At 40.3% G+C, this 232,028-nt stretch overlaps 12 protein-coding genes across 26 annotated transcripts; 3 read left to right on the plus strand and 9 right to left on the minus strand.

Moving 5' to 3' along the window:
- Positions 1 to 12,256: 12,256 nt before the first annotated feature.
- Positions 12,257 to 14,197, minus strand: LOC100049510 (RNA binding protein 42Sp43). Its single transcript, NM_001104863.1, is given in 9 exon segments — positions 12,257 to 12,676; positions 12,747 to 12,800; positions 12,869 to 13,098; positions 13,181 to 13,261; positions 13,354 to 13,427; positions 13,528 to 13,616; positions 13,710 to 13,800; positions 13,871 to 13,971; positions 14,060 to 14,197. Coding segments are annotated over 9 exon segments (1,107 nt in total). The 5' UTR covers positions 14,189 to 14,197; the 3' UTR covers positions 12,257 to 12,418.
- Positions 14,198 to 17,119: 2,922 nt separating this feature from the next.
- On the plus strand, positions 17,120 to 37,432 carry LOC101169702 (disintegrin and metalloproteinase domain-containing protein 11). Of its 5 annotated transcripts, none has more exons than XR_002873647.1 (26): positions 17,120 to 17,592; positions 18,084 to 18,268; positions 20,761 to 20,837; positions 21,170 to 21,236; positions 22,760 to 22,842; positions 22,922 to 22,985; positions 23,066 to 23,126; positions 24,449 to 24,621; positions 26,483 to 26,554; positions 26,677 to 26,843; positions 26,971 to 27,055; positions 27,675 to 27,765; positions 28,085 to 28,136; positions 28,467 to 28,566; positions 28,724 to 28,795; positions 29,463 to 29,555; positions 29,924 to 30,004; positions 30,093 to 30,143; positions 30,224 to 30,287; positions 30,368 to 30,473; positions 30,554 to 30,673; positions 30,781 to 30,949; positions 32,192 to 32,303; positions 34,203 to 34,458; positions 35,484 to 35,501; positions 36,674 to 37,432. XR_002873647.1 is itself a non-coding variant. In XM_020705132.2 (26 exons), exons 1-26 carry the CDS (start codon positions 17,532 to 17,534, stop codon positions 36,687 to 36,689), a joined length of 2,331 nt encoding a protein of 776 aa, XP_020560791.2. In that variant the 5' UTR covers positions 17,121 to 17,531; the 3' UTR covers positions 36,690 to 37,432. The 5 variants fall into 5 exon arrangements, 1 of the variants encoding a protein (XP_020560791.2); XR_002873649.1 differs by lacking the exon at positions 36,674 to 37,432 and adding an exon at positions 33,962 to 34,070; XR_002873650.1 differs by lacking the exon at positions 36,674 to 37,432 and adding an exon at positions 33,962 to 34,070 and having other exon boundaries at positions 34,368 to 34,458.
- Positions 37,433 to 39,057: 1,625 nt separating this feature from the next.
- On the minus strand, positions 39,058 to 45,461 carry p3h4 (prolyl 3-hydroxylase family member 4 (non-enzymatic)). The gene is made up of 7 exons (XM_004071283.4): positions 44,381 to 45,461; positions 42,895 to 43,044; positions 42,639 to 42,810; positions 42,434 to 42,562; positions 42,208 to 42,353; positions 41,755 to 41,838; positions 39,058 to 39,558 (listed from the first exon to the last, which is right to left on the minus strand). The coding sequence occupies exons 1-7, from the start codon at positions 44,822 to 44,824 to the stop codon at positions 39,409 to 39,411; spliced, it is 1,275 nt and encodes a 424-aa protein (XP_004071331.1). The 5' UTR covers positions 44,825 to 45,461; the 3' UTR covers positions 39,058 to 39,408.
- An 887-nt stretch (positions 45,462 to 46,348) lies between these two features.
- Positions 46,349 to 53,360, plus strand: fkbp10 (FK506 binding protein 10). Of its 2 annotated transcripts, none has more exons than XM_023957424.1 (10): positions 46,349 to 46,746; positions 46,925 to 47,070; positions 47,141 to 47,330; positions 47,399 to 47,544; positions 48,417 to 48,606; positions 48,674 to 48,819; positions 48,899 to 49,085; positions 49,261 to 49,403; positions 49,503 to 49,666; positions 52,834 to 53,360. In XM_023957424.1, the coding sequence occupies exons 1-10, from the start codon at positions 46,550 to 46,552 to the stop codon at positions 53,014 to 53,016; spliced, it is 1,692 nt and encodes a 563-aa protein (XP_023813192.1). In that variant the 5' UTR covers positions 46,349 to 46,549; the 3' UTR covers positions 53,017 to 53,360. The 2 variants fall into 2 exon arrangements, with proteins under 2 accessions (XP_023813192.1, XP_023813191.1); XM_023957423.1 differs by having other exon boundaries at positions 46,361 to 46,746; positions 48,896 to 49,085.
- An 88-nt stretch (positions 53,361 to 53,448) lies between these two features.
- Positions 53,449 to 57,116, minus strand: LOC101161059 (cytosolic 5'-nucleotidase 3). The gene is made up of 9 exons (XM_004071284.3): positions 56,981 to 57,116; positions 56,536 to 56,634; positions 56,377 to 56,446; positions 56,115 to 56,161; positions 54,613 to 54,698; positions 54,433 to 54,522; positions 54,199 to 54,361; positions 53,922 to 54,122; positions 53,449 to 53,848 (listed from the first exon to the last, which is right to left on the minus strand). Exons 1-9 carry the CDS (start codon positions 56,981 to 56,983, stop codon positions 53,738 to 53,740), a joined length of 870 nt encoding a protein of 289 aa, XP_004071332.1. The 5' UTR covers positions 56,984 to 57,116; the 3' UTR covers positions 53,449 to 53,737.
- An 801-nt stretch (positions 57,117 to 57,917) lies between these two features.
- Positions 57,918 to 62,606, minus strand: klhl11 (kelch like family member 11). The gene is made up of 2 exons (XM_004071285.4): positions 61,990 to 62,606; positions 57,918 to 60,966 (listed from the first exon to the last, which is right to left on the minus strand). Exons 1-2 carry the CDS (start codon positions 62,535 to 62,537, stop codon positions 59,382 to 59,384), a joined length of 2,133 nt encoding a protein of 710 aa, XP_004071333.2. The 5' UTR covers positions 62,538 to 62,606; the 3' UTR covers positions 57,918 to 59,381.
- A 599-nt stretch (positions 62,607 to 63,205) lies between these two features.
- Positions 63,206 to 83,012, minus strand: LOC101170190 (ATP-citrate synthase). 3 transcript variants are annotated; one of them, XM_020705135.2, is made up of 29 exons: positions 82,881 to 83,002; positions 81,245 to 81,420; positions 80,369 to 80,529; positions 79,135 to 79,257; positions 77,514 to 77,576; positions 77,248 to 77,438; positions 75,421 to 75,500; positions 74,824 to 74,954; positions 73,906 to 74,024; positions 72,892 to 73,028; positions 72,726 to 72,787; positions 72,527 to 72,644; positions 72,297 to 72,448; positions 71,660 to 71,753; positions 71,181 to 71,322; positions 70,930 to 71,098; positions 70,746 to 70,850; positions 70,462 to 70,658; positions 70,313 to 70,394; positions 68,352 to 68,462; positions 68,138 to 68,265; positions 67,951 to 68,044; positions 66,725 to 66,879; positions 66,489 to 66,639; positions 66,262 to 66,405; positions 64,786 to 64,899; positions 64,616 to 64,698; positions 64,336 to 64,412; positions 63,206 to 64,237 (listed from the first exon to the last, which is right to left on the minus strand). In XM_020705135.2, exons 3-29 carry the CDS (start codon positions 80,525 to 80,527, stop codon positions 64,143 to 64,145), a joined length of 3,276 nt encoding a protein of 1,091 aa, XP_020560794.2. In that variant the 5' UTR covers positions 80,528 to 80,529; positions 81,245 to 81,420; positions 82,881 to 83,002; the 3' UTR covers positions 63,206 to 64,142. The 3 variants fall into 3 exon arrangements, with proteins under 3 accessions (XP_020560794.2, XP_011476241.2, XP_023813193.1); XM_011477939.3 differs by lacking the exon at positions 81,245 to 81,420 and having other exon boundaries at positions 82,881 to 83,012; XM_023957425.1 differs by lacking the exon at positions 81,245 to 81,420 and having other exon boundaries at positions 80,369 to 80,581.
- A 1,076-nt stretch (positions 83,013 to 84,088) lies between these two features.
- On the minus strand, positions 84,089 to 88,093 carry cnp (2',3'-cyclic nucleotide 3' phosphodiesterase). Of its 2 annotated transcripts, none has more exons than XM_020705137.2 (4): positions 87,955 to 88,093; positions 85,676 to 87,026; positions 85,473 to 85,600; positions 84,089 to 85,376 (listed from the first exon to the last, which is right to left on the minus strand). In XM_020705137.2, exons 2-4 carry the CDS (start codon positions 86,991 to 86,993, stop codon positions 84,915 to 84,917), a joined length of 1,908 nt encoding a protein of 635 aa, XP_020560796.1. In that variant the 5' UTR covers positions 86,994 to 87,026; positions 87,955 to 88,093; the 3' UTR covers positions 84,089 to 84,914. The 2 variants fall into 2 exon arrangements, with proteins under 2 accessions (XP_020560796.1, XP_004071334.1); XM_004071286.4 differs by having other exon boundaries at positions 85,676 to 87,032.
- A 1,768-nt stretch (positions 88,094 to 89,861) lies between these two features.
- Positions 89,862 to 93,789, minus strand: ttc25 (tetratricopeptide repeat domain 25). 2 transcript variants are annotated; one of them, XM_023957427.1, is made up of 11 exons: positions 93,574 to 93,789; positions 93,356 to 93,487; positions 93,135 to 93,288; positions 92,986 to 93,047; positions 91,906 to 92,056; positions 91,599 to 91,808; positions 91,319 to 91,526; positions 91,153 to 91,239; positions 90,881 to 91,077; positions 90,699 to 90,799; positions 89,862 to 90,625 (listed from the first exon to the last, which is right to left on the minus strand). In XM_023957427.1, exons 1-11 carry the CDS (start codon positions 93,694 to 93,696, stop codon positions 90,590 to 90,592), a joined length of 1,461 nt encoding a protein of 486 aa, XP_023813195.1. In that variant the 5' UTR covers positions 93,697 to 93,789; the 3' UTR covers positions 89,862 to 90,589. The 2 variants fall into 2 exon arrangements, with proteins under 2 accessions (XP_023813195.1, XP_023813194.1); XM_023957426.1 differs by having other exon boundaries at positions 91,319 to 91,808.
- Positions 93,790 to 93,859: 70 nt separating this feature from the next.
- Positions 93,860 to 101,365, minus strand: dnajc7 (DnaJ heat shock protein family (Hsp40) member C7). The gene is made up of 14 exons (XM_004071287.4): positions 101,247 to 101,365; positions 100,477 to 100,565; positions 100,256 to 100,380; positions 97,487 to 97,600; positions 97,197 to 97,271; positions 96,980 to 97,098; positions 96,735 to 96,888; positions 96,423 to 96,587; positions 96,163 to 96,254; positions 95,936 to 96,009; positions 95,604 to 95,750; positions 95,365 to 95,517; positions 95,215 to 95,277; positions 93,860 to 95,108 (listed from the first exon to the last, which is right to left on the minus strand). Exons 1-14 carry the CDS (start codon positions 101,318 to 101,320, stop codon positions 95,071 to 95,073), a joined length of 1,482 nt encoding a protein of 493 aa, XP_004071335.1. The 5' UTR covers positions 101,321 to 101,365; the 3' UTR covers positions 93,860 to 95,070.
- Positions 101,356 to 103,983, plus strand: nkiras2 (NFKB inhibitor interacting Ras like 2). 4 transcript variants are annotated; one of them, XM_011477941.2, is made up of 5 exons: positions 101,372 to 101,466; positions 101,815 to 101,980; positions 102,245 to 102,359; positions 102,627 to 102,868; positions 102,945 to 103,983. In XM_011477941.2, the coding sequence occupies exons 3-5, from the start codon at positions 102,266 to 102,268 to the stop codon at positions 103,185 to 103,187; spliced, it is 579 nt and encodes a 192-aa protein (XP_011476243.1). In that variant the 5' UTR covers positions 101,372 to 101,466; positions 101,815 to 101,980; positions 102,245 to 102,265; the 3' UTR covers positions 103,188 to 103,983. The 4 variants fall into 4 exon arrangements, with proteins under 4 accessions (XP_004071337.1, XP_011476245.1, XP_011476243.1 ...); XM_004071290.3 differs by having other exon boundaries at positions 102,249 to 102,359; XM_004071289.3 differs by lacking the exon at positions 101,815 to 101,980 and having other exon boundaries at positions 101,356 to 101,466.
- Positions 103,984 to 108,018: 4,035 nt separating this feature from the next.
- Positions 108,019 to 231,793, minus strand: znf385c (zinc finger protein 385C). 3 transcript variants are annotated; one of them, XM_011477944.3, is made up of 10 exons: positions 231,548 to 231,789; positions 191,345 to 191,653; positions 132,448 to 132,590; positions 126,140 to 126,250; positions 121,983 to 122,190; positions 114,699 to 115,070; positions 114,428 to 114,615; positions 113,252 to 113,350; positions 112,578 to 112,667; positions 108,019 to 110,920 (listed from the first exon to the last, which is right to left on the minus strand). In XM_011477944.3, exons 2-10 carry the CDS (start codon positions 191,649 to 191,651, stop codon positions 110,690 to 110,692), a joined length of 1,749 nt encoding a protein of 582 aa, XP_011476246.1. In that variant the 5' UTR covers positions 191,652 to 191,653; positions 231,548 to 231,789; the 3' UTR covers positions 108,019 to 110,689. The 3 variants fall into 3 exon arrangements, with proteins under 3 accessions (XP_011476246.1, XP_011476248.1, XP_011476247.1); XM_011477946.3 differs by lacking the exons at positions 191,345 to 191,653; positions 231,548 to 231,789 and adding an exon at positions 160,914 to 161,341; XM_011477945.2 differs by lacking the exons at positions 108,019 to 110,920; positions 112,578 to 112,667 and adding an exon at positions 112,010 to 112,577 and having other exon boundaries at positions 231,548 to 231,793.
- Positions 231,794 to 232,028: the final 235 nt, after the last annotated feature.

The following is a 232,028-nucleotide window of genomic DNA, read 5'->3' on the forward strand; positions in this document are numbered from 1 at the left end:
TTGTTTAGAAAAATAAACTTTACGTTTTTGTGGCCATTAAGCCATTCTTTCATGAGATATAGCTTTCAAGTATTTACTACAATTGAATTATAATAGTGGGTTTTTTTCTATTATGTAACAATTGTAACCCCCTTTATTTCAATACAAGTTCCTTTCAAAATAAAATACCCCCTGCATGTGTCAAATGAGATTCACCTTCTGCAGCAGATTTACTTGAATAAAAAAATGCAAGACAGCCAAGTCAAACATGGCATGTTAAAATGTGTTAAAAGTTTGGTGCATATTCATCTTTTTATTTTCTTATTACTTTGTACTTACCTTCTAAATTTGCCTCTGAACACCAACCTACTTTTTGTACAGCAAAGACACGAATATGAACTTTAAGTTTATTGTAATAATAAACCACTCTACCAATAGATTTAACCTTTTTTGTCAGTTATCTGACAGGTTGAAAATCCAAACAGAAACTAAATTACCTAAAACGAATTAATATGATACAAACACAACATTTTTCAAAATTGTAGCAATTTTATTCCCAATTGAGGGACAGCAGAGCAGCAGAGCCTCAGGCTGCACACCTCTGGGCCAAACAAACAAGGCTTAAAACAACAGGAATCTATATTGAAACATGCTGTGCATGAAATTAATATTTATCTGTCAAATAAACCTTTGAATTCTGGACCTTGACCTGGGCTGTGAAGAACCGTCTAGCTGCATTTGGTTTGTTTGAGCCTGTAACAATTAAAACTGCTGCTGCTTCCACTAATGAGTGAAAAGCTCCAGTGCAGAACTGGCAGCTGCCCTTTTGAGCTGCCACGTAACATGATCTGCTGTAATGTCAGGACGTAACTGAAAGAATCCTGCTTGTTATTCCCTTCTGCATGATAAGAATGTAGCAGACGTTCTGAAAGTTCAGCTCTTTATCGTTTCACGTCAAAAGGGACAAATATTTAACCACTTCTCCACTTTCTGGGTTCACTTTTTTCCTATATACCAACTAAAATAATAGGATCTGTGCTGACAGATGAGCTTTTGGTTGTTTTTCTCAGCTAGGGTGGCTGTTATACACCTCTATTAGCACTTGACAGCACTGGCCATCTGTGCCTTAGAGTGCAGCAAGTCCTCTCAAGCCGATGAAACTTTGCCAGTGTGGGTGGACTGATGAGCAATTCCATCTTTCTCTCCCTCCTCTAAGAGTCATATTCAATCTTCAGCTGGTTTGATCTGCTTCTCTACTTCCTGCCTTCTTTGTAACTCTCACTTCACAGCCTCTCACTGCAGCATCTTTCACCTCATCGGCAGGCTTTGGACTCTCTATTCGCCACCCCTTCCATCATTTCCTTTCTTTGCCTTCATGTCAGTCTCACCTGTCTTGCATCAGTCTGGCTGTGAGTTATAGTACAGAAAATCTGTGCTTTTGCAATTTTCCTGACAGAGTTTTTTCTATTTTAGCACGCTAAAAGAGCAAAATGAAGGCAGGCTTCTTCGAATAACAATGCCTTATTTCAATATGACAGCTGAGGCTCAGTTTGGCCACAATGCTAACTTTAGAGGACAGTAAATAATTAAAGCCTGGTAAAAATGTAGTTAAAGATGAAACCTGGCCCAGCAAAATGGCTGTCTGACCCTCCGAGGAGCCTGCAGGGGCTCACTCGTGCTCCTCTATAATAAACGTCTACTAGCATTATCCAGACTGTCCCCTGCTGTTATTACTCGTCCCGTGACCTTTTTGAGGTGCCTCCCAGCTAGTGTCGGGTCTAACAGTCTCGGAGGCTCATGTGTGGCTCAGGTGAAGCGGGCGCAGTAAAATCAATATCAAAAGAGATAACGAGAGAGGCGGAGAAGGGGAAAAGAGAACATTCGCTGCTGCACTGAGTGTCATGTTCTTCTTTTGCTTTTCATCTCAGCCTCACGTGGCTCCGCGAAAACCCTCTCATGTAAATTTCCAACATTGTTGAAAATAATGGAGGAAAAAGCACACTTTTAGTCAAACATAATAAGCTCTTAAGCTCACACTGTGTGTGCGATGGATATTACAGACTTAAAAGAAATCGTTCACTATAATTTAAACCAAAATATTTGGAATGATCCCACATGCTGATATGGAGCCACTGTGAACTGCTAATTAGCTTCATGTAACACAGATGGAGAGCAGGTCTGGCTTTCTTTTCTGCAATTTAAATTGATCTGTGACAAGCTCAATGAGAGTATATCTCGATACTTAAAGATGATTTAAATAAAAAAAGAAAGAGCCCAGGTTATTTCACATCAGAAGTTTTTATGACCCACTCCCATGAAAATCTGAAAATAAGGATGCAGGATGAGAACACCCTCATCTTTCTAAGTCTGCTTTGTTTTAACTATCTAATGAATTTTAATTATAAGGTTCTTTGTTGTGACATTTCTGCAATGGAGTCACTCAAAAATAGGATGAATTTTTAACCCTTTAAAGACCCACTCCGACGAAAACTGTGTTTTTGGCGTTTTTAACATGTTCTTGTGTCATTTTTCTCATATGGAGGGCATATATGAAGAAAATTAAGATAAAAATTGCATTTCTGATTATCTTTTAATTCAAATTGTTGTGAATCAGCTGGGCAGGCCACAAATTTCTATTCTGCCCACTTCCGATGCACGCAGTTGCAGACAAATAGATCCATGCACGTCTTTGTTTTCCTCATCTGAGCTGAGGTCTGGTTCAAAGCTGTACGGCTGGATAGCTTCTATATTGTTGCCGTTTTTGCTGCATTGATAATGTTAGGTTGGGGGTGTGAGGGGGCTGTAAGCTAACGGGAATTCATGTAAACAGAGAGACCTCTGCAATGGCTAGGGGAAGGGGGGGCGGGTTGATCTGTGCCAAGAGTCCCGCTACAATTCAGAGGTGAGTTTCCAATAAACAACTGCAGCTCTACAGAAACTTCGTCCATAAAAGTTTTTTGATTTTTGGCTAAAAACATCATAATCATAATTAAAAGAGCACTGGGAATGCTTTAAAAATCGATCAAAAGATGATTGGGGTGGATCTTTGAATGCTTTCATGTTCTAATTCCCTATGAGAGAAGTCACAAACATTTTCCTTATAGTAAAGTTAATAAATAATCAATGCTAATAAATAATTATGGGATGAAAACCGTTTTTAATAAAAATAAAAGTTGTAATCTTGCCTATGAAAAGGTTTAGATATGGCACATTAGGAAGAAATTAATTCAAGCTTTCTCTAACCTGTAAACTAAATATTGTAAATATTGGAACTAAAAGATTATAGTTTATGCTGACATAAAACAAACATCTAAAAGCATGTCAGCTCAAATAGAAATGTTTTTAATGATTTATAACAGCCAAAAAAATTAGATTAAAAATGTAATAGAAATTCTTTTCAAGATCACTTGCAATTTCACTTTGGCTTTGCTTTTGCGTCCACTTGTTTTATTGAAGCCCTTTTTCACCTTCCGTTCATAGAGAAAAAACAAGGATGGCAATAATCAAAGCCAACGATAGCGTAATCATTAAAACATTTAATTAGCAGTTATTCTAAAAATACCAGGTAATTAGAGGTTATAGAATACAAGCATGAGTGGATGCGTAAAGAGCTGCTTCAGCTGAGTAGCACACGGTTAATCCCTCTGCTTCACCCACACAGGGATGAACACAGTAATCTGTGTTTGACTTCAGGCTGCAACATTTATGCAAATAAATACACAGGCAGGGGCAAAGTTTATGCAACCTCATGAGGCAGAAGGGCTTTTCGTCAGCAGGTTCTTACAATCAAAAGGTAACTTCAATCCTAAAATCTAATTTTTCAAGTCTTGTCCATTTTTTAAAAATTTCTATTAACATTTTTTGCTATTGCACGTACGGTACATAAAAAATTGTTAGGCAAAAAAACCATACAGAATAATGTAGGTCAAAGTGCTTCAAGTCCAAAAATAGCAATTTTGGAGGAAAAGCAAACACTCTTTTAATGTGTTTTACAGGCTGGGAAAAGATCTAAAACAGCTAAAGATCTGATGCACCTAAACAAACCAGAGAACAGCTTTGAGACAAAAGTGCCTTTGGAGAAACACCAGTCATTTTCCCTCTCAAGATGAAAGGAGAAGATAAACATCAAGCTCCATTTTTCCATTAATGTTTGCCTCGGTTCTGGAAGTGCTCACCACTGGACAAACATCTCTGATAAACGTCTCAGAGATGACATTTAAAATCGGAAAACCTTATCTCCAATCGGTTATCTTGCGCTGGAAAAACTCCAGCAAGAGACCAAACCTGTAATGTACCTTAATGAAATGTACATGGATGCAATTTCTCAGAAAGTTTGTGAAACAAAATGAGAAGTGGAAGTCTGTTGTGGTAGAACATTGACATCAAAAGAAAAAAGAAAATGAGAGCATCTTCTGTAAGAAGGTAGCATCAGGTCAACCTCAGGACTGCAAAAACAGAATCTTAGGAAGGTAAAAAAAAGAGCCTTTGGTTTAAAAAAAACGTATTATTTTCTGTCATGCAAGAAAAATAATCCTATGAAGGAAGTTTTTCAACAGCAAATAATCTTAGTTTAAGAATTTTTTTTTTGAAATAAGAATTCTTATTTTCTCATCCCACTGGCAGATTTTTTTTTTGCTTATTTGAAGAAAACATTTTTTAATTTTAAGAATATTTAAATGACGGTATTCAGTTTGAACTTGTTTTTTTTTTTTTACCAGGTTGCGGTATACACTAGTCTGCCATTGAGAGATGGTCAGGTGTACCATGGGAAATTATTCCATTTCACCTTATCAGTCAAAAAAAACATTTTTCATTGCCAGGTTATCAGCTCTGTGTTCATCTAAACAAAGACCAGGTTTCACATTTAGTACCTGAAAGATCATAAAAGACTCTTTTCTTTGTGTTTATTTTTTCCTTATTCAATGCACTTTTATAGGAATGACTGTAAATTGTTAAAACTGACAACAGGATTATTTTTTTCTGTTTTGGGTTGGTGTGCCTTGTTACTTTTATGAAGAATAAAGTGAACTCTGGGTCAAAAAACACTTTAATACAACTACAGCAACTATGACGAAACAATGTTTATAAACAATATTTGTTTTAGAATGAAAATGAGAGAAATGATTCATTGTTTAATCAAATCTTGTTTAATTGAATGATGCAATCCATCCATCTTCTGAATGCCTTTTGCTGGAACAAACCCAGTTACTGTTGGCCAAAGGCGGGGTACATCCTGAACAGGTCACCAGTCCATAGTAGAGCCACACACTCACATTCAGATGCACACCTAGAGGCAATTTAGAGACACCAATTATCCTGGGAAACACGTGTTTGGACTATGGAGGGAAGGGGAAGCTGGAGTGCCTGGACACATGTATGAGGAGAACGTGTAGACCCCACACAGAAAGGTGTGGTTTCAAATTAAATCTAAATAAATAACAGGTTGTACTGTTATTTATTAAAACTGATTCATGAAAACGGTCAATTATGCATTAAAAAAATATAAATGGCATCACAGTCACCATAAAGAAACCATATATGGACTGAAAGCAATAGCACATCCTCGTGACTTATTTTTGATTTCAAAGGTTTATGTTGGTTAATAAATACTTGACTAATCCCAACTTTAGCTCAATCAAAAGGTTTGAGTGACCAGGTGACCAGCAATTCTTGCAGTTTGGTCTGGTAAAGTAACTTTAATAAATAATATTTCAAAAATGCTTTCATAGATCACAGGAAGAGGTTGAGAGGCCCTTAAAGGAGGATCACAATTCTCAAAATTAACAGAAAAATCTATGAATGGATCATAAGTGAAAGGGTAAAGAAACATGGATTTTTTTTTATAATCCATCTTTTCTTTTCTGGTTTGTATTTTCTTGCCCTTGAAAGGATCATCTGTAACTTTGAGTTTGCTTAGCTGCTCAGTTTTTGTTTATTTTGAGGCCCCATGCACGGCTCCTCATAAACATGGATCTGAACATTGAGAAAGCACTTCAGTTCTTCAGCACAGGTTTAAAATGACTAAACATTTAAGTAGTATATCTGTTATTTATCCCATAAATGGTGACATATTAGTACGTTTTCCATTTCTTCCTCACAAATACGTATTATTTTCCTTTTCTAATTTTACCTTTAAGTTTCACTAAGGTGAAAACTTGTTTACTAATTAAATCTTGACAGAAGCAATTTCTTGCTTGTTGTCATTAATTCTCACCAAAAAAAAGAAAAAGAAAAAATCTGCTTGAGAAACTACCTCCATGCACTTTCAGAGTGTCCACTCTAAAAGTGTGAAGTTGTAGGTTCAAAGCCACATTTGGCTTTTCTGAAATATAACTTTCTGGTTTGAAGTGTGGTGCCAAAACCAGACAGATAAATGAGTCATTGGAGGTCGTCATGGCATAACCAGACAGAAGTCACTGGTTATTAAAGTTATGGTTATCAGAAGTGACGGACAAATGACAAAGCCGTCAAAACAAGACGCTGGTAGCTTCTCTCTATGGGAGATTCCTCTTTAATAATGACTGAAGCTTTGAAAACTGACCACTGGGTCATCCGTCAACCTCTTTGCAGCTGATTAGTGCTGATTACAGGTAGACCACCATGAATACTCCATGAATCATTGATTGCCCTACATTTGTTCAACACATCCCCCCTTTATTTACCGTGAACCTGCGTCTTCGCCTCAAACACACACACACACACTGTTCATGATACGCTTGATTAAAAAAACACGAGCTTCAGACTCCCTGCTTCTATTTCTTATTGGTCTTCCATTTCTCTCCAACAGTTTTCAGCTGGAAGTATTGCTCACACACACAAACACACAGGTGTGTGCACACGCACACACATGGCTGTTACAGTGAATAAACCTCGTCATCCTTCTCCTCACTCTGATGACCTTTACTTCAGTCTGCATGAAGATTAAATGAAACTACGGCCGTCTAAAAGTAGAGAACTCTGATTAAATGCCAGTATCCGTGGTCATTTCGAAAAACGCACCAATTCAATCAAACAGCATGACAAAGGAGCAAAAGTTGATGTAAGCAGATTAGAAATGGAAAAACTAGGTCCAAACCAAAAAACAGAGTTACAATTTACAAATGGAGTGCCATTTAAAAGCCTACTTTAAAAATTAAAAAGTACTTCAATAGAAAAAAAGCCAGGTTATATCTTGAAATATTAGAAACTATTGTATCCAAAACTTTGGTCGTTGTGCTCTTAGTGAATGAGGGTTACTCTTACATCTATCTGGGTGGCGTTGCAAGTATGTATTTTTTAAACTAAAACCACAGAAAATAACATTATATTCAGCAATTGAAAAAAAACATTTTAAGCATTTCTTTTTGTCTGCAGCCCTGTGCTGCTATAGGTTTTTTTTTAAGTAAAAAAAGTACTAGAAATGAGCCTTTAATATTTTAGACTCTTGAAAACAGTTGCAAGTTGTGTTTCCGTGTCTTTTTAAATATTAATTACAGCTGAATGTGCAGCTGGTTGATGTATTTTTGAAGCAAAAATCCCAAATAGTACTGTTATATAAGTAGGTAAACTGCAATTTTTGTCTCCCATGCCACTGTTTGTAATTACTTTTTCAAGATGAACTTAAATAAATCGCTTTTGAGTAGCTTCTGTCAGAAAATGAGCCGCTTTATTAGATTTTCTTGATGCAAAAGCTCAAAATAAATCTCGGACAAAAGAATCGGTGAGCCGTCAGATTTTCTGACTCAAACAGGAAGTGGGGTCTTTGTCATCAACATTCGTGCCACCGAACTAAAACCCTCGACAATATTGATGCAAATACACATGTTCTGCTTCAAAAGTATCTTAATTTGACTTAAAGCAAAATCATAAGTGGATTTCTTTCATAGATGGACATAAATGTAGGCGTCAAGGGGTTAACAGTTTTTTTAAATGGGGCTAATCTCAACTTCAAACGTGGCTGCTTTTAGTCTAGTTAACAAGACAGCGAGAAAGAGGTTAATTCTTTGTGCTCTGTTTCAGTGGATCCCTGCTATAGTTAATCTTTTACCACAACAGCAAGTTTTTGCCTTCAGGGATCAATGAAGTTGTGAGGCGGCTCAGAGGACTGCTTCACGGATAGCCGGTCTTCTGCTCTGTTACCTCCCAGCTCTTGAAAACTAGTCACTTGGAATGACATTGCTGTTAGGTGAATTCAGGGCCGCCTGCTGTTTTCAAACCTTTTTGCTTTAAAATAATTAGAAAGCAAATTGGAGTCTCTGTGTTCCACATCAAACCCTCTAGAAGAGCAGACAGAAATGTTAGCTGATGAAAGATGATTTGTGTTTTCCCCTACAGCTTGGATGAATAACTCAATTTGTCATGTGAAGCAAGATAAGTGTCAGTTATCCAGATTTGATCCGACACCGGCTCTAGTAGCGTGGACTGAAGAAAATGTACACGTGTCGAGTATCGGTCTTGGAAAATCTCACCTAAAAGGGTTAAAATGGCTTTGATGATCTGTTTTATTCCAAGATATAGTAAATGTGCACTGCAAAGTATTTGACTTCACACCTTTTTTATTAGACATTTTAGATATTTTACCAGGTTTTAAGTTGTTTCAACTTCTCTTTGTTCTCCACCTTTCTTAGCTTCTCTCAAAATGAACACAGTGGAGAATTTTTTGTCTTATTAAGGATCTAGGAAATTATGGTTTAAATGAGATCAAATCATTTTGCTCCATACTGTTGACAACATTTAATTTAAGATTTAAGAAATGTTCTAAATTCATTTTGTTGAATAGAAATTATAACACAAAAGAAGCTACAATAAAACTCTCAGACAGTTTTTAACATTGACATTTTAAACACTGTTTTGAAGACCATGACATTAAGATTTTTTAAGTTGGGCAATTCATTATTTTCACATTTTACTCTAAAATGAGTCATTTTACACCAATTTTTTTGTCACTGTAATCAATATAAACTACAATTGGATACATAAAAACTTAAAAAATATAAACCACTTGCTTGGAACTAGCAATAAATATGTGTTATTGGGCTGGACAACATTCAATTGAAATAATTCTGACACCTTTTTGTCTTATTTTCCCATTTTTTAATCCTTGTTTCTAAATTTTGATATTTTATTCTTTGTAAGAATTCTTATTAGTTACAATGACTTGCTGGATGGACTGATTATTTTACTAGTGATTATTTTCTTTAGATTAGTGTTCCTATTTTTAGGCCATCTCTTTTTGCAGTGTATTGAATCCCAGCTTTTCAGAGCTCATATCAGCAAAAAGATGAATATTTTTTACTGAGAACTATGTGTTTTTGGAGCTTCTGCATCTTTTCATTCCCACTTCTTTGAATTGTTGTTGCATAATTTTTCAAACTGCAGGGACAACTCATGACAGATTTTAAAAAATGAAATTGTAAAAGTGAAAAAAAAGAGGGAGAGATTTGTTTGACAACCAGTTCAGTCAAAGACATGTGTTGACAGAATTTAAATGGTGAATAAATGGGAAGATCTGTCAGTGGTTGACTCACAAAAGGACGTTTTCACAGAAAATGCAAAGTCTCTGTCATGCCAGTGTGACAAAATGGTCAATTAAATGCAAAACTGGTCAAGAAAGGCTTGCAAAACAACATTGCAAAGACTAACAACAAACACCCTGAATTAAGTTCATTGTTGATGGCTTTCCGGGCTGGACACTGCTTCCTGTTTCCTAGGAACCAAAACCTCCTGCCTGGAAAGAAAACCATACGGGATTATGTGGACAGATTTTACTACTGCAAACAGCACAGCAACGCTTTCAGTTACAAGACTCCATGCTGCTTTCACTTTAAGAGGTTGTTTTTGTTTTTTGTTTTTGCAGCATCACTGACTGAAATCCAACAAGCGAGACTCAAATAAGGTAATAGTTGGCATGAAGTCTTAACACTCTCAAAGAATTAAAAGAAAGAAACCCTGATGAGGTCTGCAGAGACGATTGAAGCTTCATTTAAAGGTCAAACTGGTCTCTTGGTAGACTTTTTATAATTTCACTCTTCAAATAAACGCATTTCCCAGTAGTGAAAGAAAAGCTCCAGTTAAAAAGCCTGCAGTTGAATGACTTTTGTTTGTAGAATTAACCTTAATGGCTGTGCCAGGATGGAGCTTTCTGCTTTTGGATAATCTTCCACCAGTTGTTTAGATTTGTAATCTTTGAAATGAATGCAGATTATGGAGAAACCTTGATAAGCATTTTGTCAAAAAAGCCAATTTATTCCTAATTTTTCAAGCATTTAGATAAAAGAAAATGTTAAAACAGCCAAATTAAAACATCAAATAGACAAGTCTATTTTAGCTGAATAGGAAAACTTTTGTGAGTTGCTAAAGAATTAAAAAACATTATTAAAGCCTTTTTCCTTTGTTTTTTAAACTGTATTAACCTCTTATGAGACAATGTTTGTAAATAAATCCCTAAAATTTGATTTTTCATGTCAGAATTCAGAACAACCATTTTGTTTGCACAAAAAGGAAAAAATAAAAACATGAATCAACAACATTAAGATATATTATTTTATTTAATCTGAAGAGAGGCTGCAGGTGTATCTCAGTTAACGAGAAAAAAATTCTTGTAAGGGATTAAAATTTTTGAGAGTTTGACAGTTTTGACAAATATACAGCTTTGCTCCAGCTCAGAAGTATCAAATGCTCATGGGAAAGGGGAAGAAAGGTTTTAGGTCATCTATTCTGGAGAAAGCAGGCTGAATCAGGGCACGACGACTGTACCATTAACCTACTTTCATTAATCTTGATTTTTTTTCTCACTCTGAGTGCACTTCTATGAATGAGAACATTTTACTCACATTTGAAATGTAAAAACTTGATTCGTTTTAGTAGTATATTTGCTGACCAATGACTAAACGCCCACATTTGAAACTGAATTTTGAAATAAAATATTAGTTGTAGAGGTATTGCACAAGTTATTTTTACACAAAAATTGAACAATGTCAGTAATTAAACTAGGATTACCACAGATAGATGTTTTTCTCAGGGGTTGAGGATGGTTCCAAAACAGTAGCTATTCAGAAATGTTTTACCTTTAAAGAGTGAAAGCTATTTAATGTGTTTAGTTATACCAAATATTTTTTCAAAATACCCCAGGTTGATTCAAATGATAGAATAAGAACTGTAATATGTTTGGAGTTGCTTCCGAATTCCATCACTTCTTAAATTTTCTTTAAAGTAAAATTGAAATATTTTAAACATATCCATGTGAAAAAGGTGTTGCAAACCCTTTTAACTACTGGTATATTCTGAATTCTTTCAGTGTTCTGTGCAGTACAAGTTGCAGAATTCCACCTTAAAATTTGCAAAGGTCAGGGTCTCTCTGAATAATTGGCATGGCCTTTCAAGAGAGCCAGAGGGTGATGACGAGGGTTGTGGTTCAACGTGATTCAGTGTTGCTGGTATCAGCACAGTACTTGTCCAACCTGTGAGAAGGCAGCCTTACTCACTGTACTTCACCTGTTTTCTGACCTCTACCACTTTCTGCAGCAGCTTCACACCTAGAGAATCCAAAAGATAAATTACATTCTGAAGCAATCCCCCCCCATTTAACACTCAAAGCAAATCAAAGCAACAGGAGACAATGCAATCAGCTGTGGGTAAAATTCAAAGTTGCAGCTTGAGAAGCATGCAGATTAGCTGTTGCAGGACAGGCGTCATGCATGGAAAGGTAATCAGACAGTCTGGCAATGAGGAGGGGGCAGCCTGAGGCTGCAGTTGCACAGAATGACCTTCAGGAGAGACAATTCCAACTCAAAAGGTAGTGACAGAGCTCTGAAATTGACCCCACCCTGCTTCACTAAACCAGCAGGGGGTAAAAGAAAAATTCAAAAGAAATGCAAGAATTCAGTATTCACTCATGCTACATAAAAAGCTTTTCAAAAATACAGTCGAGTTGAAATTTCAAACAGCAGGAAGCTGGAACAGCAACAGTAACAAGCCCTTCAACTTCCACTGCAGTCAACTTTCATTTTTGACAGCCTCAAACACTTTAGTCTCAACTGCCCCCAAAAGTTAGCTTTGTGATTCAGCTCTTACTCATGCAGCACTTTATTCAGACCGAAGGAGGTCCAACATGCTCAGCAAATGTCAACCAATGTCCAACCATAGCCAGACAAAGGATGGATGCAGGAGGAGAGCAGCTGTTTGAGTGGGCCAGTGATGAGCTGCTCTTTCCATTAAGCGAGTCTGAACCAAACGGATCAGCTGCTGCTGATGGACTCACCAGCCGCACAAGCACTCCACATTAAAGTACCACCACTTTGAGCAAAACAAAACTCATTTTATTGGGTCAATAACACTACAGAGCATTTTTATTTAGCCTTTTACTTTAAAGGAAATTAAATTTTAACATTCTTTGAACATAAATGCCCAATTTAAACTAAAAAGACCCAACTTCCTAAAATAACTCATCAGATCTGAATTTTCATTTAACTGGTGCCACAGCAGGACTTTCCAAAGGAATGGGAGGTTTGATGCCAAACAGGTTACGCAGGTTGACCTCTGGGTCAACGAAATGAGGGATCTTGCGCTCGTTGAAGAGACCGGCAAGGTTGGTTTCCACTTTGGCACGTCTGGAGATTCGCATGCGCAGAGCGAAGAGCCGCTGCAGGTTTTCCTCCACAAAGGGCTGGTTGTGTCCATTCAGACGTTTCTGCCAGGATTTCTTTGGCCTCTGAGGTTTCTAGTAGTCAAAATAAACATTATGTTTCATCCTTAACATTAAAATTTCAAATGAAACTTAAGGGACTGACCTTTGCAGTTATGGCACTTGGATCATGATGAACCATGTGTCGATGCATGCTCTCCTGCACAGGTTAAGGAATCACTCAAACCTTTTGACATTTCAGTCAAAATCATTTTGTCACATGCTTACCCGCATAACAAATGAGCGTGGGCAGTCGGGGAAGAAACATTTATACTTCAGGAGCTGGAGATGCACTTTGCGAATGTGATGCTCTAGGTTAAAGGTCGTGGTGAAGTAGGCCTGGCAGTTAGCTCTTGGACACAGCAGCACAGGTTTATGGGAAGCGTGGATCCGTTTGTGCCGCCGCAGAGCACCTGCTTTGTCGTACACCTTCTCGCACACGCCACAGGTAAATGAGACTGGAAACCATCAGAAAAGAGTAAATCCAGTGTTCTGCATCGCTGCACAGACTTTAGTTTTGTAGCATAATTGAACACTCACCTGGGTGTTTGGCCAGGTGCCTCTGAAGTTTGCTCCAGGTGTGTTCAACAACCTGGCAGTCTTTGTGAGGGCAACTATAACCTGCAGGCAATAAATCACAACATTGTATAATCAATTCTTTACTAACTACTAAATAATTTAAAAGATATTTCAGAAAATGCCTCTTAAGTAACCTGCATGCTTCTTCTCATGGGCTTTGCGTGCAATATGGGAGTCAAACGTTGCAGTACACCTAATGTTAGAACATCTAGGTGCACAAGAGACAAACATTTAAGGAAAAAATAAAACTACCCCTGTCTAGCTCAAATACAGACATTGCTTGTTAAACAACCTCAATCCGAACATACTTGAAGTTCGGATGGACATTATGCTCCTTTAAATGCAGCTTCAACAATCTGCGCTTCTTGAAGGTCAAGGAGCACTTGGGTTGATTACACTACGGACAGAAGTACAAGTGGTTAAAGCAAGAAAGACCAACGTGAAGGTAGATGTAGCTTTGGCGCCACCTGCAGGAGAAAATAAGATTAACCTTGAATTTGTGGTTCCCGTGAGCGCTGTTCTGGTGCTTCTTCAGCCTTTGAGCGTCGATGAAACTCTTTGCGCAATTTGCAAACTTGCATCTGCGGTAGTCAAATCAAGTAAAGATATTTCCATACATTTTACAATCAGTTTTAATGGCCGGTTTCTTACTGGAACCCTTTGACTCCTTTATGCTGGAGCACGTGTCTTTTCAGATGGGATGTTCTCTTGAAGAGACGACCACACCCGGCTGTTGGGCACGCGCAAGGACGCTGCGCAAAGCAGGTTCTTTTAAATCCATTTCCAAATCAATGTGCCGATTTTCATTTTGCTCTTGCTGAACCGTTACTGTCTCCGTACCTCTCCGGTGTGCACAGTTTCGTGCGCCTTTAGTTTCCACTCCCTCGGGAAGCAGGCTCCACATCCGGCGTGGGTGCAGGTGAACACCTGCTGGGGCCCAGCCCCAACAGCTTTCTCAGTTTTCATCATCTAATCTTCTATTGGATGGAAAGGCCGCGGCTTTACGTGGACTACTTATAGCTTTTTGAAGGCGGTTCTCTCCTAATCATCTTGTGATCCAAACACGTGAAAGTTGTTACCCTGATTGCCCCCCATCTGTGTCAGCTGTGATTTTCTGAAGGCCTGCCTCACAGCCTCACCACTGTTCTGTAATACATTCATACGAACAGCAGGTGGCAGTGTCTTTCTGAACACCAAACTGCATTTTAGAGAAAAGGCTCCACTTTGAAAAGTTGCCTAATATTTACTGTTACTTGAAGGAAAAAGGGTTAACAGAATTGTTTATTATAACTTCTTGATGTCATTTGTATTAAAAAAAATAAACACAGATAGATATAGTTCTGTAAAACAACTCCACCCTAAATCTTTTTAAATGGGTTTTTATTATTTTTGGATCAGTCTTGGTCACACATTAAAGGATCTTTGATCATGTTTGTTGTTTTTTCTTTGCTTTGTACGGTTTGAACCATGACTGTTATGCGGCCTTCAGGTTTGTTGTTTTGTGAGCTCTCAGTCATTTTCATTGCAAAACTTAACTGCTTTATTTTGGTTTTTATTTCTGCTTTTCAAAAAAAAGAATTTCCTAAATTTTGACTATCCTTAAATGATTTTAACTTGATTAAAAAACCAGTAGGGTACCTATGCTGTAATTTTTCTAACAGAAATCCTCCAGATCAGATCATTCGGGATGCTATTTTTTCAGAAGTATTATGATTTTATTCCTGTATTTTATGTAAAAAAAAAGATTAAGTGTCCTATAGAAAGTGGTTGAGACTCTCTTCCTGAGTTACTCATATGTCTTTTCTAAATGATTCTTCCAGGGTTTTACCATGGTTCCATTGCGATACATCTGTAAAAATCAAACGTAAAGACCACAACTTTCTCACTTTTTAAATGTATATTCACATATGACCAGTTTTCATGTGTGCAATAAGCGCACTAGTACAGAGCAGCAGTGTGACACGGCTCTAAAGCATCGCAGACTTTACTGCAAAGTGAGACAACATGCACTCTGCAGCCCTGACTGCTCACACGCCACTGTGCACTTTTTAATACTCACCCAAGCAGCCTGTGAATACTTGCTCAGAAGTAGGTAATCATCAGCTAATTCTGAGAAAGTGTTGCTGTTTGAATGAAAATAACCAGCAGACAAGCTTTTTGATATTTTTTTATTGCTAAAAACTGATTTGAGCATCACTTTTGTTGTCGGGAGGAATCAAGTCAGGAGCAGATTTGTTCCTCAATGCATTCTTCCTCAAACTCACTCCTCTATCTTTCATTCCCAGTTGGTCTCAAAGGGGGGTAAATGAAATATTCAGAGGGGGCTGTCAGTGCACAATGTGCCTCCATTAGTGTGGGATCTGCCGCAGGATAGCTGCTGAAGACATGTTTGCATGAGGAGGCTAAAGCCTGCAGGTTTGCAGGCGAAGATAGAGATGTGCAGAGCTTTGCAGGATTTGCAGATCCAGTGTTGAACTGGCCTTCATGCATATGTTTGAGTACCCAGTTGATTTTAAAAATGTTTCCTTATCTAGGCTTAATGCAATAAATACAAAGAACATTTCATGAAATTGATAAACTGGATGTTAGTTTGAAATGAAGTTGGGAGAAGTGTGATTTAGATGTTGCTCCCGGGCTGCTCGAAATGGTACAATAAATGGTAAAACTTTATTACAATTTAGCTGTCATTGACATTTATGCAAGTTTTATCATCTAGAGGTCTTGGGAAGTGTGAGTTACAATGGGATCTGGAGGGATGTGCATGGATGAGAAAAAACATAGCAGGTAAGTGCATGTAACCCTTGTGCTATCCTAGGCACTTTAACGTTGGGAGTTGGGTCATCTGGACCCACTAGACAATGCGCTGAACCTTTTTTCTGAACACGTCAATGCAAGGATGGGGTCTTCTAAGATAGCACAAGGGTTAAACAGACTCAAAGCAGAGTCACTGCTCCTCTGCATCTCAACTCCCAGTGGACATGGGTGTCATGACAGAAGCAGAACTTGCAGGAGAAACTCTGTCTCAACTGGCTTGTGGATGGATGATGCAGCTGTGGAAGGTGAAGGTCTGGATCTCGGATCAGACTTCCAATGACCTGTTCTCAGACAGACAGCAGGAAGTGTAAAAATGAGCAGTGAGCCAAAATGGGTCACAGTTTGGAGGTAAAATGGGTCACAAATTAAAGACAAAAAACAAATCCGTGTCATGTTTCAAAAGATGCAAAAGAGCAAGGCATTCTTAGAATCATTTTAAACAGAACCGAATAAATTCTATGTTTTTAGATTCATTTATTTTTGTACCTGCGTTAGCACAACTTAGGTTCTGAAAACAAAATGATTTGACTTAAAAATTTGCAAAATTTGTATGACCATTTTATGACCGTTTTAAGTAGAGAGATTGTGTCAGTGGAAAACTATGTGCTTTTTTAAAAAATATATAGAAATTGTATTCATTTGGGGTCTACTGAGTAAAAATTGATGACAAATCTCAGCATGTGGTCCATTTTAGTTGACTCCACCCATCAGCACCATTACCAGCGAGGTGTAACAGCAGGTGTTCCTGTTAACGAAAGCATTATAGATTATTTGTGGCTTGTTTCCACATTTTTACGCGTCGATGAGGATTTTCACGCGCTTAGTGGTTTTCCTTGGTCGGGTCACACCTTTATCTTCTGAACACCCCTTAATATTTTCCACCTTTGCTCTTTTTTATCAAATGAATTGAATAAGGTTCTTCAGTGTCCCTTTGAAGGCTTTTCACTCCAGCCGCCTGGCTGTCGCATCCTCTCTCTGCGCAGAGCTGCATGGCAACGAGAGGAAGAGGAGGAGGAGGCTCGAGATAAGGGAGGGTACCGCGGCCCCACGTGTCCTACTCACCGCATTTCCCTTCACTTTCCCATCCCTTCGTTTCCACTTACCGCAGATTCGCATAGGCTACACACACACTGGCGTATATTCCCTCATCCATACACCCAAACCACGCACCCGCGCGGCGCTGCGGAGCGATGCGCCCGCGATGCGCCCTCTCCCGCGCCTCACCGATCAGTCTCTAGGCCCATATCGATTCATTTTTCATAATCCTGATATGCAGATCCAAATTCGCCGTGGCAGCGTCGGTCGGAGCTGAGAGGGCGAGAGGTAGAGAGGGGGAGAGATGAGAGGACGCGCATCATCAGATGTTTAGCAGATTAACTTTGGATCTTCGCCACCATCTCTGCTGTGCGTTTTTTGGTCTTCTTCCTCCTCTCCACCTACCCGGTTCCTGACGTTGCGCGGCTCTCCATGCTGTAATCCGAGGGAATATGTGAAGATCATGCTGGCGGTGTGGTGCTTCATGCTCTTTGCTGCAGTGGGCGAGAGGCTTGCAGTCTCAGGTAAGGCGAGAGGGAGGCGAGAGAGCTTCGTTTTCCTTGCATCCACATATTTTTTTGCCCTCCAGCAGCACTTTTCAAGCCCGGTGTGGCTAGGGGATTTATTGGATTGGATCTCGGTGCCAGCCAGCACCCCTGCCAACCCACAGAACTGCTGCATCAACACATCTCCACCGCACATCTTTCTCCTACACACCAAATGTACCCACAACCACAAAGCACCACCAAGAACAGCACCCACCAGGGAAAATCACCTTTATAATCCTCAAAACGCTCATAAATCTGCCTGAAAACAAATCTGACATTTTCATTCATTTAATTACTTCCACTATATTACTTAGGGGTGCAAATAATTTCACGTCAATGAGTGGACATTGCCTTAAACTGGGTCATCCGATGATATTTTCCCGTATAGAACAGTTAAGGCCATTGGAGTCAGTTTCCTGCTCCAGAGCGTGTGCAGGATGAAAGCCTCCTTGTCGTGCTGCATGCAGGTGTGGACAGAAGCGCACTGCAGGATGGAGACATGTGGGACTGGTTTGCCCCACCAGGCCGGCTGGACGCTGGAGACTCTGAGATCACTTTTCCGAAGCGGCTGGTGCAGCAAATTGAGTCAGAGGAGGAAATGGCTCATGACTTCTTAGACACCCGGGTGAAGAACAGCAGCAAAGACAGCACGGTGAGTTGGAGCTCCCGCTTTCTGAATCGTGCTTATTTTCACTCTGGCTCGCCCTGTGAATTCTCCACCCGGAAGGCTTAATTTGGCAGCAGGGATACCCAAAGATCCCTGACAAGGAGTCTTCCCTCAAATTGAGAACAAGATCTCATTAAAATGAAAGTGTCCCGGGTGGACGATGAAGGAGAATATCAGTTTAAATCTTATTATCAATGATGAGCTGTCACACCACAAGTACATCTATTTCTGGACTAAATGATCAAATGAAAGTCTACACCCAGTTTTTCTAAAGTAGCTGTGGATCACATCATTTTTGTCCTGAAACCTCCAGTAGGGTGTTGGTGCTGTTAACATCATGCACCAAGCTCTGAAACCAAGCCAGCCCCCGCCTTAAACACGAGTCCATCAAAGGCTCTTTAAATGTTTGAGTGGATGTCTGCCATCATCTCCACATGACCCATCCTGATGTCTTCGGACGTCACAAGTGATATTCCAACATGAGTTTTTTCTTTTTCTTTTTTCAGTGGCCTGTTGAAGTATGTCCCCATTAAATATGAAACAGGTCTGTGTGAGAAGTGCTGCAGACAACCTCCTCTCTAAAGCTCTTCATTTTTAGTTTTAAGATCTAAAGAGAAATGGTTCAGAAGTTGTTTTTTTTGGGGGGATGAGAAGCAATAATAGATCAATAAAAGCAGCTCTTTATTTCCTTTGGTTCCTCAGAACACGTCTCTTGCTCATCTGCTTCAGTTGTCGAAGCATGTTGTGTTTTGTTTTTTTTTAAATATTGAAGATGCTTCGAATGAGGGACGAGATAAATTTAGAAGCAGCAGGGGCGACGAGCTGAACTTGTTTTTACTTTTCTGTCACATCACGCTGGGTTGGAAATAGATGAAGTAGCATCTGTGGCCAGTTTCATTTCAGCAAAGCTGAATTTTTGTTCATGGGATTTTCACAGAGCCTGAATCCGTGTCAGAAAACCGGCACACCTCATCTTTACTGAGCAGGAATATTCAGTTATTGGATGTTTTTTTCACTTAAAATTTATAGAAGAATGCAGGAACACAGTGTGGAGGAATTGTATTCAACCTCTTCACCTGAACACTGTCTTTGTCTTTCATCAAGTTATAAAGAATTAATAATAAAAATGACCAAAGACAGAAATCAGTTTTTTCTCAAATGAATTTTTATTTACACAAATTAGCAACTTTAGTCATCAAACATACTTTCTTCTCTTGACAAGTATACGTGGAAGTATATTTTTTGGCACAGCAGCGCTTAAATCGCCCTCGGAAGCAGGACTTAATGTACTTGGCTTGGATGTAAGGTATTGGGGTTCATTTTTGATTGTTTGGTTTTGCTTTTTTGAATCACATTTTTATTTAATATGTTGTACTTTGTTAAGGTTTTCATTTGAGTATCTGGAATGCTGCCCTTTCTAAGGTAAAAATGTTAAATTTCAAAGTCTCAGCTGACCAATTTTTCTTGAGGCCATTTTTTGAAGTGCTTTTTCATATTATGTTAGAATCACAGCTTTTTATTTCTGAAAATGTTTGCTCTGATGTAACATAAAAAAGATATCTTAATCACAGCATTAAATATGAAAAGAATATCTTTGCATCTAATCAGTCCTTCAGAGAGGTTCTACCCCTTTCGTGAAACATTTCTGACTCTAAGATTGAGGGAATCCCAATAATTTCATTTTGAAACTAACATTTTCTTCTTCTTAAGATGCAAATGTTATGGAATCATAGCAAATGGACAAAGGAAACTTCTCAGAGGGCTTAAGGAAAACTAGAGATGAGATATTTTGGCTTGAGGAATCTGGAAGGAACTAAATCTGATTTTTTTTTTAAAAAGCTGCAAAAGTTTGAATAGATTTGTTGTAAACTGTTGCTGTTAAACTCATGACGATGAGAAACTATAAAGAAAACTAGGTTTTGATGAACACATTTTAAAACTCTCCTTGATGGAATTGATTCTTCAGCCACAAATCCAGCCTCCACAATGCAGGTGAATGATTGATGCAATGACGGTGGAGGAGCACAGATTACTTAAGCTTTTCCAAGACGGTAGTAACAAATCTGTCATCGGGGTCTCAGTGGAGAAAATCATTTGTGGATGGTGATGCTTTTTGTTGTAAAAGCCCAGTGATTCACTGCGGCCTGGCTCCTCTAGACTGCGATCAAAGCCGCGCTGGCACGGTCCGGCCGGTCAAACAGACACTCTGTCTGCAGTAAATTCCTCTCTGCCTCTGCTGGCCTCACTGTTTCCTTACCCCCCCCTGCACTGGCAGCCGTCCATGAGGGACACTGGCACAGTGTGGATGATTATAGACCATTCCAGTCAAGTGTTGTCCCGATCTCCTTCTGTCAAACCCTTTTTCTGCCCATCACTGCTCCCAAAAACGGTCTTTTGTTTTGTTTGTGATCACCTTCAATCAGTATGTTCTGCCAGGCATATTTCAGCTTCCCTAACTTATTTTTGTTCTTCCTCAGCCTGTCCACTTGGCCCAGAGTTGTTTTCAAGTAGAAGCCTTCGGACTCACCTTCACTTTAGACCTGGAACTAAACCAGTTAGTATCAGCTCACATTTTTCTCTTTTTTATTTTTTTTTACTCTGTTCTCGCTTGTATCAGTAAGTGCTCTTAATTTACTGCAGCTGCTCTCATTAGCATTTTCCCCACTCTTACACAAATGCACTTAGCGCCTCTATTATGCTACATGACAAGATGGGGAATACCAATGTGGCACTTCCACACACTCATTTTAATGATCCTGCATGCTAATAACGTCAGTTACTCTGTGGATTAGATTGGAAAGGAGAACCTCCAGTGGAGGGTTACATTTTCTGTGACTGCAGATCATCTAAGCTCTGATGCTGACAATCTCTCTGCTCTCCTTTCAGTCACCTTCTGTCCTCGGATTACGTGGAGCGGCGCTTCAACCATAAAGGCAGACCATTACAATCTGCGGTAAACTTGCCTTGGATTGTAATTCTGTGAACTCATCTTTTTTTGGCGCATGGAAAGTGTTTTATTTCAAGTGACACCCAGAACAGCTCTGAGGCTGTTAGAAGAAACATGCTGCCAAAGCGTTAATTTAAAGTTTAGCTCAATCCTCAAGGGGGTCCCGAGAGCATCATATAACATATGTCCCAGCATATATCTTATCCAAGGGACAGCAGATCCTAATTTTTGCTGCATTTAGCAAAAAAATAAGCTTAATTAGTGTATTTTTCTCTCTTAAGGTCAATTTTTTAACGTCATCGTGACATTTAATGAATATTTTTGTAGTATGATTTCACCCTCCTCCTGTATCTATTTATAGAGATTGTATTGTGTCCTCTGCTTTAAAAGTAGGCTGCTATGCAACTGTTAGGACTTAGAGTCTTGCTGGTTTGCACAGACCTGGGTTTACCTGCCGGGCTGCTGCAGCCTTTGTCCAAACGAAAACAAGTGATGCAAAGCCCCAAACCCGCAGAGAGGATTGTCAAAGGAAGGGATGCAAACCTTTGATGTCATGGCTTTGCATCAGGTGGTGCAGGTGGTGTTTTCTTTCTTGTTTTTTTTTTCAATATTTTGTACATATTTTTCTTGTACAAATGTGTCACTCGTTGCCCCTCAAGCACCCACCCACCCAGCCAGGCAGGCGAACAAGCAAGCGCTACGCGTCCCCACCCACAATCGCTCTGAACTCTGCTTCAGTCCCCCTGACCAATCACGAGCTTGTTTCCATGGCAACCAGTTTGCTCAGCAGTATCATTAAGTTCTTGGCAGCCAAGAGAATGAAAGAAGACCAAGAGAGAGGAAAGAGCAGGGCTCAAGCGAGGGGAGGAAGAGGGAGTGGGGAAGCAAGGGGTTAAAATGCCAGAGAGTACAAACAGAAGCTTTGGCATTTTGGGGCAAATGCGTTGTTTGTGGACAGTAAACTCTGAGTGGTGGGTGGTCAGAGCTTGCAGGGCTGCCAGCAGAGACCTACAGCCAGAGCAGATTGTCACTCAGCTGCACAGAAGGCCTCACATGGCATGCCACCCCTCACCGTGGCAGTGGCGGCATATCGGGATGAGCCTCTAGCTGTTTTTTGTGAGGCTAACGCCCCGCCGCGCTCAGTTTGATCCAGGTGAACCAGCACTTCTCACCTTGGCAGGCGGTTCCTCCTCACACCTCAGAGCAGATTTCTTTGTCATCTTGTGCCCTTGAGCTGTAGCTCGCTCATTGCACGGTTTGTTCTTAAATCAAACAGCGATGGCAACACTGGTGTTGATTTATTGAAGAGATCCTTAAGCGGGGAGTACCTCCACCTCTATTGTAAGTGAAGCACTGGAGAGTGAGTAGGACATAAGTAGGTCACAAACTGCTGTAAACATGGAGGTGGAGGAAGACAATGAGGAGAGTAGTGTGGGTTTTTTTTCTGTCCACTGTAAGGATCTGGGGTGCTCAGTGAAGTATAAAAGCATCCATGTGAAGCCACAAACACTGCTTTGTTGTCTCCTCAGGGTGGGGAGCACTGCTACTACCAGGGAAGGTTAAGAGGTTTATCTGGATCCTGGGCGGCTGTGTCCACCTGCCACGGTCTGTGGTGAGTGTAACAAAAAAAAAAACAACATCAGAAAGAATTTAACTGTTTCTTTACTCTTACTTTCATCTTCTTCTTTTAGCGGCATGTTCTCTGACGGCCTTTTCTCTTACGGGATTGAGCCCATTCACAATTCCAGTAATCAGGTAGACTCACTTAATAAAAGTTTGTGATTTCTTTTCAAATTTGTAGTCTGGATGCTAATTTTTTTACATGTCATTGTTAGGTTGATGGTGCTCACTTAATACGTAGGATGCAGGATATCAGATTGACCCCACATTGCACAGGTATGCGGTCACAGTGAATCATAGCAGCAGAGAGCTCCAGCCTCAAATTTTTGTGTTAGCTTTTATTTATTTATCTACGCACATACCCAGCATTTGTCACATATTCTAGAATGCACTGAACGCATGTACTTGAACGCTCTTTTAGCATACAGTGTTCACACTGGGCTGTCGCTACCCCATGCTAGCACATGTACCTACAGTTAGAAGAGGCTTGATGTGAAGTGTCAAAGCAGAAATCTCACCATTCTTGCTCCAGACTTTTTCTGTCACAGCTCTTGTCACAAGAACAGGCAGATGGCTGGATCCAAATGTGGCTGGATCCAAATGTGGCGGGCTTTTTGGCTCAGCTAAAAGTCCACTGAGCTAAATCAGGGTCAGGCAGGCAGGGATCAATAACAGGCATGAGATCATCAGAGGAGAGACAGGGTGGTCAGGATCCAGGGAAGAGTTGGGGCAGGCAGCAGGCGAACAAAGTCAGGGACAGGGTCAGGAGACAGAAGATCAGGTCCAAATACAACACTCGGCAATGAAGGCAGAGTGGCACAAACAATACTTCACACTGAGTGAGGCTCAGTGCAGTGCTTAAGAAGACTGTGATTGATTGAGTGAATGAGAGTCAGGTATGTAGCAGCCAGGAAGTGCACGCTAGGGTTGCTGGCAGATGAAGTGCATTGAGTACTCTTGAGATGGTTGATGGTGATTAGAGGGGAGACAGAGCTCTGACTTCTGACAGCTCTATTCTGATATATGAAAGACTTGGTATTATAGAATTCCATCTGAGCACAAACCTCAATTATTTTTTCTCTCCTCCATGATCAATTTCTAAACCGGTGGCACTTCCATTAATTATAAGGGATGCCATCTGTACATCACTACCAAATTCAAGTTCCCGATTGGTCAAAGTTCAACTGGTTTAAGTTTCAACATGTGTTCAGGGGCAGTGCGTTTTGTACCTAGAGTCCAAAAACAAACTTTAAAACTTGCGTAACCAAGCATGAACTGAAACTTGTGAACTATGAAGCCCAAAATGCTCATATATACGTGTTTACACAGACTTTTCATTATAAGTAGTCACTTCGCACGTTTCCAAGGCCAGTGTGACCATAGCAGTAGACAAATATAAACGTGGTTTGTTTGGATTTTCTTAAACCTTAAAACCTAAGCTTTTAAAATATGATAATGTTTGCTATTTGTGCCTACACCAAAGTACAAATTAGAGATCATAATCAGTTCAAAAATAAGTGTTAGTGTAAAATGTTTTTTTGACTTTTCTCTATGTTTGACTGCTCTGACTGGCTGTAGTTCTGCTCCTCTGTGTCCAGACTGCAGAGAGGAGGGCGAACCGGACAGCAGAGGAGGTGATGAAGGCCACGACAGAACAAGGGAGCAGCAGGGGTCTGCTGGGCTGAAAAGATCCAAGAGATTTGTTCAAAGGCGCTCCGTCCAGACCGAGACCAAATTCATTGAGTTGATGGTGGTCAACGACAATGACATGGTGAGTTTAGCTTATAGCAATATTTTTTTTAAATATCGGATACTTTGGGAGAGAAATAAAAATCCCTCAAAAAACATTCAGTAAAAATTTAAAATAAAACAAAGTAAATCTTGGTCTCTAGTTTTCTGCTGCTACTGAAAACCTTCTCATGTGTGACCTTATAGCTCAGGGGTCTGCAACCTTTAATCCCTCTATTGTGGTTAATTTGTTTTGTCATTTATTTTAAGATTTCTAACATTTCATATTACTGATCAAAAGGATGGTAAAAAGTCAAAATCTATTATCAGAATTAGCTTAAAGCACATATTCTCATCTGCGGCTGCACAACACTGTCTATTTGCTGTTCAGAGGTTCTTAAAGTACAGAATTACATTTACATGTATAGATTTTTTTAATGGATTCTACACCCATGTTTTCATGTTTTTTATTCAATCATAAAGGTAGAAAAGGTGATAATGTTGGAAAATGTCACGTTTGACTTCTTGCATTTTTAATCCACGTAAGTGCAGCCACATGAGGATCTTATTTGACACAAGGTGCATTTTATTGTGAAAGGAACTTGTATGTGATGCTGTCAAAAGTATAAAAAATGTTTTAAATGTTTCTTTATAGAAAAATATATTTAATTATTGCAAAAATGTAAAAGCTACATTTTATTAATGAAGAGCTTAATTGTTGGCTCTTTAGCAATAAATGTTGCAGACCCCAGCATTAGTGGAACTAGGGATTCTATTAAATTTAGGAAATTATTCAATTTAAATCCTTTCTCAAATTGTTAGGTAACAACAAAGCATATTTGATCAATCAATCTTTATATGGCACTTTTCATACATGGTAACCCAAAGTGGACACTGGACATCAGGCTGAGCCCAGAAAAAGTTAGTTGGTGGAAATGCAAATAGTTGGAACCTCTTCATCTGGGTATAGTTGCATAGCCACCCAAGTGCAGCATTGTAGGGGAGAACCAAGCCTCACCACATCTACTGTAGTGGCTGAACAGCAGCTGACCCAGAAGGGCAGAATCTAATTGAGGAAGGAAATAAAATGATCATTAAATGTAGAAAAAGGTACAAAAACAATGAAAAATTAAACGTTATAAAATATTAAAATAATTAAAATCAGAATGAGAGATATAACAATATAAATACAAACATGAAAAAAAAATAAAATAAAATAAATTAGCTAAAAACCAAGTTAATGAGATGGGTCTTAAACCTTTTCTGAAATATATCTACGTTCTCTGGGTCCGCAGGTCTTCTGGCAGACTGTTCTATGAATGAGGCCCATAATGCTCAAAAGATGCCTCTCTGGAAGGTTTGGGTTTTGCAGTCGGAATGGTTAGGAGGCTAGTGCAGGCGATCTTAGGTTCATATTTTATTTGAAAAGTGTCAGAATTTAAGAGAAATCAACTTTAGTCTAAAACTTCTGTGGCAGATTACACCACAAGGATTTGTGCCCAAATCAATTCAAAAATGTATCAGCTAAAAAAAAATGTTTTCCAAATGTCCTAATATTGAAAAAATAGTCACATACTAAACAATGACTTTTTTTATTTATTAAACTCCTAAATCTAAAAAGGTTTCATAGACTGTGGTAAAGTCTCAGTTCTTCAAGACCTTTTAAATCTATTGTTGGATGCTCATAAACATTTTGGACCGGCTGAAGGAAAAGTTGTCACGACATCATGAAAAAAAAGCCACATCCTCAATAATTGCTTGGAATAGGATGATGAGGATGATGATGATGATCATGACTGCAAACTATCAGCTTCCTATGCCGTCATCAAGGTTATCAAAATCATTAAAGCTTCTTAATTGTGTTTGCTCTTGTAAGCCATCTGTGCATCATTGTCTCTCCACAGTTTGTGCAGCTGCGTAGCTCCAGTAGCCAAACCAAGAACTTTGCCAAAGCTGTGGTCAACACAGCCGACACAGTAAGAGCCATAAATCCTCCCACTGATCCATTCCCCTCTCACGCACATGCCCACCGACATTTTTGTCAAAGACGAGTTTCAGGTTTCAACAGTTATTTCATGGAACAATGTGCCGTCCTCAGATCTTTCAGGAACAGCTCAACACCAGGATCGTGTTGGTCGCCATGGAGACGTGGACCACTAAAAATATGATGGCCGTTGTTGAAGATCCCTTGGTAACACTGCAGAACTTCATGAAGTACCGAAAGGACAACATCCGGGAGCAGAGTGATGTCGTCCATCTTTTTTCGTGAGAGAAAACTTTTTTCTTTTTTTTCTTTTTTTTGCACATAATCCAAGCTCATTGTCGAAGTTTTTGTTGTATGGATTCTCCAGATGTTTTCACTTTTAACAAAAGCTTTTTTGTGCTCCCCTAGAGGGCGCACATTTCACAGCAGCCGCAGTGGGACAGCTTACACCGGAGGGGTGTGCTCTCCAACGAGAGGAGGGGGCATCAACGAGGTAAGAAAAATGCATCAAACACAGATAATTCTTCATATTTCTAATATTCTAATAAATCTACAAAAGTACCATATTCAGAAGTAAACTTCATCCACAATGATCTTAAAAGAACAATCTGGGAAAGATCCATCATTAAAGTATTCAAATTTAAAATAATTTGTTTGTCCTGTCCAGCAGATAAGAGGTGACGGCCTCTTGTGATGGACAAATTCTACAGTAACAAAAAAGGTTATGTGTCTTCGGACACACAAAGTGTTTATTTGTATGAACCCCTTAAGTATTTGAGACTAAATTTTATTCATATTAATTAAATTTGTATACATTTATTGTTGGACTGGTCAGAAAAGAGAGGAGAGAAGGAGTGAGGAATGTTACAGATGGGGGATATGAGTGCAAAAAGAAAAAAAAAGGGCGTGAAGAAGGATAACTGAAAAGTAGAATTACCAAAAGAATCAACACGATATTCGAAATGTAAATGATTAGTACTGTCAAAATCTCAAAATATATCCTTTTTAGCATGGAGGTGGGGGTGTGATGAGTTAACTTACTAAAGAATTACTAAAAAAAAAATTGTTTTCAAAGCTTTATATTTTTTGTTTTTTTTGTGATGTGTTTTTAGTATGGAAGCGTGGGTGTAATGGCCATCACTCTGTGTCAGAGTCTGGGTCAGAATATCGGAATGAGATGGAACAACGCTCGCACCTCTGCAGGTAGGATATTGGAAAAGGTGTAAAAAGCAGGAATGATAGACGATTACAAATGAAAAGCGAGTAAATTAAAAGAAGAGGAAGCCGGTAGAAGTATTTCCAGCCATCCTGTAATTAAACTCTAATATTGGGTGGTTAGTCATAAGACATGAAGGGACTCAGATTGAGGCGTTTCTTCCACTGAACAATGAGCTCTGATTTATGTAGAAGAATGACAAGGCTCATTATCCGGTGCAGGTGAGCGATCAGATCTCCTGTGTTCTGATTCCTAACTCATTTTAACCCCTACCTGCTGTGTTGTTTTATGTTTTTTGCTGCACAGGGGACTGCAGGTGTCCAGACGCCTGGGTGGGCTGCATCATGGAAGAAATTGGGTAAGACCTCCTCAAATCTTCATCTCTCAAACATGTTTTTCAGCTCTAATAATCGCAATATGAATTTAAAGTGATTGCTGCTTTAAAAATGACAAACAGTAAAGCTCTGAAACATCACCCATTTGGACTCTGTTTCCTTTGACAGATGGAACAATAGAGATTTCATTTTTTTTTGAGTAATATCTTGCTACAGATGGTAATATTTCTGTCAGATTGCAAAGTGACAGCAGAGACACCCACGGCAGATCTGGCCAAAAAGTGCTGCGCTGTTTGTGTTTTATTTTATGTCTTGATCTTTAAGTATGTGTGTGTGTGTGCTTGTGATCACAGATTTTATCTGCCCAGAAAGTTTTCTCGCTGCAGCGTTGACGAGTACACACAGTTCCTGCTGCAGGGGGGTGGGAGCTGCCTTTTCAACAAGCCTAATAAGGTGAGCACCATGTGAGGGGGGGGGGGGGGGTCTGTCTCTGAATATTTGAAGTTTGTGAAGTCTGAATAGTTGCAGTTTGAATTTGTTCGGTTAATGCACTTGTCTCTTCAGATTTGGTTAAAAAAAACGTGTTAATTGAGGAAAATTGGTGTTTCAGCTGTTGGATCCTCCGGAGTGTGGGAATGGTTTTGTGGAACCAGGAGAAGAGTGTGACTGTGGGTCGCAGGTGGTAAGTAATGGATGGGTAGCACCTCCACGCTAATCTGTGTACTCACATTAACACACTTTCATAGCCATTTTCACACTTTACAATGTGTCTCTCTTAAGCTTTCTTTGTGCATGCAGTATATGCACCTTGCAGCCCTCTGTCTCCTCCTCCACACTCAGAAGGGAAAAATTCTCTTTGGAGACATGCCCAAAGACACTTTGTCACTTTCGAGGGCTTGCTATCCAACCAAGACAACAGTTCTGACGCTTTAGCCTCCTGTGGCCCGCTACAATGTGATGTCTTTTGCAAGTGAGCAGCGGCAGTGGCTCAGGCGGTTGAGCAGGTTGTCCAATGATCAAAGGCTTGGCGGTTCGATCCCTGCTCCCCCCAGCCAACTGTCGTTGTGTCCTTGGGCGAGACACTTCACCCTCCTTGCCTCCAGTGTGGCTCCACTGGCGTGTGCATGTGTATGAATGATCCCGGTGATGGTCAGAGGGGCTGTAGGCAGCCACACCTCTGTCAGTCTGCCCCAGGGCAGCTGTGGCTACAACCGTAGCTCACCATCACCAAGTATGAATGAGGAGTGAATGAATAATGCACACAATGAAAGCGCTTTGAGTGTCTGGAAAAGCGTAGATAAATCTAATCCATTATTATTATTATAATATTTTGCCTCCTGTGGCTGCAGGAATGCGCCCGCAGCGGAGGAGCCTGCTGCAAAAAATGCACCCTCACCCATGATGCTATGTGCAGTAATGGACTCTGCTGCAGCAGCTGCAAGGTAAGGACGTTTGGAGACCAAAAGCGCAACAAGTGACCTAAACGTGTTAGCAATTATCAGCAAAAATCAGTGATAGGTCAAAAATCAATCATAGATTTGTTTAACATGGTTTAAAAAGCCAAAGAAAATATTATTTGGTTTATTTGGTGATTTTACTAATTTACTTTCTAGTTTGTTTATTATTATTTATAAATATTTAAATACCTTTTGTGGAGTTTAACTGTAGTTTTTATACATAATATTAAGAAATAGAAAATTGGGATATTCTCAAATTAATATCTGTTGTATTTTTCTTTAATGTGGATTTAAAAAAAAATCCAAATGCAAAATGCATTTAATTTGTTTGATTTTTTTTATTTTTATGTCAGTACGAGCAGAGAGGAGTTGTGTGTCGAGGAGCCGTGAATGACTGTGACATCCCAGAAACCTGCACTGGAGACTCCAGCCAGGTGAAGCTTTCTGCACAAAGAAGCAGCCAAAATCCGCCACATCCGTCCCACGCAGCATTCATTATGTGATACGCTTTTTCTTTTGCAGTGTCCTCATAATGTCCACAAGCTGGACGGTTACATTTGTGACAACAGTCAGGTTAGGCCTGTTTCCCGCCATGTTTTCCAGTCTGCTGCTAAAGCTATGCATGCCTGAACACCTCTGTTTGACCCTTGTAGGGACGGTGTTATGGCGGGCGATGCCGGACTCGTGACGGACAGTGCAAAGGACTCTGGGGCTTCAGTACGTATAAAACCTGTCAAGTTAACCACATCTCGTGGCAGGTAATTTTGGATTTTTTATCGTATTTATTACCATTCTAGATTCAGCGGACAGGTTTTGTTATGAGAAGCTGAACGCTGAGGGAACGGAGAAAGGAAACTGTGGTCAGGGTCCCGGGGGGCAAGGCTGGCTGCAGTGCAACAAGCCGTGAGTTCATGTCAGCGCTCTGTTCTGCTGGTCCAATCTCCTGTGTGACAGGTGGATAACCAGAGTGTTTGGTGCCTCAGGGATGTTTTATGTGGATTCCTGTTCTGTGCCAACGCCACCACAAAGCCTAAGTTTGGAGATCTGCAGGGTGAGGTGACCAGCTTTACCCTCTACCATCAAAACAAGTACCTGGACTGCAGGTGGTTTGTTATTTCCAGAACATCTACCCCCTTCAGCGGAGCAGTTAGGTTGATGTGAGATGAATTCTGCTTCTCTCCTTCCACCTGTCTTGGGTCGCTCTGTTCAGAGGTGGCCATGCTCTTCTTGAGGACGGCTCAGACTTGGGTTATGTGGAAGATGGCACTCCCTGTGGGCCCAATATGATGTGTTTGGAGAGACGCTGCCTCCCCGTGGCAGCCTTCAACCTCAGCACGTGCCCAGGCTCGAAGTTTGGAGGAATCTGTTTTGACCATGGGGTAAAAACACTCACCAACATTTCGTTCCTTCACTCCAATCATCATTTATGATTATGATGTTTTTAGCCAAAATAAAAAACAAATCTAGGACATAGTTTCTGCAGAGTGGTAGTTGTTCATTAGAAATTCCCCTCTTAGATGTGGGCGGGGCAATTGGTACGGAGCAACTTCGCCCAATTCCACCCCCCATTGTGGAGCGGGATTTTTTTCGTTTGCTCCTGATTCCCAACGATTTATATGAAGAAATATTCAAAATGCAGTTTAAAGCTTCATTTTCTTAAAATATGTCCTCTATCATAAGAAAACTACTACAAATACATGTCAAAAACACTCAAAACATGATTTTCATCAGAGAGGGTTTTTAAGAATCAAATTTGTAAAATTATTATAAAGGTGTAAATAGTTTGTTTTTCCATTTACATAAGAATCTGCTTCATAAACATTCTATTGTTGCTCCATGAACGACATATGTTTCAAACTAAAGACTTTTACAGAAGATGGTTTAGATGTGCTGCAGTTAAAAAAAAAAGATTTTTAAACATTATGTGGTGACGCAAATGAACCCAACCTACAGGTCTAGTAAATTTGACAGAGGTTTTGGGGGGAAAAAGTCACCCTAAACAATCATACACTGTGAATCTATGTGCAAAATATATTTTAAACCCTTGAAGTCCACTACTTCTTGCCATAATCCTTTAGAAATCCCAATTTTAATATAAATGTATATCTTACGTGATGATGCTGAAATATATGTGACAAAAAAAACTCCTGTATATAAAGTTTTTCTAACCTATACATAAACACATTTATAATTGGATACATACATTTAAAACATAATGGAAAAGTTGCCAGAGATGTTGATTTTAATGTGAAATGTAACTTTTGTAAATTAAGTTTATTGATAACTAGATGTTTGGTAAAACAGGAATGTAACCTTTAAAAACTTAAGAGTGCTTTCAATGTTTTTGAATTTAAATTTAATTTGGCAATGTAAACTAATATATAAATATATCCACCACTTTTTTTGCTGTTGCTAAAGTAAGCTTCTATAACATTAAACAACAACTAGATTTTAATGATTTTATGAATGATCAGTTTTGTTTAATATTACTCATTTGAACCAAAGTGTATAAAATTGACCAGAACCTTGCAAAAATAAGATCTGAGAAACGTTCAATATCATGTATCTGTGTGTGCTTCCCTCCTCCAGCAGATCTGACAGTCTTCTCGTCTCTCTTGCAGACCTGCAGCAACGAGGTCAAATGCATCTGTGACCGGGACTACACGGGGAAGGACTGCAGCGTGTTCGATCCCATCCCGGAGCCCACAGTCCCAACAGGCCCAGAGAAGAAAGGTCCATACCTCGTCTCAACCTCACCACGTTTTTCTCTGTCTGCCTTTCATATCCCCCTCATAGTCTTTAATCATCACCGCTGTAGCTTTTCCTTGTACTAAAGCTGATGCTTTGCTGTGAGCCAAAAGTAGGGCCGTTCACCTGAATGTGGACCACTTCAGTGTTTTTTTTCCTCCTCTTGAGTTTTGGTGTTGGAGCAGTATGAGTGAGTCTCGATAATCATTAATCTACAAAAAGTCTAAACTTTTCCTTTTGGAAAATAATCAAAAAACTATTTCTTACCGCCTTTCATCAATAGGTAAAAGAAGCTGAGAACACTAAAGTGAATAATACAACTCTATTATGTATTTAATGTAAATACATAAATTTAAAAAAGGAACTGAAACCCCACTGTTTCTATCTAAATGAAAGGACTAGGCACCAGTCAGATAACTCACTTAATGACATGCAGAAAAGAACACATTAACATTTTCAAGTTTTAAGATTTAAGACTCTTTGTCCCAGTGTCAGATTATGCAACACACACAGAACTTAAGATAAAGTAGATCAAATGAGAAAAAAAGAAAGAAAAATATACAAATCACACCAATGTTTAAGTTCACAAGCTGCATCTGAACAGATCACATGACTTTTGAAATGTTGTCCTCAAAATACAAGGTGGGAATGTTTTCTTTGAATGTAAAAACTACAAATATGTACATGCTTCTTATTTTATATCTTAAGCATGGCAGTGACATTGTGATGATGTGGGCTTGATTTAATTGACATCACTGGATAGTTTGCTGTCGTTGACCTGAGAGTTGAGCTTTTCTTTATTCCAGATGTCGGTCAAAGTACGCATTTATCCAGGTGACATGGTTTTGACATTTTTTTTAATTGATCAGAGTACTACAGAGTATAATGTGAAGCTGTTGGAGCAGTCATTTGGATTGCAGCAAAATGTAGCACAGAAAGAAAACTTTCTAACACAGTTTAAAGTCCTGCTCCAGTCACCTCCGGTTTTTCTTTTTGAAAGCATTCCAAATCGTCTTTTAATTATATATATATATATATATATATATATATATATATATATATATATATATATATATATATATATATATATATATATATAAACGCATTTTTTAGCAACAAAATAGAACATAGTTTCTGCATAGTGGCAGTGGTTCATTAGAATTTGGCCTCTGAGATGTGGCGTGACCATTGGCGCCCCACTTACCCTCCACGTTACTGAGAGCTCTCAGTTTACAGTCTCTCCCGCTAGCTTACAGCCCCTCACACCTTTAACCTTACATTAGCGGCGCAACAAAAATAGCAAACAATTTTGGAGCTTTGTATGAAGACATACATGGATCCAGTCGTCTACAGGGAGCTTGTGGCCCGCGCAGCAGATTTTCTTCATAACAAATACGATCTTTTAAGTCTACTCCTAATTCACAATGATGTGATTAAAGAAATAATCTAACAAGTTCTGTTCAGGTGAAAACGTCACCAGGATTTAAACTGAAACAAGAAGTAGCTTCGTTTTTGTCACGACTGTGTCCGTTTTGTGCAATGTCAGTGATCCTATTTATTTATATGTGTACGTGTGTGTGTGAGAGGTACTGAATATCTTGCAGGCACTGTCATTTTGAAGCGTCTTCCTTACTTTCTTGCAGTCTGCCAATGGCACAGAACATTTGAGCAGCTGCTCTTATAGAGCCAAAAAGCCACCCTGTGCAAGAGGGTGTCCAGCTGAAAGAGCAGGAGAGGGGGAATGAGAACAAAGTAATACAACGCTCTCTCCTTTGTTTCTTTATGTCACTGTTGTCTCCGTGACCCCTCCCTCCTCCCCACCCGAATGTCCTCCCATCTTCATCCCACGTGCTGGTTTCCTCCTCCTCATCTCTCTGTCTGCAGGTATCTCATGTGCCTCTCTCTTTCTCTACTCGATGTCGTTATTGTACGGTGTTGATGCTGTCTTCTGACGTGTGTTTTTTAGTGGTGTTGTTTCCTGTTTCTGCCCCTCCGAATTTCCTCCTCCTCCGTACCCTTCCCCCCCCTCCTCCTCCTTCCTCTGCGCAGGTCCCAGTGGCACCAATATCATAATAGGGTCCATCGCAGGTGCTATTCTCCTGGCAGCTATAGTCCTAGGGGGAACAGGATGGGGATTTAAGTAAGAGTTCTGGCATGCCTTTGTGTACCTGTCTGCTTCTACCTGAAGGACCCCGCGTCCACCCCTCCCACTATCACTCCTCTAACAGATCAAACTCATCGCTCAGCTCTGGGGAGGGGAAATGGGGCGTTGAGTTGATGCTTTTGGCTTCAAATTGAAATCTCACAGAGTGCACGTTCTCTTCAGATCTTTGGTCCAAGCACCTTCCAGCACTGTCCCTCCCCATTCTAGCCAAGCTTTTTGCTGAAATGACAGGGCAGGTCTGAAGTACTTCTCTGCCAGGATCTGCTGCACTGCTCAAGCCTACTAGATCTGACTTGATTTAATCCACTGGTGCCACATCTGGAAGTTCCCCATTCTTTCTTTTTTTTTGGTTTTTCCTGACCTACTTGCTCAGAAAACTATTTTTTTTCAAGTGGCTCAACTTGATCTTATTATAATCCTTTTTTTTCGCATGTAGGCATCATTCCTGAAATCTCCTTTTCTGAAGTGTCAGCTCTGTTCCACCTATGCATGCATGCTATTATTTGACACTGACCTAAAAGGACTGATGTTGCACTTACATTATTCATTTCTTTCTTTCTGTCATTTCATAAATATTTCTCTTGTAAAAGCTAGTTAAATATGTGTGGAGCAGTCAGTCCTTTTAGGACAGAGCTGGGTGTCTCTGCATGCTTGCATGAGCTTGTAAGCGGGCAGTTTTCGGGGCAACGGTCAGGAAGCTGATGCGTTCAGTGCCACAGCCCTGCTGCTTGTGATCATCCCCACATATCGCAGGGAAACATCCGACCAAAAGGCCACCCTGGGAACCTTGGACTCCCACAGCTGGTTTAAGCTTCTCCTGCAGTCTGACATTTTTTAAAACTGTAAAATCTCCTATTTTAATGTTAAGGCTGACTTCAAAATCACATTTGTTTCTTGCATTTTCTACAAGCCCTGTAAGGTTGTATTTTTTATTTCTTTTCCTTGTAAATGCAACTCTTTGACATGTTTGTCTCTTTCCTTGCTGTGCACCCGGGATGCAGGAATATTCGAAGAGGAAGGTAAATCTTGCAGCACCAATGCCCCTCACTCTCCCCTTCTGCCTCTGCCACCCTGGTCAAAGCTTTATATGAAAAATTTGTGGGAGGAAAATAATAACACTTTTTTTCAAAACGGCTGCTTTTCTGTTGGTTTTATTTCCATGGCAACCATCGAAGTTTTTGGTCGCCTGGGGGTGGCGAACACGTCAATGGATTTTTGAGAAGAATTGAATTAAGTAAACTTTTGAGTTTCTAAGGCAGCAGAGTTTTTTTGTTAACCACGCCCACACTCCTAATATGTTCATATCGTTCATCATATCGTTTTGTTCCTTAAGCAGGTTTGTGTAATAAATTTACACAATATCCAGCTAAAAATGTGCTAGGAACAGGGAAATGCCACTTTTGCAATCTCGTCACGCTAAAAAAAAAAAAAATTCCCCAAGTAGCTTCCCAATGATGCTCATGGAGTTAGTAGGCGAAAGATTGAAATTCCCAGGAGGTTAAATTAGTAGCTGCTACAAAAGGAGTTTTTTTTAAATCCAATATGGTGGCTTCTTCTCGATGTCAAAGGTCAACAAACTTTTATTGTGGTTGTAGATTTTACTTAGTGGTGTGGTGCATGTAGTTTCATTAAGATCCTATAAGCAAAAGTGTTCGCATTTTTGGTGGGTTTTTGAGTATGTGGCGGGGGGGGGGGGGTTCCTCATTGGTGGAGTGAGAAGGAAAAATTGTGAGAGAGAAAAATCTTGTCCTTGTAGTCCGAGACTGCTGCAGGACAAAATAAATAAGAAAATAAAATACATTTTGTCAATAAAAAGGTAAAAGAAAGGTATTGAAGTTAAAACAATAAATACATATGTAAATAAATATATACATAAATATGTACTGAACACATATTCTCTTGGAAATAAGCTGTTTTTATATTAATTTGTTTTAGTCCTGTTGCATCTGCAGCGCCTCCCAGAGGCAACAGGTCAAATATGCCAGAGGGTGTGAATGATGCTTTTTCCTCTCCCAAGGCAGCGGAGGTTTAAATGTTCATCAGGGGGCAGAGAGGGTGTCCAGTGATCTCAAATATTTTTTACTTTGATTAAAAGTCACACTTTCTTGAGCATAACCGTGAGCTTTACAATGATCTCTTTTGGGACGTCCATCACTGTCCATTCGTCACTCCCCTTTCTGTTCCCTTTCAGATCTGGAGGAGGATAAGGTCTCCGTCTGTCTGTCTGTCCATGTTGTTTCCACTCTCGTCTTCCTCCTTGCACTGTGTCGTGTCCACATTGAAGAAGAGGAGAATTTAAAAAAGAAATAAATAAAGAACCAAGTCTTCCATTGCAGTCCCACAATCTCCGGACCTCTTCAGATTGTCGTTCCCTCCTCACTCCTGTCAGCTCCTTCCTTTTGTCCTCCCTTTGGACTCTGCCCGCCTTGGGGGCCCGTGGAGCTCCTCTCACCCCCCCAGCGGTGTCCAGGTTGCAGCTCGAGTGAGTAGGTTGCTCTCCCTGTGGGATAAGGCCAGGGACTTCCTCCAGCACAGGACCTCTACGAATGTGCTTCTACTCACGACGGGGACATCAACGGCAGACCAACTTGACAAGAGACACGTCTTTCCAATGCCTGCCTGTCTGCACACTCCAAACGCTACTTGAGCCCACAGTTTACTGCAGAACCATCACACAGACTGAAGAAAAAAGTTGCAGGAACTGAACCCTTTTTTGTCTCATAGGAAAGAGTCCTCAGTCTCTGATTTGGTGAATCCAGACATGAGTGATTTGAACTGTCAAATGGGGAGAAAGTCAGACCCAATCAGCATGTTTTCCAAAAAGAGCCTGTGGAAAAAAACAGATTAAAAAATGTACTTATTCTTAAGGCGTCCTGCTCCCCCCTCCCTCTAAAACACGTTTTCAGGGAAGTAAAGTTGGGCGTTCTGGTTTTGGGATCATAGAAAAATATTAACAAAATACAAAGCAGCAAAGACCGTAACTTAGTGTTCTCTGTGTGAGACGGACCAACATACATTCCACTTTATCTGAGCGTTTTCACCACTTCCAAAGTTTGTTGGAGGCTTCTTCTGTGTGTCTGTTCAGGAGCGAATGTACGGCTGATGAGGTTTTTAAAGAGAGGAAGAATGTGTGAGTTTACATTATTGTGAGGGCCGGCGCTGTCCACCTTAACACTCCTGCTTTCACAGGCAGGTTCTTACCTCTAGACGATCATCTCTCTGTAAACTGCTTGTTTGCTGCAGCCATGCCTCCATAACAGCAGCACATGAAGAACAGTTTTTACATCGTGTGTCAAAGAGCAGAGCACTTGCCCACTGTATGCACACCTGTTTGTAAATATGTGCAAAATATACTGAATGTGAAATGCAATGTATGAAGATTCAGTTGAAGCTGTGATCAAATGGTTTTATCCGTTTTCTGCTAAGCTCTCCCATCAGCAGCTCTGTCTGCCGTGCATCAGCAGCAGAGCCAGTCACCCTCAGAAACAAGATCTTTTTGACATTTGTCCAAAGCTGGGAGCAAAGTCCTCCACAACGACCCCAAAAATCTGTTTTAAACTGAGTGCAGATCAAACCCATGCTGCTGCAGATTCTTAAATCCAGAATAACTGAGCTTCTTTTCTTGGGTCTTTAACTTGATTTAAGTCTGTTTATAACTTAAGCTCTTTAAAAGAAATTAAAACATAAATAGGGGTGGGAAACACAACGTGAGATGCATCTGACCCCTTATTTTTAGACACCACGTTTTTTAATTTGAAAAAACAGAATGAATTGATGCTTGTAGAATGAACTGAAATGAATGGAAAATAAATAGAAAAACATGAAACCACTATTTATGCATTCTAATGTTTTTTGATTTGTGATGTTGTATGCTTTTTTACTTTGAGCTGTAAAAGAGGATTTAAAAAAATATCCTAAATTAAAATCCTAAATCCTAAATTAAAAGTATGTAACAAGTTACAAGAAGAATGATATTTTAAATCATTAAATTATAAGTTTTTTTTATCTTAAACAGAGACAAGTGAGGATCAAATTACAAAAAAGAGAACTTGTGTTTTAAAGTTAATCAAAACTTGTAAAAAGTAAAACTATCAATTAAAAAAATGATCCACCAAGATCACAAACGTGATTCGGTTTAAAAAGATCCTCCCAGAGAGGCTGTATTTTTCCTCACAGGTTTTTGATTTTGGCTAAAAACAGCAATAAATTTAAAAACAAACAAACACTGGGAACGCTTTGAAAATAGCTGAAAAGATGATCGGAGAGGGGACTTTAATGGGTTACACTGACATCCACCCAGTTTTTCTTTCAGGAAGTCTTGCTAGACTTTGCTAAGTCCCTTTGTGACCATTCTTGTAGACCAGATGCCAGCTGGGCATCAGAGTCCAGCTACGTGACACACACATATTGCCATGACTGAGACAAGATGAACACACATTTGCCAAGCATCAAATACGCTTCATCAATTAGAAATAGAAATTTATATTTTTTAAAAGTGCACATTTGATAATGGAAAACATATAAAGTTTTTTTAAACGACATTTTAATTGGGAGCATCTTAGAATGACAACCAAACACAGGTTGGAAATTTATTTAGCATAAAAAAAGCTACACGTTGAACTTCTTAAATCACAGAAAAAAGGCACTTTGCTTTCATTAAATAAAACCTGCAAGTACAAACTGTAAAAAAAAGTATTTAATGTGTGGCAGATAATTCAAAAACATCATTTAAAAAAAATGGGCTGATGTCAGCCAAGAGGAAATACGTCAATCGTACATTTTGATCAACATGCTGGTTTGAGTTAGTCTTCAGCTAATGACAGCGGGGGTCATTTGTGGCTTTAACTCGGTAGAAGTCTGTTTGCAGAACGTCTTTGGTATGTAGGCTGTGAGGAGGACGCTCTCTGCTCTGGGAGGGGGCAGATGTCAGTCCAAAACCTCCCCTGTGTCGAACTTACTGTTGGGTTCCTGCCACCAGTCAGCCAGGAAAGACTCCTCATAATCTCCAATCCCCTCAAATTCAACATCAGAATGTTCTGACCTGGTGGACACCATGTCTTCTGGACTAACCACGTCCTAAAATGTAAAGAAAGTATAGATTTAAGATGGAGTTTATTGTTTTTTATTCTTCATATGTGTTTTTTTCTCTTTGTAAATCTGTAATGCGTGCACCCTGTAATTCAGTCTGAACTTCCCAGTCCTCCTCCCCCCTCTAAAATCTGTGCAGTCAGAGCAGGGAGGGGCTGACCTGAGCTGAATGGATGTGGTGGAGCCTCAGCGGCCAACACCTCCCAGCCACATACCACACACTGCTGCCGGAAAGGAACCCCCCCGACTTTCTTCCTCTGTTTTGGTGTTTTTTCAAATCCATCTAAACAGGAACCACAATCTGGAGGTCCCTCTGCGTCAGGAACTAGCTTTTATTCAGGGAAGAGACGGATGGAAAATGTATTGCACCGATCCGCTCAACATTTACCTGCAGTAGGGTCCTTCCCTCTGCATATTCAAGCGCCCTTTATGAAATCCGATATTTCGTTTTTTCATCAAAGTTTTCATTTTTTAGTATTAAAAAATGTTACGATCTGCACATAAATACAACTTTAGCTTTGAAAAGAGCTGCAAGGATCTAAAAGACGGAACTTTTTTGATCCGATTAAAGTTACTAGAGATTTTTCTGAGACTGAAAATCCAGAAAGAGAAGCATGAAAAGTAAATCATTAGCTGTGTTTCCTTTCCAAAAAACTTGATCAAAGTACAAGAAATGTTGAAAAGACACAATTTTGCATTTGCACCGTTTCCGTTAAATCCTAATTATGCTAATAATCACAAACCAGCTCACAGGGTTAGACATTCAGAAACATGGCGACGGATGTAAACGACACTTTCATTCGCAGCAGATACATTCAAATTTCTGCCACGCCACTAGCGCTCATCCTCATCTACGTCTCATAGACGTCGGCGTCCTTTTTCAGCCGTGGAGCGGCGAGCTCCTTACACGTGGGAGCGGCTACATATGAAGCGATTTTGGGAAATGGATGTTGGTGATTTGACAGAGGATCCAACAATTCGGCGGTCTTGTGGCGCCCGCTGTGCGGTGCCCAAGGCAGCCAGTTCCTACCAAAGAAGCGCGTTGCAATCGCTATCTACAAACTGACTACCTGTCCAGAGTTGTTCCTCACGTGACTCATGTAACCCTTGTGCTATCCTAGGCACTTTAACGTTGGGAGTTGGGTCATCTAGACCCACTAAACAGTGCTCTGAACCTTTTTTCTTCAATGATTTGTGATCTTCACTGGTGTCCATGGATTACATGAAATCTTTCCACCTTTATCCACCTTTGTCATGGTAGGGAGAACACGTCAATGCAAGGGTGGGGTCATCTAAGATAGCACAAGGGTTAATCTGAAGAGAGTGTTTCCATTGCAGTTTTGCGAAATATGTCCATCACGATACGCCTCAAAAACCACCTCCTTCAAGCGCAAATTTTATTTTTCAATAAATGTGAGTTTTCCCCCCCGAAAATTGAGAGTAATTCAGAGTTTTTCTTTGTTTAAATTGTTGTGAATCAGGAGCAAACAATAATAAAAGCTTGATCATGACATAGAAAATTCTTTGGATGGGTCACAGTTGACTAGACCCATGAAAGTTTTCATTTTCCTCGTCTGAAGAAAATGGCTCAAAACTGTACGGCTGGATTGCTCCATAATTGATCGCCATTTTTGTTGCATCTGTAATGTTAGGCTGGGCGTGTGAGGGGCTGTAAGCTCATGGCAGAGCGTGTAAAGCGAGAGCTCTCAGCAACGGGGAGGGGAATGACCACCAAGGGTCCCGTCCACGGCTCAGAGGCAAATATCATTTCATAGAACTACTGCTGCTCTGCAGAAATTATGCACGTTTTTTTGGGCTAAAAATGGCAAAATAATAATTCAAAGACCACTGGGAACACTTTCAAAAATAGATCAAAAGATGATCGGAGTGGTTCATAAGGATTTTTTTTAGTGAGCGGTGAGTAATTCTGCTTTCCAACAGCAGAGTACAGATGAGACGAAGGCAGATTTAAATATTTTTTACATGTAACAGCGGAGTCGTGGGTGAGCAGCTGTAGAGGAAATCTGAATCATTTAAAGGGACAGGCGGAGCATCATTTTCCTGTGTTACAAAGACTAAATATGCAATAAGAAGTTATTTTTCTGTTTGAAACCTTTTATGGGGTAGATGCTGCTTGCTTAGGAAAACTGTGTTTATAAAAACATCTCCACAGTGGACTCGTACCTCATCGTCTGTTTGTAGGTAGTTCAGTGCAAAATCCAGCATCTCTCTCTGTTTGACAGTCTGGTTAAAATACTCCTGAGCCTCCTGGAAGAAGGAAAGAAACACAAGCATGTGTTGACACAAGCAGCCGTGGAAAACAAGAGTTTTATGGCGCTGAGCTCCACATTTGGAGCGCTGGTTATTTTTGTTTACCCTTTTTCCCGCTCGGTTTCAGAGGCTTTCATGTTTTACAGCGGAGCAGAATTTATTTTAGAAAAGGAGAGAAGTTAACTGAAACTCTGAAGCTGCCGCCGCAGCTCCACCACGCAGTTTTGTACGCGTCTGCCTAATTACCACCCTCAGACTGTGATAATGTTCACGCCAACACGGCTTTAGGAAACCATCGCCTTTAGACTGTGAACACTTTCTGGTTGAGCGACCGCAGTCCTGCAGGAGCAGGGCTTGTTTCCTTACAGGCCGAGGTTGGAAGTCCTGGTCTTTGAGGCCCCACTGCTCGTGGTAGAAATGGTAATACGCCACGTTTTGCTGCATCACCTGGTCGCTGGGGTCAAACAGCATGTAACTGGCGGCGCAAGGAGCTGCATTTTTGACATCGTTTACTGCAAAGCATAGAATAAAATCAAATCAGGAAAGAATTTCAAGCATAATTTGGAGATGCTTCTTTGGTAGGATTTCATACATTTATAATAGGAAAACTGGAGGTAGTGGTACATTGTGGCGACAAATTTCTCCACAAAGAAGCCTCCAACGTTGGGCATCAGGTTCTCCTCACATTTCACCTTACATTTCAGCACATCCAAGAAAAGATCTGAGCAAGGCAGGGGGGAGAAGAAGTTATTGTGTCAAAAATGCACAAAGAAGCTCCACTATGACTGTACATTTACCTGCTAGTGTGGGGTAGAAGTCCTTCACCTCGGTGATCTCGTATGAGCTCTCACAGCTCGCCAAGCACATGCTGTAACTATCAAAATACAGCGTGACGGCCTGCTCCATGTTTCTGGCGCTGCTGCTGTAGTCTCCGTTGTTGTAGAGCATCACACTCTTGAGGAAAACGCTCTAGGCGGGGAAGAGATCCAATCAGTTGTTTATAAAGTGAGACATTCGCAAAAACTTTTCTTGATCTCGTCTGCAGGAACCGACCTCATACGGCTGCTCCTCGGAGTCGATGAAATATTCCTCTACGTCAAACAAAGTCTTGTAGTAGTTCATGTTTTTGGTCAGAGACGGATCTTTCGGGTTCTTCTTCAGGAAGGTGTGAGCTGCAGCGATGGCTTTTTCCACGTTGTTAAGCTGTGGAAGAACAGGGCTGGATATCACTGACAAAAATCCATTCAACCCAGGGGTTCTAGATACGATGCCATTTGCAGTAATTCCATTAAATGCTGTTGGTTTCAGTTAAGATTCAACTCATTTCCAATACTAACCTAATTGGTTCAATTACAAAAATACTTTTGACAGAAAGAACAATTCAAAAAACTTCCAAGATTTTGTAGAATAGAATATAATAGAATAGAATAGATTAGGGCTGGATATGGGCAAAGGGGGGATACCCCCTAAAAGTCATGACTGCCCCCCATGATGGCCTGCAAAAATTCACAATTGTCTAAAGAAATAGAAATAGAAATAACAACCTCCACACAAAAATAACACCCACAAAATAAACAAACAGAAATAAGACAAATAAAAGTAAGGATGGACCGACAGATGGACAAATACACAGGCAGACAAAAGAAAAGATAAATGCAGCCTCATCAGGGCACAAACCACAAACCAGTGTCCTGTTTGTGCCTGTCCAAAGCCCGGTAGATTCAGTCGGTAGTGTTAACGAAAGGGTTTTAAACAAAAAACTTATAACACAAATCAAACACATATAAGCACACCCCAAATTTGCCCCCCTGATACTCTACCTGCACCCGTTAGTGGGGCTGGCTAGACTTGGGCCTCAAATAATAGAATAGAATAGAATTTGATCCAACAATAGGGAAATTGATTTTATATTAAAATCTAAGAAATATATTATTTTTTGCTTCATAAAAAGGCAAAAAAAAAATCTACCTTAAAAGAAATAATATCTATGTAGTACCTTGTTTTGAGTGCAGACTATACTTATATCATTGTAATGATATCTGTATCTTGTTGTAATACAACTAAATGATGTTTAACTCAAACAAGTATATCTATAGTCTGAAATCATAGCTAACAGTTGCTGATTTAAGTCAATGTGTGAAGATTTATGGCTTATTTTGGTCTTGTAAGCTATAGGAGCCACAGTGCAGCTCTGTGCGAGAAGAAGAATGAGGGGATTGTTGAAGGAACACTGGAAGAGACGTGGCACATGCTCAAAAGTGCACTGCAGGAGGGCTCACACACACAAGTACGAAAAAAATGCGCCTCAACTTAAAGTTTCCTCCGAACTGAGTTCATCTGCAACAGCTGATTCCCACAGTTTGTTGTTTTTATTACAAATGTTGTTACGCGGTAACCTAGTCCGCTGGATTTGCAACCAATAGCCCTCACAGATATTTAAAAATAGATACTTGTTTCTGTTTGTGTAGTTTAATTCAGCTTTTAATGTGAATTTAAAGAGCATAATTGTGTTGCTACATTTAGCAGAAGAAAATCTCACCTGGTAATACGCAAACTGAATATACCGATAAGGTATTCTTTCTTCAAAGGCTTGCAGTAAATCCCTCCGCGGGTACTTCAATTTAAAGACGGGGAACTCTTCTTTGCAGCGTTTGAGGCACGCGGCTCTGAGCAGGACGTGCTGCGCGACGCGGAGAGTGACGTCCCGGTAGAGGGTGACGTTGTCGCGGCTGACGGAGCTGCAGTTGCGGCCACAGAACGCCTCGCTGTCCCGCAGCAGCCGGTGGAGCCGCAAGCTGAGCTCCAGGTACTTGACGCTCTCCGCCCAGTTCTGCGCCGCGTACTGCTCCAGAGCGTAGTTGTACGCGGACTCCAGCGGCATGATGTCCTTCTGAGGGAAACTCCTGAAGCTGTACTTCTCATACTGAGCCTGCGCCAGGCCGGGGATGAGGAGCGCCAGGCAAACGCTTCTCAGGAGCATCATCGCCTCCTCCGACGGGAGTCTGTCCTGGTTTGGACTGGACTTGGAGACTTCCTCTTTCCCCCTCTTTTTTACCAGCAACTGCTCATGTCTTCTTGCACGTAGGCTGTAAAGTCCCGCGGTGGGATGGATGCTGACAGCATAAACACCTGGCCCGAATTTTCACAGTAAAAGCATAAAAAAGCTTGAATGCGGCTTCTACAGAGAAATATGCTTACAAATCATACGTATTTTCAGCGATATGCACTTTAATTCCTCACATCCAAGTTATTATATTAATCCCAAGCCTTATTTTTAAAATTGCTTTACCCGCATCTTAAATTACAGAATATCTGAAGCTGTGCTAGCTTTGAAGTTGATTTATTGTGAAGGTAAAGTTTAGAACTTCCGGTATAAACTGGGATGATTTTGCTTGACTTGATAGGAATGTCACTTTTTGGACTTTATGGAAATAAGATTCAGTTTTACCCCAAAAACAATGTGGTAAACATTTTTGGTGAGTAATTGAATTATATTTATTTACATTTGTTGATGTTTGTATAAAACTTAGGAGAGAGAAGTTCCTCTATGGCAGACAGATACTGTCACAGAATTCTTTCTTCAGTAAAAAAAAAAGACTGTTTTTTTATGAGGTAAAAGTATAGGGTCATCCCTCTGAGTCAGGCTTTGGTTTTTACACGTTTGCAGAATTCCACTAAGTAGTGGGAGGAGCCCCCCCCCCCCATCCCTGGAGTACAACAATTTTCCAACAGCTGTGTCAAGTTAGTGAGAGTTAGAGCAACTTTCCGTGAACTATAAAAGCACAATCCAAAACGGCTGGGTTTGTAAGTTTAGAATTATATTTGCTGCACACAGACACAAACTTGTTTGCTCTTTTTCTTTTTGCACATTGTGGTTTACTCCAAAAAAAAACATTTTAGAAGAAGCGGGGGGGGGGGGGGGGGGATTGAGGACAAAATATAGGCATAATACAAAATACATACAAGTCAGAGCCCTATATGGAGGTAAATTGCAGAAAAATAATGCATTTGGGGTGTTAGTTTTGTTTATCATGCAGGTACACTGTGTGAAAAACTGCTGTTGCTTTGGCCACAATGAGAGTAGAGAAGAGGTTAAATCCTGGGTTAGAGTGGTCTAGCATGCGGCCCACCTGTTTTGTTATTCTAAAGGAGATCCGGTCCTGGATGGAGGGCAGGTTGGCACCAGAGATCCTGGTTTCAACTCAAGTTGGAGTTCATCTATTGTGGACAAAATCGTCTTCATCCTCATCCTCTGCATGAGACCATGGGTGCACTGAGGAGCTTCGTCATGCAGTGACAGTAACACTTTAAACTTTACTCCTGTCAGCTATTAGACTCTACGTCTCATAGACACTGGACAATAATTATTTTATTCTATTCCATTCTTTTCTATTCTATAGGACCTGCCATTTTAACTTGTTTCAAGTAATTATACTTTTTTAACATTTTAATTAAAAAATGTGCAATATTAGAATTAATGTAACTTGGTAATATTATCATATGTACATCTTTATTTATAGTTTTATTAACACACACAAAGAAATCTAACTTTTATTTTGAAAACTAAAGCCGGAAGTTAAAACCGGCTGTCCGTGAGCTTGACAGGAACAGCGGTTTAAGCTTGTTGCATCTGCCTGCTCTCCTTCCCCTGCTCCTCTGGAACCACATCGCCGCGCTGGCAGCGGTTCTGCTGTTCTTTGCTTCTCGAATGGATCCGACCAAACCTCTGGAGCTTCTCATCTTCGTCTGCGCGGTGACCCGCATCAGCTCCAACCCGCTGGTGGACATCGTTGTGGATCGGTACCACATTCCCAGAGTTTGTCCTCGAGAGGTGCAAACAGAAGACTTCGTCCGGTATCACTTCAACGGGACCTTTTATGAGAACGGGAAGCAGTTTGACTCCAGGTGAGGCGGGTGCTGGTCCTGCTGCAGTGTCGCACATGCGCTGTTTAGTTTTGGCTCTGCAGCTGTTCTCCATGGATGGGTTTTGTTACATCTGTAGTCCTGTTAACCACAAGTTACATTTTCACTATTGGTGCCGTCAGATCTTGAGGATCTTTGTGTCATCTTCTTACCTGTGCAGTCATGACCGAGGCAAAGCCTTCATCAGCCAGGTGGGCCTGGGCCGACTCATCACTGGGATGGACCGGGGTCTTCTGGGCATGTGTGTGAGCGAGCGCAGGAGGATCACTGTCCCGCCTCACTTGGCCTATGGCAGCATTGGAGCAGGTCTGTGCAGCAGGTCTGGTTGAGGTCGATTGCACCTGTTTGTGCCAACGCCATGCTGCTGATCCCACAGGTGGCGTCATCCCTCCTGACAGCGTGCTGGTGTACGACGTCCACCTGCTGGACATATGGAATCCAGAAGACAAAGTGCAGATCCGCACGCTCAGCAAGCCAGCAGGATGCAGCCGTGGCGCCTCAGCATCCGATTTCGTCCGTTACCACTATAACGGCTCCCTGCTGACGGATGAGGCTTTTGACTCCAGGTGAGGCTGCATCCCAAACGCACCTGTGTTTGAAAGAAAACCATCAATAACTGTTCTTTCTCCCACAGATACTCGAGTAACGAAACCTACGACACATACCTAGGACAGGGCGATCTCATTAAAGGCCTTGAGGAGGGGCTTCTGGGAACATGCGTGGGAGAAAGGCGGGTCATTATTGTGCCACCCTTCCTGGCTTATGGAGAACAAGGCTACGGTATAGAAATATCCAACATAGATGTGTGTGCTCTCCCCTAATAAGACCAACAAGCTGCTAGAAAAAGGTTTCAGGCTTAAGTCTTTGTGTCTCTGTTGGATAATTTAGTAGATAAAAGCAGAAAATTCACTCAAATGCATGCATTTTCTGCATGTTGAGTCCAATTTCAATAGTTTCAGTATTATATTAGCATTATTACAATGAATTTAAATAAGATAGGTTTCTTTCCTTCATAATAAAACTAAACGCTAAAAGACCAGCTCTGATCAACCAAAGCCCACCCCTACTTCCCATTATCCATTTGTGTACACTGTCTCCCACTAGCTTACAGCCCCTCACAATCCCAACCTAACATTACCGGCACAACAAAAAGAGCGAGCAATATGGGAGCTATCCAGCCGTACAGTTCTGAGCCAGATTCCAGTTCAGACTAGACAAATAAACGCAAACATGGATCTATTGGTCTGCAAGTAGTTGCATCAGAATGGAGCGCAGAGGAACTTTTACGCCACACCCACAAGCTTTTTCCAACAGCATTTTTGCGTCTGTTCTTAATTCACAACAATTTTGAATAAAGAAATACTCAGAAATGCAAATTTCGGCATAATTTTCTGTATAAATGTCTTACATAATGAGAAAAATGCCACGAGAATTTTTTTAAAACACCAACAACAACAAAAGAGCACAAATTTCATTAGAGTGGGTCTTTAAAGAAATAATTATTTATCAAATATTTGTTTGTTTTTATATTGTTGATGCTATTCCACTCATTTCTGTGCTTTGGAAAGCACAGAAATCTTCCAAATCTTCATGTTTGAGGATTGGTGTACAGGAAAGTTGTAATTTGCAGTTCTTTGTGCTCACCTCCACAGGAGCAGAGATCCCCCCTCAAGCCACACTGGTGTTTGAGGTCCTGATGGTGGACCTGTTCAACCCCAAAGATGACCTGACTGTGGAGGTGATGGAGGTTCCTCAAGGCTGCACTCGCAGAACGGTGGTTGGAGATTACGTGCGTTACCACTACAACGGCACCTTCCAGGATGGGACCCTGTTCGATTCCAGGTACAGCCCGACGATTTTAGATTCCAAAGCCGCACGTCTTTGATCTGAACTCGGTGTCGCTTAACAGCTACCAGAGAAACGGCACCTACAACACCTACATCGGGATGGGTCACGTGATCCAAGGCATGGACAAAGCTCTGCAGGGTCTGTGCATGGGAGAAAAAAGGCGCATTGGAATTCCTCCTCATCTGGCCTACGGAGAGAAGGGAGTCGGTGAGGTTGATGCGGGGCATGTAGGAGGACCTCAGAGACACCCTGTGGGCCTTTCTGAGTGTGGTTGGTGTTTCAGGAGGCCTCATTCCCGGCTCGGCTGTGCTCATCTTCCACATCCACGTCATCGATTTTCACAACCCCAAAGATTCAGTCCAGATCAGAATTACCCACAAGCCTCGGGATTGCAACGCCACCAGTGAGGCTGACGACTTGATAAAGTATCGCTACAACTGCTCCCTGATGGACGGCACTCTTCTCTACTCCTCGTGAGCGCCTCCGCCCCGCTGCCCCTCCTCCTGCATGTAATCACTGCCCGTCTGACACGTTTCACTGGGCTGGTTTGGACTGACCAGCAGCATGCGTGCCGGCATGGCTAACGGCTGAGGAGCTGCTCTGAGCTGGAACGCCGTTAAAGGGATAATTAGCTGTGTTTCTGTTTAGGGACCACTATGACTCGCCTTCAGTCACAACTTTAGGAGCCAATAAGGTCATCGTCGGTCTGGAGGACGGTCTGAGGGGGATGTGTGTGGGCGAGAGGAGGGAGGTGGTCGTTCCTCCCCACTGGGCACACGGGGAAAATGGAGGTCAGACTTTTTAAAATGCTAAGATTCAGAAAGTGGTTCTTTTTTTTCCTGTCCTGTTTAAAGTGCTGTTTGGGCTCCTTTTTGACGGGACGCCTTCAGCTGGAGATGTCCCCAGAAGTGCTGTGCTGCTGTTTGAACTGGAGCTGGTGGAGCTGCAGAAGGGGGTCCCTGAAGGATACATGTTTGTGTGGCTCGGAGACGGACCCGACCCCCTCTTTGATGCCATGGATGTGAACGGGGACAAGGAGGTCCCTCTGGAAGAGGTAAAGCAAAAAGACAGCCACATCTGACAGCTGATGAAAATCGTGTTTATGATGTTTAACAGGTTTTTTTTGTGGCATTTTTCTGATGATGGAGGACATTAATTAAGAAAATTAAGCTGAAAATTGCATTTCTGAGTATTTCTTTATTCATATCGTTGTGAACCACAAGGAGATTGGAAAAAAAAAAGAATGCAATTTAAAAAAAGCTTCTATGTTAGGGCCACAAGCTCCCTGCTCTGCTCCATTCTGATCCATCCACTTGCAGACCAATCAGATTCATGTGCGTCTTTGTCATCTGGCGCGACACTGGACAGCTGGATAACCCCAACATTGCTCCCCATTTTTGTTGCACCAGTACCGCTGGCTTGGGGATGTGAGGGGATACAAGCTGGCAGGAGAGTGTTTAAATAGAGAGCTCTCACCAACAGGAGGGGGAAGTGGGGCGGGGTTGCTCCATGCCGCCCACAACTCAGAGGTGAATTTCTCATAAAGTACTGCCGCTCTGCAGAAACTATGTCCTAGAAAATGACACGGCGTTATGATTTGAGGCAAAAATGGCATCATTATTTTTAGAAGACCACTGTGAACGCTTTTAAAATAGATAAAAAGATAATTGAAGCGGATTTTTTATCATTATTTTTTTTAACAACAAGGTAGCTGCTATTAGGGGAAATATTTCCTCATGCACTTCCTTCTTAAAATCTGCTCTGGTACAGAACTCTGTTGGTTTTTCCCAATTTAAGTCGGTGTCAGGGTCCGAACTGACTAGGATTGTTAATAAGTTAAAAGCAACATCTTCTCCCCTGGATCCAGTCCCACCTCGCTTTTTTAAACAGGTTTGGGCCACTCTCAGGACTTCAGTGACAGAGATCATCAATAGCAGCCTGTCATGAGGTGTTGTCCCAACTTTTTGCAAAGAAGCTGTTGTTGAGCCTCTACTTAAAAAGCCGGGTCTGGATCCAACATGCTTGGCCAACTATCGGCCGATTTCAAAGCTGCCATTGGTGTCTAAAATTCTGGAAAAGTGTGTAATGGCACAACTGCAACCTTTTTTGGATGATGGTGGGATTTTGGACACTTTTCAGTCAGGCTACAAGGCATTTCATAGCACAGAGTCTGCTCTTTTGAAAGTTTTTAATGATCTTTATTTGACCACAGACTCTGGTAATTCTGCTGTTTTAGTGCTTTTAGACTTGACTGCTGCTTTTGACACAGTGGATCACACAACTCTTTTAAACCGCCTTGAACATTGTGTGGGTGTTAGGGGGACTGCCCTGAACTGGTTTAAATCTTACCTGTCAGGGCGGTCCTTTACGGTTAGGCTGGAGGACTCCACTTCGTCTTCTACTCCATTACTTTCTGGAGTTCCCCAGGGTTCAATTTTAGGACCTGTGCTCTTTTCTTTATACCTGCTTCCTTTAGCTGAAATCTTTAAGAAACATGGCTTGTCATATCATTTTTATGCAGATGACTGCCAACTGTACATGCCCATTGTTAAAAATAATGGAAGCAGCCCCCTGACGCCCTTACTTAACTGTCTGGGAGACGTCAAGGATTGGTTGGCCCAGAACTTTTTAAAACTTAATGAGGAGAAAACAGAGGTCATAATATTTGGACCCAAAGCCAATCTTGACTTGGAGCCTGTTCAGCATCACGTGAGGCCCACAGTCACCAACCTTGGCGTCATTGTGGACAGTGATTTTAAATTTGATAAAAAGATAAATGGCGTTTTGAAATCAAGTTTTTATCATTTGCGGCTTTTATCTAAAGTTAAACCCTTTTTATCTTTTAATATTTTTGAGCAGGTCATGCATGCTTTTATCTCTTCACGACTGGACTACTGCAATGCACTTTACACTGGGGTTTCCCATAAGGCACTTTCCCGACTGCAGTTAGTCCAGAACTCTGCTGCACGACTTTTAACAGGAACCAAAAAATATGAACACATCACTCCCATTCTTGCGTCTTTGCACTGGCTTCCTGTTAATTTTAGGATTAATTTTAAAATTGTATTGTTTGTTTTTAAATCTTTACATGGACTGGCTCCAAAATACATCTCTGACCTCATTCAGATCTATAAACCAGCACGTGCTCTGAGGTCAGAGGGCCAGCTCCAGCTTGTGGAGCCCATGACGAGGCTCAAAACTAGGGGAGACAGAGCGTTCTCTGTTGTCGGCCCTAAGCTGTGGAACGCTCTGCCATTGCATGTCAGAACAGCGCCCTCTGTGGAGTGTTTTAAATCTCGTCTTAAAACACATTTTTACTCTCTAGCTTTTAACACCGCATGAGTTGTGTGGTCCTCTGTGTTTTTATCTGTATTTATCCATGTTTTTATCTGTATTTTTTTTTTATCTGTATTTATCTGTGCTTTTATCTTGTTTTTACCTTGTTTTTATTTTTATTTTATCTTATCCATTTTACTGGTGTACTTTGTTTTTATTTTGTTGACAATCTTTTGTCCGGTTTTTGGTCACTGTACAGCACTTTGGAAACTGCTCGTTTGAGAAATGTGCTATATAAATAAAGTGGATTGGATTGGATTGGATTATTTAAAAAACAATTATGTTAGGATGTGTGAATATTAATTTTAATTTCTAATATAATTAATATTATAGATATTTTATGTATTTTCTTATTCTTCTTTTACATCTTTGCTCTTGAAGACCCCACTTCTCCAAATTAGGAATAACTTTCATTTTATCTTACATCAGAGTTTTTATTTATCTAGTAAACAAGATTGTATTTAAATCTGTTTTTATGAGAAAAATTCATGAAAACTAATATTTTAATAGTTTAAAATGGTTAATGGCAGTTTTTAGGTAACCGGAAGATTTCTTCAATGATCCACTCGATCATCTTTGGATCTATTTTCAAAAGCGTCCCAGTGGTCTTTTCACTTATGACGTTCTGAGCCAAAATAAAAAAATACCTGTCGGTTTCTGGGATATATTTTGGCATCATCAGAGTGGAGCCGCCTCGCCCTCCTCTTCGCTTGTGGCCTGCTCAGCACATTTTCTAAGTCCCAGATAAGCTATTTTTTAGAAAAATGCCACAACAGCACATTAAAAACCCAATTTTCATCAGAGTGGCTCTTTTAATAAAAATGCGTTTTATGAGATTTATTATTTTGTAAAAAGGTAAATCTATATTTTATTTTCCCCCCCTAGTTCTCCGAATTCATCCATCGTCAAGTCCAGGAGGATAAAGGACGCCTGCGGCCGGGCATGGAGGCCAGCAGCATCATAAAGGACATGTTTGACAACCAGGATCGGAATAAAGATGGAAAGATTGTGGAAGAAGAGCTGATGGTCAAAGAGGTGGAGGACCAGGTGGCACGAGACGAGTTGTGAAGGACTGCACTATGTGAAGATGCTGTTGCCCCGGCAACAACGGAGAAAGGTTTTCTGAAGTTATTTAAGCGATTCAGACGAATCTAGAGGCAGATACCATTTGGACGTTGGAAGTCAGTGATTAAATTCTCACGGACCTAAAAATCACCGAAAATTATTCAGATTTAACTGATGATTTGAATCAGTGCCTTTTTTTTTTAACAATTATCAAACGAATAAAACATTGAAGATGGTAAAGAAATAATTAAAGAAAGTGTTTTAAAATTTTTTTTAATTTTCTAAAAGTTGGGTTTATGTAACCCAAGTTGTATATCTTTGATATAAAATAAACTTTTATACTTTAATACACAACGTTTTTTGGTTACTTTAGTACCAATGGGGCATTTCATTGATTTAAAAAAAAGGATTAAAAGATTAAAAAAAAAAAACTACTTTTGTTTTAAAAGAAATGGACTTTATTTTCTCTGAAGGAGTCAAGGTAAATGTTATACAAAAACATAACTTCTTATTTTCTGTACTTTTACAACATTTTATGAAAAAGAGATGTTAAAACATCTGTAAGCACAGAGCCACTTGACATGTGGCGTTTGTGCTTTGTTGGCATGTTGTGCAGAGATCCTGTTGAGAGGTTGGGGTGTTTTTATCAGAGGAAAAGACAATCCTGACTGTCGCCCACTGAGACGTTTCTGGAGCGTCCAAAGGATGGGAAACGCTTTACACTTTATTTATTGCCGGTTAGATGCATGAGGACGGCGTTGGGAACTTCCAAGGTTTCGTCTTTTATCAACACAATATCATACGAGTCCAAATACGACTGCTTCCTCTCCTCCACCTGAGGAGACAAAAGTAAGAGAGATGATTTACGAACAACGTGAAGAGCACGGGGGGACAGGAACTCCACTGACCTTATCATTGAGAAATCCAATTTTGAGAATGTTCTCCATGTCCTGGACTCCATCGGCCATGGATAGGTCCCCGAGAGAGTCTCCCATCAGCAGCACGTTGGGCCGCGTCCGCAGCTCCTGGAAGTGGCCCGTGTTGAGCAGAGCTCCTTCCCTTTTGTTGTAAATGTGGATCAGTTCACCCTTGAAAGCCCTCAGCACCCCCTGTTCAGAACGAGCACGGCGAATTATTATTGAAGTCGCGGTTCAATCGACGAAACTATTAACTGTGGATACTTACTGACTCATCAAAGTCCATGTAGTTGGAGAAGACGTTGACGTTGGAGTGGAAGACTCCAGCCTGCCGAATCACCTCTTCCAGGATGTCTCCTATCCCAGCGGAGAAGATGAGCAGAGGGATGCTGTGCTCATGCAGGTGGTCGAAGAAGAGCTGGAAGCCCTCCCTGCGAAAGCAGCCGCTCGGAATTCAAACACTCCCCCAAAATAATCCCACCAATGCTCGGGCTGAACTCACCTCAGCATGACTTCCGACTCGCTCACAGCCTCTGCGAGCAGGTCTTTCCGGATCTTCTGCTCCACCAGGAGATCGTGAGCTTTGGTCCACCTGTGAGGGACAAAAGCCGCGCTTTTTTTTTTCTTGCAAAAAAGATTTAAACAAGACAGAGCTCTGAGAGGACGTGTAAGAGATACTCACCATTCCACCATTAAAGGCAGCTTTTCTTCCACTGATCGAGAAGAGTCGATCTCTATGGGATAGTAGGTATGCAGGAGATGATCCAGCTGAACAAGAGAGGACAGTGTTCTGAATGCAAACTCTACTAAAAACATAAATAAAGCCCCAACAGGTACACACAAAAAAAAACATTTGCACACAAGACACTTTCAGATAACATTTCAGATCAAATGTCAGACATTCTTGGATAGATAGATATCATTTTAGATTTTTAAATATAATTTTATTCCAGACTCAAGGTCCAATCTTACTAACAGTCAATGAAAAATTGTGCCAGACTCCAAGTCTTAACAATTGAAATTTTATTTAGTAAACATCTTCCAACAGCAACAACTGAAATGTCTAATCTAGTTCTGGATGGCCTGTTTTCTGCCTGTTTTTCCTTCCAACCCCTCTTTGATCATTTATGGTCCACCAGTGAGAAGCACTTTGTGGAGGGAACTGGGATTGGAGATCTCATACCAACAATTAAATAAAAATGCCTGCATTCTTCCTTTTGTCCACTAGATGGCAGAAGAGTCTTAAGCATGGCAGGTAATGAAGGCTGAATCATTGACATTTAACAGAACGGCTTTCAGAAAAATGATATATTGAAATAAACTTTCATATTGCCTCTACTGCTTATCAGATAACCAGTTAGATGTTTTATGGATGAAAGGAGCGACAAAACCTCAGACTCCATGCAGGCTTGTCTGAAACTAACCACAAGGTTTTAAAGTGAATCTGTTCACAAGACAACCCCATGATGTTTGTTAAATAACCAGCATTTAAGGGAAACTGCCAAAGAGAGGCGAACTGGATGGAAGTTGGAAAATTGAAACTTAATCAGAATCTCATAAACGATAGAACAGAAATGAATCAATGTGGCATATGACAATGTTTAAATTAATATGCACAGTAGTGAGAGAGCAGAACATAAATAAGCTGATTTCATTAAAAAAGAAGCAACACTGAACCACAGCGTGAGGTGAGCTAACCTGAGACTGTCCGTGTGGCATTTCTCTGATGTTCACCATTAAAGTGTTGTTCAGTAAACTTTATTGAAGTGTATTCTATTGCTTATCTGAGCTCTTATTGACCAAGTTTGGAAACAAATAGCAAAACAAACTGTCTAAAGCCGTAAGACATTTGTAGACCAGCTTTTTCTTATTTAATGTTTCATTTTGCATTTTAAGATCAGAATAGATCAGGGGGGCTCATTACATCGAAGGATGAACCGGAAGATCGCGGGCCATCAAAGATAAATAAAAAATATATAAATGTATCCGTCAGCGAATCATAATCCTCACTGTGTGATACGTCATTAGAACATAAACATAGTAATTTTGATAGATAGATAGATAGATAGATAGATAGATAGATAGATAGATAGATAGATAGATAGATAGATAGATAGATAGATAGATAGATAGATAGATAGATAGATAGATAGATAGATAGATAGATAAAAGAATAGCTCTTACCTGCTGTTTGCAGTCTGCAGAGATGACTTTGCTGTTGTCAAGAATATCTTTATCAAAAAGGGAGGAAAAACGTCAAAAGAAATATTTGTTCACTGTTTTGTTCAGGCAACTGATTACGTCATTCAATTGACAGGTCAAATTTCATTTGTAAATGTTTTTGTATTTGTGTTTTTTGACAAAAGTACCGTAACTTTAACATGCTCTGTTCTGTGTTTCATGTCATTAGAGTTCCCCCATGTCAGGGGTGGATCAGTGTACTTACTGTGACAGGTGGGACACCTTTTACCGTTATGTGAAAACCTCGTTAAGGTCATGTCGAAGTCTGAAATCACCTGAAGAAAAAGAACCAAACCCGTTCACGTTCCGCTCCGTTGAATTAACGGAATAGTATGTTTCTGATGGCTGTCAATGGGATGCCTACCTGCAGGGTGTTGGAACCAGCCTTCACCATGGAGTGCAGGATGTCTTGTACCCTCTGGGGGTCCTTCATACACACCGAGGGGTTGGACAGCTCTGGGATCTGTGCAGACAAAAACACCGTCAAGAAATACTAGCAGTTAAACAGAAAAGAAAAAAAACACAAGAGGGGAACTTATGAACGCATTTAAAACAACTGCAGCTCTGTTTAATTTGAACATTGTAGATTTTCTGTGTATTGCTAATCTTGCAACAAAAAACGACATCAGCTACAGTGAAAAAACAAACAAAAACAAGTTTTGTTTAGCTAACAGACACAAGCTAGCTGCAGTTATAGTATTACGTTAGCTAGTAGAACAGTAGGCAGTTAGTGCCGGTACACCATATCACCTAAATAAATAAATCCCTTAAATACGCAAGGTTCCTAAAAGTTTTGTGAATACTTATACCATTTTTAAAAATAAAATCCTATGCCTAGACGTTCTGGGTATTCAAACTGAAGACCGTGTCAGGTGTCATTAGCTGTCTGCCGGAAAACGAACGACCTCCCGGTACAACGACGCTGCTGCATTCCCGGACTTTGAAAAGGGTCGGAATTTTTAGACTGCAAGAATTCAGGAATACAATTGAAAAGATGATTTAAGTTTTATAAAGTAAAAAAAATACATTAAAAATGCTTTTTTTAAATTAAAAACTAAGAAACGATCCCAATTTTGGTCTAAATGGATTTTCGAGCATATAAATTCTATCTAGCTTTTGTTATGAAACCCTGAAGGACCTTGAAGGCAACAGTTTTTTTATAACTTAATGTGGGACGGTAAAAAGTTTCCTCCAGACGCAATGGCACAAGCACAAATGTTCCTACAAGCCTTACAAACAAGAACAATTGTAAAATATAAAAAAGAAAATGAAAAAACAAGAAGTAACTATTCTAAAAAAGTAAACATGTAGTATTTTTCTAAATGTTTGATTCAGATTCACTAATTCTAACACCGACATAATACTATTTAATTTGTGTAGAATATGCAATGTATTTTCTGGTTTTAACACAATAATATATAACATAATAAATAATGCATTTTTACTTTATGCATTCTTTTTTGGAAAACATATCAATTTTTAATTACAAATTTATTTTCAATTGTAGAACTACATGTTAGTTCAATAATGAAGCTCTTACATGAAGTATAAAATTTAGATCGTAGCCATTAATGTGATCAGTTGATATACGGAAAGAATATGAAAACTTAATGTGTTTTATTCACATCCAAGATTCCTTATCATACACATTAGTTGTATTCCTAAGGCTTTTTTTAAATATGTAAAAACTACATGGCAAACAGCTGACTTAACCTCAGCAAACAGAATATCAAGCGGAGTAAAAGACACAGTTTTACAAAAACGGCTTTAATTGCAAGTGATGACATTAGCATTTATTACATCCAGCATTAAGACACAATGTCAGGCTGTCACATGCAAAGCTAATACATAGCTTATTTTTGTTAATATTTGCAGTGCTATTTATGTTGGTCATAAAGTCGAAATGAATATCATTTCTCCGCTCCGTAACCACATATCTGTAGTTGAGCTCTGCAGACATATTAAACTCCTGAATGTCAGTCAAAACACATTCATATCACAAGCTCTCTTCTTTTGCCTTTTAAGATCAATCCCTTAATCTTCAAGTCTCTTTGGTGAACAAAATGAGACAAAGAACATCGACATGTCTAATATACACCCAGCTGAGAGCGATGTGCGATTAAACAGGGTTTTAGAAGACATTTAATGCATGAAACAACTCTGTCGATACATCACACCAGCTCAAAGGTTGAATCAACCAACCGCAAGCAATTTAAGAAAATATTTTCCGAAATACAATCACGTTGTCTGATATGACACAAACGAAATATGCCAAGTCAAAGTGCTGCGACAACTTTGCTCTTCAAAACTGTACAATTAGATCCCAAAAAGTGCTATTTCAGGGAAGCTTTTGCCATTAACAAAAACAGAAATGTGTGCAAAGTATTTATATCCACTCCAACACATTAACACATGTAGACATGGAAATGCAACGTTAAGTAGCCCAGAAGGGAGCAGGAACATAAAAACGGAATGATCACACTATTGTAGGGAATACTGTAGTTAATGAAACAGCAGGATACAATTCTGGAATTAATTGGAATGACGAGGTGGTTTTATTGAAATCTTCTTGCTACTTTTTGAGATCCTACAGTTCACCACTCTAGAAACCTAAAGAACCAACACAGGCATTAGATGAAGACTGAAATGAATGAATGCTTACTGTACGGCTGCAAAGGCAGACACGGAATGATTGTTGACATTACAGGGAAGCCTTAAAATACTACAGCATAAGCTTTTCTTCTAGTCCTAATACGATTTAGGCAAGTAAGACTTCTCTTAGGCATGAGGAGATTGTCACAGTGTTACTATGGAATGATGAGACATTAATAAGAATGTCATAAGTGAAGATCACATTTTCTTCCAGAGAGGCAAACAATAAAGGAATGTAGGATATCAATATAGATACACATATACAGCTTTATACTATTTATGTACAATTAGTTAAGCAGCATCTATAACGACAGAGTCAATGAGAATATTCCACATTTAGCTGCTATGTAACACTCTTATTCCCATGTTTACATCTGCCTTAATGCTCCACACAGACCAGTCAGTCTTCCAGACACACGTTAAGACTTTTCATGGCTTTTCACATATTAGTTACACAAAAAAGAATGAAATCCAGACTCGGAGCAACATGTTTATCTCTGATTTGTTAGATACGAATGTGGCGTCAGGATGGTGGTCGAAGCAAAAAACAGTTTGTGTTCAGCATTCTATCTGCGACTGGAGCTGCCGACGCAGAGTGAGCGTGCGCCGGTGAAGCTGCTGCATCTGCTGCATGCGGTCCCGCTGGCGAGCCAGGTTCTGGGGCATTGGGTACCGCTGGCAGCCGTACAGGAAGCGATAAGGGATGCGGACGTGGCAGGCGGTGGCTCGACAGCGAGGCTGAGGCATCGGCGGCAGCAGCATCCAGCGCTTCCTTTCGGCACAGTAGCGGTAAGCCTCTTTGCGGTACTGTTTGTCCACGTCGTCGCTGTTCTTCCAGCCTCCGATGATGAACACGTCTTCATCGAAGTGGCAGATGGCAGCACCCTCGATGCTGGTGACCTCGGGTGGCAGGCTCTCCAAGATCTCATCAGAGATCCGCACACTGATCTTCTGCCTGGCCACCTCATCCCGCACAGAGTAGCTCTTGGGACAACAGGAAGCTGTGTGGTAGAAATTAGTTGAAGCGACGGCCATCTGGAAAATGCAGTAGTTGTCAATAAGTGGCAAAGAGTCTACATCCTGCCACTGGCGGCTCTCGGTGTCATACCGAGTGGTCACAGTCTTCAATCCGTCCTCATTATCCGTATCCACGGGTGTGCGCGCGGTCACGTACACGTAGCGATCCTCCACGCTTATGGCCTTCACATCTCGCAGGATTTTGGGGGCAGATTCCAGATTGTGCCACTTGTCCTGCTCCGGCTCGTACACGCTAACGTCTTTGAAACCTGGACTGAAGTTACCGTGTCCACCAATGCTGTATAAAATGTCCTTAATGCAGGTCAAGCCAAAAGAGTGCTTGCGTGTTGTCAGGTTGCTAACTTGCTCCCAAGTGTTGCGATTTGGGTTGTAACGCTCCACAGTCTTGGCAAAGCCTGGTTCCATGGAACCAGCGACATAGACATGTGACTCTGTGGTGGCAATGGCATGACCATCTAGGTGGTTGTGAATGTGAGGCAGGTTCACCCAACGATCCTCATAGATGAAGTAGCCCACACACTCGCTCAGATAGTCTCCTCCCTCTGACACTCCACCAACTACCATGATGACGTCCATGTTTTGGCCGAAGCGAGGCTGAAAGGACGCCATGTGGGAAGACCAGAACTCCAGATCTGCTGACTTGAGGTTCTCAAAGCGAATAGCGTGGCCCTCTACAGCTGCAGACACCAACTGGAGGCAAGCTTCATTGGCGGCCACCAGGCGTTCAGTTTTTACCACTCTGGTCAGGTAGGTGGGTTTGATCTGGGGCAGCCTGAGGAGACGAAACAGTTCTTCAAAATAGCGGGTTCGCTCCTCCGGGTTTTTCTGCACCCACTTTACCACCGCCTCATACAGCATCTCCTCTGAATCCACCGTGATCTCCGCATCCGAGAGCCAGTCGCGGACCAGGTGAAAGGGGAGAGTGTAGAACTCCTCGTCCTGGATGACCTTGTGGAAGTTGCGCCGGATCATGTCTGCAGCTCGTAGGGCCAGCTGATCCAGCGTGTACATGTGGGCCAGACTGTGCACAGCCACACAATTGGTCAGGCTCAGCTTCTTCTTGAGGAACTCGCCACAGAAATCTTTCAGCTGCACCAGGAGAAACCTAAAACACAATTAGGACAGAATAAATAAAACAGAACACACTGCACTTTATCTTTTGCAGTCAGGTTACATCAATACAAAACCCTGGGATGCATGACCTAATAATACATACACTATTCCACAAGTGGGGTCAAAAATAACTTTATTTTAAATCAATGCTTTTTGGCAATAAACCCAAGAAATGTATTCAAATGTATAACATTTTGATTTTTTTTTTTTAAAAAAGTAGTCACTTTTTATACACACTGTATAACAAAACAATCAAATGTACAAATGCATTGTGCGTTACTCTTTGGAGGACTAATGGAGAATGAACATACAAGGGACCACAAGATCGTACATACGTCCACATCGTCCACAAATGTCTTCTTTATTCTCACTGTTTGCAGCGCTTACAGACTACTTGTGAGCATTGCCCACAGGGATACTGCACTTCCTGACATCTCGTTCTCTTCTGTAGGCTTTGTGTGCTAATCGCCTGTGGCTGGATTGCAGCTTTTGTCACTCCACATATTTCTATTGCTCCATCTGCATCTGGCGATCGATAGTTTGGCAACTACAGCTGTGGTCACAGTATAGTCATGCATGTGGAAATAAAGTCCATAATTACCTAAAGATAGACATACAGGTATGTTACTGTGTAAAAAATGACCTCCTGGGTAGTAAAATTGCTGGTATCAGATATGTAAGTGTGACAGCAAATGTCAAACTCAGTTGATAAGTATCAAAAGTTGCTACACCAAGAGATTCCATAGGAAATGTTTGGGGTAATTTCTGACCCCACTTATGGAAAAGTGCAAAAGCTGCAATTTCATTAAGTCAATACTTTTTTTTAAAGCAATGGCATCAAACATGTTTTATGAGGAATACCTGGAATTTGATCATTTAAATACTTTTATTTTCAAAGATTTTAAAGGGAAAAAGACCAGGGGGTCACCTCTGACCCCACTTATTATTATTATTATGCATCCACGGGTTAATACATTAATTCTGCATTGATTATAAATAAACAAACAAAGCATACCTATCTGCTAGTTCCAGGACTTCATGCACATTGCAGGTGCTCACTCGTATTTCTCCCGTGTACATGTACTGGATGACACTCTCCACCGTTTCGGGGTCCGGCCCCAGCTCGGAGCTCCACTCCTTCATCTCCACCCGTCCGGACAGGGACTCGGAGAACTGTCCACCCAGAAGCGGCGTAAAATAGTCGGTGGCCGCCGCCAGCACAGACCTGTGGGCTGAGAACTCACAGCTCTGTACGTTCCCCGTGGCTGCTCCGCTGCTGAATGCCAGCGTCACGTCGCAGAACAAGCCCTGCTTCCTCTGGTCGTTCTGCCGCCGTGACAGCTCCGAGCAGTGGGAGGAGGACGTGAAGTCCTCGGCCTCTTCCGCGTCTCCGTCTCCAGCTAGCGCGCTGGGAGTACCGCTGCTTCCCCCGCTGCTGCTCCTGGCGGAGTCCTCCGGGTTGGGGGCTGCCGCGGCCATTCTGCTGCCGGGGCTGAATGTGAGCAGTGGAGGGAAATGAAGCAAACTAGCAAAGGGGATGAAGCGACATACGCAGCCACACATACATGGACTTCAGGCGGACAGTTGACAGCGAAGCGGGTTGTTCATTACGTCATATCCGTTATTTGAATCGGACCTTTCCAAAATATTGCCCACATCAGAAAACACTTTGATATTGTATTATGTAAAGTAAAAGACGTGTATACATCATAATATTAATGGCAACTTCTGTGGCTTTCGGTTTTGTGGACAAAATAAAAAAACAAGGTTAGCGGTTGCCCATCTGACATGCGCAGTTAAAAGTAACTATTTGATGTCCGTGAACTACACTTCTCTGAGAGGTTCGAGTGTGAGGCGTTTGTGGGCAGGTAAATAGTCAGTACATTTGGATAATCTGCTACATCTAGTCATTCCACGTGCATTATACTATACTAACTGGAAAAGCTGAAAGGCACTACGTTAAAATAAACTTGGAAAAAAAATCAAACGATAATAAGGTGTTTTAGTATATTTACTGCACATAGTAAACTATTTGATTTCAAAGTAGACTGGATTTATTAAATGAAACAGTTAAATATGCACATTACGTTTAAAACTAATTATATAGAATTATTATACGTAATTTAGATAGCAATTAAGATAGTTAACACAATTATTCTTTATTGTTTTAAATCCCCTCAACCTAATTTCACTTTTTTGGCCACAGTAACACAGACAAGACCATAACACAATATTTTATTACATATAGCTTTATTATATTTGACAAATTTTAGCATTTGTTAATATATATCAAGTCAGTCCAGAGGTGAATTCAGTTTATATTAAGATGGATACATACAAACACAGACACAAACTGCTCGTCACACATTTAACTGGATATGCACAATTATGTTTAATTAAAAATGTAAAAGATAAATGACAAGTATTAGGCTTATAATGCTGACTATCAACACTTAAACATTAATTGAGTTGGGAATTTCTTTGCATCAAACTAACCAGAGAAAGTAAATAAAATAAAAAACCAATACATTTATTAATAAATATATTTTTGTTCCTTGTTTTATATTGAGCACTTTAAGTACTTCCACAACTTCTGGGCACTAACAAATAGCAGCAGCTATCAGGCCTGACTCACAAAGCAGAAAGACAAAGCCCAGTATCGTTTCAGTTTTGGCACTGCTTCAAACACATTGTAAAATAATCTTCAACATTCACTTTTGTTATTTTTCTGATGGATAATGGTAATAAAATAAGACTTCTCTACAGTACTGCATGTTCTGATTTCCAAATGGCACAAGGAGGAGAGCTGCACAGAGACAGCAGACTGTGAAAAAGACACACATGCTTGCTTATTACAGTGACTTTACATTTAAGGCGAATTAGACAGCCAAACAACTCACAACACAAACATTTGGAGAGGTATCTCTGCGATTCAAGGAAAAACATAAATGCTCTCAAGCTTCAACAGAGATCACGTTTTACAAACATCCACACAGATGCAGCACTGACAGGAATTTACATCTAAAATGCGTTATTACAGTTTTTTCTTAGTGCAATTGTAAGTTATATTAATTCTAACATCTTCTGTTTACTACAATAGTACTTTTTGTTGAGGTGATTGACAGCGTGACCAGAAGAGCCGGCGAGTGCCCTGGATGATGAAGAGAATTACATAGACATGTGCTCTGGAAGCACATAGGAGATGTCATCCCATGGGTGACGGTACAGACCCTGCTTCAGTCTCTTCTGGTCCAGGTAGTGCCCTGAGATGATCCAAAAAAAAATAAGCAGTTGGATTTACTGATAAACAGTAATGTTGGCCTTCGTGCAGATGTTACTATAGCAACAAAAAGCAGCTTACCAATGAATCCCATGCTGCGCCCCAAAACAAAGATTCCATTTAAAGCACCGATGTCTACAAACTCATCCGCTTCATCCCTGCAGTGCGGTGACAAGGAAGAAAACAACAAAACCGCTGACAGTCTCTCCAAATCCAAAGTAGTTTAAATAATTTTCAACAGACAGTGATTTTAAAAATTTTCAGTATGTAAAAACACATCGTGGTATTCTAAACATGTAAAAACCACAATGGTTGTTAGGAAAAATAAAGGCAGGGACATGGTGATGTGTTGAAAACAAACCTTGTAAAGCCGCCACAGGTCCTGAGCAGGTCCACAAAGGCAACACCAATGAAACCATCCACATTAAGGATCAGGTTTGGCTTCTGGTTGATACACAGAGAAAAATATTACCTATTAGACGTCAGACAACTTTTGTTAAAGGTGACAAAAAATAGTGGATGAAGTCCTACTTTAGAAGTGGTGATCTTTTCCACTTCTAGAGCGTAGTCCAGCAGCTGGCAGGACGGGAAATTCTGCTTCACAAAGTCTTTCAAGATCTGGACTCTCATGTCGGGATTATTGATCTGAGAAAGTAAAAAAGTCTTATTTTTTGTTGAGAAAATGTACATACATTTATTCAAATTAAGTTTATTGATGGCTGCACGGTGGCGCAGTGGTTAGCGCTCTTGCCTCACAGCAAGAAGGACCTTGGTTCAAGTCCCGGCTGGGGGACCTGAACCAGAACATCAATGGGGGACCTTTCTGTGTGGAGTTTGCATGTTCTCCCCGTGCATGTGTGGGTTTTCTCCGGGATCTCCGGCTTCCTCCCACTGTCCAAAAACATGCTTCATAGGTTGATTGGCAACTCTAAATTGACCATAGGTGTGAGTGTGAGAGTGAATGGACGTGTGATTGAGGATATTCTACCCTGCGACAGACTGGCGACCAGTCCAGGGCATCCCTTGCCTACGCCCAAGTGGCCGGGATAGGCTCCGGCAACCCCGTAACCCCGAAAGGGAAAAACGGTCAAGGAGATGAATGAAGTTTATTGATCTATGTTATCATAGGTCATATAAATGTCTAGTTTACTTTGATTCATATTATCATAGTTTATATTTTATGGAAATATTAAACTTTGTGTTGTCTTTATTTCTTTAATCTCTGGTTTCTCCAAAACTGCTGAGTAAAATTAATAGCAACCAAAATGCAAAATGTTCCTCACAGAATTGATATACATCGCTCCACACTGGCGCAATAAGGAGTCAAACTACAGATCACGCTCAAGGACAGCAAAATGCAAACTTGGGGGAAAAAAACAACAATTATCTCTGTTTATGTAAAAAACAAGTAAATTCAAAAAAGAATCATCAGCATCTTTTATAAGTTAATTTAAAAAAAAACTAAAGAAACAGTTGAAATTTTTAAAGTAAGTGAAACAAAGTAAAACTTCAAAATAAATCAAATGACTTATCTTTGAAACAAAAACAAAAAGTGCACAGTAGCATATCTTACAAGGTCAACTCAAAATTGAAATGAATAAATAGCTCCCTGAAGTTTTGTTGAGAAATTGAAACAAAGTTAAATACAATTTGATAAAAAAGTGACTGTTAAATTGTCAATAGTTCCAGTTGAGCAGCAAATTCTCCAACAAAATGGCTTCTCATAAATTGCAGAGACTTCGCAGCAACACGGGACTGATGAGGGGGGTGCACAGAGGGGCCATAGTTATACCCACGCACGGAGCAGCCGAGGCTGTGACAGCCTTAGTTGCTAGTAGTGTGACATACAAAAGTTTGTTACAATTTCAGGAGTTTTCTACGTTTGCGTATGTTGGACACAGCTGGTACACCCTCCATTGCCTCTCCACACAAGAATACTTCTCTACGGCCTAGCTGGTAATCAGTTGACCCCTAATGCTGTCTTTATTTTCTGTTTTAATGACTCACCGACTTGACTCTGTGTCCGATACCCATGATCAACTTGCCGTCCTTCTTCATCTTGTTGACAAACTCCATAGGCAGCATCCCGCTGTCAAAAGCCTTACTGAACTGCTTAGCCGCAGCATCCAGAGCTCCCCCAAAGCGATCACCCTGACACACAAAAACCAAAAGTAAGAAACGACAGCCTTTTGTCCCAGTGGAGGCACAGGTAACATCAAGGTACAAGATCTTACAATAGTGAGGAGGCCTGAAGTCAGGCTGGAGATGAGGTCCTTGCCAGCTCGAGCACAGACAATAGTGTTGTGAGCACCAGAGACTGCAGGGCCGTGATCTGCAGTCACCATCAGACACATCTCTATGAACTGGCAGGCGTACCGTGGTAACCTGCAAGTGCACGTGGCAACAGGGTTCATGTAAACCCCTCATGTGTCAGGATAATTATTAGTTGATTGTGGCGCAAAATTCTGACCTCCGCTGGAACCAGAGAAGCCCCAGGGTTCCTCCAAGACCCATTTCAGTCTTAAAGACCTCGGTGATGGGCATGCCGGCGTAGAGGAGCTCCTGACCCCTCTCATCACAGATGCTGGTCATGAAGGAGGCTGGTTTACGGATCAGACCCAGCTCCTGCACAACAGTCAGACGCAAAAACAAATTAACTAGGGCTGTTGAGTGGCAAGAGTCTGGTGATATGATACTTCGACAGAATACACATGCCACAATATATCCCATAATATCCCAAAGACTGTAACAGAGACAATATATCACAATGTTTAAAAAGAGGATGACTTTGAAAGACTTGGTCGGGATACTAACACACCTTTATTATGAACAAAATGTTATAAAATAAATTTTATTTCACTATCTGAACATTAGGCTCTGCAAATTCCAGGTGCTTTTATTTTGAAATACTATTTCTTTCAACACTGAATGTTTTTTTTTACCATAAAAAAGCTTAAATGTGCCTTAACCAATAAGATTCTTGAAGTATAATTAGGGAAATAAAGTTCTTTGTATTTCCAAAACGACTTAAATGTACTTTATATGGGAGAATAGATTACATGATCAAAGAAATACAATCTTTAACAAGACAATCTGCCTTTTTCAGTTTTAAATGAGTTGTGTAGGTGTCATTGAGCTTTGGAACAACAACCGCCATTCATTTATTCAAACTTGTTGTTTTGTTGCTGAGCTGCTTAAAGAGGCTCAGTTTGTTCCGCTGCCAACTGGCAGTCGGGGGTCTGAGCGAAACACAAGAGTAAGACGCTGAACTAAATGTTTGCTTATAAAAAAATCATATTGTGATATTTCAAATTAATGATTCTTTTCCTCCTCCCCTACAATTTATAGCAAAGTTGTGCTTTAAAACAACAAAACTCAGTTCATTTGGTTTCCTGATCATCTGATGTGTTTTTAACTGAAAAATATTCGAATTATATCAAGTGAGAATACTGAGTTAAATGAAAAATGTTCTTGGAAAAATAGGCCTAGTCTGTTCATAAAACAATGAAATTACATCAGTGTTGAAGTTCTAGAAAGAGAAAAATTCATGTCTTTTAAAAACACAAAAATCAGTTTTTGTTTCTATATTTTTCCCTGAGAAATCTCTTCAGGTTAATTTGAATTATCTGATGTACAGAAAGTATTTACTGTAAAAACGCATCACATGAAAAACCCAAAAGAAAATGCAGCGCTCACCCGTGCCCAGGAGTAATCCATTGGGACAGTGGGAGGAGGAACCTCCTCTGCTGGCTGAATAACTCCTTTGGCAACAAGGTCATCATACACATTTCTGTGTTAACAAAACAGAACAAAGCATTTTTGAATTGGAGTAAAAAAAAAACAGAAACTGAATCCGAAAAAAAGGCAGAGAAAATCTTCTGACTTGATGATGTCTCCCAGCTCGTCAAAGCTCTTGGGTACAAAAGCACCAGCTTCTTTCAGGGCTTTGTTCTTGGCAACAGCAGTCTCAGAGGCCTGGTTGGCGCACGCTCCAGCGTGACCAAACTGAACCTGATGGTTCAAAGCAAAAACAGCCATCCATAGACCTCACTTATTCTGTTCTCTAAACAGAAACAGGCCCCTCGTCTGCCTTTTACCTCTGAGGAAAACATGGTAGCACAGGTGCCAATACACCAGCACACCACTGGCTTTGTGACTCTTCCCTGTTTAATAGCCTCACAAATCTTGTACTCTTCTGTGCCGCCGATCTGATGAAGAACAGTGAAAGCACAAGTAAAAATCAGATGTCAGCCGCCGTACAAGTGAATACCGAGTGTCTGCAGACAAAAAGTGGACAAACATGTATGGGGCACACACAAAATATCGAGGTCGTAGACCGCTCAGTAGAGTGAAAATGTTTGTTTTTTCTACAGGCTTTCTGCCAGGGACACTTAACACGCAAAGATAATAAAGGGCAAAGTAGATGAGACGTTGGGCATTCATGTGCACTGCACAAAAGGCCTGTTAGTGCTGTTCATTTGATAAGTGTGCGCTTCTGGGCTATTAGAACTTAGAAGACAATAGGGAGTGTAGTTTGTGTGGGTGTTTTACAAACACTTCCATATCACCTGCACACCCTGTGCGTGCAGCATTTAGGCGGCCAGTAAGGAGCCAGTAGCTATTTGAGTTGTCCACTCTATCACAGAGATGACGTCTTTGTTAAGACCTGGGAACCTTTTGTGTTATACATTGGATTAGACAATTATTAAGAAAGTAGGGCAGGGTTGACAAAATCGATTAATGGATCTGAATCAATCCGAGCTTAAATTGATAATAAATTGATCCATAGAAGCAGAGATCAACCCTATATTCCTTTTCTTTTCCGGTGACCTCAACATACTGTAGCGACGGACGTTAAACACTGTTAATCCATTCTGTGTTGCTATCCTCTGCTAGCGTTAAGTGATGCTGTTGTGTTCTGTGTTTCTATTGGTGCTCCAGTCAGTTAGATAAATGTGATTGGAAGAGTGTGGGTGGGGGGCAGAGGGGGAAGTGAATAGAAAGGAGTGTCGTGAGAGCGTGTGTAGGGCATACATCCAATAAGGAGACAGCGTCAGGGCAAGTCTTCCGTTTTGTGAGGTGTTTGGCGTAGTTGCAGCCAACAGGAACCATTTAAGCTGCATTAAAAGCTGCACATTTGAAAAAAGTCAGTCTCTTCATTACGACTTTTCATTACGTCTAGCCGGATGTTACAATACATTGCTGACTAAATGAACAGCTTTATATACCCACAGGCAGGAATTGTCCGAACTCTTTTAAGTAAACGTGTTTTTTTTTTAAAGTAACCATTTTTGGTCTAAAGCACCATTTTTTTGCCCACATCTTCTTGAATAAAGTGTAATGCTATAGCGCGAGCTCCACCTAGTGGCCAAACTGAAAATCCCTCCTGGAGAGACAGAACATTATGATCTGCACATTTTTGTGTTCCACCTTTTTACAAAGTACGTAAACTGTATCACAGTAATATGAATATCTTCAAAACACGTATAGATTATTTTTGTATTTCTATACAAATATGTCTAAATGTGTAAACCGAGTAAATGCAATATTGAATCGAATAGAGTGGATCGAAAGAATCTATAAAATAAGAGACTCGAATCAATTCTGGAAATTATTGGTGAAACCCAGCCCTATAAGAGAGTTTTTGTGCCAACTGTGTTTTTTTTTTCTTTTTGATGTAATGCTCTTATATTTTATGTATGAGTTTTGTGACTTCTCGCACATCTAACGTGTCTCTGTACTCATGAGCCAAGTGTTGTGGGCTCTTTGTGTGTGTGGTTGTGTTTTGTTACATTAATGTGTTAAATTCTATATTGGAAAGGAGCCAGTACCTAACTGACGACATTCTTACACATACATACAGATACTCTATCACACCCATGACAATGATATGTTCCATTTTCATGATATAACCTAACCATTAGTAGTCTCTGCACTCACCGATGCATTTATGAATGACATAGATTTACGTAGGAAGGATGCCGACCTGTCATTCTAATAGATTTCAATCAAAATTGAATGTGAACAAAGGTTTAAGCAGAAATCTAGGTTTCCTCACCTCTCCCAAGACTACGATCATCTTGACTCCAGGAGTATCTTGGTAGCGCAGCACATGATCCGTAAACACAGAACCTGGGTATCTGTCATGGAAGTTAGAGTTATACATCCGCTCAAAGCAACAAGCTGAAATCCTGGAGCAGCTCATACCTGTCCCCGCCGATGGCCACACCTTCAAAGACCCCATCCGTGGTGCGGGAGATGATGTTGTTGAGTTCGTTGGACATCCCGCCTGAGCGGGAGACGTACGCCACGCTGCCCGAACGATACAGCTTGGAGGCGAGGATGTTATCCAACATTCCACCTGTGTTCCCGATTTTGAAACAGCCCGGCTTTATTCCTCCAACCTGAACAAAAACAAAGTCTTTTGCTCTGAAGGATAACAACACAGAGGGATCATCAGCAGTTTGCCAGGGAGGTGAAGCTAGACTGACAGTTGCAGGGCCAATGATGGTGATCCCCTTCTCGTCAGCGGCTTTAATGATCTTCCTGGTGTGTGCTTCGGGGATTCCTTCAGCAATGATGGCAATGGTCTGGATCTAAAAGCCGTTGAATGGGACATTTTCATAAAACTTTGAGGAACTTTGAAGCTCACCAACAATACATGAGGGAACTTACCTGTGGGTATTCCATGGTCTCCATGGTGCTCTCAAAAGCTGAACGCAAAGAGGCAAAGCTGATAAGAACATCCACATCGGGATGCTTCTTCATGGCGTCGCCCATGTTCTTGTAAACAGGAATGAGGATCTCCTTGTGTCCCCAGTAGAACTTTTGTTTGTGGTCTCCACTGAAAAAACATAAATCAGGGAAACGTGAACACTCTCCTGCAGCAGACCAAAGAGAAGCCACATTAAAAGGGGCAAACTCACGTGAAGGGGTAAATCATAGCTGAAACGGATGGCTCCTCTCTGGAGCAAACGTAGTCAAAGTCCAGCATGCCTTGCACCGCCCGTGTCTGCATACCCCACACCATAGCTTTTGTTTGCTTGGTGAAGAGAACTGTGGATTTTGCTGCAGAACAGTAGAAAAAATTAGAGACAGAAAACAAAGAACATTGACACAGTTTAAAGAAATTTTAAAGGTTTACTAATGCCATTTCTGCAATCCAAGGCAGAGAAAATCTCTACAAACGTTTTATGAGGGTTTATTGTGAGTTCCTATAAATTAAAGAGTTTTCCTTTGGACACTTAAATGTTATTGCATTTGGATGGCAGCCTTTTCCAGCCATCAAAAGAGGGAGCTACAACACATTCACCTTCTATCCAGAACCCTCTAAATGAAACAGAAGCTTGAGCTTTGAAAGTAATAATAATCTCTATTGTGACCACATGAGTGTGTCTTCACTCACCAACAGAAGTTCCAGTTTTAACCTTCTTTGCTGGAGAACCTTCAACTTTAGTTTTTTGCACAGAAACAGTCTCTTTTCTCCTCGATGTTGGAGTCTAAAAATAAAGAATTTGATCATTTTTCTAGATGAGGAGACTTGAAAAACCTGACTTTCTTGGACATTCAAAAAATGGACAAACAGTGAAATTTCAGCACGACAAAAGACAAGCCACACAAGTAAAGATACATTTTCTGGTCCTGAAATTACATATAAATATTTTTTTAAGCAGAACTCTTGGAAGGTTTTATTGAACAAATTTCTTTTGTTTGACATATTTAAGCTAAATAAGAAGCTAAGCGTGCAAACATGCATTTTCCCTGAAATCCTTTGGACTGCACAATTCTAATGGCTGCCTCAGGGGGAAGCTGGATTGCTCTGATTTTAGAGCGGACTAGAATGCCCCATCGTGCTCTTACACAAAAGGGTTATTGGGCCTCAAATAATTTGATTCACTAAAAGGGAGGAGAAGTTGAGACAGAGTCTGAGGCCATCCTCCCCTCACTCTGTGAGTAAACTGCACTGACAGACATGACTGTGGAGACAAAGCACACACAGTAACAGACAAGGTGCAACAACTCTCTTGGATTGCACGTCGTACCGATGTGGTGTTGGAGTTGAGGAGGAAGTTGGCAGTGTGGGCAGCGACTGGCGGCTGGATGGGGATGGGTTTGTGACCCAGGGCCATGCCAACAATGGCCGTCATGTGGGTTTCTGTGCCAAACACATGAATGGGGATTCCAGTGGTCTTTCCTGTCGATGCAACAAACCATCAAGTGACCTTAAAAGAATAGCAGCAACTTAAAGATTCATTTAAAAAATAACACGTACCAACTTCCCCCATCACTCTGAGGCCTTCCTGGTAGTTGGGGCCCCCCCGACGGACAAAAATGGTGACTTCATGCTCCTTCAGGGGTTCCTGATAGTCCTTTATCGCCCTAACAATCCCCTAAAGTTGTAAAACAGTTGCAGGGTAAATAATGTGACACCAAAGGCTAAAATGAAGTCTATCAAACAACACAAATGATACCTTAAATGTTGCTGCAACATTTGTGAAGTTGGCTATACTTCCTCCAATGATCAAAACCTTTCCTGGAACGCACGGTTAAAAAACAAACAAAAAAAAACTTTCATAAACTGGATGCGGAAAGGAGAATAAAATCATGAATTTAAGCAGAGCTTTGACTTTTTCACACCATCTGGGTGCTTCTCTCGGGTCATCAGAGACAGGATGGTCTTGGCGTAGTCGTAGGTCTGCTGCTCACTCGGTGCTCCGGAATACTCCCCGTAATTGGCCAGCTCGTTCACCCCTCCTAAGTCGCAGATTGTGTCACTGGGAGTTTAGGACAGATAAACATGCAAATGATGACTAAATTCCTATACTCATCAGCGCAGTTAATAATCCGCCTCCATCAAACCCCATCCTCTGAAACTTGTTCACATGCCCTGTCCTCCTTCACTCCATCTATCGACCTCCTCTTTGGTCTTCTTTTAAGTCTCGTTCCTGGTGGTTTCAACCTCAGCATCCTAAAGAAAATCTTGGATTCTTTTGTTTCAAAAAATTGATGAACTCTTAACTTTTTAAGTGGGATAACTTGCAGAATTAGTGAATGGGAAATACTTTTTTGCCCCACTGTACATATCTTTTATCAAACATCTAATCAGAACAAAAGCCACATTTAGGCCACTTTTGAAATTTGGTTTTTAGAATTGTCTTTACACTAGTTTTAAAAAGCTCATCATTTTGCAGTCATTTATGGTTTTATTTATATTTTACCATTTGTACTCATCAGCTAGATTACTCTTAAAATGGAATTGAATGCTTTATAGGGTTTACTTTAGTTAAAATGTATTTAGGACGTTTTAAGAATCTGCCATCACCATGAATTCATTTTTTTTCTTTTTCTTATATCACTTTTGTCTACAAATGGATAGAAGAACTCAGCAGTTCACACAGGGAATTATTAGTCATGGTTGATGTGTCTGCACGTCACGCTTTACGTCTTCGACAGACGGCGGCAAACTCCTTTCTGCAGACCCTCTAAAACAGCAGCATCCGGAACCGAGTGTTCGTCTCTGGGCTGCATCTCTTCAGAAAGCCAAACCTAATTATGCGTAGTGGAACCACATCAAGAGTCTATGGATAATGAGCCGAGCAAAAGGAGCACCCTCTGAGTATTTCTGGTGCTCTTCTTATTCAGTTTGTTTACCTGTATACCACAGAAGCTCCCCCTCCAGCCACCATGGTCCAAATTCTGCCTCGAGGGTTTAACAGGGTCAGCTTGAGGCTGGCGCCGCTTTTTGCATCAAGGTCTGCGATGTAAGCCTCCTGCAAGACATGCAGACACAGTGGTAAGAGCACTGTTTAATCGATCCCACAAAAGCAACAAAGCAGACATGGAAATAGGTTTTAAATCTGCCGTAAACCCGCCAGCCGGTGGGATATACCTCAATGGTTGTTTACAGCAGCCTTAGCTACAGCTGGAGGCTAAGATGAAGTATAAAAAAAAAAAAAACACTTCTAATCAAAAGACACCCGCTGTCCCAAACCTCTGCTCTGCCTCACAGGAGCCCAATTAGACCGGGCCGTCTGCTGAACTGACAATCTATGTCTCTAATGGGCTCCGAAAAGAGGAAAAAGAATCCTAAACAAACAAGCTTCATTATTTAAAGCTGAGTTTATTTTTAGCTAGACTCTGTCAATTTATGACAATTGTAACATGTTGCTTTTATGGCCCGAGTTGAAAAATTAATGCATCAAAGGTTGAATTACACACATAAGACAAAGGTCTTTAATTTAACAGTTTATTTGATAGCAAATCATAAGGAAAAAAATGAATCAAAGATTATAATATGTACGTCTTTTTCTATGTCTTTGGTATATTGTTTATGTCCATATTTTTGATCCACATCTATGTTGCTGTATGCTTTTATTGTTAGTGGACCAAATGCCCAGACAGTGAACTAAAAACACATAAAATATATTTTTGGCATAAATGGAACCCCATAGATTTCATTAATCCTTGTATTTCATGTCCTTAGAAATTTTTTTTTTCTTTTCTACAGGATTTATGATTTACTGCAGAAAAAAACCCACAATGACACTTCCCGGTCTATTCTTTCCTCACCTCAGGATATGCCTCCCTGCCGAAAGGGGGAGGAAACTCCACGTCTCCCCATTTGGCTTTACAGATATAGTCGGCAGTAGCATCAATCTTTGCTGCCATGTCCAGGACGTAAACTCCATCTTTTGTGACAACTAGTAAAGTAGTAAAAAAAATTACAAGATGTCACTGAAATACCCCAAGAAAGCTGCACATACAGGAAGTGATAATCAATTAAAAGTGAGAAGAGTTGATGCTCAGACTCAGGTGATCCACCCGGCTTCCTGCGGTGCCAGGAGGAAGTGGAGCGGGGGGGGACGAGTGGCCGGACATCAAAGTAGGAGCGCAGCTACATCAACAAGAACAGCTGCCGGGGGGCATGTGCTGGTGCCAAATTACTTCATTAAAAACCCACAACTTCCTTCATCAAGCAGCAACAGCATGAATTATTTCACGGTTTTCTCGCAAAAAATGTGTCAGAGTCGACGTTTTCTGTGGTGTTTGGAAATAATTTTACCCAACTCAGTCTCCTTTCTTTACATTTTTAAAATAATCCAGTCATATTAACTGTTTTCACAGAGACAAATCATGGCTTTTTGGGTGGGAGAAGTGAAAACCCACCGAGAGGGTTGATCTCCAGGTATGTGAAGAAGAGTTCTTCATAAAGGTTGAAGAGCCCAACTATGAAGCTGGCCAGAACCCTGAAGAGAGATGATGAAGACTTTCAGATGCCAAATCCATTCATTACATAATAAGGATTACAATTGAGAAAAACAATCATGATGGGTACAATCAAGTTCTGCTAAAATTCAACTATAATTTATGATTCTAAAGACTAGACTCTAACTTTTAATGTAATTGCATTGTAAAATTGCTTTTCCCTTTGCATGTAATGCCTAAAATACTTTTCTTTTCGGAATTTTATAAACAAAGTTAGCACAAATTCAAATAGCTTTAGTGTATAGGTTTAAAAATCATATACATCAGTTTTTGTATTAAATTTGGGCAAAAGTATTAAATACCCACTCCAATCATCTTATGATTTATTTTAAAATCATTCCCAGAGGTCTTTTAATTATGATTATGCTGTTTTTAGGACATAGTTTCCTGCAAAGTCCAGGTGTTTATTAAAATTTGCCCTTTTCCTTATAGCTAAAAATGTCATAATCATAATTAAAAGACCACATTTGGAACACTTTGAAAATAAATCAAAAGATGATTCCCATAGGTCTTTACCATAAAAAAAATGACAGAAACATAAGATTTGTGCAAGTTAAACATTTAAAAATGTAAACTTAGCAGCAGAACTTTTATATTGGACTCAAAGTGGCCAGTGTATGTATGCAACGGACCATATTTGTTATCTACAGGCTATGAAACACAATTTTCTTGTGACAAATAATGTGAGTGATGATAAGCTGCAGCCAACATCACTTCAGCTTTGTTGACACTTGTATTGACAGGAAACAGCCCGTCTGTAAATTAGCAAGGGTGCTTGTTGTTGGGGAGGGAAAACCTTAGATTGCCCCATTCATCACAAGTCAAGTGGAGAGAAGGGGGAGATAGTATCATGAACGTCAGCTGTGTCCTGAACTAACAGACCCCCATGGCAGAAACCATCGAAAACAAAGCAGCATCCACATCCATCAGGTGGAAAATCGGCTTCTTGGTTTTGGTTTTGTCTGCGGTGCGATGAGTCATTTCAGGGGTTGCTTCTTCAAACGTCAGCCATGACAACGGGTCCCGGCAGACTCTGCTGTCACGAGAGCGCCTCAGGAGAAATGGACAGGAGTCACTGGAGGGCAAGCCTCTGTATCCATCCCATCAAAATTCTGCTCTGAATGTGGCTTCCGAGCAGAAGTCACACTAAGAGCACTGCTGAAAAAATATTTGTGAAATGGAACCTTGCTCCCGATCCAGCTTTTACTGCCAATTGAAGAGCAATTATGAGGCTTTATTTACCACTCCTCCCTGTTCATATGCAATTTTGTAATATAAATGTAAAATATATAAATTATTTATGTGTCAGGATTCAAAATGGGGATACAGGTTTACTTTAAAAATCAATTGAAATATGAAGAAATTTTAAGAAAGATGACAAAAAAGCAACTAAAAGCAACAGTTTAGGAAAGTCCTGGTTTTGAGATTAAAAATGCATTTTTTTTGCTTGGGACGCCTCACAGCAAGGTGTTGGTTCAAATCTTGGCAGGGAGCTTTGTTGTATCCAGGGATTCAGCGGGTTAAGAATGGATGTTCTTGAACAAGAACATGTTAGAAACACCATTTTCATGGATGTGAGCCTAAAATGTTTTTTTTTTTTCAAGAAAATCCCTAAAAGTAATCTTAAAATAAGATGCATTTGATGTGAAGCTAAACATAGAAATTTCTCATTTTTAAATGAATGTATAGACAATATTTAGCTCAGTGTCCACGTTTCGTCAGACTTACGCTCTCTTGTCGTTGGGCGCTTTGGTCAGCAGGGCTTTCTTCACCTGGTCCTCATCTATCTTTTCATCCACCCTGATTAGCAGCTTTTGGGCTTTGGCATCTACGTCTCCAACATCCACCCCCCCTTCATGGTGAAACAGGATATAGTCGCCCTCTCGGGCGGCATAGATGCACACGTAGAATTCCTCTTCCTGACAGTAGCCAAAAAAAAAAGTGATTATCTTTAAATAGACTGGAACATTGCGGATTTTGGGAATGAGGTTTACCTGCTTGTGAGGCACAAACGGCTCGATGAGGAAGTTCTTGAGAATTCCCTTTGCTTTCCCCACCTGTCAGTCATCCACAGAACAATTTCAGATTCTTAAGTAAAGCAAAAACAAAGCTTCAAAAATAATTTTTTTTCTGTGGAGAGAAAATGGCTTTTGCTCAAATGTACCTCAGGGAAAAGTGGAATTAAAACAACCGAAGCCTGTCACTTGACAAAAATTAATTGGCATTTGAAATAAGAAAGGAGAGTTGTAAATGTAGAGTGGAGCTGAAAGCCTCGGCTCGTTTTTATGGAATCTGTCACTTTTGCAGTTAAAGGCCAACAGGCACAAAGAGTCACTGGGGACCTTCTGAGAGCAGCCAGCCGGAGAGAGTAAAGACAGAACTGCCACTCTGCAGAGAGCAACAATAACAGGACGTTATTGACTTCAAAAAAACAACAAGATCAATGAGATAAATGAGGAGGCATTTCCTTGCTTTTCTTGACGCTTTCACTTGAAAAAAAGGCAGTTTTGATCATTTGTTGGTACATAACCTCGCTCCAAACCACAGTAACTAATGCTCTCTTGATTACAGGACTAGAACTATAGAAACCAGGAAGCAAAAATGCTCGGAAAAGGAGGAAAGAACATGAGAGGAACCAGCCACATCCAGCCTCAGAATGCAAATCAGACACTGCATCCATCATGCATGCTCAGGGACACCAATTAATCTCTGTCATTAACATAACATAACCCAAATATTCTTTACATGAAATCAACCACACCAAATTTCACTCAAATACTCACTCTGATCATCTTTGGATCCAAGTGATCTTTTAATTGTGACTATTTTAGCAAAAATAAAATAAAAACCTGTGTTGCTTTTTAGAACATAATTTCTGCAGAGTCGCAGAATAGTTCATTAGAAATTCGTCTCTGAGTTGTAGGCGGCACCGTTGACACGTTGCAACCCCGCCTCCCCTTACCGTCACACATAAGAGCTGTCCGCTTACACACTCGCAAGCTAGCTTACAGCCCCTCACACACTCCAAGATGTAAATGGATCTAGTTGTCCACAAGTGGATCCATCGGAATGGAGAAGAGTATTTTGGGTGTCCTAAATACGATCTTTTGCAAATAGCATTTTTCCGTCTGCGCCCGATTCACAAGAAATACCAGTTTTGAGCTTGATTTTCTTAATGTATTATTTATATATCATCAGAAAAATGCCACAAGAAAAATGTTAAAAACACAGTTTTCAGTGGGCTGGGTCTACAGTTATTTTGCTGCAGCTGTTTTTACATGATCTAAAGGATGATAAATATGTGCATTTTCACCACTGGGACGTCCAAACATTCTTCTTTATTGTTTTATGAGCCCTGCAGTTTCTGCATGACTTCCTTTTAGATTTATGGGATACAAAAAAACCATCTTTCAGCTAAAACAAGTTTTTTGATTTGTTTTTTTTTTTCAGTGGCGGCGTTCGGCTTAGCAGTGCTGACTGGACTGGACTGATCCGCAAGCAGCAAACAGACATGCGGCATGGGCTTTAGCAAAATGGGGTGACAGGAAGGTTAGTGGGCTCTTAGGCAGAGTAAGACAGTGGTCTTTGGTGAAGGGCAGAGGAAGGAAAACATACCGTCGCCTCTTTATTCAGACGTGGCTTGAGCCAGTTTTTGACACCATTCAGGTCCAGGTTGACGCCAACCAAACCCAGCTTTCCTCTCCTCTTAATGAGCTGGTCCGGCTTCACCACCAGCCGCTGCAGGAGGAAGACAGGCGTGATCACTTCATCTGGGCTCAAAGTTTCCATTTGAAAAGACAACATTTAAATGCTTAATGCCAGTTTTAGGTAATTCATCATTTAGCTCAACTTGAAGCCTTCATTAAAGTCCAACTCCGATCATCTTTTGATCTATTCTAAAAGCGTTCCCAGTGATCTTTTAATTATAATTATAATTAGGCTGTTTTTAGCCAAAATCCTGTGTTGTTTTTTATGACATGGTTTCTGCAAAGCGGCAATAATTCATCAGAAATTCACCTCTGAGTCGTGGGAGGGACCATTGGTGCAGCTCTCTGTAGTCTGCTCCTGATTCACAACAATTTGAATAAAGAATTCCCCAGAAATGCAATTTTGAGCTTAATTTATGTCCTCCATCATCAGAAAAATACAACAAGAACATGTTAAAAACACTGTTTTCATCGGGGTGGGTCTTTGATGAGTTGGGTTTAATAGGAATCCCTCTTCTATCATCCACCCCTACATGACAGCGGCACCATAACATCCTCCCCCACCACCACTTTTGCAAGTCAAATCTAGAGGATGACTTATGACAGTGAAGCCATTACTGCCGAGCTGCTTGCCAGTGAAAGGAGGAGGGAGCTGGGGGCGGGGGGGAGGGGTTAATGTGATTTCCTGATCAATTGTACGGCACCACACATCTCCGTGGATCTGCCCTCCACAATCTTTTTACCCTTCAGATAGAAAACCGACAGAGACAGACAAATGACGACGTCCCTGCAGCTGGATAACTTTATTAAGCTGCACTGCAGACTGTCCATCTGTGACAGCATTTCTGCAAGGATGCTGAGAGGAAAAGTAACAAAAAACAAAGTGGGCTTTAAATCTAACAGTGAGATTGAGAGTATCTGTCGCCATTTTCTCGTGCGCTTTTACTTTGCGTCATTTGCACTTAAGGAAAAGACTGACCACTCCCAACGGTGACGTCACCAGAAGACTCTGGCTCCTTTGCCAGACTGAGGAACTGCCTCTATAAATAGAGGATTGTTTACTGCCATCTGCAGGGGGGGCCGTACTTTAATGAGACGGTAGATAGGCGTCCACGTATATTTCTGTCACGACCACCTCTTACCTCTGTGAGGAGCCACGGGTGCTCCTGCGTCAGTTTGTCAAAGTTGGTCTCCGGAGTCACGTTAGCATAGCGGAATCTGTTCTGGACCGCAGCTGATGAGAAGATGAACTTGTAGAGGAACTCCTTCCCCGTCTGCTCAGAGATGGCCTTGGCTGACATGACTGCTCAGGACAGGAGGGATGGAGGAGAGAGAGGACGAGCAAGGAGATGAGACTTTGAGATTGGAGTCGGGTTATGGGCAGAGACAAAGGATTTGGGGGAAAGTTTAACAAAGATATACTGGTTTGAAGCCAAGATTTAAATTAAAAAAAGGAAAACTTAAACCAGAGGAATAAAAAAAAACAACTTCAAGATTGATATTTGCATTTAAAATATACAAAGCAATTCACAGAAAAACACCTGCAGCAGGAACATCAGACTGACCTTCAGTTTATTCATTTGGAGAACCTAAAGGCTAAAATTTGGCTACAGTTTTATTTTTTATTTATTATTATTATTATGGCATTTTTCTATACTTTTTTGGGTTAAGAAATTGTCAAATTAACTTTAAAAGCTCAGAAAAATGTCTATTAACCCCTTGATGCTAATTGATAATCAATTATGTCTTCCCTTCAAGTAGCAAGTAGATGCTAAATAAAGATAAGTTTGGAGCAGAAGTGGTTTCATGCATTTATGCACGAAAATGTGTCAAAGGGTTAAGCTGAAACTCCTGCAGGAAATAAGACCACAAACCATTTTAAGGGATGGAGAATTCAACATCCTTGCTTATAAAACTCCCAACTTAAGAACCAAGAAGGTTGAATTTCATTCTCAATCTATTTCTGTTATCTGTGTGTTCTTCCAAAAGACCAAGATGAGCGGAGACACTTATCTGACCCTGAAAATGTTTGACTCTCCTGTTGTTGCAATGTCACTCTTGCCACAGCTCGGATCAAGGAGAAGGAGAAGAAAAAAGCTCAACCAGGAGATGTGTGAGAGTGTCTGGCCCCTAAAGCCTCTGGCATGCTGTTCACCAAACCCTGAAGGAAGCAAGCCACCTGACTGAACACTAACTGAAAAAATAAATAAAAAACAAAAGTAAAGCTCATTAAAAGTTAATAAATATAAAATGTAGACAATATTGATTCTGTCCACAGGTTCCTGCATTGACTTAGAAAAAGGACTTTCTATTCTTCTTATTAGTGAGTAAATCCCTGTTTTCAAAGTATGATGGGAGTAATAGAGATGCATTATTCTGACTTGATAGCAAATAGCTCCTCTATAAAACTGTAAGGTGGACATAAATATTCAATTTCCATTCAATTCTCCCCTAGAACTGAGCGGACAGCATCAAGCTTAATTGCAGCTTTTAACAAATCTGGTTATTAATATTACTGAAAACTGTATTACATCGTGTCCCCTTAATTCTATTTTTTATTTTAGTCATTTTGATCACTCTAGGTTAGCTTCATTCAAAACTCAACAAGAACCAGACGACTGCAGTTCTAATGTGAGCACACTTATGAGACGATGCTTAATTACTTGTGTCTCATTCAACCACATCCTGCTGAGGCTTCCGTACCAAACCACCCGCAAACCTTAACGCATTCGGCTTTCACATCGACTTGGTGTGATTATCGTACAGCCGCAACTGAGATCCTACTTTAAAAAGAGAACAACGACTGAAGTAAAGTGTGTTTTTAGAGGAAAAGATGAACGAATTAGACCCTAATTTTCCACTTTCTTAAAAGGTGCAACTAGATTACATCATGCTTAAGTTTTTAAGAAGACATTAATGTGCTGTATTTGTTATTTAAATCTTTATTTTAACAATAACAATAAATCATCTAAATAGGCAAATAAGCAAACCATGCTGCAGTCTCTGAACATAAAAGGATCGGGCCAAAGATTGTAACAGTCTTTAATGAAAATACCACAAATATTTTCTGCTCAAACTAAATTGACAGTGTCAAAAACTAACAATATATTAGATAACATCACTAATTGTCTCCTCTCAGAGCTCAACTAGCAAGGATGTCCGATAACCTTGCAGGGATGGAGTGAGCCTTCATTAAGCTGAAAGCTTTTGCCTGCCTGCAGCCCTGGCAGCCATTTCTTTGGACCACTTTCTCATTATTGATCCTCACTGTTCCTGAGTCACCATCACCAAGCAGGTTCTAGGCTAAACAGATGAGGTTCTGTTCATCTTCTGATTCCTCTGTGCTGCAGCTGACCTGTCAGTGGTGTTGCAGAAAACATGCAGGAACAGTTGCAAACAGAAGATGGACTGACTGCAAAATAACTGAGCAGGTGCACTTATATATATATATATATATATATATATATATATATATATATATATATATATATATATATATATATATATATATATATATATATATATATATATACATAATTCCATTACTTTTATTAAAACTTACTTTTTTTGTTTTTCATTTGGAAAAAATGGATGTTAAAAAAGCCTAAAGCTAGGAAAATATACAATTTAAGATTGAAAAAGCAAATGACTCACCTATTTTGTGTCGCTGAAGTGTGTCGTGTCCGGGGATGCCTGCTGTGTCACGCTGCTTTCCCCGCCTGCGTGGATCAGCCTGTTTCTTGGAGATGAACCGTCGCTTCTCGCCTGTTTTGTTTGGCAAAGGTAATCTGACGATAGACTCGCCGAAGCTTCCTGGCCTCTGATTGGCTCCTTCTTGTTGGGGCGTTCAATGCCCCTCGGAAATTTCATAATTGACCATTTTTGTGGGGGGTCACTTTTTAAAATGCGAAATTTCACTTAAGAAGTTTGACTCCGTGTAAATGTGAGTGATGGGTGTGTGATATATGTTACCCTGCGACAGAGCTGTCCAAGGTGTCCCCTGCCTTCGCCCATCAAAGGTTACTCTCGCATTTTCTCTTTATTTTTTTGTTTCATTTTATTTTTTATTCCCTTTTGTGTTTGTTATTAATTAGTATTTTTTAAAGAATGTAACACGTTTGTTCTGTATTCAGAATTCTATTGTACATTATATGTGCATAATTGTTGTATTTTCTTGTTTTGTATGTTGCAATTGTTCAATAAAAAAAATAAAATAAAAAAAAGACCCCTAAAAGGCCAAACGGAAGTAGATGAATGAATGTTTGACCCCCGTGTACGGAGAAGTTACGAACATGTTAACCATTCTAATATATATATATATATATTAGAATGTTTAACATGTTCGTTAATTCCGACCAAGTAATGAAGCCTTCAAAATAAAATACATTCTTAAAAGGTGCTGCAATCATAGAATTTTGTTTAATGTTTAGGAAAAGTAAAAAAATCTAACTCAGAATTTAAACTTATTTGTCTTTAACAAATATTTACTTCATTTTCAATTAAATATTCTCATCATCTGCAGAGAAAAAAAATCTGGAACATAAAGCTTGTAAACGTGTCCACTCGTTTTGCCACAAAATAGCAATAACTTCGCTGCATAGAAGGTCAATTACTGGACACTGAGGTAATTTGTAGAGAGGTATTAAAACCCGTTTCTTCAGGCAACTGTGATAAAGATCAAGAGGAAGCCACGTTGACTTAAAACCACCATGCAGAAACTCAGATGAAGTTACTTGTGCCCCTTGGTGGCTAACTCTTTTAGTTACAAGTTGTAATAAAAAAATTAGAGCCAGAAGTTATTCTTCTGTTTACTGCAAGGACATGCTGAGTGAAAAGCATCAATGCCATTGAAGAGACGGAAGGTCCTTGGAGCAAAGCATTTTTATTAAGTGTACAAAACAAGTGCAAAAATAGTGATTAAGAGCTACACAATGTAGGACTTGCCCTTCAAAAATTACAGAGTACAAGTTGAAATGCAGTACATGACGTGCTTCTCAAAGAGTGTGGTAAGAAAGGATTACAAAAAATGAACTTGAATTCACAGCATTTCATAAATATTAAGTGCAACTTCAGAAACAAAATGTCAGATTCAACAGCGTTCTCCCTTTTTCAAACTAGGCACGATATGAAGATTTCACAACAAAGACTGTCTGACATTCGCACTAATACATCACTTTGGCCCAGGTTCTATCAAATGTCTTAGGCTGTACGAACAAAACTGACCGCATGGGTTTGCACTGAACACCATGTGAAGATCTACAGAACGTTTCAGAGGCAGAGCTATTTCTAGAAGGTGCCATGTGTTCCTGTACTAAAGAAAATATAATAATCAGGTTGCATGCAATTATTTCTCTCACACCTGTATACTGATGAGTAGAAAGAAAGAAGTTTTTCTGATAGATGCAGCTTGTGGGAGGGACCTAAGTTCAACTGACACTAAGAGGATCATGGGAAATCGGAAGATGCAACTCTGGCACTAACAGCAGAATGGGATAATGAAGCATACTGACAACAAGCCTCAGCAGAAGGCATCTCAGGCTGTGGTGCAAATCAACATTAAAAAGGCACGCAGCTCGTGGTCGAGTGGATGAGTTAACTGAAACCCCCCAAACACTGCACAAACCTTCAACAAAGTGAGCCCAAGGTATCATCAGCTGCTTAGAGATCACATTTCCAAGACTGTTTGGGTTACAGTATGGAACACTTCTTTTGCTTCTTCTTCTCTGGTTCCTTTTTGGGTGGCTCTTGCTCCTTGTATGCATAAAAGCTGGAAAAACAGGCGGGAACGGCAATGGGCTCTCTGAGTGTGAGCATCCACCTTCCTTCACCATAATAGATCAACGAGCCCAGCTCCATCTCAAGCGGCTCCCCCTGCTGGCCCTCTTTCTGCAGCGCAAGGATTTGGAGCAGATCTACCCCCGTCTGAACGGGCTCTGTGCCCTCTGCGCAGCCCAGAGTGATGTGGGCGCGACTTCCCTGGGGCAGGGAGGCGGCTGCGGCGACGGCCGACTCCACCTCCTTCTCAGCATCAGCTGGCCACAGGAGAAGCTGCTCCTCGGTGAGGCTCACTCTGGCCCCCGCGGTGCGAGGGGTGACAAAGAGAGCAGTCAGCGACAGCTCAAACACCGACCCATAGGCACTTCTAACCGCCTGGAGAAAGGATTGAAAAGATTAATACAACAAAACCAACAACAACAAAACCTGAAAGGGCACAGAGCAACAAAATAAAATAAAATCAGTTCTTACTGGATTTTGTGCATACTCTTTGGAACCCTCTACTTTTCCATAGTTGCAGAACTTTGTGGTGCAGTGCAAAGTCCCATTGGCTTTGTAGTACTGCTCCAGATCCACCTCCTTCTCAGCTTTTCCTGTGACTTTAAATAAAAGATGAGATGCAAGTGAGTTCAAATGAAGGCATGACTTAATAGAGGAACCTTAGAGGAACTCACAGTCAATCAGGTGTTTCTTGAAGGCTTCCAGCGTGTCCAGAGTTTTCAGGAAGTCCATGGATGTGCACCGGATCTTCTCCTGCACCGCTGGCAGGAGAAACCAGCCAAAGTAAAGAGGAAGGGACAATTCCTCGTGCTGGACTTTCATTGCCTCCAGTTTGGCCTCGTCCAGTTGGCGCTTCGTCTTCTTTGCCAACTGTGCGACATCTAGTCTCCACTCAGTTTGTGGCTCCAGGAAGATCAAAACCAGGTTGTGCTCCTCAGCCATCTCCCACAAGCGGGCCACGCGGTCGTGGATGTGGTTGGTGTCATCCACCACTATTAGCACAGATGAGGCTCCGCCTTCCTTGCAGCAGGTGACCACAGCTTCATCCAGAGCTTTGTACCCCTCTGTGGACTGCTCTGGATTTTCTGGCTTTATGCCGTGGGCGTCGGCAGAGATCACAGAGCAGAGGTCTTTATAGGAATCTGCTATGGCACGGGCCAGAAAGCTCTTGCCGCTTCCTGGAAGGCCTCTGAGGACCACAAGGGTACGAGAGACTTTCAAGGCATCTTTGGTCTGCTCCTGATTCAAAAGGGCAAAAGACAGTGAGCCAGAAGCTGGAGCCACATCTTCCTTCTGAGCCTCTTTTGGTTCTGATTGAACACCTTCAGCTTGTGCTGGCTCAGCTGCCATTACAGAAGCAGACTGAGCATGGATTTCCTTTCCAGACTGAGCCGAGTCACCTTTTCCACCCTCAGCTGATCCCTCCTCTGACGCAGCAGCTTGTGCTGGCTTTTCTGAGGAAAGCTCTTCCCCCACTGCTGGTTCCTCCTTGGTCTCCTGTTTGGTGGATGGTTCTGCAGCTGGCTGCTGTTCCACAGCTTTTGAAAGCACCGCTTGCTCTTGCACTTCAGTTACCGGAGCTGGTTCTGCTGATTTCTCTGGCTCCGGTTCAGGAGCACCTTCTGCCAGATGAGTTTGTAAAGTCGGGAGCTCTGGATTGTTCTCTGGCACAGACGGTTGTTCGGCAGCAGCAACTGGGTCAGAAGCCTTTTCGGTCGAGTTATCTGGTTCAGATGGGGCCACCAACTCCACACCTTCTGACTTTTTGGCGTCTTCATCAACCAGAATTTCCGTATTTTCCTGGTTTTCTTCTGCAATCTGTCCTGCCACTTCTTCTTCAGCTTGATCATTTACTGGCGACTGCTCGGGAGCTTCGACAGCAGCTGCTGGTTTCTCAGGCTCCACTTTTTCCTCTCGATTTTCCATAACCGCCACCTCCTCTTGATTCGGAGCCTCCGGCATGTCTAAAACCTCACTCTTCTCAGTATCCATGCTTGTATTTGAAGCTTAGCGTCGCTCACCACCGTGTACCTTAAACACAGCCACAAAACCCAGCATTTACTGACAGTAAACTGCACAAACTAAAAAAAAAGAAAAGATCATATTTAAATCTCCATTTCCAGAATTTGTGCTCATCATTTTTTAAGCTAAAAAAGATTTAAAACAGGAAGTTGTGCAAGAAAAGGAGTTAAAAATGGGCCAAAACCACTTGCACAATGTGGTTTTTGACCCTTGAACTGAGCGCGTGAGGCTACAGAATTGATTTTTCTAGGTCTATGCAAACAAAAGGGGCGTGGTAAAAAAAGAAGCATTTTTTTAAGCATTTAATTTAGCAGCTTTATAGAAGCATTCGTAGGAGTTTGGACACCAAACCTCGCCTCCAGACAAAGGCTAATTAAGGAAATGCACGAGTGTTTATTGAATATAGTGACTTGCGAAAGCTTCCTTCGACAAATTAGAAAGATTAGAAGTTGCATATTAAAAAAGAGCCAAATGAAACTGTTTCTTAGAGAAAGAGGAAGAGCTAAAAAGGCGAATCCGTCAGGCGTAAAAGAAGACAGATAACGAAACTGAAGCACTATTTTCCAGGTTCCACAAATTAGTACAACCTAAACAAATTGAAATCAAATTTAACTTAAAAATATTAGTTAATAATAAAATAATATTTTAAACATTTGTTTTAAAGCGAATATTTTGGCTAATTTATGTTGGTTTGGTGCGGTGGGGAGTGGCGTGCACATTTAGCACGCGAGACAAAAACGATTTCTCCCCGCCAGGCGGACGCTCAGTCCTCTCTGCAACATCACAAAAAAAACACGCGAATAGTCTGGTTAACTTTAGTTAGCGTGGGAGAAATTAGTTAAACTGTTACCGTAACGAGCTAGCATCAACTGGACGTGCGCACGTGCTGTAGTAGCCTAGCATGTGAAAGGTTTTCTGAAACGCCGCTTACCAGTTGAGTAGCAGTGAAGCTGGAGGTGCTGCTGTGCTGACCACGTTATTGTCCCTCTGAATACAATGACAACGCGGCGCTGGCCGCAGACACGTTACTCTGACGAGGGAGGGGGGATTCAAATAAGAAAAAAAAAGGAAAACTCCCGGGAACGCGCAAGTGGGCAGGGCCAGGCACGCCCCTGCCAACCGGAAGTGGGCGGCACAGGAATATAAAATATTGTAAATAGTCATTTCTAATAAAAATACTAATAAATTAATAAAACATTTCATCTAATTTTTGAGACAAACTTGTTGTGGCTTTTGTTCAGGTCAAAGAAATTAACAGAAATGTGTATTTCCTTAGAATTTTACACGTTTACAGAAAGTTTATGTTTTTTAATGCATTTCATTGTCTGTTAATCCTGGGTTTTTTTAAATCAAAAAATTTCTTCAAATTGGTAAAGGAGTTATGGGTGTTCTTCATACAAATGTTCACAATGACACGAGAAAACACAGAAAAAGATTTCATCTCCTTCTGTTGAAACATCAGATTTTACTGCAGGGGTGTCCAAATATGTGAGGGCCAGCCAGTCAGCCTGCATTGTTAAACCCATTTGATAAAAAAAAAAAAAGAAAAAATACAAATGAACCATTTGATGAAACCATTTTGAAAGGGAATACTTTGTATAACACAAATATTTTCAAATACATCGTTTATCTAATTTACAATAAATTTCATATTTGAAGACCAGAACTGAAGTAATGAAAAAGTCTGTCTAAAAAAAAAAATCCACCATAAATGTGGTTCATATGAAATGCTACATATTAATATAAACTTATACATTGAAGTCGTGGAAACAGGAAAACGACACAAATCTGTATCTTCTTCAGAAGTAAAACCTCTGTGGTTTTGGTCACAGAAACCAATACATTTGTTTTTTTGGATCTGGCCATTAAGGCTCTGAAGGACAAGTAGCCACAGGCTGTTGTCACAGGTAAACTAGTGTAAAATGTAATTTAGCAAATCCATTTCAAGCAGCTTGTAGCTGGTACAATTTTGAACATGAGCTGCATTTAGCCCATGGGCCAGACTTTGGACATGCCTGTTTCAGGCTAACCCAATCATCTAAGATCTATACAAGAAAAACTGTTATTTGGGTGCAATAAAGATCTGTGATGTATTATTTATCGATTGCATGTCAACACTTAACCGGAGCCAAAAAGAATAAGAATTCAAAGCATTGGCGACCTACTACTGTATCTTTGATTGTGGATGCATTATTTCAATAATGATTTAAATAGGTAAAGCAGCCAAATGTTGCCTCACTTGAAATCCATTAGAGCCAACTGACTGTTAAATTCTTTTGAAAAATAGAGACTAAAAATCGTTCTCTAAAGAAAGGCCCTATATGCATAAATACATTTAATCACTAATGATTTTAGAACTCTATTTATAGAACGATAATTTACTTATCCAATTTTGGTGAAGCAGCTTCCCAACAGCTCATGCAAATGTTTAGATGTTACTTCTTCTATCAACCAGAATAATAACTGCAGCATCAGCAAGTCAAGAATTTTTTGAGGGTGTGGAAAAATGCTCAAATCAAAAATAGTGGTAGTTTCTGCTATTTTTTTTTTTTTTAAAAAAAGGTTCATGTTAAAAATAAACAAGCGCTGGTTCACAGGAAACTCAACACATGAAAATAAGCTCTGGTAAAGCACACCTGCTTTCATTGTTCCAAAATAATCTTCGCACACAACATACAAACAAGTGATTTGCACACTTACAGAGAATGTGAACCTGTTTTTAACCCTTGTGCATTGACATGTTCTCCCTACCATGACAAAGGTGGATAAAGGTGGAAAGATTTTATGTAATCCATGGACACCAGTGAAGATCCCAAATCATTGAAGAAAAAAGGTTCAGAGCACTGTCTAGTGGGTCTAGATGACCCAACTCCCAACGTTAAAGTGCCTAGGATAGCACAGGGGTTAAGTCAGAGGAATGAAAGAGAATGTTGAATTTTGAGATATGTACATTTCCAACAAAATAAATGTCCAGTGACACTTTGAGCATGACTTAATGGCAGTCAGATGCATGTAAATCTGTACATATCAGATCACAAATAACAGACAACCCACTGCAAGTGTCTCCTTCTCAAACTGTAATGGATTACATAAGAGTATATTGAAAGTAGCAGAAATGTTGTGACTTAAAAACTGTTTATTTATAACTTGTGAAAGTGGCCACTGAGCATAAAAGGTTGCACGCCTTTTTTTCTAAAATTACTACAGAGACAATATTGTGGCACAAATCTTTGCAAAATTCCAAAAGACAAGAAAAAAGTGAATTTTTGAGTCCTTTACGTAAACATTATTTCCACATCAGTTACCACTGAAGACTTGAGTTATAACTAAGATTTTAGTTTGCAGAATAAACTAAATAACAAAGACCAACTCTCAAGTTACATGTTTTTGTAGCATTTTTCTGATAATTGAGGATATTAATAATAAAAATTATATTTCTAAGTATTTCTTTATTCAAATCTTAGTGAATCAGGAGCAGACAGAAAATTTTGACATTTTGAAAAAGATTGTAGAAGCTACAATGTTGATGACGGTCATTTCTTTGCATTGTACCACTGAAGAAGTCTTCACTTTCTGATGTGTTGCTTTGCTTCTTCAAGAGCCTGCAATCACAAACTTTAGAGTTAGAATTTTTTAAAAAGTAAATAACTGAAATCAAGTAAAAGCAGAGGGAACCTTTTGGATGGCATTCAGGGCAGAGTCATCATCTTGAAGTCTGGCATGAACTAAAGCCGTTTCAAAATGGGACACTGACGATTTGAAATTTCCAAGCCTCACTTTAAAGAGAAAAAAAGTAAACTATAGTCAAACATAAAGTATTTACAATGTAATAATTCCAAAAGATGAAGATCCTTTACATTCTGACTGTGCCATCAGAACACTGGCGTTCATCTTCCACTTTACATCTGGGATCTCAGCTGCCTCGGCAACAGAAAGGATGGCGTATTCTTTGGCTTCTTCATAGCGATGAAGCTGCAAGTAAAAACAGCCGATCTCATGCAACAACCAGACTTTCTCCAAACCACTGGGGACCAAAGGAATCCTCTTCTTCCATCTGAATGTTGAATGGAAATAACCATAAATATTCAGTCTTATTTCACAAAATAGTTTTTTTTTTTTTTTTACTTACAGCTCAATTGCTTCTGCAAAGTTTCCACTTTGAGCATATGTTTGCCCTAAGTTATCTAGAGCCCTGGATTTTGCTTCTGGAAGTTTGCTGTTGGTAAAAAAAAAAAAAGATTTTTTTTTGTTGTCTGTTAAAAACAGTTCCATCTATTTTTGTGGACTTTCCTCACCATTGCTCTGCCAAATCAAGCTCCTTTTGATGATGCTCCAAGGCCTTGTCCAGTTCTCCTTGGTAAAGCAAAGCGTTTCCAATAGAGCTGTGCAAACTGCCCAGAAGCAGCTTTTTATGGGGAAACTCTGTCTTTGACCGCCTCTCTACAAACTTCAGGACTCCTTTCGCCTTCTTGAGGCTATTTTCTGCATTTCCAGATTCCAGCGCTAAAATCCAAAAGAAAAAGTATATTTTTTCCTCTAAAATGACCAACAGGAAATATTGTTGACCGGATGTACCTGCATCTATTTCTCGGAGGGTCTTCAGCGGGAACTCCTTAAACTTAGAAGTCGTGGAATGCTTAACCTCCTGATGCTGAGGCTTCTTTTCTTGGGGGGCGACTATATTTTCTTGGTTACAGATCTCTATATAGGTCTCAATTGAAACGAGGCTGTCCTGAATTATGTCTTGTACTTGTTCTCCACTCTTTGTCTTTTCCTTCATCAAATCTGCAGATCATTGAATTGAAAAAAACCCCCCAAAGGATTAACAAGAGAACTTTGTCTTGTGTGAAACTGAAGTGCAGGGACTTGATCCGCACAGTACCTTCATCTTTCATCAGGTCTTCAAGAAACTTTTTATGGTCGACAAAATCCCCCATCAGATGTTTGGTTGCCTTCTCGATCCTGAAGGACTTTGGAGCCTCATTTTTCTCCTCTTCCATCAGATTCTCAACGACACTGATTGGCCGTAACCTCTTAACAAGTTACAACAGCATAAAGGAAGAGTGTCATTAACATGACATGCAGCAAGATGCAACTCCTTTTCAGAAAATAAAACAAACAAACATACTAATATAGTCATCTTCTTTTTTGGAGTCGTCAGCTTTAAAGAAAACAGCATAAAAAAGCAGGTGGTTTTTGTGCTGTTGATTTGATAAGAAAAAAAAAATGTCATTGTGCAAAAAGTAGTATAATCAAAAGTACTACTTAGTCTTTACTAAAAGTGAGGCAGTATACTGGAAGTTTATTTATACTTTCTATAAACATAAATATACTAACTTAAAATGTTCCAATTTAGTCTAAAGAAATATAAAGGAGCTGCAACTTGCAGTTTCGGTTTTGTTTAACTTTTTATTTATTTAAGTTTTTCCATGTATGTTTATGTGTCAAATAACTGAGTAAAATGGTGGAAAAAGGTTTAGTTTTACTTTCAGAGTGATTCATTATTTTTTAATGTTTACAGTTTTTATATTGTGTTAAATCGGATTCTGCACCATTGTGTGATGTTTATAACTGATAGTAAAAGGAGAGTAAAAGATGACGGTGCATCAAAGTCAAAGTGTAAAGTTAAATTACACATTTAATTACAGTAAATCTGCTGCAGCAGGAGGATCTTATTTGGCACAGGATGCCACAGGATTTATTTTGACAGGAAATTGCATGTGCTGCTGTCAAAACTAAAATAAGTTAAAGTGCAAATAAATGGCCACCAAAGCATAAAGTGTATTTTCTAAAATGTGTAGTGGTACTCGGTGGCTCTCTGGGGTTTGGTCCATGAGAAATAGGCCCAAATGGCTCTTTTAGCGTTAAAGGTTGCAGACCCCCGATCTGTAGTATAATTGTTATACTTGTACTTCATAAAATACACCTCAAGTGTACAAATTTTTCAATCTTTAAAACTCACCGCCTCCTCATTCTCAAGAAATGACAAGTCTCCTCCAACCTTCAGTTTGACATTGGTGGAATCTGCAGGAAAAAAAAAGATTAAAGTGCAATTTATGTTAAAAAAAATTATTTTATATTAGGAAAAGTTTTTTTGAAGTTCCTTATTACCACCAACTGCGTTTTTAATGGCCTCCTGAGCTTTCTTGATACCCAGCGTGAAGCACTGCATCTGCGTGCGAATGCTTTGTCCTCTGTGGTAAAACACCAACGAAAATTCAAATTCTCCCATGTAGAACAGAACTTTAGCTTTTTGGTAGACCCCCTGAAAAAATAAATAAAAAGTAAAGCTCCACTCGGCCTTCAGGTGGGACCTTTGCATCGGCGGTTACCTCAGGAAAGGACTTGTCATGTTTGAGGGACAGCTCAGCATCCCTCAGGGCGTTCTGGAGTTGACCCGTGTTTAGATAACAGTTGGACCGTCCGATCAAGCATTCCTTATCCTCTGGTTTTAAATCTAATATCTATAGTTTGTTAAAAAAACAAAACAAAAAAAGAAGTTAAAGAGCATTTTTTTAAAGGTGAAACAAGACAAAAGTTCCAAACCCACCGCAGTGAAGCTGCTTTGGGCTCTTCTGTATTCCCGCTTGTGCAGCAGCTGCTTTCCAGCAGACACCAAAGTTGAAAAACTCTGTGGCCTTTTCTGTTGGAGGTCTTCTCGAGTCTCCGACATGTTTTCTCCCCCAAGATGTAGGCAACATGTGTCCCTTGGTATCCTAGCAACTGCACCAACAAAGCAAAGGGGTGCCCTCTTGTGTTCAATGTGTGCAACAATAAACGATACTGCGATGAAGACAGGACAAGCAGAACAAGAGGAAGAAATGATGCAGGGGAAACCCGGAGAAGGCCAACTTTATTGACACAGCTGGTTTTATTCACAGGTGAGGATTTGGTTGTTTCACCAGAGAGGGCAAAACCTAAGTAAAGATAAGGACACTCTTCATTTCTTCAACAAGAGGTAATATTTTATGGTTACAGTAACCACTGGGCCAAAATTTCAGAGACAGCAGCTTAAAAAAAAAACCTCACATTATTGAACCACTTTGTCAAATCCCATTGATGGCATCATCACAGTCAGGCAGCATCACCCACTTTAGCACAACTGTGTTGCTTTGTTTTCAAGCAGAAATAAATGGCGTTTTTGAAGCTTCTTATGCAGCAGAGGAGTGCGTGTATCCGATGCCTTTTGTTGATCAGAAATCAAAATGACAATAAATATACATAAGAAAATAAAAAATAAAAAGTGAAAAAAAGAAAGGATTACCTGACATTACAACTCAACACTTTACATTCCAGCAACATGTACATTGCAGCAATTAGTGAATGGCAACAAAGAAAAAACTAGTGGAGGACTTTGCTGGCATCAACGCTGGCGCAGATGTTTCCATCGTCATAGTGTGTAGTGGCTGTGCTTTTTGTGTGTGTGTGTGTGTGTGTGTGGGGGGGGGGGGGGGGGTCCTAGAGGTCCAGCTGTTCTCTGAATTCAAACAGAATCCAGCGATCCTATAGGCTATAGAGGCAGTTCTCATTCAAATTCAAAGCCCCCACTGGATGTGTGACAGACGCCTACAAGATCCATGATTTCTTTTTCAGAAAGCATCGATCAAGTGTCTACCTTTCACGCGCAGAACACTCTGCAAAATAAAAGCTTTCTAAATTTGCAGTCACATCTCAAAGAGTTTCCCTAAGATGGCACTTTTGAACGGATCTGTAAAAGCTGGGATAAAATAGCTGCAGGACCTCTCCTTCATCATAGAAATCCAGAGGTGAGGTTTGGGCCAGTGCTTTCTAGCCACCACTGATTTTCCAAGTGGTTCTGGAACGGGGAACGCTGAATCCGAAACCAGCAACGCTCATAACCCACTGATGCCGTTGCTGGAACGGGCTATAAATCAATGGCTGCATGTGGTCGCTGGGTTGCATTCAGCGGATGGCATAGACGGGAATCTGGAGAGCAGTCAGTAAGTCAAAACCGATGTGGAGCTGATGGGTCGACACTGCCGAAAAGTCCTGATTCAGTAAAGATATAGGTTGACGTGTTCTCCAATTAACCAAACTGGAAGAAGAAATTTCCAGGTCCAGATGCTGCACAGGAACAAAACAAAAAGAATCCATTTCAGATTCTAAAATATACCCACATAGCAGAAATACTGATAGTGTTTTTTTATTTCATAAACAAGATAGAAATTACCTTCAAAACTAAAACCTCCTGGGCCTCCAAAAAAAGCCTTGAAAATGTTGTTAGCGTCAAAATCTGGAAGAGACAGAACAGAAGAACGATTCGTGAGACTCACTCCTCTGCTGCATAAGAAGCTTCCCAGAGTCCACCGCCGACACTGACCTCCCATGTTCATGCCGTCATCCTCAAGATCCTGCCCGCTGTCGTAGCGAGATTTCTTCTTAGGGTCGGAAAGCACGCTGAAAGCCTCCCCCACTTCTTTAAACTTTTTCTCCTCTTCCTTTTGCAGCTCTGGGCTGGCTCCGCTGTGGCGATCTAAAAGGGAGAAAAAAGGAAACAGCGTTTCGTTTCGTAATCAAGTTCCACCGGGGCTAATTCTAAGGCCGGGAGAAATCAACAACCTGGGTGGTGTAACAGCGCCCGTTTGCGGTAGGCTTTTTTGATCTCATCCTCTGTGGCGTTCTTTTCCACGCCGAGTATTTTGTAGTAATCTTTCCGCTTGCTCTTCTTCAACTCCAGCTGAGCAGTTTTCAAAAGATGCTTGTGTTCTAAAGAGAAAAAAGAAAGACAAAAAAAGACAAATTATTTCTTTTGTGGCTACATTTAGCCAAGAGCTTCCAGGGACAAACACTGACAGGTTTTAGGTTTTACCACGTACAAGCATAAATTTGGGAAGGATGCTGTTATATCACTTCTACAGACACACTCCTCACTGTGAACAAAGCACTCTCACCTTTTGTCTTTTCTGTCTGGTAAACCTTCTCGTAGTCTCTCACTGCCTCTTCATACAGCTCTGTGTCCATGTAGCTGCAACACATTTGGTTCATAGTCTTTTACTAACAAATATCAAACACGAACAAAAGAACAATAACTGACATTTTTCTATCGCCTGATAGGGTCCAAAATCTGCTTGGAACATAACTGTAAGCCTGTAGAAAGCATCATTTTCATTGAACATACCACTGTGCTCTCCTTAAATAGGCCTTGATGTAGGTCTCATCCAGTTTGATGGCCTTTGTGCAGTCTTCAATGGCCTGATCTAGTTTCTTCAGCTTGGAAGGGAAGAAAAACAGTGGAAATTAGAACAAGAAAAGGGTAGATATGGAAGAAAATGAAGTCTTACTGATGTGAAAGAGGAAAACATCCACCAAGCATCCAAAAATCTTCTTGTTCTCTTGCTGAAAGTTTAAAATCTTGAAGATGTAGGTCATGTTACTCACCTTAGATCCCACAGTGGCTCTGTTACAGTACAGCTTTGCGTTAGTCTTGATGTTGTTGGGGTCTATTGTTAATGCCTCAGAGTAAAGCTCATAGGCTGCTTCAAAGTTTCCATCTTTAAACGCCTTGTTCCCTTCCTCCTTCTTGGCTTTTAGTGCTTTGGCATCCTGGGAATGAAAGAGAAAAAAGGAAACCAAATCTATAGAGTGCTTAAAGCTAATGTAGAAGTAAACTCATCTAAAACATGCTTTCTTATGCCTCACATTGACATTTTAAGATAGTAGTTTGTGAAAACTCTTGTTTGATTTACTAACTCTGCATGCTAGGCGAGCTTTATCGTGATCGGGAGCCATGCGCAGGGCCTGGACGAAGAACTGGACGGCTTTATCGATGCAGTCCTCATAGTACAGGCAAAGGCCACGCACATACAGAGCGTCTGCATTCGTGGAGTCCATTCGCAGAATGTCACTGATTTAAAAGAGGGGGGGGGGGGGGGGGAATACAAGAAATTTTATTTCTGTTTAACATAAACTGATGGTTTTATGACCACACGTCTTACCTGGCCACTGACTGGGCCTCTGGGTATCGTCCCAGCAGGGCTAAACACTCGGCTTTCAGTATCTTGAACTTGTGACAAGCTGGGGCTGACTCTAAGGCACGATCCATGCAAAAGACAACCTTAAGAGAACACAAACACTCAGTTTGTAGCATTGCGGTAATCACTGTGTCAGACGAAAGGAAAACAAATAGGACAGAAAATGATCGGGGGGGCTCACCATTCTGAAGTCTCTTTTCTCAAAACCAATTTCTGCCATTCTCTCATACTCCAGAATGGATTCAGCATTCTTCACCTGCCAAAGGAAAGGCTGGTATTCAGTGACAATGCTTAGAACCTAACAGTAGGTATGCAACTGCCCTGTGCTCTTGCCTTAACCAGTTCTTCCAGATCATGCTAGGACTGCACAGAGATAATCTGCTGCCATTTCATTGAGAATTCAGCTCAACTCGACGCCTTCTAATGCTGTCTGTCGTGTATTTGCAGGTTCTGAGTCAAAGCTTCTCTCACCTCCTGCTGGGCCTGACCGTTTTCCAGCTCCAGCTCTAAAACCTTCTGGAAACAACGTCGGGCAGCCATCGCATTGCCCAGGGACAGGTGGCATTTGCCCTCCCGCAGATGCCCCTGTATGAAAAGGATCAGAGATTATCACTTCTAAAATAGCTTAGAGAATATAAGACAAACAATACCTCTTTTTTAAACGTATGAGAACAAGACTTTATAAAGTTCTGCACGTGTAGCATTCCAACAAACAACTGATCTAGTTTACAGATGCTGCATCAAATCCAACAACTAAAAAGTAAGACTCTAAAGCGGAGAGCAGCAAAGTCCCGTCTTGGAGGATCCGTTTCCTCACCGCTATGTCAGACCCTTCTGCTCTAATCATTGATTACCTGGATCAAACGTGTTTAGCCTGCAAAGGTTTGATTTGTAGCAAATGTTACTCAGTGGCCTTTGGGTAGAGTGTCCGCCTTGAGACTGGAAAGTTGTGAGTTGAAATTTCCAGCCGAGTCATCCCAAAGACTTAAAAATGGGACCCAAAGTCTCACTGCTTGACACTCAGAATTAAGGGCTCAATAGTGGGGGTTAAACCCCCAAACAATTCCAGAGTGTGTCTGCAGCTCACCGCTCCCCCAGGGGATGGTGGGCAGGTCTTTTTGGAATCCTGGGGTTCTAGTAGACCGACCTAGCTTAGGGATTTTAAAGCAAATGCGAGTAGTCTTTGGATTTCTATTCATATTAACATTTATTATAGTTCATATTCACAGTGTAATGCGGAGAACTAATGGGACTTGAACTTTAGAACTCTGGCCACACAGAACTGCAGCCTTACTTTGTGTTAAAGATTCCCAACGGAGCAACCAAGATCTTCCAAGAACCAAGAACATTCACCTTGACAGAATCCAAAAATAGTTACCAGATGGTCAAACATGTACAAATTTCAGGGACAAGAAAAAAACTTTTTTTCTCGAAACAGATAAAGATGATTAAAAATGCGTGTCCAAAAAGATTCTCCCTCCATAGTACTTCATCAACAAATGTGAGGCATTTTTTATACATCTGTAATAGCAAAATCTCTATGTTCTTGTAAATCTGGAAATGTGTAAAATCTACAGACAACAAGAGAAGAATATTTTAGGTGCCAACAGACTAATAAAGCACTAAAACCCACTGTAGATGCTTTCAAAGGCAACTCCAAGCAACTTATCTGTGTTTTTGTTCATTATTCTCTGTGCAAACACTAAGTTTTTTTGAAAAGTTTTTGATGTTTTGTCTCTTTCTTCTGACAGCATTTTTGGGAAAGGAGACACATTAAAAAATTCTAATATGCTTTTGAGTTTAAATGGATAAATAATAGATAATACCGTATTTTCCGGACTATAAGTCGCTCCGGAGTATAAGTCGCACCAGCCCAAAAATGCATTATAAAGTAGAAAAACACAGATAAGTCGCACTGGACTATAAGTCGCATTTTGATGGGAAATTTATTTGACAAAATCTGGGACCAAGAACTAATAACTTTCACAACCTCATATGACACAATCATAGCAGACTGTTTATCTCATAATTTCACAGTAATTCTTTCTCAAACTTATTTATTTATTCTTTTCATGAAGCTTTCATTGGCCAACTAATACTCTGTTTTCATCCTGTATTTGTAGAAACAGTTGTCATTTTTATTGCATTTCTGAATCTATGAAATCATTGGAAAATAGAATATTATGTTGTTAGCCTTCAAGATCTTACTGTAAAAAAAAGTTTGCTGATTCTCTGAGTCACTTAATATACTCTTAACACTCAACATACCTCATACATCAAATTGACCCAGGAACATCATCTCTGTTCCTCACAAATGAACATAACAGGAGGTTTAACAATGTATTTATTTCAATTTATTTCTAATATAAGTCGCTGCGGAGTATAAGTCGCACCCCTTGCCAAACTATGAAAAAAAGGGCGACTTATAGTCCGGAAAATACGGTATGTAGTCAAATAATCATTTGAGATGAATAAGTCATATTTGACAGTCAATACATATCAATCCATTTTGTTATGAATCAGTTGAAAACAATAAGCCGTGTAATTCCGCTTAGAATTACACCGTCACTGGCACATATTACCCGAAATAAAAACCTAATGCGAATGAACACTTTAGAAAGACTATTTATGAATTCACTGTGCTGCCATGATAAAAGCGTTGATTATTTCTAACTAAATTTGAAATGACATTCTTTAAAAGTATATTTTTGTCTATCGAGTGACCCCTGATGCCCACTAGTTTTTCATAGACACTACTGGGAAATTTTCAGTGCACTCAGTTTTGGAATTGTAGATTCGAAGAGCTCTACGAAACGGCAAACGCACTATACAGCCCACTAAGTAGTGCATGAATTTAGGCACATCCCCTGTACTGAAGCAACGTCTGCAAGCGTCATGCCTGGGAGATGTATAACACAAAAGCAGCACATTCCTGAAGTGTTTCCCTTTGAGTTAATAACATATGCATTTCAGTGTTTTATCGTCTTACTTACTCTGCCAATTCTATGTTAAAGCTACATGACAGGTTGACGTGTGCGAGTTTAACTTCTTGAAGCTCCTTATTAGTGTTTTTGTTAATTATTCTCTGTGCAAACACTGAGTTTTTTTAAAAGTTTTCTGTGTTTTGTTTCTTTCTTCTGACAGCATTTTTGGGAAAAGAGACACATTGAAAACCTTTGTGTCTGCTAAATCCAAGGACCATTTAGGACTTTCGTCAAACTCAGGGGGAGCGACACCCACCTTGACAAAGTTGCCGTCTAGCCGCACCGCTTGCTGAGCGTCCTCTAAAGCCTCTCTGTACCGACACAGCATCATTAGTGTTGCCGCCCGGTTTCCATAGTAACTTGGATTTCTTGGACACATATCTGAACATGAAAATAAATGTCATCAACATTTTTGATTTTCCAATTAATAGAGTGAGATTTTATGAGATCCAGAGAGTTAAAAAAAACTTTACTTACCAATAGCCTTGGTGTAATAGTTGAAAGCCTCAGCATAATCCTTTTTCACATAAAAAGCATTGCCTTGCTCTTTGAAGCCCTCCGCTTCTCTGGGTGGAGGTGGACAGAAAACACAAAACAGTCATGACAACGTGGGGACAGCAAAGGGCAAAGTATTTGAGTTTGATTTGCAACTTCCCTGGTTCTAAATGATCATGTGTATTTAAATAAAAAGCAAGCACAGAAAGTGTGTTCAAGCACTTAGGAGGGTTATGAAGAAGAGAAAGCTACACTTGGAAACAGCCTAAACAACATGGCAAAACACGTTGCTATTTTGTAAAGCAGGCGGAGGAGCAGAGCCAGGAACATATGACACCATGCAATGTGCTTCAGCCATTACTTTTTTTGGAAGGCGTCCATACTTCAACCGATGACAGCGAATGAATGGCATCATATGGCATTAAAAAAATAGTAAAAAGATGACAGTCACGAAACGACGTAAGAAAAAAACGTTCGAGGAGGTCTAACCACCACCACGGTAAATATAATTTTACAGCTGTAGCGGTGGATTTGCAAAAAACAAAAAAACAAAAACAAAACAGACAGGAGCTGGCCAAGCGCAGTGCAACCGGGCTTTCCAAATTTAGCTAAACAGGAGGAGCACTTAGCGCGTGCTACCTTTAGCTTTCAAAGTACGACAAGCTAATTAACATGACGTGGACATTGTTTTACACAAAACAGCAAAACATTTCTGTTGTGACCACTGACAAGAAACCTTCAAGAACCCACACCTTTCCAGTTCCTCGTCGCTAAGCAGTTCCATGTCAGGCTCCGTGTTCACAGCATCACAGTTTTCCGTCGCCATTTTGCCGTGACTGAGGGTGGGCGGGGCCTCGGACTGCAGTTCTTACGTAGGGTGTAAACAGGAAGTAACCGTCGAGGGAAGGGAACCTGTTTTTGCTGTTAATGATATTGTAAAAACGGAGGCTTTTTATAATTGGCGAACGTGCGGTAATGTTTCGTTTATACATATTTTTTTCTTTTAACGCCCAGGACCAATCAATAGATAAGAATAAAGCAGTGTTGTCCTGTATTTATTCAGAGGCTAATGCTAAGCTAATTGTTCTTGAACGAAACCACACAGACAGACATGTTAGCATTGTTTCTTGTTACCATTGATTTAATCCTACGTCTTTTTTGTCATCATACTGTCTTAATGTTACCTTTTTGAATAGTTTGGTGTCTCTTTTCGTGTTTATGTGCCATATTTTATGTTTCATAGTACGGCTTAACATCGGTTTGGTCCAGACTCTGTTGATGATTTCTTGCTCGTCTTGTTGTATGTTCTTTATGCAACAGCATAAATACTGGGGGTTTGACGATTCGTTTACATTCGATGTGTGGTTCATAGTCGATATTGGTTAATTTTGAACGATCCGATTCCCTGACGTAATCGATCCAGGACATCTTTAGCCAAAACCTCAACCAGTGTGCCTCAAAGAGAAATACCTGGGTACTGATCAGTGTAGGTGAAGTTTTCCAGATCCCTTGTATTTCTTGCAAGATTAAGTGTAAATTAAATATATGTACAAACAAACAATTAAACAAGAATTAATGGCAAATCCATTCACATTTTAGCTTCATAAAGTTTAGACCACTGTTGTTTTCCCACATTTAAATAATCTAAATAAACATTATTAGAACATTTTAGGTATTTTTTATTTTAGGCAAAGGCTAAAACTCAGCATTGAAAGTCTTTGGGACATTTATAATGGGCTTGTGTTTTCAGACAGGAGCGTGAAGACTTGTCATGGGGAAAAGCTGTAAAGTTGTGGTGTGTGGTCAAGCTGCAGTTGGAAAAACTGCCATACTAGAACAGCTGTTGTATGCCAACCATGTTGCAGGTACCTCAAAATGTTTGTTTGTTTATTTGCTTAAACATCTTACCCTTTAGTAATATCTAAGCATATCACAAATATGAAGCAAAGTCCAAACTATAATTGGGCTTTTTTTGTTTGTTTGTTGTTTTTCAAAGAAGTAAAGCAAAGTGCAGATGTGTCGATTCTGTACAGAATGGTCAAATTTTTTTTTTTTTGTGATTAGACATTTAAAATATTCAGGAATTGATCTTTCCTGCATATTTTTTTGGCCATTTTTATCTATTTGATCAGGTTCGGAGCCAATGGAGACCCTGGAGGACATCTATATTGGCTCCATAGAAACAGACCGTGGCACCAAAGAGCAGGTGCGCTTTTATGACACTCGTGGACTCCGCGAGGGGCTGGAATTTCCCCGGCATTACTTCACTTTTGCCGACGGATTCGTGCTCGTCTACAGCATTGACAGCAAAGAGTCGTTTAAGCGAATGGAGGCGCTTAAGAAGGATATTGATCGTCAAAGAGACAAGAAGGAGGTGAGAGCATAAACAGGTTTGTCGCGGTGAGGTGATATTGTCGGTGTGAATTTAATGCGGTTATATTGACCCACAGGTGACAATCGTTGTGCTGGGAAATAAACTGGACAAGCCAGACGAGAGGAGAGTTGACCCCACCTATGCCCAGAATTGGGCGAGAAATGAGAAGGTCCGTCTGTTTGAAGTGTCGGTGGTAGACCGTCGCACACTCATCGAACCCTTTGTTTATCTGGCCAGCAAAATGACTCAACCACAGAGCAAGTCCACATTCCCTCTCAGTCGCAATAAGAACAAAGGTGGGGGTTCGACTGACAGTTAAAATGATCCTCAAAGGTGAGGAGGGGGTGTGTGTGAAAGGGAAAGCAGGTTTTTTAGGTTCTGGAAGGGAGAAAAAGACCGAAATACTGCTGTGATATTTATAACCAGTGAGTGCTGTCATATTTGATTGATCACTATATTTGCTGTCAAAGTGAAAAACAATGAAGAAAAAAAAATCTGTTGGTGTAATTTAAGTTTCTGAGAATCATGGTCAAACTATTTCACTTGGAGCTTTGCTTGAATCATAGATTTAGGCCTAAATGTTCTTTATTTTCTTACAATATATCTTTTGATTTAGTCTTGGGGAGCTCATCAACTTATCATGCTTAAAGCCAATTTCTGAGCTGTATTTGTGCACAATTGCTTGAGGTGTGTGCACATTCACACTACATGATCCCCAGGACTGAAGGAAGAATGGCAGCCGGATGGCAGCGGGGCGTGTGGGTCAAGACGTAAAGAAACGTTCCTAGTTATGTAGGTGGAGTTTCGTTACACTCTCCATGTTCCTTGCTGAAATTTATTGCCGGATGCTGATGAGTGATGACTGACATTCCTTACTGTAAAAAGCTTTCTGTACAGAATGTATTTTTCTTTTTAAAAGCTGAATGTTGCTGCAGACTCTGTTGTTTTGGTTGTTCCCTGTAAAACACACAAAGAATAAGACAACATTTTGATCCATGTGACTGTTTATCTGCGTCAAACTACGTGTATCAGGTAAAACCAAGCTCTATATTTCGTCCAATCACTGAAGATTTTTATCAGGTTGCATAAATAAATCAGATCTGGTAAAGAAATGATGCATTTTTATGTTGGAGTGTTTTCTTTTAAATATTTTGTGACAAGTTATATTGCTTGTTATATATTGATCAGTCGAAATGTTTGCACGCTTTGTAAACAAATGAAATATTTGACTGTGGCTGACAAAAAATCAGTTTGGGCTGTAACTGATCACATTTTTATTGATTACCCAAATGCAGATGTGTGACCTGATCGCAAGTGGGTCAGGGGCCTGGGGTCGTCTGCCCGTGGCAGGTGTTTCGCCCGTGGCCGGTTGTTGGCGCGTGGCCTGGCCCCCCGGGGGTCGACGCCGCAGTCACAGCAGGGGTTAATGGGTTCACTTGGGTGGGTTTATTTAATTATTATTATTATTATTATTATTATATTAATTATTTTATTATTATTATTAATATTTTATTATTTATTTATTTTTTGGGGGGGGCCTGGGGGGGCAGTGTGCTAGTCCTTAGGGGGGCCAGGGTATGAATGGTGGGGCTGGACCCCCTGCCCCCCCGTTCTGGCGCCGGGACCCTTCCTCGCTGGCTGTCTCTCGGCGCCGCGAGGCTCTGGCCTCCAACTGCGGCTGGCTTGCCGTTTCTGGCTGCCCGGCCGCTCTGGGAGGGGGGGCGCCTACCGCGGCCGGCTGGGGGGCCGGTCGCTCGGGGGAGCCTTCTCCCCCGGTTGTGCCCATCCGCCCGCTCCTCCCCGCTCTCACCCAAACAAATATTGCACATAGGGCTCCGGGAACTGGATGGGAGGGGTATGCTGGCGGGGCTCACTGGGGATGCCCCTCTCTGGGTTCTAGTTGGCACCCGCCCTCCTCCCCGCTTTTTACTTGCATATTAGACACTCTGATTCATCTAGGGCCTTGTGGAGAGGGTCTGGTGGAGGGGGGCACGGTGAAACATCCGTGCTCACCTTTCGCTGGCCCCCCCCACAATTTTAACTTCCTCTGTAGACACACACACTGCATGCTAGCAGCACACACACAGCAAATACACACCACTCACAGAGGGACTCCGGAGTGGGGGGCTTTGCGGCTTGGCAGCGGTGGAGCCCCCCACACTGGTGACCTCCTATTTTACCTGCAGCACACACACAGCACTCCCACACCTCCATACATGGGTGGGGTCTGGGGGGGCGGCCGGTCTTCACCCGCCTGGTCCTCTCAGGGCGGCCGGGCTTATGGGTATCCTGTCGGCTGCGGGAGGGGTCGGGCATGCGGCGCTGGGGGTCGGCCGGCTGGGGGGGGGGGGGTTACTGTGTGGCGGCGGGGGTAGGGAGGGTAACCAGATGATTGTGAGTATGTGTGTGTGAGTGCATGGGTAGGACCGACCTGGGGGCTGGCTCGTTGGGACCCTCTGGGGCTTTCCCTCCCCATCACAGAGAGGGGAGGGCACTGAGAGGGTTGGGGAGGGGGGTCAGATATTATGGCGGGGGGGGGGGGGGGGGGTTGTAGTGCGTAGGGTTTTAGGGGGGTGGCTGTGGCTGTGGGTGCGTGGCGATCCCTGGGTTGCTAAGGTCGCGTGCCTGGGCTGGCTTGCGGGGACGGGGCGCCGGTCAGGTGGTGGCTGGCTCATGGGTTCCGGGGGCCCTGGCTTCGTCCCTGGCCTTTGTCTCGGTGTCCGGCGCCCGGTGGCCCCCATGGCTGCCGCCTGGTACGGCTAAGCGCTCCTGTCTTGTGGCCTGGGGGCCGGACACTGGGTTCGCTTGTGCCTCTGGGCATTGGGGGGGCCCCTGTAGGGGGGCCCTCTCTGTGCCTGGCTGGTGGGGTGGGCGGTCCCCTCCTCCTCCCCTCCCGGGCTGCCTGGGTCCGGATGCTGGGGGGGCTTCTGGCCTGGGGGGCTCTCCTCCCCTTTCCTGGTCTGGCTGGGTAAGTTCTGGCTCCCTTTATGAACACACGGTTCACGTCGGCAGCATGCATGTATCTCCACCCCCACGTGCACGTGCACACTGCCACACTCCCTGTCTGCTTCATCCCTCCTCCTTACCTACAGTGTATTGATGGACAGATTTTTTTTCGCTCATCTTAGTGTCAGATTTTCACCTTTGATGTAACATTCGTCTTTCCAGCAGATCTGGTATAATTGTTACAGCTTAAATTAATAACTTAGTCAAATCAGTGCTTGTATCCCCCACCTTTTCACCTTTCTTCCTTTTACTCTCTTCCACCCTCCCCTCACATTCTTCCCCTCTCCCTCCCCACACACACTAAATGTAACAAATAAATAAAAAATAATACGACAAAAAGGGGTTTATACAAATCTACACTCTAGTTTCTTGAAGCTATATAACCTCTTTTTGTGATAGTAAAACCTGTCCAACACAAAAAGCCTTCAGCTCTAATCTGTTTGCTCAGCTGTTGGACAGAACAAGTTAAAAAAAAAAAAAAAAGTTAATTCTTCTCTAAGAGTTCTGGTAAATCGCATGTCCGTCCTGGGGGAGGATCCCTCCTTCATGTGGGCACCCCTGAGGTTTTTTCGAGAATCCGTTTTTTTAGGAGTTTTTCCTTACCGTGAAGGGGGGTCTAAGGGCAGGGATGCCAGTATAGCTTAGTCAGTTTGTTAGTTCATTTTAGTATTTTCCTATTGAACTCTTTGTAGTCATGATCCTTTTGAGTTCATGTTTGACTTCAAAGCCCATCGAGACGACTGTTGTTGTGATTTTGGGCTATACAAATAGAATTGAATTGAATTGATTTACAGATGGAAAGATGCAAACATTTTCAGAGTTAGAGCAAATCTAAACCCGGTATATTGCAGGCTTTCCCACCACAACCTAGAATTTCATTGAGTTAATTTGACACACAACTATCCCATCCTCTCTGAAAAGCGTTTTCTCTTTACCTTCACTTTAGCAGAATTCCCTTCTGCGTTTCTGCCGTTTAGGTCTAAACATTTGCACATCCCTTGATTCTACACATCCATGCAAAGTAAGGTCATTTATGTAAGGGCATACATAAATAACTTAAGGCTGTTTCACAACTTAACCCTTGTGCTATCCTAGGTACTTTAATGTTGGGAGTTGGGTCATCTAGACCCACTAGACAGTGCCCTGAACCTTTTTTCTTCAATGATTTGTGATCTTCACTGGTGTCCATGGATTACATGAAATCTTTCCGCCTTTATTCACCTTTGTCATGGTAGGGAGAACACGTCAATGTAAGGGTGGGGTCATCTAAGACAGCACAAGGGTTAAAGAATTTCTACAACTTTTAAATTCACATTTACAAGGAAATATTGGTTTTGCCCAAAAATAAATATACATTATTGTTCTTTGAAGTGAATTGCAAAACTTTAGCATCAGTTGCAGCACAAAACTATGAAGAATTTAATCAATGTCACACACAAAGACACAATGACGACATGTCTATATGGAGTAATCCATGAAAACTGGACGTTTCTCTGCAGCAGGAGAGACGTACATCTCTTCCTCCTTGGACAGTATTCCGATACTTGATCCGACGCCATGGATCGATGGGGAGGAGGCAGCTTTTTTCCAAAAAAAAAAAGGTCATGGCATCCCGCATCATGGAAGCTTGGCACGACAAGGGGACGGGACTTGATGGGATTTATCCCTTGTCACCGCAGCATTGATGTACATGTCAGTGGTTCCTCTGAATAATCCCCCCCAAAATGGTAAATGAATACAAACTCTAGTGAGTTAATCATATGGTTAATACGACTGGATCATGACATTATTCTAGCATCACATCTAAGTTGAAATAAACAGACATAAAACAAAACAATGATTGTCCAGCTGAAGATTTTAGGTAATATTTGACTCAAAATCCTCAAATGTTTTAGAATTTGTGTGGAAACTTGTGATCTTTACAGGACACTACTAACTGTGGACTGTGAGTAATTTGCAAATGTTGTGATAAATCAGTCCTAAATTTCAATTCAGTTCAGACTGAATGAAAATATAGTGAATTATTTAAATAGTTAATTCATAAGTGTGTTGTCAGTCATCAGTTACACACATTTATCTTTAGTTTTCTAACTTCCTGTTTTCTATTTTTCCCTCGTGAAACATGCACACACAGATCCAAAGCATTTCTTACAAGTTCTAAAAGCTTTATTTTCCAAAATCCATCCTTAATCTCTCTAATGTACAACACTGTAAGTATTTTTATTCATAGTATTTTTGTTATCGACCATCCAAATGTACAGTGTCCTGCTCTCTGGAGCTGTGGAGGGAAACCCTGAATGGATGCTAATGTTTGCTTCTGCTCGACCTGTCACCCCTGAGAAGGCCTGACTCATGTGGCTTCAGGATCTGAAAAGGCCTTGAGATAATAATTCACTCAACATGATGAAAAAAAAAAGCTTATTAATAATAACAATAAAAAGAAAAATTTTCTCTAGAACTTAAAAAAACGTTTAAAAAAAAGGAGCAAAGCATTTTTCCTACCATGTATGCAGAAAGAGCCAACAATAACATCATGTTCTCTCCTCTATTATAGCAGATTATTATAATACAGATAACAATAGCGACTCTGGTAAAATCTCTATAGTTACTCTATGATTTTCTACAAATAACCTGTCATCTCTAAACTTTAAAAGAAGTTGATTTATCGCTGTGCAACAGAAACAAACAGTGAAGATTAAAGGCTGGCTGGTTCACTGAGTATGTGACGACAGGGGGGAAATCACATCAGTATGGTCGGGGGGGAGGGAGACCCGGTGGCTTTACCAACCCAGAAAGGCCTCGGAGTCTTTAAAATAAATGCACGATCGACGAAAAGGTCCTGTTGAAGCACTGACACTGGATGGCAGTTACATGTTTTGCACGACAGATGGCACTGCTGCGTCACGCACAACTACACATGTTACACAAATGCATGGGGTTGCTCCATCACTGTGATAATTCCAAAGGTTTTGGCATGAAGTCCCTTTTTTTTTTAAAGAGCTCACCAAGAGTTCGTTTTGGCAAGAGTCAGCAGAGATCCTGCGTGGGAGAGGTTAGTCGGCAGACGAGCACATAGCGGTAATAGGACGGTTGATGCCGCGCTCATGACAGCTTCCGATGGCGCCGTGGAAGTCATAAAGAGGCCCTTTCTGCTGCTCCACTGAAAAGGTGTAACGCGGCGAAGTATCCTCTCTGCTATAAATACCCACAGTCACAACATGTGCAGACTGGCTGTGAGCATCAAGCATCAAGGGCAGCATCGGGACCACCTATTACTGCAGACGACTCTTCACTGACAAATCAGAGAAAGCCCTTTGCTTTTTTAGGGCACAGAATCCAATGTTACAGTCAGGGTTACAGAAGTTAACAGTAGAGAATAGGTAAAGCCACTGATACATCAAAAAACACATAATCAATATATTGCTTTAAATGAGGGAGACTATAATGTGATCTTTCTCACCTGATTGTTTTCTTCCAACAGAAATGTCATCAAACGGATATGGGATTGTAAAACATAGACCTACATCAAAAAAAGAACATCAACACAAATTTTCATTGCTTTTGTAGGTTATTCAGTTTTAAGGTGCTTTTAATGTGGTTGCCATGGCACTGTGCTTTGTTCCCTCCCACGCTGTGCGTAGACGCCGATGCCAATCAAACTCTGCCCGAGCAGCACTCCCACCCACCGTCACTCAAAGTTTTTGTCGAGCTTTCAAATCAAATCTTCAAGTTGTCCATTGTGTGGCGTTCACGTTTGAGAGGTGTGTGTGCGCACAGTGTCGGGGCGTCCCTATGGTCCCAAAAACAATCGTGAGAGGGAAGGAAAAAGGAAAAAAAAAAACACAGGTGGAAGAAAACAACAGCATTTTGCAGAGTAAGACTTTTGCTGCAAAATGTTTGCATGCTGTCAGCTTGGCCAGAACAAAAGTGATACAGTTGCACTGCATGAATAATGCACCAAGAACCACTATAAAGTCATATCTGTAAATTGAAATGAAATCAAGCTGACAAGCTGACCTTTTCGGGACCTTATTTGATGCTTTTTTTCTCTCTCTGAGCACAGGGAAATGGAGACAAATCTGGAAGGTTATGGACTGTGGAGCCATGGGTTTGATGAAAAGTATAAAGATTTAACAGAAAGTCACACCTGCAGTAACAGATCCATGCAATGTCTGTCCTTTAGAGGCAGTGGGTTACTTGATATAAGCCATCATGCCATGTGACAGCACCCTTTGATGACGTTAGCTGAAAACACTGATCAGTGAAACTGGCTTGTGTGGCCATACAGGTATGGCTTTTGTTCTGCTGCTTCAACGCCCTGGAGTGACGCTTCCAACTTTCCAACAAAAACAAAAATTAAAAATATATATATATTTTTTTATAAGAGCATCAAGTAAAGGGACCTTATTTTGTGGCAACCACACTAAACATACATCTAGACTTATTCTATATTTGTTCTCTAATAAATGACACAATAATATTTATATCTTAAACCATGTTGATCCATGAAATGGCTATAAAAGCGGCCTTGTGGGCCCAGTCACTGTCTGGAGGCCTGCCCTGCTTCTTAGGTCATTATAAGAGGAGCAGAAAGAAGGCATGATGGGGGATCTTGGCCTTTATGGTAAGAACAACTCTCAGGTCAGCAGGCCTGGTGAGCATCAGGACTTGTGCACTCTTCCCATTAAAGTCAGGTGGGCTGCATAGTTTCCATGTGGCCTTTGTTGTGTGGGTCACACTTAAAGAGGGTCCTGGATAAGGGACAGGAGGAAGGAGGGGGTGGGGGTGGGCTCAGCTAAAAGGTTGTGTAAGTCCTTAGTAAGGGGAGAAGATGATTGGGGTGTGAGTGGCCCGCAGTGGCCCCGGGGCAGGCCGGAACAGTGCAGGGCCCAGGAATGGGGTCTGGATGAAGGTGGTCGTGCCCACCGGGTGGCGCAGAGCCAATGGGTTAGTTGCCACTGTGCACAGAGCTGGTTGGGTGAGGGGGCTGGGCAGGAAGCCAGTTGTCAAACTCTTGGTCAGCTGCTTCTGCAACGCCAGTTTGGTCTGAAGAAGACAGGAAGGGGATGGCGAGAAGCGAGAAAAGAACACAGTGAGGCCACAACACTGTTACCGGGCAAACATGCTTCTCAAACACATGGCCCTTTATGTGGAGCAATATGCAAAACAACACTGAGCAAATTATGTTTTTCCATAAAAAAAAAGAAAGCAACAAAATATAAATTTGCTCACTGGTGCCCAGACTTGCATATAACTACATAACCCACTATACCTCGGCCTTCAGGATGGAACCAGTCATTTTCATCATTAAACTTCTTCTAAAGCTCTGTGCTGTTAAAAAGATAGATCTTTTTAACAAATGATGAAAAGCTTTACTTGCTGGTTATGATACTGATGCATGGGCATGGGCTTAGATGAAGCGATATTTACCCTTCCTATCAAAAGCTCACTTACTGTGAGCTTGAAAGGGGTTTTTAGTCCCTCTTTTATCGGGCAATTAAAAAAAAAACAGCTTGTAGATCACAAACTGTTTCCTTGGGACATATTTATGAGAAAACACAGATTCTGCCATCATTCCAGGCTGACTGGATGGGGTTTGAATCTCAGCTGAAGGATCCCTCTTCATGGATTGCTCAGACTTGTGTGTTTAAGCTTCTTTAGAGCTTTGGTGCCTCCTCTGCAGAACACATCGTCCTTCCAGACTTCAGCGTTTACCGCCGCCATGTTTCTGAAGTCTCTGCTGTATTGCAACCGAGGTGCGTTTGCCACTGAACCTGTACATGTCTCTCAGCCAACCATAAATGACAGTCAAAGGTTTAAAAGTGTGAAATTTTAACACAAATACAGCAGATATTTTTTAATCAGGCTGAAAATTCTTTTAGGTGCTAAAAGGCCAGAATGAACGATCAAAAATATGTCTTACTCTATAGATTCTTTTTAAATCTTGTAATCATTTTGAAATGATTTCCATCGTTTGACTTTAAATTTGTTTTATTTTAACTTTACTCTGTGTTTTTGAAATAAAACCAATGGCTTCTATCTGTCTAAATCAAAGAATTTGAGGAAATGCAAAGATGTATCGCAGTGCACCTAGCAGTGCGAATAGCTGTCAGTTCAATTTTGCATTCCTTTTTATTTTCTTACCAGTGCACCATGTTCTGCGTCCTGACTAGCTATGGTTTAGCCTCCTCTGTGCCGTGTCTGTGCCGTGTCTCCAGTATATAAATCTTTGATCGCGAGCAAATCTGTTTTTATTCTACTATTTTTGAGTTATTTTTCTGCAAAAGTTTGGACTTTAAGAGTTTGAACAAAGGAAAAACGTGTGAAAAAGTTCATGTGTGTCTGAGAAAAGTGTGTAGGGATGGGGTTTTACAGCCTTAAAACATCTATAATCCTACTTTGTGGATTTCACGTGTCACCTGTTATTCATAGGATGTAACCCCTGCGATTATACTGTATGCTTGCATGTGCACCTTAAAAATAATGCTGGATTAAACATTTGCATTGAAAAGATTCATCTGCAGTCCACTTTCATGAGAAAGTATTGCTCGTGTCCTGAACAACATAATCAGCTTGTATCTGTGCAGATACATTGTAAACACCAAAAACAATGTTAATGTTTGTCTCATCCTCTCTGCTCTTTGCCCTCCCTGAGGACTCGGCCTCCACTCCAACCGCAGTCTGGGCCTCTCCTGCCACTGACCTGCGAGGAGAAGGAGGCGAAGTTGTACTGGGCGAAGGCTTTCTTCATGGCAGACACAGCCACGCCTGCATGGCCGCTCCATCTCACGTTCTGCAGGATGGAGGAGAGATGGGAGAGGTGTGCACATGGCAGGAGCAGAAAGTGATTTATCTGGAGTGCTGATTCAGGCGGGTAGATGAGAGGTGCTGAGCTAATCTAGCCCAGTCACGGGTGAGGGGTCTCACATGTGTGAAAAAAAGTGTCTCCATATTTGACGATTTGGGGCTGACTTGAATGAACTGAAGGTGAGAATATTACTAAATCAGTCAGTTTAAACAAAAATGATGTTTTTTTTTTTACAGGTTGTTGTGGCTTTTTTCTGATGATGGAGGAAATATATAAAGAAAATGAAGCTTAAAATTCCATTTCTTTGTATTTCCTAATCTACATCCACAACTCAGAGGCAAATATCTATTAAACTCTGCAGAAACTATGTCCCAGAAAATGATTTTGGCTAAAAACAGCATAATCATAATTAAACGCTTTGAAAATAGGCTAAAAAGATGATCAGAGTTGGACTTTAACAGGAAAAACTTGTCATATCTCCTGCAAGGACAACCAAAGTCTGAACTGTGTTTGCACAAATATTTGTGTCAGAGCATCGTGTTCGCCTGGGTTTTTATGCTGAAACTTACCGCTAAACTGGAGCCTGGTTGGGTTTTACTGTGGGGGGTAAATTTGGGTTTGGGGGGTTTTCCGGCCAGCCGATCCTTGTGCCTTCTGCTGTTCATGTGCTGCAGAGACCAACAAAGATACCATTAGCAAGCTGACAAGCAGCTGTTGTACCACAACCGAGCAACTTCGGATGTTGTTTGCTGAATTAATAATGGAGTATGACTGAAGTGCGTACACACGACATCCTATTCCTTTCTGAAACTCATCCACTCCCTCTCTGGCTTTAGCTTTTACAGGCTTCTGTCCTTCAGGGATACAAGATGTTTTTGTCATCAAAATGTTCTGAATTCTAAGCTGAAACCTCCAGAAAAAAAACCCAAAAACTCTGAAAACAGTTTTGATGCCAGTAAAAGTCAAAAGAACGATTACATCTAAATGAACAGACAGTTCAAACATTTAATTTGACCTGTTTGGGGTTAAAAAATACTCATAGCTGGCATTCAATGGCTTCATTCATGTGGCTGCAAATGAAAGCGTTGCTTTGATGTCAGCTCACGCTCGCTTTCTTCATCAAAGTGACACCACAACTGTCTCTTTGATTAATTACGGTCCTTAAAATCCCTTCATTCCCATTTATCACTCAAATACACATCATTTTTGTCTGGTTTAAAAGGTAAGACAGAGCGGATCTGGGCTGAATATGTCGAGTCAATACCCTGATGCTTAAAAAATTACTGGCTGTAACGTCTGTGTTCTGATTAATTCTGTAACTGCTAGGTGTCTCTGCGGAGCCAGGGTAATTATGAGCAACATTTTCTCCTCCGTCTGGCATGATTGGACTGGAGTGCTTCTCACTGCACAATCAACATCACTTTCATGCCCTTTAAAGTAAAATCCGATCAGATTAGGCAGACTTGCTTGGTAGGCCTTGACAAATCTGAAGGACTTCCCCCAAGCCCCAGCTTCATTCCCTCCTCATCTTTCATTCTGAGCAGCAAGAGTCCCAACACTGTTAATTCTTTTGGAATCGTCCTCCCACTCCTCTCACTCGGGAGACGCTTAAGCTGCTCCGAGTATGATACAGTTGCTCTGATCTGGAGGTTTAGTGTGTTGCCACAATGTCCAATCTGTATTCCTGTCACTTGCTTTTTTTTCTTTCACCGTGTAACTAATTTGGCACGCCTGCATCACTTTACCTGACTCAGCTGGGTCTCAGAGTTCACAGATATCTCGCAAACTTCACACTGGAAGTTCTTGCTGGGCAGCCCGACGCTGCCTTTGCTGCCCAGACGCTTGCTCTTGAAGGCGGCTCGAGCTGCCACCACTTTGCCCCTGCGCCGGGGCAGAACGCTGTGACCTTCCAACATCATTTTGTGCTTTGTACCTGTCAAACAGAGAGCGGGAGTTCAATATTAAGCAAATCCCACAAGTCAAAAATTGGTAGAAAGGGAGTGCAGTTGTTCGGACCACTGTTGTGCGCCTCCAGTTGTGAGATGGAGTTGACTGTGACTTTACAAACAGGGCAGTGGAGATGAGCTTTGCTCTTTTTGGGCTCTTTGTCCTCATCTGTTTGTGCCTCCCCGTTGGTGCTGTCCACTCCGCTGCTGGACTCGGTGCTTGGACCAACACCGTCTGCAGCCTCTGGAGCTTCTGGGACCTCCACCGTGCTGGTGTCTGACGCCGTTTCCGAGACACGCGAGGAAGGTGAAATCTCAGGTGGGGAAAGGGTGACCAGCTCAACAGAGGACACCTCAGATACTGGTGTGAGCATGATGGAGCTTCGAGGACTTTCCTCAAGCTTCCCTTCCAGGATAGCTGGATCCAGATCAGACTGAAGACCTGCACAAAGACAAGAAAGTGTCTGTGAATCTGGATGTTTCTTCATTTACATCTGTTACACAGTGGTTGTCGTTGTTTTGCAGCAGGGGCTGCTTTAATCTGAAGTACTTGGCTTCCATTAAAATAAAGGAAAGGCAGTTTTATGTAATGTGTTAAGATGTTTCAATGAAACACTGGACAGCAACCAGGTGTTGCTGTATTTAAGTACTCGTTATCTGACGATCAAAATGTTTTAAGTGTGTTCACAAAAAAACCCATCCTGATTATATATTAAATCAATATTATAATGAGAAAAAACTTAATTTATAATAGGCTGAACATGCCAGCAAGCTTAATTTAAACTGGGAGTGTGCCAAACAAGGGATAACATTAAATTCTCACTCCAGTCATCTTTAGATCTATCTTAAGAGCGTTCCCAGTGGTCTATTAATTATGATCATGCTATTTTTAGCAAAAATCAATAAACCTGTGTCATTTTCTAGGACATAGTTTCTGCAGAGCGACAGTAGTTGATTAGAAATTCGACTCTGAGTTGTGGGCAAGAATTGTTGGCGCAGAACAACACACCCCCCATCATTCAGTAGATATGTCTTGTAAAAAAAAAAGTTAACACAAACTTTTTTTAGACGGAAGTTTAAAAAACAGAAAGATCATTGAGCTATTTGACGAGAAATTCAGCCTCTTCCAAGCTGCAGTCATCCTTCAGCTAACGTCTCTCTCACATTGAAACACTGAATGGCATGTTAAGGGAACTCTAATGGCATTTTCATTTGCTTTAGGAAGGTAAAAGCCATCAGCAACCCCTCTATCCTTCTCTCGTCTCAGCTCTTTCACCCTCATTCACAATTCAAATATCAAGTAGACCTGGAGTCAGTCAATATAAACAAACCCATCGACTGTCGGGCCCTGCCGATAAGTAACTGGAGTTCCATTACAAATCCCCCTTTCACCCTTTTGCCCTCTCCAGGGAGCGACACACACTTCATCCCAGAGTACTGTGTGCTACACTCACTGAATATTTCCATTTCATTTAGCCAGTTTCCCACCCCACAACACACACATGCACGCACACAGCCCACCCCAGTAGCCAGCCTCCATTGATTTTCCCTTTGATGTCCAAGAGAAAATTCATCATTGGGAGATAAGGGTCTTCCTTTCTCATTCCAGCTCAGGTAAAAGAAGCTATGTGGGAGCAAGATTAGGCACTCCCCAAGCTGTAATGAGAGTGACCCTCCAGGGAATGGAGGTTGTTTCTACTGGGGCGGGGGGCAAGGGTGGGTATGGCTGAATGTTACAGGCAGAGCCATCTGAGAAGTCTGCAACGGACTCTGATGGTGATCAGTGGATTTGGATGAAACACAAGAGAAAAAGACACGGGGGAGTTGGAGTAAAACAAAGACACCTAGTATAAAGATTTGGCTCATGGCTCCCCCATCTTTAAAGAAACACCCCAATAAAAATTGTGTTTTTGGTGTTTTTAGACTGTTATTGCGGCATTTTAAGGATGATGGAGGACATATGTAAAGATAATATAGCTCAAAATTAGATTTCTAAATATGAATTTATTTAGATAATCTTAAGGTTGCAAATCAGGACCAGAGGAAAAAGATCCTGTTTGTTACAGAAACTAAAATAAATAAGATAAAAACCTGTCCCCCAGAAAACGACATAGGTTTTTATCTTATCCTTATTTTTGCTTAAAAACAAGATAATTAAAATCAAAAGACTACTGTAAACGGTTTGAAAAGGGCTAAAAAGATTTTTGAAGTGGGTCTTTAAGACCTTTCTTATTAGGGTTTGGGCTGCATTTCTGTCTAAAAACACTGCAGGAAACCCTTCTTTAATTGGAAATGAATGAAAAAAATTCTGCTAGTCCTTTAGATCATAAACCCAATTTCAAACATCACTGCAGAGAAGTTGATCAGCTAAGAATTTCAGCTACATCTAAACAGCAAATGAATACGAATCCTGGACTCATTATGCACACACTTGCCTCCACATTCAGACCAAAAGCATTTGATGTAGCAGCTAAGCACCAATCCAAGTGAACTTTAGATCCCAAACAACTTTCCCGGGGGAAAGAAATCATTGCTTTAAATCATCATTACTGTGGTGACAGAGAGAGTCCTCGCTAAGACGGCTTCCACGGCGGAGTCAATCAAAGTCAGGGCTGAGTGATGCTTGTCGTGACGGATGGTGACTCTCTTGGTGCCAGCTTGGCGCTCTCCATCTTCTGCTGGCACACTGTTCTTTGTTAATCTGAGACATTGCTTATGTCAATTTATTTGTCTCGTTGTACCTCTGACATCGTAATCTCTGCTTGTTTCTGTCTTACCCCACGAATATTTGGAACACAATGACTACTATATTTTTAGCTATATAGTTAAAGAATTTTTGTAAGGTCTGCAACTCTAAAATGTGTTTCTAATTTTTCAGAATGACCTCTTAATCCACAAATATCTAAATGTTGGTGTTTGGGTGCATTTTGGTGCTTTGCTTCACTGAGGTTGTGCCCACATTTTTCACCGTTGAGGAGGTTTGTTAGGTATTTTTGATCAGAATCGTTCTGTCACACAATTTTTTTGTTCCTAAAAGCTGCATCAAGGTCAAAATTCTCGTCTGTTGCCTAACAGCAAAAACTAACAAAATAAATAAATAAAAAAAAGCTGATACTAAATCTTTTTTCAAACTTTCAAAACTAACCTGAAGATTAAACTTTTACTTTTAATCCAAGTTTAGTGTATGGGTTCTGCTCTTTTTTTCCCCTATACTTTGAGAGCACAAAAACGGCATTAGACAAAGATAAGGCCTCCCAACAGAATTAAGCTCCAGAGGCTTTAGACATTAATCAGCCTGTTAAGCTTATGGCTTGTGCACAGTCGCTCTCAGGAAAATCTAGATGGAAAGAAAAATGTAAAACTTCATAATCATCCAACTCTTCTAAACTAAAATTATGTTATAAAAGACAATGCAAGAGAAGATTAAAAAGTTTTGGGGAGTTTTAGTGCCTGAAAGCCTTTCATGTTTAACCTTGGTCAGAAGTGAGAAGAAAGACTTTTTTTTTAAAAGAAAATTAAGGAGAGTTCAGAAACAAGGAGAGAAACAGAGACAAACCAGGTCAGAGCTGCATGTGACAAATACATAAAAAACCCTACATTTTTCAAAATGGCAGCTTTTCGGTTGGTTTTATTCCATAGCAACCGTATTATTTTTTGGTCACTTGGGGGTGACGAACGGGTCTGTATAATTTTTAGAAGAATCTGCAAAAGTTTTTTACACTTTTAAGTTTCCTAGGCAACAGAGGTTTTTTTTTTTTGTTAACCATACCCACATTCCTAATATGTTCATATCATATGTCATATTATTTCATTCAGCTTGAGCAAGGGATTACTGATTGTTACATTTTCACAATATTTCCTCAAAAAATGTCCAATTAACGTGGGGACGTCACTTTTGCGAGCTTTTGCCACGCAAACACCGCTCAAAATCTACAACTTCTAAAACCAACAATCTTTCCCCGATTAGCTTCCTGATGATGCTGGAGATGTTAGGATGCGATGGATCAAAATCCCTAGGCAAAATTTCATTTTTTTGCTGGGCCTAAAAGTGTTTTTTTACTAAATAAAAAATGACGGCCTCTTTCTGAGGTCAAAGGTCAACAAAATTTCATGCATGCAAATTTCAGTGAGTTTTTGAGATTACTGCGGGGGCTATAGTTTTCGCTCAAAGGCGCAAAGAAAGAACTGCAAAAACAGTCTAGTCCTTGCAGTCCAGGACTGCTGCTTGGCATAAAGTAAGAATTTAGGCCATCATGGGCACAACTTGAAATAAAGCAGGAATAAAGCGTGAAAATGCCAGCTCTGAAGGGGAAAAGAGATGTTTTCTTTTTATTGAAAAAGACAGGATGAAAAGAGGATGACATCTCCAAATTTGAGGAACGCTTAAAGAAAGAGTTGCAGCACCCTGACCTTAACAAGTGAAAACCTGTTGACCTCGAATGAAGAGTGCATCTCTGAGTGGAAACCTTTTACGGGAAGAATGGAAAAGTCCAAACACAGCAGAGAGTCTCTCCGTTAAAGTGTTTACTGCTCGACTGCTTTAACTTTACGCCTTTTTGGAAATCAGGCTGTAATGAAATAGCTGCACTGTGAAAGAAATATTAAAAAGGCAGACCTACACTTGTCATTCACAATGCACTTTGAGCCCCATCGTTTAGCACAGAGGCGTACCGACAACTGCCACCTGGGTCTAAATATAAATTAGCAGTTATTCCAATGGAAGTTTAAAGGTTGACCTTGTAGGTGGAGGAGAAGACTGTTTACTCTGAGCAAAGGCACTGCTCTGAAGAACAGTGGACAGGTGGGTTATTGATGCCTGGCAGCAGACAATGTGAGCTCAAATGGCCCCCACCTCACCATAGCTGCATGGCAGACATAACTCATTTCATAGAGTGTTAATTTTGAAGGCAATTCCATTACACTGTTTGGCATTGTAGCGCATGCCAGCACTGCCTCACCCTGCTGCATTTCAATTTCACATTAGACCAATCACACAATTGGGCTTATTAAAGAGGTCTCCTCTGCACAAAATTGCCTTGGAACTAGAAAAGTTATTCACAGCATAAATACTATCTTTGACTTATCTGCTTTCTCTCTTGACTGACCCCCTCTTCCCTCCCTCCTTCTGATTCATTTCATCTTATCTTTCATTCTCCACTCATCATCCTGTTTCGTCTGCGCGGCTGCGTTCCCATTTCAGTTCTTTTCAGTGGCGGAATATTAAAATTAGATTTGATGAGAGGCGTTATCAGGCTGCTGGTCTTTGTCCACGTTCTCCTTTTCTGAAGGAGACCGCTGGCGCTCCCGGCCAAAGCGTGCGTATGTGTGTCCGGCCGTCTAGAAACTGTGCCCCCTCTCTGCGCGTGTCTTCATATCTTTGCTCTGATATTTTACCTCACATCCAAGCGCGTTTGCAAATGCTGCTCAGATAGTGATCTTCTCTGAGGCAAGAAGTTAAAGGAAGTGGAAAATAAATAAAAAGGGTGGAGAAAAACAACAAAACTTCAAGCACCAAATAAAAAAAGTGTTTTGCATTTTTACATCTTAGTTTTACTAAATTCATTCATAATTTATAAAAAAAAGAAAAGTCTTGTGACTACACATCAGTACCATAAAAAAAAAAAGATCAGAAAGAAGAATAAATCTTATAACATCACGACAAATATTTGTAGTACCTTCATTCTTACTTTTCATCTTAATTTACAGAACAAACTTAAAATAATTACAATGTAATCTTTCATAACTCAATTTGTAACAGGAATTGTGACACACATTTGTAAGTTAAAGGGCCTTTACCATGCAAAATCAACTTTTTTAACTTTTATGGTCGAATCAGAATTCTTCCCCTACCCCTTCAGCTTCTCCCTGCACCTCCAACTGCAGGGGCAGCTCCGCGCTAACATAGCTGATGGGTGACTACATGTATTGATCATTTCATTGACTGGGAGTAACGTCCGAATTCAAATATGCTATTTTTCCATAACTCTCCGTTTGGAGGGCGAAATTAAGGGATAGGCAGAAGCCTAAGGGATGGGGGAAGAATTCGGATTCGCCCCAAGTGTATTATAATGTTAATTCCTCACAAAAAACAACCCCAAAGCGGTATTTTTATTTGTTCATGCATTTCTGAGCATATCTCTAAAAACCTGAGCACCAGCCCCTCCCAATCCACGTAAACGAGCAGGTTCTCACGTTGTGATGAGGATAAGTGAGGAACAGCCCCTTCCATGAAGAGTCTGCGCTGCCAGCACCGACCCCCCAGGCTAAAACACACACCCACTTTCTAATGAAAATTTGTTTTGTTGTTGTTTACTCGGAACGGCTTAAGAATAGCATTATTTACTGTAAGTAAATATTCACTATTGAGAGGGTAATCTTTTTACTGATAATCCACATTAATTAGTTTTTGTAAATGTATCTTCTGCTTCTTTTGTTTGTGTTTTTCAAAAGCACCAATAGCAATCATTTTGTTTATTGGAAGCATATGTTCTCTTTTTGGTTGACCTTCTTTTAGTCATACATTTTCACAAATAATTCCAAGAATAAATGTAAAGCTAATAACATCTTTAACATTTAATTCTCCTCATATATTTTTAGAGATCTTCATTCAGTGCTTCTAGGACTTTCAACAATCTAATTCTTAGATTTTCAGTTGGATTTTTTTTTTCCTCATAGCTATATTCAAGTACTGTTGGACTTTGTAATAGAATTTTGTTTGGTTTAGTTATTAGTGGAAAGAAACCCAGGCTACTTATTAAATTCACAAAACCCCTTACTGTTCTAAATCAATATAGAAATTCCCACACATGAACTATATCTTTGCTTTGACTTTGGTCAAATAATTCTATTTTTTTGTCAGTAAATGTTACAACACATGACCCCGGTATTTCTGAAGGATGTTGTGCATAATCTTATCTTTCATGCCACACCAACATTTTAATTACAGCATTTCTCGGTCAATGCAAAAAGGAGGAGTGAGGTGGTGTTACTCAAGGGGGTAAAGATCTCCTTCCTTCCGACTTGCAGGAATCTTTTAACCTCTAAGCCTTTCATCAAGGTGAGAAGGCGGAGGGCCGGGTCTGAAAGCTTGAGGGTGCATGGAATATGCAATCTCTTAATGTAACACATGAAGCGTGATACAAAATGAGATAAACGCAGCCAAGATAAGAAAGAGGAGGAAGTCGTCAATAATGGTTGCAAGGTTTTAGGAGGAAGCAATGGAGCAGAGGAGGGAATTAGAGCAAGCAAAGCGTGACAAAGTGATCATCAAGTCGGTAGAGGGGTGGTGAAAGATCAGTTACAAAACAGCACACACTTTGAACTGTCTTTTCTTTTTTTCCCTCTCTATACCTACTTGTTCCCTCCGCTAAGCTTGTATCCATCACTGCAGGAAGAGCCGCATCACAAGCGGTCGTCTTGTTCCGGTCTCGTTCCCGCTCGCGGTCCCTCTCCTTCCCCGTGGACGAGGCGTCCCCAGCTCGCCTTTGCCTGTTCTTTTGGGTCTCCATGGCTTTGAGTTTGCGGGCGTGCTTGTGGCCCTTATAGTGAGCCTCTGCTTGGTTCTGCGAGGAAATGAGAGAAAACCCAGGTTAAAAGGACAAAGCAGGAGACAATTCAGAGCATTATCTGCAGGAAAGTCTGGAGTTCACGTGCAATAAATGCTAAAATACACGCCTGAATATTTGGTGTTGCACAGGCATCCAGAAGAGGGTCTGTTTCCTCCTGATAACAGCACTGGCGCACCGGGAGGCCAGAGGTATAATTGCATGTGTAATATGCAACAAGAGAGAGGATTCCATCTCTACAACTACTCTATTAATGAGCACTGTGAGAGTCTGCCTCTGCAAAACGCACAACCATTTGGCAATACATACTAATGTTACACACATCTGAGCACTGGGGAGCACACAAACACTGATTGAAGGCAAAACACATCCTGAGTGACTGCACTGCAGCCACAAACACACATATTTCCCTCTGGGCTAAACCATGGTTTACCTTTAGTTTCTCATCACCATCACAGTCCTGCTCAATCCCACAACAAAGGCCCTGATGTCAGAGCAAGCCAGGATATGCAAAAGTAAACAGAGAAATCAATAGAACAATCTCTCATTAAAAGCTTGAAATTGTTATTTGCTCATTTGAATTGAAATCCGTTGTTGTTGTTCTAAGGCGGAAATGATTACGTCTTTTAAACTGAAAGCAGGGGAACAGATGATGGATGGAAAATCATGTTTTGGTCTTGTAAGTGATAAAGTATGCTGCCGTTCCAAATAGGAAGCAGACTTTCCTTCAAAAATATAAATCATGTAAACTAACTTGAATAAAAAACAGACTGAATGTACAAAAAACCCATGAAACAAACAGCCGGAATCTGCCGTTTCTTGCGATTCAATTGCCTTGATCCCCATTGTCCCGATGAAAATTGTGTTTTTAGCTTTGTCTTGTGGCATTTTTCTCATGACGGAGGATATATATAAAGAAAATTAAGCTTAAAAATTGATTTCTGAGTATTTTTTATTGAAATCACTGTGAATAAAGAGCAGATGAAAAAAATACAGCTGGAAAAAGCTTGTGACGTGGAACAAGCTAAACTCCAAGCTCCAAGCTCCCTGCTGCGCTCCATTCAGATGAATCCTTGTGTAGTAAAATAGATCCACGTCTTTGTACGTCTACATGTATGTCTTTGTTTTCCCTTAGCTGAGCTGGCATCTGGTTTAAAACTGTAATCTTGCAAATCTTGCGCCAGGCTTTTTCTTTCACAGCTCTATTCTGATATATGAAAGACTTGGTGTTATAGAATACTGGCTGGGGACAAAGCGGATGGCACTTCCATGAACTAAAAGGGATATCATCCATCTCACTACCAAGTACGAGTCCCTGGTTTAACTTTTAACGCACGTTCAATGGCCACGTGTTTGTTATGTAGAGCCTAAAAACGGTCGTAAAAACTCGTGTAACGACGCATAAACGAAGCCTGGAACACACATTTACGCGCGTTTATATAGATTTTTTCACCGAGAGCAGTGTAAACATGGCCTAAGGATCCAGCCACCCAGAAAAAGAATAAGGGTTACAACAAACGTCATGAAAAAAAAATGACGTTTTTGTGCTTTAGATTTGTGCTTTAGCATGTTTCTTATTTAAGAGAAACAGAACTCTCCCTCATCAATCTGACTGAAACACCAGCTTTCTGAAGTGCTAACTACGTGCACTTAGTGACCCCGGTGGTTTGTTACAGCAGAGACCTCTTCATAATGTTGCTGTCAAAGCATCTGTAAAAACAACTCAGCGTGCTGCAGTGCAAAGGCTTCTCCGAACGGCCCGATTTAATCGTTTCAGACAGCGGACTCCTCATCTGTATTCACTCTATCCATGCTGAGTGTGGAGGCAGAGGCGCAAGGTTTAAAACAAGCCTGGGTTTCACCGCTGCAGCCACACAGTGACACTTGACACTTCAAAATGATTGATATATACAAATGTGGAAGAAGACAAACACATTTACTGAAAAGAAGACACTCATTCAATGTGGAGGCAACAAGGTTTTGGAAAAATATATGTAATATCATAAAAATTGAATTTCATGAGTTTACAAATGTGACTTTTTTTTTACATCTATTAATGCATTTATATTTAGCAAAGTAAGCATCCATGAAAAATTTTTTTTTGGTACTTTTTAAAGCGATTTTCTTAAAGTTTCATATTTTGCTGTCACTAGAAGCCAGTTTTTCCTTTATTTGCTTATGGAGAATTCCTCATACAGCTTTGACTTTGAATTTTTTTGCTGTGAATTCATTTTTGCTTCACATGCAAGGAGTCACGCATTCTGAAAGAAGTAGGCTGCATTGAATCAACAATAAGCCGGGATGTCCTCGCTTCCCAACTGTGTTCTAATTCAGGCCACAAAAGCTGTAATTGTTCACAATAAGACGCCCTCCTGAGGTCTCATAAAGCTTCTCGCTTTGCAGAATGCAAACATAACTTCTTGTAGTTGAAGTAACATTACAATCTGGTTGCGAGTCAATTTATTCCAGCTCGTGTATATGTTCAATCAGACTAGACGATGTGCTCTGTGCATGCTGCGAAGCTGCCATACTGGGTTTTGACCTGGAATTAACAAAAAAAGATAAAACAGAGGGAATGCACAAAGGACAACATGTATATCACCTTCAAAAGGAAACATGGGACTAATTTGCCACCAGCTATGTAACAAACTTTAAATGCACAATCTTTGATCAACAAAATATTTAATCTTTTACTTTTGTAAGAACAAAAAAAATCAGTTGCTGAGATTTACAGTTATTGCAGGAATTAAACATACATGCATGGTTGTAGTTTATCTCTCTTTTGCAACTTTGTTATTCCGTCTGTTGCAGAGCCGCCATTCAGTTCATGGGCGCAGCAAGGCAAGAGAAACGAGGAGATGGGGGCGAGGCAAAGGAAGTGCCACAGCTCCTCGTTTCAGGGAATCCAAAACTTGACAAAACATATTTACATGTTTTTTCCCCTAATGCAAACACAGTTACTTAATTGGATTTCTGCAAATAGATCACCATAAATGTTACAGAGTGTAACTTTAAATTACTTGGTGTCACTTTGTGACACCGATTATTGGAGCTAGGCTTTCTTCTTTCCCCCTTTAAAGCATTATGCATGAATCAAACTTTTTCTCCCCCCTCTCATATCTGAGAAGCTTTAATAAAAGTGCATGAAGGAGTTGGGAGGGTTCGTGCTCTCTAAGAGACAGCTAAAGCTGAAGTCAACATGACAGTCCTCTTTAAGTTGGTGTTTGCAGGCAGAGAATGGGATTTGCTTTCGTGTGCAAAGAGCACGTCTGCGTCTCCTCTCCCCCAGCTCCCAGTCTCCTGTGCTTCAGACCTTCTTTGAAGATGAAGTCCAAATAAAAGCGTGTTCCTTTGTGTGTGTGTTTAACTGCTCCCAGACTGAGGATTCCTTGAGGCTTTTTGAACTGTTATCCATTTGTTTCATATGAATATGCATGAAATGTCACAGGATCCTTGCCTGCGCCTTCCATAGGTTGCACGTCTGTGTGAGAAGAACGTGTGCGCTGCAGCAAAGCTGGGTCAAACAGAATGGGGGAGATGAGACTGTAGTCTCCTGCTGTGGTTGCTGATTGTTTCTGCATTTTGCAGATAAACGGAAGCTTTCCCTGCTGTCTAATTCCTCACACCACAACATCTCATGCTCACACACAGATTTCAGAGAAAGAAAGCTTTTATAGAGGATACAGTGAAATAAATAAAGGTTTTTACGTTTAATGAAAAAAAGTATTTTGTTATATTCCATTTCCAGCTCAAACAGAGAAAACCTTGCAAATGTGCCTCTTCCTTCTTCAGCTACATTTTTTAGATGACAAGATGGAGGTAATTGCAGGAAGAACATTTGAAAACATACAACCCAAAGTCTGCAGGAAAGCACTTTCATCTTGTTTATCACATAACCTGAAATGTGGACTTTTGTCGTAACCTTTCCACCTGAAATATTTCTTACCGTGGAGTTAAAACGGAGGTGGCAAATGTTACAGGAGATGATCTGTTTCTTCTTGAGGGGTTGAGGGACACCAAATGTGTGGTTGATCACCGCCTTCTGGACAGGGTCCATCTGAGAGACAAATGACCGACAGAAGCAGTGTGAGGCCTGAAACATAGCAACAGGAACTGGAGCAGCAAGTTTGCCTCAAGCGGGACGAAATTCACTTAAAACAAAAGTTAAAGACCCACTCCAATAAAAAATCATGGTTTTGATGTTTTTAACATGTTCTTGTGACATTTGTCTGATGACAAATGTAGCTGGGATGTAGGGGCTACAGTTGGCGGGCTGCAAGCTTCCTGCTTCTCTCTATTTCGATGCAGCCACTTGTAGACGAAAATCCTTGTACGTCTTCGTATTTCCTCATGTGAGCTGGCATCTGCCTCAAAACTGTATGGCTGGATAGCTCTTGATATTGCTCGCCATTTCTGTTGGTCCAGCAATGATGAAGATTGGTCCTACATGAATTTACATGCAAACAATGAGAAAAGTTGTGGTCTCTACGTGAAATTGTCACAGATGTATCACGAATGAACCAGCTTAAAACCTAAACCTAAAAAAGTTCAAATAAACCACGCAAATAAATCAACATAAAACATGAACCGTGTGTGATTATTGTGCTGTTTATATGCAATTTGTTAGTGCTTAGTCCGGCAAATACATATATTTAATATGATATGAATTGCAATAAATGGTAAACCTTAAATGTGCTAAAACATACTTATGGCAACTTGAATTATTTAATGAATTGAATAAATCCCTTTATGCATTTGACCAATCAGATGGAGCCCTTCACGTTGTTGACCAATCGGATGGAGCTTTTATGTTATATCTAGCCCTCCTAATTAGTCATTTGGAGAATAATTTAAAGTATTTTGCCTCTTATTTAAATTAAACTTTTGCAGTAAAATGGAAATGTTTTTGTTGTTTTTGCTATTTGTTCATTTATCGCAAGCTACATCGTCATCGCAATATTGATAACTAATATTGCATATCGCGAGTTTTCCTCATATCGTGCAGCTCTATTTGCAATGGTTGTGATATGGCGTTTCGGTTGGGGCTGTAAGGGGCTGTGCTAGCAGGAGAGAATGTAAACAGATGGATGATGTGAAATGGTGCCACTCAGAGACGAATTTCTAATGAGCAGCTGCTGCTCTGCAGAAACTACTTTATGTCGTATAGAACAACACAGGTTTGTGGATTTCGGCCAAAATGGCATAATTGTAATTAAAAGACCACTGGGAACGCTTTTACAATAGATCACAATGTGATCGGAGTGGATCTTTAAGTAAAATTGATCTGAAATAAGTCTGAAAGAAGTCTGGAGAACACAATTTAAAAAATTTTGCAACTCACAACTTGTTAACATGGTCAAACATGTCCTTGTTTCTTCATTTTGGAAACTGTCCCTTATTTAAATTTAAACCTATGTCAGAATCTAAGCTGCACATAAGGCTAAGCGTGTAACTTAGCAGCAGAGTTACATTCTGGGACACATTTAAGTGATCGTTTTACACCAGAAAGCTTTACACTAAGCAACTGGGTTGTCAAACATGGCCAAACACACTTTCCTCCCTCCCATGCCTTCCTCCACCTGTTCATCCCTCCATTGTTCTCACATTTAAGCCCATGGTCGGCTAGAATTGCTCGTTGATTACTGGAAATTGTCCTGAGAGATCAGTTTATTAAAGCTTATTAACAGTTGTTGTGAGACAAAGGTATTGTGCAACCATTTTTTTTTACCTTACTGCTTCTGATTTACAGAAATTTGAATGAAGAAACATTCAGAGAAGTGTTTTTGAGCTTAATTTTCTTTAAATATGTCCTCCATCAATGGAACATGTTAAAAACACCAATCGGAGTGGGTCTTTTAAAGAAAAAGGTGCAACTGCATGCATGAAGAAAATACGTTTTGTTTTCTGAAAACACATCCATTATGTCTGCCACATAAGTTAGCATTCAAAGAGAAAGACAAAACACAGGGTGATAACTACAGAGGCGTAAAAAAAAAAAGCACATTCATTTACTAGAAAACACTTAGCTGGAATAGTGTGATCACATGTATTCACAAATGAAGAAAGTGTGAGTCTCAATGTACCATGTTTTGAAACAAGGGTGACGAGCAGTAATAGGCAGCAGCGGTGGACTGTAAAAAGCTGTATGAAGTCATGACCCGGTTTTTAGGAAGTAAGTGAACCCCCACTCCCTTCACGTGTGAGGGCAACACAGCAGCCAAAGTGAAGGCTTCCCCTTTTGTTATAGAGTAGACTTTTACTGAACTACTGCTGCTCCGCAAAAACTATTTTCTAAGAAACAAGACAGTTTTTTTAGTTTTGGCTAAAAGATTGCATAATCATAATAAAAAAGACCACTGGGAACACTTTTACTTAAGACATTTTGTTTTAATATTATTACATTTCTGAGCTGTTAAATGATGTTATTAAATGTTATATTTGGCACATTATAATTGCAGTGAGATTTCTTTCATAAAAAAAGAATGCATGGATTAGAAGTTAAATCAAAATGATTTTCAATTTGTTTTTAAGACCCAAAAAATAATGAACAAAGAATGAAGAACAACAAAAAGCTTTCATGCTGTTTATTTAAGGTAATAGAATATAATCTGAGTACTATCATCATTGAAACATTAGTTTTTTGCACCACCTTAGAACTTGCTTCCTTCATTAAAACTTGTTAAATGTACATTGTTTTAGTTTTTATCATTTATGCTGATTTATGCTTGTGTGGTGATGACAGTCTGCTCCTGTTGTTTTTTTTTTAATCACTGGTCCTTTCAGAAACATGTAATACAGCTTAAATTGTCAGTGAAAAGCCTCCAATCTCAAGACACAGACTGCAAAGAGTCGAATGAAAGCTGAGGACTTTCTAATTAGATCTGCACTCCGTGACAGCTGATTCCACTACTGCGCCCTTCATCGCGGGATCACGTTGAACAATCAGGGCGGGTGCTGTCGTTGGCGGGCAGAGGGTCAGATCCCGTCCATTCCTGCACTCACATGGGACAGAGATGTGAGGCCGGCTGCGGAGGGTGCTGCTCTGAAATTGAATGAGACCGCCATGCTCACTGGGCCCAACCTGGTGACACTGCTGACAACTTCAGTTGCCCAGAGATTAGGGCCTGCGGGTGTATTTATGGCAGCCAGAATGACACACTGCTACAGATTTCTACACATCTATGCTCAGGGCAGCTGGCTCCCTTCGGCAAGAACGGAGTCTGTTCACAACAGATTCCTGTGGGCCAGGTGTGACAGGCACTATAGACACATCTGACAATGGTACCTCCACGCTGGAGGCATGCGTCTCCCTCAACGCCGTCTATCTTTATTGTTCTATTTTGGACCCTTGTGTGACTCAGGCCTCCACCGGGGAGCAGCACTTCTTTTCAGGTTGACCACGGAAACCTAACTCTTCCTGTCCTGCTTCACTTTGCCCACCTCAGCAAGGCAGACTGCACACAGTTATTTGTTTTTGAAGCAAAAGAATGTGGTCATTGTGTGTCTGCAGCCATCCTGAACCAACCATAAATGGGTCTTTTGTCCACCAAGTCCTTCACTGTCGCCCCTTCATCCAAGTGCAGACAGAACTTATCCTGACAGGGGCTGACTGCATGATGGGGTTCCAGGAGGAGGGGGGCAAAGAAAGAGACAGCTATCAAGTCAGAGATGAGCTAAGGTGGACGTAAAAAGGGTTCCAAGAGGAAATGGAGGATATTTAGGGGCATTCATCTGTCTCCCTGCACATGTACGGCACAATATGTGCTTTATAGGGACTAACAGCACCTGAGGATGCAAAATGAATAGTTTTTGTGATTAATTCCACATCTCTACTGTCAGGCTGTGTTATGAAGGGAAATCAGCTCCTTTTGGAGCTGAAGCGACTCTGATTTTTTGTTATTTCCTCACCTATCATAATTTCTACACTGTAAAACACAAAATCTCACCAAGTTTTTTTTTAAGATTGAAATATAAATTTCTTATTGCATTTAATAAAAAAAAAACTAGCTCATAGTGAGTCATTTGTGCTAGAAAAATTACATTTTAAGCAACATCACTAATGAAACAATTAAAAAAAAGTTATTTTCCATAATATTTCTCAGCAGTAGTTTTCATAGTTAAAAACAGACTGACTTAATTTAGGAGAACTGGAAAAATTCCTTTGACTGATAATTTTTAAGACAAGTTGATCTTAAAGTGTGTAATTCTAGTTTTACTTTAAGATTCTTATGTCTAGAAATATGGATAATCAGACTGTCATAGGACGTAAAATAGGATTTAGTTTTGGAAAAAGTGAAAAACCACTTATATACTTGGACAATGCATGCTTATTTTAAGAAATATTTTCAATTAGTAGAACAAAAGACCTAAATATGAGTGTTTCGAGATAATTTCAATATGTAATTTTGCCTTGAAGAGGCAGGTCATCACAACTTATTTTAAGAAATCCTACCAAGACAATTTCTAATGGCAGAATTCTTTCATCTAGAACAATGGAAAAACATCTTACTTTCTATATTTTTTCACTTCTTATAAGCATTTTTATCCATTCTGGTTCTGCTAGATTGTAGGTTCTGTATCCTCTTTTCCTTCATCCAGCATCCACTGCATGGGTTTTCTGCAATGGCAGCTACTAATGTGACTCCTGTGGTGTGTCTAAAAGGGAGGGAGAATGTTCAAAAATAGACAGGAGCAGCAGCCACACACTGAATTCTGACATATACTCTGGCTTGAGTATATAAATAACAATATTCCAAAAGCAAAAATAGATAAAACTCTGACCAAAGACCTGCAGCAGTGTTTGCACCACTAATATAAATATATGGTGGGGGTACGTGGAGAGCAAGTGTTTTCTGCTCTGTCTTTGATGCTCGCACACTCAGTCCTCCACAAGACAGTGTGGTGGGTGGCAGAACAAATGAGAATGCGGAACTTCTCAGGTTGGCGACCCCAAACAAGCACATCACACGGCAAACGTTTATGTCTCATCCACCCCCTCACACATGTCCTCCACTGGTGAGCCAGATGTCTGTATCCTCCCTCCTTCTTTTTCCTAACCGTCTCATCCAACAATGTTTTGCTTAGTCGGAAAGGTGTAAAAAAAATACTGGAAACACAGATCTGACTAACCCTAATACCCTCAAAAATGACTTAAGTGTTTGAAATGACAGGAAAATTCCTTTTAAAGGTACAAAGCACCCACAATGTTGATCCGCTTGTTTGAGTGGCTCTCAACTAGTCCTAAAAAGTGGGTATTAAAGTCAAACTGTTAATCTATGGAAAAAAATACTTAAATACATTAAAAGGTTCTCAAATAAAAACACAATTTACAAAAAACTTGAGTTCCCTGGGAGTTTTTCTCTGTTAATTGGAAAGCCACATACTTTTCCTGTATGAAGAATTCACAGAAAAACGGCTCCAGAGGATTTTGATGTCCATTTTCATCCTGAAGGTCGGCTTTATTCTTAACGGAAGCTGAAAGATGCTCACTTACTTGCAGCCAAGATGAGATTTTCACCGTTAAAAACACAACAGAAGTGTGGTCCTCTACTGCAATACATGGGAAAATTAAAAGCCCAGAATGAGAACACTGTGTTTTAGGTGCCAGAATTGGATTTAATTCAGTTCCACTTGTCAGAGCTTCACTGTCTGAATGTGAGCAGTTCAAATGTTCCAAGTGTGGATCAAAAAGACAGATCCACCTGGACTCTGACTAAAGAGTTTCTTCCATCATCATCCAAATTTGAAAAATCCAGACTCCCCAGCTAGTGTTGGTTTAAATTAATTGATCATAAAGACTTATCCACACAAACATGGAGTGTAAAACTGGGATCAAAGTAAAACAGAAGTGCATATTCTTTCACACACACGGACAACAATGGATGTGAAGCTCCCGAAAAAAAGAGCAAAGACAGAATTTGAATTGCAGGCACAGAGCTGAGGCCAGTTAAGGGCAAAGTGTTTGTTTCTGATGCTTGAAACAAAATTATGTGTTTGTTTTTGAGCACATGAGAACACTGAGGAATTTCTCTAATCCCTGATTCTGAGTGACAGCTCTTTCCAGCTACATATGACTCGCTTCAGTCTCAAATTCAGTAAATCTGCACTTTTATAAAGTTCCTTGAATGTAAAAAGCAGAAATCAAATCCCCAATTTACAAATTCCAGTTGGATTTCCTATATTTTCAGACCTTGAAAGAAAAAGGGTTTTAAATAGTTGAAACTAACCTAATAATTTCTATGATATAGAGCTTACCGTGTTGAAGTTGGGGAAGAGGCTAAGGGGGGAGGTTCCATTGAGCCTGAAGGGCAGGAGGTGTTTGAGGTCGAGCTGAGGCTGAACTGGTCGTCCCGGGACAGGGAGAGAGGCAAGAAGAGGGCTGCCCTGGGCTGATGTACCTGCAGAGGAAAAAATGAAGCAGATTTTAGAAGAACAGATGCTCACAGGTGAGGGACGGGCAAACCCCTGGGGATAAAAAAAAGTTTCCAGTTTTAACCTTAAAGACCCACTCTGATAAAAAAAATGTGTTTTTGGTGTTTTTAACATGTTCTTGTGGCATTTTTTCATAATGAAAGACATACGAAGAAAATTGAGCTATTTCTTGTTCAAATAATTGTAAATCAGGAGGAAACACAAAACTTTTGTTGGAAAAAGCTTGTAGGCGGGACATAAAAGCTTTTATGGCAAGTTACAAGCTCCCTGCTCCACTTCATTTCAATGCATCTATTTGAAGACAACTACATCCTTGAACGTCTTAGTTTTTTCTCGTCTGAGCTGGCATCTGATTTGAAACTTTATGGCTGAATAGCTCCAATATTGCTCACCATTTTTGTTGCACCGATTATGTTAGGTTGGGCTTGTGAGGGGCTGTAAGCGATAGGAGCGTGTGTAAACAGATGGTTAATGGGACGAGGCGGGATTACTCTGTACCAACAGTTCCGTCCACAACACAGAGGCAACTTTCTAATGAACCACTGCCACTCTGCAGAATACTAGAAAAGGACACAGGTTCTTAGATTTTGGCTAAAAACTGTATAATCATAAAAAAGCTGGGAACACTTTCACAACAATCAAAAGATGATTGGAGTGGGACCTTTAAAAGGAAATAAAAGCATGGAACAAGCTTTACCCTTCTAATGCCCCATTTATACTTCATAGAGATCAGCCATCGCATCAATCGTATCGTGTCCCCAATATCTAAAACCTTTTTGTGTTTAGAATCCAGTAATAGCAGTCTTGTTTTTGTCTCCTGGGACGTGGAACCAGCAATTTTCTGGATCGAGTTTGCTCCGCCATTGCGTCTTCCAATCACTCAAAACAAATATACGTTAAATGGCACATCAGCACGCAATTTTACTAGTCGGGTAAAATTCCAATTGCGGGTGATGTCATCAGCTTGTGTCACGTCTCGCAGCGATTGGGGCGATTCCCTTCCGATGGCCTTGCTACCCATGCGACCTGAGCAATCACAAATTGCTATAAAGTAATAAACCGGACATCTTTTCCTTGTAGCTTTCCACAGCTGAGATGTAAACTCACAGCTGCAATTGTTTACTAAAGCTGGATTCATTCCAACAGCCAAAACCATAGAATGCAGGAAAGTAGAATCTAAACTGAAAAGGTAAACAATACTCCAAAACAGTTTTTAAATATATGCATGCATCCATTTTGCAAAGAAACACTTTTTATCACATGTGTTTGGCTTGAAGCTAAATACATTATTATCTAACGACACAAACCAGTAATGCATATTTATGCAAACAAAATGAAATGTCTTGACCGACGGGTCAGAGGATCATCTTCTTAACAACACATCTACCTCACGTTTGCACAGACACACATAAACACCATTAATCACTGATTCATTGGGCGGGGAAAAGGTGGCCGCATAAAGGGGAAGATGGGAGATATCGGATTTCAAATGGACCAGGAATGAAGAGATTTCTAATTTTCCGCCTGGCTGCATTTCAGTGGGGCCGGTGGGCCCAGTGGTGCGAAGGCACTTATTCTCGCACCAAGATCAATCATCGGTGTCAGCTGCGGGTCAACGTGGCCGCCCTAAAGTGCACTTATCATTTGGGCTCCTGCGCACCAAACAAAAGACCTCTACGTTGGGTGACAACAATCGCAGCAGAAAAAAAAGCAATCACTGACCTCAAAAACACAAGCTCCAAAAAAATATCCAGGCTTGGTTAAGGTAGACAGAAGTCATTCTATGTTAAACCATTAAAATACTCCTGGATGTTAAAAAAAATAAATAAAATAAATAAATATAAAAAAATGTTAACTAGAGGTATTTTTTGCAGATTAAAAAAAAAACATTCAATGCATCTTTGAACCTTTAAATTTCTACGTTATAATTTAAAAAATAATCAGAATCATCATGCTCACATGTAAAAATTTCATACAGAGCCACCATTTCTAAAAAAAGATTGTCTAACATTAGAACAATATTTAATTTTCTCTCATTTTCCCTTTCAAAATTACAAGAAAATACCCTACAGCAAAAGCTTAGAAAGCCAACTAAGTCTTTGTTAAATAACAGCCTCACTGGGAAATTTAACAAAGCTTTAAGGCACTCATTGTAACAGCTAAATGTTTTTGTTGTTTTTCTTGTTCTTCCACCAAAGTACATTTTTTTCTTTCTTTTTTTGATGCATTTCTCCAAAGAATTCAGTAAATTTTATATAATACTAAACTCAGTGTTCTGGGAGTCATTATGGATTTTTCAGTGTTCTAGATCATTGCTTTTCAACAGCGGTCCTCCTCAGACCTTTATTGAAAACTCCAAAACTGGGTTTTAAAAATCACTTTTCGCCTTTAACTTTTGGAAATAGGGTTAAACTTTGACTCTGATTCCACTGTAATGACTGAAATTCCAGATTTTCATATATATATTTTTAGTTGGGTTACAAAAAGAGGTTGTGCCTCATCTTTAGACAGATTTCCTATAAGTGCAGCAGGATGAAGTACAAAGATAATCCCCTGGAGTTCACCCCGAAAGTTACAAAGCCATCAGCAGCAATAAAATCGCTGAAGCTGTCAAAACGAAGCAACACAGATGCTTTGCAAAATTTGATATTATTTCTTGTTAGCTGACACGGCGCAGTGGTGCCATGTTTTTAGAATCCTGTCAGGATTCTGATGATACCAACGCATGGTTTCGTCTAATGTTCAGAATGGAGTAAAAACTGGAGAATCTTTCAGAAGCCGGTGCTAAGACATCTCCAGCTTGGCAGAATTTCCAGTCATGATGCAAGTTGTTTGTGTATCTGTGTTTGTGTGTGGGGTTGAGACACTGAAGCTCCGAGCATATGCTCCTCTGCGTCGGGATCAGGCCTTCCTTTGCCATGTGTGGGCTCTCCTCTGCCTGTCTGACACCCAGAACCAGGCAGCTCAGCATGGAAGCAGCCTACAGACACGTGGGCAGCAGCCGGCGGGGGATCGCTCCCGCACACAACGCACACTTCCACACAAAACGCTAGGAGAAGCCGAATCTTCTCTTGGCAGGGCTATCACAGGAAAAAGATGGGCTTGCAGAGAGGACGGTTATCAGCTGATAGTGCTTTCCCACCTCTCTGCGAGTCCCTAGGCAGCTTATTAAATCAGGAGCTGGCTGTTTGCCTCTTTGGATGATAACACCGCCACGGAGGCACAGCCGGAATCCAGGCATGTACGACAGCGAGCGTGCAAGTGAGCGTGCTCAGCCCGCATGAACAAGGCGAGCATCGCGCGCAAGGCACACAAGCACCGCTGCCTACGCCTTTCTGAAAACAAATAGCTCCAGGGGCGAGAAGGAAGTCAATAACACACTGTCACACACACACACAAAGGCAAATAAGGTATCACTTCACACTTGGCATATATTGAGGATGATTCTGGGAAGAGTTTTCTTAAAGTGAGCTGAAGTGCATTTCTGTGCGCATGAAAAGAAAGTGGATTTAAGTATCTTGCATTCATGTTGGAGTTTGCACGTGTCTCATGCCCATATGCTCATTTTTTCCAGAGTTATGTCTGCATCAAGGCTCAGATTTGTCCACGCCTCAGTTGTGGCCTGACGTCCAGACAGCCACTGGCAGCGGGGGCCTGAAAAAAAACATCCAGCCTCTTTCTCCTTCTCCATGTTGACTTTGCTAACGGATGGATCTGCCGGTCCTTCCCCGGGCTGGCCTCCTCCTCCTTCTCTCATCCCAGCAAAGCATTCGTCCCCCTCATGACTCACTGAGCTTGGTTACCCAACAGCAACCGCCACATTGCATCTTCTCAGATGAGAGTATGTGATGTGCCTGAGCTCAAACACTTGATTTCTGCAAATAATAAATGCCAGTGCGCTCAACCCCCTACATCCCAAGAATCAACACTGAAGCTCTTTTTCTGCCACTCTCCCAGTGACTTCTGCCAAAAGCCATTCATCTTTCACCATGAAACCCCATGCCATCTCCCTGCCCTGCATATTTCTGCAGCACAGTGGCACCCATGGGAGAAAAGGAGCGGCTTGGGAAGGAGGGAAAACTGCTATTTGTGACCCAGTGTAAGTATGCAGGGCATTTGCTGGCACCGCAGGATTTTAGAATTTGGCAACAGCCTCCTCAAATCCTTGTCTTTCTAATAGAAAAGAGTTTTGCTCAAGAAAAAAAATTCTCAAAAAGGTGCCAGACCACACAAGCCTCTGTCAGTGTGACTGAATAAATACTACAATGCCGTTTTCTTTGCTTAACTGCAGCTTGCAGACACCAGTAAGGATGCCATTTAACCGTCTGTTTAAAGACAAAACATAAAAAGCACCACCTTTTTATTTGGAAGTCCTTTAAAAAACAAAAGAAGAATTTTTTTAAAGACAAAACAGGAACTATTTTTTGCAGCTACTCATAAAGGTGCTTGAATTTACAAGTACTACATTTTTTTATTACATTTTATTGAAATTAATCCCTTAGTTGCTATAAGACCACATTTTCAAATCCTTTGTGTTTTCATGTTTTTGGTTCAGTTTTCCCATCTAGCAATACTTTCTCAGTAATATTAATTCTATTTTCTACTGGCACATCTGAAAATCATCTGTGTACATCTCTTTATCCCAACCGTGAAAGCCATTGCGTGTTCCTATTTTTAATTCCGCGTCTTTCCATGCTTTCTTTGGATTCCTGCTGAATTGTCGCCATCAAGCATCAAATTCGTGATGCTTTTCTCTTCCCACCTGCTGAGTATCCATTTTGATGCTCGTAATCAGGCTTTCGATCCGTTAATCCAGCTGTGATAATGACTATCCAAGCATCTAAACCTAAATGTGCAGGGCAAAAATTTGCAGGCTAAGTTGTTGACAGGAGCCATAATTCAGGCTAAACTTGATCATAATTGCCGTGCACCGTGTGGGTGAAGCTGTTTGCCAGGTGCACATATCTGGTCTTGACATGAACCCTACAGCTGATTCCTGCAGTGTTGCTTATTTTAAAACTGAGGTGTGAAATAACTGGCCATTATACTTAGTTACAGATTCAACTGCATCCAGATTTTTTTTCCCTTCCTTCTTCTTTTTTACCGGAGTTAAAACTAAATTAGGAAGAAGCTTTAAATAATCCTTCATTTAAATGGAGACATTATCTCATCCTAATCCATTCAGGATTATTTCCAGCCAAAAAGGTCTTATAAATAAATATAGTTTTTGTTTTAATCTGGTTTAATTAGATTTTTTTTTTAATTCTGCAGAACCCAAAAACAATTGTTTTTTCAATTTATTCAACAAATTTTCAGCTCTGTTCAACGACGACCAAAAATGAAAAATTTAGAATAAAAAACAGTAAAAACGACATTAAAAATTAAAAAAGTTAAAATAAGCATTCAAATTTGTCAACATGGGTTCCTCTGGGTTCAGTTTCCTTGCAATCTAGAAGCAAAATTTTCTAAGAATATGGTCAATTTTCACTCTAACCCTTACTAATCCTTTTGTTTCTCCTACTTTTTTTTGTTTTACATTTATTTGACATTTTTGAGTTTGCCTTCTTACTTGTACAATGTTAAAAAAAACAATACACCAAAATCAAAGCCATCCTTCATTAGAAAATTCATCAGATTCCTGAATTTTCTTTTAAAACCTCTATATTGTTTACTTGAACAAAAATAGCTTATGTGTTCGTTTCTATTGTTGGAATATAAAATGTAATTGTTTAAAGCTCCACATCTTTTCAGTCTAAATCAGTAGCTCTGTGAAAACTGTCTGTTTCAACCAAACAAAACTCAATTTAGAATGGAAACTTGACAAATAAATCGACCAGTCTCAGATTTAATTGTGAGCTTGCAAAACGTTCCAGGCAGCGGTCTCCATCCTCGGTACTGAAGTGTGTAATGTCTGTGTCTGCTACTGTGTGTATACACGCACAGCAGGCAGGTTTACTGGAGTATATGCTATTAAAATGTGTAAAAAATATTGGATCAGAGTGGGCGCCCACTTTGCTTTGAGCCAAACGGAGATCTAAAAAACTCACATCTGCAAGGATGTTTCAAACAAGGATAGTTGAGCTAAAGTCTAATAATCTTTTGAAGAACTTTTCAGAAGAATTTGTTTTAATCTCAGCATGGTCACTTTGTCTCTGTGACACTGTTTCAACACAGTCTTTTTAAAAAAAATCTCCCATGTAGCTTTGCTCTCTTTTCCCCTCTTTTTCCAAGGATTGCCAAAGCTGGCAGGCTGCTCCATGTGGCCTGATTATATGCAAGGCTAAGCACAGTTTGACCCATCACTGAAAATGGAGCACTGTCAGAGAGGCAGATGACTTTAGGACTTTTTCTTTCCTTTTTTATGTAACTTTAGATTCAAAGTCAGAAAGCAAAACAGTGGAGGTGAAACACCTGCTGCCCTTAAAGCCTCACCTGTACTCTGCTGCATTTTGGCCCTGAAAGTCCATTATTTTACGTTAAAACAAATTCTAAACAAGACCTTATCATCTGCATGGAAATAAGAGCACGTTCAGGACAAATCCTCAGATTTCCTATCTGTAATTGATTAATTGAGGAAAAAGGATCAACTGAAATTTTTGTGTTTTTGTGTTTTTAACATCTCCCTGTGGCATTTTCCTGATGATGGAAAACATTTATAAATAAAAATTAAGCTTAAAAATTGCATTTCTGAATATCTCTTTATTCAAATCCTTGTGAATCAGGAGCTAACGAAAAAACACAGTTTGAAAAAGATACGCTGGGAGGTTCACAAGCTCCCTGCTCCGCTCTATTCTGATGCATCTACTTGTATAAAAAATTAGAGCCATGTACGTCTTCATTTTTCCTCGTCAGAGCTGGCATCTGGTTCAAAACTGTACGACTGGATAGCTCCAATATTGCTCAGCATTTTTATTGCACTGCTGTTAGGTTGAGGGTGCGAGGGGCTGGAAGCTAACAGGAGAGCATGTAAACAGATGGATAATGGGAAATGGGGATGGGATTACTTGATGTGAACAGTCCCGCCCACAACTGAGAGGCAAATGTCTGATTAACTCCTGCCGCTCTGCAGAAACCAAAACCCTAAAATACTACTTGTTTTTGTGGCTAAAAATTGCATTATCATAATAAAAATTAAAAAAAACACTGATAACGCTTCCAAAATGGTTGACTTTTTGAAGGTGCAAAACTCAGATCATGGTAAGCCTCTGGCATTGTGGCCTCATCAAGCAAAGCTTTGTCCTGTCTTGAACAGGTGGACAGCCTGGGGCTTGCTTGCAAGGTAAAAAGGGAAAGTGAGGACATCTGCTAAAAATAGTTTCAATCTTTCTATTACAGACCTACATTCATGGCTGCTATTTTGACATGAAAGTGTAAGCTGGGTGGAGGCAGGTTTGAACAAATAATTCTTAAATTTTCCACGTCAACAGAGAAGCTTTCAGCTGCATGTCTGGGTCGGCAGCGTTTCGTCAGCAGTAACAGGACCTAGTGGAGATGCTTCTTCTCCCAGGGTGTGTCTATAATGAGTTCTGTCAGGAAAAGCAGAGAGCAGTGCACCGCTGCCGAACCCGACCCCAGCAGAGGCGAAGGCCCATCTGTCAAGCAGAGAAGATAAGCTCGGAGCCATCCAGAAACAAATTGCTTAGCTTCCCCACTGTGAAGCCCTACCAGGCACCTGGCTCCAGGCGGGCAACAGAGATGCTCCCGACTTGTGATGCTACACAGGAAAAAGAAGGCAAAGCAGGGATGTATCAAACCCATTAATCTATGCAGATGGTGCCAGTGGCAAGCCTCTGTTCGGAAGCAGCAGATGTACAGAGAACTGAATGGAAAGTCATGACAAACTGGCTCTAAGTGTGAAAATTAAATAAATAATAAAAGTTTATCTTTTAAGAGAAACATGTTTTTTAAAAAAATGTAATTTAAGTTAAAAATCACAACTTTTTTGGAGTCTTAGTCACATGCACCCATGTTGCGGGTTTGGTCTGGCGAGCAGAGGTGAGTCTTGCAGTGCCTTTGAGGCTTGTTTGGCCACCTAAAGGGACATTATAAAAAGTGGAACATACCATTGTCATGGGTGTGGTAAGTGTGTGGTAATTGTGTTTGTGTGTCTGCAAGACTAATGTAGGTTACAGGCACTTAAGACATACAGGTGATGTTGTCGGACGGCATCTTTACACCACACTCTAGTTGTTCGCAGCCTATTTGCCACTTAGTGCGCTCAAATGCTGCACGCTCAGTGTGCACATGATATGTAAATGCTCACACAAACTCAACTCTGTCTAATTTCATAAATTCTAACAGTCAGGAGCACGCACTTATCGCATAAACAGCACTAATGGGCTTTGGGCGCCATGTCAAGGATTGGGGGGAGGTAAAAAAATAAAGGAAAAATTTCATAATACACTGGTGCATTAACAAAGGTGCATTAACCATTGATTGTATAAGACAACTGAACTGCCCGTCACGTTCCACATAGGAATTACACACTGGCTCAGGGAAGCCAAAATCCCATAGACTTCTATAGAGAAATAAGATGTTGGTTTGTCATTATAACTTCATTCATGATGTTCTTTTTTCCTTTTTTTAAGCTATTCAAGATATAAACTGACCAATCAGATGCCACAATAAAAGTATGTGCTTTCACCTGGTCCCCACGTCACATGTTCGAAATGTTTGATTGACAGATTCAGGATATCTTTGTTATCAGTTCACCATAGGGATATAACAAAATGTGTGTCTCTGGTCCCGGACCATCTGTTTACAGTGCGATTATGACAGGAAGTAAGAGACGTATCAATGGGATATACATATCGGTGTGATTTTTACGATTCCCATGGAGTATTGCACTGTTCCTATGATTATTGCACAGAAATTTAGCACAGAATAGATCATTTAACATAACACTGATCCTATGGTGCCCAATATCAGTGGTAGGGTATGGACTTCCAACAAGCTCACTGAGAGGTTATCATGACTCAGACCTCGCCAATCATTGCTGACTGACGTCGTATGGTTCCAACATGTAGGGATCCGTTTGGGCAAAATAAAAACAATGAAAAATTGGAGACTGAATTGACTTGGCTGTAGCAAGAAGTAAGCTGTTTCTATGGGTGACGTCACTCACTAAGTCCAGTTCTCAGATACAGTCATTGGCAGGAACATTTTTGCTCGCCAAGCATTCCACGGTTTTAATATTTCGTACAGGCAACCTGTTTGCCCATTTTTTGCCTGTAGACAGCTGGTATGTAGCCGTTGAGGCAGTTGTGACTAGAGCTTTAATCAGACAAACCCTAAATAACCCTACCATCAGAGCAGTTCCTGCTTTTGTGAAAAAAAAAACTTGCAAGAGGATTGACAGGATCTCAGATGAGGCTCATTTCCGCAACAAATTAAGTCATTTGTATAAGTGGCTCTAAGTACAACATCGTTTCTTACATGAATAAATATCAGGCAGGCCAGCCAAGCATCAAGCAGCCATCATGCTGACTTTGACAACTCATTTCAAACTGATTAGATATGGTTGGTGGGCTGACTGGATGTTGGACGGCACATAGCAGAAGCTGCTTTCTAATTTTAACTCCTCGACTGATGACATGAGGAGATGAAAACAGACCTTTACATATAAAAAAATGGTTACAAGGAAGTGAAACTGCAGGTAAATAAATAGTTCCCCTCATAACGGAGTGCTACATCACAACATTTACCCATGCGTTTATAGTTACATACGGTGTGAAATTTGCAGGCAGGACCCTTCCTTAAATGTGAATAAATGAGAAAAGCAAAATGCTCGGAGAGAAAATTGCACTATGCATTACTCGTGTGCCATTACCTTCATTTCTATTCCAAAAAAAAAAAAAAAAAAGCGACACAAGTTGTGTTTGAGGCAAGTATGCAAATTGCCTTCCAGAGCAGAGTTTTGTTGTGCAATCAAATGGCCTGCTGATGCTGGAAATCCATTCTGTTCATTTGTTTTTTACTCATTCCCTCTTTCCAGGTTCTTTGTTTTAGACATTTCTTATAACACACCTAATTTAAATTCTGCTTTCAGGCGTGTGTCTACAGTCAATTAAATCTGCTAATGGAAATGTGTGCTGGTTATAAAAAGACTGAGCTTTCGTGTTCTTTTTAAGTTCTTGCTTTAGGGCCATTTTTCTGCTTTTACAGTAACATAGAGATGTGGAGGGCAGCTCTTATGTTATTATTAAGGAAGTGAATGTATGAAGGTTTGTGAGAGCAAATCACTGATGCCTCTCTGTAATCTTCACAATCACAGAAGAAGAAAACAAAGAAGCTCATTTATAGTTAATATTTATCAAGTTAAAAACAAACCCTGACTAATATCTTGCAAGCAAACATAAGTTTTCTAACCACTTCAAGCAGAAAGTGTCCACACTCATGTTACAGGTTCGCTGAAGGATGTTAAAAACCAATTACCTCCCGCCGCTTCTTTAAAATGTCCTTGCTCTCAATCAGCAGCAGCCTTGGGAGCTGAACTAGTTAATTTTGCCCAACCTGGGCTGTAATTGTTTTAAATTAGCCTCATGCGTTAGCATCACTGCCAGAATAATTGCTTGTGAGCGGGAAGATTAATCTCCAGAAGCACATCTGTGGGACTTAATTTACAGGTCGCGGTGCCATGCCTCGTGGATCCATTAGGCTTGTTTGGTTAGCAGTCCAGTGCAGCATACGCAGCTAAACAAAGGTGACACAATGGTGGATAACAAACCAACAATAGAGGGACCTCGTGGAGCCGGTTTAGCTCGTGCTGGTTTGCGGCGCCTTCCGTCCGTGAAACCCAGGTTCGAATCCGGGCTGCTCCCTGTTCCCTTCTCTACCTCTGTGCCGGTCCCAAGCCCGGTTGCTTTGAGAAGGTTGCGTCAGGAAAGGCATCCGGCGTAAAACATTGCCAAATTTACCATGCGACTTGTTCGCTGTGGCGACCCCTGATGGGAAAAAGCCGAAAGAGAAACAACAATAGAGGGACCTCGTGCTACAGATGCACGGATGCAGATGTTAGTGTCATTCAGAAAAGAGAAAATCCTCATCCCTATGACCATCTGTTCGTGATGTGATTTGTCTGATGCCAGATCAGTTCCGACAGGACAGATTCAAACCAAATCTCACAAAGGAGTGGAAGTGTCATCATCTACTGATGGCTGAGGAATCCGTTTCACAATTGCAAACCACTTGAAGGCTAAGAGAGGACGAGGAAAAAAGAAAAAAAAAGCAAACAGCTGAGAGCTGGAAAGCTGTGTGAGAAGCAGCGCTGCCCTTTGTTGTCTCCTTCCTCCTCTCTTCAGAGCAGTGGCATGCCTATGTCTCCGCTCGCTACTCATTTTAAGCTGAACACAATTCGCTGATGATTCATCCGATTCATAAGAGGGCCTGTGTTGTGAAAGCTTGATTGCGGCAGCTGCCGTGTTTTTAAAAACTTGACCCCCAGTCAAGGATTTAACAGCCCACTACTTCCTTGTATTTGAAGCCCCAATCCAACATGATGACGCGGCTGCAAGAACAGTCAATTTTCACCCTTACTGATGATGACAAAGCCTCCACCCGCGCTGCAAGGGCCTCCTGCTCCGCCTGGATGCAGGGAGGAGACGTGGGACTAAGCAGATAAGGATTCTTATCACAGTCTTTGCAGGTGTTTGCTGGAGCTCAGCCATAACAGGATTCCAGATTTACTGCTGGCCCACAGGATTTGACTCGACGAAAGGAGCAGAAGTGGAGAGCAGAGGAGCGGATGGTTGGAGGTGAGGGTGGCGTGTCGTGTAGATGTTGTTTGCAGGTGGATAACGTGAAAAAATTTGACTCCTCTGTGAGCCGCAGTGTCCCACATCTTTTCTGCTGGTGTGGTGATAAGGACCAAAATCTGAGCAATTGTGCCTGTTTAAAGACACACTTTGATGAAAAAGGTGTTTTTAAAGTGTTCTTGTAACATTTTTCTGCAGGGCATATATAAAGAAAATTAAGCTGACAATTAAATATTTCTTGATTCAAATCTTTGTGAATCAGGAGCAGACAAAAAAATGCAGTTTGAAAAATATCTTTTTGCGACATAGTAGCTATGATGGGCGGGTCACAAGCTCCTTGCTCCGCTCCAACCATGTACATCCTCATTTTCCTCATCCTCATGGCTAGCTGTAAAGCTAGCTGTAAAGCTAGCCATGAGCATGAGGAAAATGAGGATGTGCACATTTTTGTTGCACATGTTAGGTTGGAGAAGTGAGAGGGTGCACGTAAACAGAGAGCTCTCAGTAATGGTGCAGGAAAAAGGGGTGGGGTTGCTCCACGCCCACAGTCCCTCCCACAACTCAAAGGGCAAATTTCTAATGAACTGCAGAAACTGTTCTAGAAAATGAAACAGGTTTTTTTTTTTATTATTTTGGCTAAAAACAGCATCTTCATAATTAAGCGACTGTGCTTTTAAAATAGATCAAAGGATGATTGGACTTCAACTGTGCTGAAATCCAGAGATGAGACCATCATGTACCGACGATACTCTTCAGCATCAGCTTCACCCTGCAGGACTGAAAATGCAAAGCAGCGAGCAAAAGTTTGGAGCATCACAGGAGACAAACTAACCTTATCTGCAGAGGTCAAGGACATGCAGTCTGGCTCTAAGTGAGTTCTCCAACTCTGCAGAGAGTTTCTCATTAATGTGACTGCAGCTGAGGATTTCATGGCAGATCCTTTGGTTAAATCTTTGCTCATCACAGGGAGACCATCAGCTGTTGCAGTCAACCAGCACCAACTTTTGAATTATTCATTTCCTGTTTACAGCCGGCGACAGGTGCGCGACCTCTGTGATGAGTGCCGCGGCGTCTGACAAGCGGAGGATGGGAGGAAAGCTCCGAGGAAAAAGAGCTCAAACGAGGAGGGTGGGGCTTTTCAAAAAAACTCATCATCTTTGAGAGGCATGTAAGGACTTTCATGCTCTGATTTTCCTTTTGTAGGAAGCTGTAGAATCTTTTGGATCGTGAGGAGAGTTTTGAGAACTTGCGAGATATTTTTGGACAAAAACAGGAAATAATGTGAAGTGACAGCTTCTGAAATGGGAGGGAAACTCGGGCCGACATATGTTGGGCGAAGATCTGCCTTGAGCTGCACAACAGCTGAGTGACATTTACTGTAACCTTTCCCTTGGCTTTTAATAACTGGTGCAGAAACACGGATCACTGCAATTCACCGGAGATTCTTGCAAACGGATGTGTAATGGCTTGTGGCTCTAGAGTCCAAAAAAAAAAAAAGTTTTACCTGTTATCACTTCCATCTTTTCTTTTTTGGACAACTGTTTTCTACGGTGGCCTTGAAGTGCAAATCACATCAACAAATCCCTCAATGCAAAAACACACAAAAGATCATGAAAATTAAAAAAAGCAAAACAAGTAATAGAAAATGTTGCATTTTAGAAATCAAAACTAAATTCAAGAAACTACACGTAATTCCAAAAACATAAAACATAATTTAAAAAAATGAACAAATTCAAAAGGAAAAATTGAAATGTCAAAGAATGAAACAAAATAAGAAACCAGAAATGGTAGGTATTATGGGACATCACTGATTGGATGATGACATTTGTCACCTATTAATCTGGAAGTTATTTAGCATGACATAATCTTCATTTTTCACTTCAATTTTTCATTTTATAACATTTCATTTTGATTTCTTAAAATTACCATTGCTTTCCAAAATGTTTTTTTCAAGTTTTTGTGTCTGGAATTTTGTTTTGATTTCTAAAAGGTAGAGTTTTTTTTATTGTTTTTTATTGTCATCTTTATGTTTTTGCGTACCGTAGAAATCATTCATAAAAAAGCAAACAAATTCATTATGTCATATGAGATTGATCCTCCTCATTTATTTTCTCAATATAATTCATTGTGTTTAATGCAGAAAAAAGGATCAAATGTTTATTTGCTTTCTTTGAATAAAAAGATGTTTAAGACAAAAGTGTTTGCTCAAGGCTACACGCTAAAGGGTGATGTAAAATTACTCAAGGTTGAAAATAAAAAATACAAAGAAAGTTAAATGACCTACAGCACGCAGCAATCAGCCACTAAAGCTTATTTTGGGCTTATGTTGAGTACCAGGTCACTATGATTAATAAAAAGCAAAAAAAGAAAAGAATGGCTTTAAACAGATTTTGTGTTGAGTTGAACATGTCTGTGTTTATTGTGGTTTAGTCCTACTAGCTTTTACTGTAAATATTTCTGGCTTGCTTCTAAAAGGTGATAATATAAGTAAAAACGCTGAAAAGATATCAGAATGAAATGCTTTTTTTCATAAACAAAAGTCCAAACTTGGATTCTTTTAGTCTAACGCCAATGAAAACTGACTCCCTGGGATTTTAATCTGTTCACTCAGGCTGAACGATGATCTGTGACACCTCACAGCGTAACATAAGCCTCCCATTTTCTGCACTCCTATCCTCGTGGACATCTGCATGGACGCACACTTGCAAGAATGCATGCAAAAAAGCAAACAGGCTCCCAGCAAAAACGATGAATGCATTTCACCTCCAGGCAACTGGGGAAAGAGACAGACATTTCTCGCCTTCAGCCAACTGCTGCTTCAGATGAAATAACACACGGCGGAATGATGTAGTAAGCTGTCCCCTCTGGTTGCAGAACGGAGCGGAACCACATCTCTCAGACAGCAGCTACAAATGGCCCGTCTCTATAACCACAATCTTCCAGTCCCCTCGCTGTGTGTCCACAGAGACCTTGGTGGGTTTCAAAGACGGGCTAATCTCAGTTGAAAGTTGCTGAAGTGTCCTCAAGCGTCAAAGTGTTACTACTTATCAAGTGAGCATGATGGAGACTGCTGAAAAGAATGAGATCTATGGTCACTTGAGATGGATGGACACCTGTAAAAGCTGCCCAAACTGTAAAAAGCTCTGCAGCAGATAAAGGCCTGATCATGTAAACTCTTTTTGCAGACCTCTGCCCACTCAGTCTAGCTGCAGTCAGCCCAGCACAGCCTCTGCAGCTGAAGCTGCACGGATGACTCCACATTTCAGGCAGACCAGAGGATTGCAGCTCCACTGTTGATGGAAACTCTTCCACAGACATAACCCCTTTAACACATACTTTAATGTGTTACTCTGGAATTAAGGACTGCCTGTCAACACTGTGTAATATCTGCACTAAAGGGGGTTTGCCAAAGTTCCCCCAGCGTGATCACGTCAGTGCCTCTCCAACAAATGACTACAAATCTTTTCTTTCTTTCCAAAGAATCTGACTTTGCTCCAGATTGTATATCTAAAAACATCTGTCAGATTATCCACTGATGATACCATGATAAGGTTTATAAACAAAAGGAAGTGCAGGATTCTTGCAGACAATGTTGAGATGCAGAAGCTAAACAAAGCAATATACGGTATAATAAAATATGTACGCTTTAAAGTATAACTTTTGTGAATGTGAACAGTTTGTGAATGAAACAACGGAATGAAAAACCAGATTGTAACTTAAATATATATATATTTTTGAAAATATAAAACCGCTTTAAGCCTAAAGGTACAAATTGTAAACTTGAAGGGAATTTGTAAATTCTGTAATTTTGACAACAATATTTTTTAAACTTGAAAGAAATTCAGAAAATTTGAAAATAAAATTAAAACATAAAAACGTCTATTAAAGAAATATATCTGAAACGGCTACCAAATTAAAAAATAATGTTTTTTTTATTATAAACAGCTGCTGTTTTATATTTTCAACTTTAAAAAACAACAACATTTTTATAATTTCTCTTAACCTATGCTTTCAGTCCTGAATTTACAGTTTTAATTTAGACTTTTCATTTGAGGCTATGTCCCTAGTGTCGAGTTCAAAACTGTATATATATACCGGTATATATATTATTTTTCAAATGTACAATGCTTTTTTTTCAAATTCACAATTTGTTTTTTTATTCACTTTAGGCTGATGGAGCCAGTTTAGCTTGTGCTGGTTTGCGGCGCCTTCCGTCCGTGAAACCAGGGTTCGACTCCAGGCTGCTCCCTGTTCCCTTCTCTTCCTCTGCCGGTTCCAAGCCCGGTTTGAAAAGGTTGCGTCAGGAAGGGCATCCGGTGTAAAACATTGCCAAATTTACCATGCGACTTGTTCGCTGTGGCAACCCCTGATGGGAGAAGCCGAAAGTGGAAGACAATTCACTTTAGGCTGATCCTCATTTGACCCACAGTACTGGGTTTTGAATTAAGCTCTTTAATTAAGACTTAAACTGCAGGTTTGTTTGTAATTACAATTTATGTTTTTGTTTAGGATCAAAGTAATTATTTAAGTTATTTTATATGCTGCTTACGCTTTATTGACAACAGATATAATAAAAAAAGAGTTTTTTATCACTCTGACCCATGGCTACATGCAACAAAATCTGAAAACTCTGGTTTGCAGTAATTTCACTCTACCGACCACTTTTTATTATGCCCTTATTCTGAACCAATACCCAAAATACCTGCCCTCTTCTCACCCAATCACAATCATGTTTTTCCCTTTAAGATTTATGAATGTTTATGTGTCTGTATTCCAGATGGTTTTGCCGACCATTCACCGCGTTCTCCGCTAAGAACCATGCTATGGCACAGTCTGGCCCTTAACCACCATCAGTGTCTAGACTCTGGGGTTTATTCCTCTATGGTCTGCCTTCTCCCACGTATTCAATACGTCATCGGCCCAAAGCCTGACTGCCAAAGATTTATGGACATATTTGTTTCTGCACATCTTTTTGTATTACAAATTAATCATAGATCTCTCCTTACTGAAATATAGTTTTTAATATTTAAATTCTGAGACAAATCAAAGACGCCATTCTTGTAACCATATAATCAAGACTTTAAGTTGTCAAAAAACCTTTTTGAAATTCTGATTTGAATGTCCCTGATTGATAATTCCTGCCCACTTCATTCGGCAGCTGTGGAACGCGGTTTGTTCTAATCACAGGGTTTGTGGCTCCGTTCTCAGCCCGTCTCACTGTAAGACCTTGCTTTGGAGATTGAGGGAAACACAGACGGAAATTAGATGGCATACACATGCAAAACAACTGAATGATTTATTAACATGCTTTTCTTTGAAAGTCAAGAAAATGTGTGGGGGGGATTGTTTAAATGAAGAATATTGACTCCTGAACACAGGCAAAAAACTAGAAGAAATCCAGATCTATTGTAAAAGGAAAAAAAGTCATAAAATATTAAACTGTCAGTTTTTTTAAATACATGTGTTACTGTAAATTTAAATACATTTCAACACATTTACTTAAACTATTGTTGCAGGTTCTATGTGAGTTTTCTGTCACAACTGGATTTTCTTTTTCCTACAATGACTTTTTACTACAATTATTTTTATTTTTTAACTATAGACACACTCCATTGAAAATCATGTTGTTGTTTTTTACCTCATGATGGTTTTGTCTCATGATGGAGGACATATATAAAGAAAATTAAGCTTAAAATTGTATTTCTAAGTATTTATTTGTTCAAACTGATGCAGTTGGAAAAATATCGTAAAACGCTGGTTGGGCTTCCTGCTCTGCTCCATTCTGATGCATCCACTTGTAGATGACTACATCCATGAACATCTTAGTTTACCTCATCCAAGCTGACATCTGGCTCCAAACTGTACGGCTGGATAGCTCCAATACTGCTCAACATTTTTGTTGCACTGGTAATGTTAGGCTGGGGGTGTGAGGGGCTGTAGGCTAGCGGGAAAGCATGTGAACAGAGAGCTCTCAGCAATGTGGAGGGAACTCAGAGGCAAATTTAGAATTAAATACTGCCGCTCTGCAGAAAAGTTGTCCTAGAAAAGGACAGAGGTTTTTTTATGCAGGCTAAAATGACAATCATAAATAAAAGACCACTGGGATCACTTTGAAAACAGATTAAAAGATGATCGGTGTGGGACTTTTAGAAATGACAGTGAAGAGGAGGAGCTTTTAAAAACATCTGCAAAAAAAGCAGCCATCACTGGCAAACTTTAGAGAGGCTGCTAAATTAATATATAGATCGTTAAACCGAAAACTGCAAATACTGGATGCTGATTGGTGGAGTTCAGGATATTTTGTTATAACAGTGATGATTTGACTTTCAGAATCTAAAGGGGTCATTCACAGGTTTCAAAAAGCAATGGATTCGCTGACCTTTGGCTGACATACGTTCACCTCATCTGACCGTGGAGTCTGCTAACTGCTTGACTCTATCGGTTGCTGTCTGCTGAGACAGGATTAACGGTTAATCTGGATTTAACAGCAGGAGAGAGCCTTCACTCCAGAACAATACTCCAGACAATAGGGCTAATCAAGTCATCATGAACATCAAACAGGAAACAAACACCTCTAATAAAATCTCATTTTCTGACTAACACAGAACAAGAGAGCTGATGGAGACGTTTTGATTGGATGTGATTGTGCCTAAGTGTTCCTCAAAGGATCGCAGGGAGGTAACATAATCACCTCAATAAATGATCGAAACTGGCTTGAAACCTTGAATCCCTTTTCACAACATCGGAGCTCACGGTTTTAGTACGTTATGCCTTCTTTCAATATTAAACTCCCCCATTGAAAATGTACGTGGCTCACAGCCACGCTGGAGTAGGAAATGGAAAAAAAGGGACAAAGGTGCCTGATGAAGCGACAAAACTTGCTTGATTGTAACCGAGAGGAAAGGCTGAATTTGATTGCAATAAGGACTAACAGGTGGAAGTGCGACTGAGGAAGTGTTCAACTCAGAACTCCCCCCCCTCATTAGTAAGCAAATGAATTCAATCACATATCTATGATAAGCGGCTTGATAAATCTCAGCAAAGTGGTGTCTGGCTCCAATCGCAGCAAGCTGCTTTAATGGAAGCAGAGCTGCTACTCTGCATCGTTCTTGTTAACTCTGTGCACTCCTCTAAGATCCGCTCAAGCACAATTGTTGGCCTCAAGCAAACTAACCAAAGTTGATGAGGTTAGAGCTCCGCAGGGAGCTACAACAAGTATTTTCTTGTATTGGCTCCAGCAGCTTTACACATTTTATTCCTACATCCCATGAGAGAATGTTATGCTTGTGTTCAACAGTGAAGCCAAACAGGAAGCAACAAAACGCTAATAAAAGGGGACGGGCAGTGTCTTCCGCATGGAGCAGGGGCATCTCCTCTGGGTCCACTGCTGCACAGCTTCATGCCTCTAATGCCGCAAACACAAAGAATTGAGAGATTTGTTCCAAATATTGATCAGAAGTAGCTGTAATTATTACATATTGACATGATCCAGAGCACGCTCAGCACTCACTTCTGCCCCGCGACCCATTCCCTAGCCTGTAAAAATGTCTTGAGCGTGGCTGTGGCCTTTGCGGCATCAAAGGCCAATCGATAGATTTGTTGTGTAAGAGCATGCACAGTAGTGCAGCACTCTGCAGCAACTAAATCTGAATGAAACAGAAAGAAACTAATCTCTACACAGCTGGCAACAAATCCACTCTGAAGCCATAATCAATCCGTTAGGCTACTGGAACACACACACACACACACACACGTATGCATGCACACAGATGCACGGCACTGCGATGATTAGCTTGTCCCACTTAATCAAGTCCTATTACAGACACCTGCAAGGTTGCAACAGTCTTATGTGATTATGCGCAATCATAGAAATGTCACACTAAAATGATAAGTAACACGAGGGGGAAAAAAAACATGATGCATTGCTTATTTACAGCCTATAATTATTCACTATTCTCATAAATACAAAAAAGTATTTATCGACGTGCCAGAAAGACATGAAAAAGCCTCCACACAAGAACCGCAAAATAATCTTCCATACATAATTTTTGCATATGCCGGTGCGGGGGTATGAATACGCAGTAATACACACAAACTGGGATATGGGGGGGGGGGGGGGGTCCTATCTGCTGTGGATGAAAAGACTTCTCTTATCAGCTTCCTCATAGAGGAGTTGGGAATGAAGGCATTTACTCAAATGAAAGAGGCAGCTTTTGGAGATAAGCCGAGAGAGACGAAGCCCGGCTAAGCTTTCAGATTGCACTGGGCCTGTAGAAGGAACAGAGGGGAGGAAGACGGAGACAAAGACGATGGATGGATGGATGGACGCCCAAACAGACAAAAAAAAGATGGATGAATGATGAATTGAAGAGGTGATCGGAGGGAGTTTGGAGGCCCTCCATGACGCTGATGGTATTACAGAGAGCAGGGCTGTGTGGCTTTTCATCTGCGGTGAAAGTACTTACATAAAGAGTGTTTTTGAGGATGTGGGTGTGAAAGCTATTGTGTTGACCCCAGTGTTTAGCCTGTGCAGGCGAGCGTGCGCGCGTCTACACCTCCTGTTTATCTGTGCGCTCAGAGCTGGCCCTGTCTGCACAGTGAGCTGGCACATCTTCACCGCTGCGCTGAGCTGTGAGCCGTGCTAGAATAACCCACTTCAAAGGGAGCTGTTGTCACGCACTAATGTGGCAAACGACAGCCAGCGCAAAAAAAGAAAGAATCTGCACTCATAGAGACTGGATTTGCTCTCAGTGTCTGTGAAATGGGGAGGAGGGAAAGGTGGCGTGGGAGGGGATGAACAGAAGAGAGTGAGAGGGTTTGTTCACAAACACACTGCTGTGCCAACATTAATCATGTAGACTCTCATAAAATCATTAGAGCTGATCATTGTTAGTCAGGCTCTCCAAAATGGCTCAGCGATGACAAAAAGAAACAAGGAGGCCAATTTCCGTCCATGCAAGTGAACACATATATACCCCAGTGGATCTGCAACTGAAGCGGATGACCAGCCTTGAGCATGTTTTCTTCACATTTGATGATGTGGTATCAAGCAGACTTCACTTCTTTTATATTTTAGTTTTGAAAAGGAATCTATTTTAAACTTCAGTCTCTTTCTTATGCGAAGTTAGTCATTTAAAGACCCACTCCCATGAAAATTGTGTTTTTGGTGTTTTTAACATGTTCTTGTGGCATTTTCTGTTGATGGAGAAGAAATATGAAGAGAATTAAGCTTCCATTTCTGAATATTTCTTTATTCAAATTATGGTGAAAAAGGAAGGAGCAGACGAAAAAATTCTGTTGGAAACAGCTTGTAGCTGTGACGTAGATGCTAGAATTGGTGGGCCACAAGCTTCCTGCTCCGCTCCATTCCGATGCATCCACTCTGAGCTGGCATCTGGATCAGACCTCAATGTTTCTCGCCATTTTAGTAGCACCTCAAATGTTAGGTTGTGGTTGTGGGGGGCTGAAAGGTAGCAGGAGACAGTGTAAAGAAAGGGATGATGGAAAATGTGGGGGGGCTTACACTGTGCCAACAGTTCCGCCCACAACTCAGAGCCAAATTTCGAATGAACTACTGCCGTCCTGGAGAACTTGTCCTAGAAAACGACAGATTTTGATATTGCCTGAAAATGACAGAACCATAATAAAAATACCACTAGGAACGCTTTGAAAATGGATCAAACTATGGTTGGAGTGGGACTTTAAAGCAGTGGGCTGCCGACCTCTCAGTGGGTCACTTGTTACTGGGCTGCAAACAAAACAAAAAAAATTCAATTTTTTTTTTCATGTTGTTAAGTTTCTGATAATGAAGGACATTTTTCTTTTGAAAAACTACCTTATTCTGTCTACGACATCTGTCTGTGACTTATTCTCTTTGCATGTTAAGACACTCATCGCCTTGGTCACATGTCCTAAACACATTTGCCACCTTCTCAAAGCGGCTGGTCCAACCGCTAAACGAAAAGCCCAAAGAGAAGAAAGACAAACATCTTGTGTCTTTGGGCAGAAAAGAGCCAATGAAGAAACCAAAGATGAACTTCAAAGAAATGCTCATTTAAGTTGTTCCTTCATACCTGGTTTTGCACGGCGACCAACTTTGTAATGGTACAAGCTGCTAATGAAGTTGGATTACCATTTTATTTTGTTATTTTTATTTTAACATTTTGAAACTGTGGCAGTACAAAGTCCGACAAGGCTAACGTTGGCGTCCGTTTATTAGCCTCCACTTCACCGGTTTTGTGAAAATCTACATTATATTTAATGTTTACAAAACCTAGAGTGCAAAGAACGTTTAAACCTGGAGCAAGTATGTTACAGAGAATAATGATTCAGTATAATAAAGTTGAATTTCTGGAAACCAGAAGGTTAAAAAAACAAATGCCCACTTTGGCTTCGTACAGTGACCACTGATTTGAAGAGTCTTTTTTTTTGCAGTTATACTTCTAATAATGCTAAAAAACCTTCACTGATGTGCCGTAGTAAAAAAGCATCTATTTATTAAGGATTATTAATCTTTCTCTTTGATTCAAGGGCAGTTTATCAACGGTGTGCCTGTGCACACAGCATTTTTGGGGGGGGTAATTCTCGCCAGTGTGCATCTAGAAGACTGATTAGCTATTAAATTCCAGCCACTATAATTAATCTGAAGAGCAGTGGGCTGTGAAACGTTTATGATGGGGTGCAGCACAGGTGGAGGTCAGCAGCCCGGCGGGGAATGGAGTGCTGGAGCAAAGACAGCCGTTACTGCTGGATCGCTGCTTCTTCTGTTTACACTCACAACCATTTACGCACAAGCTGCACTCCATTATGTGCATTGGACCCGTGGGTATTGCAGATAGGTGGTCAGGGAATTAGGGTCTCATGGCATGAGTTGGCTGTAAAATCAATGGCCTGTCTTAGTTTCAAATCCTTTCACAGCTGGCGTAGAGAGCTGCAGCAATTATGTAGACAGCCTAGTTTGATGTCCTGCACTCCAGGCAGAGAGAGACTGAAGAACCACATGAAAACCAGAGGTGTTACCAATGTTTTTAGAACGCACTACATGTTTTTTTTTTTTTTTTTACTTCTCTTTGTTGCATTTCCTCTCCCTGTCTGTTGTTCTTTCTATGTTTATTTTCCAGTCTGCTTCCTCTAAATGCTCTGCTTTCACAGACGTCCACTTCAGCAGAGGGCATCCTTGTCATTTTGAAGAATTTAGTAGTGCAGAAAAGAAATAATAAAACAAACCTAAATTTGCAGCGCTGGGAAGTGGTACTGTGTCCCTCGGAGGCCTCCGTCTTTAGCCTCAGCACCCGGGGAATGAGGGGCTAAGTGGTGAGGTTTTGGTGCAGAGAACAACATGGGACATTTCTCATGTTGTCAGGGCTCCCGCTGGGGCTCACATATGCCTTCAGCGCTCAGCATCCAGAAGCCATCACTTCAGCAGGCAGTCCAATCAAACGCACGCTGTCACTTCTCTGAAATGACTTGAACTGCCATTCACACAGAAGAATTTTCCCCACGGGGGGGCCTGAGGCCAGAAAGAGGCAGATACTGTAGGAACCATGTCAGACGCTGTATGTGCCACAGCAGACACATGTAGTTTGTGCAACAGAACAAATATCCCTTTTTTTTTTTTTTGCGAATAACCTTAACAAAAAAAAAAGAAAAAAAAAAAAGGAGCATAGCCAGAAAAAAGCTCTGAGCTGATCGGAGCAGCCGGCATCTCGTTTGTGGAGTCCATGCCCATAATGCTGCCAAGCTCTGCAACAACACACTTGTTTATCTTAATAAAGTCTGTTTTTTTTAACTGAAACACTAACAGAAAAAAAGATAAACACCACTCTGAATGAAAAGCTCTGTAGCGTTTTGATTGTTTTTAATTTACTATTGGAAAATCTGAACCGCTTCCTATCAGCACTTGACGTTTACTTTAATTAGACCAACATGTCTCATTTTATGCACAAAAGGTCCAAAAACGTATAATTAAACGGGACAAGCAAAAACCAGGAAAAACATCTCAACTCGTTAGATGCATTAACAGAAGCGTGCTGTTGAATAGAAATTTCAAGGTTGGATTGTTTTCATATGTGGATGCTTTTGCAGAATACCAACAACTAATTCAAAATGGATTAAAAAATGCCACAAAAACGTTAAACGTAGTGTCTATGCATAAAATCTGGACCAACCATTTCATTGGTATGTCAATCCAACAGCCATTTTTTCATGATACGAGTGCCACAATGTTGAAGTCAGTAAGCAGTGATCGGTTCGAGTCGGTCTGGGTCATCTCACCAATCAGTAGAGATGGAAGGCCACAGCCCTACCACTTGAAAGCGGGTTTGGGAGAATCTGTGACGCAATCGTTTTGAACGTTGAACGCGGGGTCCAGATGAGTCCACCTACTTGTATTGAGGCACCTGATTTGCCACTTGAATAATTTGCAATAAAGAAAAAAATTAATGAAAAAAGGCAAGAACGTGTTAAAAAAAGTAGCAGTAGCAGGGATTTAGGCTTCTTGTAGCCAACGGGTACTTCCTGTTTGGAACAGGAAAGGGGTCACTCAGTCCAGTTCAAATATAAAGTCACTGGTTAAAAGCAGGAACAGTTATCAAAACCCAACTGTAAAATATCACAGCTAAGAAAAACACAAAAAAACTATTTCTACACAAGAAATTGTAACAAGCTGATAAAGTTATTAACTGGGAAAACCTCATTCAATCTCACATTATCTGTGAGAAACAAACAAAAAAATCATATCTCCCCGAGGACTTAATCATGTCAGTGTGTATAAAAACTATTGGTTAAAGTTTACCGCCATGTCTTGCAGCATACCTCTTTAATCGGTCCACATGCTGAAATATACAGAAAATAAAAAAATCTAATAACATTCATAATACTGAAGGTAAAACAAGAACAGATTATTGTGACGCTATTAGCAGCCGATTCAGGTCTTGAAGCTTTGTTTGAAAAGCCTGGGGTTTTATGAGCTTACAGCATATCCAGTGATCACTGATTAGCTCATCTTAATACGGAAAAAAGAATTATTTTCATCAAATGAAACAAGAGACACGAGGGTATGAAGCAGCAAAACAGAATATAATGCAAGTAGAAGCTGTGGCTATTCAGTGGACCCTAAAAGAAAAACACACAGACGGCTTCTCTGAATACATGCCGTCTTTCACCTCATGGACACATCTCAGACTGGAAACATAAAACAAAACGTCTGAGCGCCCACTGTTGGAGACTAACAGTTCTGAAGTCATAACACTTCCCATTGCTGCTTTTACCTGGAGGCAAAACTGGCACAATGAAAGCAGAAAGTGCCACAGAGACGTTGACAACTGCGTACTGGAGGAATATAATTTTTCTCCAGAGGGACGGCATAAAATGGAGTTGGGTGAGACACAATAAATGAGAAATACTGCTTTACAACTGTCAGCGGCACTACTACATTTGACAGTTCCATATGCAGATGGCAGTCTAGTAGGAGATGGAGTAATGAAAAAATATAAAATTCAGTTTGACTATGAATTTGTCATCTAAGATGAGGCCTTTGTGGAGCTAACAGAGTGAGTTATTTGTCTTTTTTTTTTGGGTCTGTTTGTGTTTGCTCGTGTGGGAGATGGCACAGGAACGTTGAACGGGAGCCGGAAAGCTGCCACCTTCATCCATACAGTCTGTGAGCGATGAATGAAACGACGGCAGACCTAGGAGTTCCATCCATCATGATGTCTCGACGCTTCACGCATTGCTTCCATGTGCACACGTGCGCACACGCACACATGGCACGTCGGTGCAGACTGGAGCAAACAGCTGCAGGCACTCAGCAGAACAGTCTTTGAGAAGATCCTGCTGGTTCAAAGATGAGCAAAGACTACGACCGTCTAGGTTACCTCGCCATTACATTCATTCACAATTCTTCCACTTGCTCCATATTGCTTGTCTTGACCTCAAAGGCAAAATCAAGTCAATGCAAACATCTTAAGCTACGTACACGAAGGGAATTGTGGTGCATGTTCAAGAACGCACTTATCGTGGCTTCTAGAACGCACGTTCAAACTGGACGAGTAAGGGCAGAATTCTTCTTTTCCTTTATCTACTGTTTACTAGCGCATGTCTGCCACCTACAGTTGGATAAGGCTCGTTGAGAAGTGTCAAAACGGTGCAAATATTGAGAATTCTGCTCTAGGCTTTTATCTTTCACAGCTCTATTCTGATATATGAAATACTTGGTGTCTTATAATTCCGGCTCGGCACAAACTGCAGTTATTAATTTCTTCTTCGTGATTAATTTTCAAACGGTCGACACTACTTCCATGAGTTAACAATGATGTCATCCATGCCATTCATTACCAAATTTTTGTCTCTGATTGGTGAAACCTCTACCTGGTTCAACATTCACTGGTGTTCAGTGGCCATATGTTTTAGAGCCCCTGAAACGTGTGTTTACACGCATTTATATACACTTTTCATTGAAAGTAGCTGCTTGAACCCTCGTTACCGAGGGCGGTGTGAACGTAGCTTCAGAAATACCACTCCAAAACGGCCACTTTACCATCCATATTGCAAAAGAGGAAGGAAGGGTCATGTATATTTTTTAATCATTTGATCTTAATTCTTTCTCCATCTTTCCCTAGCTCTGCTTTCGAGGTTCAGCCAGCCCCCTCAGCAGGGTCAGGGGCTGTAATCCTAGCCACATGTAATTACCCCTGATCGAGGTTGGGACCCTGTTCAAAGCAGATTAGCCATGCTTCCCTGCACCCCTCCTCCAAACCTCAGATGCAACAGATACAAAAAGGAGTAGAAGCGGAAGAATGACAACCACTCCCAAAGGGGTCAGCCTATAATCAGCCCCATAACCTGTCGCCTGCCTGGATGGGTTGTCGGGGGGGTTGCATGTGGGGCCGGTGGATGGATGAGTGAAGTAAGACAAAGACCCTTTTTCCCTTAAATCCAGGTTACAAAGGACACCTGTTGAAATGTATCCCCCTAAAAAGGAGCCACTCTTTTTCAAGTCATTGTATGTTTTTAGCCTTTATGTAAAAAGAATAATGTTTTTGTGTAGGGCATTGGTATATGTTTGCATTTGTCTGCAGAAAATCATGGATGAAACTGCCTTTTTTTTCTATCATAATGGGTTTAATCTGGATAAAAAATTTATTTTAAAATCAAAACATCTATATGCTCTTATGACCTTATTTAACTCCCCCATCCCTAAAACGACCACATGTGAGCCTTTTTGGGATTGTGCAAAGCCGCCCATCTGCTAAGAGGCTGAAGAAAGGATGAAGTGGGACAAAGTCAAGCCTGTACAACCTTTTTTCTTATTCACAGCTGCATTGATACAAAGACAAAAAGTATGTAAATTTGACAGCCATCAGTATTAACCATGAAAAAGCAAAAACAGCAGCAGCAGCCCTGCGACCCAAACGGTTCCGAAGGTGAAGAGCAACCTTCTTTTAGCTAAGCGTGAAAAAAAAACACTGATATGAGAGCCAAGGAAACAGAAAATATGACAACCTCGCAGGCTGAGATGCCCACGTGATTCCGTCAATGCTGCATGGGATTTGGGAAAACGTAAATATCTTGAGAAATGCTAATGCGGCAACCATTTGCAGGAGTCATTTGCCAAAGCACCGAAGCCATTTTAAGAGCACCAAGACCTCAAAGCACCACACAATTCCACTTATGGCCCGATCCATCATTTCCAAAGCCAGAGAGGTCTGTGAGGGTGGATACACCACCAATACGCTCAAGTCAGTAGAAGAGACACAGTGACTATACACTTTTAATGTTTTATAAGTGATGTTGAAGAAATGCTTTTATCCATAAAAAAACCCTCATTTTCTAGAATCTTTTGAAGGGGGACTGACCTGAAGCCCAGCAGAGCAGGTCCATTAGCGCAGGCCTCATGGAAGAAAAGTCCACTGTTGTCCTCAAACATAATTGCAGATCAGACTGAGTTAATTATGAAAATTGAGTGGGAAAAGTTCCCTGCTCAGAATTCAGAGATCATTTGAATTTCCCTCTAATATCATAAATCCAGCTTTTTCTTTGAAACCTCAGTAATAATATGGGAGAACAAGTGACCTCCATGTAACACCTGAAATGATCTGTCTTCTTAAAGAAAGGCTTTACACAAACGTTAAAACAACAAACCCCCAAATACATTTGTGATTTTCCTTGTCATGTTAGACTTTTGTTGGCAAATGTAGGTGTGAAAATAAACATTTATTAAGAGAAATCAAAAGGATGTTCATCCTGATGAGGAGGCGCGCTCCGTTTGCTCCAATGGACTTCCAGGATGGATGGGAGCAAAGGAGAGGCAGTAACTCCGCACATCGACACGCACGTTTGTTTGGAGGACAGTCACTTTAAAACCATCTCCACTCACTGGCATTTACCAATTTAACGCTCTGTTTGTCTGATTAAGGACACCTGTTCAATCACTGATCCAGTTTCCTTATCAGAAGATCAGAGCTCTGAACGCACCTGAACGCGGGGTTTCTTCAGTTAAGCGCAAACACACGCGAAGAGTGGAGAGACTGGACTTACCTATCAGCATCGTGCTTCCAGCAGTGTCTCCAGCTCAGCGTATCACCTGGTCCTACGACGGGTTTTTTAGGAAAAACAAATAAGAACGCACTTTTATCCCCGGACAGAGGACTCGCGCGACGCGCAACTGGAAACGTGATATGAGAAGCCTCGAGATCTGGCGCAGAAGATTCGAGGTAACTTGCTCCCTTTTCTCGTCTGCGGTATCCTTTCCTCACACAAGAACCCAAATGTCAGATCCTGCTGATGTTAAAATCCTGCGCTGCCGCTCCGCTCAGCCTGAAGGAGGCGAAGACTGGGGCTGTCGGAGGGGAGCGCCTCCTCCTCCTGATCCTACTCCTGCTCTCTCTCTGCGCTGTATCCTTGTCATTCCTTCCTCTCTTCACCTTAACTTGACAGGACTGCACGGAAGGGGCAGTTAGCTGCTTTTTGTAGCTTTCGCCCTTTTTTTTTTTTTACCTGAGCAACATATTAACCCTCTTCTTGTCCGAGTCACTGTAGGTGTATAAAGCAGGCGCATCAGCTAGGAGCGCTGGACCCAAAACATCCTATTATTAGAGATCTAGTGCTTTCTTTTGCACATTCCATTGGAAAATATATTTCTTCAGTATAGTTGGCAACAAACGGAGAGTAATGTTGTGAAGAGATGCTTTAAAGTCCCACTTTTGATCATCTTTTGATCTATTCAAAAAGTGTTCCCAGTGGTCTTTTAATTATGATTATGACATTTTTAGCCAAAATCCATAAACTTGTGCCATTTTCTATGACAAAGTTTCTGCAGAGTAGCAGGAGTTCATTAGGAATTTGCATCCAAGTTGTAGACAGACTGATGGTGCAGAGTAAGCCTGACCTCATTTCCCATCCTGCTTACACCCCCAACCTAACAATACAGGTGCGTCAAAAATGGCGATCAATGTTGGAGCTATCAAGGCCAACAGTTTTGAGCCAGATTCCAGCTCATATGAGGAAACGAAGCATGAATCTATTTGTCTGCAAATGGATGCATTATAATGGAGCAGAGATGTGAGCTTGTGGCCTGTCCATTGTAATTTCTATGTCACAACAACAATCTTTTTCAAACAGCATTTTTTGGTCTGGTCCGGATTCACAGCAAGTTGTATAAAGAAAAACAACATTAAGCTCAAACTTCTTTAGAAATGTCCTCCATCATCAGACAAATGTCACAAAACATGTTAAAAACACCAAAAACTTCATTTTCATCAGAGTGGGTCTTTAAAAAAAGCCACTTCTCTCATCCTCTTTGCATGTTCTGCGGTTACAAACTGGCTTGAAACCATAGAGCCTCTAGAGAAACTGGTTGGTTCCAGTCCTGCACTATAAATCGCAAATTTATCGTTATCGCGATTTTAAGCTGTGCAATATCCGTATCACAAAAGTCGGGGAAAATCGCGATAAACCCTTAATGTGCTAAAACAATCTTATGGCAGCTTGAAGTATTTAATGAATTGAATAAACCCCTTCATGCAATTAGATGGAGCTTTTATATTAGATATATTATACATCGAGAGTAATATCGTACATCAAGAGTTTTCCCCATATCGTGCAGACATAGTTGGTACCAATAAATCAGATAGCCTTGGTGCAATGTTAAGCTTTTTGGAGCTACGCCAAAGCACATCTCCCAGGGTGCTATCAATAACCTAATTACGCCATTAAACAGCTCCTTCTCTGCCTCTCGCCTCATTTTCCCCTTTTGCTACCCCTCTTCCTGCACTCTCCCTCTTTCTGTTGGCCCCTCCTCCTTTCAACTGCGCATCCATCTGTGTTTGTGTCCCCACGTTCGTCACTCTTCTTTTCCTATTTCTTGTACTTGCTGTAGTTTGCAGAAAAGCCTGCTCTGGCTTCAGCTTCAACCACATTTCTGTCATTTCTGACCAATATTGTCGCGCGCAATTGGTAAAGCCATAAAATGTGCATCGCCTGTCTCTACTGACCGTTTAAAGGCTCTAATTTCACACTTGTACACATTTCATCTATGCTCTTTATCAGCCAGCTCGTTATCATGCTGTCTTTCCACTCCAAGTGCAGGAGTGGAGAATGGCAGCGGCGAGAGGTTGCAGAGGAGTTTCTTTTTAAACATGAAATATTGCCCCTGACAGGGCGTTATGTGAGCTGCCTTTCTCCTCCAATCCAGGTTTCGATTTGTCGTCATTCGCCGTGGCAGCAATGGACCTAGAAACTCTCCCTTGGGGGCAAAGTGGAGGGTAGGGGGGCAGCTGGGCTGTCCTGCTGCCTCACGCCAACCGGCCGCCTGGCATGTCAGGGCTCAGGCTAATTAGAAACACAGGAACGGCTCCAAGCTTGACATCCGCCAGCCTCAGCCAAGACGATTTGTTCTACCCTATTTGTTCTATATGTGAAATGATTGAAAAGGGTTACATCTCAGCGGGGCGTCTACAGCTACACTGTTTGTTTTTGCAACAATTTCACCTATAAGCCGATGTATTCTGCTGCCTACATAACAAAAATATTTATTTTCTTTATGTCAAACTGTCATAACAAAATCACAAGTTTGAAGCAAAGACGATTCTTTTTTTTTTTTTTTTTAAGATTGCTTTTAAGACTATCTTTAACTAACCAAGGTTGTAGGGTTAGATGGGTTGAGGATTAATAAAAAAAAGGAAAATCTATCAATTTTCTAAACCTAAAATTCTGAGTGTTTTTGATAACTTTTTCTTGGAAAACTCATTTGAGTCCATCACAACTGCTCATTGTACTTTATGCCATAACTGGTAAAGCAAGTGTCCATCAGTGGATCTAATGTCCCCAGAGCATCTTTGAAACTACAGCTGCAGCACTTTTTGATTCAGTTACCATGGTTACATGTTTACACTTTATTTTCATTCATCACAAGTTAGTGCAGAAGGCACAGTTGACGTCCCACTGGTCCCCAGTAATTCAATAGCGGTACTGTTTAAGCTTGGAGACACTTAGACCTGAACAGCTGACGCTATGAGACAAGGGAAAACGTGTCGTTTAAAGGTATTTCCTGCTAAAAAATAAACAAATGTGTCACTTTTTTCATGCATTATTCTTTTGCTTTTTTACCTTATTATGTAACAAGCAATGTTATCCAAACACTTGTTTTGCTGTGTGACAATCTGCAAAATTTGTTTTTGGTGTTTTTGTCACATTGCTATGGCATTTTTCTAATAATGGAGAACATATATAAAGAAAATCAAGCATTTCAGAGTTTTTTTGTATTCAGTCACTGTGAATCAGGAGGAGATGAAAAAATGCTGTTCGAAAAAAAAAAGCGTATTTGTAAAAATACGATGGGGGGGGCTACAAGCTCCCTGTTCCACTCCATCGCATCCACTTATAGATGACTAGAAATATATCTGTTTTCCTCCTCTGAGCTGGCGATCTGGTTCAAAACTGTACGGCTGGATAGCTCCGATACTGGTTGTTGCACCGCTTACGTTAGCATATAAAAAGATGGGTGATGGGAAGTGGAAGTTGGCTTGCATTCCCTTCCACAACTTAGAGTTGACTTTCTAACAAACTGCCTCTCTGCAGAAACGATGTCCAAGAACACAGATTTATTTGATTTTTGCTAAAAATGGAAAAATTATCATTTAAGACCACTGGGAACACTTTTAAAAGAGATCAAACAATGACTGGAGTTGGTCATTAAATTGGCCTGAAGCCCTCAAAAGATGACTCAAACATGTACAGTATCTTTGATTCGCTGACTGGTTAAAACCACATAAATGTTTGTTAGACAAATAAAAATGAGAATGAAGCATCTGTCATTCTGTCATCTATACGTATTTACATTAAAACAAGATTTTGAATTTGGACGGTAGTAATCTGGTTTAGGTGATGCCAAGATGCTTTGATTTTACAGTGTAAAATTGACATTTGTAGTGATTTTTCAAAGTAAAAGCTGAAATGATGAATTATCCAAGTGACTTCCAACATCTTAAAATTGTAAGAAGAAAATAACATAATGATAATGATGAATTAATGTCCAGCATGTTCTTAATGTGAGAGGACAGAGAGTATGCAGTTTCCACTGGGGTGCCTTTAACACGATGGCTGACTTGCTGCGAGCCAAGTATCTATGGTGATGAGTGACGAACCCCGAAGAGAGGAGAAGGTCAGCCTGTCTCTCTTTGGTCTAATGAAGTGGTTTTGTCTCTTTACAGTGGACGTCTTTTTGGTGGTTTTCTCACCGTTATTACTCTAAACTTTAAAAGCGCAGCACAGGATAAGTGACTCCAAGTACGCCAAAACTGATTAAAATGATCATTTGTGTAACAACAGGCAACTTGTCTGTTATTTCTGCACTTGTGGTGCCTCCATCCTCGAAGTGAAGGTCATAAAAATTGTAAAAGAGATGTTCCAACCTTGAAAGATGATCTGTAACTGTTCTTTAAATCCACACATGTACAGTTATCATTCAACATTATTATACTTATTTTAAAACCACTTTTGCTGTGTTTAAGCTCCTTCACACTTAAAAAGCTCCAGTTTTCCTGTGAATAATCACAGCAAAATTTCAATTCTCTTTCCAAACTCTGCAGATTTAGCTCTTTATCACACTGCAATCCCCAGTTTTCACACAAAACGGTTGGATTTGTCCTTGTATTTTTCTGTGGTGATAAAGCAATTAAAACTTCTAGCCAATGAAATACTAATGCAAAATATAAAGGTCACTGCCTCCTCATGGTCTTTTATTTTATTCCTCTGTAACACCTCCAAATGATTGCTATTACTTCAAAAATGTTCTATTTAGATTTAATAACTTTTGAGTAATGGGTCAAAAACAATTATCAAAATAAATATTATACATTTACATCATGTGTTTAATCAAATTCAAATAAATTCGCAAATTTATGAACAGAGTCCACTTTTTTTGATTAAAGTCAATCCTTTTTTGGTCAGACTGGTGGATTATTGAAAATTTAAAAAACAGGATCAGTAGTAAAGTGTGTAGATTCAGGCACATACATGTGCATGTAGTGCAAATAAATAATGAATTCACACCAAGACCAAGCAATTTAAACTTCATTTTTACAAAATAATTTCAAAGTTTTCTGTCACACAGCTGCAATAATATATGATGGGGTAAAGAGACAAGGTATGCATTCATCAATTTTCCAAACCCTTTTGGGGGTTGCTGGAGCCTATCACAGCTACTGTTGGGCAAAAGTGGGGTACGCCCTTGAACGGATGCCAATCTGTCGCAGCATTCATTCGTTTTGGACTTCTATATTCAAAACTCTTGTGTTCACGAGTTTCTATGATTGTTTTTGGCCTCTATGGACAAAACGTGTGACTATGGAATGCGGGTTGAAGTTAAACCAAGTCAAACTTTGAGCAATCAGGCAATCGAATTTGGGAGTGGCATATGAATTGTGGGCCTTTTAAATCACAGAACTGCCAACTGTTTGAAAACTGACCATGGAGGAGAAATTAATAATTGCAAATTGTGCAATTATGACACCAAGGCTGACTCCTAATTGCTATCTACCCCTGGCTACTCCATATTGCTCCAATTGTAGGGGCATTTGAAGCTGTAATGGTGTCTGAAAGTGTTTATTTTAAGGAAAAGCTGTAGCAACTTAGGGGCTGGCTATCCCTCCGCTAGAAGGGAGAAACACATTTTTTCTTGTGGGTGCTCTCTGAGGTACAGAAGGTAACATTTAAATGTAAGTATTAAGTTTTTGTTTTTGCATGACTATTATATATAATATATAATATATATATAATATAATATATATAATTTTATATATAATATATATAAAATTCCGATTCGAATTTCTCATGATGAAAACCATCAGAAGTAATTTCAGATATCAGAATAGATCTGTGAAAGAATAACCATGGTGCAAGATTTGCGAGATTTGTACCGCGTCAACATTTTGCTTCTTCCAACTGAAGGTTGCAGACATGTGCTTGTAGACAGTAGGAAAAGGAAAAGAAGCAGAAGCCCCTTCCTGCTTGTCTATGGGATAAATGCGGGTCTGAGAACTCTTGTTCTTGAACACGCGTCACATGTCTGGTGTGTACGTAGCTTTAGAAGCAGACAGATCAATACCTTATCCCGTTTAACATCCGTCTTCATAGGATGGGCATATATGAATGGTGCGGATTTCAGAAGCTTCCAAGCACTGAGAAACAAGGTGCAACTTTACCGTTGATCTTCTTAAACAAGAGATTGTTGCTTTTTCTTGTTATTGTTTCTGTGACTGCATTTCTGAAGTAAACAGAAGCTTGGATGAGATACTAAACTGAAGTGTGAAGGTTGACATCAGGAGTTATTTATGATAGTATTTAAAAAATGAAATCTTTTTCTGCATTTACTGAAAATGTTTGCATAAAACTTGGTCAATAATTTGTGAACTTGTGCTAATTCTAACTCTGCATAACCTCCTGCTGGCACAAACAAACAAAGCGGCGTGTTTAAAGATGCAGCTGCTTGGCAATAATTACAAGTTATTACAGTTTTATATTATAATAGCAAAATGCAGAACATCTTAATAACTCAGCCATAAAAAAATGGTGACAAATGCAAATAGATGGTGTTTACCAATCAAAAATCCCATGTCCTGACGTGTTGAGTGAAAGGCTAATTTATGATAAGTTAAGCCAGCCCTGACTCTGCAGTTCTGAGCCACCAGCTTCCTCATTAAAGCTGAGTGTCATCCTGCAGCCGAGGCTCAGGCAGGTAATGACTGGCAGCAGCTGAAGAGAATAACAACTGTCTTCCTTTCACTGAGCTAATCATTTTCTTTTCCATCAGCCCCACATTTCTCCAAAGAAAACTTCTGACCACTCTACTTCCCCGGCGTCCTTCTCTTTGAAACCCTGACACTTTCACTCGCCAGATTGACATCTACCAATCTCTTTCTTTCCTCATCTCTCCGTCAATTTGCTTACTTCAGTGTCACGTTATTTGCTCTTCGCTATCTCACAGCAGACTTCAGCTTTTTCCCCGGACAAACAAACAGACGAATGGAAGTGCACTGGAAGGGAACGCCCTCGGAGCAGAACGGCCCGACCGGCTAACTGAATGACTGACAGTGAGGCTAACTAAGTGACAGAGAAACTGACAGCAGGCTTGAACACTGAGAGGATCCACAGTGAGCAGCTACAGTAATTTAACGATGGATGAACATAAAAGACAGATACTGATGTGGACAGCGTTAGACACCCCTTCCAGGAACAGCACCTGAGGACCAATAACTGCTTCTCCTAAGCTAAATAAAAAGAACATTTTTATTTATTTATTATTAAGGGATTCAGCAGGTTCTGAAGATGGATTTACACAGACATGTTATAGTGTTTAATTTTTTTTTTCCAGAAAATCAGTTAGAAAGCACAAAATACACTTGTTAATTTGTCCAAATGGATCGTTTATTCAATCTTTAGAGTGGCAGAATACATAAAATAGATTTTACATGGGCAATTTCAGCAATTTTATTGGTTCACAGTGTATTGTGCGACCATTGTGAAACTCTAAAACATAATTCTGTCATCTTAAATGCTTATTTTTTAAAGAGTTGTTTTTATTATATTAAGGCTGTATCGCTAAAAATATTTTCCCATTTAATGGTGCTTTAAAACCAATGATTTTGTTCAAAAATGAACAGTCAAAAGATATTAAAGACAAAAAAGTAAACTCAGAATATTTTGGGGAAAAAAATCTTAGAAAAAATAGGAACAATTTAGTGTCCTATATAAAAACAAGACAATTGTATTGGTTTTTTAATCAGATGTTTTGTAGAGAAGAGGTGAATAGCCATTATCTTTGACTTTTGGGAACTTTCTTCTGCTCACTGAAGGATTTTTCATGCAACAAAAAGTTCAAATTCACCTGTTTTTTGCAGAAAACACCATAAATATCCATATAATCTTCCCTGACAACAAGCCCCTAATACCCTCATTTGTGAACAGTAGCTTTAAGCTTTTTATTACATTAGTGGACATTGTTTATTGACCTCTAAACATGGGTTTCTCTGAAAATGATTTTCCACAGGTTGTGTCAAACCATCCGTTTATTTGAGTTAACCCAGAGCACGGACATGCCATCATGTCAACACGACACCGGCGGTGTGTGACTGGGTATTGCAAGTGCTCGCACCTGCACGTTCAATCTTATCACAACAGGGGAGTGACACCCCATTTAGCATCACTGTCACATGTGGTTTCACAGACAGACAAACACAGATGCAGGCAGACGGATGTTGTGTGTGTGTGTGTGTGTGTGTGTGTGTGTGTGTGGGAGTGTGACAAGGAGACCGAGTCACATGAAAAGAAAGCTGGGCTAACATAAATAAATCATCAATGTGTTTCGTCACCTTGACTGAGTTCACAAGGGGGAGATGAAGAGTAGGACCGACGAGGGAGAAGAAGCTGAAGGAGGCAGGAACAGAGCGAGGAAAGCTTCCAGCTGAGAGGAACAAAAGGCACGCGGGAATCCTGATGTGTGCTTTAGGTTGAACACGGAAGGGTAAACAAAGACATCTGATTTCACATGATGCAACCAAACGCGTCTGCAAAGGGAAAACCCGGAACTCTATTACAGTATACTGCACATCAAGTCTTTCTTAAAGACTCATCGCAAACACTTGACTTGACAACCTGTACTTTAGTCTCTATCATATTAGTGATTAATTCTGTTGGACAAGTGTGTAGAGTCATAGAGGAAAATAGCCTGTACATTTTTTGGTGTAACTGCCCTTTTCAACAAGTTCTGGAGAAAAATGATGATGAAAACTATTTAAAGGAAAAACAAATGCACCCTGTCTGTTATCAACAGTAATTGTAGCTGACTGTAGTTGCAGTGTTTGATACAGTCATCTGTTAAAAGAGAGAAGAGGCTTTGCATCTGGAGACCACTGACGTTGGTAATGACCACTGACTTTATATGACCAAGTGAGTGTGGCACAATCATCTTTTGAGCTATTGTAAAAGCGTTCCCAGTGGTCTTTTATGATTTATGATGATTAGAATAAAGAAATACTAAGAAAATGCAATTTTTAGCTTAATTTCTTTTATATAGGTCCTCCATCATAAGAAAAATGACACAAGAGCATGTAAAAACATGATTTTCATTGAAATGGGTCTTTAACATAAAAGTAGCAGCGCATTGACGGTTATTCTGAAAAATATAATGACTGAGTAATAGCTGTTTATTTCTCAGAAGAAGTCTAAGGGGTTTTGGCTTCATGGAGACAGCAGGTAATTCCAATTGTGTTATCCTTTGGTTTTCTACTGAAACCTTCTGAGTATTTTACTCTGTGTTGCACAGAATGCATTTTGGAACTCAAACTTCTTTTGAACCTGCAATTTAATTGCAGGTTCAAAAGCAGATTCAAGAGCAGGTAGACTGGAATCTGGAGCCGGCTGAACGTGCTCTATCCACGCCGTGTGGTAACCCACAACGTTTACGTGATGCAGGCTGGACAACACTTTCACCTCTCGCAGAACCTCATTTTTCATCACAGAAACCCTCCTCCAGACTTTGGCAGAAACGTGGCCATACAAGGATGCAAAAACTGCAGCTCCAAATTTATTCAAGCAAGGAGGACAAAATCTTGAGGTTGAGTCGTAGCAACTGAACCTAAAATTTTCAGCACGGCCACCAGACTGATGAAGCCACTTGGACGAGCAGTGAAATGTCTCAAAGGAAAAATATTTAAGTCCAGTTGCTATGGCTCTACCTCAAGACTACGCCACCTGGATGACTGAGAACTTTCACTGGCATATTGCAACTCATTTTGGGAGGGAAATCCTAAAAATGGTGCAGGAATATGAGAAGATAGCAAGGAGGAAGAAGAGAAACAACAACAAAGCTGGAAGAAAAATATCTCCACCTTCTATGGGATCACAGCATAGTTAGGAGGTCATTAAATATACATGCTTTAAACCTTTAATCTTTTTTTCTTTTTGCTGTATAAACGTTGTCTAAACATTAAAAATCAACCTTAGAGAATCTAGCAGTTTCAGTAAATCCCTAAATCACAAGAAAGTGGAGAAAAATGGCCGCCTTCTTCTGTACTTTAAATTATAGACTTAAGTCTAGAAGTCTAGAAATAATGTTGCACTTAAACACCACAAGTATAAATTTATTTCAGTGAATCATTCTGAGTGAGTTTCTACATTATTAAACTGTCTGACTCCGTTGACCTGACCTCGTCTGCCATTTCCTCTTTCGGCTGCTGCTTGACAGAGAAAGTGAGAAACATGAAGAGAGAAAGAATAAAACTGGATTATACTTTTATTTCTTAATTGCAGCCTTGGCATGGTGGCCTGTAATTAAAGAAAGTCATTTCACAGTGAACTCTGCTGTGCTGCCATCGCATCGAAAATCGTTTAAAATGCTAAGGCGTTAAAGTTTTTGCTGCCACCTTCCAATACTATTACAGCTTTATTTGTAGGGAAAATTTTGAATTTACTTTAACATTTAATTTGTGAAACGCCAAAGAAGAGACACCAAATGAAAGATGTTCTCACCTGTGAAGCAGAAATGCACATGATGCCAAAAATCAGGCTCTTGTTCATCAGCAGCGAGGTGTAATTCTTTTTTTACACTAATATTTAGAAACATCAAACTGTGAAATCGAGTGGGGATAGTGGGCCACAGTTTGGCCCTGTGAAAGCAGACTCCGTTAAAAAAATGAAGAGTGTGAAAAAGTCCCCATCTCTGGCAGAGGCACCCGGAGGAGCAATCGTGCACGGTATTCACCTTGGAAGTGCTTGCATCTTTGGGCCCAATAAATAATACAATGAGTGAGTCAGGGAGTTTGCTTTTTGAGTCAGATAAAGAAAGTCATTGTGGGGGTGGAATACTGCTGTGTACAATGAAGATAAGGCTTTCCAGAGTTAAAAGCAAGAGCTCTCCCATAACAAATGTGCCTGGTGAACAACCTTGTGCTTGTACAGAGTCATTTTAATATGAAAACAAAGGGTAAAAATCCTTTCCTCCCAAATAATTAATGTGTTTGTAAAATAATGGCATCCCATTATGTGTTCTAATACTAAATATTTAAGTTTTGATTATTATAAAATGAGCTTGCTTTAATATTTTAACCTCACTGACCACAGAAAACAACCTGCTTTGATCGTTTCATAATGTGACAGCAGAACGTCACAGGGAAAACATCAGAGGAGAAACTGCTCCGCCTTGAGACCTGCCTCCACCGTGAGCGCTCTCAGAGGACGTGAAAGGTGAAGGGGGGGGAGGTCATCTGATGGGAGTAATGCAATGATGAAAACACGACCCACTGCAAAGATTTGGTTTTGTTCTTCTGTGAAAAAAATGTCCCTCTGCACCCAAAGCTCATTCCTTACTTGAATTACACCCTCCCACAAATGAGAAGTGAATTTCTCATAAACCATTGCCGCTCTGCAGAAACTAAGTTCTAGAAAACAACAAAGGTTTTTTGATAATCTGGCCAAAAACGGCACAATCATAATTAAAAGACCAGTGGGAACGCTTTGACAATAGATCAAAAGAATTTTGGAGTGGGGCTTTAGCCATTTTCCAGCTGGCATTCGTGCATTCCTTGCATGTTTTAAATGTAATCAAATAGTTTTAATGGAAGCCCGTAGTATCACAATGATCTTGTGGAAGGTTCTCTTGTCACAGTGGCCGTGCCCCCCACCCACAGCCATAGTGCGTGTTTGTTTTTTGTCTTTGTGTTGTTGTCCATTTTTGCCTGTTTCCATTTTGTGCCTTCTTGCCGTTCTTCCTCCCCTTCCTCATGGCCGCCTATCCCAGCACGCCAGCTCACGTGGACACTGTGGGTGGATTCGTGCTCCATCATTTCCTGGGGCTGGCTGTCGAGGCGGATCAGGATGCCAAGTGAGTCTAATGTTGACGTATTTAGACAGCTCCACTCTGACTCGGAGGGGTCCAGTGGACCAAGCACAATATGCATACTACCCCCGCCCCTCCCACGCCTCATCATCCAAACACAGACAAAACACATGTAGAAAAGCTCTGTGGAAACATTGTCTGGACATAATTGTGCAAACACACTGTGTATGCATGCCTAACTGTGTCACTTTAGAGTAAGGATGAGTCATACCAGAAAGCATAATGGGTCTATTAATAAAAATATATAATTGCAATGAATGCTAGCTTAGGGGAAGGATGTGGGAAGATGAAAATTAGGATACATTTTATGTTGTGGGGTGATAATAGGGAAACATTTGACAGAAAACAGCATAGACTGATGTTGACACATCAGATTGGAAGGTTCTGTCAAAAGATACCAGGTGGAGAGTTCAACTCTGTGCAATTTACACAGTAAAGATCCATCCATCCCTTTTCTAAAGGCTCAACTCACTTGCATTGATTATTGATGCACAGACTTGGAAAGAAAACAGAACAAAAGCAACTCGTATCTATCGACTGTCTTTTGCTACTTTTTTTTTTGCCTTAATTTTCTCTGAATGTGAGCACAATACAACGCTCATTCATGCATGAGAGTTTGTACCAACCATGCTTTTGACCGTCTCAAACCTGTAATTTTAACGTCACTTCAGCTTATTTTGAAATCAAAAGCAAGCCACACTTGTTCTCCTCAAAGGAAATATCCCAACACATTTTTTTATGGAAATCCATCAAGGCTTCCATAACATACACTTTTTTTTGGCTGAGAATTGATGTGCTTTAAATATAGTATCTCATTCATTCATTCATCTTCTTGACTGTTTATTCCCTTTCGGGGTCACGGGGTTGCCGGAGCCTATCCCGTATCTCAATGTATAAAAAAAAAACACTTGCTTGGCAGGTTGAGAGGGAGAAGCCTGAATAAATTAAAAGTGCATGTCTCTGCAGCTCTGGCTCTACTCTGCTTCCGTTAGAAAAGCGTGAGATGAAGTCACGGTTACCAGCAGCGTCTTCGGAACAGTGTCTGACTAAACTGACTGATCGGAAATGAATGGTGCAGCCTGACACAAGTCGTGGCGACACACCGTGGATGTGACAATCCACACTGCAGCACGGGATCTGCCCTCTATTTGAATTCACTGTTGAATGAAAAGCAAGATATGAAAACCTTTTTTCTTTTTCATTTTTGTGTCCGTTTGAACTTTGAAAATGGGGGTATCAGAGGAAAACTGTGAGATTTGGTGCTGTACTTTGATATGCAGCTGCAGCATCCTTTAGACAGCAGGAAGTCTTTTTTTCGTGATTGCAGTTCCAGAAACGGAGTGCAATCAAGATACAGAAGCAGCACAAGAAACCGACTCGTTTCTGTAGGAGCCTCCTCTGGTTTTCTTAAACAGACGCTACTCTGTTTTGAGCGTTTCAGGGTCAAGCTCGGATTCTGCTTAACACACACACATGTGAAAAACACACTAAACCCGGCCTGACAGAGAAAAGAAAGAAAGAGAAAAAAATCACTTTCATAATTCAAAGTGCTGCCAAATTCCTGATTCCAGTGAATACAAAAGCAGGTGCAGAGCTTGGCAGAAATGTCACACAACTCTGACCACTCTGGCAGGTAAATTCTCAGAGGGGACGATGTGGAGGGGTGCTTATTCCAGGGGGAAGAGGAGGGAGCTGGGGACGTTGTTGCCATGCAGCTGTGAGATTTCCACAGGAGTCTCCCAGTCCTGTGGATCTCTCACACACAGTCAGGTGCCAAGACTTCTGTCAACATCCCCAGACTTCTGTCAATATCCGCAGCCGCGCTGACCTTTCTTCTTTTTTCTTAGGACATATTCTGATTAATGTCACTAATGACAAAGTGGAAGGTAATACGCCAAATCAGAGATGTGGTTTCAAGAGGGAAAAATGCAGGGTCATGGTTTCCTTTCTCGTTTTATCCTTGGACAAAATACTGACAGAAATAGGATAGTATGAGCAGTAAATTGATCTTAAAATAAAAAAATAAATTGAAAAGAGTAAAATGAAATTAAGGTCCAATTCTCTTTGAAACAGGTTTGGCTGTTTAAATTATAATTGATAGACCACTGAAAACGAGCTTTAAAAGAGCTCAAAAAATGATTGGAGTGGATCTTTAAGCCACCAATAAATGTTCAAATCTTCAAACATCAGGTTTCTGTTTAGAGGGAGAGTGCTGCTAGTGTATGTCTCCTTCATTCTCTGTTGACATTTACATTGAGGCAGTTTTGTGACACCTGGAAGAACAGGGACAAACTGTTTTTTACAATACATCCTCACATTGGCTTGAGGCACTCCCAGGTGATGGCTTTCAATCCAAACCCACAGCTGTTAGTACAGGCAATAATGAGAAGTGATATGAGGATTATGTAAGGCTGAATTACAGTCATCTCTAGGCCACAGTGTGACAGTTCCAGAACAATGTGCCATGAGTCCCAAGGGTGATAAAGGAATAGGTCATGCATCAAGTGCTTGCACTTTGTTTCATTTGAAAACAAAAAGGCGACACATTTCTTATTCTAACACAGAGCACATGTGCTTATTCTCTAAAACTCGTAGCTATGATGTTCATACTTGGTTTGGTGGGAAATGCCAAAAGATTTGCCGACTTTATTTGATTTGGTTTTCTGTCACCCTCAGAGCAATTTCACAGAGTTACAATAGCGGCTTGGTAAGTGGGGGTATTACTAAAAATATCACTGAGCAGGAAAAAAAAGAGGGAATAGGAGAAAAAAGAAAACCCATCAAGATTAAGGTTCAGGGTTATTCTTCCTCTGACCACATAATGATGATCATCTGCACCCCTGAATATCTGCCTGCAAGACATTTTCGAATTTTCTTGGGTCACAAATTTTAAGATTTAAATTTGTGGTTCTTTCCACATGTCCTCTCTTTGTTTTGATATGCAAAAGAGCTTCTTTCTGTGTAATGATTGGAAGATCTTTACTGCAGCTCTTCCCCCTTTTATTTATTGGCTGGTTAATCAAATTAAAGAATCTATTCAGCTACTTTAAGCCTTAGTTATAGCTGCTCCTTACGGGTGGATATGGGCTGTCTGCAGGCAAAAAAATGTGCAAACCTGTAAGGGGTGTGCAGGTGACCCGCACAAAACATCAAGGTCATCAAGCACCTACATATCACCTGCATACCCTGTAAGTGCGGCATTCACACGCTGTCAGTAAGGAGCCGGTACTTGCACCTTATTAACCACTAGATTGTGGCGTAAGGACAACCGTACGTAAAATGTGGCCATTCCTCTTTAGGAGCCTCCAAAGGCCTGAACAACACAACAACCTCCATGTGACTGAGGCTTTAGTCAAATCTAACAGAATATCTAAGGTCAAATCAAAATGCTGAACCTCACTTCCATGTTAACAATCTCAAATAAGGCAGCTGTGGATGGATGCTCATACCTTCAGACTTTTTGCATTCCATCGTTTGTTACATTAGTTACATTCCCTTTTACTTTCTGAAATCGCAATTGTATACGTTAAATGTTTGAAAAAAGCAGGAAAAATGAAATTTTTTTGCACAAAGAGATGGGATGAGTTCTCTCCTTCTGTGGCACACCTTTTCTTATAGCACAAAAGAGATTTGACTTTAAAATGAATGACCACACTAATGCTAACAAAGACACTCAAATGTATGAAAAGATAGGATTGCAAGCTAATCCGGGCTAGCTCTAGCAAGCCTACAGGGGGCTGGTCTAATCCTGTTATCGGGCCCAACAGATGCTGTTGACAGAACAATAAGCAGGGGGCCAATATGGCAGCGTGGCCCCAAGGAGGTCATGAGCCAGACTCATCCCAGCAGCAGCAGCAGGATTGTTGGCTGGCTGGAGTAAGCCAGGCTCTGTGCTGGCCACACACACTAGATTATGCAAGCCTAAACGCCTCACTGCCACAGCAGCGACTCGGTTTCTGGTGCTAAAAAGTGTTTAGGTTTTTTCCCTTTTAGTTGTGTTAAGAGACATTTGTAATCAATTGTATAAATTTGCGGAAAAAAGAAGGATTTTAAGACTATGTAATAAGATAGGACTTGGGTCTGAAATGGGAAGTTGATTCCCTAAAAGAAGAGCGTAATGGTAGAAGGTCCAGCCCCCCATTCTGGAAATTCTGGGAACATATCTGCAGTCTGAGGACAGAGTATTTTTGTGTGGAAAATGTGGAACCACCAGATCTTTGGGACAAGATGGTGAATTCCTGTTTAACACTTTTACGTTGGTAAAAGAATTCTGACAAAAATTCAGCTTTTAACAGACTCCAATGAAGAAAAATAGAATGAGTGAATAGTGATTTCTCTTCCAATTGTCATGAAAGTTTATGTTGTGGGGTAGAAATCACAAAAAAGAAAAACTACAAACGTAGAAAAAATTAAAAATTTTAACTCTCATTTAATAATTTTACTCGTACTCAAGATATTTCATGTTGTGGTGATGTTTTACAATTTACTGAGCCTCCTTCAATGTTTTCTGCCCTCCGTGGCTGTGACACATAACATATCACCATGACGCAGCTGCGTCCTTGAGAACAGCTTTGTATTGAACTTTTTAGAAGTCTACGTGAGCTCAAATGGTAGCTTCCTTCACTTCCATGGTGAATTGTGTACTTTTTAAACCTGTTTTTGTGTGGAGTTTTCTTTCCGCCTCTGGTTTCTTCTCTATCTCTGAAGAAAGAAACCGCCTCGGGCTGGAAAGCTTTGTTTCTCACCTTCCAGCGAAGGATCTTTTCTTCTCCATACTGACTGCATCCTGCACACATCAACCGTTTTGATGTATGACTGATACATTTGAGTGAGGCTAAACACTGTCTCCAAAATGCAGCGTTGACCCAGGTCACCTTGTACATGACCTTGGTGACACACTAAACTAAACTAAACAAAAGAAATATTCCTGAAATTGCTGCTGTGACGTTGTCAGTGTGCGACTTTGTAGTTCTTAACATTTTAATTATGTAGGGGACAAAGCCCAAAGAGGTTTCATTGTCAAAAAATAATGGGTTACATATAGAGGGTTGATCGCATCAGATGGTAAACTGTGGAATAAGGGATAATAATAAGAATAATAATAATGGATTGGATTTGTCGATTTTCGTGCTGCCCAAAAGCAGAGGGTAATGTTGGAACAGAAGTTCAGTGACTGACATCTCCTGCAGCCAATCAACAGGAAAGATGGCACGCACACTCATTAAATGAGCGACGGCATCCATGGGAGCAGAAATAACAATGACGTTGGCAGTGATGAGGAGGAAAAGATTTGCTCCTCTCTTCTGACTTTCTGGTTTGTGTCCCAGTTTAACTAAATCCCATTAAAAAGGCTTTCATCTCACTGCACTTCATTACCAGCATAAATGCTGCGGCTCGCCCCAGAGACAGGCGGGGATTAGACGAAACTAGCTCATCAAAAATGTTACGCTCCCGAACCCCAGCAGTTTTTTTTTTAATAAAGACGCTAATTTTAAATTTGCAATATTGGATTATCCAAATAGACCCTCCAGAGCAGAAGGTGTCATTAAGATCAAGTTTGTTGTGGGTTCACATAAGCTTGTGTGTCCTCGTGTCCTTGTTAGGGGGAAAGAAACTGGCAGGATTACAGAATAACCACAGAACAATGTGTGTTTCCTGTCAAATAAATCCACCAACAAATTTAGAGAAAAAGCTATAAAAAAAAATGGTGGGGGGGATAAAAGACGCATTGAAGTCAAACAACAGTGGCGGAAAATAAGCAAAGATTGCGGGGGGGAGCTTGTATTGTGGTGTGTGATTGGATGCGATAGGTCAGAGGCTTTCACATGCATTTATGAATGCTTATTTTAAGCACAGCCCAGGCTGGGCTAATCTGTGCTGCTTGCCCGAATGAGGGTGCTGATTAAAAGCTAATTATACGCTACAGATTTGGCCTCTGGTGAAGACTCTGCTGATTCGCCACGGCTTGGACTCTGGCCTCAGTGCGTGCCTGTGGGCATCGGCTCCAGATAGCCATGCATGCAAGTCTACAAATCAGAGGGGAGCAAGAAGTGAGCTTTGTGTTTATGCCAGTGGAAAACAACCAAGTTCATATTCAACAAACATCCTTTCATTTAGTTTACTCACTAGGAATCATCTTGGATGTCGGTGTACTTTTGTTTGACAAAAAAAAAGGAAAAATCAGAGCGATATCTGCTAGTTTATTTGCTTGCTTATTTCTCAATGCTTTCTCTAGAGTTCTTGCTCCATTACAGGGATAATTGTGCGAGCTGTCAGACTGAGCAACGCTGCATGAGCGCAGATTGTGTGGGGCCATCCTCTCGGTGTCAGTATCACACATGTGGATGTGCACGTGTGTTGAAACAGTTCTGCTGCCAGTTTATTGTGTTTTGTTAATGAGCTGGCAGCTGGCACCAAAAGTCTAAAGATGAAAAGTCCAGGAAACAAAGATGGGTGCAAATGATAAAAGTCTAAACACCTTCATTTAAACCAATTTCTCTTTTAATTGAATGGTATTTGAAGCTTTTGGATTTTGTGAATTGTAGTGTTTGATGCATATTTGAGAGCAAATTGTATTGGACACTTTGCAAGGCAAACCTGAAGGGCAGGGTTTCTTTTCAGTCAAGGACATTTTAAAATTTTCTGTGCATTTCTTACACATAATTCCCCAGCCACTTAGACTTACATTAGCAATAAAATGACTAACAAGTGGCTTCAGAAAGGCTTTGGAAAAGATTCATTTGCCTAACCTTATAAATGCGCCAGTGACTCCGGGAATATTTTTTATCTTAAAATTCATACCTAAAATACCATATAAAATGTAAGGGACAAAAATAAAATAATGAGTCATTATTTATGATCAGTAATTATTTTAGGAGGTGGTATGTACCCTTTAAGTGAATGAATTCTGTATGTCTGAAGTCAAAATATGTAATTTTTGTCCTTAATTCCTTAAAAAATCTTTTAATTTAGATTTTATTGTATGCTTTTTATCTTTTTTTGTTTTACTTTAACAATTCCTATTTAGTTTTTTGCTAAATTGTATTATTTATTATTATCTTTTATAAGAAGAATGCAATTTTCAGACCTCAATATTCATGGACTAGATAAGCTCGGGTAAGTGTTCACAGCATGACACAGACAGATGGTAACAGCTTGCCATCACATTAAACATAAAAAAAAATGGGAAATGCTCCTAACCTCTGCACCTTTATTGGGACACTTTTTAAAACACTCCCATCATGCATTTCTTGCGGGACTGCATTTGATTTACAATGCGCCGCTCTCTGTCTGCCTTTGACTTCATTTATCTCTACATAAACTCTCACAGGAACACTTCCTCTCCTCTCCTCCAGCTGCTATTTCATCACTCAGACAGGAGGGGGTTAACATCCCTTATAGATGTAACAACCAAGAGAAAATAGACTGAATCACTCGTTGCCCGTTAGCATCTTGTCCTTGACATCATTACTCCTCCAGCATGACAGCGTTCCACTCCTGTGACCCTCCCAAAGGAACTCGCCCTCGTCCAGCAACACATGCAGAAAACATCGTGTCTCACAGCCAGTTGGCCACAGGGTGCCTCTTTGCTTATTTATGTCTTGGGAAGTGACAAAGTCACTTTCCTCAACTGTATATTTTGGTCCCGACTCTTGGGATTGATTTCCAATACAAAATCAAATAAAGAAAAGATGCTCTTCTTGATAAAAGGAGAAATAAACACTACAGGTGAGAAGGATCAGGAACTATTTTGCTGGAGTTTTTTTTTAACCCATTTGACCTTTAACATTCTTTTGACTACCGTAATTATTCAACCGTTTACGCCTTTGACATAATTCCAGCAGATTCTAAAGCTGAGAAAAGCGCCCTTAAGCTGATATACAACCCTTTACGGTAGATATGGCAGAGTTTGAACACTCTAGAGAGAAATACTGGTCTAATATCTTCTTTCATTAGATCTCCTGTCAGAGAGAGGGGAACGGAGAATCCAGTTTGAAGATGAGAGTAACAAGGCACAATAATTCAGTGTGTGTGGTTTTAACTTATGCGCACACATGGCGGCAACAATATATGTGGAGGTGAAGTCAAAATCAGAAGATTACTCAAAGAAAGGAAATGACTCCCCCAATAAGTGTGTTTCAAAAATAAAATACCAAAGAAATATAAATGACTTTTCTACAGTAGTGAAGTGCTTAATTAACTTAAGGGCAAGACAAGGCAACTTTATCTGTAAGGCATATTTCATGTATAAAGACAATTCAAAGTGCTTAGCATGGAACACTGAAAGAAATATATGTATAAAGCTGATCAGTTAAATAAATACTTTAAAGAGATTTAAAAATAACTCAAATTAAAGTACGCTTAAAGTCACAGAATCAAAACGAATTAAATGCAGGTGACAGCAGGTAGATTTAGATCAACTTATTGTTGAGCTGATCGAAGGCTTTCTGGAAGTCTGTTCCAGATCTGTGGAGCATAGAAGGTGAATGCAGTGTCACCATGTTTGGTTTTGACTCTTGGAACTAACAATAGATGGGAACCAGATGATCAGAGAGATCTATCATGTATTTTGGAGCTAAACCATTCAAAGCTTTAAAAATCAGCAACATAACTAAAGTCTATCCTCTGGCAGACAGGCAGCCAGTATAAAGACTACACAGGTCTACTTTTTTGAATAATACTGAATGAGCTGCAGTGGGCTGATTTTCTCCCTGCCTTTACCCAAAAGAACCCGTGGTGGAATCAGTGTAACAAAACAAAAAACAACAACAACAACATCTGAAATGTGTACCATAGTCCCCTTGGTCTGTGGTATATCCCACATAATTTTCCTTCAAGGACAATTAGGGGTTCCTAAGGGTTTATGTGTTTGTCAAAATGTAAGTCTGTGCACATCACTACACCCAGGTTTCTGGCCTTTTTTTGCATTATTACCATGAATACATTGAAGCTCTCTAGCGAGCTCAAACCATTTATCTTTAGCTGCAAAGACAATAACCCCACTTTTGTTTTTGTTTAACTGAAATACGTATTTACGTATTTATATGTATTTACCAAGAGCCTGTACAGGGCCTCGGCCTCCTGGTGTCATTATAATACACAGTATACATTTGTGTTTCATCTGCACAGCTATGGTAGTTTGTTGACCTTTATAATCAAGGCAGTGGGAGCATAGATGTTGAATGGAAGTGGCCCCAGGATGGAGCCTTGGGAAACTCCACATTTAATTTCTATTGGCAAAGATCTAAAGTTACCAACTAACACAAATAATTCCTGCTTTCCAGGAGCGTTTTGACTAGTTTATTAGCTTAGGCTGTACATTTGCTGATTATGTTGCAGACAAAAGCTGCTTTGCACTGTTATGCAACACTTTACGTTAGTTATGTTTTGCATTTTTGATTTGATTTTTCAATGGTTTACTTCAAGCAATCAAGCAAAGATGAATCAAATTTAGGATAATTAGACGGAAAATTAAATATATCTTGAAAGGGGGTGGAAGGAAGCGAACTTATATAATCCCACCCCTTTTCTACCGTAACAGTTTTATTATAGGATTTATCATTGCCCGTTTCATAACTTTTATCAGGTCCGTGCTGTAACCCGGAAGTGCATAACTTAAACCGATATGAAAAGCGGCTTTTCTCTATGTCAGAATCAACTGATTCACGTTAACCGTCTAAACGACCGAAGAATAACGGTATGCCAAAGAGTTTGTGTTAGTTCACTGCAGGTGAATTGCAATTATAACAGTAGCATCCCTCAACGATTAGTAAAACTCACTCCAGATATAAAAAGTGCGGCGCATTTAATCCTGAACAAACATAAGGTTAATAAGAGCTTCATTGCCAAAACTGAGAGAAACAAAAGCTTACAGCAGCTTTGGGGGGCTTGTCAACAACAGAGACAACAACTGTAGTCGCTCACCTGTATGTCAAGGACAGGATCCTTTACAGCTCCATCACACCTACACGCATGTGTTTGCGGGAATACAGAGAAGACGGATCTGAGGGGCGCTGTGTGACTGGAGGCATCTTGACAACTCCAGCCTTCCCTCTCCAACTGTTTTTTTTCTCTCCAGCACTCTCTCCCGCTTCCCTCCCCCTCCTCTCTTGCCTGTCTTTATTATTAGTGGCAGCTAAAGGCAGTGGACCAGAAAATTCCCATCGAAAAACAAACCCACATCTGCATATTACAGCCTTGTTTCACGTCTGCCATGAACGAATAAATTAATACATGAATAACAATGAAAATCATCCGTGAGTTACCTCTCCTGCTCTCTAAATGGCGTTGTGTGTGTGTTTGTTAGTGTGTGAAAGTCAAAAGTCACTATAGTTGTCTGATTAACATAAAATCAAAGACTAGGCAAACCTGGAAAAGTATTGCTGAGGCCAAAAGTCAGTAAATGTTTAAAGACTAACAACGTTTCCAATTTTCCGCTTAAGGTAATGGGGATTTATTGGACTTTTTAAACCTTTCATAAACAAAATGTCAAACTTTAGCACATTATTTCAATTTTAACTTCAGATCTGTACTGACATGTTTGTTTGGTAGCATAATGGCAAAAATAGGCATGGAACTAACAAAACAATAAATAAAATCCATCAAAATGATTGAGTATTTCCTTGCGTGTAAATGGTGTTTGTGATGTCGTCATTCAGTGATCATACAGTGAGCTAGAATGTTCTAATAATGTTCCATTTGTTTTATTTTCATGTGGAAAAACAACAGTGGGGTGAACTTAATGAAACTACAAAGTGAATGGATTTAACATTGTTAGTACACATATTTAATTCCAATCTGTAAAAAACTTCACCTGCACTGTTCAGTATCCAGGTATTTCTCTCTGAGTCACACTGGTTGCAGTTTTGGCTACAGATGTCCTGGATCGATTTCAGCTCAGTGAACTGGATTGAATTAGATCGTTCAAAGTAAACCAATTTCAACTATGAATCGTATCAGCAACCATAAATTATGATCTGAATTAAATTGTTGTTAAATGGAATAGTTACACTCCTCTTTCTGCACTTGTTAATTCAGTATACATCCTCAAACCCTCAGTCTCATCTAATTCTGCCAAGATTGCATCTGTTTACCAAAGCTTGTCTAACTCAGTTCCATGTACAACTCTACTACAGTCCTTAGTGATTTGCAAGCTACTCAGAAGCTCCGACACCGTTTGACTGCTTTCCCCTGATTTCTATCAATGTATGTGATGCTCCGGTTGTCCAACATACCAACGCCGACACCAAACTAACCCTCCGCAGCTGGAATGTAACTGTATCAGTAGTGTTGGCACAGGCGAAACAGTAGGAGGGTGCATGTGAACTTTGCAACTGTACAGCTCTGCAAACTTTCCAGGGCCATCTATCGTGGCTCCATTAGCAGAAAGCTCAGCCTCTGCATCTAAATGACAGTGTTTTTCTGTGTCTGCCTCTCAACTCCCCTCCTGTACACAACACACTCTTTCTCAGCAATCCACTTTCAAAGTGTCTTGTTGATGTGATTTTTTTCCACTCCTGACAAAAAAAAATCCATCTTCCTTTCTCCTTTTCTGTTCTTTAGGTTTTTCCCATCTTCACTTTATTCCTCCCTACCTTTTCCAAGTTCCTTCGCCCTTGGATATGGCAGGTAATAAGTCACTCAGCTGTAATTTAGCCCTTCCGAGGGCTTGTAATGACAGGGATCAGAAGATGGCTACGGTTGAGGTGAGGTGAGGGGGGTTAAAGAACCTCATTTCGGCCCAGAATGAAAGCCTTTCATGGAGCTCTATGCTGTGAAACACAAGGGGGAATGGGGTGAGCCTCCAAAGAGTTGGGCTCTCCCAAAAATTCAAACACCCAAAAGGATTTTCAAATAAGTTGTACTCTTATATAATAAATTTGAACATTTAGAGGAATTATTCAAGAAGGCTTTGCGTAATTGTTAATAATTTATCTTTCTGAAAGGATCAGGGTGAGGGGCATCAACACCTATATTTTGAACCCGTGTGTACACAAGTGGTTTCTGTAAAAAAATAAATAAATAAATAAATAAATAAGAGCTTTGACTGCTGTACTGGTTTTGTAGGGTGTTACAAAAACATGTTGCTATTATTACTTTGACAAGATCGTATGGTACAACAAGTCCAGACCAGAAATCCTGATCTGTTTTATTATTTTTTTGCTTTGGATGACATTTAGATCAGGTGTAGGACAAATACAGGTCTCTGATGCATTATTGACTGATCAGAGTTAGTAGGTTTGCATCTGATTGTAAACCTTTTATCCTCAAAGTTGTTTATTTATTTATTATCATTATTTATGTATCATTAGTATATATTCTTTTTTTTTAAGTTGGTTGATCAAGTATTTTTGTACATCAGACGGTGTGCTTTTATTTTGCCATTCTCTTTTAGTCTTTTCCCTTCAGTTTTATTTTATTTAATCAGTTTGTCATTTATTAGCAAACTCCATAGTTAGAGGAAATATCAAGATTTATTTGTGTTTTTCTTTGCCTTTCGGACTGAAGCCTATTCCAAAATGGAATCAACTGGAGCTGGTGCAGTTCCCCAGGTGAGCTGCAGGGGTTCGGTTCAACAAGCCCATTTTCGTCAATCTAAAATAACCAAACTTATAAGAAAAGGAAAGCTTTGGATCTTTATGATTCCAATAGAAAATGTGTTTTTATTATGTTCATGTGCATTTTTTTGTGATCATGGGGGACATGATCACAAAAAAAAGGGACATGTTTTAGTAAAATTAATCGTAGAAATGAATTTCAAAATATTTTTTTATTTGAATCGTTGTGAATCAGGAGCAGATGAAAAAAACGCTGTTTGAAACAGCTTGTAGTTGTGACTTAGAAGCAACAATCGCCAGGCCATAAGCTCCCATCAATGGAGACGGTAAGAGGGGCGGGGTTGCTCTGTGCTAACAGTCCTGCCTGTCCACAACTCGAAACGCAAATTTCTAATGAAGTACTGTCGCTCTGCAGAAACTATGTCCTAAACAACGACACCAATTTTTAAAATTTGAGCTACAAACTGCATATTCATGATTAAAAGAGCACAAGGAATGCTTTTAAAAGAGCTAAAAAAAAGTGATAAGAGTGGGATTTTCAGACTAATTATTATGCACTTTCCATTTTTTTGGATTGTCCTTAACCACGTGAACTTGTACTTGATAATTAAGTATTTGCTGTTTTGCTTATATTTTTTTTAAACATGCAAGTGCTGTTCTAGCTGTTATTTTATTATGCAGCCAAAATTTGTAGCATTACATGTTCATTTGTTTGATATCTCAGATCCTTGCATTGCTGCATTATGGTGTAGATGGCAAAAGGTATAATACATTCCTACATCAAGTCATGCTGTGATCCTTAAATTTGGTTTATTGGAGGAGCTGGGAAACTGTGCTTTCTGTCACGTCTACATGCCCATGCTGTTTGGACACAGGAAAAACAACAATGGCATTTTTGTGTGTGTGTGTGTGGGGGGGGTAAAAAAACAACAGTGAGTCAATTAGAATGTCATTTTCTGTGACCAAATTCACACATTACTTTTGAAAGACTGATATTTTCTGACATTTATTAAAGACACAAACAGGTAAACTTATCTAGCTGACATGTTCTCAGCAGCTGTGGGTTTGTGCATCAGATAAGAGTTGATAGTGAGATACCCCTGCCCTTCTCCACAAAAGCAACGACTCAATGTGTCAGAACCGGCTAAACGCAGTCATGGAGGATTTCTACAACGCGTACTCCTTTCTATGGTCTTATAGGTGCCACACATCATACTTCTTGCTATGCTGAGTCCTGTGCGTAGGCCTGGCTTGACCACTGACCTTTTTCTCACAGTTTGAACTGATGTCGCAAATAGGGCTGCGCCCCAGGGCAAAGAGGAGACGAGCGAGAGAGAAGGTCAGAGAGGGGATTAGAGGCAAAAAAATGGGAGCAAAAGCGTACGACTCCACAGCCGCATCACATTTTAGGAGATTTTAAACCCAGATGAGGACAGGAGAGGAGGGCAGAATAAAGGGCAGAAAGAAAAAAGGAAAAGGCTCCCCTTAAATATGTGCAAATGTTTTTGTATATTCATTACATTCATTTAGAAATAAAATGGCTTCAGTAATCAGAAAAATTGAATTTGTTAGTTTTTAATTACTGTATGTTTAACTAAAATAAAATAAAATACAATAAAATAAAATAAAAATAACACTGCGCTGTAGAACATAATGCATTTTAAAAAGAAAATCAAAGCTGAAGCTCACAAAGAAAAATATTGACACACAATACAACACACAAATAAACCCTATCAAAAACTAAGCTGCAGGAGAAGCAGAAAAAAAATCTTCATTGAATGACTCAGAGAAAGCACCCATAGAGCACACCGATGCCAGTCTACCAACCTAAAGAAGAAGGACATAAGGAGCCACACGTGGCGTGCTACCGCTCTCTGTCAGAATGTTAGGTCTATAAGTCCGCTGCTGGGTCACATCAGGCCAGCCTGCTATCTCCCCCCTGCATCACCCCACACCCCTCCATCATGGTTTAATAAACCACAATGAAAAGGAGAGTGATTTAGAGCACCCCAGCGCTCGCAGACGAGTTGCAGCTAAAGTATGAGCCGCATGCTTTACGAGGCATTTTCAGAGCAGAGTGAACCTTAATTGACTCTCTCTGCGTTTTAGTGCCTTTCCTTAACCAAGATTGATGACAGAACAGGCAGTAAAGGATTAAGGCTCATCTCAATCCAAGGAAGCGAATGGAAAGAACTCCAGGGAGTCAGAACTGATGGCATGTAAACGGCAGCCCTAAAGGAGCAGCAGGACATCAACCGCACATTTAACATGTTCATGACCCAATGATAATCAATGACGGTACACAGTTTGATAAATCAAGTGGGCCTTGACTACAGTCATGCGTTTTACATTAATGCAGTTAGAAGATAAGAAGAAAATCCTAAATTACAAATGAGCATAATAGTCATTATGTTCAGTCCAAGCCTCTCTGTTTGGATCTGCTGCAGCTTCACACATAACATTGATCATGCTGAGGGAAAACATCAGGCAAGATGTTCCCTAACAGTCAAGTTTAATGAGCTGAAAAGAGCAAAAACAGCATCTGGCTCCTTTTTTTATTTTTATTTTTTAAACAGCATGCAATAATCTGAGCTTTTCATGACATTTCTAAAGTTCAACCGAGAATTAAAAAAATTTTTATAGTCAAAAAGTAAACCGTGTTTTTTGAATTATGCCTTTTGTTTTGATATTGTAACATTACAAATATGGTTATTAACAGACATTATCTGAATAATTAGATCATATTGGGGATGCTTTCTCCATTTTTAGATGTCATTTATTTTAATGAACAATTAATATCAGTTTCATTATTAGAGAAGCAAAAAATCAGGATTTTTTTTCCTAATTTAGAAGAGATTTTTAGCATATTCTCCATAATAAAGTAAATTCCCAGCATCATGGTCGCATTCCTCTTTATGTTCGACTGGCTGGTCCAAGGGTCCACTGTCCATGCCAGAGGGAGGGAAGCAGGGAGGGGGATGGAGAGCCGGGACCCTCTGTCAGCTCAGTGAAGCAGAGCAACAGTGAAACACAAGTTGACATAGAGACAATACGCTGGGAGTTACACACACGCATCTACACTCCACAAATTTAGATGATTTTATTTATTTATGCAAACCTATAAACAACCGCACCGGGCCCAAATGTCTTACCTTACAGTACGAGGGCCTGACATGAAAACAAATGAACCAAAGCGTGAATTTCCGTCTCTGCAGCACAAGTTGTGCGCTCTGTAGCATTTAGGAAATCTAAAAATATCAGTCACAGACAAGCAGGATGGATACGTGGACACACAAACACAGGAGAGAAGCTGTGCTGGAGTTCAGGACACAGCAGAGCTGGCTGCCTCAGGGAGTCAGCAGAAGGTGAGCAGAGATAAAGCTGCGCGATTGTGACTGTGTGTCAGAGGGAATCAGCACACCACAACGGTGTAGCATGCTCTGCACTTGACACACACACACAGACACACCCACACACACACACATTGCACCAAAAAGAAAAACAGAAATAAACCATTATGCATGCAGTCTGCATTCCCTGCAGCAGTGAAGCAAAGGAGCAAACTCCGACTCCAACACATGGCCTAAAAGCACGACAAAGTTTAGGATACACAGTCAAGAAGGGAAGAGTAAATTTGTTCTAAGCTTGCTAATCTGCTTCATCTAAATGCCACTTTGCATTAATGCGCATCGTCTGTTGAAAGCTGAACCTAAACACAAACTGACACACAAACATGGCAAATATATGCAAACTGACGGCTGACATGCTGTGTTTTCTGCTCTTTGTGAAAGGGTGGAACAGAATGGATTACGATGATACAGATAAAGGAAACATAAATACCAAAAACGTCAAGTTTTAAATGCAGAATTGAATTTGTTCCACAGCAAATAGCCTCATCACAGAGCTGTACTCTGCGGGTATAAATCAAGGTAATTATATGCTGTGTACCTGCCTTACTATCATCTTTGTTGTTTCATAATTTACATCCTTCAAGAGCAAAGTCCAGGACTGGAGATCACTGTCAAAATATTAAAATAATTCTGTAGGATTTCTTTAAAAATGGACCTACGGTACATTTTTTTATAACTAAACAAATTAAAGCTGAAACATTTTTCATAAATTGAAAAATTCCAAAGCTAAACACAAACAGAAAAACATTGCTGCTTGATAAAAATTCAAGTAAAAGGAAATTGATGTATTCACATTGTATTTTTAAAAGTAAATCAATTTTTACCAATCGATTTTTAAAACTATGCTTGGTTTATAAAAATCAGGTATTATTTTCCATTATTTACTTATCATGAATTAGCTATCTAAGCCACGGTTAGTATTGAAAAAATATGCACGGCTGAAAAAAACCTTTAAAACTGGCTTATTGGTGTGTTTTTATCTGGAGTTACTACTATCAAGCTGTGATTGATCTGTCAAGATGTAAATATTTGAATGCCTGATCAAAGCAAACTGGATCTCTGGAGTCTGTGTCTGTCTGTGTTTTTGGTTTATTTTTATAGTTAAAAATTCAGAAAAAAAATAAAAATAAATGTTTTTTAAACCCAGTTTCATTCAAATCCAAGCAACGAACTAATTCATTTGAGACTTTCACCAGAAAGTTTCACGCAAAAAATAGCAAGTAATTGAAACATGAAAACGAAAGAAAATCAACAAAAAACATTTATTTTGATATTCATCAGAAAATTTTGTGGGGGAAAAAACCCTTAAATAAATATCTAATGTCTAAGTAAAACAACAGCTAAATAACTTTTGTAAAACACAAACGGAATCATTTCTGCTCTGATTTATCTGGCTCATTTCCATATTCACACAGTTTGAAAAACAAAAGCATAGACCCAAACAAAAGCTCAGGTAATTGGCTACTTTTCTGTCTCATTTAACAGATGGATTTTCTTTTTCTACCAGCCCTTACATACTTTTCAAAAGCATCTACAAATCGGCATGGTTGCAAGCAGTTATTTTAACAGCTTCAAAAAGTAGACCAAAAGTGCTCACGAAAGGGAATCTTAATAAAGTTTTGAAACAGAAACTGCAGGGCCACCACCTTCGCCTTTTTATGTCCTGCCTGCTAAGCGTCTAGAGGTTATTATTAACTTTTTACCTCCTACTGTTGGGCACAAAATCTAATTTTTTAAGGAGCAAATAAAAAATGGTGGAAACAAATACTTCCGAAAAGTGCTTCTTATACTGACAAACAACAAAATTTTCTGTATTAGGAATATAACTAATATATCTAAAAGGATAAGGTCAAAAGGTCACCAAAAGATTCTCATTTTGGGGACATAAAACGTAAGGCAAAGTTCTCAAAATTCACAAACAGCCTGAGACAGACAAACAAACAAATGATCCACCACGCCCTTTTGGCTGCTGTGTGCCACTCTGGAGAGAAGATGTCCTCAACTCCGTCACAGCAATAGCTAATGCTGTGCAGTAAAAGTGTGACTTTTTTTTACCTGTCACTGCTTCTTGGATCGCTGTGTGTCTGATCTCTGTTTCCAGGACATTTTTGATGTCTGCACACTTTATTTATAGAGGGGTAAAGTCTTCTGATCTGACTGCAGATTTTGTTTGTGAGCGTCAGAAGGGCTGAGAAGAAAGCAGGCGAGGGTTGATGGAGTCAAACTTCCCTAAGAGGCTGAGTTCCAGCAGCTGACTTGTAAATGCCTCCATCCTGACTCTCAGCAACACCACTGACACAACCAGCACTTAATTAGATTTTCCCTGGCAGACTTTCCTCAGCTCTGCTCCACTTGCATGTTGGTGAGTGCGTGTTTCCTCAGCCCGAGGCCCTGTCTGAAAACATTTCAGCAAATAGAATCCAATTTGTTTAACGTCTGTGCAATTCAAAAGCACTGGCAGAGGGAGGCACTATACCAGGAAGTGTGTGTGGGATTGTGTCAAATCTGCATGACTCTGCCTCAATGCAAAACCCATAGGCAGACCAGGGTTTCTCTACACGTTTGCTTTGTTTGTGCGGCTTAGAAATCCCAGCAGCACCTGGGGCCTACCTGTGCTTGTTGCCATTTTACCATTGCTGATCTTCTTGAGTCTCTTCTGATGGGATTTGCCGCTGTAATGGACCTGCGCCTGCGCAGCTGAGTTCAGCTGGATGTTGCAGACCTCACACAGTGTGTAGGTCCGCTGTTTCCTCTCCCTTTTGGGTTTAAAAAGTGAAGAGTGCAGAGCGCCCCCCGGTGACTGCTCCAGTACTGCGCTGTGGTCCTCGATCTCACAGCAAGGCTCGCTATCCATTTGTCCGCCGCTCCTGGTCCGCTCTGAGTCCGATCGAGATGTTGGACTGAAAGGATGTTTCATACCTGTGATGACGGATGAAAGAACAAAAAATGGACTCAGATTTAGAGGGTTTCAAATTTTGCACATATTTTGTGCTTCCTGCTTTTCTGAGGGAACCGAGAGAGACGGTACACCCTGTATCCCTTGCATGCAGATATCCCCTCTGTCATCTTCTGCCTAACTTGGCTCATCCAGATCACAAAGCCTTCCTCTTAAAACCTGATAGCTGCAGAAGACACACATGTAAAAATACTCCAAGTTCCTGAAGCTTTGTGCTGGAATGAATGGAATCTGAGCTACCCAAGCTTAGTCTCTCCAGACTTCAGGGCACCTGCTCTGGTTGCATGAATATTTAGGACTCTGAAAAGTAAATTTGGCCACAAATCCATGCACAGCTATACAGACAATTCCAAGAGTTGGCTCTGAGGTGCTTCAAGGCACCACTTGGGGGAGACAGAGTGCTGCAGCGTTGCTCTCTGAAGAACAGGGAGGAATCTCCTGCCAAGCTTTTTCACAAGTGATGCTTGCTTGCTGTCTGTGCACCCCTGTGAGCCAAGAACTTACAATAGGAAATATGCAGACTGTGTGGAGGATCTCAGCCAAGCGGTTCCTGGATCAAACAAGCAAACAAGAAATCAGCTGAGATTTCAAAGCCCACAAAACAATTCCGACAAAATCTCCTGGCTGCAAGGCTCAAATCAGATTAGTTTAATTATGGCTGCAAAGGTGACTAGAATGCATAAATAAAGAGACTGGATATTAGGCCAAAGCTGTTATTTATTTATTAAATAGAACCAAGTATCAGGGAAAGACTGCAAAAGGAAATACCTTTATCCAAGTAAGAAAAAAACCTTTTTAAAGGGTGACAGCAAGGATAGAAGACATATGTTTCATTAGCTTCTATTGCTCCATAAGTAAGTGAAAAGGTAAGTCCACAGATGCTCTGTGAGAGTTTCAGATACCACTGTTTTAAAAAAAAGCTCCTGAAAAACATCCAGCTGTGCATTTTTTCTGCTGGCTTTTTCCCTCTGGCTCCAGTTATTTACGTAAAACCCACAACCACTCACACACACAAAACAAACAGGAAAAAAAAGTGAGTAGAGCCTAGGATGAATACATACCCACATGCATAAAAAAATGAACACAGCACACGGTTTTCAGGGAAACATTAGAGCACCCAGTCCTCGTGAAAGCTGCTATTCACAATATTGCCAATTTAAGAGCACTCAAGAGCTTCCATTAGATGTTTTCTGAAAACCTTTGAGATGTGCTGCTCTTTGGCAAAAAAAAAAAAAAAAAAGCTTCAGCAGCCCTTAATCAAGACAACCTGCTTACAGAGCAGCCATACAACCCAGATAGCCACCAAATATGCTTGGATGTGGAAAATGGAACCCTGAACCTGCAAAATGTCAAAAAGAGCCTTTTCCGTTCCTACACAGCGGCCACAAATTATAGACAGAAAAACACAATTCTGACTCTCAAATGAGAGGCTATAAAAATCACAACAGATGATTTTATTTTAGGAAAAATCAAATCAAATAGTTTGTCTATTTTTTGTGTGCAAAGTGGCTGCATGACCGAGACAAGAAAGACCAACCTGTGCTTATTTTTGGACTTCATAGTGGTTCACGCTTTTGTGCAATATGTTCTAAAAAAAGCTAACCTGACAGCGTCACTGGATGCGAAAGCAACATTACATAAAAACATGAAAACATAAAGTCCAGACAGAAAAGTCATTTAGCCTCGAACAAAATCTGATTTTTGAATGCGAGCCCAGTTTTTACGAACGTGGGAAAAATAGGAGTAAAGCGAGGTTATAGTTTTTATCAAATCATGCATGAACTCGTAAATTTTTCAACACAGATTTATCTCAGCAGAATCAGAATCTGAAAGACGATTTACATTTTTCATGTTTAATTCTGGAGCAATTTTCTACTCAATTTTAACCTTTTTTGACAAGGCTTCTTGAGTGTTTAATAAAAAGCTTTGATGTCTCTCTGTATTTTAATATATTAATTAGGATTAATTAAAGCTTTTAATGTTACCTGTCAATCCGCAGATCAAATCTTAATTTTAATCTGTACATGAAAGCATGTTGGCGCTAAATGGCTTCCAGGGATTTGAGAACTTTTCCTGCTTGAAGCTGTGAGACAAGAGGCCAAGGGGATATGCAGAGGAAGGTTGAAGGCTGCGCCCATCCATGTCTGCTGGCAGATACCGCCCGTACCCCCCAAGCACATGAGGGCAATCAATCACTGCTGCCATCCTGCTAAAAGACCAATGAGACCCCAGCGCAGCAGCTCACAAACAAAAAAAAAAACTATTTATGGTCTCAAGTCTGTTAGTCATTCATCTGAAATTCTCCTCCTCAGGCTCAACTGTTAGTGCCCCCCACCCTGCATGGAAACGGGAAAATAGTTAGTCACAATTAAAGACTAGCTCTCACATGCACCCATGCAAACTCTGCAAGCATGTTAGCATCTTCTATCCCTCTAATGAAGCTGGGACCTGCAGTAGGGAATGTGCAATATACCATTAACTGTATATGAGAACCCTGCGACAGACTGGCGACCTGTCATGGGTGCCCCCTGCCTTCGCCCACAAGTGGCCGGGATAGGCTCCGGCAGCCCCACGACCCCAAAAGGGAATCAATGGTAGAAGATGAGTGAATGACTGAATGTATATGAGAACTGGACTGAGTGAGTGTGACGTCACCCATTGAAAATGGTTTACTCCGGCTCCAATGAAACAAAGTTAAGTAAGTCGCAATTTTTTGTGATACGGATGTCGCCATGTTAGAAAACGTTGTATGTCAGTATTGGTCAAAGTCCATCTGAGTCAACATTTCCAATCAGGAGTGAGCTCCTTGGGAGTCCACACACCTACCACCTGAAAGCTAGTTTAGGAAAATTGGTCATTCAAACATTTCCAACTTTGGATGTGAGACCACATACTTTTTTCTGTTTAGCCAGTTTATAACTTGAATAACTCAAAAATATCATGAAAAAAGTAGTAATAGCAAGAACTGTGGCAGCGTTGTAAGGCCTTTTTTTGACGCAACCTCACTGGACAAGCGGTTCCAACACGCCCATCACACTCCCACTCCGCGACGTCCACTATGGTCAGAACTGCAAATGACAAATTCATAAAAACCCCAAAAATCACTTTTTTAAAATACCGTCTTTTTTGTTGGTTTTATCTGCATAGCAACCATTTTAATTTTTGGTTGCCTGGGGATGACAAAGGGTTCTATGTAAATTTAAAAAAAATCTGCATGACCTTTTGTATTTCATGGTAACAGGAGTTTTTTGTTAACCACACCCACATTCTAAATGTGTTCATATCATATGTCATATCGTTTCATTCAGCTTGAGCCAAAGATTTAAATTCGAGTAACAGGGAAAGAGTTAGGAGGTGAAAGGTCGAAATCCCTGGGAGTATTCCGGATACTAATGGTGAGGTTTTTTAAATTTGTCAGTTTTTATTTTGTTAGTGGATTTAGATAATTTTTTTGAGCCCCAATAATTTTGCCCCATAAAATTTTTTTAATGACAGTTTCTCCTGGTGGGATGAGGGGGGGTCATTCGCTTTGGCCAAAACTCAGTTTCACCAAGAACTAGGTGCGTGCAAATTTGGAGAGATTAGGGTATGTGGTGGGGATCAAATATTGCTCGAGGGCCCAGTAAGAAAGAAGATTTGCAAGAACAATAGTCCAGAGTTGTGTCCAAATTCCTTCACTACGCACTATATAGTGGACTATATAGTGCGTTTCTCCATTTTTTAGTCTGCTGTCCGAATCTACAATTCCAAAATTGAGTACCCTGGAAATTTCCCAGAAGTCCCTGCGAAAAACCAGTGTGCAACGATGCTCACTAGATTGGTGAATATAGACCACAATGCATTGCGTCGGAACAATTTTTGCCAAGAAAATGTATTGAAATTAATTTTTTAAAATAAAAGATCAACATTTTCATCTTCAGAACTCAGTGGATTCGTAAATGGTTGTCGCAAAACGCTCATATCAATTAGATTTTAACTTCATTAAATCAATGACATCATATACGTTGTTTTAGAAAGAAAAAAAAAGTAGTGAGCATGGTGTCCGAATTGCTTTGAAATCTAGGACACTAGATAGTTCCGCACTATATAGTGTTTTAGTAGTTAGGGATAAGGGTGGGAATTCGGATACAGCCTAAGACTGCTAAGGGACATGAATTAAGCTAGCTGAGCAAGAAGAATGGTTGTTCTGACACTTACAATGACTATTTCTCAATAGAAGTTTATAGGATTTTGCCTTCTTGGAGCCAGCAGGGGAGAGGGTCACTCAGTCCAGTTCTCAAATACAGTTGATGATTAGTACACAGATCAAGAGCATCCAACACAAACTGCCAGAAGATACAAATGCTTAAGTCTAGGAACAACTCGTGACACAGCGTCAGGCAAAACAGGATCAAACAGTTTTGCATAGTTTCATTCTTTACTGCCCTCTGGCATGACAAATTAGATGAATAGATTACCTTGGAAAGCTGGAAAATAAAAATGACTTTCACTTTGCTTAATCAAAATAGTCAACAGTTGGTATGCCTTACCAGTACAACAAGGACTGTCAACAATGTGACTGCATTTGTGAATAATTGGTTTTTCTGCCTACGACAGATTAGAATCAGAAATCTGACAGTCAACCACAGCTCGGAGAGGCAGATAGAAACCCGGAGAGGCAGGAGAGGCAAACAAAACCGCTGTATAGTTGTAATCATCAAAGAAACATTACAATCATCATGGCTAAAATCTCATTACAGTAAGAAACACATCTGAAAGGTTTGAGATCTGTCCAGAGCATCAGTGATGATTATGTTAAGTCCAGGCTATGGTCCTCTAATGATTGTAATTATACAAGAATCATTGCAGCGCTTCATAAAAAAAAGAAAGTCTCAGTGTGTGATTAGTGCAGCTCATGCAGGAGTTAAAAGTAAGTGTTTGCAGTCCTTATCACTGCAAGCCCAAGCCTGACAGTAAATAAAACGCAGTGGCACATAAATTGATGTGTTTGCTCTAATCTCTGTTTGCACTGCGTCTTTGGCAGGGCACAGGGGGCGCATGCTTCCTGTGTGTGTTTGCTTTTGCCTGTGTGTAACAGTCCAGGCAGAGGGTGAATCAGGAATGTTTGCACACTTTCATGAGTAAATTTAAAGCCCAAATGACTCAAATATTGAATATTGAAAGCAAAACATTTTATCGTTCCATGTAAATGAGCTGGTTTGGATTCAAGGGCAGCGACAGCAATGATTTAGACACAGTAATGTTCACAGCTGGATGAAAATTTAGTCACAACTGTCCTTCCAGGTGGATATGGGTTGTCTGCGTGCAAACTTGTACAAAGCACCCAGGTGCCCCACTGGAAATCTCAAGGTCCTAGACCATTCAGTGAGCCCGTAGAGCACAACTGTTCATGCCCATTTTTTTTACAGGCATGCTGCGGGTGACAGGTTGTAGGGCATACTATACAACATGTAAGGGGAAGCAAGGGTAAAGTAGGTGAAATGCAGGCAAGTCATGCAGATTTTTGTTGTGCGTTCAGAAATGCTATTCTGCAGACCTCGGTTGTAACCAGTGGTTATTTAGGTTAATGTGGTCTTTCTATCAGCTGAAACCAGTCTGGCTATTCTCCTCTGACCTCTGGCATCAACAAGACATTTCTACCCACAGAACTGCTGCTCACTGGATTGTTTCTCTTTTTCTGACTATTCTCTGTAAACCCTTGAGATGGTTGTAGGTGAAAATCCCGAAGGTTTCCGAAATCCTCCGACCAGCCCGTCTGGGACCAACAACCATGCCACGTTCAAAGTCCCTTCAATCATATTTCTTCCCCATTATGATATGAACTGCAGCAGATTGTCTTGACCGTGCCTACATGTCTAAAGGAGCGGCTGCCATGTGATTGGCTGATTAGAAATGTGCATTAATGAGCTGCTGGACAGGTGTGCCTAATAAAGTGGCCAATGAGTGTAGGTGCAAGTGACTAAGGCCAAAAACATTGAAGAAGTCAGTTGCTTAAGCGGCTCACAGAGAATCACAGAATGTGACATTAGAAACGAAATGCAGTCTGTCCTCAAACCTAAATAACTGTAATTTATAGAAATCTTAAGTCTGTAATAAAGACAAAGAAAAGACAAAGAAAAAACAGAAATGCAAATTTTTGAACTTAGTGGAGAGGCAGCAGCCTTTTCAGTCTATCCATAGATGGGCCTTCTTCTTCGCCTGATAGAGATTTCAGCTGCAAACTGAAGCAAAACTGTTTTTCTTTTTTTTAAATTGATTTCTAAAGCATTACTGAACCCGTGCAAGGAGTTCCATTTTCAGAATCATGTTCATTTTTAACGCAGTGTCGCCAGAAGGTTTAAAGATCACAGGAACCCATTATTGATTTCCAGCCCCATCTAAAGCGAGCAGAGACATTTTCAAGATTCTCTCAATCGTTTAGGGATATTATGTACTCAGATGATGTGATAGCCAAGGTCTTCACAGTTTCTTGCTGAGCAACTTTATTCTGAAATACTTTCACAATGACATTATTATTTATTTTTTGGCTGATAGGGATGCTGTGATACATTTGGCCCCTGATAAAATTTTCATTTTACCGGGTAACTTCAGTAGTTTCATAAATGTCCAGTGTTCTTTATTCGATGCACCCCTGTCTTTTTCAGCCCTGTGTTGCCCATCGCTGGACAGATTTTCGTGAAGCCCCCTTTCAAGTGGTGGGGGGTGCGGCCTTCCAACAAGCTCACTTCTGATTGCAGAAAGTGTTTGCCATCAAAACGTTGACTGTGACGGACTTGGACCAATCACTGCTTACTGACGATGCCTGGCGGCTGTTTGGAGTGGGAAGTAAGCCATTATCTATGGGGGATGTCACTCTCACTCAGTCCCGTTCTCATATCAGTCAATGGTAGTGAGTCCATTTTAAAGTAACTTTTTTTTTAAATACAAGTGCAAATTAAAGCACCAAAAATGTTTTTTATGGATGATTCTAAGCAAAATATGTTTTTTACATTATGCATTTTGTTTCGTTTCATGTTACTCAATGGCTGCACACAATTTTTTTAGAAATAGCCCTTCCTTAAACCTGCAGCTGCATTTGCACAAACATAGCACACTGAAATGTGAACACATCTGGGTAGATTCTTGTTGTTTTCTATGCATTTCCTTGATTTCATTTCTGACATGAACAGATCTTATAAGGTTGACCCTAAGTTATTTCACACTCGACAGAAAACAACAGAAGTTGCTCAGATTTTGCAGCAGAGGCTTTAGTCACCTTTCAGTCAGACAGCTGCATTACTTTTTTTCTTTTTCTTTCTTTTCTTTCACGGAAGCATGCAAAATGGGCCAATAACTGCTGTCTTGTCCATCCACTCTGTTAGAAGTTAACTGACCCAAATCTTCAAAAAGTTGCCATCCACTCTTCTTCCTCACTTCTCTGCCCATTCACAGATGAATTCATTTCCACGTCTTTACGCCCCCCTCCCCTCAGGGAGCAGCTATTATTGCGTGTCAAATGGTTTGAAAATGAAAATATGCGACGGAAAACAAACACTTTAGGTAAACAGAGGATTTCTGTACTAGGAAAACGTGAAGTGGAAATGCCACCCCGCTGCTTTTCTTGCTATATCATCTAAAGTGCAGTTTTATTATTTAAAAGTATCTAAAATGGTTTTTGAGAGCAATCTTGAAAGGGTGGCAGTAAAAACAACCATTCTGAGTAATACTTTTCCTGTGAGAGGGAGTACATTCATGGCTACTTTTAGCGACTCCAGAGAACGACTTTATGCTCTTTTTTTTTAATCATCTAATGACATAATTCTCTTCCTGCATTAGAGTTATGCATTCAGTCAAGCTTAGCAGAAAAATACTAATGCCAGACATTTTTTCAAACACATACAACCACAGCTCTGAATGGGTTTCCATCATCTGGAGCCCCCTTTTCTGACCACACCAAACAGGCCAGAACAGTTCTGCACAGCCATTCAAACACGCGTTCGCCTGTAAAGGGCTAAATTTAGCAAGTGCAGGAAAAGCAGCCTTGTTCATATTCAACCACAAGCTGGGATGGAGAGAACTGCCCAAATAGAACCACAGGCACAGGGAGAGGTTCCATTCAGCAACAGATATCTTAAAATAGCCAAATAAATTTGTTAATGAAAGAAAAACCTGGAATGATCACTGAAGTAACTGAAAACTGCCAGCAGATCTGGGCAAAAGTGATGCTCTCAACCAACCTTCCTTTCAATTTAACCATTTGCAGACTTCTGCACCTTTTAGCAGATATTTTGGTCCATTCCTTAATATAAAACTACCGGTTATTCAACTGGTTTGAAGACATTTATATATAATTATGTTGAAAAATTACACAAATGCTTTTTTTTTAATTCACAGTAAAACATTAAATCACTGTAAAATTTTTCTGTTTTAGATCCAAGAATATTAATAGAATTTCTGGCATTCTTCATAAGTTTAACTGATCGAGGTTCAATTTTAGAAAAAAACATTTGTTATTATTTACACCCGCTAAAAATTTTCATGTAAATTGATATTATTTTGGGTAGATTTTACATGGACAAAAGATTTTTGGTGTCCTTCCAGACGCTTCCTACAATAGTCTGCTGGAATAAGGCCCACCACTCTGAACAGAATTGGTGTAACTGGGTCAGGTTTTTTACGCTTTAAAATTCCCTTTTTTAGTGCCGGCCACACATTTTTCCATTGAGGTGAGAACAGGGCTTTGTGATGACCACTCTAATATCTTGTCTTTGTTTTCCTTAAGTCTGTCATTAACTTGGAGTTGTGTGAAGTTATAATTTGTGAAGTGCATCAATCTCTTCTGCAAAAATGCAGGCCTACTCCACTAAACTGGAGTCCCTAGAGTTGGAATAAGTGGTGTTCAAAGCTAGGTTTCACTGGTCCATCTGCATTGCGTTGCAAAAAAATAAATAAAAAAAATTCATTAATCAATCATAATGTTTACATTGCTTATGTTATGTCTGCATCTGACATCCGTCTTTACGCGGAAGTTCTGTTTCTAGTCGGTTGACGTCCCAATATTGCGTTAAAAAGCTGGGGAACTAGAAACAGGTCCAGGTTTCAAAATAAAACTTTCTTTGTACTTTCGATAAGATGACGGGCCCACAATCCTAGACGTTAACATGGTGGATATCACTGTCGAGTTTTATTTTGGAATTACAAAAACATCATTTATGATTCAAAACGTGCATTTTATGAAGATTTTATGAAGAGGAAGGAGAGGCAATGGTGCCTGAAAGCTTAAGTTTTGGATGAGCAAAGAGATTGGGACAAACTACTCAACACGGGTGGCAGGACAAACCACTCCTCTGAGAGTGTGTGTGTGTGTGAGGGTGTGTGTGTGTGTGTGTGTGTGTGTGTGTGGGGGGGGTCAGACTGGAGACACAACAGAGACAATGACTGACGATTGTGAGACACGCAGCAAAGATGCACCGCAGACGCACCGCAGACAGACCTGTGGCAATCTGAGGTTAGTCTTTTTGTTGTTGTAATAATCATATTTATCGTTGTGGCAGTTCAGTGAGTTTTTGTTAGGTCATGTCTGGACTTTCATTTTAATTTAAAGGCCCCATATTTTAGGTATTTTTCATACTTTGATGATAAGGATATAAAAAGGAATGGCTTTTGAGAAATGCAAACTTGTTTTTGCATATGTATGTATTGGGTTTGAATATTAAAATGTACATCTATTCATCTAGAAAAGAAACAAAATGTTTTCCCTGATTTAGTGTTTGGCAGTAAAAAAAAAGTTTTTTTTTCTTGCTTAAGTCTAAGTAAATATGTGGTTTCCAGTGTTGATTTGGCCTAAATCGATTTAGTTTCAAATTATGGAATACATTTGTAAAACATTGAATTCCAAAATGTATCTATATCAGTTTCACGTTATTTCAGAGACTTGTGGGTATATTTTTTCCTGAACACCAACAATTTTTTTCATCTATCTAAAAGCTCATACACAAAAATAGGCCAACTGCATATTAAGAAATATGCACAAAGATTCTTGTTAGATCACAGTTAATATAAAGATTGATGTAAAGTAAAAGGTTTTCAGAGTTTTTAGAGAGGCATCAGCGGCCAATCTGGAAAACTGAAGAGGCTCCGCCCAACTGTAAAATAATTTCACTACATTACATTCCAATCTGTGTGAGAGATTTAAAACAGAAAGTTCTGGAGCCAAAACTCTGTGGAGCATGTAGTCCTGTGAACAAAATTCAAAAATAGCACCAAGGAGATTTACCACATGAACGACTGACTCAATCACTGAGGTTTTTTGTGTGCAATAATGTCGGCTTCCTCTCACTCATTGTTCCCATAAATCACGATAAAAAGAGCAACCTAACATTCCCAAGGAAATTCTGGACCAAAAACTGTATTTATTTTGACAGCAAAAATCATTTACAGACACATTTGTCTAATTTTTCCCAGAGCTGCTGTCTGCAAACCAACATAAAAACAAACACATGTCATAGTATATAAAAAAGGCCACAATAAATAGAATTTATAGCCTAAAACACACTCCACAAACACGTAACCTTTGCAAATATCTGTGTGACAACACAAACCATAGAAACATGGATGTTGATAATGGACGAAAAGAGGACAGATGTAAGGATGAAGGGCAGAAAACCTTTTTTTTCCTGCTCTCACATTCCTGCATACAAGCAAACACGCTTCTCCATCCATGAAAACATGTTATTCCACCAGCCTGTCTCTTAAGTGGGTGGTTGACAGTAAATCTTTAAATAAAGTAGAAAGCAGACTGAAAACTACGTCCAGTTTTAGCTTCTGGTCTGTTTGGCTTTGAGGACAAGAAAGTATGCGAAGCAGACATTCCCTCAGCCAGCTTTTTATAACCCCGGATAGCTCTGAAATGCTTGTTAGCACACTTTTTAGACGAGAGTGACCTGAACGGATGACGACTCCTCAGCTGACAGCGAAAGCGGCTGCAGACTCCTGCAGGCTCCACATTAAAACAATCACCTTTGTGTTTCTCAGCTCCACATCAGCACAGCGGTCAGTCTGAATCCGCCACTCTAGGAATGCCTGGAAAGGTTTCATGAATTATTCTGATTCAAGCCGCTGACCAAAACTGTCAATTCATGTTTGCGTTGAGGACAGTAGATTCTCAACCAACACTTTAATTATTCTTTCTGTTAAATATGCAGTTTGAGTGAAACCATCTGGTTTATAATTCTTTTCAAAACATAAACCAAAACATGGATTACATTCAAAAAATTGTATACACTCCAATCTTTATTAATTCTTTCTTTGGGGGTTTAGGAACTCAATCAATGCTTCCACAAATCAGGAGGCATGATGTTTGATGTGTTTTAGTCAGGCTTTGAATAAAACATGAATGGAAACCCCCCACAGCAATGTGTTTAGAAAATAGACAGGAAAAAAAGCTGGAGATGAGGCATCAATGTTTCTGGTTAAAGGCTTGAATTGATGTTTTAATTCTGTTTTTTTATATTTATTTTTATTTTTATTTTAGGTGAATTAGAAGACTAGTTTAAAGTGCAACACTAGGTTTGGGTTGTGAGGGGCTGTAAAATAGCTGGAGAGCGTCAACAGAGACCTCCCAGGAATGGGAGGGGAAGAGGGGCAGTAGGGGTAGAGTGTCTGCCCTGAAACTGGAAGGTTGAGAGTTTGAATCCACAGCTGAGTCAAATCTTTGAAAAAAATGGGACCCAATGCTTTCCTGCTTGAAACTCAGCATTTAGGGGTTGGATTAGGAACAAATAGTTTCAAACAGGGCTGTGTCTGCAGCTCACTGCCCTCCGAGGGGATGGGTCAAATGCAGATAACAAACTTCGCACACTTACTGTAGGTGAGTGACAACTAATGGGTCTTTCATTTTAACTAATGGTACTTTAAAATGACACAGATTGCTGGATTTTGTCTAAAAAGCAGCATAAAAAGTAGTAAGTCAAAGGCTAATTCAGCGTGTCTCACTGTCTAAGAGGCAAAAAGAGATGCTTACTGAAAACTGAACGATCTGCACTCGCCATGACCCTGAACTGGAGAAATTTGGGGAATCGAGAATTAATGGATAGAAAACTGAAGCTTGCGAAATTCAGAAAACTAATCATTCACCTTCCGACAACAAATTCTTCAATCTGAAAATGCCTCTTTAGCACAGTGACTAAAATTCAATTAATTCCTATAAATTGCAGATAAACAGCAAATAAACACAGTTTTGCTATTTTGCTTTCATTTAATCATTTTACGGACTAGAGGTAAGACATTTCGATATAAAAAAAGTCTGGGAACAATTTTTTAAGTAAATTATAGTAAATTAAGGGTAAATTATAGTGTTCTATAATTATGGTTTAAATATGATGTGCTAAATATTTAAAACACTTTTTTTTGTCTTTATAAATATAGCTTCCATTGCTATTTCCCCTAATTATTACAAAAAAGCAATTTAAAAAGGCAATTTTGATTTTTGTGCACACAAACAGTAAAAAAAATCCTCCTGGACGTTTGGTGCAATATGTGCAAAGGCAAACAGAACAGACTGTCGGTGAATCAGTCATGTGACTAATTTATATTTGATATAATCCTTTTTTTTATTACTGTTGTCGAAGCATCTGTTTAATGACTCAATGTAAACATTTGTGAAGAATGGACACCAACCGTCCAAGACATAGACATTCAAAAATGAAAAATATTTAAGCCTTCACTCTTTTCAAGCAGCAACAAGCACCAAGACTAAATTGTTTGGTTCTTCTGAATCTATGTGAGCATATGAGGTAAAAGAGTTTGAGCTTCAGGTGAGGCCTCAGATCTATTTCTCATGGTAACAAGGACCTGCTGTCACTTTGTCCCGAGGATCGCAGAGTGCTTGTTAACTTGTTTGAGAAAATTAAAAGTAGTAATTCTTTATCTTCATTTCCAGGTTTCTATCTTTGTTGTCCAATAACCTAAAAGATCAATTTCCCACAGCTATAAAGAAATAGCTCCGATGCTTTATTAAAGGCATGGAGACTGAGTATAGATTTTTCTGATGCTTCCTTCTACAAATTCTTCAAATTGTCAGCATGTTTTTTTTGGCAGCACATTCACATGATAAAACTAGTAAATTACAAAACAATTATTCTGTTAAGAATGGGTGCTTATGTTCCATATACTGTGTTATTGAAGGATAAAATGATGCAAAACGATTTTTGCTGCACAAAAACCATTAAAAGGGATAAAAAATATCCGAATAACCACTGAGCTCCACCCTTTTATCTGTGCAGAATATCTCTGCTCTTTGGGAAATTCTAGTGCAAACATTTGGTTGCATTAGCCTCCTTTCTAACTGTTTTTACTGATTAGTTCTGCAGGAGGGAATTCATAAGATGCAGGGCTGTAAAGTGGTGCATTTACATTAAGAAATCTTCATAAATGATTGTATTAAAGAAGGTATGGCATTTGCCATTCTACAACAGACATCTAAATTTCTGTAAGAAAACCAATGGATTATTTAATTACACAGCAACATTTTTATTGATTTAAATAAAAAAAAATGTTTGAGTTTCCAATAAAATGGCGATAAAGCTGCAGCGGCCAACACGTTGCTCCTGTGTCCATCATTTCCTGTCCTAATCTCATTTCCAGTCCCAATGAGGGGAAGGATAAACTATTTAGCTAAAGCACTCAAAATTTGAGCTTGGTAAAAGTTGTTTTCACTTTACATATTTGTTTATCGCAAAATCCAATAAAACAGAACATTAGCAAGACAACACAAACAGCTGGAGTCAAAGAAGCATCTGACAAAACGTTGACAGATGGTGTGATCTCTACAGAGCACTGATTTCAGCATCACAAGGTCAGACAGAGATGACGCCAGTGAAAACTTCAGTTCAACAAAAGAAAGATGTTCTGAGCCTGAAAGCTGCAGAGAAACTGCTGCTTTGGGGGAATTTTTCACAGAATATCTTAGTTCACCCACAAGCATAAACCATTTTGAACAAGAGTGTTGCATAAAAAGAGATTGCTCACAACATGCATTTGCTCTGAAACAATATTTTTCAATGGAAAAATAAATATCCATGTCCAATATCCATTCGTCCATCCATCTTCCTTCATTCCTCCAGGACCAGTTAGCAAAGATACAGTTTCCCTCTCCTCTGCCACTTCTTCCAGCTCCTCTGGGGAGATCCAGGGGTGTTCCCAAGCCAGGTAAGAGACATAATTTCCTAGGACTTCCACAGGACATGCTGCCCAGTGAGACATGCCTGGAGCACCTCTGCATGGAGGCATCTGGACCAGATCCCCGAGCCACCTTAACTGACTCATCTGGACTTGTACTCATTGACCTTGTTCTTTTGGTCATGACCCAGAGCTCATGACCATAGATGAGTAATGGAATGAAGATTGACAGTTACATTGAGAGCTTTGCTTTCTGGCTCAGCTCTCTCTTCACCACAACAGGATAGCACAAAGATGAAAAGAAAGTGGATGCCGCTCCAATCACCTTTCAATCTCAGAATTTCTTCACTGGTGAACAAGACCTCAAGATACTTTAAATTCTCCAACTGGGGCTGGAACACTCCCCCCCTTTTCTCTGGCAATCAAAGAACAAAATTTCATATCCACCCTCTATGACTGAATAAATGAAAGGTCTCAAAAAAAAAAAGGAATTCAAGTAGAGATGCCATGATTTAACTTCAAGACAACATCACCTGGATGAATGAGAACCTTCATCAACACCTTTACATGCAGCTAGTTTACAGAAGAGTAGTTCTCTATAGGCATGTGCTTTCTTTCTGTTTTCTCATTTATATGTCTTATACATCTTGTTCTTTCCCTGAATAGATTAATGTACAGTACAATCCAGCTGTTCTCATGCCAAGTCAGAGCATTCTGAATGAACTTTCAAGTCCAAAAGTAGATGCAGAGATGAGGAGCAGCAGGGTGGATGTGGCTCTCAGTGCCTTTACCATGCAAACCCTGAGTTCCAAGAAAGAAGGTTTGACACGTTTAACCTTCAGGCTCTAGCAGTAAGACTGCAGCAACACTCACTGATTGGATATTTTCAACAGAAACAGCCCATAAAGTGATTCAAAGCTAATAAGCTAAGGTGACACAACAGACAAATGAACAAACACATCCAGAGCCATAAATCAGCTTTCAATAACCTCTGCTCGGTATTTGGGTCACAGGCAATCATTCAGCGCAGAGAAAGACGGCGAGGAGACACCGTGGTTGAACCGTGATTGATAGAGTGCAATTACTGCAACTTACAGAGTGCTGCACAAACACACAGTGCAGCACCAATGCTGTGTTTACCACCTTACACGGATGTCTATGAACAAAACTGCCACACTGTCAATAAAGACAAATCAGTTTGACCTCTGTGTGGAAATGAAGCTGACCATCAGCGCTCCGATAAGATCTACCTCTGTGACTTGGCGCATGCAGACAAGTCTTACCGGGACCTGTGCCGCCAATTTCCTGTCTGATGTAAGAGGGTCAGGGGAGCCTGTGGAGACTTTTTAGCAACAACACAGCGCACACTTGCATCAGCAAACACTGTCTCTGAAGATGCTGCTAGACGCTCCTTTTCCAGCAGCATGCAGCAGACCCAGAGGAACACATTAACACGGTTAAACTGGGCTAATTATGAAGCAGACACTCCCTGCTCTGCGTAAAGCAAGTATGCATAAGAAGAGCGTGTAAAGAGGCTCGACTGTCTGATTGTTTATGATGTGCGATTATGTGTGTGCACTGTCAACTGCTCTCAAAGGAAAAGTGGTAAATCAATCAGCTTGCCACTTATAATTAAGGAGCTATTTGCAACAAAACACTCTGCTGTTACCTCCACAACAGCCATAACTGCCTGAATGACTCCATCAGGAAAATAGTTTTATCACCATATCAATTACTCACTCAGCACCTTATGGCTTCAAAGACAACTCTCTGCTGGTGGTGGAACTTGTTTTCTGATGTATTTTTGGATATGTCCATATACACACAGTTAGTTTATATATGTATTACTAGGATTTAAAGGATGTTGCATCAATCAACTCCTCCACCTCTCCAGCATCTTCACACATCCAGATGAAGACAAGACATTTTCTTGGCTCACTCACTCATCATCGGACCATTCAATTGTGTTTGCACCATTTTGCACTGTGTTTGTGGAGTAACAAAAAGACATACACGACTGTCAAAAGACTGTGTCGCTCTCAGGTGCAATGTGTTTCCCCGCACGCATCTCAACAACACTTTTAAAACACACTCTGCACAAATGACACGCCCACCATCCATGGTCCCCATCATCTAACAAAAGTAAACAATTTACCAGAGCTTAAGGAAGGTAATCAAGAAATAATGCAAACCTGTGCACTAAATTCAAAATATACAAAGCTTAGATCACCTTGGCTCTTATGTTGGCAAACATCACATTTATGTTTGTTTTCTGCTTCAAAAGGATGAAATACATCAACACGTTTCCTATTTTGAGTTAACTCTCCAACCTGGATAGACACCAAAGGTTGAGTCATCTCCAGGTCAGTGTTACGAAATGAAAAGCATCTTTGCTATGCTGGAAATTATAAAGTCATAAAATGGTGTGATGGATTAGTGTAAACTGTGGTGACAAACAGGAATGTCATAGTACTATCTTTAGGAATAAAGTGATATACTGTTATGAAACGCAGTCACTCTGAAAGATGCTTGTGGCTTCCTGCTCCTACTAAAATTATCAACAGCCAGCTTAGCTGAGATTAAAATCCTTGGTGCTTTAACAGCTCTTCTCTATCACATCAATCAACAGTCTTCAGAAACGAAGATGTTATGAACTGTTTTTAAGAGACCTATTTGATTCATTTGAATCAAAATAAACCTTCTGTTTTTACTATATTCTTTAAATTCTTTATATCCTTAGCTTCAACATAATTCTAAAATTTGCTGATGACACTATCATTCTAGGCCTCATCACCACCAAATAAAAGCACCTACTGTAGATGAAGTGACATCAATGACCAGCTGGTGTCAGGAGAATCACCTCTCTCTTAATGTCAGCAAAACAAAGAAGATGATCGTAGATTTTAGGAGACAGCGTACAAACTATCATCTGCCTATCCACGTCAACAACGCCGAGGTGGAGCAGGTCATCAGCTTCAAATATGTCCTGGACTCTACAAACAGACACTGTGGGCGCAGCATCACAAATAACGTACTCATCTATCAGTAGGACTTTTCTGGATGCAACAAAGACACAGTTACTATTTGCAATTTGTTAAACTACTGAACTCCTAATAGTACCTAGTCATCAAGGCTGGATATATGCAATAACATGCCCCAAAAACTTTTTTTGTGTCCAGTACTCTACCTGCGCTTTGACTCTACTTATCTCTTGTATCCTACGATACTTTTTTAGTTTTTACATCTTTTCTATTTTTGCAAAGCATTGCTATTGCCTGCTATGAGTACCTCTCGATTATTACTAGAGAATGAAACAGTTCTTCTCATCCAATTTCATGGCGTTGTTGGTCTTGTGTTGATTCTGCATATGACAAATAAAGCTTCATTCAGTCATTCATAGATGCTGTGCAATTCTTTCATTTCCTCTGCTTTCCAGAAACTGTTGTAGGAGAAAAAGGCCAAAAATTGTCAGAGCAAATTAGAGCTGTCCATATCTCTCCTTCCATGATGGGATTAATTAGTCCTAATGCCTTCTTCATCAAACCCACAAGTTTTCTGTCAGGACAACTATGACAGCTTTTCATCGAGCAGAAAGTGTGGGAGGATCATCTTGTTGACTTTTAATCTCCAAATCAAAACTACGTCTAACTCGAGTCCTTCAGCCTTCCAGGAAGGCAAGAAATTCAGCGAGCGTGACAGCATCCCACCCCTCTGCTAATCCATATTAAACAAAACTCAACAGCTCTGTGATTCTAATGAGCTTCTCTGTCACTTTATCGGCAAAAGATGTTTGTCTGGAGCAGGAGCTGAGAGCAACGTGACAATGTGATCAAACAGGACTCTAAGCTTTCTTTTTTTCCAAATTTGATTAAAGCTACAATGCTGGGATTTAAATCTCAAACAGACTTTTATTTTTTTGAGGAATACAACAACTCTTTTTTTAATTCTTCGACTTGAAAGAGTCCGTTTTTCTGACTCTTCACAGCTTAGTACTGTCGATTCCATCCATACATCTCCTTAAACCACTGAGTCTCTCTTAGGGTCACAGGTTTGCTGGAGCGTTCAGTATTGTGTGCAGATTAAAATGCTGGTTTCTTCGTTAATGATGTTGCACCATGAGAAAATTGCAATAAGTTCATAAAGCCCTCCTTAGAGTATTTACCTTGCCTCATTAAAGCAATTTTAGTGAGCCCGCAATCACTTTGATTAACTTGACAAGAGAAAAAAGTTTTACGTGTCTGATAAAGTAGTAAATTACCTGTTCTGATGATCGACAAAAGTCCCTATATGGACATAACATCCAACTGTTTAGTGTGTAATGTCATATCTGACAACACAACACAAATTATTTACACATTTACTGCAGCCTGCTTTTGAAATGAGTTCCTATGTGTAAATAGACTTTCCTCATCATTTAAACAGACCTGAGGGGTCATCTGTCATTTAGTTATGTGAAATAACAATAAGAATAAAAAAAAACAAAAAACGTTTATGGCCAAAACGTTGTTAAAATCAGTCGTTTAGCTGAAGCTCAGTCGGTCTGCAGATTTCTGTCTGCGTGTTGGCACTCAACTGCATGTCACCAACACGGATATGAATGATTGGAAACAAAAGTCCTTTAAGTTTGTGTGAAAATGCATGTTGTGTTGTATATTAGTTCCTAGAAAACTTTCAAAAACAAACTATTTAGCATTCCTGGTTGTAACTGGATTTATTTTGGCAGCATAAAGCAGGTTCTTTTATATTACATGTTTTATACTCAAGCTGTCAAGCTGCCTAAAGTGATAAAGAATACAATCAAAATAGTATAATGAGTTATAAAATTCAATGTATACTTTTTGACCATTTAAAAGCAGGAAATGCAAGAAAAACAATAATTATTCATTGAACTCAGCTTGGACTGCAGATGAAACTGAAACATGGAATCACAGATTTCATATATCCAAGATAAAATTGTTTGAACATTTTTTCTCTTGAAAAGACAGGTTATAAAAATATTTGAGTCAGAATTAACTGCCAGGATCCAGACTTCTTCTTTTTTAACTTTTTATTTAGTCAAGCTCCACTATTCCTTCCGTTTTTACTCAGTCATCTCAATACAGTAGCCCAAGGGCTTCTTTAATTCTTTCACTTATATTTGTCTTTTGTCTTCCCAGGAGTTTCTGTTCATCTCTAAATTTTCCATCCCTCTGCCAGGAGTCACCCCACATAATATTCAACAAGTTTTGCTTTAATAGTTATCAGAAATCTGTCAATCAACTATTCCTCCGCCAGATGAAGAAGGATTCTAGCCAGGACTTCTTCTGACTGTCACTAGCTGTTACATGAAAAAGGGGATTTCCAGGGGGAAAAAAAGCCTCTTCGGTTTCTGCATTTTTTCCATTTACAGGTACAGAACCTTTCAGCAGATACAGCCTTTGATTACAATCATTTAGCAAAACTATTGGTGACATCTTAAGAAAGTTCTTAGTTTTCCTAAAGTGTAATCCACTCATCTGCTGTCCATATGCTCGCTCTGCTTGCAGCACTCACCATTCTGGCAAAACATGAGTAACACTTCCAGCTAGACTTGTATGCTTGAGCTTAATATATTCATCATTTCATGCTGAAGATTTTAGCAAAAGACAGACAGCTTTGGCTACAAATACACAACAAGCAGACTAATTATTATGATGACTGAGGCTGTTATACTAACCATGGAAATTATGATAAAAGATGGCAAATAAGTGACAAAAGGTATTTTTCACGAGCAAAGAGAAATGGAAAATCTCCAAATGTTCACTATAACTACCTGGCTCACAATCCATCCACATCTAGGCAGCACACATTAATTCTTCCACTCATTATGCCATTATCACCTCACTACTGATGAATTTATTCAATCATGACTCCCCGCTTAGAGAATGCCAGTGTGGAGTCATTACAACCCATTCTGCACCAAATGATAACATCGGTCGAGGTTGTTTGAACGAGACAAGAGAAATGAAATCACTTTTCGAACACCGAATGGACTGCCTGCTTGAGACAGGGGGGACTTTGATTGTGGCTCTCCATCACTAAAAGAAAGAGGCACAGAGAGGAAAAAAAATAGGAGAGTTGGAAAAAAGAAGGGGAGCGGCGTAAAGAGGGAGAGAAAAATGTGGAAACGAGAGCTGGTCCAGACTTGGAGATGAGACAGAAATGAGATGCCATTGTACAGAGAAGTGGAGTGGGACTGATGAGCTGTTCTGATTGGCTGCAGCAGATGGTGAACACACAAGCACACGGGAGGATGACGAGGGTTAATGATGTGTGAAAAAGAATTACCCCTCTCCTTCAAAGAGGACAGTAATTCCCCTTGTCACATGGACAACACTTATCCGTGTGCTTCGTGAATAGATGGCAGGGTCATTTGAAATGTGTTTAGATGTGTGTCTGAGCACGATAGTCTTCTCTCTGATGTATGTGCTTCATGCGTTGCCAGGGTGAAAAGAAAATGAAGCCACAGCTATATGTACACACCATTCTACACACAGCCTGCAGAGACTGGAGCTCAAATTGCATTTTACTTTGAAAAACGATGTCAGCTGCTGACAGATGCAGTTTGGAAGCCATTTATCCTTTAATCAAAACGTTAAACAATTTTATTTCTAAAAAAAAAATCCTTTCTATTATTACCTGACAATCTACATTCTTCTACCAAAAAGCTAGAAGTACCTCCAAAAATTATAAATAAACACTCGTATTGTTTATTCTTCTCACCTATACTTAAGCCTCAGTCACAAATTCCCTTATGGGTCAATACAGGGTGGCTTGGCTACGGGTGGGGTACATAGAGCGAAAATGTTTGTGCACATGTTTTTTACAGGTGTGCCTCCAAGCCACAGGTGAGGGGTTGCAGTGAACACTTTTTTTTTACTCCTGTCCAGCAGCTGAGCAAACAGATAAGAGCTGAAGGCCTCTCGTGTTAGACAGATTTTAATGTTACAATAGGTGGTTAGGAACTGCTGACACATGAGATGTATATTTGCATAAACCCCTTCCCTAAACTCTATTTACCGTATATTAATTATATTTGTATACATTTCTTGTTGGACTGAATGGAAAAGAGAAGAGAGAAGGAGAGAGTGGAATGATAAAGAAGTTAGAGGGGGGAGATCATTGCTGCACACCCCATGTGAATAAAGAAAGCATTTAATGTTGTTTGGGAGAATATTGTGGGCAGAAAAGAGAAAAACTGCCACTTTCTTGGCGCTTACTTTTGTCGTAATGACCTTCAGCCAATCAGCGTTTTTTTAACAGTAGCTCTGCCCTAACCGGTCCATTCCTTTTTTCTATGGACCTACAACCAACAGGGGCCCAAAAACAGCATTGTTCAGTCCAGCTTAATGAGTCAATTTTATAATGGAAATGCTAAAAAAAACTAAAAAAAACGGACTGGATCAGACCATGCTGCTCAGTGGAAATCGGGCTTTATATTATCCTTACAAATACTTCACAATACACTTACCTCAAGCATGGCAATGCTACAATCCATTTTGATGATGTCCCTTAAGGTGCCTAGATGAACCTTAGGGGAACTGCAAAACACACCTGCACTCCCCTTAAGATGGGGCCTCTCCTTTGTAAGACCCTCAGTGGCCCGGACAACCCAAAAACCCAGTGCATGTGACTAAGGCTTTAGATGGTCCATTTCACCTTTGCTGCTATTCTCAAATTAAAACTTTGTCCAGTTCGTGAAGCTTAAACCTAACTACAGACTTATCTGCTAATAGATCTGACTTCACTAGGTCACTTTCGGATTTCTGTTTTTGACAGCTTTCCAGGCTAAAAGCTTGAAATCTGAATCTAGGCTCCATTTAAAACATTTCACCTTCTCCCTCATCTGCTGGAGGAACCTTTTTCCTCAGAGAGCAGATTATTTACCATCTGTTTCTCGTGGCGATAAATGTAACCTCCACCACGTGGCTTATAAGCACCAAGGTGGTGGGGGTCAGATGGGTTTTTAAATTGCACCAAATAAGAATGTGTTAGAGAGAACAGAATGACGGGGAAAAGGTAAAAACTGTACATCAGCAATAGCCCGATCTCCTTGCTGATAAGAGACGCCCTTGAGATAATGATCTTTTGCTTTCATGGCAAGACTATCTTCAGCCAGGACATTTGTGGCTTAGATGGGCAGACGCCTTGATTGGATGTCACTAAGAAAACAGCGAGGGGATGACTTAAGTCGATCACGTCACCGCTCTTTTCAAACTCCCCCCGCTTTTATTGCCGTCTACATCTTTCCACACAAGATAATGTCACTGCAGGAAGGTGCGTCCTCTGCCAGAATAAGCAGATGAAGTCACTCAGGCTGTCTGTGAAGGCGTACGAGCAATTAGATGTGCGACAAAAATAAGTGTGCACAGTGTGGGGCCCACCAGCAAGCAGAAAACACACAGTTTACTCAGCAGATGAGCCTTCCAAGTAAAGGGCAGTGGCTTACAGTCCGCTGAAGGCTTTGCATGCAATTCAAACCATTTTCCATCTTGTCTGAACTCTGAGGGCCTAAGCCCACCTGATTAACTTGTCAGCAAGTGGAGAGGGCACCTGCTTTCTTAATCCCTTTCACACACGATACACCCACATTAATGTCTTCATTAATCTGCTTCACTGACAGCAGTCAGTCATTGGCTCACACAAGCGGCATCATTCAGACACACGTTCAGAGGAACCTGGACTGTGAGCTGAATAGACAAAGAAATACAACGCATATCACAAGTCATCACTTCAGACACCTCCATGCCAGAAAAGCATCTGCGCTGCATCATGCTCCACTCCTACGCATTGCCAACAGAAAGCTGCAAAGCCAAGCAATTTAGCGGATTAGTTTCATTCTCGCTGATTCCCATGGGGAGGGATGCAGTGCCTCACAAAAGCACAAGGGATTAAGTAAAAAGTATACCGCTCAAAGCATTTTAACGTAAACCTCTTTAAGAACATCCACAGCTTTCGTGCGTCAAGAGAACACATCTTAGCTCTGCGTATCACAGTGTGTGTCACACCATGTGTGCCACATTGAAAAATACAACCTTTGACACGTCGTGCAACAGGTAAAAAAAAACATGAGGATAGTTTTTTTGGTGTTTTTGCTGTATTTTTCTCCTGATGGAGGACATATTTGAAGACAATAAGGCTTAAAAAGGCCATTTCTGAGTATTTATTTTTTCAAACTTTGGTTAATCAGGAGTAGACGACAAAAAACGCCATTGGAAAAAGCTTGTAGCTGTGATGTAGGTGCAACCATCTTCCGGCCAACAAGCTCCCTGCTCTGCTCCATTCGGATGCCTCCAATTGTAGACCATTAGATCCATGAATGTCTTTGTTTTCCTTGTCCAAGCAGGCATCTGGCTCAAAACTGTACGGCTGGTTAGCTCCAATATTGCTAGCGGGAGAGAGTGTAAAGAGATGGAAGATGGGAAAGGGGGCAGAATTACTCTGCACCAATAGTTCTGCCTACAACTCAGAGGTGAATTTCTAATGAACTGTAAATACTATGGCCTATAAAATGAAAAGATGATCGGAGTGGGACTTTATTGTGACATTTAACACATGTTCAAATACATGACTAAATAAACATAGAAACTATACAAACTTTCTGCTGATATGTGTTTCCTATGCTTTACATCACAAATTGTTTATCCTTATGGTGACAAATTTCCAAACAATCAATTTGAAGATGCAAACCACCTTTGGTAGACTGAGATCTAAACAAACATTTCTAAATGGAGGCTGACATGGTTCCTCACTGATAAAACCTCTGACTCATCCAGCTTCATTCTAAAGACTGCCAGCACATTCAGAGCTCTCTTACTTTATATTCACTTCTTCTTTGGCACAGAGCAGAGCAGCTCCGGGCGTCACGATCACCGCAGCTGATGCAAACGTGGCATCAGGAAAAGGCAGCAGGAAGAAAACATGCATTGTGGCTGTGGGTTTTAACACAACCTACCCTGCAGTAAACAAACATACATTTAATGAGTGAGCCACTGGAGATTAACAAAGTTATCGCAGAGCAGTGGAAGAGTTAGTACAAAAGACTTTTGTCTTCAGCTGACACAAACACAGAAATGTGTTTCCACTAAAACTACCAAACTGACTGTGTGTTTTAGTTTACAATCAACAACATGGTTCCAAATCAATAAAAGCTATTAGAAGAAAACAAAATGTCAACTCCATTTTTGAACTGAGTTTTGTCTGGATTTTATTTACAAAAACATTAAACAAAAGAAACCTGCAACTTGATATTTCCTCCTGTTAAACGTTTTTAAATGATATGGACAAATATGGACCATCGTCTACACAGAGCAGGAGTATAAATGTATTTTGGTCAGCTTGTCATACAAAAAATACAATAAAGATTTAAATGAACTTCATTAATTTAAGCAGAACTGCAATAATTTGCTTCATAAACTGTTATGAACAACCACAATTTAAATAGTTTTGTCACTACAATCATTGTTTTTAGTTTTTAGATCTATTGACTATGAGACCTGGACTGTGTGACCCCTTGGCGTTCCTAACAGAAAGTGCCCACCAATTCCATTAAGCCAAAATCCCAAATTAATAAGCCAAAATGAACTTCTTAAAATAAATAAACAGCTATTACTCAGTCATTATATTTGTAAAATAATCATTCTTGCCACCTTGTTAATCCTACTTTTTTTCTTGATGTTTTTTCTTCTGTAGTGCAAGTTATATAACTTATAAACTGGTCATTCGTATGTTTCAATAAAAGTATGTACTCTCACGTCAGCCGTTTGAATCATCTGACAGAACATTTATCTGGATTTCACCTACAGGTGGTTGTGGTGTGGGCTTCCAACAATCTCCTTCCTGATCAGTGAGATAGTTGCCATAGAAATGTTGACTCAGACAGACCAATCAGTGCCACTGACGATGTCTGGCAACTAGAAACAAGTCATTTTCTATGTGTGAAATCAAACTTACTTAGTCCAATTCTCATTTACAGTCAATGTTCAGGTTCAATTATTAGTGGAGTCCTTTCATGTTTCGTTAACACCAGTGTTTACATTCTTTCGACTACCGAAACTCTTCAACCTTTTAACGCAATTCTGGCAAATACTATGGGAAAGAAAAACAGCCTTGTGCTGATATGCAACATTTACAGTAGCTTACGCAAAACGACACTAATCAGCTGATTCTATTACGGAAAAAAGAGGCTTTACAATCACGCAAAACCTTTCTGTTGTTAATGTGTTGTATAACTGTGCACAGCCGATATGAAAAGCCACTTGTTCATTTTATTTTGAAATCTGACCAAAACTGCATGACACGAAAACCAATGAAGGCTTAAGTTGCCAAAGCTAGAATTACTGACATTAGATCAGCTTGTTTTACAAAGACTCCAGGATAGAACATAAACTCTACTCTGAATAGTTTGTCATCTCAATTGTTGAAATCCTGCAGTTTTACGGATGCATTAGACTTAAAAATAAATTATTTATACTCCAACACCAAAAATATCTTAAATATCTAGCTGCACTTTAAATAGACTATATCTCCACAAAGCGTTTCTCCCGCTATTTTCTTTGTTTTTGCCTGGATGATAGATCTGTTTCACAACCTTTAATTGAGAAAAGGGAAAAATGGCATCCACATCTGTTCGGATGAAACTTCAGTGTGGAAGCTGCAGAAGAACGCCACAGTCCAGCAGGGCAAATGGCTCTGCCTGCCACAGAGATAATCGATCCAACATTCATAAGGATTCCACTGTGCTGTTCACAAACCATTGAGCATCCCGTGTAATTAAAGCAAAAGCGCCACGCTGAAGGGACAGCAAGGCTTTGGGCTGCAGAGGGAAAAACATTTCCACATGGAGAGATAATTGTTTTTATATTGGTAAAACAACAAAACTTTAGTTTGACCTTTTCACCTTTTTCCTTTTGCAGATGAGACAACATCTCGATGTTGCTGACCAAGATTTGCTTTGTAATACAATTCATATCAATGCATTTAAAACCAAGCTAAACATACCATTGCCTATTCTGGTTCTCTTTTGTGTCATTTTTGTATTTCATTATCCAGCTTACGTTTGTAAATCAGACTCTTTCAGCAGATAATTTGCAGCGTCAGACTTTGCAGAATAACTTTTCAAGCAATCAACCAAAAACAGACAAAGGAGGAGGTGGGGACAAGAAATGACCCATCAGATAAGCTGACACAGCACAACGGCTGAATAATAGGACAGCAGAACAGTGGGCGAAATGAAGCGGATTCTTTTTTACTTTGCAGCAGAAGCCTTATAGATGGTCGTTTACTGCTTCCACAGCGCTTTAATAATCGCTTCCTTAATGTTCTTTAATCAGCTGTACATTTTATGCATCTTCCTCCCTCGTTGTTTCTGTCTCTGGGTGATGAGTTTCAGATCAGCGAGGGGTCCAGGATATTTGCATCGATGCCTCACCTCATTTGCTTGCCTAATGGTAGGCAGGCTAGCATGGCAGCAAGCAGAGTTGGCTCCTTTTGATCAAAAGAGGGATAGATGGGTGGGTGGAAAGGCTGAGACAAGTAAGAGATGGACAGATAGATGAGGAGAGATACTATAAAAAGAAAGAATACATTATGAGTTATGCGTAAGTAAACTCAAGGAACTAAAGAACACACTGAAATAAAAAAATTGCAGATCATATGAGTCATAGATAACGTTGATTCGTTGTTGTCTGACCAGACCAACCGAGACAACCCGTTTCCACTACCTCCTCCTCGCTGAGATGTTCAAGACCTCGTTTATTCATCCACTCCGCTTGTAGCGCGACGTTCTCAGGTTGATTGTGTGCACATGTGTGGTGGGCAGTCAAGCACTGCTCATTCCTGTGCAGAAGGAGAGGCCCACACATCATCCCCATGACAACTCTGCTCCTGCCTGCCAACGTGAGCACCTGCACCTATCCAAGCCATTAGGTGGAGACGCTGATGCATTATTCACCAGCAGGTACCAAAACTCTGCATGTTAAAATGCTATAGTTTCCCTTATGAAGAGCAGGAAGCTTCAGACAATACAGATTTGTCCTTGAGAGTTCAAACTGTGGGGCTCCGTCATCCAGCTGCAGGTCATCAGGACCTGAACGCATCCCCGTGTGACATCCATCTGGTCCTCTACTGCTGGGAGTGGTGTGCCTGCCTCTGTTTGCAGCGACAGGCGGGGGGTTATTGTGGGCAGAACCTCAGGCTGGCTTCTCTCCTTGCAGAAACTAATGTGAGCATTATTGCTTCCTGGGGGAAAACAGCGGTTTTGTGTCCCTGTACAGTTGAACAAGCTACACGCAGTGAAGCAGGAGGTTACAACAACAGAGGGGGAAGCTGGGGTCATGATAGTGAGGCCAACCAAACAGGCAGGTTTCTACTTTGGAAAGAGAAACTTTTAAAGCAGTGGTCCCCAACCTTTTACAGGCCACAGACCAGTTTAATGCCAGACAATATTGTCATAAATCTTTTAAGACTTCCATTTCCTGCATTTACTTTAGACATGCACCGATGTAAAACATTGACACAAAGGAAGATTCTCTTTTTTCCAGGTGGCGTTGTCTTGAAGTTGAAACAAGGCATCAGGACTTAAAGATCATATTTTGAGCTATTTCAAAAGCGTTCCTAGAGGTCTTTTAGTTATATTTATGCTGTTTTTAGCCATTGTTTTTTTTTAGGACATTTCTGCAGAGCGCAAGAGTTCATTAGAAAATCACCTCTGAGTTTTGGACAGAGCAACCATGCCCCCTTACCCTCCCCATCGTTCTCGGCTTATACACTCTCCCCCAGGCTTACAGCCCCTCACACTCTGAAACTAGGGCCGTATTCGAATTCTTCCCCTACCCCTACAGCTTCTCCCTACCTCTACATTTAGCCCTCCAAACTAAGAGTTATAGAAAATAAATTTCTTGAAATTCAGATGTTACTTCCACTTGATGATGTAATCAATAGTCAACGGTCAGTTATGTTACCACAAAGCTGCTGGCGCTCGCAAAATAAATAACATCAGCTTTGTAACTTTAAAAAGGTTATGCTAAAACACCTTGCTGCGGAGGGCTCAGCATCCCTCCGCCGCGAAAGTTAGCTATCAAAAAAATATTTCGGACAAGCCGTAGGGATAGGGGAAAAACTCTGATTCGGCCTAACATTACTGATGCAACAAAAATGGTGATTAATATTGGAGCTATACAGCTGTACAGTTTTGAGCCAAATGCCAGAAAAAAATGAAGATGTACATGGATCTAGATGTCTACAAGTGGATGCATCAGATTGGACCAAAGCAGGGAGTTTGTGGCCCACCCAGCTTATTTTCTGTCACAAATAAGCTCCTTCCCATTCTGCTTTTTTTTTATCTGCTCCTGATTCACAACGATTTGCATAAAGAAATACTCAGAAAATGCTATTTTAAGCTTAATTTTCTTAATATATTGAATATAATATATATTTTTAGCTATTTCATATTAATATATTTCCTCCATCATCAAAAAAATGCAACAAGAACATGTTAAAAACACCAAAGACATCATTTTCGTTGGAGTAGGTCTTTGAAATCTTTTTTTTCAGATAAACATGGAAAGGTCAACTTTTTTGTGGGGAAATTTACATGTTTAAAACTGACTCCTTCTCTTTAAATAACTGCAATTTTCATAAAGGTAACATTGAATTCTCCTGTCTAAAAGACACATGAAAAGCCAAGAAACCGTTAAAAAATATTGATCAGATCAATAGTGTGGTTGCAAACCAGCTCAGTTCTTAAAAATCAAACCTTCAGAATTGAATCTGTCTTCTTTTAAAATACTCCATTCAATAGTTTCCTGTCCTACTGGGAAAAAAGTGTTATTTCCTTCATGATTTGCACTTTGAGACTGAAATTTTTTTTTCAAAACAAAATAAAAAACTCTGTCCCCCTTTTTTGTCTAAAGGACCCAGAGAAGTTCAACACTACCTCAAATAAAGTGGATCTGCAGCCCCACACTTGTCCTCAGTAGAGCAATTATCTCAACAGGCCTTCTTTAATTGGAATTGACATTTAGATGATGTAGTTAATGTGTGCCAAGGACAGCGTATGACATGTTAACAATTAAAATGCTGCTCAATGGGGCATGCCAGAGCTATTTTGAGTTCATGTAGTGGGAGAAAGAATAGGGCAGACTCTATTAGTCAGAAGCAGAGCAAGCCATGAAGTGGGACAAGGTCAGAGCCCCTCCTTCATTTTGTAGGCAGGCTGCTCATCAACAAAGCACTTCAAAGGTCTGACTAAACTCATTAACATCAACAGCAACATGATAGAAGCTGTTTAAGAACATAAGTTTTTGATATTCTTTGATTTACCTTTAGCTATGGCTCGGTTAGGAACGTATTTGGTACCAGAATAGACTTGCTGTAACAGATGAATTTAGAAGATACAAAAGTACACATGAAAACTAGCTCAAGTAAGGCACTGCTGTCAAAAATATGATGTGTGGACGAATGAAAAACAAGATGAAGTAGAGACAGGGCGATGCAAGGCGATGAACACAGGTAAATAAAGGAATACAGAGCTTCTATGTATTTCCAGTGGATCTCTTTCTGCCCTAATGCCTCTGAAGGCTCAAGTGTAAGTTTCTGTCCAGAGCCAGAGGAGAAACAACACTGACCTCAGTGTCTCGTCCCCTCTGAGGGGCGAGTCTGCCTGTGGGCAGCTTTCAGAGTTGATGTTGGAGGGGAAACTGCGAGGACAGCTCCATGGGGTGCTGTGTGCCCCCATACCACAGGAAAGTTTACCGTGAAGGCGGAGCGGCTTAAAACAGTCTCTGAAGTGGGCAGGCATGTCCAGCAGAGGCAGCGACAGAGTTCAGTGTTAACAAATTCCTCCGTGGCTTAATTCTGCTATCAGGAGGATCTGAAGGAAGGTGGAAAATTAAAAAAATTCAGAAGAATTTCATGTTCAAAGGAATTTTTTCTATTCTTTAGGCTTGCAGTTAATCAAAATATTATATAAAAAGTGTTTTATGAAATGTGCTTATAAATGTTAATAATTTATTTGGCTTTTAAGTATTTTATGGCTTTTAATGTTTTACATTTGTACATTTTTATGCTTTCGATATTTTAATCTATAAAGATTATCCACAGTGTTTTTTTTCCATTTCATGTTCGTCTTTTAATCGTTGTTGCTTTTAATTTGTTGTTTAATTGTTTTAAGCTATGTTTATGTATTTTATGTCAAATGCGTTGTGTTTGTTGGTAAAAGGTGCTTAACAAATAAAGTGACTGATTGATTCCTTTTAATTAAAATTTTTGCAAATATTAATTTCGGTGCCTCAATTTCTAAAATGACACGTATATTTCTACTGATTTTCCATCACTAGAGTTATTTTTTTCAATAAAAAAAATTAAAAACAGCATAACAAACTGACTCCATTGCACTCAATACTCATCAAATCTTCTGTGACATAATTGAAAGTTACTCTCAGGTCTTTTTTTTTTAAACCAAGCTGGTAAAAATGCTAAATCTGAACAATAAGGTTTGTCTTATTGAGTAATCTCTTCTGATATTATATCTGAGATATGCCAAAGAAAAAGAAAACACTTCGGAAGTGTTTATAATGAAACACTAAAAATGGATCCCGGCTGTGCCCTTCCTAAATTACCATCTTTTTACACACCACGTGTGGTGCAGAGATTGGCTCACAGTTCCTGGTGTTTCACCGAGTTATAAAGAGAAGAAGCCAAAACACAAACCTAGAGCTCATGCTTTGCATGGGAAAAACAAATATACCAAAAACATAATAAAAACAGTTACCAAACTGCAAAACCAAGAACTTAACTTTGACAAATGTAGTTTATTTGCAACTGGCCTTGTTTTTTTGCGTTGTGCTGCTTTGGTTTCTGATTTATATCTTCAATAAATTTAATTTTTTTTTTAATAAATAGTAGATATTGTTGATAATGGCAATCATAGCCGTGAATATTATAATTATATTTAGCTATTTTTTACTGATATTTTGTATTTTGTTGTTCAATCTTTTTATTGTTATTTATTTTTCTGCATGTTTTCACCGCTGTCTGAGAGTACAGGAGTTTCATCTGTGCTGTATGATAAAATATAGTGCACATTTGACAATAAATCAGTACATCTGGAACCCTGAAAATGTAATAGATCAGATGTCAACAGATTTAGGAAATTCTAATTTAACAACCAACATGTAGATTTTTACTTCTGTTCAGCTTTGATTCTGTGTTTGGACCCTTTTATAAACCTACTGTTAGCAACTTTGGGAGACAGAGCGTTTACCTGACTTGACTTTGACTTTTGGGTCAAAATGAGAGGCCTTCCATGTTCAGATGCTCTCCCCTGTGCCTTTTCCCTAGGATTACATCAACACTTCAAGTGACCCCGTGGTGTTTTCTTTAGTCTCCACTTTCGAACTATCGATTCCCTAAATACCCAAAGAGGGGGGCTTTATTTTGCTCCTGTCTTTTTGCCTGAAATAAAAATCACTGGGGCATCACTGTAAAACACTTTTCACTCAAGAGGGAAAATTAAGAACAGCAGACAGCGTATCTCAGCAGGTCAACCACCAAACTGAAAGAAGAAAACTTGCACTGAAGTGTTCAAAAAGGTATTTTAGTTCAAAAGAAAAGAAAAAAACCTGGGTGTTGCACTCTCTAGAAAACAAAAAAGTTCAAAAAATACAAAAACCAGATATGAACAACATGATTAAAACTCTGTTATCTCTGGAAAGTAAACTACGGTGGCCCGGAAGTGCAAATTAAAACATTCACAACAACAATTAAAAAGGTAAATCAAATATTAACAAAACAATATTGCATTTTAGAAATCAAAACAAAGTTACAGAAACTAAAACATTAAAACAAAAAAATTCGGGAAACAAAAGTAATTTCCAAAAATGAAAATGAAACGTTAAAAAATGAAACAATACAATATAGGAAACCGGAAACAATATGGGACATCAATGAATAGATGATGATTTTTGAGTTCCAAGTTCACCCCAAACTATTATAAAGACTCAATTGATCAATTTTCTAACTTTTTCTGTGGCTGTGGCCAAAATCTTAAAGAAATATTGTCTGTCTGACGACATGTATGCCAAAACACTTCCAGAGGATCCGTGATGTCCCACACTACCAACCTTTTCCAGTTTTTTATCTTATGTCATTTTTGAACATTTCATTTTGATTTCTGGAAATCACTTTTGTTTTTTTGGAACTACATTGTTAGTTTCAGGATTTCTTTTTATATCAAAATGTAATTTTTTTTGTTTTTTTATTTACTTTGCTTTTTAATGGTTGTTAATATGTTTGTATTGACTTTAGACAGTCCTAAATACCAATGTTAGTCATCTAACATAAACGTAATTTCTTTATAAATAAAACTTCTCTAATAACTTTTTCATAGGACTTCAGGTATGCAACACAATTCTGACAAAACACTGGGATCAGCACATGATTGGATAATAAGAGGGCTGCATGGTGGTGTAGTGGTTCACACTCTCGCGTCACAGCAAGCAGCTGGTTCAAATCCTGGCTGGGAGGTCTATGTGAGGAGTTTCCATGTTCCCCCCGTACATGTGTGGGTTTTCTCCGAGCACTACAACTTCATCCCACAGTCCAAAAACGTGCTTCACAGGTTAATTAGTATCTCACAGAGCCACACACTCACATGCCCACCTATAGGTGACAGACCTGCTCAGGCTGAACCCTGCCTTCACCCAAACAGTAGCTGGGTTAGCTCCAGCCACCCCATGACCTCAGAAGGGATTCAGAGGGTTGGATGTGTAAATAAAAATGGCAGTATCTGCACAAGCCAATATAAAAACAACAAAAAAAAGCCAAGAAAGCAGCAGATGGTCATTAATGTATGACTGTGGCTGCAACAAACGTTCACGTGTCGGCTGTAATGCCTTTTAAAGTCTTGAAGACAAACGACAAACTTTGTAAAGTTTAAAATCAATATTCATCTACCACTGCGGATACATTATTAACTGAGATATTTGGAGTTTTGTCTTTAATAAATGAAATCAAAACTTTTTTCACCCTCTAGCTGTTCCTGTAAGAGCCCTTGCAAGCCCTCTTCTCTACTTTTCTTTCCCCGTGGCCCGTCTCTGACAGCAGCTGCTCCTGTCCTGTCAGCAAAAATGCTCCTAAGAGCGGTCGGTGCTCTGAAAGATGTCCCTTCTTTGTACTGGGGGTGAAAAAATATATGGTCCAATTATAAGGTCTGTCAGGCTGACATGACTTTGTGATGGCCAGAATTGGGCAGGGGGAGACACAGTCAAGGTGATGACTAATGCAATAAATGAGGAGGGGGGGGGGGTCAGCATTTACTGCCTCTGCCGCTCTAAAAGCTTTCGGAGAAGATCAGCTTAATGAAAGCAACAAAAGTCTATTCTTTTCTGATAAAAAGAGGAAGAACTGGCAACCTCTTCCGACTTAGCAGGTCAGGAGAGGATGTGGCAAAAGTACCTTTAAGTCAGTGAGTCGCCAAGCAGGTAATAAATGAAGAAAGACATGGTGAATCGGTCCAGTTAGCAGAATAGATGGGGTGGATCAGAGAGTGGATGCGTGCGACAGCTGTGGGCTGAGGGTCTGAGAGGGATTTTCAACGGGAGGAAGTGGAGTTAATGCTGGAACTTGAAGAGTTGAGAGTTGGCCTTGCTTTCCTCATCCACTCTCAGCCCACCAGTTTGACACAGATGATAAGAGGCCTCAAGCAGAGTGCAGACGCACATCACCCCCACACACTCATGCGCCAGAAAAGCCGAAAGCACCGCTGCTTCAGATGAAGAGACAGAGGAAGGTTCCACAGAAAAGGAAAGTACAGGATGATTCACACTAAAGACTGTGAAAGACTTAAAACATATAAACTATCTCACTTTCCAAAGCTGCTTAGCCCACATATAGTAGAGGGTGATAATCTGACTTTTAATCTTCTTCCACTTTCGGCTTCTCCCATCAGGGGTCGCCACAGCAAACAAGTCGCATGGTAAATTTGGCAATGTTTTACGCCGGATGCCCTTCCTGACGCAACCTTCTCTAACCGGGCTTGGAACCGGCAGAGGTAGAGAAGGGAACAGGGAGCAGCCTGGAGTCGAACCCGGGTTTCACGGACGGAAGGCGCCGCAAACCAGCACGAGCTAAACTGGCTGGATAATCTGACTTTTAATCAAAGCGGCAATTCACTTGCTTAAGCCTGAGAGGAGCCAGCAGACGTGGGTGAAAGGGTGCAGCTGTGTGTCAGCCGATGCGTCAGTGGTGGCATCACTGTTCCAGCAGACAGCCTGAGAGGACCTGAGTCTCCTGTCTTTGCAGACAACATGGTTTCAATACAAGACACACTAAACCAGGGTGTCTCTCCGTCCTCCAGACAGAGAAGGTTACTGTGATCGGCATGGATTAAATGTTTTTCCACTGGGATCAATGACACGGGGAGATGGGAGTATTGGCGAGGTGAAGGAAGGCTTGCTTCCACCTCCTGCAGGCTATAACGGCTGAAACGGCTGGAAGCAGACAAAGAGCTAGAGACAGAAGAAAGATCAAGAGATCACAGTTTTGTGACCACACAGTCATTAGAGAGAGCGTTGCAGGTTAACAGAGATGTGATTATTTACTTTGTCTGAACAGGCGTCTGTTGTCCCCGGCAACATGGATTTCATATATAAAAGTCCAGAGAAAACAAAATCACCTTGAAAGTATACGACTCAGAGATGTTTGTGCATCTAAGCAGAAGCAGAAAACGAGAGCAGCTTTTAAAAGAAAATGAAAATCCCTCATCCTCCTTAAGCCAAAACTATGAAACTTCTTCATAATTTTTTTAAAAAGGCATATGTCCACTTCTAATTCTACTTATACTCCTAATTCTCATTTATGGTTTATTTTTGTCAATTTTTACTTTATTTTAACGAAGAAAGATTTGCCACCTGTCCAGGGACTACAGGTGGAAAGCAGCCTTTGGGCTAACTCTGGTGCATTTCCAGAGACTTTTTTTGTAAATGTCCAATATTCCTGTCATATCAACTAATACCTAAATGAGATGAAAAAAATATCTGTGACACAGAAATGTTAAGAATTCTGCCTTTTTACTTCTTCAAAAGCTCAAAATCAAACATATTTAGACTTTGAGGAAAAAGTGCAGTAATATGAATAAAGAGATGTGTTTTTTTTCTACTTCAAGCAAGTTGACCAACTCAGATGAAATGTGTGTTTTTGGTTTTTAACATGTTTTTGAAGCATTTTTCTCATAATGGAGGACATATTTAAAGAAAAGTAAGAATACAATTGCATTGCTTTATAGCGGATGAAAAAAATGCAGTTGAAAAAAGCTTGCAGGATCTACAACCAATGAACTCCTGCCGTTTTGCAGAAACTTAGTCCTAGAAAACGACACATATTTTTGACTTTTGACTAAAATTGGCATATTCATGATTAAAAGGCCACTGGGAAGAAAATAGATCAAAAGATGTATGGCTACAAAATATTTAAAACATCCAGAAACTCTAACTTGAATCTTAGATTTCATAAAAAATTAATTTCAAAACTAAAACGAGCAAAGTAATGCAAAACCTTTGTTCAGAGAAAAATAATAAAACAAATTGATGCTAGTAACAGACTTCCTTTTTTTTAAAGAAAAACTGCCTTGTGGGGCTGTATACTGTATAGTGTTACTAAAGTGTCCAGAAAAACAGTTGAAAAAGTAGAAAATAATGTGATTCTTTGAAAGAATTATTGCAAAAACACAGACGAAAAAACAAAAACACGCTAAGAAAACAGATCACCTGACTCAGAAATGATCTCAGCTCACAGAAGACAACATGAGTAACACTCACTTCTGTTGGTACTGATGACTGTCAAACGCCTGCATGCTTGTTACCCACACAAGACCAACAGATATGCACTGAAAGACTGGGATTGTTCTGCCAGCCACAGGTGTGAGTGTGCAACCAATGCTATGTGAAGCCGGGTGTTTCTTCTAAAAAAAAGCAGTGATCCGTGAAACCATACCTGCACAAACAAATAAATACCAGGCACATCCAAATCTGAATATTCATAAATAGCCTGTTTTTGATCCAAAGGCTCCATAGCTGCCCTTCATCAGGAGTTCAGCTGCACCCATACAAAAAGCCCATTTAGTTTGTGTTGTTGTGTTTGAGGTGTACCTGGTTAAAAACACTGAGTCAGTGTTCAGCCCAAGAGGGCCGTCATTCACCAGCAGCATAAACGCACCTCTGTGTGCGTGCGTGTGTTTGCGTTAGCCAACACACACTGGAGCCACTGTGAGCGTGAGTCATCGCACCAGCGAATGAGCATTCTGGTGAACGGCAATGAGCTCTGCTACCTTCTATTAACCAGGGCAATGATTTCATAACAAATCAGATCAAAATCAACAAAAAATCTGTGTTCTCCTGTTGGTGCAAGTGGAAAAACCTTGCACTCTAACCTCTATCCACCCTTGTCGTTCCAGTTGAGTCATGGGAATTAGAGGAGCGGTTGGGATGAGGAGGTGAAACCTCTTCCCTGGAGCCAGTGTTACTCCTTTGCAGCCCCTTGAGAAATTCCTGCTAAATCTATGGCAGCTCTTTTTAGCATTTTATTCATATCTTTGATTTCAGACCCTTTTTACCAATCCAAATGCAGGAAGTCTAACTAAAAATGGGTATCAGAAAACTAGCTCTGCTAGACTTTCTAACAATGGCAAAAACAGTCTGGCATCAAATATATGGATTTAATGTTAAAAGGGGCCAAATAAGTCTGTCCTTGAGCAAAGCATGCCCGCCCAGGCAGGCACGCCAGTCAGCCAGGCAGGGGGTGGAGTAAAAGGACTCGTACCGGAAGCAAGGCTCTGTGCAGCTGTCAGGATCTCTGATCCCTGGCAAGTTTAACCCCAACTCGTCTCTGTCACCTCCGGCCCTAAACTGGACTCAGACCCGTGAGGGCAGCAGAGGACTCACGCTTCTCCTACATGTTCACTCCTGTGGAAAAACAACAATGCCACCTGCAGAGAGGCCCCTCTGCGATTTTCAGCTTCTCTATGAGTCCAAACCCAACACATCTACTATCCATCACGCAATCATGCAGGTTTTCATGCAAACTGTAACATTATTTCTGCAATTTTTAGGTTGTTATTAGCACCTACAAAATACTTTTTTTTTATGTAAATGATTTTATATTTGTCGTATATGTAAATGTGAAATCCCAGCATCCCTTTCACATAAAAGACTTCTATGGCCTGCTTCCTTCAGATATCAAGGAATTAGCTTTTTGTTCCAGTAAGTAGCTTAAAACTCTGTGACTGTGTCACAGTTTTGGAAAAGTTTTTTGCTGAAGGTCACTGTGCTGCTCCGAACGCCTGATGAAATCAGCCGTAACAAACACCATGAAGAAGAAAAATGACTAAATCGGTAGAGCTGATAAGAAATCGTGTGCAGTTTGGCGGGTTGCAGCACCCACCCACCCACTGCGAGGTTGAGAGTGCGAACGGACCGGTCAGTTTTGCCCAGCAGGTCCTAATAGCATATCAGCAAGGACGAGATAGAAAGAAGGTCAAAACCAAACAGCCAGAGGACGCCAAAACGGCAGATGTGCAGAATCAGAGAAAGACGAGGTGAATGCAGCTATATGAGAATGAGCTTAAAGGGAAAAAAACTGACAAAATTAATTTCTTTTTTTTTACTCATCAAGCAAGAATACTCTATGCAAACAACTTTTTCATGTGAGATGTTCAACAATTTCTCACAAGTGTGAAAGGTTTTCAAGTCAGAAAAAGGACACACTGTTTTGTGCAGCCGCAGTTGAAGAACATCTAGAATTAATGCTTGCTGTTAGATGAGTGTGAAATGAGCAAGTGTCCTCAATGATGAGTGGAGCAAGAAATCATAACGCCACTTAAAGAGGTTTTCTTTGTCTCTCTCTTTTTCTGTCTTTTGGAGGGAAAGCAGCAAGTGCTGCAACTGAAAACAATCAGTGACAGACTATTTGTTATAAATCTAGAACTCTGCTGACAAAAAATATATCTTAAACAATACTCAGAAAAATGCAAGAACTCCACAGGACATAAACTTGTTAGCAGAGTGTAAAGGGCCAAGTGATAGTTCCAAAACATTCACATTTGACAGATCAAAACCTACGTTTTACACCGAGTCCGTCCTGCTGGGACCATCCACAGGCACACAGGAGGTTGAATTTGGGCTATTATGTAATGTTAGGGCACCTCAAACACACGGCAGGTGAGATGATGAAATATGCATGCAGTTCCAGTGTTTTACCCTGACAGAGGATACGGATGACGGGAAAGGATAACTGAACTATGAACTTAATCTGAGATTTTTATAAATTTCATCTCAAAAATGTTTTAGAGATGTCAGATACTCACTTTCTACTTAAAGGAAAACAAAAACAAATTTATCTTTTTTTTCTTACATTATGCAGCATTTCTGTATTAACTAACAAAAGTTTAAATGAGCACTCTGTTAAGTTAAAATTTATGATAAAATGATTTTTTTCTGTGAGAAAAAAATAAATATTACATCTTTTTGAAGCAACATTAGCAAGTAAAATGTATGACTTTGTGTGTGCATTTGTCAGCTGAAACAAAACATTTTATAGATTATTCTTTTAAGCATCTCAGTCAACATTAAGATTTAATTAAGCTGGTTTTGCCTGCCTTTAATTAAACAAACAGGAAAAAAAAACACGTCCAGTGTGGAATATTACTCACTTTGTAAATGTAATCAAACTAAATGCACAACTCTCAAATGCTACAATCAGGCATTCACCAAGAAGGAAAAAGACCTCAGTAAAACACAAAGAAGTGCAATAAAAACCTCTGTGTTTTTCTATTATAACAACTTAATGAATTTAACAGCCTGGTTCATGAAGCAACATAAGCCACTTCTGAAAAGACTTTTCATGCCTAAAGGAAAAGCTAAATTCATTTTTTTAATTTTCCTACAATTTATTTGTAAATAAAAAAATAAAAGAAAAAAGGTGTATCTGTATCTTAAAAAATAGTTCCTCTCAGATATGAACAGCATTTCAGAATCTAAAATAAAACTCTACAGATGGATGTTTATGTTTAAACTGGCTGGACAACTATACATTACAGCATAAAATAAAATGAAAAATCTTATTTTGAAGGATTAGATTTTGAATGTTTGAAACCAACAGTTTACTCAGAATTTATTAAAATAAAAAAATAAAATAAAAACATTGATATTCTATATATGTGACAGATTAGGAGAAAACTGCACTCTGGACGAACAAATCCAACTTTCACGCCAGTTTGTAAAAAATCCTACATAAAGCTATGATTGAGAAAAAAACCCAGGCTAAAAAAAAAAAGAAAGAAAATGATCATTTTAAGTAAGTTATAGTCGGTTTATATTTAAATATTGCCTACCAAGTTTTTATAACTTAAAACATCTTGCTTGAAAACAGAAATGATAGTTACACACGAGACTGATGCGCAATTACGCACGACCGCCAAAAGTTCGGCTCTCTCCAGACCGCAGGCGCAAAAAAAAAAAATCTCTCATCGGAGAAAAACAGAACTTTACAGGAGCACGTTTACTTCTGTCAGACAGAAAGTACAACCCTAACAAACCACTGGCTGAATGACTTCAGGCAGATGCAAACTTTCAACAAAACCATCGTTCTGGCGATTTTCAAGCCAGCGGTCCAAACGCGGACGTCCTTACCGGTTCCGTTGTGTCTCCGAGCTTCCAGGTGCTCGTCTGTGTCCAGCAACACAGGAAACAGATGAGTGGAAGTGACTGCCAACGCACAGAGCCAACCTGTCCAGAGCAGCGGTGGAGTCCAGCTAGAAGTGTGGAGGATGCTGAGGCAGGAAAAACCTCTTCGCAATAGAAGCGCGGAGATTTCATCTGAACGACGCGAAGAAGCAGAACGAGTATGAGAGTTTGTAGTCAAAATTCTACTTGGAAAAAAAACTCCAACCCGAAACACTATTCACTGGGTTTAATTGTTACCCGCCTCCTTGTAAAGCCCGCCGGAGTTTTATTTTGAAAGACACACGTTTTCGCTCTTTTACGCACAGCTTAACCCTGGTCAGCTCACACCTGTCAAGACTTTACAAATCCGAATGTTTAGTTGACATTTGTCTAATATCAACATTAAATTATTACATTTCACCTTTTTAGCATAAACACATGTATTACA

The sequence above is a fragment of the Oryzias latipes genome, chromosome 8 (genome assembly GCF_002234675.1).
Source record: "Oryzias latipes chromosome 8, ASM223467v1".
Lineage (NCBI taxonomy): Eukaryota > Metazoa > Chordata > Actinopteri > Beloniformes > Adrianichthyidae > Oryzias > Oryzias latipes.

Coding starts and splice junctions, on each gene's coding strand:
- ttc25 (XM_023957426.1), bottom strand. CDS start 93,696: ATGTCGGAGACTCGAGAAGACCTCCAACAGAAAAGGCCACAGAGTTTT. Junction 93,488..93,573: donor CCCAAAGCAGCTTCACTGCG/GTGGGTTTGGAA, acceptor AACAAACTATAG/ATATTAGATTTAAAACCAGA. Junction 92,057..92,985: donor TTCTTGAGAATGAGGAGGCG/GTGAGTTTTAAA, acceptor TAACTTGTTAAG/AGGTTACGGCCAATCAGTGT.
- nkiras2 (XM_004071289.3), top strand. CDS start 102,266: ATGGGGAAAAGCTGTAAAGTTGTGGTGTGTGGTCAAGCTGCAGTTGGA. Junction 102,360..102,626: donor GTATGCCAACCATGTTGCAG/GTACCTCAAAAT, acceptor CTATTTGATCAG/GTTCGGAGCCAATGGAGACC. Junction 102,869..102,944: donor GTCAAAGAGACAAGAAGGAG/GTGAGAGCATAA, acceptor ATTGACCCACAG/GTGACAATCGTTGTGCTGGG.
- klhl11 (XM_004071285.4), bottom strand. CDS start 62,537: ATGTGTGGCTGCGTATGTCGCTTCATCCCCTTTGCTAGTTTGCTTCAT. Junction 60,967..61,989: donor GTCCTGGAACTAGCAGATAG/GTATGCTTTGTT, acceptor ATTGTGTTTTAG/GTTTCTCCTGGTGCAGCTGA.
- LOC101161059 (XM_004071284.3), bottom strand. Junction 54,523..54,612: donor CTGCCTTTAATGGTGGAATG/GTGAGTATCTCT, acceptor TGTCCCTCACAG/GTGGACCAAAGCTCACGATC. Junction 54,362..54,432: donor GAGTCGGAAGTCATGCTGAG/GTGAGTTCAGCC, acceptor CTGCTTTCGCAG/GGAGGGCTTCCAGCTCTTCT.
- fkbp10 (XM_023957423.1), top strand. CDS start 46,550: ATGGATCCGACCAAACCTCTGGAGCTTCTCATCTTCGTCTGCGCGGTG. Junction 48,820..48,895: donor CTACGGAGAGAAGGGAGTCG/GTGAGGTTGATG, acceptor TTGGTGTTTCAG/GAGGCCTCATTCCCGGCTCG. Junction 49,667..52,833: donor AGGAGGTCCCTCTGGAAGAG/GTAAAGCAAAAA, acceptor TTCCCCCCCTAG/TTCTCCGAATTCATCCATCG.
- LOC101170190 (XM_011477939.3), bottom strand. CDS start 80,527: ATGTCAGCCAAGGCCATCTCTGAGCAGACGGGGAAGGAGTTCCTCTAC. Junction 75,501..77,247: donor GCGCCCAACGACAAGAGAGC/GTAAGTCTGACG, acceptor ATCTCTCTTCAG/GGTTCTGGCCAGCTTCATAG. Junction 73,029..73,905: donor GGAGCTTCTGTGGTATACAG/GTAAACAAACTG, acceptor CTAAACTCCCAG/TGACACAATCTGCGACTTAG.
- znf385c (XM_011477944.3), bottom strand. CDS start 191,651: ATGAAACATCCTTTCAGTCCAACATCTCGATCGGACTCAGAGCGGACC. Junction 115,071..121,982: donor AAGCTTAGCGGAGGGAACAA/GTAGGTATAGAG, acceptor GTCTTTGTGCAG/GTCTTCAGTCTGATCTGGAT. Junction 110,921..112,577: donor TCGCCTCCTTCTCCTCGCAG/GTCAGTGGCAGG, acceptor TGTCTTCTTCAG/ACCAAACTGGCGTTGCAGAA.
- dnajc7 (XM_004071287.4), bottom strand. CDS start 101,320: ATGGCGACGGAAAACTGTGATGCTGTGAACACGGAGCCTGACATGGAA. Junction 96,255..96,422: donor GAGCCACTGTGGGATCTAAG/GTGAGTAACATG, acceptor TTCCCTTCCAAG/CTGAAGAAACTAGATCAGGC. Junction 95,109..95,214: donor AGGAGGTTTTAGTTTTGAAG/GTAATTTCTATC, acceptor GTTCCTGTGCAG/CATCTGGACCTGGAAATTTC.
- p3h4 (XM_004071283.4), bottom strand. CDS start 44,824: ATGATGCTCCTGAGAAGCGTTTGCCTGGCGCTCCTCATCCCCGGCCTG. Junction 43,045..44,380: donor TTCAGTTTGCGTATTACCAG/GTGAGATTTTCT, acceptor GTTCTTCCACAG/CTTAACAACGTGGAAAAAGC. Junction 42,563..42,638: donor CTTCTACCCCACACTAGCAG/GTAAATGTACAG, acceptor TGCCTTGCTCAG/ATCTTTTCTTGGATGTGCTG.
- cnp (XM_020705137.2), bottom strand. CDS start 86,993: ATGGATACTGAGAAGAGTGAGGTTTTAGACATGCCGGAGGCTCCGAAT. Junction 85,601..85,675: donor CAAGAAACACCTGATTGACT/GTGAGTTCCTCT, acceptor TTTTATTTAAAG/TCACAGGAAAAGCTGAGAAG. Junction 85,377..85,472: donor AAGAGTATGCACAAAATCCA/GTAAGAACTGAT, acceptor TCCTTTCTCCAG/GCGGTTAGAAGTGCCTATGG.
- LOC101169702 (XM_020705132.2), top strand. CDS start 17,532: ATGCTGGCGGTGTGGTGCTTCATGCTCTTTGCTGCAGTGGGCGAGAGG. Junction 20,838..21,169: donor TTAGACCTGGAACTAAACCA/GTTAGTATCAGC, acceptor CTCTCCTTTCAG/TCACCTTCTGTCCTCGGATT. Junction 22,843..22,921: donor TCCACCTGCCACGGTCTGTG/GTGAGTGTAACA, acceptor TTCTTCTTTTAG/CGGCATGTTCTCTGACGGCC.